We start from the raw sequence: 258,044 nt of genomic DNA on the forward strand, positions 1-258,044 counted from the left end.
TTTGTTTGTTTGTACAATATATTTTTTTTTTTTTTTAATAATTTGCGATCACCTCACGCCAACTACTGGCTGACCATATAACAATAAAGAAAAAACTATATTTGAGAAGTGTAACAAACAGCGAATTTCGGTTCTTTAAACTAAAAATAAACAAAAATTAATTAAAAAACAAAAACAATGTAAAAATTTTTAACTATAAAATAAAAAATTAAAAGAAAAACCATTTTACAACGTTTATTAGGCGTTAAATGTTAATATTTTCGTTTAGGTATAAAATTTTTGCACAAATTATAAATGAAAAACCCCTAAAAAAAAGAATTAAAAAATAAACAACAACAATGGCCAAGCATCAACGACTAAAATTAAATGCTCGAATTTAATTTGCTTATCATCGCAATATTCGGAAGTTTCCTATATATTCGAACACACACACACACACAATAAATAAAAAAAAACAATTTAAATTTTTTTTTTTATAATTTTTTATTTTTATAGAAAAAAACGCTATTTTTTTTTTCTTTTACCTAAAATTGAGGAAATATTCAAAGTCAAATGTTAACTATTAACAGTTTTCAATGTATATTAAAAATATAAGTAACAGTAAGCAAAAATATTCACAATAAACCGCCAATTTATTAAGAAAAAAAACTTTAGTATGAAGACGATATAGAAAAACAACAGAGAAAAGGTGAAGATGATGAAGATGTCAGTAACACATTACGTAATAGCGGCAGTAATGTAGAGTTGCCAATAATTTGAATGAAAGAAAAAAAAAAAAAATTAAAATGTTTTTTATATTCAAATTTTTTTTTTTGTTTTTGCTCTTTTTGTTTTAATTCATCAACCACCATAAGTGAAAGGTGTATGAGTACCTTTTTTTTTTTTAAATTGACATATTTAACACCTTATTGGCTATAAAAAAATATTCCTTTATATTGATTAATTTAAAAAAAAATATGGTAATAATTTAAAAAAATTCAATACTCGTACTAATAGTGAATGTGCAATAAGAGATCTATGTACATGTATGTATGCGCTATGATGTGGAAAATATTCACTATTGGAAAATTTAAATATTGTAATCAAAGGAATTCAATAAAAAAATATTTATCAGAAATTTTGTGATTTCCAGTGCCTTACTATGTAGGTGGGTTTTCGCGAAATGATTTTCGTGTTTGCAGAAATGATAAGTAGTGTGCCATAAAAATTAATTGGTGCTGCCTTATCATTTTTCCGAATACAAAAATCGAATTACATAGTAAGAACCCAGTGCAAAACTGATTTAAAATTTAATTTTTGGAAAATGTTTTATGTTTTGACACTGTTGCCAATAATTTATCGAACTTATAGAGACTTATATCGAAATATAGAGAAATCGAATTTATACAAAAAATTAATAGTTCATAAATTTGTTTTAGTTACATGCGTATATTACTTGTACTTGCACTTATACTTCATTGCATATATTACACAAAATCTTTCGAATTTTAATTTCATTATATAAAAGCATTGTGCATGTCATTTAAATACTCTATATACAAATTTAAAGTACTATATACAGAAGACAATTTGGGTAATTACACAATAGAATTACTTTTTTGAGTGGCGTCGTCTTAAATTAAAAAACTTAAAATTCACGATCGCTCCTTGAAAAAGAGGCCTTTTTTGTAATTATAAAAATTGTCTTCTGTATCGCATTATAAACTATATACACAATGTTAATAGTAAATAAAATATTATCTCACTAATGATTTATGCCACAGATCCTATCACAGGTTTCAAATCAAATATTACTAAATAAAATATTAATAGCGAATACCCACAATATTCGACAATCAACACCAACAAAAAAATAACAAAAATATTTAACATTTAATATATAAAAAAAGAACTTAGGCAGGCTAGTCATACCCCCAAGTTAAAAAAAAAAAATGCTGAAACATTGTTACCAAAAATAACTAATTTCAATTATAGCTTTAATTTGAGATTAATTCGTGTAAATCAACTGGACATGCTTTGAATTCAAGTAATTCTTTAGCGAAATGAACCGGTATTTATTTGACATTTAAGAATTCGATTTGAATCATAAATTTGAAATTCTATCATGCGTAATTTATATATTTTATAATATTGTCAGAATATGTGAATCAGCCTATCATGAAAATAATTCAACATATACACGTTTTGTAATGTTAAGTAACATATAAGGTCCCGAAACTAAGAATTCTAATTTAACTATAAATATGACATTATTCAATTGTGGTAACACTGACAATTCCAAAAATATTGTATATACACACTTCCAAACTACGTGTGATTTACTTATCATGTTAAATTTTATAATTTATAGACATTTTAAAGAAGTAAACTCTCAAATGTGTACTTCTAATTCAAATTAATTATTTTATGTATTAAAATATTTTATAAAAAAATAATTGGACAGATTATTATGAATTTTAGTGTTGTAAAATTGCAGATATTTTAAGTTTTCATATTTATAAAAATGTTCATAATTAAAATTCATTTCCTATATGTAATAAGTAAGGTGTTGTTAAAGGGTTATGTGTAAAATTTAAATCATATTTCAGTAATGATTTGTTATGACTTAATTAGCCACTTCAAAAATTAACAACGTCATTGACTTTTCGTATACGAAGACTTGAGGAAAGTACTATTTATTTGTTAATTACTTTCTTATTTCTCTTAATTCAGTTATGATATATACGCGATATTTTAAGTAAATATATAATGTACATAGATATGCACGTAATATTTTAAATGATGATTTAAATAATGAATTAAATATGAAGTTTTCCACTTAAACAATTAAATGCCTGCATAATATCATAGATTTTATGATAATTTTTTAAAACTAATTGCTTAAAGTGTTTTCTATCACCATTTAAAAAAAAAAAACAAATTTAATTAAAGCCTTTTAATATGGGGAAACCCCATCAAACTATTTTTGATATTAACAATATGACCTTTCTATGGTTATCAGTGAGATTATATGTACATATTTGATGTTATGCAATATTATCATAACAGCTACTGTTACCGCAATACTAAAAAATATTGCAAAATAATTAAATATTAATTATAACAATGGTTAGATATAGAAAATCGAAAATAATCAATTCCCTCATTGAACTGAACGAAAAACCACAAAAATACTGAAAGCTTCTCTTTGGATTTAAAGTGGCGGAATTTTAAATAAATTTTATTCATATTTACAATTTATAAACATTTACATCTGTATAAAACTATTTATACAGATTAACTGTAAGTAATTTTTGAATATTGGAACAAAAAACAAGTAAAAACTTTTCAATCGGTATAAACCGATTGAATTATATCGTGCACCTTTTATTGTTGTATAACATTTACTCGAACCTGTGAAGCCGTTCTGCAGAAACTTCACGGATATGTCTATAATCGGACACACGACTGCCAAGTTTCATGAATCTCATTTTATTATTTTTCTGAATATAAAAAATTTGCTTTTGAAGTTGTATGGCACCCACCCGTACCGGTGCAGCCATCCCATTAAAATTTTTAGAGCATATGTGGAATATAATTAGCCACATGAATACAAAATTTCATATTTGTACCTTTATTAGTTTTTGAAATAATTAAAATAAATTCTTTGAGTTGTATGGCAGCTACCCGAATCCGTTGTCCGAATTAGTCCAATTACATGGCCGAATTAGCAATGGTTCTGGTTTAACAAACAACTTGTGAAAGTTTGATGTCTATTGCATTATTCGTTTTTGAGTTGTCGTGCGATCGGACGGACGGACGGTCTAAATCAACGCAGAATTTTACTCTGAGCAAGAATATATATAGGTGTCCATACCGCAGACGGCTTCTTCAAGTAGTTACAAACTCCATACCAAAGTTAATATACCCTTCATACGAAGGTGCAAGGTATAAAAATGCCGATGATTTGGTATTTATAATGAAGAACAATGATCAAATTTAGAAATACATACTTATTTCAAGACATACGGAAAACAAATTTCACTGAAAATTTGAACAGAAAGCAAATTCCTAGTAACAAGTTCGAATCGAATCACATTTAATTTTAATTCATGATTGTAGGATTAGGGTTTCTATATTTCGACAATAATATGATGTTCATTTCATAATTTAGAAATGAGTTGCCAAATTTAGATAAGAATTATTATATTCTGCTTAAATATATAAATTGCTGAATTCGTCTTAAACAGTTTTTATTTTCATTTAAAAATCGAACTACTGTAGTACGCAACTGCGACACCGAATATAATGTCTATAAAGCACAACAATGACATAAATTTAAAATTAAATTTAATTAATTACTAAGCATATACAAATTTTGTTATACATAATTGACATAAAAGCTATATGGCATTATAACTCTTATAATTGCTACATTAAATATTTTATGAATCAAAATAAAATCATTTCCTAAAATATCAACTGCTTTATTACGAAACCTGCAAAATATTTTGTAAAATGTATAAGTTGACAAAATGACACATTTAAAAAATACAACTATAATAATAATATTGTTGTAAACATACATACATATATACACTTAATCTTTTCTCTCAAATGTATTTGACAATTTTGTCTTGTGGGTGAAATTTTATACTAAAGTTCATACACATTACATTTTTCAATCCAATTTGTCGATATGAAAATTTCTGTGTCATCGTAATTGCAATATTATTTTATTGCTATATAGAACTCGGCAATTTGCACTTATATGCTGAACTTTGTATTCATGCATCATTATTATATCGCAATTTCTATATATTAGACTTCTTATCGTATTTAAGGTAAATGCAGATAGATCTAATTATAATTTGACTCATTCATTCAACAATAAAATTCTAATGTTAAATAAATCGAAATTTTGATCTTAAATTTGCATAGAATGGTATAATGATATTTACGCCCAAATATAGGCAATTTTTCCCTTACAACTTTCTTCTTTTTCCAAATCATGTTCAAAGGTTTTTAATGTTACCTAAACTACTGTTATCGCACAAACGGCAAAAAATTTATGTTATCTTACATACATACTTGCCTATATTTGTAAAGATTTTTATTTTTTTTTTTAGTTTTGCTCTTTTGATACGTGTTAATATTATGTTTTTACAGCTGTTTTAATAAGTTGATTATTTTTTCTTGTTGTTCATTTTGCTTTACATAATTCACTTTTAAAGAATGTTAAACGTGCATTATGTATGTATATGCGAGTGTGTGTGTGCGTTTGTGTGTGAATTTTAAAGATTTGATCAGTAATAAAATGCTACCTTGAAAGTTATTCAACCAATTTTTGTTTTTGCTTTTTCTTTAATCTTCTGCTTCAGTTTCTTTCCTCTCTTTCCCTCTTGCCCTCTTAAATTGTATTTTTTTTTTGTGTGTCTTTATTACAATGTTACAATACTTTTTATGTGTGGATTACTTTTGTACTCCACCTTTAATGTTGATAATTTTTGTAAGCATTATTTTTCAACTTCTCAAGGAGTTTATTAATAAAACTAACAGTTAATGTGTATTACAACTTTAGAGTAGACCGTTATTGGCATATCTATGTGCACATGTATGTACATTTAGTATTATAGCACTAAAATAATAGAATAATAGTAAATAACAATTAAATGTTTATAAGCACAGTTAAAAATAAATAAAAGACAAAAAAAGAAGAAAAAAAAAACTGTTAAAGAAGTTTTTGCTTCTTTTTTTTCTATAGAAACAAAAAAGAAATATTGGTAGTCATATTTTGAATTTTTAGAGTTGTAAAAAAAAAGGCAAGTAAAGAAGTAGAAGAAAAAATATCGACTAAAATATAGAAAAACTGTAGAGAAAAACAAAAGTAATGAATAAAACAACGAATCTCGAAGACAAACAAAGAAGTTTTGCATGCGCTCTGACATTAGAATTGCCGGTGTTATGCAACATTACGATTGGAATATTATGATGAGATGAAATGTGTTCCTTTATTCAATATACTTACATAAAATATAAAAATACTATATACAAAGGTGATATTATTTTAGTTCATAAGTATGTATATGTGTATGTACGCGAAAAAAAACAAGTTTTAACAAGTGTTTTTTTTTTTGTCTTTCAGTGTTAAAACACAAAAGTTAGTATTCATTTTAAGATTTATAAAGAAGTTGTGTTATATTATAGGGTGTTTTGAAATTATTATTTATAAGAATTTATATTGTTATTCTTACTATCAGTATAGTTGGAGTAAACATTCATTTTAGGAATTTTGATTAAAAAAAAATAATAACTGCATAAAACACAAGTTTGTTATTTATCTTCTTTGCAAATATATGAATGCCATTTATACCGGTATATGCACATGCTTAAATCTTTTCTTTCGAACTGCTTTTTATTGCTTAAGTTGAAAGTAATTGCTATTAAGGAAGAATTTCATACTCTTTCAATCTATATTTCATATTTTATTTTTACAATTTGTTAAATAAAATAGAACAGAAAGAAGATGCCATTAATTGGGGATTAGGAATGAGATCTCATCAATAAGATTGGTCCCACAATAAGAATTTATACTAAAATTAAATAGAATAGATTGAATATGGTCAAGCCTATCAAGAAAAAGTTTTATAATTAGGAATATCTAGCAGGGCCGCCATTTTGATTGCTTTTCTATTTGTTAAAAATTTTTCTTAAAAATTTGATTTTATTAATAATATTTCGAATAGTTTTTTAACGTATATGTTCAGTCACAGAAATGAAGAGTTTATTATTGCATTTTAAAAAACAGGCAGACGTTTAGTATAAATATTTAAAATTAAGAAATATTGATTTTTTCTATAACAATTAACAAAATTTAACAGACAGTAATCAAATCCTGCAAACTTTTATTGCGACATTTTTCATTCAATGTTAGATTAAAAGCTTGTTAGGAAAGTAAATACCACTAAAGCTGTCAATAAAAGTATTATTTTCCTTGCATGATATATTTAAGTGAGAACTTATTGAGAAAATAATTAAAAATCGTTTTGCAGTTGTTGTAGACTGTAGGGACAGAACAAAAATTGTTTGCACTTTCGAACATTTTCTTGAAATTCTGGCTTTTAAAATTTTTAGGTTTAAACAAAGAACAGCTGATGTACTATATTAAATATTCGCAAAAAATTTAAACTAATACTATTAGACCGGCAAATTAACAAACCGATTATATAATTTTTCTATTATACAAAACTGACTTAAAAGTTTAATCTAATGGAAAACACCCAGTATTTATAAAACAGTGATCTTCTTTATGGGTTTTGCGTTTTTATTGCATTATACTATTCTTTAACGCTATTCTAAGATATTAAAAATTTTAATTCTGTTTGTGGTATTGAGAATTTGTGGCCACTAAAACAGTTTGAATTATTATAATATTCTTTAGAATTTAAGATTTTTTATTTATTTTTGTTGTTCATTTTGATTTTATGATAAAAAATTATTATTAACTCTTTTTTCTTTATTTTTTGTTCACTGCTTATAATATATGCAAATCTTCGCAGTAGATTAAGAAAAATAAAAATTATTATACATAAGTGTAATATTTCTGTAAGTTTGAAATGAATTTTAAAATATAACAAATTTATATATAGTATTATGGGTGCTTATCGTACACAAATTATTTAAATGATATGCCAAAAAGGCAATTTCCAGAAGATTGTTAAGTATACCTGTTTTACGCATATGCACGAAATTTCGCGTATACATTTGGGCAGAAATTGATCAGATTTCATAATACCTAGGAAGAAAATAATAAATTAATTAAATTTTTGCCTCCTCCAATTACACATTGAAACCATCTTTGAATAAATTTCTATTTTGATTCAAATATTGAAAAGGTTTTAAATTTTTTTCTTTTAAATTCACAATATAGTCAACAAATTTACTTATATAGTTTAAGATCAAAAAAGGTCAAATGGGTAAAAACAATTTTTTTGTTTCTTGTTTAAAGTTTTAATCAGACTAATCTGCAAAAAAAAAAAAATAAGTAAGGCATACTGGTAGACTGACGTCATGCAAATTGAAATGTAGAAATTAAATTTTCTTCAAGTTCACGCACATGTTTCCTGAGCTGTTTATATGATGTTGTTCTCCAAGATTTATTATTCTAGTTTTTCGATTTATATTTTGATAACCTTTCAAATAAGTTGTTTGAACAAGTTTTCTATAAATAATAAAATAAAATTAATGTAATTTTAATTATTTGTATTTAAAACTTAATAAAGTAAAAATAAGGAAGAAAGTAATAGCAAGTGAGCTGAAAAGGAGACAGGAAAATATTTAATGATTATTTTTGAATGTAATGGCTATTCTCCTATAATCACACAATTAATTAGTTTGAGCACTTAGTATTCTGCTACAAAACATAAAATAGCAGCTGTAGTACACAAAAACCTTCTTGAAATCTAGTTGAATAGAAGAAACTTTCAGTAACTATAAGCAAAATGTTAGAAAAAATAGTAAAGGGAAAAAAATTAGTAGCAGAAATAGCTACGAGAACAAAAGTTTAATAAAAATGATGCAAAAATATACTAGAATAATTGGAACTTGAGTTGATAATTGGGCATAAGTAGAACAAACATATTGAATCTTTGATTCTTTATGCAAAATAGTATACGTCTATGCTTAGTTTGCATCATAAATTTTTGCTCAAGAATTGGCAACTTTTTAAAATTACATTAATGATCTTATTGTTTATATGGATGAATAAATTATGTGTGATCAATTTGTCTTACTGAGTGTTAGTATCGAAAATTTTCCAAAATTTTTTAAAATATTTTTTTCAATAAATTTAATATTTTATTGAAGTTCCTGAATATTTTAATAAGTTATTAAAATATTCAAGATTAATTAGTCTAGATTCAGGGGAAAATTAGTCTAGAGTCAATACTTTGATTAAAAAATAGAAAATTATTAAATCAAAATTTTCTCAGACAAATTAAATTCGTTCTTGCAGTTGAGTACATTCTTTTCCATCCATCTATTCTATTCCATCGCAATAAAATTTATTTTCTTAATGAATCACAAATTTTTGTTTCCTATTTAAAATTTCTTTGCGGTTTTGAGTTTAGTAAATGGACCATATAGCTCTATTTATATGTAAGTATTATGTAAAAGAATTAATGACAATAAATCGGGAAATTTGTTCCGGTTCTTTACCATAAAAATGTAGCTTATGGGTAAACTTACATATACAAACATTGTGCATATTGTAGGGAGGAAGATATTTTCTAAAAAAAAGCAAAACAAAAGAAACAATAAATTACTTAATCATTGTTGTCATAACTCTTAATCCTAATGATCATTGAAATTAGAAAAAGAAGAAAAAACAATGTTTTGTGTCCATTCAATTTTTTTTTTAATTACTTTTTTGTTGTTTGAATGGAAAATTTAATGAAAATTTCTCAAAATATAAACACAAAACTATTTTTATCCGGAAATTTAAAAAAATTCATTTTGTTACTCTGGGAATTTATTTATTAAAAAATTTTCATCTTAAAATATGAATATTTAAAAAAAAAATATAATAATTATTAAAAAATTATTATAATTTTTATATAATAAATTTGCATTTATTCTCAAAACAAACAGTCAAGCCATAAAAATTAAGGGTAATAATAAAACAACCAAAAAAAATTTAATAAAATCATCACGATTTTCAAAAGATAACCTAAAAGATGAATGGAAATATTTTTTTTTTTTAAAGAAATTTTAATAATTACTCAAAAATAATTTTAATTTTTCACTATAATAAATATTAAATTTACATAAATATAAAAATAAACGAAAAATTCAATTAAAAATACAACAAAACTCACACACAACACACAACATTAATGATTCACTAACACTTTCATAAATTTATGTAATATATGGATTTATAACATTAAAAATTATGATGTAACGGTTGCAAAAAACAATAACGTAACAATAAATTAAATAAACAACAAGAACAACAACAACAACGAAAAATCCAACCAACAAAAAAGCGTCATTTTCATTCAGTCATTAAAACTAAATACTAAAAGGTTTTTATATTTCTTCTACAGTTTTTTTTTTTTTTGTGAATATTTTTTTCATATTTTGTAGATTTTTGAGAGTGTTGAGGAATGAAGATTAACAAAGAAAGAGGGAATAAATATCTTTTGTCTTGCTTTTTTGAGTTAATGGAAGGTGTTAAATACATTGTCACATATTATTTTAATATAATGAAATTTTTATATGACTTTTTCCTATTGTATTCCATATGAATTAAGGTATGTGAACATATTCACTTAGCTTTGATGAAAACTATATGTATAAGTAACTACAAATTGTTCCCTTTGTAGCACAGAAAATAAGTATATTTGATTATGTTTAACGTAGTGTTCATTTTGACATTTTGTTAAACATACGTTTTTTGACATTTAAATATTAAAATCGAAATATGTTGAAAACTTCATTTACAACGTTAATATGAAGCTACGATTAAAATCTAGTAAATTAAAATTGATGTGACAAGTTCACTATACTTAATCAAGAGTATAAAAGATCGTGTTAGTTTACTTTCTATGTACTATAACTGTCAATATTTTATAATGCGTAAAAAATTGGCGAATAAATTAATTCGAAAATCGACATACATATACATAAAAACAAAATGATAGGGAATTCTCAAGCTCAAGACAATTCGAAAAATTGGCCAATTCCTAATATATATACGTAATAGACCTACAAATTACAATGAATTTCGTAAGATTACGAAAATTCGACGAGTTTGCGATTTCACCTCAGATAAAAGACCTATTAATGATTTATTAATATGCAGGTCTATAATATTTAAAGCTAAATTTTAAATATTAATTTGTCCTATACCAATATGGTATAAGGAACAAATATTGCTGAATAATTTTTTGGTTTAAAATTTGTAATTTTCGTGAAATTGTAGTAAAACACTTTTCCAAATGGCATTTCCAACTGGTTCAAACTAAAATTCTATGTTCGATGCATAGTATGTAAGTATGAGTATTTACAAATATGAAATACGTTGAAAATTTAGTTGATAATGACAATAATATTCTGTATTTGCTTCATTTAAGAAAATATTTAAGAAAATATTCCACGTATTATGCATGTGTTACATTTTTATTTGAAATTCATCACATATTTCACGAACTTCAATGTTTACTCCATGATTTTCATTAAACGAAAAATCTAGTGAATAACACGAAATGCTCTTAAGATTTCCGTGACAATTTACTTATTCATGTTGTGGTTTTTCTACTTTTAACCCGATCATTTTATATTATAGCTTAAAGTTAATAAACAACGAAAATAAAATAAATAAAATTTTAACTTCCGAATTTAAAGCTTTAAACAAGAAAAAAAAAAACAAATTTCTTTCATGTACTTTTGTTACGAAATGTGTGTCACTTGTGTTTAAAATATGCAAATAATTCCAGATCTGAAAAATTTATGCTCTAATTGTGTTATTCAGCAACAAAAATTATGTGATTGGGCTTAAATATACGAAAACATTTATACTTGCAAGGTAAACAAACACAGAAAAAAAATAAAAGGTGGAAAAAAATAAAACACGCGCTTTTTGGTTTGAATGTAAATGTTTCCAAGCTTTCGCATAAAATTAAGATTGATATCTAAAAGGATTGAGGTTAAAATATTGGAGATTTGCAAATCTTTCATCTATAAATATATTTGGAGGTTGTAGTGTTATTTTGGGTGTTTTTCAATTGCATTATTTTTATTTAACATTATAATTTGCAAATTTGATGTTTCGGGACATGAGAATTTGTACACCAATTTCGAAGTTTAAGAAGGTATATAAGTGAACATGCACAAGATATTCAAACATAAAAGTCGACGTTAAGGTCGAATACGGGTTCCATGTGTTACGAATTCATGCGATCTTTTACAGGGCGCGTATGTTCACAGAAAGAAAATCCGATAATGTTGTTTATTTATAACTGCACAAACTAAATATTTAAACAATAATTATATGAATCCAGAGATTTCCTAAAGCATGACAGTCATTATTATCTTTTGAATAATTTTAACATTATCAAGAAATTTAAGATAAATTGAAGGGATTTTTAAAATTTTTGCAAAAAAAACCCCACACTTTTTACAAGCACAATAAGTAAAAAGGCGTCAGCCGATCTTAACCAGTTGAATTATATTCTACACTTTCAAAATCTTACTATGAAAATAAGTTTTTGAAATACTTAAAATTAGCTTTTAGGGTTGATTGAAATTATCTGATCTTACCAAGCTGTTCCACAAAAACTATATGTAAATATATGTATATCTGAGCTATAATTGGACACGCAATTGCCAAGCTTCATGCAATTAGCATAATATCTAAAATTGTCCTTACTTTGTAAGATGTATAACCTCTCTTTCAAAAAAATTGATCATTTCGCTCTTTTCTTCAATTCTCATCATTTTGAATTTCTTATGTAATCATAGTTCTTCACAAATTTGTGTTAAAATTGGCCAACCATCGTGAGAACGCGATGTAAAGATCTAAAAATAAAAATAAACATGATTGAATTAATATGAGTTTTTTCACATATATAAAGGGTAGAGAAATTCGTACGACTCGGGGTAGTTTAAAAGTTGTAAAAGGAAATCAGGTTGAAAAAACTCTATCTGAGAAGTATCCATAACAATCTCAAAACTGTTGAAGTTATAGCAATAATTGGTTCACAACCGCTTTTCTCAATTAATAGACCTACATAACAATAATGTATATGGTGGATATCAGACTTACCGCTTTCGAGTAATTAATACGAGTACCTAATTATCTCAAAAGAGGTCGCGATTTATTTTTTAATTTTTTAATACACTATACACCATCTTCAACAGCTGGGTAGTACATAATTTTCATGTCACACGTATACCATTTTTCAGATAAGTTCGTACTTTATATGTCAATTATCTTTAAGTAATAGAATAACGGTATAGCAAAAATTTCTCGACAATAAATCAGTATGAAATTAATAAAATTATTAACTGTTGCCATATATGTGATTTATGCCATACAACATTGTGGCTATTACGTTTAATTCCCTTAGGTATGTAATGAAATTCAATGTGGTATATATACTCAGTGATCCTTATTGCATTGTTAATAATTATACGTGATTATTTCAAGTAAAACTACATAATCTACTGCCCTATATTATACAACAGTTCAATTGTATTTTTATACATACTTTCTTTTTAAATTCAAAAATTGTTCAATTTAAAAATTAATGGTTATTAAAATAATATTAAAGTAAAATAATATGCTCGCGCTTCTAATTCAATTTAATTTTCAAATCTAATAAAAAATATTAAATTGAACCCAAATTACATAATAAATTTTCAAATCCAAGAGTATAGAAATAATAGAAAAAACCATAAGTAAGCATAAATTAAAGATTACATCATTAAATACAAATTCTCTTTTTATATTATAAAACATCAATAATTTTTAAATCCCTAATCATTAAATTTGTAATATGTGTAATTTCTGTTTTTTCTTCTTAAATTTTACATAAAAATTATAAAATGAAATTAACAAATTTTGTATGCACTTTTATTTGTAAAAATATGTGGTGCAAAGAACAAAACAAAAAAAAAATACATAAAATTTTTTCGTTTTTGCAAAAATTTAAAAATATCAAGAGACTTAAAGGTACTCTCTATGTTTTACATAAGGTCTAAAGACAAAAATCATTAAATTTTTATTGAATGAATCCCTTAAAAAATGTTTGCATTTACGTTCATGTACAGCAGGGTATATGATATACGGGGGTGGTTTGATAATTTCGTGAATTCGGAAAACAAACAGTCCGAGCGAGGTTCAGGACTTTTTGCAAGATTCGTGAAATTTAAATACAATGTTTTGAATAAAATGTGTATCGTTGCGTGTGATTTGACAACAATTTACCTGTTATCATTGATTATAGGAAAAAATGAGTTAATATATTTTATTGCTTTAAAATTTGTTAGAATGCTCTAAAAATGATCATCTCATCTTTTTTTTGTTCCAAATATATTTGGATTGCTGACTTCAAAATCATTGTAATTGTTTTTGAATTATAGATTTTATTTAAAGATTTTATTAAATACCTGTAATTGCAGGTTGTCGAAAATTACCGAAAAAAATAAGCTTCGTTATAGAAATCGGAGGTTCACTCAATTGGTTGGTTAGCACAAAAAATTACTTCTGCGACGAATTTCAAATGTATTATATTTTGCAAAAAATAAATTTTAAAAAATATATCCAATAGTGGTTTATTTCGAGCTGTTTTTTTTCCGAAAGAGAATTCAGTCTCTTAGGCCCTTCTCCTTTCGATTCATAGGATCCTTCGTAATTCCCACCCGCCATAACACTATCATATATATCAAGGCCCCTGATTTTGAACTGCTAGAAGATAATATGAAGAAAAATCAAATACATTTTGGTAGGTTTTCATAAAAAAATAACAGAATATAAGTTAAAAAATTCAGACATTCGTCAAATTATCTTACTTAGAAACATTAAATAATTTTCTTAATATACTAGATTTAGATTTCTTTGCATTTCAGGAAATACACACGAACGTAGCGGGCTACCTACGTACAAAGTACTTGTGCAACTAAATAAAATCTTATAAAATTGGTGTTTTATTTAAGGAGAATACAAAAAGAAAACCCTTTTTTTTTATCAACTTAATTCACCAAAATTTTAAAAATTATATAGGAAGACTTTAAAACCATAACGTAGTTACAGGTATAAAAAGAAATTTTTAATGCTATTTTTTTTTCATTTTTATCTCATGTGTTCCTTGCCTTTCATACATCATTTTTGCACCATATGATTATAAAAAGTAAGAAATGAAAAAAAAAAGTCTTTTGAATTTTATTGTGTTCGTATTTTTTTCTTGCATTATTCTCACTTGTTTTTTGTGTCCCACAATGAGTTCCAGTCAACGAAAATTAATAAAACTAATTCAAATTTTATAACACTCTATGACTCCATGAATTTTTTGTTTTGATTTTTTTTTCGATGTGCTGCTCTAATAACACAATAATAACACCTAAAAATAGAAGACTTAGAAATAAGCTGTATAACTGGTATACTGCTGTACAAACGTAACTAATTACTGTAAATATTTTTAAATTTGATTTTACTTTTTATACTTTTATTATTAAATTTATTTTTACCTTTATAAATATTTCTTTGTTTATGTCGTTATTGTTGTTGTCATTACCCATGTAGGTTTTTTTTCCTGTACATTTTTATTATTATACACATTGTTTGTTAGTTTGATTGTTATTTTTTACACCTCATCATAATGTTGATTAAGTTATTGTGTCTGCATAATTTACAACGAGAAGAAGAAATAAGAATTAAAATGCATCGCAGTGCACAGAATGCGTTATATATGTATATATAAAAAAACGCAATTATATTTAGCTTGCAATATAACAGTAGTGCCATTGCATTAACAATTATAATGCAATTTGTTGCAAATTTCACAAATCATTCTAAAATATTTTAAATACAAAAATAATCCAACTATGTACACACATTGGCACATATTAAAAAATTTTCATTAACGTCAATGTGTGTTACCTACATGCAAATTTAAAAATGTAGTAAAATGCTTTAAATGCAACTACTGCATTTTTATTATTTTAAATTTAGAAAATTAAAAATAGCAAAAATCCAGTTACAATTAAAATTGTACCGTTAAATTTCAGGTTTCATCATATGAAATAATTAGTAATCACTAATTTATAAATATTATAACACAATTTTGTATAACAGTGTGATATTAGAAATAATTAATTGTTTTTGTCTTTAAGAAAATTCGCTCTTACATTTCGAAATGAAGTCATTTAAAGATGATCTCGGACTATATATTCCTCCTCTCGGATTATAATTCCTACTTAAAATTATGGCTCCGGCCCTGACATCAACTGTATTCAATTAAATCCCTCTATATTATAAATTTAAAGGGAATACATTTTGTAAATTTTTTACTGCAAGTCTGAATGAAGCTTTTCCTATACACTTATGAAAGAAAGAATATTTTGATTGAAAGTACAAGAATACATAAATTAGAATAATTTAGTAACTGTGCAGTAGTTTCACGGTTACCAATCCCTGTCTAAAAATTTTTTTTAACTAAATGTAGTTGTATTAAAATGAATTATAATAATATTATTTACATATACAATACTGTTATACAAATGTAATGTTTTTTTTTAAGTAAACGGTAAAATAAGAAAAGTTAGTAGATTAAAAACAATGCCCCAGAGGCTCACAGTATACAGATATATTAACTTAAGTAAAAGAGCAACATGTTTATTTTTCTCTTCCTCAAGTTCGGTTGCAGCAGCTTATTTTAATTACAGCAGAAGAGAAATAAATCATTAACACTTATTTCTAAAACTGCGAAATAAAACAAGCCCTGACTTTAAATACACTTTAGATTTCAGGAGTGAGAGACTCAACGAATAGAAATTATCACTTTATAAAATCAATTTTTGCTAAACTAATTCTCTTAATTTCGTAGCAAGCCGTACTATAGAAAGGTTTAATTTATAATATATTTCAGCGTAAATTACCATTATAACCATAAATTTCAGTGTGAATTCATACCATTATTTCGAATGTTACAAATGTAGCAACAAAATTAAAATACGACAATAATTTTAAAATTTATCTCTACATACCAAAATTACATTTTTCGAGCCTTTAACCTGCAATTTTTGTTTTCCTTTTTTTTTTTCAAAATTCTTTTGTTAATTGTGCCGTTGTAGTGTTATTTTAACACACTATTGAAAAGGTGGAACGCACGAAAATCTTAAGATCACATGTAATAAACGTGTTTTGGTGAAGGAAAAGAATTGTAAATTGTCTACATAATATGTAAAAAACCAGAGAGGAAAAATGTAATAAAATGTAAAATAATATAGGCTTACTATTGAGCCTGAAGACAAATTAGTAGGTGGATGTTTTAATAATTTTGTTTTTGTTTCGAACGGTATTTTAAATTATCAGGGACGTAATATAATTTTATAATTTGGAGGGAATTTATATTTACAGTAGATAATTTGAAGTTCTTCACTTTTTTGTAACAGAATTGTATTAAAAATGTACAAATTATTGGGGTTGGTCTTCTTCTTTATCATGGCGACCTGTTGAATTCTACACCTACACATAAGGTGATTATCATTATTTAAATTGAAATAAATTAATAAATTATTAAATTAAAATTTTTAATTTGTATATCGTAGTTATAATAAAGTTACGGGCGATAAAATAAATGATGTAGTTTAGTAGGCCGGAGTTTAAAAATAATTAATTTATCATCAATAATTTACTTCATCGAATAATTATTTGACACTGATCTCTATTAAATGAAATGGACAGAAGTAGTTTTGCAACCAATTTAAGAATTCAACTTTGGGCTACTTGGTAATTCTTGCTTTATAATAATCTAGTTATAGCAACATGCCTTCTTCCTGTGAATTTGTTAGATCTCAGGTTATTTTGTAGAATTGATCAATAAATCCAAATAACATACCTTCATACGTTATTCAATTCGTCACTGAAATTCAATTATAATTTTTATTTTTAAATCTCTATACCTTTAAGCACACCTATGCAACAAATTCTAGTATATTTTTCTTAAACTACTCACATACACTTACATTAATACGTGTAATTTGTATTATGTGTACACACCATTGAATTCTAAAATAAACCAAAAAAAAAATATTTTCATACTGTGGTGTAACAAATATGCAATAGAAACAACTGTAAAAGTATAACAATCAACAAAACCAATAAAACATCTAGAATTCGAACCTCAAGCAAAAAAAAAAAAAAAAAAAAACAAAAAACTACAAAATTACTGAAGCAACAATAAAGGTCGAATTGATTCAACTTTTATTCAAGTTGAAGTAAAAAACAAACATCAAAGGTAAGAACAGATGTGTGTTCATACCAAAAATAAAATACCTTAAAATTGAATTAATTAAAATTTAATTTTTTGGAATTTTTTTTTCAAATTTTTTTCATTTCATCGTTAACATAAAAGAATTAATTTAGAATTTCATTCAGAAAAAAAAAACCCTCAGAATTCAGAAATATTAATAAAAAATTGAACACAAAGAAAATCAAAACAATTAAAAATTTTTGTGTTAAAATCGAGGTATAGGTATGAATGTAAATATTTATTGTGGTAGGTATTTAAAAACCTGCCACAAAAGTACTGTTATATTTTGCAAAGCATTATGAAAACAAAGATGAAAAAAAGATGAATTTTAGAATCATGAATTAAAATGCACTGATTTTTTAATGATAATTAGAAAAACCAGTTTTCCAATCCAACTCGTTGTTATTACAATCATACAATTTGTTTTCTACATGTTTGAATGAATGTGCATAATCAGTTTTTTTTGTTTGATGATTTTTTAGTAACTACCATTTCTTGTGTTGTGTTACATGAAAATGTTGCTTAAATCAATATTGAAAGATACTAAAAATGTAAATTTATTTGAGATGATGTTGAATGATTGTGACAATAGACACGAAGACTTTTAATATTAACATGCATAATTATATTTGAAGGAGGAAGAGTAAAGCGTCGAACGGAAAATAAAGATCGTTTTATTAGTAGTTTTTTGATATTTTTATACACGTGTTTTAAATGTGAATTACTGATTACTTCTTTATAAGTTGTAACTAGTTTTTTAAAAAAGTGTCTTTTTTTTCTCTTCAAAAAATATTAATGAATTTAAGAATGTATAATATATAAGTAGTTGTTTATGTGTGTATATTTGGTATGAAAGAATCGAAAAAACCAAGTTTCTAGGAATGTTCCAACATAAATATTGAAGCTATAAGTAATATTTTCTAATCTTAAACTCTGTGATCTGCTGAAGTTTCTTTTTAAGTTAAAGTAATTTATTAAATTTAATTCAATACACTAAGAACTTGTTATAATGCGTAATTGGTGTTTTTTTTTGTTGAATCGTTGAAACCTGCGAAAGAAAGATGTAGCAGTCAGTTGGGTGATTAGTTTATAATTTTTTCAGTTTCTGTGTTTTGTTCCTTCCTCTCGAAACCAGATGAATTTGACTGTCTTAGCTATCTTAGATTTTATAGTTCCTTGAAATAGTATTGAAAAATATTTAGTAACCTTTTCTTTTATAAACATTATTCATTTTATTTTGAAGAACCAAACTGATTTAATGTTTGAGTAATATTTAAGGGGTCAGGCAGGCGTGCATTTTTAGTTTTGCAATATTGCTCCTTAATTGTTAAATCGTTCCGCCCACATTTAAATTACTAAACTATTGCGTCAACTAGAATTGCTTGCTTTAACTAAAAATTGCAATGGCAAACAGTTTGTAAAATATTACGAGTACAAATTGTTTGATTGCTTAATTGCATGCAAAGATCTAGTTAAATGTGCTCGCATTTGAACATCAACCTACGGAATACAAAGAGGCAATCAAACAGTCGCTTGCTAAATATGTTCTGCATTTTACTTTCTGAACCAAGCTTCGTAATTCTTGTTGACGCTTTTTGGGATTTATATAGGTTTATGTACAACACAAATATCATTTTGTTTATTCACTTTCTTTTGTCTTAAAATTTCAATGTGATTAGAAATAACTTGATTTTAAAGAATAATATTTTCATTTTCCAATATCATGTTTTCGTCTACTAGGATGTTATACTATTTTCCAGGATGCAAAATTTTCCAGTTCTTTAACCACACGTTTTATATTTTAAACATATGACCAAAATTATGTGTTACCAAAATACCAAATTATGTGTTAAATATCAATAATACCAAAAATTATGTGCTATAAAAATTTCCTTACAACTCCCTATTGATTTCTGACTTCTATATTTATCCAATATCCAATATCCTTTATTGGCCTATTTGTAAAATAATTAGCATTTCCTCAATATGAATGATTCAAATTTGAATGGTTCGGCCTTCTTAATTAGTCCCAGCGAAAAGTAGCTTTTCAAATACACAACATATCCTGTTTAAACACAATATCTTACTTAATCGCCAGTAAAATCTAAAATTAAAAAATTTTTTATATTTTCATTGTTATACTTATTTCTTGAATTAATTCCAAAATATTTTATTAATAAATTTGCGTTATTAAATTCAATTTAATATTTGAAATCCTTATTATTATTAATTTTATAAAAAAAAGACAATGTTTAAAGTCACCTTTGCAATTCAGACAAAGTTGATCTTATAAAAAATATTTGCATAAATATGCCAAATATTGGGAGCGCGCAAAAAAAAATTCTTCGAAAATAAATTTTCGTAAAGGTTCTTTGTAGCTTTTTGGGAATCTGAATCATATACTTTAAATTAAATAAATTATTTCACAATATCAATAGGAACAAAAAAGTAAAACAACAAAGTAAAAATGTCGTAAAAATTTTTTTATGAATAACTTTTAAATTATTTGCTAGAAAGTTTTTTTTTAACCTTCAAATGACAGAACAAAAAAAAATTTAATTTGCAAATATTATATTGCTGTACAATTGTGTGAATGTGTTGATAGAAATTTATACTGGGTGATGTAGTCGAAATGTGTTATACATTTCAAAATTTGGTTTTCAAAATAAAATGAAAATAAAATCTAAAAAACGCTACCTGGTAACAATAAGGAGCAAATAACATTGTTTTCTTGTTTTGTAAGAATTTATAAATTCGATTGGAGCGCCACGTTTTTTTAAAGTTACAAAATTATCTTATTGAATCTTGTTTAGAATACACGTGCGTCCTTAAATTAAAAATTTTCATTAAAATTTTAAAAAATATTTTAACTTTTAACATTAGCGCATATTTACCTGATGGCAATTAATTATTTTACTAGTGTATTTCTTATACGCGCCTCCAAAATTTTCTCATTCAAAAGCATTTATAAGAAAGATTTCAGAATAACAGTTTAAATGTACGTGCACACACACATACATTTACTTATTAACAATAAATACAAAAAATTATTAATTTTTTTCTTTTTTGTTATGGGTCAAGTTCAAAAACTTATGGCTTCTTTTTTCTTAAAAAGTAAATTACATTTTATTAATATAAATTACATACACACATATACAAATTTTAAAATTATTAATAATCAATTACAACACTTAAAAATAGCAAAGAGATAATCACCTCATCAATGAGGAGAAATTTTTTAAATACTAAAAAGTATTTACCACACATATAAGCTAACTAATTAGATTTGGTTAATTGAAAATTTTTAAGTTGCGTTTGCTTGTCAAATTTCTTAAAGGTTTTGTGAAGTTTTGTGTTAATTAAAAGCCCTTTCATGTTGGTAATTGAAAAAAAAAAATTGTATTAATTTGCATTATGATTAATGTTTGACTTGAATAAATAAATATAAGAGAAAAATTTAAGGTTATGAAAAAATCTTTCGCTTTGCCAATTAGTTGTGTTTATTGTTGCGCTTTTATTAATTTAGTTTTGCTGTATATAAGATTTTCTTATATTAGTTGATTATATTTTTTTGAAAGCATGCCATAATAAAGATTTAATGGAATTTATTTTCTAATTAGTAATTCCCATTTAAATTTCATTCATTCTGTTAAATTTGACATTTTCAATTGAATAAAGTACTCACTTTCTAAATTTTAGCAATATAGCTTTTCTTATGTTGGAAAACAATATGTAATGAATTAATTCTTTAATAAGAAATTTAAAAAAATTTCTTAATTTTTGTCCGATTTATAATAATAGTAGGTGGTTAGAATATAGTATAACGTGTATTTGCATAATTTGACAACTATCGGAGTAAAACGCGTCACAAATTGAAATTTTTTTTAATGATGTTTTCTAATTTGACTTTTCTTTTCTATTATGGTTTGATTATACGTCATACACTCTACTTAAAATGCTTCACGTGACACCTAAATTTTCTCGTACATAAAATTTGACATCTTGATATTTAAAATGCTAAACGTTGTAGTACTTTTACAGTACATTTTATATTCTCAGCTCTCACAATAATAAAACTTCCTCTTTTACCATAAAATGTCAAGATAAAAGTGAAATTTCATTTTTATTTCTTCTCTTAAACGATCTTAATTAAACAATCATTTGAGATAAAACAATTTTTTTTTCTATTAAATAAATTAGAAGTCTATTATAATTAAAATTTAAAACTGAAACTGAATATTTTTTATTGACTAAATTTTTCTTAAGAAGTACAAAAACAAAAACCAAAATATCATAAAATTTTTTTTATTAAAAGAAATTTTTAAACTTTACCTTTTTTCTTTTGAATAGCTCTGTAATAAACCACTCCTTACTATGAACAGCTTGCCGAAAAAAAAGAAGAAGAAGACATTTATGAATTGTAATTTATTTATAGGATCGTATAATTTCATCTTATTTTAATTATGATTTCATTGGAATTTTAATGAAGAGGGAATGATTTGAATATATAGAAGAATTATTGCACTCTTATAGTGTTAATTTGCAGCCATAGTAAAATTTTCAACTTTCTGTCTTTTATTGAAAAGATCAATTTTTGCTTTTTGATGAAAAGAAATGTTTTAATGAATTTTTTTTAATTTTTATTATAAAAATTAAAATAAACAATAGAAAAATGAAAAAAATTAAAATTCTATAGATTATAAACTAATGGAAAATAATATTATAATAGGATAAGGTGTTTCATCATTAAAAACTGGTAAGGGACAATAAGACCCCATTCGTACATCAAACAGAAATTATTTGACAAAATTACGACAAACCCGTCCGTGGTAATGTAGAAAAAATTTTAAGTTCAGCCATTTCTGAACGGATAAAAATCTAATGAGAATTGAACGACGAATTCCACTTCTTTCATCCAAAATTTGATTTTAAGTAAAATCCACAAAGATGCTTACACATTCAGCTTTCACCATATTTTCATCAGATCAAACAAAATCCATCATTAATACGTCAATATACATTATTACACCTATTAAATGCTTTGAACATCAAAAATCTTCGGCAGTTAATTCCGATGGTAAACCGAACTCAAATATTATATTTCAAAAAATTTTGTTAATTAGGTAAAATATTATGATAGTGCGGTAAATACAACCTGTAACAAATAAAAGTTCTCTTGCTGACGCCTGATACCTGCAAAAACTTAAATGACTTGTCGTATTGTCAGAAGAAGCTTGTATATTATAAAGTGCAAAATTAATTTGTGGAATATTTCCTTACGAATGATCAAAAATCTTCCTGAAACCTAGCATATTCCGGAAGACGATTAATCCGTGACATAACAAGAGTAAATTCAAATATAAATTTTAATGAAAATTGATTCTGCCGATCTTTCAAAACGAATTCGGTTGAATGGAGACCAACTGATCAAAATGCTATTAAAAGCAGTTTATTCACACATTCTTACCATCGTAGAAGTGCGATTTCGCCAAAAAAATCCGCAGTTAAATTCATTGTGCTTGGTATTGAATTGATCAATTGATAAAGTACAAAGTTCCAACGTGCATTTCCTTTGCTCTTTTCTAACACTTAACATCCCATATCAGTTAATTTTTGCGTATCAAAAGTATGAAACAACTTGTACACCGCCGTACACATATTTTGTGGGTACATTATGAAAATTAGAAATATTAATTTTAATAATAAGAATTTTATTAAAAGAAGACAACAAAAAAAAAGCATTCAAAAGCATGAAATGAATTTTTAATTCAATTTCTTTAATGGCAACAATTTAATTATAGAGGGTGAAGTTTTGTTTCTTTCTTATATTTTTGATTGATTGAAATTGATCTTGAAATGCTTTTTGTATCAACTTTTATAAAATTTATTAAAAAATGTTTAATTATTTAAAATGAAGTAAAGAAGAACTATGAATAAATTATAAGTTTTCTTTTTGGTTTTTATTATTTTACAAATTTGTTAAAGATTTTCCGGTTTATGAACTTGAAATTATGAATAAAAAAAAATTTAGTGCTGTAATAGAATTCTCATTTTAATTACTTTTTAAGGTTAATTTAATTTTGAGAGCTAAAATAAAAGAAAAACAATTTTTTTTTGCTTTAGAGTTTCGTTTCCTTTAATTAATAATAAAATTTTTAATAGTGCTATTTGTATTTTGATTTTTAATAACCTTTTTTACTGATACTCTGAAATTTATCTGAGAAGTTCATCATTTTGCTTTTACTCTTGATTCAAAATTAAAATCAAAATGCAAAAATTTTTGACATTTTAAGTACGAATTGGAATGCAAGTATTTTGAATTTTCTCAAAATTTTTAATGTTATTGTTATTTCCGTTTTGTTTGTTTTTATTTTCTTTGATTTTGTATATTTAAAAATATTTTTCATTTTACAACATTAAAGCAGTATTTTATTTGTAAATTAATGTCCAACTTTGCATCTCTCTTGCTGTTCACTTTCAAACCAGAAATTTCACATTTTTCATTAAAAATTTTATTTTTCCAAATAAGATTAGTCAATTTTTCAACTAGATTTTATGAGCTTTTCTCAAAATATTAACTGAACCTATGACTTTCAAAAGCAAAGTGAATGAATAATGACTGAATTTTTTACACATTATAGAAGAAGAGAGGCACGCAATACGAAAAAATTCGTTTTATTTGCTATTTTATTTACTTGGCGAGTAAAATAACAAAGTACACGATATTAATATATTTTTTCTTGTAGACAATAAAATAGACAATAAAATTTTGGATGTCGAACTTTAAGTTTATTTTCTCAGTTCACACTTCTTTCTTTCTACATTACAGATTATAAATTTGTATATAGCTGGGGCAATAGTAGATTTGTACAGCCGCGACCGCATGTAAGGATTTGTTGTATTGTCGGTCGCGTAAGGATTTATTGTAACCTCCAATGAGTACGTTGCACGCCCTTACATTCGGTCACTGGTGAATTCAACCACTTTATCCGGAAGAACGCAACTCCTTTGAAATCAGTGCGGAGCTTCCAGCATTTCCCTCTGTCTGCGTTTTTTGCATACTTAACAAAACAATTCAGAAATTTTTGAAATTGTCATCTAGGAAATTTATTGTTTATTAATCTAGAATCTGATAGCTGCTTGATTATTTGGATCTTGGTTATGGAATTTATTTGCAATTTCACAATAACCAAGATGTTAACAAGAATTAAACCGCATAGGAAAAAAATTAACGGTAATATAGTTAAATGTTGTACGAAATGAGAAATTTGAACTGAATTAACTTTCCTTTGATTACAACCCAAAATATCTTTATTACGGGCTAGTTAACATAGTTCTTTTTCAACTCTTTAAATGCATATTTTCATCAACATAACGCTTTTACATGCGCATATAAATTGTATTGCTTGCACAAATTAAAAATACTGAACCAATAATAAATTTTTTTGCAATATCACTTGAAAAGGATCAAATTACAAGAAAAAACAAAGCCGTAAAAATAATTTTGCATACAAAGAAAAAAAAAAACTTTTTTTTCTCAAATTACTTCTTAAAGGGAAAATTCCTTAAGTAACCTGAAATGATTCAAAAGTACTTCAAGAAAAAACGTAACCAAAAAATAAATTAAAAATTTATAACAAACTTTGTTGTTAAAAATTCTGAATGCCTGATCTCAAAAGGATCATTTAGGGTTGAAATACAATCGATTCAAAAAAATTTTCTCACACAAACTGATCTTGCTTTTTAAAACGACAAAAAACCGAAAATAAAAAAAAACTAAGCAGGTGCAATATTCGATCGCATGTCTGCAGTATTAACGTGATGTGTGCAGGTATATATGTTTGTATTTCTATATATGTACATGCTGCAGTATTATATTACATGATCATAGCAATAGCTATATAAATTTGTAAAGAAATATAAATTAAGAGTGTAAAAACTGGAAAACCTTAATAAATGCCTGCACTGAGCAATTCATAAAACAGATGGATTTATGACTCTTTTTATTTTCTTGTTATATTTTGGACATTACAATTGATAGTGCATTTGAATGACTCTTCCGCGAATATATAAAATTATTATACAACTTACACACCATATTTCAAAATGTAAAATTTACATAGGTTTGAAATGTCAATAATGTTCACGATTTAAAAAAAAAGAAAACCATTGAATTTTATTGTTAATTAAGTTGTAGAAAATTTTGCTTGCTTCACTACTATTGTGAAGCAAGTAAAAGTACTTAAGTCAAAACGTATTAGTAGTTTTCTTAGTTTCATGTTCAAATCAATCCAAACCAGCAATATTCGCAATTAACTTAAAATTCATTTTATGGGATAAATTTCCCAAAAAAAATAATTTTTGGGGATTTGGAGTAGTTTGTCGTAAGTTGGATCTGGCAACAACTTACGCATATCAGCAAAAACCGTATGTTTACGAAGTATGAATCGAATTAAATTCTTTCAAACGACGAAGTTTGCGTATTACGCATTAGAAAAGGCGTCACAATATCAATAAAACCGGTTTAAAATCGGCCATAATCAATAAGATAGTAACTGGTCTAATAAGTATCAGACAATCTTTTTAAACTTTGAAAATAAACGACATTTGCCCTCCATACCAAGGGTTATTAAACCAAATACAGGTTTGAAACTAGATGAATTCTAATATTTCTTCTGTCCTCTTTCCATTTGTTATATTCATTGTTTCAGCTTGTCTAAGATAACCCTAACTACATATTGAACGAATTAAGTATGATTTTGATTTTAATCTAGGGTGTTTGTTCGAACTAAATTTAAGAACTGCAAAAATGTAGCTTTTATAGTTCAAAATTTGTATAATGCTCAAAATAGAATTAACCCTTATAATCTGCAAGGATTGTAATAATTGCACATTAAATGTGTAAATTAACATTCATAAGGGCAATGACTATCATACCTTAATAAACGATTATTAGTCAATAATACAAAAGAATTTTAATTAGATTAATGGATACCTTCTCTCCCTCTTTCCCAGCATAATGCGTTTTAAATTTCACTATTAAAATTTTAAATTTCTTTTCATTTCTGTAGAACTTTGTTCCTCTATACACTTAAATAAAATAGAGCTTTTGCACCTACAAAAATATTTTAAACGTGCAATATTTTTCATTATGATCAATTCAATTAGAATACAAAAAACCACATATGTAACATGTACAGACACAATACTAACCGTCAAAATGCATCTGATTGAAGTTACTTAATTATATAGATTTACAAAGTTGAATTCGCTACTTATTTTTTTTTTTAATAAATTATAAGTTTAATATGGAGAACAATATACACGTCCTTTCAAGCAACAATAAGAAAAACCTAAAACCAAAAAAGCAAAATAAAAATCATTCAAATGCTTGAAGCCACTATGCCGAGATTACAAATAATTAATGGTCATTTTCAATGTAATTCAAAAAGTTGTTGATTTGTGTGGCTTAAGTTTTCTTTCTGCTTTCTTACAGACAAGATTACTTGCTGACAATAAAATATGCCTAATATAAATTTTTGAACATTTTTCATTTTTGTCTTCTATATACAATGATGACGGTTTTATTTATTATATTGGTGGTCTCTGAATGAAATTTTCATTAAACATCCATCTTTTTCTTATTTGAGAAAATTCAGTGAAAATGTTATGTAAAAAATATTACAAATTAATCTCATTTATATATAGAATGAGGAAAGACTTGAATTTTGTTGTATTTATTCATCCAAACACTGAAATTTATTGTTACTAGTTGGCTTCTATTAGGGTAGACTCGTCATCTACCGCTCAACTGGTTCATGGTTGAGCGATATCATGCACAAGCCTTCCAGGAGCGAAGTAGGATAAAAATAAGTTGGCTCCTATGTTAATTTAACATCATTCAATCACGATATGTGAGTACAATGAATATTTTGTAAGAATTTTTTTTAAAAAAATGCCTATGATTCCTTTGGATTCTCATTAATTTTTTCAAAATTTCAAGAATTTGATTTGCAATTTTTAGTTCAAATGTTGCTAAAACACATGTTTTTAATAAAACAGCGTAATTTTTATAATGTAAAATAATTGTTTCTTTTTTAATAAAATGTCACAATGTTATTAAAGGGTAAATATTAAAAATAACAAAGAAAATAAAAGCACGCTTCTGTCACTATTCCATTCAATGTTTTTCGATTTATTTATTTTGTAATAACATGACATTTCAACATAATTTATTGACTTTTTTGTAACCTATACAGAATTGTGTAATATGCTTAACACACCCATATAATATGTGTTTTAAGAAAAATCACTTAATAATTTTAATGTGATGAAGGATTCAATACATAATATGATTATTTGTATGTGTTTCAAAGAATGTGCAAAAGATGAGTATTGAATGTGAGTTGAAGAGGTCGTTGCTGATAATTTTGATATTATAAGAATTTTATAATTTTATTTTTTTGCACATTATGTAAAACAGATTTACACTAGTATTCCTCATTAAAACTGTGGCAAATCTCCAAAAACAAAATTTTTGTAAAACTATAACGTATGTATGTATGTAGGGACACCTAATAAAAAATTTTTTCAGAATTCTCTCAAAATACGCTGCTTCGTACTGTTAATTACAAATATTTTTTTATACATGCAATCATGCTAGATTTATAACAATGAATATAAGTAATTATTCTGTGCATTATTTTGAGTGACTGTACGAAATTAATTGGAATTATAATAATTATTATAGAGATACGCAATGCAAGCATCATGCAATCAGTGAAATTTAATGCAATATATTGTAAAAATGTCAAATCACTCTGGTTGATTATTCTTCGAGGTCTATTATAGAAATGTTTTTAAATTCTATAATTTTATCAAATACATAAATATTATTAAAAGAAAATATTGTTTAATATTCAATACTTATGGTTTGGGCTGAACATATGAAAAAACTTTGAAAAAACTTCAAAAAGTACTTATGGGTGATATTGTTACCGGGTCCTGCCTGTATCTGCCGATAATTCCTAAGATTGCATGAAAATATTCGATATTTTTGCAATCTCCTATTGTCGAAAAATGTTTAAATGTATTATAATGAGTTTGGATGAAAATCAATGAATAAGATGACAATAAAGTGAGCAAAAACAATTTCAAACGTTTGTTTGTATCAAAAGTTTGTTTAAGCTTAAGACAAAAGTTTAACAAACAAATTAGAAAAATAAAACAAGAAAAAACCATGACAAGTTTATTTAAAGAAAGATAAAATTACTGCAAAATATCTGATCGCTTCAAAAATTATCAAAAAAATTTTAAAAATTTGAAAGATTTGATCTCTTTTAAGCTGATCATTTCAATTAAAATTTCGATAATAATGTCGTAAAAAAAAAAATAAAAGTAAAAAATCATGAAAAGAGAAAAAGGAAAGCGATTAAACGACTAAACCAAATTTTTAGAAAACAAAGCAAAAACGCGAATAATGATGACTTTTTTTTGTAGTTGTTGTTTTTTGTTAAAAAGATGCACAAAACAATATCGTAATTTATAACGCATTTTAAAAAATATTTGGTAACTTTAAAATGTTTAATAGGCGTATAGAGAGATAAACTATCAAGATTTGAAATTTCAATAGATTTACAAGTAAGGGTATAGAGTAGCGGAAAGAAGTAGTTCGTATGCATACAATCACTGTGCTATGAATAAATAATTTTAATTTTATTATTGAAAACGCTCGTATTATTTTGCATATATTTGAAGCTTTACATATCAATCAACAGGTTATCATAACTGTCTATCTACTATTTGATTTTATTTGTATAATTATGCTGTTTATCATATACTACGTGGATGTTAATTTAATGGGAATTTCGGAGTAAAATTTATATTATTGGCAATAACAAAAAAAAATTATCAATTCATCAATTGATTTTGACCAAATTATATCCTTACATTCGTGGTGCAATGAATTTTTGAATATTAATTATATTAGGTGAAGAGTTTTGGAATTAATCAAATATCGAGATAATAAAAGCTGTATACTGTTAAGGTGCATGGATGGAGTTTTTAACCACTTAAAGGAGTAATTTCCTTTGTGGACATGTATATATATTCTTGCTCAGTGAAAAAAATCTGCGTTGATTTAGCCATGTACGTTCGTCTGTTCGCTCGCACGATAGCTTAAAACCAAACAAATAATGCAATCAACAACAAACTTTCACAAGTCGTTTCTTTTCTGCCTATAGGATGGCTGCGGTAAATGGGCCGATTCGAACAACGGTTTCGGGTAGCTACCGTAGAACTCCAAAAGCTAGTTTTAAATATTCGAAAAAATAATAAAAGGGAAAGCCCAAATTCAGAAAGCAAATCAAATTCAAATATTTTAAAATTAAAATTCAATAATAAAATTTTACAAATTTATTTGGCAAAATCAAATTGTTAAATTATTTAATTATCAAAGAAAAATAGGTAATTATTAAATTGATGAGGTGAAAGCGGACTCAATTACAAACAGATTTGCGTGAAATGAATACAATTAAAATTAATTTTTTATAAAGTCAATGCTTCAAAATTTGATTTTTTTTTTGTAATTTGAATGCTTGTACAATATTTAAGAAATAAAAAATTAAAGAATTTTTTTTTAAATATTTCTCGAGATCATGTATCAGTACAGATTAAGCTTATAAATGGCAATTGCTGAATTGTGTGTCTGTAAAGAATTATTACAATTCCGTGATCAGCGATTGCATTCTTCTTTTATTTTTTAAAGAAGGAATTTACAATGACAACTTCGAAAGAAATATTTTAATGCCGCATTTCACCATTCTGTAATTTTTAAAATATTAAACTAAAAACCTAAATGCTATAAGACTGGCAAAATTAACAATTATTCAATTAATGTAACATAGAAAAAATTTCATTTAAATTACAACATTTTAAGATCAGTTAACATCGAACTACTAAAATTTATTAAAAAATTTTTTGTAATATTTAAAAGCTCCTTAATATTTTATTTGTGTTTTGTTAAAAATTGTAACTTTTAATTAAATATTTTTTTCCGAGTTAAATTTATTGATGTTAGGCAATTTGAAACATATTTTTGACTCAAAATATTGATGAGATAAAGATTACCGTGTTCCGCAGGCAACTGATATAAAATAATAATTCAATTAGTTAGTATAAGATAATTAGTTGTTAACATTTCAAAATTATACATTAAGTCAAGTCCAGATTTATTAGCTTCCAGTCAATAACATGAAATTCCGATTTTGTAGTTCACTAAAAATTTATATTTAATTAATTATTTTAAAATTGTTTTAACTATTTATACATAGAGATGATTTCAACAGAGTATATATGTAGTTACATTAATGTTGATAATGATTAAAAGAAGGTTATGTTAAAATTGAATTAAGAAATGCATGTAAGTAAGCGCTTAATGAAAAAAAAAACATAATGAAAAAAATCAATTAATCCAAAATTATTAATTAAGAAAAACTGTTCAATAAAAGGTTATTTTGTAACTATGCTATTGCGTGCGCCACTTAAAACAATTATATTTAATATTTAGTCATTCAATAGAGATTATTACATTAGATTTTGGATTAATGTTACTTTAATCTCAATATTTTAAATGGAATATTGTATTAAGTAACATGGTGTTAAAATGATGTAAAAATTCTTACGATAAAATGACGATGAGACACAATATTTTCTGGCTATTCTGCAATGTAATCTAAATTTGTTATAGTACACTGAGAAAAAAACAAAACTGGTTTAATAATAAGAATTATTGTAGATTCCAATACCCATATTCTGTTTGTTGTATCGCTTGAAATGATAGAATATTACCAGTGGTTAAAACTTATAAATTGACATTACGCCAATTTTGGATTTTTTGGGTTGAATTTTGGTGTTGAAAATTAGCAATACTCTGGTAATAAAAATAAAATTGAGTTTTGAATTGAAATATGGTTTTGAAAAGCGATTTGAAAACTTTGATATTGGCAATACGGAATATTATCGGATTTTAATTTGCTCTTTCTTCCAGAAATTTCAGCAGCTTTAAGACACTAATAAATACTTTATTTTGTTAGAAGGAAATTTTTTTCCATCTCCACCCCCTCTCAAGTTATCGCCTCTTGAAATTTGTAAAATTTGAATTTTTGACGCCTTATATTTCCGAAACCGCAAGTTTTTTCAAATTTCTATAAACGCTAACGGTAAATTCAATGCCGCTAAAAAACATAATTATTTTTTTAAACTCACGCAATTAACACTTAAAATCGAGCTATATGTTAACCCCTCTTAAAATTAATTTTTGCTTTATTTCAAAGAGTGCATAAATCGTTCATCCTAAATATATGCAATCTTAAAAATAGTTCCGTTTATGAATGAAAATAATTATAATAGTGTAGTAGGTGTACATAGACTGTATTTAAAAGCAATATTTTCACTTGTTGAAGGGAAAAGTGCTACAATACAAACCATTGGCTTGACTCAACTTTATTTTTTTTAATTTTCCTAAATAAACGCAGTCTAGTTACAAGTTAAAGTCTGGTATCATCAATTTATTGGCCTATTTTTATTTTATTTCAAAAACTGAGTGTTTTCCGAATATTTGTACGCTTAATTTAAAATTAATCGGTAATTTCACTTGCTAATTTTGTCAATTTAATTAAGTTTAATTTTCAAAATTGTATATACTATTTTTACGATATTACGAAACTGTGTACGATAAGTATATATTTGGTACTTGTTAGTATATTTATCAGTTATAATTATGGTGCTAGTTAGGATGAGTATTTAAAATATCAACGATCAAAAATCAAATTATTTCTATCGAATAATGTAGATGGCTCACAACACTAAAACGAAAAAATAATATTGTTGCCAGCTTGATTATACTTTTTAAAAAGAAAGTTCATAATAGCTTTCAAACAAAAAATTTTGTTTGCTTTTTTCTTAAATAATATTAAAACTACATAAGTTATAATCGATTGAAAACAAACAAAAAATGGGTTTTTTTATAAAACAAAAAAAAAAAGTATTTGAATAAAACAATTACTTGCCTAAAGGTTAGAAAATATTTACACAAACTTCTTAATTCAAGATTCCGATATTCCGATAACAAGAAATAATTTGAGTTTTTTTTTTGTCAAATTTTTCGGTACACAAAATGCAAAAAAAAAACAGAACATTGAACACACATAAAAAAAATTAAAACAATTTAACACCGCACAATCTTTATTATTCATTTCACCTTTTGGGCATTCAAGAGATCGCGTAAGGTGATAAAATACCCTACAAGAAAGGTGTAATGTTTTTACAATAATTTTTTTTTGTGCTCTTCTTTACTTTCTTCTATCCGCATTTTCAATTTCGGAGTGAATGGGTTTTAGAGACACAAACAATTTTTTTTTTTATAATTTCACCCATGGGACGGAATATTTTTATAAAAATATTTACATAAAAAATTAAATTTTATTATTATTTTAAATTTGATTCCATCTAGATTAAATAAAAAAGAAAAATCAATGGATTTATTTGCAAGTTTATTTGTAACAATAAAATAGACATGGTGGCTTTGATTTGTTTTGAGTTCAAATTTTGGATTTAAAAAAAAAAAATTTTAAAAGAAAATAAAAAATAAATTTCAAGTGTTTTTTAATGCAATTAGTTAAAAACAAATTTGGTAAAATCAAAAAAAAAAATTTCCAATAAAAATTTGTTTTGACAATAAAATTTGCACATATATACAAACGTATGACAGTTTCTATCAATAATAGTGTGTTTAGTTTCCGCAATTGATTAACAGCAATAATAATTAGCAATTCTTCTAATGATTTTTTTGCCATTTAAATATTTTCGAATTTACATTTTTCTCTTATACTTTATATGGGTGCAAATGATTTTACAATTTATTGATGCAATTGACAAATTTGTTAAAAAAAAATTGAAATTTGAAAGTATAAAACAAAACCTTCAATTTATTTGAAGATTATTTATTTGTGTGTACTTAAAAAAATTGTCACTTATGAAAACAAATAAGAAGTTTCTATAAGTGCTCAAAGTGTATTTTAATTCACAATTATTACAATATTTGTCCAATTAATTGTATAATGAGAAACAGAAGAAGAGGAAGATTATTTTATTAAAGGACAAGAAGTTTTTAATTTTATATTTGGTTAAAATTAAAAATGGTTTGACAATGTAAACCAGAATTCATATACAATAATTTACCTTGAAATTTCAAAATTTGTACATTTTATAAAAAAAAAATTTTACTCTAAAAATTTGCAAATTTGAAAAAGAAGAAGTAATAAATTTGTAATTTGTTTAATAGAAGGCGTTCTAGTAGAAAATGCATAATATAAAATAGAAAAGTAAATCCAACTAACTAACCTAATTTTTAAATTTTTACTGTAGGGTTAGCCTATACTCAAATAAAATATAGAATTTACATATAGAGTAGCTTTCTATTTAGAAAATATTCCTGACAACTCAGAGAATCGTTTGGAGTGTGGAATATTCGTTTTTTGAAATATATTTTATAAAATTATTACAGACATTAGACTTACTAATTTTTTCAATGATAGCATTACTGTGAAAAGTAAGCGAATGGGTAACGAGCAAAAACTTAAAGTTTGTGGCGAATATGAATTTTTGGTATTACCAAATATGCATAATTGGCGAATTTGCAAAATTTTAAACGAAAAGCTTTCAAATTAAAATTCTATGTAATAAATTTAGCGAAAGAAAACAAAATGGCTTGATTAAGCAATTAAACTATGAAACAGGATATGATAATGTTCTTTTCGACGTTTTGAAGCGACAGTTTGAATCTGACGAGTACAATCAATCAACAAGATAGTTGAAGCCGAACATGATTTGAAATATTACTGATTTCGCCAAGTACATTCGTTTCGTTTAGCAATTCACTTCACACGATCACGATAAGATCTTCTAATCTGATATTTGGGCTTCATATCCAACTGACGCTGAAAATTAAATGAAATTACCGCTTACCGTATTTATAAATATGAGTTCTTCAAACAAAATGTTCCTGATAAAGTAAAAATCTGATGTAAAGAAAACAATAATTATTTAATAAAAATGTATATATAGTGCTAATGCTGCCCAATATAAATGTTGCCCAACATTAATGTTTCAACAGTTTTCTTTATGTGATAAATCTGATTATTCACTTCAACTAGATAGATTTATTTCACTTTTGTTCAAGGTCTTACAAAGGGAAAAATTATGTACATATACCTTTTTCTGCTAATTCAGAAGCCGCCACCAATCTTTTTGTATTCAAGCTAATCAATTAGTCAATTAAAGTGTCAAATAACTAAACTTAGGAAAATTCGTCGACGTCAGCAGATGAAATATGTTTGTATAGAATTTTTTCAATAGGCGATAATATTGCTATAATAATTTATCCCAGGACATCTCCTACTATACCCTACAGGGGTAGACTCGTAAAATTTTCAGCTGATTTTATATAAGAGAGATCCAATTGGTCATATGTATGTTCCCTAATATTTAAGACTATAATTACGTTGCAGATTTTAAAAGTACGTGTTAAAGTAAAGTTGCTTATAAAAATCCTGCATAATTTTTATAGTATAATAAACATTGCTTTTTAAATATATTAAAATATTAACTTAATTTAACTTCATTTAGCAAAATATCATATTACAAATTATTTACGTCATTATACTTATATACTAATTAATCTTATAGTGCCTCATTTACAAAAAGTTATTTAAGGCATGCATTATTATGTTTTGGTATCAGTGCTTTGTCATCTTATAATCATATAAATTACATAATACTAATGAGGAAGCAAAGCCAGAAGATCTTAAAATCTTTAACTTTTTTTTAACTACATAATGCGAAGACATGTATGTAATTATATAATAACAATAATGGACAGTAAATGTGAAGATAAAAATTGTTGTAATCAAAAAAACCGCACTTTGTATATTAAAAACAAAAAATATGATGGTTTAAATCTTCTTATTTTTGTTTTTATTTAAATAAAAAGGTAATCATTGAAATAAACTGCTACTGCACTTTCATATTTTTAGTGTATTCTTTCTATGTCGTGTCATGTTGAATATGACCTTACATAACCTCAATGATATATGCTTCAATCATTAATAAAAATAAAAAGAAAAATTTAAAAATTTTCTTTTTTTTTTTTGTAATTTAAAAGCAAAATGAAACAAAAAATATGTACGTTCTTTTCTTTCATTAGTAATAACGTAAAATATAAACCAAAAAAAAAATAACATTCTTATGTTCAAAATTAACCGTAAATACTTGGGTTATTTTGTTAATGAAAAACAAATTATGTTATGAGTACGTCATTTTACCGTGACAAGTTGATTGTTTTTCCGGAAATTTTTGAAAAACTTTTTAAAATTTATTAATTGATCAACATTTACACGTACGTATGCATGTAACTGACAACATACTTAATGTCCAATATAAAACACTGGATTACAACTTAAATTAAATGAAGAGTGCTTAAAACTATGTTAGAAAAATATTAACACTAGATTCCAAATAATTTTATCAGAAGAAGCTTAGAGAAGAAGAATTGTGAATTGGTAATTGGAAGAATTGAAAATTGCATTTCTAATGAAGATAGCCTGCTAATTGAGCTTATAATCTTTCTTGAAATAAGAGTGATTTTACTCTAGCCCAACCTAAATGTATATGTATATAAAATTAAATTAAGGTCTAGAATAATTTTACTAGATAGATATACCACAATATAATATTATACCTATTGCTAGAGAATCGAAAATGGGTGGAATTTTTGTCCTGGAGTGGTGTGATAAAGTTCAACATTATACTTAGAAATTATTAACATGTTTCATTTTGTTCGCTTTTATAATTTACGTTCTCAAAACCAAAGGGACTTTAACTAAACTGTATTTAAAAGGGTTGAGGGTGGGTTTGAAAACTGGATAGGATATTATTTGGTTATTTATGATGAGGTGTTGAAGAGTTAAGATATCGTCCCTGAACACTATGGATACGTTCCGTATAATGCTATTAGACAGTTATAAATACAATTTCTCTTGAGTTCCAAAATGCAGTGATATGGTATTGAACTGTCTATCAATTGAATTATCTATCAATACAAAATTACTGCATTTCGGAAGTAAAAATTTTTTTAGACAATTGCAACAAGATGGATGGTCTAAATATAGACTCTATATCAAATTTCAAGATTGGAAATTCAGAATCTAACACCAATTTACGTCTGTGTAATTCGAACTATTATTGTTATGGAAAATTGTCTTAATATTTTCTTTATAATGTAAAAAATGGACAAACACACATACACAAAATATTCTAAAACAGTATACTCAGTTTTATCACAAATGCATAAAGTTTCAATTCAAGTTAACAATAAAATCTCTTAATGTGTTAGTGTTAAAATATTACTGAATATTACAGAAAATAATATTGAAAAAAAATTTTTTACTAAAATTTCCGGAAAATATTTTCTATATCTTACGAGTATAAAAAAATTCCCATAATACTATTTGATTGTAAGTGTATAACAGAGTAAGCGCATATAAAAGAGTTATCAGGGCTCTTAGATGACATAATTGATTTTACATAATATATTGTGAAACCATGTTTACTTATTCATATACAGAACCACATTTAAAACTGTGTTGGTGATTGATTCAAAATGGTTGGGGAATATGCAAATTTTTTTAAAAGCACACCATATTAAAATTATTATTATTACTATTATTATTTAAAATTTTATTTGTGTTACCATTTTTTTACCATTCATTTATGTTTCATTCAAAAATATGAATAAATTTTTTATAGTGTGATTTTGAGAACTCAGCTCTTTTACTTCGTTATTCAAAATGAATGTTTATAACACCTTTGAGTTTAAAGTTGTAATTATACAAAATTATCTTGCTATAAAATTAAAAATTTAACAATAATTTTAGATTCTCTTTTTTGCGAAAAATTAATTATTATTCATGATATCAAAAAGGAAATCCACACTATTTCTAATAATCTCTTCCTATGAGATCCTTAAATCACATTTTGTATTATTGAATTTGTTTCGCTATAAAATCAAGGAAAAAAACAGTGTAAAATTCTCGAAAAAACAATCGATAAGAATTTTAAATTTTTCATTATTTATTCAGCAGTTTAATTAACAGGGTCTCGCTGTTAGATATTACTAAGAAAACTTCTCCAAAATAACTTTATTTGAATCGGAAAATATTGACAAACCGTAGCTTATATTAAATTTAAATTAAGCTTAAATTTCATTATCATATCTTATAGTATTCATCCTAACTATGACATAAAATTTTTAGATTCATTCAAGTTAAATTTGTTTAAGTTTCAGATACGAATAATTGAAACACAATCTTATAATTAAATTGTATTTGAAAATATGCAGACTTGAACATTTTAATTTCATTGTTTATTTTATTTTTACTCACCAATTTTTGTTTTTTTTCTTGTGGTTTTGATTTTGTGTAAATTTAAATATTATTTAATAAAAATAAAATTTATAATTATGAATGAATTTAATTTTTACATAATTAAAATAAGAAAATTTTTGAAAAACAATTCCATTTGAATTATAAACACTAAAAGTTTTATGTCATTTTAATTTTTACGCCATTTTGATAAAATAATTAATGTTATAATAGTACAAGACCAATTAGAAGCTGAAGTATTAAAAATGAAGGCAGCGGGGGACCTTTCTCGATGATTACTTTAACAATCCATTTTCAGTTCCACAAAGTAATCCATCTTCAGTTCTACAATCACTTATGATTACACTAAATTCAACAATTTAAAAATTATTTATTAAAAAAATAACAAAATAAATTCTTTATACATATTAAGTATTCGAAAACTCACTAAAACATTAGTTTAATAGCACCTTAACCAACTCTGTAGTAGCTCAGAAATATTTTGACAATTGCAGTAGAGCGCAACTACAAACACACATAATTGTTTTATTTTTAAATATGAAAATTGTTATAATTGCCGTAATTTTTGTTATAATTGAATAATAATATTATTTTTTTTCTTTTCTTTCAGGTAAGTACAAATTTGTACAAATTTATATGAGACACAGAAGATCTCTGTAAGTTATTATTTATGTAGATTAATTTTAAATAATTCAGTTTTGTATATTTTATTAATGATAATTAAATTTTAAAATTATTTTTAACAAACTGCAGAGTTTGTGAACTGTAATATTTGTTTTTAAATTATACTATCAAAAGTTGAGTCTAGGTGGCATTTGTAGATTCTGTAGGAAAAAGGAGGAGACCTGGATACATTTTCTTCTAGAGTGAACAGCTTTTCTCTAGGGAAAAATAGAGTTTCCGGGTGACCCTGTTTTGGAACAAAAAGGGCTGAGGAAAAACAACCTTTATACGGTGTTCGGATTTATTAGAAAGATTGGTCTAAGCGACATATTTACTAAGTCGAGGGGTACAATAGATCCAACTATTGATGGGTTGAGATCTATTGTCACCCAATTTTTGCAATATAAATTGCACTAAAAAATTTCAGCAATTATAAATTTCTCGAAAAGTAAATTTACTAATAAAAGATCTAAGATGGCCATTTTACTAAATTTGCTTTTAAACACTATTCAGTTATTTGCCAGCTATCACAAGCAGTCGAATAATTTTAAAGACTTCTGTCAAACATAATACACCCGATAAAATTTTTGACAGAGGAAGGAAGGTACAGATATAAAAAATAAGTTACTCTATTTTATACCTGTACTTCCAGCAATTACTTTCATAAAAATTTTGCTAGATTCAGAAAAGATTTTCAGAAATTTTGTTAAATTTTTCGTAAACCTACATTTTGTATGTAAACATTATTGTAACTTTTAATATTGCATTAAATTCTTAATTAAATTTGTAACATATTCAGATAAGAAATGAAATTGAAATATTCCAATAAAATTAATATTAAATAATAAACCATTAAAATCAATTTAAAACTGAATACAATCAACTCTTAACTGCGTGAGTTCATCATTCATTGAACTACAATTAATTGTACCTATCTGTGTGTATTGTTCTTAAACTGCACCTTTTAATTTCGATACCCTATTTATTTTACCATATTATAATTCGAAAATTTTCTTAATCTTTAAAAAATTTTCAAGAATCAAATTACGAAATTTAATATTTACATAGAGTCTTTGTTGACTTCTTATCAAAAAGCTGAAATGACAATAAAAGCTTGTCGTGTCAACTAAATCTCCCTTAATATTTTTTTTTATTCTTAAATTATTCTTGATTTATTCATTTTTAATTGGTACTTATAAAAGTACCAAAAGAATTATTTGATATTAGATTAAACGATTTATTGTTATTCTTTCATGGTCGTGCTCAAATTACTTACATACAAACATGTAAATAAAATAATCAATAAATCATAAAAATTCTTATTATTTATTCAAAATTCAAAATCTTTTCAAAACAATAAATTTTAATTGAAACAAAATCATTTTTCATTTGTTCTAGGATGAGAACCAAAAAAAAAGTTTTTATGTCAGTTCATTTTGTTTTTGTCAGAAAGAAAATTTCGCAATTAATTTTAAATTCGCTGTTTTTCTTAGCGTGAAAAACTATTAAAAACATGAAATGACAACACACTCTTTAACTCTTAAAATAATAGTTTTGGGGGGATTTGTTTATCAAAAAAATTTAACCAAAAAAAAAACTGGTAGATCAAACCAGAACCAAATATTAAAAAAAAAATTTTTGAATTAAATTGAATTTCCTAATATTTCATAAAAATCATAAAAATAAAATAAGCACATCACTGATAGAATCTTAAGGTATTTTTGACTGCAATTTTGAATAAAAATTGTAAAAAAAAAAATTCCCAGTTAAATACTTAAAAAAAAAAAAAATTTACTTGTATACTTTTTTGTTGTTATTTTTTTTTCACACGCGATTTCAATCAAACAGTAGAGTTTTTAAAGAAGAAGAAGAACGAAAAATGGGAAAAACAATAACAACAACGAATGATTCCTATTATTGTTATTAGGTAACCATTTAATTTTTTTTTCATTTTTTGAGGTTTTATTATTATTCTTAATATGATTTTGGGGTTTTATAACCTATAACTGCAATTTGGATCTGACATTCCATTTATATTTGATAATATAAATATTGTTATATTACTTTTTCAAAAATTATTTTTGTAAGACATCATAAATCTTATTCTTCTTATAGGTATTACGATTTAGAATTTAAATTATTTAATATACGGTAAAATATGAAAGAATTTTTGCTCTGTACAGAGAAGTAATTTCTTATCTGACACTATCATTAAAATATTAACTTACTGTAATAATTGAACAGAGACACAAATGAAGTTCGATCAAACCAATAGTTTTGTAAAGAAGCAGTTTTCCTTTGAACAAGTGAAAATATTTGTTTTAAAAGTAGTCTCTTACATTATTTTAATTACTTTCATTCATATACAGAAATATTTCAAAAGATTGCATATATTTAGGAGGTAACAAAAAAAAATTTAAAGAGACGTTAGCATAGTAGTCATAGTGGTCAATTGTTTGGGTTAAGATAAATAATTTTCATATCATGTCATTTACAATTAGCTTTCTGTATTAATATAAATATTCTGCATTGGAAAAGCTTACGGTTTCAGAAATATAAGGAACCGAAAACTCAAATTTTACGAATTTCAATTACCATTATAACGACTTTGTAATTTGTATTTAAAACAACTTCCACAAATTATCATCTGGATGAAAAAACGCTACTGAAAATTTAAAAAAAAAAAAAAATAATTTTAGGGTCGATTAATATTGATGGCCATTCTATTATTTCTATGCTCTTATTTTTCTTGAAAAGAAATAAGTTTGAACTAAAAATCTATTTGTTATTCAGTTTTCTACCTTAGAAAGTGTAGCAGTTTTTCAAACGGGCACATGAATGGACGGACAGAGTGAAATTAATAAATGTCTTTATTAAATTTTTTTTTTTTGGAACAATGCTAAAAATGATTTAAACAAAAAGTGAAGGTGACTTTATACAAGATGCTTTTCGATTATTACTTCGTTTTCTAAATAATATTTAGCCTATTCTTCCCAAAAGACCTATAATTCTATTTTATTATGACTACTCAATTTTTCGTCAACCAAATATTAAATACTCGTATAAAATTGTTTATAATAATTTTTTTTTAATTCAGAGAGTGGTGTAATTTTACAACCTATGCAAAAAACCTCAAACCTAGGGGAATACAGATAATTTTAGCGCATGTAACAAAAAAATTATAGCGAGAAAAATTACAGCTATAACAACTTTAAAAAACTTTATTCTATGCCTTTCAATATCCTATAGTTTTTATATTTAATATAAATTTTCTCACATTTTAGTTTAAATTTTTGTCTTAATACTTGCTGCTTATACTACAATATTAAAGAGTATCAAATTTTCTATTTAAAAAAAATTTTCAATCAATAATCTTGGTCTAAGAGAAAAACGAATATACGTGATAAATAATACTTGCTACTAGAAGACTCACTAAAATATTTTTGAACTTTATTACAATAAAAAATGTTGGAATATTAAATAGCATTTTTATAGTTATGTAAGTATAAATGTATGTACATCGTAAGCAATGTACATACATATATACATACATATACATACCCACAAGTTTGAAATGAATAAGATGTATACTTATTGATTTATTTTTCAAATTCAATGTTATAGTAACTAACAACATAATAAGCTCATATTATTTTAAGAATTAAATATTAAGTTACTTATATTAATTATTAAGTTACTATATATTAATATTAATGTTTAATATTTAAGGGGTAAAATACCTGCATATTAGAACAATCTCACTTATTAAATCTTATTATTAATAAATACTGAAATTGTATAGTTATATTGATATCGTAACGTAATTTTTCTAAAGTAAGAAAATTCCTTAATTTAATTAGTTTAAAGCTAAAGTTTCATATCCCCATAATTCAAAATGAGGTAGAGGAACTTCGGGTATCGTGAAAAAGGGTTAAAAAAGGGGTAAATGGCATTTTTGCAAGATTCAAAAACGTTTGCTCTCCTAAGGACAAAACATAATGGTTGAACCAAAAAAAAATAGAACCTTTTGGCAAATTTCTTAAATAAAATAAAAATTATCCCTTTTTATTGTTGTGTTTCAACCAGATCGTAAGAACCCGTATTTATTCTGGAAAGAGAAAAACAATTACATATGAATACATCCATACATATTACATGAATACATCCAGGAGATGGAGTCGCGATATTTAGAATTAACGCGGCTAGATTGTTATTTTAAATTTTATTAAATAATAATTATTATATTTATAAAATTATTATATTACTACGAGATTATAATATTCTTATAGAAAATAGATCAGTATTCCAAATTAAACGATGGTCCTCATTAGCCTTCCAAAATCAAAAATATCCATATTTGACTTCATTCATTTATTCTTTCATAACTTCTGAAAATTCCGAACTGAATAAATTTTATTAATGTCATTAGGTTTTTAAATACTTAAACAATTAGAAAAACGGTGTTTGTACTATGAAAGTTTAAAGTTGCTGAAAATAAATGGCAAAATATAAAGGGTGGTCCACAATACCCGAAGTTCCTCTATATGAAATTTAAATGTAATAATGAAGTTTCAGTGTGATTAATCATTTTTATATTTCACGAGTAGCACTGTAATAAATGAAAAAAGTATTTAAATTGTAGAAAACTTAGAACCCCTACAATAATAAATAGGAACAAAATTTTAAACTATATTGCTCTGTTATGGATTACCATATAATATTAACACGTATATAAATATCAAATTTGACTACCTACTAAATTAGCATGAAAGGACAATGTTTACCTCCTTCCTTCCTAATAATTGCGATTAATGCGTATTATTGCGTACACCAACGTCGAAAATCTTTTTATTACCAAATGTATTCACTAAAAATTTTCCATTAATTTATTGATTATCATCAAATGATATTTTTAACCAAACAATATAGAAACTATGCCTACGTACTTTCCACATTTTTGAAAAAAAAACAATATTTTTGGTATTATGGTAATAAAAGATTTTATTTCCTGTATTTAATTACTGAGCATTTATTGTTATCTTTAATGAAAAATAAAAATTTTATCTTTAATTTATAAAACCGCGTCTGTATAGAAAAACAATGATTTTTTTTTATACTTAATCAGAAATAATTACAATTTGCATTATAAATTTTATGAGAATTTTAAAATGTTATAAAAAGTTAGAGAAATAGCTTTAAGATTAAAATCTGGAATTTAAAATAAAAAAAAAGAAAAACCAACAATCGTAAAATTGTTAAGTAATCGAAGATCACAGTATTAAAAAATACTTAAATGTACAATATTGTATAACTTTGTTACAGCAGTTCAGCACTCTGTTATAATAGTAGAATGTAAAATTAGTGATAGAAGGTAATAAGGCAAAAATTGACGCCTTAATTTAAAGGCATTAAATAATTGCAACACATTGTTTATTTGCGACATTTTATGATTGTTGAGAATGCGGAAGAAATGGGGTTATCAAAATGGTCTTAATTTTTTTTTTGAAGAAATTCAAAAAAAAACTCATTTATAATTTATTTTTAAAATTAGATTCATTGTGTTAAAATTATTCAATTAAAATATGATTACATACCAAAAAATTTTCAGAAAATCTTGAAAATCAGCCCTAAAGCCTCTTATTCAACTTTTTAGAAATTCTCAATTATATTTAAATATTATACATATCAGTTTAAGACTAATTTAATATTTGAAAAAATCAGAATTTAAATGCAATTACAGATTCAATTTACTAAAACATTTCAAAACAAATCAAATAAAGAGAAAAATTACTGCCAAGTGAGCATTAGGTATTGAAAATAATTTGATAGAACACATACGGTCATTTAAGTACTACAAAAATGTACTCGATTAAAAAGTATATTGTAAAATAATTACATGTTACAAAAAGAAAAAACAAATCTGATATGGTCAGTACACAACCGATTAACACACAAGGTGTAGTTTAGCGAAAGAGTTTTACAAAATTATAAAAATGCCCTTCAAATACTTCTGTCAAATTTTAGGGACACTAATATAAGCTTTAAAAAAAATGTAAAATTGACTATTTTTCGAGATTCACTTCACCCTATCGAAATTCCTTGAAAAGTTATAAAGTTAGTTTCGGTAGTAAAGAGAATTCAAATATTAAATTTAACAAATTTCATCAATTAATTCGTTAAATTATGTTAAAAAATGTAAAACCGGCCCCTAGATCCATTTTTATGTCCTGATATTTGCAAAAAAATTTAAAAGTTTATTTCTTTACAACTTCATTTCAAATATCAAATTTAAATTGGTTATTTCTCTTTATATGCGCAAAAGAAGTAAACTTAGTCAGTAGGAAGAGTGCAGTTGTTCCGACTCATTTCTTCCAAAAGTGAAGTGGATTCTCATACTGTTAAACGAAGCTTATATATAAAATTATTGAATATACAGGGTAATTCAGAAAGGTATACAACAACATATACCATTGGTTAGAGGTTCGAAAATGCGTAAAACTTTTGTTCCGGAGTAGGCGTTAAATCTCAAGGGTTTTCGAAAAACAGGGATTTTAACGAATTTTCTCGAAATTTCTAGTTATCTAAGCTTTTTTGATTATAACTTCCGTTCCGAAAAAGATAGGAGCTTCAAACAAACAGTTTCTGAAAGTACTAGTAAACGGCTTAAAATAAACACCTTGCTTGATTATGTATTTTGTGTACTTTCGGAATACCAATCATTTGAACTTTACGAAAAATCAAATTTTTCCCCTTTTTTTATTTTTTCAGTTTTTTCTAACAAGGTAATTTCGTTCGAAATTTTTTTTTGACAGAATTTTGGCCACTTTCTCAAACCTTAATTTTAGTCACTAAGTGTTGAAAAATATTTTATGGTACAGAAGATATAGCACGAAAACCATTTCTATGTCAAGATTTTAAAGGCCCCAATAAAATCTGAAAAGCCAAAAAATTGTCATTATTTTTGATGAATTTGTGACTTTAAGAAAGTTTTGAAATTAAACGATTGACTTTGAAAATAGTTGAAAACGTTTCTAAATGACAAATATTTAAAAATATTGAAAAACTGAAAGCAATTACAATTATTAATCCTAATTGACAACTATTTGAAAGGCTACAGTCTAGAAAAAAAGCGTTCATATTCTGATGGAATGAACAAAAATATTTACAGATTTTTGTTTAAAAATTAAAGAAATGTTTCTCTGCATTTTTTTTTTTTTGTCAAATTTTAATTTTGTGATTTTAAGCGATGAAACTAGACATTTTCGTGTTGAGAATTACGTGATATTAAGAGAGTTTCTATTAATAAAATTTTCTATTCAGCTAGATGGAAAATGTATAAAAGTACATGGAGATTTTTCTTGTCAAAAATCTTATCAATTTAATCGAGTTGTAATATTAAACAGGGTTCATATTAAGAGCGTTTGACTGTATTTTTTTAATCATAAATTTTATGCATACATTGTAAATTCAAAATGCAAGAATAGTAAAACCTTATGTAGAAGATTCACTATATGATTAAATTCATCGCGAATTTCAAAAATATTTTGAATGACTAAATTTTAGCAATTCAAAGTATCAATTTTATTAATTATATGAAATTGGAATTTTTTCTTTTAGTTTTTGGTGTCTTATAGCCCTTTATTTACATATCTAACAAATTTGAATAACTCATGCATCAAATTTCTTTTTTTTTACCATCAATAACTAAATTAAGTATTTGTTTTCTAAATAAAAATTTTTTTATACCATTTAGTAATTTTTTTAGGATCAATAGTTCAGTAATTATTTAAAATAGCATTAAAAACTAAAAAAAAAAGAAAATTTTACCGTGAGTAAATTTTAGTTTTTGATTATATAAGCACTTTACTGTTCATTTTTTAACGGACAATTGAAAGGATTTCTTGTGAAAATTATAAAGAAAATAAAAAAAAAATTTTAGGTATTTTTTTTTTTGTAATTAAATTTCTCATAATAATTGCAAAATTTGTTTTCCTTTCATTTTTTATCATTAAATTTTTTTTTATTATTTTGCATATTTATAATTTGAATTTATTTTGATTTCTTATTCAAATAACATAGGTTAATATTAAAAATTGTAATCGATTATATAATTTACATATTTATGTTATTTATAAATTAGAAATTTTGAGATTGGAAATTGTAACGAAATATTTTGCATTTTACTTTTTATTCTCTTTGCGATGGTTTAATTACTTTACATTCAATATGATTTATTAAGATGATTTTGTGATTGTGTATTGCAAGTGTACTTTTCGTTTATTTATAAAATGAAGATTAATTATGGTAGTAGTGTAGGTTATATAAAAGTGAAAGTAATCACATAATATGAATCTTCAATATATCAATTGTTAAACGTGATAGTTTTAGTAATACACATAGCATGTGTGATTATTTTTTTTTTTTTTTTTTGGAATTTTCAAATTAAATCGTATTGCATGAAAATGAAATTCAATATAGATGAGTAAAATTTGAAATTGTTTACACTTTACAGTTTATTTCTACTGAGATCAAAAAACTTCAATTAAAATAAAATAAATGGGTTATTTTATCAACTATAATTCAATCGGAAGGAATTATGAAGAATGTTTGGATAACACAATTTAGGTATCTACTTAGAATTTGAACATGTTTGTTCACCTTGACTGCTTTAAATACCTTACAGAGGATGCCTCAAATAAGAATAACTAATGAAAATTTCTTTATACAATTGCAGAACAGATGGATGACCAAAATTAAAGGAACGAGTAAAGGCATTAGAGACTGTCTCTAATAATGGATTTTTTAATTTTTCAATATTTTGAAGGAAAACAAATTTTAACGTGTAGAAAAAATCTTTTAAAATAAGTTTTAGAATTAAATTTATTAAAAAATTAAACAGAAATTCTTTAGAATAGGCAGAGACTCTATTGGTCGGCTCCTTAAAGAGTTCTTGTTCTTGTAATGTTGATTGATTTTTTGTCATATCTTGACAAACTTATCCACAAATCAGTCTTTTGTTCAGTAATACAGTTATCGTCGAATCTAACACATATGCAAAGTAAGCATTTTCAATGAGCACCAGAAAACAAGACCGCCATCAGATACTTGGAGAAAGTGATTTATAATGTGCAATGTTTATATAATTGATTGAAAAAAGTGGGGACGCCACGAACTTTTTAAAAACTGCAAAGGGTGACGAACAAGTACAAGAACCGGGCCTGAATGTAGTCGACCAATGCTCTTCTAATAGGACTCCTGTGATAGAGCACAAAAAAAATGTTTCCTATTATACAGACCCAAACAAAATTAAAATGTATGTGCAGACATGTTTATGTATTTTCGTTTATGCTATAAAACAAAATAATAAGCAAAAGATTTTAAAAATCATTTAATTCTAAAACGCTTATTTCTACACGTATTAAATTTTAGGGCCGAATAGAGAGCTGAAACTCTATTTTTTTTATTATGATTTATAAAATTATGAAAATTACTAAAATGAACACTTTTTTCAACAATAGCACTAGAAAAAAATGTGCACAAAATTTTAGAAATAGATGAATTTACTTTGCAGTATTAAGGGAATTTCCGAATTCCAATAGTTTAATAAGACTGAAGTCGACAATTAATATTAAATTGTTATAGTGATGAAGTATTGGTGAAATGTCTCGTATATGTTGAGATATCTGGCCACAATTTTAAATATATGAAAAAAAATTGTAAAGTAAACTGAGTAAATTTTTGTATTACTTAAAATATCGTAGCAAATATATTCAGATTCGGCCATATTCCAAGATTTACTGCATGTAAAATGTGCAATTTAAGTACCATATAGGTAAGCTATCTTACACACGTAATTAGGAATCTACATACACATAATATACTCTTTCTGAGCTCATTATCTTTACTACTTCCGTAATATTTATTTATTTTTCTTTTAATTAACCAAAACTGTTATACCTAAAAGTTCTAGACAAAATATCAATAGAAAAAAACACCACAATCAAAAAGCCCGGATATCATCAATCTTTCACTCACAAGTTATGTTGACAAAATTTAAATTGTTAAAATATCTAAAATTCAAAATAAATATACATAATTGTATGTAAGTACAAGAAAAATAAAAATTAATAGCTTGTTAGATTATAATAAAATATTTAGAATAGAAAATGCATAATAATATAAAAAAATTACTTATACCAGACTTAACAGTAATTCATGGTTATAGAAGAATAATCATGTTAGCATAAGCATAATGTGCATCACTATAATTATATTTTATTAGAATGTAATAGTGACAAGGTTATCTAGTTTGTGTTTAGTGTTAAAATTTAATAAGACAATGTAATTTATATAATAAAATACATGAGTACAAAATATCGGTAATTTACCTTCATTCTTAACTAACTAAGCATTAAGTAAAATAATTAGAATGCAAATTTTTAATTTTAATTCTATTGCAACACAATATAATACTAGCATGATGCTTTGTTTTATAACAGGAATTTTTTCTTTACTATGTTTCGATAATTTTTTTGTTTTACCCATAATTAATAAAAATGTAATTTTAAAATTAATGCAGAAAATATTTGTTTTTTACTCCTTCAAAATTTTTTCTTAAAACATTTTAGAATTAGCTTACCATTAACAATATATATGTATATGTAGTGTACCCTAACACTATTGATTTATGGTTAACTTGTAAATATATGCATGTTATTTATTAGAAAGTTTTATAACTGAAAATATAAAATAAGACACAAATAAGGCATTCTTTGAGAATTCAGTAGATATAGTAGTATAGGTACACTATTTCATATACTTACACAAGGCTGCCACAACGGGAAAGAACGCGCACTTTTAGGTTATTTACAATTTAGTTATTAACAATTATCTTTAATAACTTTAAGTTTTTGACAATTATTATCTGGCACTGGATTGTTTTAGTCATATTAATTTAGGTATGTAAACGTATTGAGTATATTATTTTTTAAATCTAAGATAAACATGGTGTTATTCAAAAATATTGAATACCACTGAGTTCCTCTTAATTTCGGTACAGTTAACGTGTTTTTTTTCTATTAATTCTTGAGAAAATTATTCTAAAAAATTAAGCTGTTCAAATAAATTTTAAATATATTTTTTTTTTTTTATAAAATTTGAATATGTTACATGCAACTCTTTTGAGTCTAAGCTGACCTCAATTCAATCATAAGAAATGAAATATGCGAAGAATTAGAAATATTAAATTGTGAAAGTTGTTAAGGAGATGAAAATATGCAGTAAAAATATCACTTTTTATTTAGAAATATACAATTTTAATAAGAACTATTTCCAAGCATCTTAATCGACTAACGAAAAAAGAAATTAGGGTTTTGCATTAGCCCTTTTCCATATAACCACGACAACATTTATCTTAATTAGCGAATTCATATTTAACTATGAATGAAAATGTACGTTTGGATCTGAGGGTGTTAAGCAATAAATTTTAAAAATTTCTAATATTTCATTTACGATTTAGTGAGTACGTACGAGTTTTTATTGCTTAAATTCATAAAACTAATTAAATTATTTCCCGAAATAATTGAATATGCCCAAGCTCACTAAATGTTTTCTGATTGTTAAAACAGAATTTTAAATTTTAGAGTAAAATTTAGCATTTAGTTACAATGAAAATTGCATTTAGTTACAATAAAATAAAAAATTAAAAAGTTTCTCACCTAAGTCTTTTGTTTGTTTTATATGAAATTCTAATTCGTTCGCAGTATGAAAATAAAATGAAAATAATAATGAAACTAAAAACAGTTAGAGTAACATTTTGAACATTTGAGTAACAAATTGAACATTTATTTAAGTTTTCACAAAAATTATAAAAAAAAATCGATAAAAAGAAATCTTACATCAAAATAATATGGAAACAATATTGACAACTGTTTGAGTTCATTTGTCAGTTTATTCGGCGTTGTTTTGTAGAAAATTATTATTTTATTTTCCAATTGTTTTTATTTTTTTATTCTTCGATTTTTATTCAATCACAAAGTTTATAATCGTCGAATTCAATCGACATATTTTGTCATTATTTCTTTTTTCGAATGTGTTCCCTTCTGTTTTAAAAAATATTTGAAGTCAAGCTAAAGAAAAAGTTATATAAGTAAATTATAGTGAGTAGGGGACTCGTTTCAGATACATCCAAATATTACGCAAATGTAAAACAGAAATTTGTAATAGAAATTCTTGCATATTAACGATAAATATTTTAATTGTAAATTTTTCTAGCTAGATTATAACTAGATAAGGATTTCTAATTAAACCTGCAAGAATAAGTATGCAAACTCAACTGTACTTGGAGCGTAGGTATATATTTTGTCAAGCCTTATTTAGTGATTAACATACTTTTATATTAAGTTTCCACAATATGAATTTAATTCGCCTTTACACAATTAAATTCGGCGAGAATTCAGTAAAACAAGCTTTCTATACTCTTCAATTGAATTTATACACTATTTACCTGTCTAGCTCGATATGTACATATAATATATATATACATAACCATTGTATTAAAAAAAAAGTACAATATAGAAACTCTCGTTTAATATGGCATCGGGAAGCACGTCTTATAACAGGTGCATTAAAGGAAATAAGAAAATAGAAACATAATTAAAAAAAAAAAAGAAAGTTAAAAAATGTAGTTGAATATTTTGACTAATCCATGCTTGCTATATACAATGAAAATGAAATTTAACCACGAATTTTTATTTTCTAAAAACAAAAAAAAAAAATTTAACTCCTCTTTGAAATTGTCACTACCGTTTGACCTTACAAATGTCATGCTATTATTTTTTCTAGAGATTACCTTAACGGTGCAGGTATCAAAAAATTTTCAAAAAATTCAAAAGAAAACACAATTTCCTGTGATTAATGGTGTTTTATACTTTTTTTTTTTTTCTAAGAGGATTTAAACCTGCTTCACCCTCTTTTTTTTTAACTGTGAAAAGAAAAATATGTTTGATTGTGATAATTGAAAAGATACTTATAAATTTACATTAATATAAGAAGATGATTCACAAGCAAGCTATATGGAAGAGATATAGAGAAGTTTGCCGAGGAAAAGTGGAATGAATGTGTTAAACTTCAATTTATTTATCTTGATTTTCTTGTAAAAGTAGGTAGGTACCCTAGACATCTTAAACGTTATCGAGTGGATATATGAATATTTTTTTAAGTAAACTTTTGGAGAAAATAATTGAATGAAGGAGATATTTAAATTAAGATTTTAAAGGAGAAATTTTTTAAATTGAGAAAAAAGAAGAACAAAAATACTTTAAATAGAGACTATGGGAATTCAATTAATTGTAAAATATTTTGTGGTAACAACATTTTGAAGAAGTAGAATAGTGTCAACTAAAAAAATTTTCTCGTTTGAATCACATGTAAAAATCTCTAGTATAATCCAGGTCTCTTAATATATAAGTAGAAATAAACTTTGTATGAAGTCAAATTTCATTTTTAATTCCAATTAGCACAAAATATCATAAGTTAAAGTAAATAATTGTAATTTTCAAATTATTTTTAATTTTTTGGAATATAATTATTCAAAGTTATAATGTAAGTAATGTATAGTGTAAAGAATAGACGGTGTGTGTGTGTAACTACGTAGTTCCTGGTAAAATTCAGCTGAACTTTATAATAGAGAGCTAATTTCAAATTCCCATTATTCAATATTACCTTGAATAATAAAAAATTTTAGCATGGGAGAACAATATATTGTAAATTTTCTTATTAGAATAGAAAATATTTCTGATTATCTTGGGCTTTCACATTATATAATTTATTAATGTCACCTACATATGTGTGATCTATTCAAAATATTAAGATAATATTTTCGTTTTTATACTTGATTTAATTTAATAAAACAACTTTTAATTTAAAATTACAAATTATTTTAGGATAAGGCTTTGCTACAAATGAATATTGAAAGTGTTAATCATAGAATTTATCAAGATTACAATCAATTTAATAGTTCTTGATAAAACAGATTAAAACAGAAGTAATCCCATTTTTGTCCAATATTAAGCCTTAAATAGAACTTATGGTTTCTTCTTTTTTAAATAAAAATATTGAATTTTTTACTATAATTTTAATTTTACAAAATTTTATTTTGTTAAAAATTTACAAACACTTTCCATCTAGTTCATTATTTTTATAGCCTGTACTTTCGTGGAGGGTATATTAATTTTGATACGAAGTTTATAACCACTCGAAGTAGTTGTCAGCGGTATAAGCATTTATATATTCTTGCTCAGAGTAAAATTTTTTGCTGATTCAGATATTAATGTTGTATTGATTCAGTCTGCCCGTTCAATCGCACCATAACTCAAAAATTAACAATATACAATCGACATTAAACTTTCACAAATTGTTTTTTTTCTGCCAAAGACGGCTGCTATTGAAAGTGGACCAATTCGAACAACATGTTCACAGGTAGCTGCCATACAACTCAAAGATTTTGAATATATGAAATATTTCTAGATGAAATGAATATAATAAATGAATTTTTATATGAATTTTTGTAAATTTCAAACTAATTGCATAAAATTTTGTGGAAGTGTGTTCAATTATAGGTTAGGTATGTGCAGTGAAGTTTTTATGAAATGGTTTGAGGAGATTCAAGTAACTGCCATACAACCGTGAAAGTTAATCCCAAATATTTCAAAAAGAATAGTTTTTATGTTTAGATCCTTAAGATAATTCAGTTGGTTTAGACTGACTGAAATGTTGTTTTATTTTAAAATATGTAAATATTCGTAAAACACGCAGCCAGCGTTCCTACATGGATACAATTGTATTTAATACATTTTTTGCCATAAATTTAGCGTGGATACAAAGATACTTAAATTTGCTAAATTGTCTAGACAAGAACGTATCAGAAATATTTTGGTGTAAACTAAGTGTAACAGAAAATGTATTGGCTGTACATATTTTTTAAAATTTGTCCGTTTTCATGGTTAATCGTCTTTACAGCATAGTTCAATAGCTGCCGAACATACGAGTATATAAATTTTGTGACCTTAACTTTTACATTTAAAATGCGAAAAGAGTTGCGTGTGATTTCTTAAAGAATTTATTATAAATAACAAAATTCACATTGGTAAATAAAGTAAATTAATATTAATTATGATTTAATTTGTAAAAAATAAGACGTCTTAGTATAATAATTCAACATTAAGATGCTGGATACATTTTGGATACATTTTTTTCTCGAAATTGAATACATTTTACTTTACCGAGTAAGAACACTGAACGCAGCACTTAATAAGAGCAGTCAATTTCGATAATTTAATAGAATACAAAGAGAAACTTGTTACCGAACTTTATTAATTTCGAGTTTTTACATAAGTTAATCATGTTAACATAAAAATATTTTTTTTAAGAGGAAAATGCATGCTTACGAGTAAGTAACTAATTCTGAAGGTAATTCTAATTACAACTTTTATTTGTTTAAGATTGCAAATGATTGGCTTACTACAAACCAACCTCTCATCCAATTCTGAAATAAATTTATATACAATTTGAAATAACATCAAATATGAAAAAGATATGAACTGGCACTATAAATGATACACACTAGAGTGCTTTAATTAATCAAATGTTTTAATACAATAATTAATAAGTGCAAATATGCAGGCATATGTAATTAAAAATTTTTTAGGTCATTACAATACTATTTTAGACTCAAGGTTATTAAAATATGTGCCAAATTCATTTTCACTTTTTTACTGCTTCTTGCAATAAGCATCTGTATGTAAGAAATAGTGTGAGTATATTTCGTATTCACCAACGCAAAACCGATATTTTAAAAGGAAATTTCAAAGAACTCCTTCTTTTATATTTTCGAAAAATGTTTACTTAGATTTCATTCACATTTATCATTACCAACCTTTTTACTACTATTTTGTAACAATAGATGTCAATTGAATTGCTTTTTTGTATTATTATTAATGAATTTACCTTGTTATTCATTTTGTGTATATGTGCATATTTACACATACGATACTCATAATTGATCTGTTTAATTTTCTGCTCTAATGATTATTGAATTTTATAAAAAGAAAAGAGTAAATTATTTCATAAATAAAAATAAAGTAGGTATGGATTACATTTCTAACACCCCCTAAATAAATTCGTTCATTTCTTGGTGTTTACTGAATTGAAGAAAAAAAAAAAGCTTTAAAACAATAAAACATTAAAAATAATGAAAACAATAAAAACACACCAGCAGTTGCTTATAAAAATAAAAACGCGACTACAATAAAAAAAAATTTCTTACCTTCAATTGCAAATTTACTGTTACCGATCTTCATCAACCTTAATAAAAAATTTTTTTTGTTATCTTTTTATTTTCGTTTTTCTTTTACATTATTGCTATCTCATTTCTTTATTCTATATTTTTACATTGTAAAGGAACTGGAAAATAATTTGTCTGGTGATCTGATTAATTATCTTGATTTGGAAATTTGCAATTCTGATATTTCGTCGACGCTCTTGGTTTATTTTCATTATTATTTTTTTTTTTCTCATTTTTTTCTTTCTTTAATTCTTCATGTTAGTCTCAATGACTTTACTAAAATTCATGAGAATATTATGTTAAAAAGAAATACTATTATACATACATAAGTATTGTAGAGCAATTTCTCGCATTATTTGGCTATCAAATTAAAAAAATCTTTTATATCTTATAGATGAAAAATAAACTAGAAACAAAAAAATTTCAACAACATTCTTGCGCGATTTTAAAATAAAAATAAAGAAAAAAATCTCAACATCATCGTCATTATCATCGCTACATTAATAAATTTTTTTTTCTTTTGCATTGCACTCTTGATATTTAGAACACTAACTTAAAAAAACCACTGCAATATGCTGAGTGTCTTATAATACATACTTGGCATAACAATACATCGCGTCCTAGGAAGTGGATCTGTTGCGTCGTCGTTGCGTTGGAGACTCGTTCTTCAAGCAAATTGAAGTGAGAATTAATTTCTCGTAGCTCTTCAGTTGTGAGGACATTATCCCTCACAAACTGCCTTTTTTTCAGGATCATCGCACACCGAGAAAGTGCATTGCAGACTCCTTAATATCCTCACACAACATAATATAAGGAATATAATTGTCAACATTAATATGTATTTGTCAGTTGTATTTTTTTGTCTTGATTGTCGAATAGTAGACACTAAACATGCATGGAAAGGAATTTTGGAATAGTTAATATTCTTATATTTGGAAACCATTTAATTTTCTAACATAAAAAAATTTATTTGAAGTTTAATATTTAAAATTTGATTAATGAAGTCGGAAATGTTGAGACTGTTAAAATATTAAGAATGACTATGAAGCAAAATTATCTTTATTTTGTTAGCACTTTATTTAATTACATTTATATTTAAACTTTGTTTCTGAAAATTTTCATTTAAATTATGAGATAAGTGATTAGAAGCGGCTTTCATGAAGGTTACGTGATGGCACCAAATTACGGATGTCGAGTTTTCGATAGGAACGCACATCTCCATGATAAGGAAGCGTAAATAAACTATTTTTAGAGAAATGTCGATTTGTCTGCCTATCTGTCTGCCTGTGGGACTGATTTTACATTTTCGGAACTATTTCATGAAATTTAATATTTGAGTTGTGTTTGTTACTGGAACTCAATGGCGAAGTATTCAGAGAATTAGGATAGCAATTAAAAATGTTCGTTTGCAATAAAAATCACTTTTTTTTTTATTATTCCGATATTCTACTGTAATTTTTTTAAAAATATTTATAAATTTGTTTTTCTTTTCGCTTAATATGGTTTTTTTTTGCTTTTAAATATTGGTACTTTTATTTTTCAACTAGCTAGTCGTTTATTCCGTCAGTTTAAGTTCTCGTTAATACTAGATGATAGTAAAAGTAAACAGAAAAATTAATAAACCAGCAAATATCCAAAGTGCAGAAACAATTTTTGAAGAGCGTTAAAAATTAAAATTCCATTACAAATTGGTTTTCCATATGACTGTTTTTTTTTGTCTTTCTTACTAGGGTTTTTGTTAATTTTTATTTGGTTTTATTATTGTTCTTTTTTATTAACGTTTTTAGCCAGGCCAAATTAGTATGTTTGTTTTCTTAAGTTTTTCAATTGCAAGCTATAAAATGAAAAAAAAAATGAGGTCAAATTCATTTAGATTTGCTGTTAAAATATAAAGAAGAGAACTTTGAAAAACAAAAATTACAAAGATCAAAGATGAGAAAATAAAAGTGAATCTGTAAAAAATTTATTCTATCAATTTACAATATTACAAAGAAACACACGTATATAGTTTACCATATAGATGACGAAGAAATATTATGTTATGGTTATGAAATATGAGATTTGAAAATTATAGATAAATTTGGATAAATAAATTTTTTTTTCATGTACTTATGGATCTTTTTCATATCTCATATGTGTCATCACGTATAACATCGATGTATACAGTCAACATGTTCTTATTGTATATATAGTTCTTCCTATACTTGGGATGATTTTAAAAATAAACAGTTTGGATATAATAAAATCGGTTGAAATATTTATAAATGACAATATTATTTTGAGTTCGAGAACAGGGTAAATATTTAAGTAAATTTTCTATTGAATTTACTGAATTCCAGCTGTAAATATGTAGATAATATAGTGACATAACGTGTAATTGCCCGGGCGAAAATTATTTGTTTTAAGAATTTCTACCGCATTTTTAAAATATTATGGTATTAATGAAGGTATAATTAGTAAGGAAGTTGAAAATAATAGACTTGGTTGAAAAATTTGAAAAGCTAAGTCAGTACAAACAGTTGACAACAACTTAATGTGTACGAAACTACAACAATATTACTACATTTTGTTGAATATATTCTGAGTAAATTGAAGCATAACTGTACATTTCATAGTGTTAAAATTACAAAAATTTCTTAATTTTGTAATACTCGAAAGCTTCTACAATGTAAAAGTACTTGGCTCGCATTCTGGTACTCTCACACAATAGGGTATTAAATGGTATTAAATAAAAAATAAAAAGTTATATCATAATTTTGGGTGATTATTTCAGAAATATTTTTAAATTTAGTAGATAAATTAAGCAAAAATATTTGAGCAGTTATAAATTTTTTAAATATAGGTTTTTTCCGAAAATGCAGTGCTAATGTAATATTATCTAATCTTACTGTATGTTTGTTTAATAAGAACTACCTGAACTACATATATGTAGAACTGCAATAGAAGCTTTTTTTCTAATTAGAACTGGAAATAAGATATTTCAGAAATTTTAACGCAACATTACAATTTTAATCCTCTAACAGCAATCGGATTAATTATATATGAAACAAGATAGAGATGGAAAGTTCTATCTTTTATCTCTATTTCAACAAGTTTAATTACATTTTAGTTGGAAATGCGTTCATGGACGTTTTCAGAGAAATCTAAATTAATACACATAATAAAAATATATAGAACCATGAAGACTCCATCTACTATTAACACATGCCTACCATGCGTAACGTTGCCTTTCTTACGACAGTGAGTTATTACCGATACAATATAACTATTAATTTTTTGCAATATTTTACTATAAGTTCTTATTTACTAAATTTATACTTACATACTTATAAAATTTAGTGAATAAGAACTTTCTAATGATTTAATCTTTAACATTTTGTTATTGTTGGACAAAATATTGCAACAAATATGTATTTAATCTATGTATATAGCTTAAGTACCTGCAATGAGTTTGCATGATTTTGGAAAAAAATTTTTGAAATGTTAAATAATTTTATTTAATAAGCTTGAGGAAGTTTAAAAATATAACCGAAATGTTGGTAATCAGACAAATTTTTATTTTATTTTATCTTGCCTTTTTTCACCAATTAAATATTACAAGATTGCAAAGAGATTTTATATAAAATATCAAAGAAAATTTTTTTTCGTCCTATTTTTTTTGCTCGTATCTGTATATTATTTTTACATTTTACATGTCGATCATATTATTTAGAATTTATGTACTTGTAATGAACTATTGGAAATAGTTCACATATTTTATAGTATTCTTCTATATTTTATTTTTCTTTAAATGGCTGTAAAATAAATACAAGAAGAAGAAGATTAAAATTGAAAATGAAAAAACCAAAAAAATTTACTGCGATTACATAATTTTCTCTTTTTTTTTTTTGGTTAAGGAAAATTATTTTGTTTTATTACAAATGTTTTTCATGGAAAATGAGGAGTGTGTTATGTTAAAAAATAATATTTTTTTTTCCTTATTAACATTTTGTTTCATCTTAAGGGTGTGCGCATCATCATATTGTTTTGGTCATCTAATACTAAAAATCTTTATTTAATATATGTGTATACAGTGCTACCAGAACTGAAGATTTATCTTTAAAATGAAGATTTTCTGATCATACTCTTGTGCAAAACTACAAAACAAAATTTTTAAATTTTATATACAAAAATATCCTTAATATTGAGATTTTTTACTGCTACAGAAGTTTTTTTTACCCTTTTTTTGCATGTTTTCCCAAATTCATTAATAAAAATTTTGATCAAAACGTCAATTTAATAGAGAATGCATGGTAATGCTACTTCCATAACAAAGAATAGTTGATATTCTCTGATCCAGTTAATTCTATATTAATCGATTTGGCGCATTAACCAAATGCACATACGTCATATGACATCATATGTCATTGTGCGTGTCATTTGTTTTTGGTGTCTTTTGTTTCGAATATTTGATCTTCGATTGAATATTTTGAAGGATTCATGAAGATTTTTTTTATCGAATCTTCAAAATGAAGATTTTCTTTTCAAGAAAAGAAGATATTTGGGGTAATCTATTTGGCACTACTGTATGTATATGACATGAATTTTATATATTAAAGATGAAGATCCTAAAATATAAAAATATTTTCAAAAAAATACTTATTTAATAATAATGTGGTAATATTATAGTATACATACTTAAGTTATGTGTTTAGATTATATTTTGAAAAATTTAATATTATAAGGAATTTTGATCTAAGATAAAATTCAATAAAAAGTAGTTATTTTGTGTACTATACCTATAACGTATATGGTATATAAAATATGAAAGAAAAATATTGAAAAAAATTTATTTTTGATTTAATTGAAAATTATTCGAATTTCAAAATATTTATTATACTCGTAGTAATTTGGTTATGAGCACATTATGTTTTATTATATTAAAAATATTAAAATAAAATTCAATAATTTTACATTTTATAAATTGATTAAATTAAATTGTTCAATTAAATTACAATAATTTTTACCATAAATAGTAATTTGTCATTATTACATTGTATTTAAATGAAGATATTATTCATTTTATATTTAACCCATATTTTCTTTAATATTTCAAAAGAATATATAAATGGAACAACTGCTATACTATTATAAATATATAGATATTTAAGAAATAATTCTTCTATATTATTAATAATATGTTGTAGGGTCGGTCTGTATTATATTAAAATTTTAATGTATATGACCTAAATTGCAAGAAATTCTTTATTACTTTTATTACAATCAGTACCATAATATTTAGTATAATAGTTAAATTTCTTGCATATTGTAACTCTATTATATATGGAGGACACAATAAACTTAAATATAATATTTTGTGAGTAGTAATTTTTTTATGTAGAATCATAAAAGATTTAGTGAATCAAGTATGTCTACGATAAAATGATTAATGTGATTCAAAAACATACAAGATAATTGCATTTATAAGTTCAGAAAAAAAAATCAATATTTATTTTTTATATATAAAATATCATTTTTGTAACGTCCATGGGCCGAAACCCACATTTGTTCAAAAACTTCGTTTTAATTTAATTTCATAACATTAATTATAGCTAATTTGGGCTAAACATACCAATACACATTGCTTTGTTATCTTGTCGGTGCCAAGCATAGTCGTGAGAGAAATTCACACAATTCGATATTCAAGTGCAGTATCGTAAAATCTCACACATATTATTAATTGTTTATTTGTTTATTATTTATTAAAACTATTAAAAAGTACTTTTAGATTGTTTATTTGTTATATATTTATACTACTTTTATTCGAACACATTAAATTATACTAAAGGTTACCCTTCTTATTGTTCAGGCTCTTAAAACCTTATAGAAATGGTCAAATTATATCGAAAATATTTCTCATCATACGAAATTCAATACTTAGCATCTTAATAATTTTTAATAAACTAGGCAAAGTTAAAGGTGATCAAATCAGCAAAATTCGAACACATTTAATAAAATCAAAGATGGCCTCCTTATTTCTCAAGCTCCTACAACATTATAGTCAAGTCAGCTTAACAATTGAATAAACAGGCACTCGTTATCCAATTTTAAGAATATTAGCAATACAAATTAAATAAATCCAGTGAAATCATTCCACTATATTGTTGATTAAATAGCTACGAAAAAAAAACTTAAAAATAGCTACAAATTAATTAATAATAAAAAACATAAGTTAAATGAATGCTTTCTTTATTTTGTGCTACTTAAAATTTAATCCTATTGAAAATCTTATATGTTATATAAATAAATAAATAAAAATTATTCAATTATAACAAAAAACTGTTCCGTTAGAAGTTTTGTCATCTATTCAATCAGAAATTTAGAACGGGTTCCCTAGAAGCATTCTTTTGTATAAAAAACTTTTGTTTTCTTTTGTAATTTATAATTAAATGTTTGCTAACATTTGTGTAAACAATAGGTAGGTTATGTGATGGCAACAAATTTTGCATATCGAGTTTTCGGTGGGAATGCACTTCTCCATAGTAGGGAAGTGTAAATAAACTATTTTTAGCAACCTGTCGGTCTGTCAGTCTGTGTGTGCACGCGTGTATCTCAAGGTCGGCTGAACCGATTTTGATGAAATTTTATATACAAGCTTTGCTCGAAAGGCCGCGAAACCTCCTAACTTTTGGAAGAAATCAGGCATCAGCAACTAGACGTTTGCTACGGCCAAATATACATTTTTGTGTATATAAAGAGAAATAATGAACCGATTTCATTGAAATTTAATATTTAAATTCTTCGTATTAAAACAGTGAACATATAAATTTTTTGGAAAGATCAGGGCTCAAAAATTGAACTGCGGGCCGATTTTACATTTTTCACCATATCTACGGAACGAATTGATGGAATTTCTTGAAATTTGATATTTGAGTTCTGTTTGTTACCGAAACTAACTTGCGAGCATTTCAGGGAATTCAGGTAGCACAAAGCGAAACTCTACTAAGAGCCAAATTTACATTTTTCTAGGTATGTTAACTATAAGCTTACTAATGTAATAAAAATTGGAAAGAAGTATTTAGCAGACATTTTTATAATATTCTGTAACACTTTCATTTAACTAGACAATACACAATGCGGTCGGTTATGTGCTGATCGCATCAGATTTTTTTAATATGAAATCATGTTTGTTTTTTGTAATAAAAATAAATAAAAATTCTTTGTTTTAGAATTTCTAAAATATTCTTAATTCGATTATTAAAAAGAAAAACGTGCAATCAATTTCTGATAATTATTTTGGTCGATTTTTTTTGTTCCACCGCAAGTCTCGAATTTCATCAATTTTGTAAAGAAACCAGCTTAAAAATATTGCATAATATTTTAACACTCTAATGGTATACAGACACCTTTCTCAAGTTTTCTTAAATAACATGTTTAGAAAATCAAAACTTTTAATAAAAATCAAAGATTTTAATAAAAAAATAATTAATTAAATCAAATTTTTTTTATAATTTATTCATAATTTTTAATTAAATTTAAATGTGTAATTGGTTTTTAAAAGTGTTTATTTTGTTTTGATCAAAAACAGATTAAGAGTATTAAAATTCTTTTAATAAATTAATTCAAAAATGTCTATATTTGATACCATCATAGTATAGCTAAGGATGACTCATATTATTAAATGCTACTGGAGTTACCATTTTAAGTTTAAAATAAAAAGACTTGAATTTTATTTAGTATATTTACAAATTGTTTGGAAAACGGGTCTGTTTTAGTAGAAAATTTTAAATAATTGCATTGCTTAGGTAGATATTAAAAAATCTTTGGCCACAACAGCAATGGTTTAAAAAAACAATTACTCCTTACTGCTCTTCCATGACTTAAAGTCGTTCTAATTTAATTCAAAATTTTTTATTCCGAGTTCATATGGGTTAATTTAGAAACATTTTTAAAATTTATATTTAAGACAATTTACATGTACGAGTACCTAAGTGTTTTTTATATTTTTCAATTTGTCTAAGCAGTAAATAAGGATGTGGTACAAGACAATGACACGGATGATATTAATATCTCGAAATTTTGTATTAGAATTGAATTTACTAAATTTAATTTATGATTTTAGAATCAATTCTTAAATTGTGTCACCTTATCAAATTTATAAAAATGCATTCAATATTTAAATAGATCAGCTTTAAAATTGATTTTATGTAAAAAAAAAACGTATAGCTTGAGTTGTTTCCGTCAAGATTCAAGAAATTCACAATTTTCCTTGTATAGCTTGAGTTGCTTCCGTTAAGGAATTCAAAGAGCTCGTAATTTTCCAATGAGTCTAGTATCTCATCTAGTATCTTAAACGATTTCTATTAAATTTAGTTTATAAGTGACCTATTGTTTGCTTCGTACAATTATTTCATAAAATTTTAATATTAATTTTCAGGAATCTATATATAAGAATGCTGTTAAGGCACTTTATTAACAAGCGTAAATTTTCGGATTATAAGATTTTTAAAATTGATAAAAATTAAATTTAAATAAAAGTAAAAATACATTTATAATTTAATAATTTTATCAAAATATTTTTCATTCAATAATTTAGTTTATAATTCGATAAAATTAAAAAATTAAACCTGAAATAAAATTTGTTTTGAAATGTAAATTTTTTTTAATATTGTCTTTATGTAAAAATATTTTTTTTTTATTATTGTAAGCCTATTGGTTATATTTCATAATTAAATGATAATAGAATTATTATTGGTAATATCTTGTTATAATGTAGGTATCCAAAGCTTATAGGCCTAAAAATTAAAATATTCAAAATTTGTATAAGAAAATTTTCATATTACAAGATTTTGACAACACAAACAAGAAAAAAAAATGTGGTTTTTAAAAATTAAATTTTAATTTTTTAATTAAATATATGAAAAATAGCTATGTATTTTGTATAGTCGTGATGAGATGATTGAGTGGAAAATTGAAAAAAAAAAGAAAAATTTAATTATCAAATTCAAGAAACACGATTGTTATCAGAATTTTTTCACAAAATCTACTAGTTCTCTGTTCTATTAAATTGTTGTTCTATTAATTTAAGATCAATTTGATTTGATTACACAATCAGGAAGTTGAATTTTAACAGAAAAAAAAAATCATATTTGTGAACAACATTACTACTTAGACTAACAAGTGAATCAATCGTTTAATGGAATTTTTATTATTTTGTCATTTCTGGTGGAAGTAATTACAGAATATCCGGATATTTGGGCAATCACATAGATCAATTTCAATAATTGAAAATCAATTAGATAAAAAATTAATTTTTTTTTTTGACATTTTAAATGCATAACAAAAAATATATGTGTGAATCTACTTCTTTGCTGAGGGTATTGTTGATCATGTTTGTATATTAAAGATTTTGTAAATAGTTTGATCAATCCACATAAAATAGTTTATTTTCAATATACATTTCTGCTAATCTATGACATTATAAAATTAATAATTTATTAATGGCTCTTATCATGGTTGAAGAAGGGAATGTCTAAATTCGCCTGAAGGAAATCGAATAAATTCGGTGAATTCAACAACATTTAAAATTATGACTGGAGAATGATTACAAACCGCCACATCAAAAATATTGTTATATCACTGTGATTTAATTGTCATTCGGTTAAAATTAATCTGAATTTGTCAATTATAATAATAAAATTTCATATTTGCCAAAAATGTTATTATACTTCGTCGAACATAATAAGGCTTCAACTTAATAATAATTATTGATGATAAGTTCTTTACGAATACAATTAACATGTTAGATTGAAGTTGTACTTACAGCATGTATAGTAAAATAAGATTAGGACAACTGGTAAACATGCAATTTTTTTTTGTTTGATTGCAAATTAATTATTCGCACGCTTAAGTATAGCTAATCTATTTAAAATTACTAAGTTCCAAACGATTTGCAAAAAATAACAAACTGTTTCACTAATATGCGATCATACAATTGCATGTGTGCGTGTTTGAGTCTAAATCTATTGAACACAAATAAGCAATCAAACAGTTTTGCAAACTGTTGTTTGATTACTGTGCAGTTGCGCATAAAACTATATACAAGTTCGAAATCAAGCTCATCAAACTATAATTAAGTAGCTCAAAAATCGTCACTATAATTATGATTAAATTTTGAACTCTAAGAAGTAGACTTGAAAGGAGTTTATTCCCAATAATAAACAGAAATTTAGTAAAAAGTAACTTAATACATTCTCCGTAAGTTAACCGACGATATACTCTTTAGTTAACAATTAGAATCTTCAATTTTTAATTTGATGATTACTTTAAACTCGAAATTTTATTAAATTTATAATAAATTATTTTTAAATTTTTTTAATAAAAAATACAAAAAAAAAAACAAATTGTAATTACTTAATCACATCTCAGCTGTCTGGCCTTGAATTATATTTCATTTCGCTTTTGCAATTATATTTTTTTTTTGTATTAAGCTAGCTGGATTTCAATAAAACCCATGCTGGACAATGACTCTTATATTTTGCTTTTATTATCACACGTTTTTTTTCATTTTGTTACAATAAATTTGTCTGTTTCTCAAGAGATTTCTGGCTTCTTGAATTAAAAATTTAATTATTTTGATTAAATTGTTAGGAATTTTTTTTTTTGTAATTATTTACTGATCTAATTGATTAATTGATTCTTTTGCTAAAGAAGTAACAGTTAGATTCCATTTTTTTTGTTTTGTGTTTTAAGGGAGTTGAAATTTTCTTTAGTTGAAAATTTTGTAACACCTTTGAATGTCACATAAGTGTGTTTAATCAATGTGATTATTTAAATATGAAATGGAACTGACAAATTTTAATTGCTGGAAATTATATTCCCAATAGTGGGTAGGCATTGTCATGTTAAAAAACTTAGGAAAAGCCGTGTACAATAATAAACTGCAAGATTACGAGAAAAATTCGAAATATTTCAAATCTACGTTCGGAAACTAAATGTAATACTTTTAGTTTCACAATGTTCTAAATAAGGGTCTGTGAACAGCTTTTGCTTAATTTGCTATTACAGAATTAGACCGCTATAGTTAATACTAGAGCGATCAGCCTTAGAAGTATTCCTTCCTTTCTATCTATACCTTCCTTTCCAAATTGTTAAAATTTATTTCTTGCGAATTTTAAAATAATTCATGAATTTAATTGTGCAATATGAACATATTTGAACCTAAAATTCTTGAAATATTTTTGGTGCCGGAACTTTAATGCAATACTCGAAAATAACTTATGTATGACAAAATAAGATGTTTAACTAAAAAATCGATCTATGAGGGTGTGAACATAAAATATAAGACGAAAAAAATAACCACAAATTAAAATTTAAAATAATTTTTCATTATGTGTGCTATATCAATAAAATATATACTCTTCCAAAATCTTAAACAATGAAGTAAATGAGAAAAAAAACATCAAGTAGAAAAAGATTTTCTGTTATTATTCACCACACATTCTACTACCGGAAGCACCCAATAATATTATTTATTACTTTGTAATTAATCGTATAGCTATACCCTTCTTAACCCTACATCAACCACTCTTGATCACATCTTCGAAACATTAACAATTAAAATTTTTCTTGTTCCTTCTCTTTTTTATGAATATATTTTTTGGTTATTCCTGTAACTGATCTGATTAAGCATTACTATAATAGTGATTGTCCAAACAGATTAGTTAATAATTAACAAAAAAAAATATGAAAAATGAAAAGTAAGTAAAATTTTCGCAAAGGTGCCATTAAAAATTATGAAAGACAAGATGATGTTTTAATATTAATTCGCAAAGCTCATAGTCATTATTTTATTGCTGTAAGACACAAGCAAAAAAAAATATGCGCATGCGGCCAGTTTTATTGAAATTTTGTTTAATTGGTTATACATACTTACATAGTAGATAGTATTGTGGCATTAATAATTTTCATGCTATAAGAAAATATTAGATTTGTTAAGAAATAACTGCCATGAAAATTAATAATATTATTTTATAATTACATGTAATTTTAAGGGAAAACAATATTAAATGATTTAATAATTTAGTAATTATGAAAATGAGGTAGGTTTCTTAATCACTAAAGAAATAATTGTGATTTGTTATTGATATTCGGATATTCGTTGATTAGATGAAAATTTTTAATACCGACCGCATTGCATACAATAAGGGCGGTGGTATGATTGCATCAAATCTCGGATGTCGAGTTTTCGGTAGAAACTTACTTCTCCATGGTAGGGGAACTTAAATAAATTACTTTGAGAGAAATGTCGGTCTGTCTATTTATCGGTATGTGAGTCTGTCGATCTGATGCGTGTAACAAGTTCGGCTTAACCGATTTAGATGAAATTTTGTATGTGAATTTATTTCGGCTATGCCACAGATTGATCAACTTTTGGGATAAATTAGGTGTCGAGAACTAGACCATTTTCCGGCAGATTTTACATTTTTGCGCATATAAATAACCAACCAATTTCCTTGGTTGGTTATTTATATGCGCAAAACTATGTATAAAAATTTTTGGATACATTGATTGGATAAGGTTCGGAATTCGAACTAAGAGTCGATTTCATGAAATTCAATATTCAAGTAATATTAATATTTGACAAGCTTTTCAGGGAATTCGGATATTACAAAACGAATCACTACTAAGAGCCAAATTCACATTTTTTTAGGTATCTTAACTAAAAACTTACTCACTTCCTTAAAATTGAAAATAAATGTTTTTTTTTCATAAATTTCTTTAACACTTTCGCCAAACTAGACAATGGTGTCGGTTAGGTTCTGACCACATCAGATTTTTTCCTTTTAATTTATTTTGCATTATTTTACATTATTACTCTTGATTTTTTTGTGGAAATTAAAATTAATGTTAATATATCTTTTAATGGGCAGTCAAGTTATTTGGTTGTCATTATGTCCTTAATTAATTTTGCAATCGATGTTTTTTATAGGATTTTAATTAAATATTGTAAAGAGGGAATGACTTGTTATATATAGGGTTTGACTAACGTAAAAAACAATTATTGTTAAAATAGAATAAATCGAAAAGTTACCGTTACTGAGACTGCTAGATTGCCATGATTTACATATTTGCGTTTTGCTAAATTTTTCATTTCTTACAATGTGTTGATTTAGGAAGGTTGAAAAGTAAATTTGCAACTATACTGCAACTATATACTTAGTTTGAGATGGAGAAAATTTAACATACATTTTAATATTTGAAGGAAGCTCAAGAGAAACTAGCTTTTAAAAAATTGATTGATATGTATTTGAACTTCCGGATCTTTAACCAATTTATTAGTTTCAGTTGAAAACATATTTCCGGAAACTATTTTCAGAAAAGTAAAATTAAAAAACCGAGTAAAATGGTATTTATTTCTAATGTATTTAGAATTAGATTTCACGATTTCTAACTGCTTAGAATTAGATTGCAAAGCTATTTAAAACTGCTCTTGTTATAATATAAAGTTTAACAACGAATTTTTAAATAAATTTAAATTTTAAATAAAGTTGGGTCAAACCAATGGTTTGTATTGTAGCACTTTTCCCTTCAGCAAGTGAAAATTCTGCTTTTAAATACAGTCTATGTATACCTATCAAACTATTAAAATTATTTTCATTCATATACAAAACTATTTCTAGAATTGCATATATTTAGGATGACGCATATATGCAGTGTTTGAAATAAAGCAAAAATTAATATAAAAAGGGGTTAACATAATGCTCGATTTTAAGGTTTAATTATGTGAGTTAAGAAAAATAATTATATTTTTTAATTTCATGGAATTTACCGTTAGCTTTTTATGTTTATAGAAATTTGAAAAAGCTTGCGGTTTCGGAAATATAAGGTGTCAAAAATTCAAATTTTACAAATTTCAAGAGGCCATAACTTGAGAGGGGAAGGAGATGGAAAAAAAATTTCTTCTAACGAAATGAACTATTTGTTAATGTCTAAAAGCCCATAAAATTTCAAGCTTCTACAGGCTGGGGTCTAGAAAATAAACGACATCAAAAATTTGGAAAAAACGGACTTTAGATAACGGTAAATTTGAGCGGCCATTTTGTTTTTCTAAAGTTAACCTTTAGTATACCCCGCTAGGGGAAGTAAGCCACTGCCTTTCTGCGTTTGCAAAATTTGAAAAATCCTTATGGTTTCATTGCACTAAATAGTTAAAGAATGGCATTTTTAGGGTTTTGGGGGGGTATAACTTCTAAAGGGGGGGAGATAGGTAAAAATTTTGTTCCACGAAAATAAGTTTCTAGTAAAAATCTATGTACGTACAAAATTTAAGCTTTCTATCTTCAAGGGTGTAGAAGTTTTGTAAACAGACACACGGACGGACGGACGGACGGACGGACGGACGGACAGAGTGAAACTAATAAGCACTTTTTTTTCAAAAATTTTTTGGAAAAGTGCTAAAAACAGCTTATGTTATTCGTAGAGGTTTTCCCAGATTTTTTTCTTGATTAATGAGATTTTCCACATTTTCACAAAGAATATTAAGATTTTCAGTCAACTTTATCCAGCATTTTTGATAACACGTTCCATATTTCGCAACTGAAGAAAGTATTTTGGCTGATAGCGTTTTTGGTGGTCATATAAATTGGAGGTTATTATTGTTTTGTTTTGCAGTAATAATTTTAAATATTTGCTTTTCACTAATAACATCTCAATTTGTTGGAAAAACTGCAGTTAAAAAAACAAAGTATAGTTGGATCTACATTGAACTGATAATGAAAATTTTTGAATTTATTTTTAATATTGAGCAAATGATATTAAAATGAGGAATTTCAATTAACTATTACATTGAATTTTCACCTTTTGAGAGCCGACTTCAAAAAGTTCAGTAATGCTATACATATATACAAAAATTAAATAGTAGCTGAAATAAGGCTATGCGTATAACGACGTATTAATAATGATCGATAAACAGGGTGGCAGATATAATCATTATTAACGTACATATATAAATAACAAATATATCTGCAAAATTTGACAAATTTTGAAATGATTGAATTTAATTGTAAAATTTTGACTAATTACGTTATATCAATAATATAATCGAGATGAGACTGAAATATGCAAAAATTTTGGGTTTCATAAAAATTTGTTTTAGATCACAAATTAGACATTATAACAAAAATTGTCTCATATATCAATTAATTGTAAAATTTATCTGAAATGATTTCCAATTGATTTATTCTAAATACGATATTACTCACAGACTACATGGTTAGGTGCTTAATTAATTTACTCATAAATCATAGCAACACCATTGTTACCTCAAAAAAAAAAAATTTCTTAAAGAATTGAAATTTTTTTCTAAATAATAAAATTCTTATAACAATAAACAGTTAAAGCTTACTTGAAGAATTAACCTCTAAAAATAACCATTTTTTTTTCAACATTATCCAGAAAACTATTTGAATATGGAAGGTCAATTTATTCGAATTTGATTAACAAGAATAAAAAAAAAATTAACAATAAAATTGCATTCAAAATTTTTCAATTTTATTTTTTAACTTGTTTTACTTTATAAATTCAGAAAACTTTTTGAAATTAAATACTTTGATTAATTCAAGTCTAGAATATTACGAACATCATAACACCCAGATAGCACATATAAATCATTTTAATGATTTCAGTTTTATTTTGATTGACTTGAAATTAATAATTTATTATATAAGACAACTTGACACCTTTTGTTACATCTACATACCTACATACATACACATTGTATATACATGTACTTTTATCGCGAAATTAATAATTACGGCACATCACCGCCCATCCATAATATTGTAAATATACGGAACATATCAAAATATCTCAAGAAATTTTTAAAAATAAAAAAATGATTTTTCTTCAAAAAAAAATGGCAAAAATTGAAGATGAATTGAATATTTTTTTTTGAAATATGTGAATTTAAGTGAAATATGTGATTGTTGACTCAATTGCCAATTATACAGGAATTTTGGAATATTATAATCTGATGGCTTGTTTGAATGTGTATTTTATTGCAGTTTGTCAAAAGAAATTTATACTCTTTAGAAAACGTTATGGGGACAACCTCAGATGGTGTCAAGTTCTAGTTTAACAATAAGAATTTGTTAATGTGTATATTAATGTGTATACGTAAAACCTGTTGTAACTGTGAAAAAACTTCGGTCCCTTGCAATTCCCCCTCAGACAAGTCTTACGTATACAATTATGTTTAAGTTCCATACTGTAATTATGCATATTCAATTCAGCAATTTGAGTATTAACTGAATCAGATTTAAAAATCGTATTATTACTCCAATATTATGGAAACAAGATAAGTGTATACGAGTATATTTTAAACTTATGCTACACTAAAATTTCTCATTAAAGAGTACATTTTTGAATTTAAATATTGTACATACAAACTAGTAGGAAGAGTACGCACGAAAATAGTTAAATGATATTTAACAGAACTGTTCATTAAAAATTTAATATCAAATTATGTAATGTAGAAGTAATAATACTTGGACATAAGAACTACCGCAATAAGGTATTTATAATACACAATTCAGCTTCTATATTTGAATTGCTGAATTTTATATAAATAAAATTTTACTTCAAGTTTAAAGTCACTGATTCTGTACTATATTAACTATTGAATTCAGCAATTTGAACTAATAAGCTGAATGGTATGTTTTTACAATATTAAAGTTTATTTAATTGTTTTATATGAATTATACGAGACGGACCGACAAACTTAGCTATCAAATTAAGAACAATTATTTTTTATATTAACTGCAAAAAGCCACAGAAAATAGTAGAAAAGGAAAACTAGTTAAGTGATTTTAATGAGATTAAAAAATTAATTTTTCTTTTTTTTTTTTTCTGTTTTGTAACTCGTATTTTATAATAACATTATTTTTTCCTTCGAATTTATATTCTAATTAATTTTCTAAAAATAGCCATATCGTTAATTTTATTTCATTTTGTTTTTGTTTTTTGTTAAATCTAACGACCAGAATATTTATTATAAATGGGTTTTATGAACGAATAAAGATGCAAACTGTGGCTTCTTCATGACTTAATAAATTGTAATTCCGATGAATGAGGAAGTTCTCTCATGCGATAAATTCTTTAATTTTAATTACGACATTTTATATAATAAATTTGAATTTAATATAAAAGTTATGGTTATGTATGGTGTTGCCATACTGTCATAATAACAGTGAAAAATTATTTTAATAAACCAAAAATATTTATACAAAATAATTTTGTAGAATACCGTAATTTGAAAATTGTAGTACCTTCAACAGTTATAAATTGTAAGCTGAATTGGGTATTAATATCGTGTTACTCCAATTTTGAAATCAGGAATAGTACAAATTACAGAGAATTGTGAAAAAATTTTGTACTTCAAGAATTTATAGTTAAAAAATTAGTTGTTTTAAATAAATTACGAAATTTGATTAATAAATAAGATTGTCACTCATTCAAAATTAGTAAGATGGTTACAAATTATTTAATAACAAATAGAAGGCGCAATTATTTTCAAAAAACATTGAAGACGTAGAGATTATGAATTTTGTAGAACTTAGTCAAAAGTTTTTTTAATGATTTTATTATGAAGATCCGTATTTTCTAATTAAAACAATTTAGTTACCGTATCTTCGTGATTCCGAAAATTTTAGAGCAGTGGGTTCGTTTTAACCAAATTGAATTTTAATGAACACATTGTAATCTACCAAACATTTAATATACACTCTGTGTCGCCAAAAATTCTGCAACAGTTCAATAGCAAACAATACACAAATCCTGCTGCTTATTAATAGCCCTTGATATCACGTCTGCAAAATGGAATAGTAAATATCGCTTATCAATAGATGGCGATAGTATTAATTTCATTTTTACAGAGAACCATTCAGCATTTCCCGCAACATTACTTTTAAAATTCATAAATTTATATCATTCGAAAATTTACATACATAAATAAAAACTTTTGATTAAATTAAGAAAATTAAATTCAAAAATCGGTGGTCATTATAAATGCAAAATAAAAATCAAATAACCGGTGATTAATTGATCAGAGAAGACAATGACTTTGTCGATTGCTATCATCAAATAAATGCTTACAACTTTGCGGAACAACAAAATTTTAGTAATATGGAAAACAATATTAAATATTCACAATAAACTCATGCAGCAAATGTACAAAAAAATGAAGTTCACAAAAATGAATCATTTCAATTTTTATTTCTTTTTTTTTGTTTAATTTTTGACTAATTTCTAATATACAATATGGGAACATTGAGGAGCAAAAAATAAAAAATTTGAATAAAAACTTGAATCTTTAATCGTATATGATTTTATGAATATTTTTTATTGGTTCTATAATATTATTTACAACAATAAAACAATAAATATTGTGGGATACTAGACCATAAATGACTTATCCAAAACCAATAAAAATTCTTTGAAATTTGAATTTTTAATATTGTGGAATTTCAAAATTAAGCTTGGAATATTTCAAATGCCAAATACCCCCAATTTAGGATTTTAAAGAAATTAAGTACGAAAATCAAGTAAGAAAAAAGAAGTCGTGCCAAATTTTGATCAGTTCAAAGCTTATTCATGTCTAGTGTAAAAACTCCGGGTTTGAATGTCCGAAAAATCTGATGTGATCAGCCCATAACCGACAGCAACGTCTATTGTCTAGTTTAGTGTCATTGAAAACTCGACAACCAAAATTTCCCATATTGTATGCAATGCGATCGATAAAACAAATATTCCGAATATACATATTTATTCCGAAAAATAATTAGGAATTATTGAACAATTCAAAATTTAGTGACATATATCAAATTTGCCGAACGAGAATCCTTTCGGAAAAGAATTTTAAATTTTAAGCAGCCGGTGTTAGAACTATTTTCCCAGCTTCCATATTAATTATAATTAACAAAATATGTTATTTATTCAGCGGCAAGGTGGTATACCAAAATTTTGTTAGCACAATAGGAGATTGCTTCGTCCCTGAATTAATTGTATACGACTCTGATCTTCTGATTTTTAGATTTAAATTATACACAAAAATATTAAAATAAAAGAAGTTTTATACATATGCAGCTCTAAAGCTATAAAATTTTATTTGTGTACATTGAAATTACAAAAGTTTTCATTTTAAATATTTAAATAGAATTGATTTTCTATCGATTTTCTATATATGCATATATAAAATATAATTGGAAATTGTAGAGGAAAATTCATAGTACATTTTAAAACTTACATAAATACAATGTATAATATTTAAATAAAAAAAAAATAATAATAATAAAAATGAAAATGAGTGCTCATTTGTTTCTCAGATTAATCATAATAAATTCAAAGGTCTTTGACGAGTGCTCCTCACCTATCATCATTTAAATTTTCTATTTTGTTCATAAAGGTTTTTTACTCTTCTTATTTATTGAAAATAAACTGGAATTTTTTCCTATTGTTCATATTGAACTTGCCCTTTCCTATAAGGAAGAGTAGAAATTTTTATTTTTTGTTATTGTAATTTGCATATTCAAAAAATATGATGCACTTGATCTTTGGCATATTCAAACTTAAATAATAATATAGGGTTCGATTTATTGCCATTGAAATAATGGTGAAGAGAAAAGTTTTTGAATTTCGCAAATGAAAATTTCATTCAATTTATGACAAAATTTATAGTTGAATGATAAAAAATGGTTGCCGTACATAAAATACCAAATTTTTTTTTCGAAATGAAATTTTCCCACAATTACCATGTCTTTTTTATTTATTGTTATATAGGAAGAAAATTTATTTGAAGGTTGTATTTTTGAAAATTTATTAAAATAATTGTTAAGGCCAATGAAAAATTTTCTATTTAAATAACAAAAAAATTGTTTTTAAACTGTTTTGATAATCAATAATTGGTTGATCAGCATTCCAATTGACTTAACCATTCCAATTGGCAATCAGCATCGGATTTTCATTGCATGTATAATAATTAATTGACTATTAATATTAGATAAATCTTCTAGTGTTACGATTTCTATCCGACTAAACAAGAACATTCTTAGTCCACACTAACTCAAGCACTTGAAGAAGGGCAGTAAATAATAATATCTATAGTAGTTTTGCTAAAAATTTGATATTTTTCAGTACGTAAATAATCAAAATTTACCGAAGAATTTAATTCTATTGTTTGTCATAGGTGTTTTTTTTTTTGAAAATTCTGACGTAAAATATCATCTAGTTAATACCGTCAGACCATTGCAATACCATCTTTCATTATTTTCACTAAACAAATAAAATGAAGCTGAGATTTCGATTAGATTTCTGGCATTGTTCCTAGAATAAGTTTTCCCTTTTAATACATTGACACAGTTGTACTGCATTTTCAGATTAATGTTTTTGCAGTTCTTATTTTTCTAGACTACCATAATTCGTGGTCTTGAAAATTACATTTATTTAGAACTAAAAGTTAGAACTACATTTTTAAAGAGATCCAGAATGAATGAATATTTTGTATATTTTAAATTCAAAAAAAATATCAGAACTTTCTTGCCGAATGCATAGTTTTTAATAAAAAATTTAATTGTTACACTCGTAGTTGAAAATTAAAAATGTATATAGCAGTATATAGCAGTATTTTAGTTCCTGCTGTTTGTTTTAGATTATTTCATTTTTAGTAAGGAAAACGGATTTTCATCTTTGTTTGTCTATTGAAATGCTTACACTTAGAAGCTTATTGAACCAAGAATAGTAGTGTGTTCTAATTATATAGTGAAGAATTCAACCGAATGTCTTAATATAAAATTTTAATTTTTATACAAACAACACAAAAATCTTCAAATTCAATAATTAATTTAATTCTAAAATATTAAATTTTCAAAAGTCCATAATTAACAACATCGTGACGGTTGAGGTACCGCATTAATTAATTACAAATCAAATTAATCAAGATAAAATATTGCAAATTTTCAAATTGTCAAATTAATTTTATTTAAATAAAATAATTAAAAATGTGATAACTTGGATAATTAACATGAAAATATTATAAAATCTAATTAATCACTCCACAACACAAAATAAGTAAATTAATCCTTTTCAACATTTCGAAAATTTTATTGCAAACCTAAGTAAAACATATTCAAATACAATAGTTATTACATAGTAACAGATGAATGTTAATTGAAAATTCTTGTTGTTATAGAAGCCGGAAGAGTTTCTCAGAAAAAAAAATTATAACACGTTAACACTGACAATAAGAAAATGTCAAGCAATTTTAATTTTTTTTGATTTGATCATCACTTAGATTGAAATTGTAATTATAACCTGAATTATTTTTGTTTCTATTTAGGCTTTATTGTTGTACTTACGCAATATTTAAAACCTTTTGAATGTTAAAATAAGCATAGTATCGAACTTTAATTAATTTATTATTTAAAATAAAATTTTGATTCTCTGTACCTACAAATTTTGAAAATTAGACTTGAAATTTTTGTCTTTGATTTCATAAAATTCTTGTTAAGGTTGCCTTATGAACCGGATTTTTTTGTTTTGATTGCTTTGTTATGTCTTTTAGTTCGTATTTTGTTGGCTATACAATTTCTTTTTCATAAATAAATTGGTATGAACCAACCAAAAGACCGGTCGATCATCTAAAAATTTGATTTTGATTAAGAATAGCTACTTATTTAATTTTTTTTTTCTTTCTCATTTTCATTCATGTTTATAAAAAATATCTTTTTGTTATGGAAATTATTAATTAATTTTAAAAAATAATCATGTCATCTTGAAAATTTACGCTGATATACAATTTCAGTAAGTTTATATTAAAATATAGAATATTTATTGTAAAAAATAAAATATTTGACATAAACGTTGAATTTATTTTTGGTCGTACAGTTCTTTTGTAAAAAGTACATTTGCTTTGACTCAAATACAATATTTTTTAATTTAAGAAGCAGAAACTAGATGGCCTTCTTTTCAACTTTTTTAATAAACTCAGTTTGTTGCTTATCTCTAATGATTCTGATCAAGTTTTTAGCTGAGAATTGGTATGTTTTCAATTAAACTGTTCTCACTAGCAACCCTATGATTATTAAAGATGAAAATTTGAAACATAATTGAACCTGCCTCTGAGACTGCAATTAAGAGTCCTTTCCCACCTTTATAGGTCTCCAAGTGTAGAATTTATTAAAATTGTAATATTTTTATGAGTGAGTAAGTAGGAGAGGTAAAACAACTCACTAAAATATTTTATTTCATTTTATGGTGTTCCGACATTACCGTAACACCGTTCCTATAATTTTTATGAATTGAAATGTTTTCAAGGTATGATATGTAGTAAAAAAAATACGCTACGATCGAGACTTTTCGAAAAAACCACCTAGCGGCTCGTTAGTTCATATGAGAGATGAGTTTTTAGAAATTAGAAAGCAAGAAAAAAAAACAACATCAAAAAGAATCCGAATTCTCGTCAAAATTTGACAAAAAGAAAGTCAATGAAATTTTAAATGAGAGCTCAAATTCGTAGGAGGAGAAGTTTGGCTATACTGCAATTTTTCCATTACGGAAATTATTAAGAATATGAGCAGTAATATTATTACTCATTTTTTACTAAAAAAATTCAGGCATCTCAATGAACTAAACCGAAAAAGAAGTTCCGGTTTTGCATTTTAGCACTTTTTGACTTGAGCACGAATTAAAATAAATTGGATCCGCGGTATGACATCATTTTCTTTAATTATTTAATTTAACTCTTATTCAATTAAAAATGAAAAACCCCTAAATTGTACGTTCGGATTTGAAAGGGTTAAACAATAATCTTTAAATATTACTAATTGCATTTATGATTTACTGAATTCTTACCCGCCTAAATTCATAAAATGAATTTGATTTTAAGATAACTTAATGTTTACTTTGTTAGAATAAAACTTTTAGACCTTATAAAAAAAAAATTTTTTTTTTTTAAATAATTGTAATAAAATAAAAAACAAAACGTTTCTCGCTTAAGTCTTTTGTTTATTTTCGCTGAATTTTAAATTTTTTAATAAATTTGCATTTCAATGAAATTTTTAAAATTATTTTTTCAATATTTTTGTTTATATTTTATTCTTTTACATAAAAATATAATCGTAATATTATTTACGATAAAATCATAACATTAAAAATTCAAATATGATGTCATAATTAAAAGACGGATCGAATTGAACGAATCATCAGCCAAATTTTCGTAATATTTTATTAATACCGAAATGATTTACTTTAATTTTACGTGATACTTAAAATGTTTGGTTTTTAAATTCGAAAAGAATTCACAGTTCTTTGAATTTTGTTAACTAATCAATTAATTTTTGAATTTAATTTAATGTATATTTTGACAATGACTGCATTTTAGATAGTCCAATTGAAGAATCGAATTGCTAGACATTATTTCGCAATTCTTTGGCTGAATATTCTTCTGTCAAGGATCTTAAGCGGCGAGTTAACCGATCTCAAAAAGAAAATTATAATTACTTAACAAACATTAAGAATTTCGTACTGAATGTAATTAATTTCAAATTTTTAGTAATTCAATACAATAACTACGATAATATTTTTTTGGATTCTTTTTATAGTAACAAGTCAAGTTAGGTCTAGAATAACTTTTAAATTTAGGTCACTAATACAATGAGGATATTTAATTAAGTTTAGGATTAATAAGCTCAATAATGTATGATTATTTGCAGTGCTTCAATTCAAAATCAAGTGCCAAACTCAAAATTTTTAGATTTTATTTCTCAAAAAAATATGGAGTTATTTTTAAGCACTTTTCCAAAAAATAATTTGAAAAAAGTACTTATTAGTTTCACTCTGTCCGTCTGTCTCTCCGTTCTTCCGTCTGTTCGTACGTCCGTAGGTTCGCAAACATGTTTACAAAACATTTACACCCTTAAAATAGAAATCTGAAATTTTATATGTAAATCTTTACTATTATTTACTTTACTTTATTTTAATAGAAAGTTGTTTTCGTAGAAAATAAGTTTCTATTAGAATAAAGTAAAAAGAGTTAAAAACCTATCTTTTCTCTTATAAAGTTATAGCCTCTAAAAAACCTTAAAAATTCAATTATGAATTTTACTAATACAACATCATAGTTGCGAAATTAATAAGAATGTGCTTATTACACTAATAATTCAACTTAATGGAAATTTCTTCATGCAACTGCAGAACAGATGGATGACGTAATCAAAGGAACGAGTTAAAGGCAGAAAAATTAATTAAAAAATTAAAGTTAAATTATTAGTGTAATAAGCACATTCTTATTAATTTCGCAACTATGATGTTGTATTAGTAAAATTCATAATTTAATTAGTGCAATAGGCACAATCCCATAAATATATATGTTCTTGTTATTGTGTGTTTCAATAGTAGATTGTATGTAGCAATCAATGTAAACAAAACAAATACTTAGTAATCATGTGAATTACAGTATAAGCAATGAAGAGAACATTTCGTCGGGAATTTCTTCATGCCTCTGTAGCTCAGTTGGTAGAGCGTCCGCCTAGAAAGCGGTAGGTCACTGGTTCGAGTCCAGTTCGAGGAGAATAATTTTTTAATTAATTTTTCTGCCTTTAACTCGTTCCTTTGATTACGTCATCCATCTGTTCTGCAGTTGCATGAAGAAATTTCCATTAAGTTAACTTAAAAATTCAATTTTTTGACTTTTTTTTGTAGCGAAATCCCTATGTATCTTTTAAATTTCGTGCACTATAGTCTAGTTTCCCTCTCGAAATTTCAACAAAATATATTAAGTTTTGGTATCTTTGTATTTGCCAATTCTTTTTCAAATTTCTATAAATGCAAAAAACTAACGGTGCCATTAAAAATATAATTATTTTTTCTAGTCCACTCAATTAATCCTTAAATTCGAGCGTAATGTTCCTCTTTGCTTCTGGGGCTTTCAATTTTTTTTTTCCGGCACCCTAAATGTATGCAATTTTTTAAATATTTTCGTGTATGAATTAAAGTAATTTCAATATTGTAATATATTGTTTTTAAAAGCAGTATTTTCACTTATGAAAAGGAAAAAACGCTACTTTACAGACCATTGGTTTGATTCAACGTTTTGTTTTTTTTAATGAAAATTTTAAAAGGCGGCACAAATTATAGGCATAAATTAGTTTGTATACTATAAAATTAGTATGTATAAATTTTTGTTAAAATATTCAAAGAATCTCCACAAAACTAGAACTTTAAATTTAATATTTACATATTTAAATATTATTCTTTTATATTCTAATTGAATAGTATGAATTTTTTAAAATTTTCAAAACAAAAATCTACACCATACCGAAATTATGAATTTAATTATTAAAATAAAATTTTTGCTAGACTATTTTTTTTTCCACAATTTATGAATAAATTTAAAAAATATATTGAATTTATTTTTTATTATTTAAAATATTGATTTATTAATTATTAATCATTAGCAATAATAAATAAAATGTTAAAGTAGATCATCGACCTGTTTAGTGTTAAAACGAGGTCAAATTTTGAATTTCTGAATACTTTTAAAGTCTAAAATCTTGTTTCAATTTTGTTCGGGTACAGGAAAATTAAAATTTCTGCTTTAATTTTTAAAGAAAAATATTTTTTTATATTAAATATTTAAATAACAATTAATAATATTTTTTTTTTTAATTTTAATGTTGAATATTTCTTTAAGAATTCGGAAATCACATAAATAATAAGTTTTTTTAATATTTTGTTTAACTTTAATTTAAATAAGCCTAATGGCTAATTTTTTTCTTTGTACTTTAAAAAAATGTTGCTCTAAATAGACTTATGCTTTAGTTCCTGTAATTTTTGCTTTTGATTTATGTAATCCGAAGACTTCCTCAACTAATTTATAACTTTTTTTTCTCTTTCAGGTAAGACGAAGAACTCGTTTTTATTGGAATTTTTCACTTTAAAATTAGTGTAAGTTTAAAATTTTATTAAAATACTTTTTGTTGTAAAAATTATTGTGCGTAATGTTTACTAATAATCTTCTCCAAAATTATTATAAAACAGAATTAGTAACAGTTAAATGTGGGAAAATTGTATAAGATTAAGGGAACTAGTGAAATCAAATACGAAACGAAACTGAAATGATTTCTTATTTAATTGCTTAAAGAATTTGTCAAATCGCCCTGAAATATACTTCAGTTCTTTGATTATATATTAGGCTGCCAAAATATTTTACAAAATATCTTGTACCTTGTATGTCGCCATTCGATATAGAATTTTATGTTTCTGGTCAATGTGATTTGCCTTGCATTTTTCATTATTGCTGAGAGAAAACAGTTTTAATTATTTGCTATATTTGATTTCGCGATAGTTATAAATTGTAACTTAAGCATAAGATATAAGAAAATTCGGCTAAAGTAAAAAGTTCGATGATTGAAAATTACCATGTTCAATAAATCGTGATAGTATTTGGAAATCTTAAAAAAAGAGTACAAATTATTTTATAAGAAACTTATCACTCTTGAGCATTCAAATTTAATTGGTGTTTTTAACTTTGTTCAATGTGGATATATTGCAAGAATAAATAGCTGTGTAATAGAACAGAGTACGAGTTGTACCCTATACAACACGTACTTTGTGCTATGGTATCGTACACATGAATCAATCTTTCACTTGTGTTATAAACACGACTGGGTTTCTTGGATTCTTAATATTTGTATTTGTCTTAAATGACATAAATATTATTTTGTACTATTGACACATTTACCATGGCCTCTGGAATATATTCTAAAACATAATTTAATAATAATTGTTGGAGTAACGAAAACAATAGCCATATTTAATTACTTAACCTGTCTATAAAAAATTTCAATACTCTCCTTTTCAAAATTTTCAAGAAGGTTTTTTTTTTATTTCAATTACATTCATTTGTGCAACATTTCAGTATTACGAGTATACTCTCAATAAAGTCCAAAATATACTCATATAATTTTTTATTTCTGTGTCAGCTACCAGAACTATTGTTCCGATCACAATCAAATTAAATATAATTTTGGAATTAAATATAATGTGGCATTTAACCATTATAAAAAAGAAAGGTAAATTTTTTATGCCCATCCAACACATATTCGTATGTTTATAACTGTAAATTTCATTCGGTATATATATACACATACGTACATTGTAAATTTATATAATTTGCTCTTGATTACAAGTATTGCCGTTTTATAGCGAACTAACTGATGCTATAATAGCAGAACTTATATTGATTCTTAAAAGTGGAATGACAATTAGTAAATGAAAAAAAACATCATATTTCCCCTATTGATCTTGCCAAATATTGAAGTATAAACAAAAAAAAAATATCGTATCCAAAAATATTTTGATTTTCATAGCTGTTTGTTTCTTTTCAGAAATTTTCCCAGAATCGTTCACAATTTTTTTTTTGTTCCTTAAGTGAATATTGAAAGTGATATCATCTTGTTTTCTTTATAATCAATCACGTTCCGAAGACATTAACACCATGTTTTAAAGTAATTAAAAAATTTGTTCGTTAACAATATTAAAAAATAGCAATTTTATAATTCGTAACCGAGAAAAATTTTTAATTAATCAAAAAAAAAACAAAAAATGAAGAAGAGTTTTTCAAGGTTCTTTTCTAAGATGATTTCGATAAATTATTTTTAATAAAATAATTAAATTTCCTCAGTCAAAAGGTTGATTAATCAAATGTTACATAAGATCACACATTTTGATATCCGATTATGTAATTTGATTTTAATGTAGCACTACATAACTTTTGTTTTTTTGCTCGGAAATTCTTCACAATTTTATATTTCGCACTAGTCCATAATTGAAATATGTGAAATGTTTATATTTTTTTTCCAATAAAGTCTGAAATGAAAATTTATGCATGAAAAACTCGAAAAACCAATCGGTATAAAACTTTAAGTAAATTATCTATATGTAATATTGCCATAGTGATAGATGTAAATTCAGTTTTAAGCTTTAGAGAGAACTCAAATGCTAATGACTTATTAGATAACGCCGTTTTTTTCCTTCGATGGATGGTAGTAAATTTCGATAAAATACATTACATGTTGTAAAATAAACGACCTCGAAACGCTGCCCTCCCTTCACAATTAGAAAATCAATGCTAACAGAACTTTATTTATACGAGATTATGTTTGCAAACAAGGCCAAAATCTGCTATATTATGCAAATGATGTGTTAAAAATAAAATCTTTGCATCTCTTTGTCTCTTTCTAGTTTTTAATATTTTTTAAACTTTAAAATTTTAAACAAATCTACTAAATATCTTAATAAATTGAAACCTGACTGCATGTAACAACCGGCGAGTCTTATTGATTTGGCGAAATTTCGCGCTGACGTCAACGTTATAAATTATTTTTTCTTATTAAAATGCATTGAAAATTCATATGACAGCTATGAATAAATTACAAATTTTTTTTTTTCAATTTTAAATTTAAATTTCCTTAAATCGCTCAATACAAAAAAATGTAGACGATGATTTTTTATTTTCTTTTCTATTTTTATTTTTTTTGTCTCGTTCACCTAAAACAGCATAATTTATAGGCATTAATTACCCATTATGATGTTAGACTAGCATTAAACATAGCAGTTGATTTAAAATTTAAATTTATTTCTTATTTTTTGACCACGACTAAAAAATCAATCAATACTATTTGTAGAGAATTTTTGAAAATAAATTTATCTTAATATTGTCTGGAATTAAACGGGAATTATTATATTGTTATTTTGTTTTAGAGGAAATTCTTACGCACAAGAGACTTGAAAGAAAAAAAATTAACATAAATTTGTCTATTAAGACAATCCGCTTACCAAATACTAATTAAAACTGACTTAATTAATAGGATAGAATACCATAAAACAATGTGTTAACTGTCAAATTAATTGTCTGCTATATGATGATTAATATACTCACAATTATTTTATGTGTTTATAACGGATTGAAAATGTATTTATTGTGTCTTACGCACTAAAATAAATACCAAGTCAATTAACGTTTACGTCAGTTCAATTCCTGTACTTTTAATTCTACTTTTAATTGTATAATTAATCTTTTAATTTAAAAAAAAAACAAAATGTGAAAAAATATTTTGGATTACTACATTCTAAATATTTTAATAAATTCGAAATAAGGCAGATAAGTTTGAAATAATTAAAGCATAAACCGTATCTTAAATGCCACGCAGAAATTTTAGGTAAGCAAGAGTCGAAAGAAATCTGAAATTTGCATTTTTGATACAGTAAATGGTTTTTCCGAGTCCAATTAATTTAAGGCTCAGAGGGATGACAACTAATGATTGACATTTAAAGTTGTTTACGTAAAGGGGCAATCTGGAAAGAGCCTGAAAGTGGTAATAAAATATAATCAGACGCAACATTGTCGAAAGGATATTGAATTCTGTACTTTTTCTATTTAGGAACATGTTGGAAAATTGGTTTAAAAAATTGGACTTTGAAAAAAGTTAGCGGATGCGGTGATATTGCGTATTTTTATTTTAAATAATTTTAAAACTTATTTAATACTTCATCACCACCTTAACTTTTGTTTAATAAAGGCTTCTATACCGCCAAATTTTGAAATTGGTAAATTTCGAATTGAGAATCACAAATAAAAAATAGAAGTAGTCAAAGAAACATTAGAAAAGATGACAGCAATAGAGAACCTTAAAATTGCATATGTTAGGGCTGAATATCTTTAAAATAGAGAAATCAATTAATTATTGCACGAACTTCTGATTTAAATTAAAAGTTCAATTTTTACAGCATAAACTTTTGGAATTGGAACCATAGATTTTGTTTTAAACCAAAAATAACCCAAAGAGGTATAATAAAAAATCAAAATATTTTCATAAAACTCGCAATTTAATTTTACTGTTTTCAAAAATTTTATAATATTGCCGGTTTTTTCCAAATGATTAATTTATTGGTGAACTACAAAAGTTTTATAAATTTTATTAATTTAAATTTTCTGCTTCAGACAGATAGAAATTTCTCGTGACCTTGAAACTATGTTTATGATAAGCAAAAAAAAAAAAATTTTTTTATTGTGTTTTTTTGTGACAACACTGTTCGTATTAAAAACTAATTTATTATGCTCACATATAACGGAATTTTATGCAAAATAGAAAAAAATGTAAACATTAGAAATGAAAATAAAATAAAAAATTTTTGAATTTTAGTTTTAATTGAAGTTGAAACAGTTTGAATGGAAAAATTGGTTTGGAAGACTTCCTGGTAACGCTTAATGTTGCATAATCTGCCATGTTCTCGTGATGGTGACTTGCCGGGATTGCGATCATATTCGAAAACTGAAAAATAATGTTATAGAAAGTTTGTTTTCAAAATGAAAGTCATTAATTTGTTCACATTCTTAAACTCTGTTTAGAATGTGTGTAGGAAATAAGAGCAAATAACAGAATTCTCTGTACCAAAATGTGAAGCCACAAAGCGGAATAAATTTTCTACAAGTGCTTCTTATTATAGTCTTGTTTAATTTTTACTGTTATAACAGTTGATAATATATATATATATATATATTTAAAGTGTTATACGTTGAAAGTGTTATACTATACTCTAAAACGGAATGCTGTAAATGTTACAAAATTATTAAGAGAATGGCTTCGTCCTTGAATTATAAAAAAATATCACATTCTACTTGTAGGTGGAATTAATTTTTATAACACTTTCATGATTAAAAGCTTTTAAATTTTTTACTTTATTATTTAAAAATCAAAACTAATCTTAAAGTTTTATCGTACGGTTACTCAATCATAAACGAATAAAAAAAATATAACGAAAATTTTTTTTCTACTCATACGCGCGAGGTAATTAATTTATTATGGAATATTAACTAGCTTTTAATAGGTGAAGATGAGTGTGCAAAACTTCATTTGACATTTTCTCGTTACAAAATCTTTAGAAGTGGTAAAACGTGAAGCAACTTTAAATAAAAAATTTAAAAAAAAATTAGATCGCGCTAACAGGTTGATTTATGATTGCAAATTTTTAAATAAATTTCACATTTCATTTTTTAAAGTCGAATTTCATTTCCTGAAATTTTGGTTTAAATTGCGGTTAAAAATGAGTTTAAAATAATTTTTATTTGATTCAAATGTGGACTAATTGTTGTAATATGGGAAAATAGTAAGCCGCTGTTATAATAAATTAGAATTTATAAATACTGAAATTTTAACGAAGGAAAAACGAATAGAGAATAAGCAGCACAAGGGAGTGGAGGTCTGCGTATTGTGTTTGTATTTAAATAATAAACTACAGTTAGCATATTCTGAGCTCAATTTATGTTTCCTTACATTTCTAATATAAAGGAAAACATATAAATATCGGGATACGTACATATTTGTATCAAATTTTTAATTTCAATTGATAATTTCAGTGGTCACAAACGCAAATCGCTAATCTCGAGTTAAGACCAAAATCAGATGCGTATACCAGCAAATTCTCCGTTTTGCATTTTATATGCTCACAAAGTTTGTTACTTCTATGACTGTAGTAGCCGAAATTATTATCAAATACACACATTGCCTAACTCGATAATAGTGGTAACTATGTGCACCTGTAATAATCGGCTGAATCGAGTTAAGAGAAGAAAATACATCTATTAATTATTAATCGTTGCCATTTTTGTTTTTTGAATATAATTGGACTACGTTTCATTAAGTTTATCCACGTTGTGAGTCCAAATGGATCTTCATCGCATCTTTCATCGCAGTTGGAATATTATCAATTATACGTTTATATTTACAGACGTAAATATTGTTTTCCAAAGTTATAACTGATCATGAATTGTCAAAATAAGAAAGAAATTTTATATACTCGTTCTTCAAGTTCAAATGATAAATATGTGAAATGCATCCTTAATTCATATCTGTTAGAAATTAATCATATGGAAATATTGTTTTGATTGAATGCCATTGTGAAATGACAAACCAAATTAAGGCGATTTGACGTTGACAACTGTAATTAATGACGCTTGAAAAAAAATTTAATTTTAGTTTTATTATTAATTTTTATGTCTATATACTTACATTTATAAAATTCCAACATAATTAAATAATAAAATAGATTTTAATTAATATTCTTTTTTTAAGAATGTCATCACTGATGTCATAATCCAATTTTTAATAGATCAATTAATTATTATGATAATAAAAATTCATAACTAATTATTTGTGTTGTTATACTTGAGTAATTTTTCTGAAAAATCTTTTTATAAATATTTTGTGTAAAATAAAACATTAAAATCATTATTTAATTACAATATTTAATTACATGTTGTCAATCCGAAAAATTATAATTATATTTAAATTAAATGAATTTCATTTTGTTGTTCACATATCAAACTTGTTATTAGTGTATTGTAACATTTAATTAGCTAATATCCTGCTCATCGAACTGTGAATTTATTTTATAATTGACATCAGTTGCATACCTTATAATTTAAGCATAAAATCCTCAATCTCTGTAGAAAACACTTTCTGAGCCATAAATATAGTTAATCGTTTATTTATTGTACTGTTAAGTAAAATGACCTCGATCTTATTATAAGTATAACAACAGAAAGATTTTAATTTTTAAGACAATTATACACGAAGATAAAAAAATAGTAAAAAATGTTTATACGATTTTTTTTCTTAATGCACATATGTACAAAGCTAATATATCCTTTCTAAAAAAAATTCTTGAAGCGATGTTCTTCAACTAACCAGTTAAAATTTTAATAAAAATTAAAGTTAAGGTTTGCATTCTTTTTCTTATATTGTCAGAACACTAACTTTATTGATTGAATAATCATTGATTTATTGTACATGTATATTCAATTAGTGCACATATATTTTACAGAGTTTCTCAAACTGTTCATATAGATGTGTATGGACATTAGATTTTGGATACAATTAAAATTGTATTGCTTTTTAAGTCAAAAATATTAACATTAAATGTTTATTTAGGTGAAAAACGCTCACCATTATTCTAGAGATGGCATCCAATTTATATAACTAGATAGAAAAATTTGTCGTAAATTCAGTTAGATTTAGTTATTAATTTAGAATAAAATTACGAGCCTTTCATAATATATTGAGACCTGTACATGTCATACTTGCCATCTGTATATGAATATATAATATGTATTACGTTACCTACTCGAAAATGATCAATACACGATGAGTGATAAGACGGAAGAGTTACGGCGAATTACTATACAGTGTTTTAATTGGTGAACCCTGCAAATTTTCAATAAACTAAAATAATATTTGTTGAGATAAATAAATATTTTTTATAAAGTCAGGGCAATATACTATAACGCTATGAAAAATCCTTTTATAAGGCCCGAAGCCATTCCAATGAATGCAATTAGTGAATTGACTTTCTAATGTTTTTTACATTTTTACCAAATGTCAATAAAATTCATTTACTCATGTTGTGTAAGTGATAGTGATTAGCGTGAAGAACACCAATATTATTGAAAATTTTGCTTGTCACTGGAGTTCGCTAAGTGAGAAATCTAGAAATTTGCCATACACAAGCTCAATAATATAGAATTCGATTTGCTCACAGTTATAACAATTCAACCTAAATACAAGGCAAACAGCTTAATAATTTGGAAACATCATGTTTCTTTTTAAAAACTAAATTTAATATCACTGATACAAATGATCGCAGCAATATCCAATATTCTGAACATTATTGCATTTATGTGTTTAATTAAACGAAAATGCTTACAACTAAAACAAAGGAGAAATAAATACTATAATTTGACCTTGACATCATCATAACAATTGCAATCATGATTATTGTAATATCACCCATCTTGGGTAATCTACTTATGTACATTCTATACATTCCGACTATTATTAACATAACATTGCATACATGGTTACAAAAATAATTATCAATTTAATACCAAAACTGTCTTTAAAAATATGTCGGGCAATCGTCTTTATAAGTCATTATTTTTTTTTTTTTTTTTTGATTTTCTTGATTTTCAAGAGTAGTTCAATTTTTATGGATAAAACAAAACCAGAAAAAATTTATCATTTATTTTCAGATTTGTCTTCTTCTTTTTCTTCTCTTCTTTAAATCAAATTGTATCACAATTTTTTAATTTATTTTTATTTTTTATCTTAAATCAAAAATATACATACAAAGGTATAAAATTGAACTGGTTCACGCAACATCAACTTCTCGTTATGATTACTACGCAAAACTGAAAATAAAATTGAAGAAAAATAAAAAGTTATTAAATCAAGTTGAATCTTAATTCTTAAAGTGGTTTATTTATTACAGTACCAAATTACCTGCTCTAAATAATTTGTGTACAAGCATTTGAGTGTGTGTGTATAGGATGCTTTAAAAATTTGAATTTATTTTGTACTAAGTGTCATAGAAATTAGAATTCATTAATAGTGATTGTAGATTTAGAAACAGAATAAAAGTTCTCAGAAGACATCCGCATATTATGACGCGGATTTAAAAATCTTCTCAAAACTTGCAGCTTGTAACGTCTTTTTGGTCACCTGGCTTTTTGGTCACCTTCCAACCAGAATATTTTCTGTAATGCATAATTAATTTTTCCAATTCAATTTTTATATTTTTTCTCAAATTACAGAATTAAATTGTCTCCTTCGCAAACAAAGTGAGAGAATATATTTTGGACAAAAACCGGCAATATTAAAAAATTGTTGAAAACATTAACACGAGATACGCAATGCAAAAGATTTCTCACTCGAAAATTATCTTATACGAATATGACTTACTCATTTTTTTCTCATTCGGCGTGTAAAAAAGTGAAATATACAATTAAATTATAAGGCTATATGTCCTTATACTCCTGATGAAGTAGCGAATTTTAGTGAGAGTTACTGATCACATTTTTTCACCACTGTGTTATTTCAAATAATCACAGGTTGAAATTCTTTCGGAAAGTTGGCCATCGTGATAATTTTTCTAGAGGATTACAGTCATTCAGAATCTTACAATACTCGGAATTTCGAACTTTCATTCTACTATATATGGCAGCTATATTTATTTACTTTAATATTATTTAAAACTCAAATTTTTGGACTTATTAGCCTATAAAAAATAACTATATCTATTATACTTAAGTCGTAAAAAACTCGATATTCAAAAAAATCTCTAAAATTTTAAACATATTTGAAATGCTTAATTTCATTGTTTCACCAGCGGCGCTTTAATTTTCCCAAAGGATATTTTAACTTTTTCAGTATAAAATATTTGTCAAATACTTACAAGCCACAAATCATGAAACAATTTTTCTCAACTCATACATACATTGACTTGCTATTAAGACATGCTTTTTCGAAAATAGAAGCAGAACCCGTATAGGTACGCTGATGCAGAACTACAAATCAAACAATAAAATGCAATAGGTATACCATTTATTGTTTGAATTTCGGAGACACCCAGTACCTATTCTTATAAGCAGAGCATCATTAAATAAAATTATTTTTAAAATTAAGTTATTGTTGATTACTTATACTTGCTCGCTTACTTAAAAAAATTGAAAAGGCAAAAAAGCATAAATCGAAAAAATAAAATCAGTTTTCATTTTTAAACAAAAAAAAAATTTCACTATTGTATGGGATGATGTTCAGCACAAGTTCAAGGTCATCCCTTTCACTTTTTAAACTACATATTTTAAAATTGATTCTCGGTTAGTTTGTTTTATTTTCCCAGCTGTACATAATCTAGATTAATTAAATTAATTGTAAATTGTTGTGTGACTGAGACTAAAAATAAATTTATCAAAACTGATAGCATTACAAGTTTACTAAGAATTTATGTAGGTTTCCTTTCAAAATTCATCTTAAAATAGAATTCGTCTTAATTTCAATTGTATATGAGTGAATTTGAAATAGGAGGAAGTAAGAATAAAATTCTTAATTATAATTCTAGAATAAAGAATAATATGAAGAGTAAAATAGAAAATTAATCCGATTATTTTTAATTAAAATTTCTGGTATAAGAATTATTGTTCATCATACCTTTAAATCTGAATTTAAGTTCGTTTTAACTATTAGGTATGAACTTGAAATTATATTGAGAAAAAAAATGTTAATTTTGTTTAAGAACTGTCATACTGGAATAAACCTTAAATCCGGTTTTTTTAAAATGGATAATATGCTAATAGGGTGAAAATTACTGACATTCAAGAACATAATCAGTATAAGTGATTCCAATCACTATTTTCCTAATAAAAGAAATGAAACCAAAGCTTCTAAAGCAAATATGCTCTCATAATAACCTTTGTTTGTATACCTTGCACATTTGGTATTAATTGTGCTTAAAGTGCAAACACTAATAGATTCTAATATCACAAAAAAATAAATACCGACGTTCAAGAACACAATCAGTATAAGTGATTGCAATCACTATTTTCCTTAATTTAATTATATGAGTTAGTTCAATTACAAATTTATTAATTTTATGTGTTAGAAAGTATTTTTCATCTTGATCCTATAAAAAATAGAGTGAATTACTCAATATTTTGGCAATAATATTCATTTGGTTTTAATTTAGCACGCAATATGCAAGAACTCATTTGACATAACACTTGAAATTTATATGTAAATGCAATTTGTTTATTTAATTGACATTTAAAAATAAAGTTTTCTGTTATACTTGCAACATTTTTGGCTACACAATATTAAATGAAGGTATTATACAAAGATATGAACTCAAAAATAATTTAAAAAAAAATATATAAAAGTTTGGGTAATTTTTTTGTCTCATTCATTAATCACACGGCACCATAAACGTTTCTCATGTTTTGTCCAAATTTCCCTAACTAAATAAAATTACTACATACGAGTAACTTTAAGTGTTGATGTTAAATCTAACTTATTATGTTAACAATATTTATTCCTTTAACAGAGATATTAAAAATTTAATAAACATATTTTTAATAGATTTTGGAATAAATGGCCTGTTCAATAAGGTAAAAAACTGATTAAAGAATAAATCAATCCCTGACAGATAAACAAACAAATATAATAAAAATCATCTTTTACGGAGAATTTTTACTGAATTTAATCGATTCAAATCTGATTACTTAAATATTTTATTACTTATTATCTTATTTGTAAAATAAACTGTTATAATTCCTTTTAAAATTTCAATGAATTTTTCAATAGTGTGACTAACATGATTTCATTAAGAAATTTTAAATAGGCTAATTCATTTTACGAGTCCGAAATTATTAAAACTCCGATTAATACTAAATGTTTTTATGGTGTTTAAACTGATTTTTACCACTTTAAAATATGATTTGAAAATTTAAGGTTTGGGAATACCTTTATTGTCCTCATAATAAGAAAAATATTTTGAAAAATTGATTGAATTTAGTACATACGTAGTCAAAGGAATAAATCTTAACAAATTGACATTAATGTGATCATATAAAGCTCATTAATCTTTAAACAAATTTGAATTGATTTAAATTTCATAGTTTTCTTAAATATCCAACAGATTTAAAACTCTAAATTAAATTCGGTGCAAAAACATTACGTACACTCTATTAAATACTCGATAAAGATTTAGAAATTTTTACCAATACGGTCCTAATTACCACATAATATTACTTCAATACTGAACTATTCGTAATTAAGAAATCGGCCTGTACATACATACATGCATATATTCTTTTTACTTAAATTGCTACGATTATTTTAAAGTATATTTTTCAATATATTTCAAACTCTTTTAATCCCTAATATTATAATATTGGAAGTCGACAAATATCGTATGAGAAGTTATTGGAGAGGGCGAGATCTACAATTGTTGTCACCGTGAGATTTTTGTTGAGTCCCAGATCCTGATAGAGGCATTTAAAACATAACATGCTTAAATAAGTTCTATACATAACATACAGGTTTTAAATAACTATTTAAGAGAGCGTTGGTTATCTCGCAGGAGGGGGAGGCTTAAGACCATCGAAAATCTAAACCATGAATAAAATTTCAGTTTAACCATGTGGAGTAACAAAAGAGATTACCTAGTCGGCGTGTAAGAAATAATTACTATACGAGTAGATCTAAAAAGTAATTCCTTTCTTTTGAATAATTTTTCAAACAAGTATTTACCTATAATATAGAAATATAGAAAGTAATAGTTGCAACATCTTCTTAACATTATAAATACTTGATCATAGTCGCAACATCTTTTAATATAGAAAGAAGTATACTAATCACATCATATAGAAAGTTCCCAGTAATTGCTTATCAGAGTAGAGAAAGTTCTCAGTGTTAGAGCACAAGTAACATTATCATTTTAATAAATACTCTAATTATACCCATACGAACGCATGTTCGAAGGGTATAATAAATTCGCCCTACCGTTCGTAACGCTAAGGAATAATGCTCTGAGATATAGACTCAAGTGTATGTTTTTGATCAGCGTCGAATTCTGAGCCCATTGAGCTTTGTCTGCCCGTCCGTTTGTCCATCCCAATGATAACTCAAAAACTAAATGAGCTAAGCTCACCATTTTTGTATGTCTCAGAAACTATAAAAGCTGTGATATTGAAATTCCGCGCAAGTGAATATATTAGTAGGGCCAATGTTTTTAATAAAATTCGTTGTAATTGTTTGTCTCTTTCTGGTAGCTGCCATACAACTTCAATAGTAGTTTGGCCACATCTTAGAACATATTGAAAACACAGTACTGAAAATTTGCATAAATTAATATGGTAATACGACAACATAAAGTTGTCTGTCCCATAGTCAGCTATAACATATTTATTCACACATAGGGAAACAAATTCGTACGGGTATTACAGAGTTGGCACAGTCAACTCTATTTTTTCTCGTTGTTAAGTATTCTTATTTCTAAATTGAAAATTGTTTAAAGTTATATAAGGGCTTAGTTTTAGAATAAAAAAAATACAAGAACTCTTGATTGTATAAAGGCTTCTTTTATTATTGGTTTTTCTGATTTAATTTAAAGTATGTGTTAGCAATTAACTAACATAATAAAATAAACAATTTAACAAAATTAAAAGTTTAAATGGGCAATTGTCCCATATTTTTCGAATCACTTAAATATTGATTATTATTTATTGTTCATTAAAAAACTCTCAAGTGCCTACTATAAAGATTTCATTTTAACTATAAAAGTATTTTATAAAAATTTCTGTACTATAAAAGTATTTTAATAACCTACTAACATATTAATTTATTAATCTTAAAATCAATTGGCTGAAACTAAACCAAATCCATTTTATTTAATAATAAAAATAATTTAAATTCATATTTACTTTTTTAATTTAATAAATACATTAATAAAAATCCAAAAGAAAATTTCAAATATTTCTGCTATAATTAGTAAATTAAGTCCATAAAAGTCTAGTTATAATTTTTATATAACTAAATACGTTGTAATTTATTAATATTAGTAATATGACTCTGACCTCTTTAGTATATTTTAGTAACTAACAACATATTATTTAATTATTTAATTATTTTTGCTGCGCTGATGAATGAAATGATGAGTTCGACTAGGTGCTCATTAGGCGTTTTGCTTTTACTAATTAATGAAAATGATTTTTTTTACCTTTGATTGTTTTATACAGATTCGTATATGTTAAGGGTATTATAAATTTTCCACTCCGTTTATAAAGCTAAAAAATAACGGTCAAAAATACAGAACATATTTATTAAATATTTTTGATCATTGTGTAATTCTGAGTCGACTTAGTGATGGCTGTCAGTTTATCCGTTCGTCCGTCTATCCGTTATGGTCTTTATTAGGGGTAACTGAAAAACTAATCAAATTAAGTTCGCCATATTTTCACATACATATGTGATTTATTATTATAGTAAATACTATAAATTTTGAATTTGATGTGATTGAAACAGTTGTTCGAGAAACTATCATACAACTTCAAAAATTATTTGATGTCAAACTAACAATATTCAAATATTGAAATTGCATGTCAAAAATATTGAAATTTTGCGCAAACCAATACGGTAAAATCAGCACGATTTTCGGTAAAAGATAGTTAAAATCTTTAAAATCATATGCAGAAACTACCATATAGGTATATAAGTATTTATTCATACAAAAAACCCTATTTAACGAACCAAAAGGTTGAATGAGGCAGTGTGACACTTATCATGCTACTTTGAAAATGATTCATTCGTTTCACAGAGTTGAAACGTTCAACTCTACCTATTCTTTATTTCTATTCGAAAATATTAAACATAAAAAACAGAAAATTATTGTTGATCTGCAATGTTTTTTTTTTTTGTATGTTTTCCGAATGGAAACCGTTTAAGGTGATCGATAAATGATCGTCTGTTTATGTTGCCATTTTTTTTATAATTTAATAAATTTTAATGGTTTCTTAAAAAAAAAATTTTAGTTATTTGTTTAAAAATGCTTCTGAATTTAATTGAATGAAACTGGAGCGGTTCAATGAAAAATTCGTGCACACCAGTAAAACAAATATTTTTTGCTCTTCTTCTTCGTCTTCTTCTTTAAATAATGTGCGCAAATAAAGATGGGTCATTGCAATGTGATGTGCCAGTGCGACTTTTCAATGGCGAGCAAGTATAAAAAATTTTTTTTTAGTTTTATTTATGGAATCTTGTTGTAAGATCAATTTTGTTATTGAACAAGGGTATTAAAAATAAAATATTGTGACGGGATTTATTAATTTTGATATTGCAATTAAATTGAAAATTTTTAAATTCCATTGTTTTTAATAAAAAAAAAAATTCAATAGCAATCTATATATTAATTAACAATAATTTAAAAAAAAATTATATCCGCTTTTATTTTAGTTTTTATTTATTTTATTATTTATTGTTGAATATTATTAATAATTGAGTAATTTCGTGGAAAATAATAAAAAAAAATTTTTAAATAAAATTTTATTTTTAACATAAAAGACTGGTACGTGTGAAATGTTGATTAATTAATTAAAATATTGAGAATACTGTACCGTTATATGACAGAAACTTGTTTAAGAGTTTATCAATTATTTTGTACGAAGCTCCAATTAAAAATTTTTAATACAGAAACCATTTTTTTTCCTTTGCTTTTCCTCAAGTTTTATTCTTATTCATGTAAGTATTTGATAATATTTTAAACTGTCTCAAGGTTGCTGAGCGAAAATTTTAAAGAGTCTTTCCATTTATAAAAATTAAATTATTATTTAAAAAATTATTATGAAAATTTAAATCTTTAAAATGTTGAAATATATAGGATTTCCCATAAATAATTATAGTGAAAATATGAAGGATAACAAGAAAATAAAATTTCATAAAAATTCTATGTTAATTTTTAAGGTTATTATGTAGAGTTAAATTTTAAATTGTATTGAAGAAGCTTCAAGCAACTTAGACCTACACAGAAAAAAATGAATTAGATTTTTCAACTAATCGTAATTAGCTGGTTTCAAATTAGGTGTTTTATATAAATAATTAGAAGTATTGACAACTTCTTTAGCTGTTTTAAAATTCACTATTAGCTGGCTCAACTATTTGGAATTAGTTGAATGCAATATTTAAAAGATTAGGTGATTTGTCTACTCATTTAGATGTATTATCTAAAATAAATAGTTGAAAAAGTTCAACTAATTTAATTAGATATTTCATCTAAACATTTAGTTATTTTAGAAAAGAAAACAAAAAAATAAGTTTACAGTTTTTATGTAAATTCCTAATCAATGACTACATTTTTAAATATTTTGACTACAACTTTAGTTGGTTCAGCTATTTCATTTTATTGCCAAAAATTGACTAAAACATTAGTTGAACTACTGAAAACATTGGTTGAGTTATCAAAAGATCAAATGTTTTACTTAGAAATAAATACCGTTACTTTTTTCTTCAATGACTACTTTTCTAGATATTTTAACTATTACCTTAGTTAATTCAGCCACTTTATTTTACTCAAAAAAGAATTAACTAAAACACTAGTTGAAATATCGAAAAAATTAGCTAAATTTAGAAAAAAACACTTGTTTTATCAAGAAAAAATTCAAAATACCGCTACTTTTTTTGTATTCTAATTTTTGAAGTTTTTGAACAGAAATTAGTACATGTTGAATATTGGCGTAGTAAATAAGCTTAGTTTTATTATTGTAAAATAAATTTTTCGTGATTAAAATTAACTTAAAAATAATTATTATTATTTAAAAAAAAAATTAAAAATAATATTCAAAAAATTTACATATTGGACTAAATAAAAAAAGTGATAATCGTGTTAAGAGTAATAAAAACAGGTTCTTACTTTCGAAGATATAGTTCTAGTATGATGTAAGTTTTGAAAAGTCAATCATTACATTTGCAGCCTGTAGGTAATTTTAATTTTATATAAATTTTATAATAATTATTATAACTTTAATATTAATTTCAAGTTTTAATTCCCAGTTTAAGAAAAAGGAGACTGAAACTTAAAGCAATGTAATTTGGCTCAAAAATAATATTAATCCTGAATAAATCGTAATTATATAATTAAAATATAAATTTCAGAAACCACAAACCATAAAGTCTTACATGTGGCGAAAAAAACAATGGAAACCTTCAAATTTAGATGTTTTGCATTACACCTTACGGTATTACAATACTTTAAATTTTTTTTTACTCTATTTTTTTATTAACGATATTAAAATTTATAAAATATTTTAAGCACACATTGTTCATCAAATTACAACTCAATGTTATAAAGGAGGAATATTAACTTGTCAATAATTTTAAAAATACAAAACCCATCATCATTGTTGTTAACTTTCGTGTTTTTACATTTAACATAATGTGACATTAACTGAAAAAATATTGGATAAAATAAAATTAAACGAAACAAAACTTAATTTTTAATTTATAGTACCTTTTTATTTTCAGGATTAAACCTAAATAAATTTAGAAACGAGCCTAATTTATTTAGATACTTTTTCTAATATAATAGGTAAAAACCCTATTATAATTAACTAAAAAATAGTTATATTTTCTATTTTCTAACTAAATAATTAGGTATATTATCTTTTGTTGAGAATATTTTTTAACTACTTATTTAGGTGAAATTCCTATTTCTTTAGTTAAATTTCGAAAAGGTTTTAAAATAAATTAACTAAATGATTAGGTGAATCGACTATTTGCTTAGTTCTAATCCACCTAAATTTTTAGGTATTTTAGCTAGTATTGTAGATAAATCAGCAAATTTATTTGGTTAATTTTCCTAATTATTAAAAAGTAAATTCAGCTAATTTAAATTAGGCAATGTAGCTAAATAGTTTAGGAGGCTGAAAATCAAGCATTTCATTAGGTGATTTATACTATTGTTTTAGCTAAATGTTCTACTCTTTTTTTTCTGTGTATACGAATATAAATAAAAGTAAATTTCCATTAGATGTCATTGCAAGATAACTTTTTCACAATAATGTATGGGAATGAGTGAATGAAACGCTTTTATTTTTATAATTTATGGTGTTTATTGCATTTGTTTCTACATTCATTCGATTCCAAATTTTCGTAAATGCAACTTGTTCTTCATACTGTTTTTGAGTTCTGAACAGATTTTAGAATGGTACAAATTTTCATTTTCCCGCTCTCATTAAGATTTAGCAAGAAAAATATGCACTCTATAATATTCAAGAGTGGCATAGAAATTTTCTGCATATATTTTGATGAATATACAGATTGTAATGTTCTAGTTTAAGAGTTCGATCTTATATGAGGAAATTAAAGAAAGAAAATCGATAAAAATAATAAATGCAATTCGAAAATCATTATATTTTAAGAAAAATTTTAATTGTTTTTTTATAAATTTTGAAACACAGTTTTCGGCTTAATATTAGACAGCGTCTTTCTCAATGAATTTCTTAAAATTGTAACGAAACAAATCATTTGTGTTCTTAATATGAAAAAATTTTTTTTTTTTCAAAATCAGAAGTTTTTATGAATTAGGTTTTCGCAGGGCTCATTTTCACAATTATGTTCCAAAAAAATTGTAAAACTCGCTGAAATTTTTTCTATATCACACCAATTATCAAATTATCATTTTTATACATTTTACTGCAGTAGCAAAAGTTACTTTACAATTAATCTCTAATTTTGTCTAGTAATAGTCTTCTAATTTTGCCACAATCTTTAAAATTTACTATTAAATTTGATCCATATTCTCTGCGTCATGTACATATATTGATTTAGAGACAATGTGCTTCCTTAATATTAAATTTCATAAAAAATAATAATAAATTTCTACTTTACCTTATTAAATGTCTTCAGGTTTCACAATAATTTCTCAGAAATTGAAATTATTTAGAAATTATTAAAATTATTATTTTAAATTTAATTTTTCAAAAATTTAAAATTTAATATTACTTCTAAAAAAAAAAAAATCACATTTCAGGAAAAACCTTCTAATTAAATGAAAAACGCAAGATGTACTTGGATTTTCTATGTATCACAATGCTCATCTTGAAATACTTCCACATAACATAATTCCAATAAAACCTTTTTACTATTACTCTATTCTGTTCTCTAATTTAATAATTAAATTTTAAAATATTAATAATTTTTAATTTTCACTCTAAAAATTTTTAATAAAGTGTTAAAATTTCAATCTCTTTTTGATTTAATTTTTCAAATGATTTTTTTTATTGTATGGTATTTGTAATACACGAGTATTGTGGTATATACCACAATTATAACAGAAATACATAAAAATTTAAAAATTGAAATTTTAGAATATTTCCAATAATTTCCATGAAATTAAAAACGTTTAAATAATAATAATATTAAAACTTCCGGATTTTCATAAAAGCAACAAAAAACAATTTACTTTAGTTTAGAGTTTAAATGTGTTATACAGGTATAGGGGCGAGGAAAAGCAACAATAATGACATTAATCGTAGTCTACATATTGAACAGACATACGTGGTGCTATTATTATGTCTATTATTATTTTTTAGAAGGCAACACCTTTAAAAAAATCCAGGTCATATAAATTAAAAAATGATTTTATATATAATTTTTTTTTTGTACAAAATTCGGCGAATATTCGGCGATTATTAAATTTAAATATAGCATCTTCAAATTTATTGTATACCTATTTATTTTATTTATTAATTATATACATCAGTTAATTTTAATTGCTATTAAGGTTAAATATAATTTTCATCTTTTTTTTTTTTTTATTTTTCTTAAAGCAATCTGGCCAATCTATACGAAAATTTATTTCTCACGCGACTTTTGTATTTAAATTGATAAATTTTTTTTTTTTTAGAATTGATCCATAATGGGCGATTGAAGCGTTTAATAATAAATAATTTTTTTTTTTTATATTTTTTTGTGATCATTGAATTATTAGATTACTTTTTAAATATTTAGTTTCTACTTCTGTATATTACCGCCAGCTAGTCTACTAATTTGTAATTGGTGAGAAACCATAGCAAAAAAAAAATATTTTGTAGAAAAAAGTTTAGAAAATTAACTTTTCTTGTATTTCTTTGAATTTAAAATCGTGTTTTTATTTTATTTAGCCGCGATTTTAAGTTGATGCCGATTATAAGATAGATTTAGTTAAATTTATAACATGAAAGAAACACTAATATAATAAATACGTGATTAAGATTAGTTAAGAAAAATAAATATTTCGTAAATTAAGTAGATAAAATATCAAAGTAGAATTGGAATTTCGATTGTTTCGCCTCCTATGTTTCCGTGTAAAATACGCACTTTAAAAGTTAGAAAAACGAAATGAATATTTTTGTGATTATTTTGTTTTTTTAACATAGAAGTACGAGTAGTTTTCTAATTTCATTGTTAGTTCTTAGATAAATCCAACACGAATTAGCGAGCGCGTAGAATGAGAAATAAAATAAGTGAAAGAAAACGAATAATAAAAGTTTTGAACGTTTAAGCTGCGCCTAAATAGTGATTTAAAAAAAAATTAATAAATAATTTTTTTTAAAAGCCTCATTAAGACTTTTTTATGTAAAAAGTGAAGGGAAAATATTAATTTTTGGAATCTACCGAATTATTGATTTTGCAAATAATTCGATATTCTTCGGGATAAAAGAAAGGTTTGTAGTAAAAAAAAGCACATTATTATTTTTCATTGAATTTACCAAAATAAGAAAATGGAAAACCGAATCAAACGCTATAATTAATGAAGTGTCAAATCAAGAACTGCAAAAAAATAAGCATAACATAGAACGTAGGAACAATTTGTTGAGTCTCTTTCGCTTTATTTATTTTTTCTAAAAATTTTAGAAAGAGACAAATTTAAGAAATTGAAAGAACAGTCGAGAAAAAATAATAGTCTTGAGCAAATACCTCCCATTTACAAACGAATAGCGAAGGGAAGTTTCGCTTAGAAAAATTAGAAAAATTATCATTAAAGTTATTTTCTGTTTTGTTCAAGTTTTTTTAATAAAACTCAAATTTTTTCAACAATTGCATGTTTTGCGTAAATGTCAGTGAATTTTTTATCAATTCGAAATGTTGAAGGAAATTTAAAAAACATTATTATTTTAAATCAAAGACTGAAATTAAAAGGAAAGTTTTGCTATGGTTTTAAAATGAAATATAAAAGATTTACAATAATTTTGAGATTGAATCTTCGCTGGGAGACTACTGTGTAATGTCATCATGCGAACTGTTCTTTCTATCTTGCTCAAGGAAGTTCTCCTCAAAACTGCCTGGGATGGATCGTATCCGGATTCATGCTATTACCGGCTAGTTATTTTTCATTGTTATACGAGTATTGTGATAATTGTAAAAGTTTATATGCTATTGCTGGCTATGTCCGATAAAATATCACTTGCGCAAGCTGGGTAAATTGGACTCCTATATTTGAATCTACACAAGGTGACAAGGAGACGGCAATACATATTCTGTTTGACTATCCTGCTCTGGTCATCAGATGGTACACATTGTTTGGGCAGGGCTTTCTCAGTCAAAAGTCATGATAGTTTAACCTAAAAATTTTAACTGAAAAAAATTTTGAAGTTAAGTTGTTGATCAACATAGGTTTTGTATAAATACACTTACTGCTACATGCTTACACAATTTGCACTCATTTTTAATACCCTTACTAAATACTTTCAAAATATTTCCAATTTATGTATAATAGGGTAATCCTTCATTTTCATACCCATAATATCATGTTAATTTGTTAAGGTACAAAATACTTATTGATTAATTGTCTGAAATTACATGATAGGCGGTTTTAAATGTAAAATGATTGATTTTAATGTTTATTAATCATGTTTTTTGATACACGATACACATTATGATAAAAGATATAACTATAACCTATTATACTTGACATTTGTAAACTTCAATAATTGTAAACATATGATTTATGAGTTCACATTTCAGACGACAAACGAGACTTTTATCTTATTTACTAAATGTTAACGTTGTTAAATGTCATCTGATCTCTTTCATATTATGTTTACAATATTTTGTAATTTATTGTGTACTTATAGAGATTCAAAGCAACATTGAAGACCTTCAAAAATTTTTTAAATCTTCCAAGAAATCTTGGTTTTTTAAGAATTTTTATATGCACGTAGTTTTTTTATGCAATAATGAAATTAAGTCATCAATTATAAAACTGTATTCAACTTGAACTTTCTGATTAAAATTAAAGGTGATCTTTAACAAGACATTTAGATTAACATTTTAAATACATAGATAATTTTAAATACAAAAAATGAATATGTATTCCGCAAGGAGAAAGTCTCCATTAAAGAAAAATAGAATAGAATGAATTTCTTTAACATTGAAGTGAAGGTAGACTCTTCAACAATTTATTATAGTTTAAGTTGATAATTTTACTCTTTCTGACTCATCATGTTACAATTTCGAATGTAATATATTATAAGCATTAAACGTTTTCACACGCTCCTCTAAAAAATCACCATCTGGATTTCTCAATTTCCAAACTACAATTTAATGATGCTAAACAATTACAATTTTAAGGCTAATTTACTAAACTATTACCTGAAAGCTCTCACTACAATACAATACTGCATTATCAAATTTATTTACGGCACCTATCCTATATAAAGTAAAAAGAAACTTATGTTAAATTTCTACCAATTATTTTTCCTATTGTTCCTGTTTTTCCAATTTATTCCTATAAATAATATAGGAATAATAAATTTATTCCTTTATTTCCAATTATTTTGTTATCCTATACCGGCACAGAAGAAAGAGCTAAGATTTTGAACAAAGATCATGCCTTAATAAAGTCCAAACAGCGTTAATGGTCTTTAAATCGAGGATAGAATATTTTTCCAACGATAGTTTTTTTTTCTACAAACTCATATTCCTTTTCTTTTAACCAAATAAACCAAAATTTTGCTTTAGAAATGAACATATTCGTCACTTTATAATTTGCAATACCTTCTAACCGCTAAAACTCCATCACTTCAACCGGAACCTATATGATTAGCGACTAATTTCGGTACTAATTATTTTTTAAAAAATTTTAATTTGTTTATTTCATTTTTGCATTACTGCTTTGACAATTTCAAAATGAGGTTTCAGTCAGTATTTAAAACAGATGCAGATAACAATGTCAATGCGTGCAGCTCTTATTAAAGGTATGGATGTTATTAGTAAATTTGCGTACATTTTTAAATAACATATCTCTTTACTAACATAACGAATACTTACACGAATTCAACTTTTAATTATTAAAGACAAAATAACCTGAACTGATCCGAGAAAATCTATTTCAAATTAAAAAAAATTTATACAAATTCTACAGGGAATTTATTTTCATGTTAATTACATTCTTATTAATAATATAAATTAAATTCTATAAAATATTAAATATAATCAGTTTGTTATTAAGCTAATTCAAAATATGTATAGGTTATCAAAGCCAAAAATCTAGTAAAATAAAATAAAACAGCCAATTATCTGACCTATAATCGAACGCATTCAAAATATAAAGAAGTCAATTTATTATTATAAAAAAAAACATGGTAATTTTAAAAAAAATATTTATTTTTTTTTTATTTCAAACTAATATAGTGAATAAAGGTTAAAATGTCAGTCCAATGAAATTTGTATCATATACTAAAGCTATTTAGTCGCTACAACACTAGAAAACCTGTGAGCAAATTTCGAAAACGACAAACTCATAAATGTTTTCAAAATATTTTAACAGAAACATTTTTTTATTCCCTTATTTTAAATATCGAATCAGTCCAATTGTTTGTGCAGGCTGTAATATGTACTTCATAATTCCTTGAATGCGACTGACTCTCATATTTCCGGAAAGAAAAATTGATTTGGAAAATCTTTTAAAATTACAAGATCAGAAATTATTCAAAAAGTTAATTCACTGTTAAAATCAAAAATCTATTTTTAAGAATTAATTGGGAAAGATGAAACCGGTTTTGACACAACAGCTAGATACAGAAAATGCAATTACCAGGGTATTTATTGTACATCAATAATATATAATTCTATGATTGCAGTTTTACTAAATACTATTTGGTAAACTCAAAACTTTAGTCAAATTATTTGTATAAGACTTTTAAGAGAATTTTAATTTTTAAACAATAACCTACTTTTCGCAAAAAAAAAAAATTAATTCTAACTAATTTACAATATTACGGCAACCTTTTCCAAAAATAACGCAATCTATTAACACCAACTATTTCAATTCGTAATACGAATTTTTATTTACATTACGTACATACATATATATTTATTTTTGTTATATGATAATTATAATAGTTTACATTAATTATTTGTTTTCGAAGACCAAATATGTACATATGTATATAAAAATAATTTACTTATCCATACATACATATGTATGCATATGTGTTAAAGTATGCCTCACTATCTCACACAAAATGACTTAATTTATTTTCAAAAGCGCCATCTGTTACCCAATTATAGTAAAACATAATGTTTATTTTATTATAACATTAAAATTAATAATAAAAACCAATTTTTACCGTAATTTGTTTAAATCACTAATAAAAATTGTTGACCATCGCATGACATTCGCAATTAATTATAATATGTACGTGGGTTGCGAAAATTTCATCTCTTTTGTTTTTTTTTTCTTTAATACCGGCAAATTTTTTACTCGTATTCGTAAGCGCTATGCGCTACTACGTTTTATAACGCCACTTTATTTTTATGATTGTAAATCTAAATATTTTGTAATATTATTGTATACATGTCATTTTTCGTTCATAATACTCAAATTTTATTTTGCAATTTCGTGAAAGATATTTTACTCACCTTTTTAATAATTTTTTATTTACTTTCAAGTCAGAATTTTGGGTTTTTTCAAATAGATACATATATAATTTTGCCAATAATATTTTCTACTAAATTCTCTTATATATGTGGGAGAATATAAGAGATCGACGGAATTTTTCATTTTGAAAAACAAAGTTAATGATAATTAAATTTTTTATAGGCTTTGGGAAAAACGATATACGAAATACAAACAAATTCTCCTCACTCAAAAATTACATTTTACAAACATTTAATACTCATTCAGTTTCTTGTCACTCGACGAGTAAAAAAAGCGAGATCCATATAATCAAACCCTTAATATCACTTACCAATTTCAAAAGGGTTTGAAACAAATTGAATCAAATGTGCAAGACTATCGGTTTATAAGAAACCCGAAATCCAATAGTAATTTTAAAGATAATCCATATAGAACTCATAGAACTCATTTTTCTCTACAAAATAACACAAAAAAATTTTTTATTAAGGCAATCTTTGAATACATATAATACATTACATATTGTTACCGAAATACAGTAGCCAAGTCGAATATTTTACTTTCTATCTATGATCTTAGATCTCTACCATTTTACCTTTTCATAAGGGCAATTTGTATGTATTAATTTTATGGGTGTCATTTGACGTATCAAAAAAACAACGCTCCTCAAAGTAGGTCGGACCAATTAGTTTCTATTTTCACTTTTATTTTGATTTCTTGTTTATGTGTTGTTTCTGTTTTCTTCTCAATTACAGTTGAATGGTGTTTATTTCGGTGTTTTGAATCACTTAAGTTGTCGTCCATTCACCTTTTTCATATTTTTTTCTTTTTGGAAATTTCGTATTTCTCTTTAAGTTTTTGTTTTCTTTATTTTTTATTTTGTTTACTTCATTTTTTGCATAATTTTATTGACAATTTCAAAATGACGTTTCAATATCAGTTAAAGGGTATTTTATTAAAAAAAAACTTCATTTATTATTCTTTTATTTTTATAACAAAATTATCAGTCGAATAGCCAAAACAATTAAGAAAAAAAAAACACAGAAAATTAAACAACAAATTGCTAAAAAAACGTAAATAAAAAAATTTATGAACGCCTTAAAATAACACTTTAACAGTTATGATTTACAAAAAAAAAAATTTACAGTTACAGATCGTTATTAAACAGATTTTCCGTACGAATACGATATATGTGTTTTCCATTTGATATACAAAATATAAATTTGAAAAATGTAAGCACGTAGACCTTATGCGTAAAAAACAAACCCGATTGATAGTGTGAATTGTGTTACAATTCTACACTCGTATATTTTGAATTTAGAATTTTTTTTTTCTGTTTTTGTTTTATTCAATGCGATGGAGTTAAAAAAATAAAACGACGCTAAGGTTTATCATGATTTCCGGTCATTAATAATCTTAGAAACTTTGATTATAAATATTATTATAACATTTTTACATACGAGTTATAATAGTTTTTGCTATTATAATATAGAAATAAAATTATTTACACTTTGCGAAAACGTAAGGCGCCACTGCATTTAATACTTAATTAAATACTTACATACATATATATATATATGTCATAATAAGTCTGAATGGCGTTATGACTTTAATTCCCAAATATAAAATCGAGATTCAAAAAAAAATATGTATAAATAAATTTAGAAATTTTTGTCTAAGCTGAATAGAATTTAAGAATCACGTAAAGGCTCACACAGACCATGTAAAAAATAACAAACAGTTTGATTGCTTAATTGCATACGATCATACAGAACTGTATGATATAGAATTCATATAAGCAATCAAACAGTTGCAAACTAAAAATTACATGTCTGTTTGCTCAATAAGCGAGATATAAAACAGGCAGATTATAAAACTTGAAGTGTACGATTATTTGCATAAAAATGATACAAGGAAAGTGATTCCATTGATTATATAATTTAAAAGTCACTCGCATTAAATTTTCATATACATGTGTATGCAAAACGAACTCTCAAATTACTACATTTGTCAGATAATACACCGTCAAACTACTATATTTATCTGTCAAATTACTACTGTAAATGCAACTAATGTTCTGTCAATCTAATATTTTCATTTACTGTCTCCCGCAATCCGGTTGTTATAAATATATTTTAATTGTTAAAATTATTCACCTAATACACAGTCAAGTCATTTAATCAACATTTCTATAACGAAATTGTTAATTAACCCCTTAATTCTTCGGTGTACTTAGTGAATTTTTTATAAAGTAAACAATTAAATGGGGACCTCAAACGAATTTACATAGAAATAAGTATGAAATTTTTTTAATAACTTGAAAATTTTGAAATATGAAATTTCATTTAATATTTTAATTATTTGTTTCTATTTTTGGATTAAGCTCTGCTTTTCTCTTGATAAAGATGACAGATATACTAGCCATTATTTCAATAGAAAATTTTGTAATTTTAATTAGTCTTGTTGATAGGTGTAATAGTACTGTTATCAGATTTATTACAAGCAAAGTTCAATGTTCAAACAACAAATGTAACTGGAAAATTTTTCAATTTATAATAAATAAATCACGTAATATTACATGTAAAATATCGTCAACTACACCTCTTTCGAGAATTTTTTCTAAGAGTCTGAATTAAACTGAAAAATAATATGAAAAAAAAAATCCGCGTAAATATTAGAAGAAGGCACATAAAAATGAGGAACAGTTTCGGGAAAAATTTCACTTGGTTGAAGCGTTTGGAGAACCCGTCAGAAAAAAGTCAGAATTGTTCGATTTTGTGAAATCAATCAACAGAAGTATTGAGAAAAATTCGAAAAAGGGGTTAAGCTAAGGCGCGTCTGCAAAACTATAGGCAGAAGCGATACAAAAAGCTATTGTAATGAGAAACAATAGAGAGACATTTAGGTTATCACCAAGAGATTTTTATTGTACATGGAGGTATTACACATGTTTTGGTGTAACCTGGACCTTTAGTCCATTTTCCGAAAAATGTTTCAAATATTTAAAAAAACTAACCCAAGTCACTATGATGCTGCAAAAACAAAACCAACTTTGCCATGTATGAGAGTCGAAAGTCAAAACCATTCTGTGTTGTTCCCACTAAAATCGTGTTTTGGACTGTGTCTAAACCAATTTTTTTATTTATCATTTTTTCCCATCGAAAAATTATGCTTTTAAAATTTTTAAACTATGCGCTTGTACGAATTTCGAACTCAGATATCCCAATATGAATGTGTTAAATGCTTTTAAATGCAAATAAATTTTATATTTTTCGTACAACTTACAAATTTCACAATATTTTCAATTATATTTCACAATTGTGAAAAATTTCTTTAACCTATCAAAATTAAATTTTAAAATGCTACAGTTACGAAGAATTCATATACTATGTAGTGGAAATAACAACATTACTAAATTAGATTTCTTGACATAGTTTTTGATTTCAATTACAAAAATAACAAATTCGTTGCATTCACTCTTCTTTCTCTTTGAAACTATAAATCCACGTCTATATTTTGAACTAAATACTTAAAGTAGACTATTTGTAATATTTACATTGCGATTGCACCCAGTCTATTTTGTTCAGCGTACTATTAAAATTTAAATTGAAACGAAAAATCTATAAATAATATTTAAATACAAAAATAAAAAAGCAAAAAAAAAAAATTTAAAAAATACTACAAGTAGCAGAAAATTTTTACTATACCTATTGAATTTCAATATCAATATTATTGTTAAATTTTTAACCTCTCAGCATTCGTTGAGGCTCTTATCAACAGCATTGTTTCAAAATAAGAAAACCAAAAATATACATATATACGTATTTATGTACATATACATATGAAAATTACGAATATGAAAATACAAAAATAATATTCAGAAAATCAGTATGAAAATTGGCTCAATCCTGGCAATTATAGGGCAATTTTTGGGTAAGGAAGTCAAATTTTTAAAATTCGAAAATATCAAATATTTGAAATCAAATAGCGGCCCAAATTGATCAATGCCGTAACTATTACAAAAATACATAATATTATAAAAGTAATTTGAAGTAGTGAAAAAGCCCATTTTTAAAATATACCTATTTTACCCCCCTCCCCGTTCGAAGGGATACATTTTTAGAGAGCAGCCCCATTTAAATGAAATAGAATTACCTCACCGTATCAGACCCAACAAATCAATAGGATGTCATTAGCATGTTTCACATTGCTCATCCTAAAAATATGCAATATTGTTAGTAGATTTTTAAAAATATAATTTTCATTTGCTCAATGGAAAATAGCTTCTTCACAAATCATTGGCTTGATTGTAAACTATTATATATGAAAAGCTGGCAATATTCAACGAAAATTTTATTATTGACCATAACCAGATTTTAAGTTAACCATAAACAGAATTTTCACAGAAAAAAATGACAATATGCACCTAAATGAGATCGAAAACAAAAGCATTTAAATGGTCGAAAATTATCACAATTAGATGAACGTAATGAAACATCTATTTTGACTTTTGAAAGCTTCAGAGCGTCGCGTATATGACAAAAATTAAAAGTTCACTTAAAATGTCAAAAATATTTTTTGTACATATTTTCAAAACTCACCCTAAAAACCTAATCATCCCAACACAATACCTCCAAAAATTTTATCAGTTGTTTTAAAATTCGATTTCTTATTTAATTTCTTTTTTTCTTATTTTATTTTCTAGACCAATTTTTTATATAGCTTTAAATCTTTACAATTTTTTGAAAAAGCAACGAAAAAAGAATCAAAATATTTTTAATCTTCCCTAGTATACGTTGAATTTGAACTAAATAAAACGTTTCTGGTTACTTGTATTAAATTTTCAAAAAAAAAAAAAAAAAAAAAAATTAGAAAAAAAAATAAAAATTTTATAAAATAGACTTACTTTTGTGCACGTATACCCACGAACACACATTTTTATACATAAAATATATTTTCATATCAATATATTAAAAATTAGAGTAATTAAAATTAACGAGATTAGTATACAACAATCGCTGTTTGGAAAAGCATCATATTCAAACTATAATCATTAAATTACGAAAAAAAAAAAATTTATAGAAAACGTGAAAATATCGGCGTGATTTTTATATGCAAAAACAAAAAAAACACTAAAACTTTCTTTTTATTTTATTTTTTTTTTATTATTTTTACATAATTTTAATCAAAATCCAAAAAAAAATTAATATGAAATTCAAAAATTATTTGATTAATAAAACTGCTCTAATAATATCATCAATAATCTTTATTAATCTTTTGAATATAACAAATGCACGCTATTATTTTGTTGAAGATGTTTGCGCCAATTCAATATGCCGTCGATTAAATTCTGATACAACTGGCAACGATAAATCTGATATATTCTTATCAATTAAAAATCAAAATGAACAAAATCAATACATCAATATTACGGAATTACGTATCGAAAATTCAAATTTACAAATAATACCAAGATTATTATTTACAATATTTTTACAATTGGAAACCTTATATGTTGTCAATCAAAATGTAACAAGATTAAATAATTTTAGTTTTAGTATGGCAAATAAATTAAAAAACTTATATTTACAACATAATGGTTTAACACATTTAGAAAATGCTGTATTTGTTAAAACACCTAACCTTAAAAATTTATGGTTAGATAATAATCATATATCAACATATGATAATAATCCATTTTATAAATTAAATAAATTAGAATTATTATCGATAACAAATAATGAATTATATGAAATAAAATTGGGTTTATTAAATCCATTAATTGAATTAAAATTATTAAATTTATCATATAATTTAATTGATAAATTAGAAAATGGTATATTTATTGAAAATTATAATATTGAAAATTTATATATTGATAATAATCAAATAAAAACATTAAATATTAATTTATTTAGTAATATGTCAAAATTATATATACTTAGTTTAAAAAATAATATAATAAATGAATTAAAATTGGGTATATTTGATAATTTGCCAAATTTAAGAAAATTAAATTTATCAAATAATAAAATAAGAATATTAGAAAAAAATTTATTTAAATATTGTATAAAATTAGAAGAAATCGATTTACATAAAAATGATATAAAATTAATTGATACAACAATATTCGATACAATACAATCAATTCAATATTTAAATATATCAGAGAATCCAATTGGACAAGATACAGATGGTAAATTAACATTAAAATTTAATTATATTAAATATTTTGAAGCTGTTTCATGTAAATTAAAAAAATTTCAATATGATGGTGCCATTGAAATAATGAATTTAACATGTAATCAAATTGAAGATATATCACCGAAAAATTTCAAATCACCCGATTTAAAATATTTAGAAATACGAAATAATTCACTACAAAATGCTAAATATGTTGTAAAACCATTTAGAGAATTGATAACATTGGACTTGTCATTTAACCCTTTGAACTATACAACATTACCGAATGCCCTTAGAGATATCCATAAATTAGAAAAATTAGTACTACAGGGTACAAATAAAACGAATTTTTCAAAAGAATTATTAGATATTATTGAAAAATTAGAGATATTAGATATATCAAATAATCCGAATGATGAAATTGATAAAGATTTATTTGAAACAAAAATAAGGGTTATAATTATTTAAAGAAAGAAATTATTAATAAACGAGGTCATCAGCGCCACCATATTTGTTTTGAAATTTAAAAATGGATGAATTTTGAATTAAAACAAAAAATATTAATAATTTTTAACGAAAAATTAATTAATAAATAAATTCAAGGATTAAGGATTATTAATTAATTAGAAGCGTAATTATCACCATAAAATTTTTACATATTATAAGTAAAGCATTTAAGATTAAATAGACTGAAATTTTTTTATATATACATAAAAAAATGGTAAAGAAATAATTTCAAATTTTTTTAATAGTAATTAATATATTTAATATTTTATTTTAGGTATATACACATACATACATAACATTTACTAAAATATATACTATATATAGGAATGAAGAAGCCCATAAGATGGATAATTTCATCGAAGGAATAGAAAAATAAATTATAACATTCTTTACAACTCAATTAGTAAATTTAAATATTATGAGTATAGAAAATAAATTAACAGGGTGTGCCCGCCTAATAAAATGATTTTAAGAAAAGGGATTGAAATAAATGCAATATTAATTAAATTTGTTAATGTCAGTAGCAAAAATGGCTACAGTTTATGGCGATCTTCTGAAATTTGTAATTATTTTTACACTAATGATTTTTATTTTCTTTTCTACATTCAATTAATCAAATTTCGCGAATATATCAGAAAATTTAGTTCAGTTTAATTTTTAAGATATCAGTTAATATTTAAGAGAAAAACCAGTTCAACTTAGCCCATGTTTTCCTCGTTTACCCATGTTGAGCTAGTTTTGAACCAGGCTTGACTTTTGAAGATGAATAAGATATAGTTAATAAGAGCGAATAATAAGAGAAAATAAGGCAATAAGAAAAAGCAAGAAGCATGGTTTTATAGTCCAATTTTCTTATATTAAATATACGTAAGCCTTAATTTATTTGTAGAGAAGAGATATTCCAAAAATAAATTGAATATTCAATATCCAAAATGGATATTGAATATGATATATCCAAGAAAATTTACATTTTTAAGTGAAAATATGCATTTATTGTAAAATTTGCTCTTGTTTTACTTAAAAACCTGTTAAAATTAATCTATTTTTGTTTGGAATACATTAAATGTGATTTAATACCAATTTTATCATAATTAATTGTGATTAATCTTACTACATTAATTACATAAATTATAATTAATTATTTAAATTTTATAAAACTAAAACAAATTCTTTGCCGCAATTTCAATTCTTCAAATCTGATGAAATTTTATACGACATTTTCAAATAATATTAAGCAATAATATTTTTTTTTAATCATAAAAGCACCCTATATTAAAAATTAATTAAAATATACAACAATAATAATAATACTATAATAAGAAATATAATTTAATAAACATTATGGTATGTAATAATTATTATAAGACGTATATTTATAAATTAAAAATAGAACAAGGAATTATTGTTATATTGATTACTAAACATAAAAAAACAAAAATTATTATTTTTTCATATTAACGTATGTACATAACGTAAATTTAAAAAAACAAATAAGTATATAATAAAATAGATAATGAAATCTACAAATTTCGATTATATAATTAGAACATAATTATTATATATGTGTTAGATTGTAAATATAGATTTAAAAATTTATAAAGTGTTCGAATAATAATTATTTGTTTATATATTAAAACTATTACTATTATATTTTAGTTTATTTAATTTATAATATTGTTAATTTTAGTATATAGCGATACTATTATATACTTTTGTATAATATTTATATATTTCTTATATTTCTTTTTTGTTTTTTTTTTTTGTAATTTGTTTAGAGAAAATTTATATGATTTTATTGTATTTAGTATAGTAAATCTTCGACAACATTCCATAAAACTATATGGATTAAGTATAAAATTTAAATTATATATATATATATATATTTTTTTTTTTTAAATATTCAATGTTAAGTATATTTTATGCATACAGAATAATATTAAGTATAATTATTGTACGAGTACTAATATATTTAACGTAGTAGTGTACGAGCACATTTTTTTTTAAATAATAAAATTAATTTTATATAATAGTATTTAAGTATGTGTATATTATAATTTTCTATAAACAATTAAATCATATTCAAGAAACTAAATATCCGTGATTACATTAATATTATATTGATACAGAATCCAGCAATAAAAATTTATAAGCTGAATTGTGTATTAATATTACAGTGTTAATGAAATTTTCATTAACACAGGGATATATTTTTTCTCAATTTATATCTAATTATTTCATATGATAATAATCTACATTCCTATGCCATCTACATAGGTATGCCATCTACATTCTCATTTAAAAATAAAATTAAATGATTTTATTTAATTTTAAATAGCTAAATTAAATAATAATTTTCTTAATTAAATAAAAAATTTTTATAATTTTCCTTTAATTTTATATTTGAATTCTAATTTCATTGATTATTTCCACACAAATAATTTCATATTAAATTGAACCAGAACAATATCAAACTTAAAATAAATTATAATTAGTACTCATAATTCTTAAAAATAACATAATTATTATATTATAACGTAAAATATTGAAGTTATAAAATTTTTTTTTATAGATTATTAAATTAGAATAAAATTATATTTAATATAACAATTTATATTTATTTAATCACTTAAAATGATTATTGACCACTTGAATTAAGTAAAGTTACGAGTAGTACTCCATATGTTAATACCAAATTCGAAAAATGTAATACTCACTTAATAAGTTGAAAACTATGTTCCCTAAGAGGTAGAGAATAAAATGAGAATACAAAAAATTAGTAATTAGTACTATTGTTTGAAAATTAGAGAGAGAGAGAGAGAGAGAAATATTTTCTCTTTAGAATTGAGTTCCTTACAGACGCTCAAACAATTTGATTAAATAATTTGAAAAAATCATGTATAAATTAAACGTTTAAAGTCATACCAAACAGTTTAACTTGAGATTGTCAAATTGTGGAATTAAAGAACGTAGTCCAGAAATAAACTAGAATGTAATTATTTGATAAACTAAACGACGGTTAATTCGGATCAGTTTCGTATTCTAATGTAAGAATTGATTAAATATAATATTACAATAAATGTAAACTTTCCTTATTAAAAATTCATTTAACCTTCAGTCTGCTTCTCTATAATGTTCTAGATTAAATATGAAGTAATATCTAATGATTTGATCTAAATTATGGACAATTTGAAATATTATGTCTTTAATAAACATTTATTTGACTCTTATTCGTACAAAATAATTTCAATGTTAGGAGATAATTTGTTTCTGGAAATAATAGAATTTTTAAATTTTGACAGTTTTAATATATTTTAATTTAAAAAATATTTTTATTATTTTGAAAAATTGAAGCACAAACATATTTTTACCTGCAAGTATTCTTAAAAAAATCTTATGTGCAATTGTTTTGTAATGTTAAAGGCGGTATTTTCACTTCCTGACTATCGGACAACGATACTTATACCATTATGAATTTTTGCACAAATCTCATATTACTTATCAATATCTTGTTCAAAATACACTTTAATCATAGTTTCTTATATATTTAAAAATCTTTGGAGTTATTAACAAAACTTTTGCTTTTTATTATAAAACAAGTATTGAAATATTATTATTAAATATACAAAAGCCTACAACTAAACCTATACAAAAAATGTGTATGTATGTACTTAATAATTATTATGCAACATTTTATTAACCTCTTAAACATAAATATAGAGACATTTTCATAACATCTATCATAGTATGTATGTGTACAGAGTTATGAAATAAAACTCTTGAAGCAGTTGAATAAAAATTTAAAAAGAAAAACTTATCGTACCCAATATTCAATATTTTTAATAATATTTATGGACTTTTTTATCTTTTAAATATATGAATCATACATAAATACGTACACAATTATTATTTACAATAAACACAATTGAAGATTCATTGAGTCGAAACACAAATAAAAATATTCATTGTTAATATTTTTTTACTCAACATTTTAGAAAACAATTTATTTATTTTTTATAAAGGAAGACTTAAAAAACTTTAAAAACAAATTATTGATTTGAATTGAAAAAAAAAACTATTAATAATTTTTCTTCATTTTGGTGGGACAATAATTGTGGTATTAAAGAGTTCATTTATACAGCAAATTGATAAATTACTAAAACTAGAGAGTGATTTTTGAGTTTATATTTTCGACACTTTGATTGTCAATGTCAAATGGATTAAATTGTTTTAAGGTTATTTATTAGTAACGTAACTGAGACCTAAACAAACTTGATTTTGAGAGAAAGAATTCAGTGAGCAAGGCTTCGGATATGTCAATATGACCTCCGTGCTTATATGATTTAATATCTTTACAATATATTCTTTTAGAAAAGACGAAATAAATCTCTTACATATGACTTTCTTCTCACTTGCCGAATAAAATATCGTGATAGACGATCAGCCCCATAGTCTTCATCACATAAAATTTAATGACAACAGTTGATTTATTAATTTAAATGAGAGTTATCCGGTAATTTTCATGTTTTTCTACTTTTTTGTGCAAAATTTAAAACAAAATACATAAAAAATCACCCATTAAATTTATATTTAGTGGGGTTTAAAACCGCATCCAGTTGGTATCATCTTCTTCTTTTCTTTTCTTTTTGTCTTATTAATAATATGATTCAGATGGTATTAAAGACGATTTCTAATACATTATTTAAGTTACTTATATATACTTATGAATATTATAGGTATTAATTACAAGAATTACATACCATTTATTTTTTCATTTTCAATTAAAAAAAAAAACAAACTAATATTAACTATTAATTAACAGAGTTGGATTTTTTTGTATTATAATTTTTAAGGCTGTAAAAATATAAGCTATTGTAATAGATATATAATTTGTAATTAAATATTAAATGAATGCCAGCTTAAATTTAAAGTGTCATTTGAAGATTATGTGAAGAATTGAATATCTTGTTAGTTTTTAAATTTCAAATTTTCTTGTATGTCTTTATTTAAATCGCACAATAATCTGAGATTATTTATAGATTATTTATGATGAAATTTTCACTCTTTTGAATTAATCCTAATCAGAAAATTCAATCGGGAGCAATTTTTTTTTTTGACATTGTAAACAAGTTATACAATATTTTGAATGAAATTTTTAATTTATGGTTGATAAAATGTCTTGAGTAATTAATAATTCTCTACATTTTGTAATAATATTATTAAATAATTTAAAATATTTTCGATTTTGTTGTTATTTATATGATTTTGTTTTTGAAATTTAATTAAACTGTATAATTGAATTGACAGATCCAAAAATTTGACCTTCGATATTTAAGTTCGATTTTAATATTTTATCAATATTGTACTCGATTTTCCTAAATTTTTTTTTCAATTTATACGAATCAGATTACAATTGCGGCGCTCAATGCATTAGTGGCCTACTTGCAAAAATTATATTTCGAGTAAATTGAGATTGAAATGTTAAAAATTTTTAAATAGTTAAAACAAACTTATATCAAATAAAGAGAATGAAAAGAGAAGTAAAGTAAGCATTTCGAAAATATAGATCAATATTCTTTAGGCCATTACAGCTCTATTGAACATAATAACTCCTTTCTCAATTATAAGTTCAAAATAGAATTTCAAGGAGATAGGATCGGACCGCTTAAAATATTTTCTTGTTTTTCACTATTTTCGTTTGTATTTCGCTTGTATTAAATTAAATACAGGCTTATATGTATAGCCTATACATTATAGACAAAAACGAAGAGCATGGTAAAAACTTTTACATGAATATTTTATAATATTAAAAATAATAGTAACCTGACTAGGATTTGGTCCCTATATCATCCAACAGTTAAAAGACTGCTATTATAATCTCTACACCATTGGTCAGATGAATGACATCATACATATAAGTTTGGGAGAATTGTTTTAAAAAGGTCCATTTTTCATATTTTTCAAATTTTCAATAATTTTTAATATTTTTAATAATTACTGTCAATAATTTTAAAATATTTATAAATTACTAAACGTAATTACAATTGATATGTACAGTTGTCAATGACTCAAAAATTTTAATATATATTAAAATATCAACAAAATTCTATTGAACTTTTTAGTTAACTGGGTTTCGGAACTTTACATTAATAAAGTTGGGTCAAACCAATGGTTTGTATTGTAGCACTTTTCCCTTCAACAAGTGGAAATTCTGCTTTTAAATACAGTCTATGTATACCTATCAAACTATTAAAATTATTTTCATTCATATACAAAACTATTTCTAAAATTGCATAAATTTAGGATGACGCATATATGCAGTCTTTGAAATAAAGCAAAAATTAATATGAAAAGGGGTTAACATAATGCTCGATTTTAAGGGTTAATTGTGTGAGTTAAGAAAAATAATCATATTTTTTAATTTCATGGAATTTACCGTTAGCTTTTTGCGTTTATAAAAATTTGGAAAAGCTTGCGGTTTCGGAAATATAAGGTGTCAAAAATTCAAATTTTACAAATTTCAAGAGGTGATAACTTGAGAGGGGGTGGAGATGGAAAAAAATTTTCTTCTAACGAAATAAACTATTTGTTAATGTCTAAAAGCTCCTAAAATTTCAAGCTTCTACAGGCTGGGGTCTAGAAGAAAAATGACATCAAAAATTTGGAAAAAAAGGACTTTAGATAACGGTAAATTTGAACGGCCATTTTGTTTTTCTAAAGTTTAACTATAGTATATCGCGCTAGGGGAAGCAAGCCACTGCCTTTCTGCGTTTGCAAAATTTCAAAAATGCTTATGGTTTCATTGCAACAAATATTTAAAAAAGGCTATTTTTAGGGTTTTGGGGGGGTATAACTTCTAGAGTGGGGGAGATAGGTAAAAATTTTGTTCTACGGAAATAAGTTTCTAGTGAAGATCTATGTACGTATGAAATTTCAGCTTTCTATCTTAAAGGGTGTAGAAGTTTTGTAAACAAAAAAAGTGTCCACGGACGGACGGACGGACGGACGGACGGACGGACAGAGTGAAACTAATAAGCACTTTTTTCAAAAAATTTTTTGGAAAAGTGCTAAAAAGGCCAATATTTCATATGTTTTTATAAAAGTGGCCAAATTCCACGACAATAACAAAGATAATCAACCTGATCAATAAAAATATTTGAAATAAATTTCAATTGAAATCGTGAATTTTATATTTCTCATTTTTCTTTCGTAATAATTATTATTAAAGATAAAATTTAATTAATATCAACCACCAAAATTTATTAAAAAATTAACAATTAATTTAATTTTTGTTGTGCATAAAATAAACTTTTAAAATATTCCCAGGATCTTAAATTTATCGATAATCAATTAATTATTTTAGATAAATTGAAAATCACTTTAAAATTAATTTTACGATTTGTATTTCTTATCAAATATTAAGCATCACCTGTTTAATTCAAATAATTAAATGATTGTAGACAAGGAGGGTTTACTACATCTCTGTTAATTTTCTCAATCACTTTTTTTTTTACATATAAAATCTATCAAGATTTTATAATGTGTGTTTAACACTTAACACTTTTTGATAACACAAAATTCAATAGCATCTTGTCATAATATATTACGGTATTTAACAGCTTAACGTTCTGATGAACCTCCACCAATATACAAATGTTTGTGTGTGCATATAAAATAATGTTTTGTTGATCAGTGCGTTTTGTATTTTTTCACATTTTGATTTTTATAGCACCTTTATTAAAATATTAGAGGAACAAAAAAAAAAAAGAGAATAATAAAATAAATAACGTTGAAAAAAAAACTCAAATCAAAATCATTAATAATTTCATGACCATGAAAGTTTAAAACTTTGTTTTGTTTATACTACAATCCGTAACTTACAATCAATTTTAAATTCACAATATTATGCTATTTACCTACACCTTTATACCTACATATGTGTATATCCAATGTATACTTTGTTTGTATGTTGAGAAACATCACCTGTAATAATCAGATTTTCAATATAAAAAAATTTTTTTATCTTATAGTTTAATTCAATTTTATATTCCATTCGGACAAGATTGCCAGCATAGATAATTTTTGTATCTAAAGAAACTAAATGAGAATAAAATAGTACTCTTTAGTTCTTTCTTAATTAGAACTAAAAAGCACTAAAAATTCAAAATAAATTAAACAAAGAATTTTAAGTTTTTTAATTTTCAAAGCCTTGTAGTTCCAATTGCAATTTAGTAACACATTTGACATTTAATATATGTACATTTTTTATACGACTTTTAATTGTTTGAATAATATATTTCAATATTTTGAAGGGCAATATGGCCTTAATTCTTCTTAGATTCCAATAAGGCAAGGTATTATTTATAACTTGGAAAATTTATCAGTAAATAGTCACAAAATTCAATTACAATGTCAAAAAATTTCTAAATAGGAAATATTCAAAAAGTAAAGCTGGGGCTTCAAAAAATAATAATTTTATTATTCAATACCCACTAAGCCAATAATAATTATTGTTCTGTCCTGTGTCATGTGGTTGTTGGCAACTCTATGACATATACAATATATGCATGTTGCTTGGGAAATAATTCTTAAAATTAAAATTATCAAAAAAATAATCTAAAAAAGTGTTTAATTCTAGTTAATTTTATTTTTATGTGATGCTCACTTTATAAACACATTTTGATTTCGAGAAAATTTACAGGTACAAAGAATCACGATTTTCATTATCACAACAAAATTGAAAATTAAATTGATTAATTTTTAATTTTTGTAATTAAATTTTTAAATTTGCAATTAACTTTAAAAAGAAAAAAACGAATAAATATATAAAAATATTTAACGTAGCAGCACGCCGATACAAATTTTCGATATTCGATTCTGCATTCAATCCGTTCTCTAAAACAAATATCAATCTCAAATGTATTTGTTTAGGAAATTTGGGTACTGTCGATCGTTGATTTTTTTGCAGGGATGTTAATGTTTTCTTTTTTACAATTATTAAAAAATTGACATATTATGTCAAATTAATATCATATCAATTTTAATTTCAATTCAATTTTATTCCAATTTTAATACAGATTTAATGTCATGCTTTTATATGCATCTTACTGTATTTGGCCAAAATATCAAAGAAACGGTACATATATCGGAGTCTTACATTTTCTCTTTAAATATCTTTTCAAATAAGCTTCAAATCATTTCCGCACGTGAACGCCTTCATTCAAAAATTAATCAAAATTTTGATCGTATTTTATGCATATGTACATAATGTACACATCTTGTTGGTTGATCAGTTTTAAATAAACGTAGTAAAATGAGTATGTTTACGCAGTAAATTGAAATTTTTAGAAGTTTTGCTATAAGAACATCAAATTTTGAGTGTTTTGAATACATCAATATATATTAAATAATATTTTTGTAAAAATGAGAATACTCTATAATCGATATTTCAGATTTCAGCTTCAAAATCCTAATGCAAAACAAAAATTGAAGACTTGACTTCATTATTGTTTTAATTTTCGTATAAAAACACATCATTTTAACTAATATTGCTCCTAAATTAAAAAATAATGTAATATTTCTTTTTCATGAACTTGAAAATTTGTTTAATTTAATAAAATGTTAAAAATTTACATAAAATCTGCCGGCAAAAATAAAATTCATATGCCTCTTAATGCCCCGGTATTATAAAATTGTTAATATGTTTTTAATGCTTGCCAACAGAAAATTTATCTTTACACTTTTGGGATCAGACAAAATTCATGATCAATGAATCAGTAATAAGTAAATTTTATAAACGAAGTGGCAATTTTATTTATGACGTGGCAACTTTATTTATTTCCTTGCCGTTACTGTTGAATGTCCGCCAATTAAATAATGTTGTGTATCGATTAAGTTTTGTGTGTTTTATTGATCCCACCATCAAATTTAACCATCAAAGCCTATGAACCCAAAGTTTTATATTAGAATCAATTTTGATCTAAAAATTTGCATAAATATTAAGCTCTACAATAATTTTACAATTTAAAAAATATAAAATTTTCGAGAAATTTCATATTTTCAACAATAATCATTGGTACCCAAAGTTGACTGAATTAATTTAATTAATTCAAGCATATTTCCGATTTTAATGTAGAGATTGCAGGCAACTATGCAAAATGTTTATGCAATTAAGATATTATTATATTAATTTCGTTGTTCAAAAGATTAACTTATAATATAAAAATTTAAAATTTAATTATGTGAGTGCACGTTCTGAATCAAATAAAAAAAATTATAAATATTTCCATGAATCATTAATAAATTTTCAAATTATTATAGAGGAAAATTTGTTAGTCAGACTTCAGGTAAAAATTTTGCCTTTACTCGTATCGCGTTATTTTGTGTAATTTTTTGTTTTTCTAAATTCACGTTTTTTATAAATAATAAATAATGAAATTATGTAAGAGTAGAGATAGCCATTTTGTTGCTTATTATATAATTATTATAAAAATTAAATTCTAAATTTAAATATTTAATATTATAATCATTCGCGTATACATGTAGATATGTACATTCATGTTTCTGTCATTATCCGGATATTATCAATAAAGGCAAAAAAAAAACTAAGATGACTTAATATTAGAAATTCAAGGACTTCCATGGGAAAGATTGAAGCATCTACATAGCAGAGTAGAGAAAAAAAAATTTAAACCTAGTAATTATTGTGAGTTGATGATTTAAAACATTGTATAGAAAAATGTCAATCATAAAACGATGATTGAGGATTGAGGAGGGTATTCACAAGTTAAAAAAAAAAGTGTGTCTTTATAGATAGAAGCAACATTGTAGTTAACATGTTAAAATTAATTACTTTATTAATTTTTTTTGACAATTATGATTGTGCCTTAAGCCCGTGGATAAAATGCCAACTTTCCCAGTTATCTTGCAAATTATATTGATTCATATTTTTTTATTTTCAAACTATTTTGAGGTTATTCAATTAGTCAATATAATAAAGATGTTATTTTTGACTTTGATGATTATATTGTGACTATAGGTACAAAAATACACTGAAAAATTGTAGTGATGCTATTTTAAGAATATGAAAATAAAATAATAATAAAAAAGGTAACAACATTCGTAACAATTTAGAGTTGTGTAGAAAACTTAGATTATAAGAGGCAGGGTACATAACTACCATAGTAAATACAATTGTTTTGATTCTTTTGAGTAAAACTATCTTTGGAGTGACAGTACAATAAATGTAAGGTAAAACTCTATATAATACTACTAAAGCTTGAAATTCAATTTCAGCCTTTTTTTTACTTCTGCGTAAGATTTTTTTCTGTATCTGTACACTATCAAAATTATGATTCTATTATTTAATATCTTTAATTTTAAATTTAATTCTTTTCATGAATACCAGTTATACATTTTAATTATTAGTTTAGAACATTCTTGTCCAAAAAATGTAAACTACAATTAAATACAGTACACTCGTACTTATACTCCACAAGGATTTTAGATAACCGAATTAAACTTCTAATATTACTGTGTATCTACCGTGCACAAATTATTAAGTATTTGTACACCTTGATGTATTTTAGAAAATTTTTAAAAATTTAGTTGGTGAAAAACTTTTGAAAGGTATAGAAAAACAAATTTATGTAAAATCGAGAATTACAAAAACAGAACAAGTCTCTTATTAGCATATTAAACACAACAATTTATTTTCGTAAATATTTTGTATAAATCAATAAGGTTCTGAGATTCCGTGACGCATTCAAATATGTATTTAATGATATTTTAGTATAAATGAAATTATTAATTCAACTAAATTTTAAAATTTGAATCTCCTTTGAATATACTAAGTGATATTCAACTTTTAAATTTTAATTATTTACTTGAATTAGATTTATGTATGTATATGAGTGCCTGCTCCATATTTTTCAAAAATCTATATAAAAGGCAACGGAAAGCAAGTTTTTAAATTTCTCTTAATAAAACGTTCTACGTGTTTTGGAGAAGATTGTTAAAAAACTGACAAACTTCTTAAGTTTTAATTGTGTTAGTATTCTACAGTTGAATCATAATATAATTTTGAGTATACTATATTAAAAGTTTTCCAAAACAGATTAGAAAGCATATTCAACATTCTGTATGATACAATATTCTTCTGTACTTGTGTGACACATTTGTATGAAGTAATTTGTATTTTTTCATTCATATTTTAAATGGCTTAATATGTTAAGATTAAATTTTTTTTTTTATTTTTCTCAGAAGTCTTAAAAAGTAGTGTCATTCCATATTTGTTTGACAGCAATAAAATTTAAATTACAACACCATTACAACTTAGAATTATATGCAGTATAGTTCTTAATAATTCCGTTTTATAATGGCAGTCTTGTGGTACAGTGTAAATAAAACATCAAAAGAGAACGCTAATTTCATATTAAAACCACATTTAAAATAATTCATTAAAAATTATGTATTGTCTATATAAAACCAGATGAAGCCTTTAGAAAAACGTTCACCTTTTAATTCAATATAAACATGTTTACTTAATAAAAATGTGTAATACCTTTTTTAATAATTTTACAAACAAAAAAAAAAGTGGAAAAACGCTACTCATCTTCTTTTTTTTCCCATTTTCTTACCTTAATTCAAATAAAACCTACACAATAATATTAAAAATATCAAACGCAACTTCATTTTTTTTTTCGTCTTATATTTCAACAACATTATATGCTTTAGAAACCAAAAAAAAATGTGTGTTACAAAAATTCTGTAAAATTTCAAAATATTTCATACCATAATTCAAAATTTTACGTACTAAAAACACCAAAAAAACAAAAGTATTGAAATTTTTTTCTCACTCATAAAAATTTTTTTTTACCAAAATACCAAAAAGAAAAAAAATTAAATTTTTTTCCCAATTATGGCAATACCACATACGAATTTATTATTAATGCAATAATTTTTATAATGAATAAAAAAACAAAATGTAGAATTGCACATTGCAAATATTACAGAAATGTCGCGTCGCGGCGTCGCTCCTGTTTTACTGACACTTCATTTATTTTATGTGTAAATCTTGAGATTTATGAATTTAAAATCATATGTACGTGTACATTTTTGATAGACATATGCAACATATTATGAAGATATAAATATAGTGTGTATATGTGTATAAAGGTATGTATGTTTTATGTTATAAAGCTGACATTGAACTAGTAAAATAGCATTAATATCATCATGATAATCATTATTTTGTGATTACTATTATCATTATTATTATCATAATATGCAAGTACATTCACTACAGTATGCGCAATGTTGAGTATCATCAGCATGATCAACAAAAAAATAAAAAAAAAATATTTTTAGCAAATTTAAAACAAAATTCGCAAAAAATGTGGTTATTTATTTTAATCTCTCCGTTTGTCCGTACATGGATTGGCTTACAAGATTTCTAAGACAAGAACATACTATTTCCATATAATAATTATAACCTCTAGATTTTCTTTTGACAAGCTATTGTGAAACTATAATTTTACAAGTGTAGAAAAATCACGACGCGCTTCTTCTGCCGCAGCCAATAAGTAACCAAGAAGTTTTTTCTGAATATTTTCCAAATTTTATATTAAACGGCGATTTTTACAAGTCTGAAATCGTTTAGTTTTAGCTCAGTCAAGTAAGTTTGAACATTATAATAAACTTTAGCTCATGTAAGTTTGAACATTATAATAAACTTTCTTAACTTCTCTTCCCTTTAGCCTTTGAAAATTTATTAGCAAAATTTAAATTTTTTGGCAATTCGTGCTTAGGAAACTACATTTAAAGAGCTTATTTAATTTCTATAAAGGCGATAAAGCAATGATATAACTTCCTAATAGAAATCGTGTTTAAAGTTTTAAATTATTTAATTATAACTATCGCATTGTTATATTTTGAGCGAAATAATACTTCGAAATAATAATTGTTCTGCCGCTAATGATATGCAATAGTAATTTGCTTTGCCCCTAGCGGTATGCAATAATTTTTTTTTTTTTTTTTTCATAAATAAAGTTAAGATTGTAAATACAACACCGTTTAATGAAAAATAAAAATTGTTTTCAATTTACTGTTTTAAGGAAATGTGCTACTATAATAAACCCTTAGTTTGAACGTAATTTATTGAACGTACTTATTAATGAAAACCGGGATGGCTGACTTTAATTTTGTCATTTATGATTATGCGCCATTGTTGCTTATGTATTATTAGAATTTATAATTTTTATTCGGCTTCAACTTTCAAAATAAAGTCATCTTCATCTCTATATCCTGAGGTGAATCAAAACAAAAATCTTTTCATTATGTTATTTTAAAGTTAAAAATTCATTTTGAAAATAAGAATAACCACACGTACTTTATACAATGACGATGTTAATGAATAATTTACGCGGTTGTGTACAATTTAGTATAAAATTATATTTTATTTTTATTATTATTTTTTGCTGTTCGAATTTATGTCACGTCATTTATTGATAAAATAATAATAGTTTTGATTATTTGTAACTGAATACGAGATTAAATGGAAAAATATTGCAATATGCAGTTAGGGATGAGATGAAGAGCACATGGAGCGATTAAAATTATGAAAAAAAGTCTAATATTTTGAATTATTTGACTTTGAATTAAAAATATTTTTCGTTTAAATTCATTGCAAATTATAATTACATTTAAACACATTTGATAAATCAATACGAGTACATATATGTATGAATGTGTACTCAGTTCTCAAGGATTTTTCGAAAAAAAAAATTTAAAATAACTTTACTATATACAAATACATATTAAATGTGAATGTTGTTTCACTTAAATTGGAAAACAAAATCTAAATAACCAACGTCACGCGTAAAGTTTTATACTAAGCTCAAAAAATAACTTAGAAAAGAAAACTGCATTTCAATATCAAATTAAAAACTAACTTATTCATTGATATTATCTTTTAATATAATTATAAAATATTAACGATAAATTTAACTAATTAATGAAATCGCATTTAAATTTAAAAATTATTAAAAAGTGCAAAAATTTGCTAGCAAAAATATTTTCAAAACACAAAAATAAGCGCGAAATTAAAAATTTGAATATTGCAGATTTGAAGGTCCGAAAATATGCTATTCATTAAATTATTATTATTATTATTGTTACCGTATGTTATTATCGTTCATTGTTATCGTATATTTTTATAATAATTATAAAGATTATCGTTTAGCTGTTAAAATTAACAATAATTCAATAAATTGTTTGCGGAAATCAAAAGAAATGCATTTCGAAGCATAGCAGTAAAAAATTGTTGTAAAAAAATTTTTAGGACGCTTTTAGATAATATAATAATCATGTAATAATTACTTATTAAAATTTTACTTTCATATGATTAAGATGAATTAAATTTCAATATGGCTGCTTCCTTTCAATAGTTATGATTGCGCGTTGTATTGCACAGAAAATAATTATTTAAATTCAAAACCTCTAAAAATTTTTTAGAATTTCAATATATAATTATACTAATATCATCAGTAGACTTCATTCTGAATACTTTCTTCCTTCGTTGAGTTCAATTTGGTATGCCTTATATTTGAACACCTTTTCTTACATTTTTTCCAAAGCTTCCACCCATCTCATTCGCGGTCATCATTTAATTCGATCGAGATACTAAAAATAGTGAAATGTTTAATATTGGATCATATAATTGCTTGTCCAAACACCCCATCCCTAGCATTTCCATCATTTTGTTTGTACATTTCTAAGTTTTTTCTACATCATCTGCTTCAAAAGTGAAAAATAATTTTTACAATTTGCAATCAAAGTTTCTATTATTGTATTGATCTTCAATAATGTTGCGTGCTACAATATGTTTGACGAATTATGTCATACATAAACTTATATTTTGCATTTATTTGCATAAAGTTTTAATTCAACAGGATAACAATTGTTATTGGTGTGAAAAAAGTCAAATGAAAATTTTCTTTCAATATTCCATAAGAAATCATCTGAGTTTTCAAATCATTATCATCTTCAGTATTCCATGAGAAATGCATTTTCATTTTTTTATCACCAAAATTGTTCAATTAAAAAAAAACTATTTTTTGTCCTATTTTATACTTAACAATTGCTTGAAAACAAAACGGTTACAACATTCTCTAACTAATGTCACGCTCTTCTTTCTTAAGCAAATTTTCAATTTAGAAACAAAAAAAAAAAATGAAACTTCTTTCCTACTGCACGATATGAAATTTAACCGAGCGCTAAATTGAATAATTGAGTGTATAAACTAAAAACAAAGGCGGGTAGAAGTATAAAAATAAAACAAAAAACTAAAAATCAAAAGAAACTGAAACTAATTTATGTCTCAGTCATTGCACACGCATCGAGTTCCCATTTTCATAGGTCTATACTATCCACACACATATATTTGTATGAATGCGTAATGAAATTTTGCATATTTAAAGAGGATAAGAAGATAAAAATGAAAAAGATGAATGTTACAAAATATTTTAATAATGTTTTCAAGGTAGACGAGGGAATGATAGTAATTTTTTAGCGTAATTTTAAAATTAAAATATTGAAAAGAAATAGAACAATAATTTTAATTTTATACGTTTACAAAAACTTTAAAATGTGTAAGAGATTGATTATTCATTTTACTTGTAACGTGCGTAACCCATTAATTTTGACAAGTTGCATGTACAGAGTGTTTTAATTTTACAGAATTTAATTTTGAATGAGATTATTTTGTAATTGTAATTGGCCTTTACATAATTGTTAACAATTTTAAAATTGATGAAGAAAAATGTGAGTTTGGCTCTTAGGAGAGTTTCTTTTTGTGCCGTTCGAATTATACGTAAAGTTCGTCAGTAACTTCTGGTAACAATCAGAACTCAAATACTAAATTTCAAGAAATTCCATTAATTCGTTCTTTACATATGATAAAAAATGTAAAATCGGCCACCAGACTTGTTTCCGAGCCCTGATTTTTCCAAAAAATTTATAGATTCATTGTTTCAATACGAAGAATTTAAATAATAAATTTGAATGAAATCGGTTGATTATTTCTCTTTATATTCGCAAAAATGTATAGTTGGCCCGTAGTAAACGTCCAGTAACTGATACCTGATTTCTCCCAAAAGTTTCAAGTAAATCGGTTGAATATTTTCTTCAAATTGGTCAAAAGTGTAAAACAGGCCCGCTAAAAAGTACAGTTCTCGAGGCCTGATTCCCAAAAGTTTATCAATCCGTACAATAGTCGAAATAAACTTTCATATAAAATTTCATCAAAATCGGTTCAGCCGTACTTGAGATACGACCGACAGGTTGCCAAAAATAGTTTATTTACCCTTCCCTATCATGGAGAAGTGCGTTTCCACGGAAAACTCGATATGCAAAATTTGTTGCAATTACATAACCTACCTTATTGTATACGCAAAAGTAAAGCACAAAACCAATTTTAAAATGAAGTCCTTCGGATTGGAGTTTATTGAATTCCCATTAGGGTGGTAACACTGATTACTTCATATATATTTTTCCACAAAAGGAGTAGTTTAAAGCACTTTTCTACGTACAATATTTAAATTCGAAGTGTTAAATGTGAACATTTGTATTTGTTATGTAAATTTATTTTGGGCCTAATATATTTGTCTAACAAAACTTACTTTCCAACGCTATCAATTATTACTAATTTAACGGCGACTATATAGAAATGTATTACTCACATCTTCAAACAGAATTTCATATAAGCAAACAGTGCATATTATGAAAACACCCTGTAATACACTGAGCACACGCTTATTTGCAAAAAGATAAAAAAATAGTTGGATTAATTTTTTATTTACGCCTAATTAATACAAGAACAAAAAAAGAAGGCTCGAATAAATATGAAAAAGCGGAGATATAAAAAAATTTGATTGGCACAATTTTGGCACATAATAATTAAGTAATTAATTGTTGACTTATGTAACATTTAAGTTTAAATGATTTTATTATTACATATATGCAAATGAAAGTGCTTAAGGTTGTAGTACGAAGAGGATGTATCTTTAATGAATTTTCATTAATGAACGACAATTTTTTATAATATGAACAGTTTTGCTCATCAACTTTTTTCACCATAATATTTGAAAAAAAATGTTGAAATCCCCGGATCATATTTGTTTCCAATCATAGTTAAAAATTCCGTAGGTACTTGGCCCTCTTAAATTGTTATAGCAAACTAAAAAAAGTTTTTTACCTAATTTATAGATGATTCAAAACAAAGCTGCAGTTTTTATTCAAATTGATCATAAACAAAAATTTAAAAGAAATTATTCAATTTACATTTACATTAATAAATTAACAAAAATTAAACACCTTATCTTAAATATTCGAGAAAATGTTGATTGGTATTAAAATACTTTATTGATCTTTGGCCTCACTGCATTAGCATTAGCATATATTCAAAAGCGCGCCACTCATATCTTGTCATACTTTCGTAATTTTCTTCATCTTGTGAAAATACATATGGATATGTACATATGTATCTAGATACTTGATTATTGCATCGAAAACAAATTATTCAAGTAATTATTTTTATTTTAAAAATTGCTTAAAATAAGGAAAACAAAATAGAAACCTACATTTTAATTTAGATATTTTGACAGTATAATTTTCTTCGTATATTCTAATTAATTTTGAATTTTTTAAATTACTTATTATTCCAATCATTTACATTATGTTCCATAATTATCATTTCATCTTATTGTGCACCCAATCAAAATGATAGTAGCGCAGTAATAATACTACCGACTTCTGCAATAAACAAAAAAAAAATACACTAAAAAATAAAACAGTATAAAAATTAAGCTATTCAAATTGATGACAGATAAAATGAACTTCTTGAAGTTATTCTTGTTGTTTTTGTTTTTTGTGTATGGCATCTTCCTGTTATGCCAGTGCGCTTCTATTATTTTGTTATTTAATAATATTGATAGCAAATTTTCAATTCATTGTATTTATTGTATAATAAAGAGATGAGAAAAAGAAGAAGCATAGCTGAGAGACAGTAACCAAACAAAAAACAATAATAACAAATTAAACAATGAAAATAGAAAGAAAAACAAATTGAAAACAACCAAAATTCAACAATTCCTTGCCAAAAACAACAAAAAAATAAGCATAAAAACATGAGAAAAGTCAAAGAAGTCAAAAAATTGAAAATATTTTCGGAAAAACGTTTGAATCACGATTTTTTTTGCAATAATTTTTTTGATCTTTTCCTGTTGCAATTCAACACTTTAATTGAATGTTATTAAGGAAAATTTTTTGTACTTATTTGTGTGTTGAACTTTAATTTGGACAACATTATATAGATAAAATAGAGAGAGAGAAAAAGAGAAAGGGAGACAATTTCAGTAAAAACAAATTTTTTCTGTTTTACTATCAAAAGAGAAGAAGATGGAGGAGTCATCGAAATCAATTTAGGACCAAAGTAAAAAACAAAAATTAATTGAAAAACGATTTTTTATTTTTTTTTTTGTATTCATAATAATCCATTGAGTAACTATTTGGTGGATTATTGCTGAATCTCCAAAAGTAAAACAACACGAATTTTGAAAAAAAAAAAGAAACATTGTTTTTGATCAACCAAAAACCTCTGTAATGTTGCAATTCTTATCAAAAATTTCATCATGCGATTTTGCATTGCATTTTTGTACCTTACATACTATAGCCTATATACTAGATTGTATATAAATTTATTAATAAATAGCGCAAACATAATGTTTTAAAATGTTTGCTCAAATACACCCAAAAAAAAAAAAAATATTTTTATCTAGGTTTTTGTATTCTCAATAATTAATTTAGAAGATCAGATAAGCAATTGCACAGAGTCTAAAAATTTATTTCAAAGTTTTCTATATGATCTGACAATCATTATATGAAAAAGTAATGTTAACTACCTAACTAAGGCCAATAAGTTCGAGAGATTTGTTAGTAGATAACACAATATAATTATGCCAGCGATTGCCCTGAATACTCTCAATAGAAGGAGATCTAATTACTATGAGAAAAGAGTTTAAAATTTTTTAAGTTTATGAATTAATGTTAATTTAATATAAAGTAAAATTATTTTGGTACGGAATCACGCTAGTTTGATATAAATTTCAACGAGGAAAACCAAAAAGTGTTTCGGTTATCGTCTTATGAGTGACCCTATCACAGTTAGTTGACTTTGTTAGGATATACCGTTATTTTAGACCTATTTCAGGGAATAAAAATGAAAAACAACACAACACCATCCGCACGGGCGGTAAAAATCTGTCAGGTAAGAACTTCGTCTTGTTAGAACGAAATGCTCTTCCCATCTGTGAAAATCAGTCAGGTATGTCATCATAAGTGATACAATAACAATTTATATACAGAGAAAGCCAAAAGAACCAGTTTCCAAGTCAACAAATCGAACAGACATTTTCATTTAAGAACCACACTTCTCAACTTCCCTCGCAAGTATTCAGTGTTTAACAAATTTAAATAGCACACAATTATTGTATTTTAGTCAATTGCAAATGCTTGTACAATTTTGTTCTTAATACCGATTTGATTGGTAATTATCTTCGATATCTTTTAATCGAATTTAAAAACGTTTTAGTTAAACGAATTCAATTATATACGTAAATACATTTTTAAATTATTTTACCAAAATTTTTGGTCACATCTTAATGAACGAATAGTTTACTCAATTCAAATATCTAAACAAGAAGTGCAAAAAGTACTATAATTTTTTAAAAGCCTCGTGTATCTAAATAAAATTTAAAATTTATTTCAATGACCTCACATAACTCATTTTATTCATTTAATTAACAGCCAGACTAACAGAAAAAAAAATTATTTTTTTTTTCTCATAAAATTTAAGTGAATCAACATTTTAATAAATTTTTGCAATTTTAAAAATTTTCTCAACCAAATATTTTGTGCATTAAAACTAAAGCTTCATAAAATTAATTTTAGTCATATGAAGCAGACAGACTAATAAAAAACTAATTTTAATGGTTGATCAAAATATGAATTTTCGTACGGAATTTTTCTTGATAATCGTCTACCATAATAATTGTAACACGTTATGTACATTGTACATAATATTATGCCTTTCAGTTAATATGTTAACAGTCAAATGCAAAAATTTTAGACTTTAATACCATTTCAGATTAGTTATAGAAATGCTGTTTCTTTTAACTCTTAAGGATAATCTCTTGCAAATGAAAGCAAAAAATAAATGCGTTACCGCTGAATGAGTTGAAAATTTCTTTTAATTTTCCAAGTGATAGAAAGATTGTTGCTGAAATTTTGATGATATTCGCCGAAAACATTATTTATAGTTGTTGCTCATATTCGATTATATTTCGGCCATATTATTTTTGAAACATTTACGTGAATTTCAATAAAGCAACAATAACTCTCAATTCTTTTGCATTTCTTTAATTGGAAACATTTAAGTCCCGAATGAACATTACTAGTTAGGAGTCTTTCCTTACTTAATATTTGAAATATTTTTTAAAATAAACATAAGAACGTCAGCATTATTCTGATTTGTTCCAATATATTGTATCGATTACCTGAATTTTATATAATATACACTTACATACAATTGAAAGTAGCACAAATCAGAAAAAAATACAATTTTGAATACATATATGTGTTCTAACTGTTTATTTTACTTCATGTTTGAATTTCGTTGCCTTGTAACCATCCATAGAATCGCTAGTACTAGGATCGGCCATTATATTAAAAAGTCCAACGTCACATATTCATAATTCATTTTAAATTTTAACAATATTTCTAAATTAATTTCAATTATTAAATACGTGATTATTAAAAAATTAAAGTCAATTATCATTTACCATTTTTTTCGCAAAACATTCATTTTTATAAGGACATTAAAATATAATAAGTACGTGATGCAAACTTTGATTGTTGAATTTTGTTCTCGCAAAATTTTTTTACTGCATAGAATACTGGATAGAAAATAAATTTGAATGTAATCTGTACGTATGCGTAATATGGATAACTAGAAAATTTTACTAGCAAATACGAACAAATGACAATTAAATATAAAGATATAGAAAATATGTAAATGGCGAAGAAAGGTGGTGACAAAAGAAAAAGTAATCAAATCTTAAGAGAAATATGGTTATAATTATTTTACACACGATCATCCCGAATTTCAAAAAATGATTCACAAAATTTCGAATTAATCTAGAACTAAATTTTACTGAAAATCATTTTGTTGTTTTCAATATTTAATTTCCAAATAAATTTTTAACTAGAGTATTTTACCAAAAATATTTAATTTGCAAAAAAACGAAAAATTTATCTATGTAATTTAAGATCTAACATTAAAAAAAATTTTTTTAATAAAATTCTCCCACATGACAATATTATATAACTACAATATAAACAATTCCGGTAAATTCCTAATAAAAAAGTTGTGCAAAGAAAAAATTCAATTAAAAATTTGTCAGCTTAATGAAATTTTGAATTATTTTTATTGATCAGTGGCGGTCAATCTATAATGTATTTATTATAAAGATGTCTATTACAATATAATTGCACCTCCTTACTAAATTGCTATAGGCAACTCAAAATCCTTTGTGTTAAAAAAATCGTAGAACACGGGGAAATCCATTATGTAGTAAAAACATTATTGTAGTAGTAGATATTATAAAATGCTGATGTTATAATCTTAAACTTAACAGCGCATTTAAAATTAATTTCGGATCACTTGTACTTATAAACAATTTTTTTGATTAGTAATCCACTGTGAATAGCAAAATTATATTCGAATGATTCGAACAACACTAACAAATGGTAAAATAAGTTTGTACACCACTGAATTTCTTTTTTATTATTCAATCGGAAATAATGTTGATAGATTTGTAAAAATCTATACAATTTTAAAAATATTAGCTTATAAATTATTTTTTCTTCAATTTAAATATCAAATTATTTTTTTTATTAACTAAAACAATAAGATAAATAATTTCCGTAAATTCGCGTATTAATGGTGTGCCATCATCATTTTTATTTTTGGACTCAAGTACACAAAATATATAATATTATGTTAGACATATGCTATATTATAAAATAAAACTACAGTTTGATAAGACCATCATTGTGAAAGCAAATAATAATATTATGTGGATATATTTTAAAAAGGTTCGATGAAATGAAGAAAAAATTCGTTGATGTAAGTTTTGCTATCAAACAGTTATGAAGTGAAATAAAAGCACGAAACTAATTGATAAGTGAAAGAAATTTTATTGAGAGTCTCCAATAAGATTTTTCATAAAATGTTATGCGCGTGTACTTGCTCACATGTGAATGAAAGTTTTCGTCACTTGTATTTTCAAAAATAAAATTATGATAGTTATGGCACTTATAAGTCAAGTATTGGTTAAATTAATAATAAAATTTTTAATAAAAGTCTTCTTACAAAATCTTATCCAATTTACAAAATTGAAATACAAATCTGCAATGTAAAATATCAAAATTAATTAAGTAGCAATTTCGAACAATTCTCTCGAAAATTGTAAGTGACGTTCGTACAATTAAATAACGCGTACGGTCTTCCATAAATCACGGATAATTTCGATTATTAATTGAACACAATCCAAAAGACAAAATACTTATACATAATTATGCAAATATCTGCGTATTTGAACAATCAATAAACAAAACAATGCAATATTTTCGCAGTTTTAACGACACAAAGAACTTTTTTTACTTTTTTACTTCAAATATTTTAGTTATTTTAAAATTTTGTGCATTGACCTTTCCGGCTTATGACGTATAATTTACCGGACATTATTTATTGTTAACTGTAGCCGTTATTAAAGGTTAATATCTTTTGTATTTTATTTGATTTTTTTTTTTTTTGTTGTTCTTTGTCAAATTATTGTGTTAAAAAAACTTTTGTTTTGTTTTCAGTAGCTTAATATGGAACTATTTGGTATCTATAAAATAAAAAATTGCATATTATATTCATATTTAGTATGACATTATGGTAATCATTATAAAGATTTTAAAATCATTTTGAATAGAGACATTTTTGAGTGATGCAATCGATTTTGTTTTACCGTTGTATTTTTTTATATGGTAATCAATTTTATTATCGATTACAGTGCCTTTCGAAATTATCGATTTACGATGACTTTCGAAAATAATTCAACATTCTACCACAAAATTGCACTCCGAAGCGTGTTGAAAAGCTGTTAAGCAACAAATAACCATAGATGTGAATTCACATGCAAAAGATTGCAATTGTCTATACTAAATAAACCAAATATGAATTTTCATTTACGGTGATTTTAGCCTAACTGGAACTTGTTTTTTAAATAAATAAATAATATGCAAGTAGTACAAAAAATTTTTAATATTTCAAACCAAATTATTTGTGTAATTTATTGAAAATTTTTGATAGAATAATTCTTTTTGTCAATTAACCATTTTTTAACCCAATGCATTGAAATTTTTAAGTAAAACCATATAAAATGTAAATAAAAAATGGAAATTTTAGATTAAGCCGACTTTTTTAAAATTTAAAAGTTTTAGAATAAATCGTATAAAAATGAGATAAGTAATAAGAAAAACTAATTATGAAATAATTAAAAACTAAATATGAAATAACAAAGCTCCAGCGCACACTTTAAAAATTTCAGGAATTGCTACGTTTTCAAAATTTTATATCGTTTAAATAATTTTTAATTAAATATCGAGACAATTTGTAACAATTAGTGCCTATTAAGCACCAAAATTCCTTTTTAGGTTGTAAATATTTTCATTATACCTGCATTAAAAATGTTTTGTAATAATTTCGCTTTTTAAATATTTTTAAATAATTAATGGTTATTTTACGTAAATAATTTACATACGTCAAATAACAATAATTACCAGCCTTTTTTTTTGGTGAATGAATTCTATTGTATAATGTTATGCGAACGTAAAACATACTTAGAAATACACATATTCACATATGAATGTGTTGAGTAATGTGTAAAAATTTTGACAGGTAATTGAATGAAGATTACAAATATATTCAATATTTTTCTTATTATTTTCATTATTACCGTAATTATTATTAAATTTACAAATAACATTATGACTCAATTAAATGAAAGTAAAATGAAAATTTCAAATTTTTAAGAGAAAGAAAAAAATTCAAAAGATTATTAATTATTTTTTTTTCAACTTTGTGAGTTCATTACTCATTTTTTTTGGGAGTGAACTTAAAACATTTGCAAAATGAGAAATATTCATCAAAATTATAAAAAAGTTTTGCTTGAGAGCATACAAAATAGATTTTTATCATTGAACCTAATCATGAAGATTGAATACAACTTTGTTTAAATTGGGAAATAAGGCTCTGACCAAAAATTTTCATGGATTTTGTTTAATAGCGTTTTGAACTGGTTGGGGTTCTATATTTTTTATCAACTAAAATCAATCGACATTAAAGCATCAAACAAAAGCGTTTGACTATAAATAAACAAACTGATATTGGTATAATTTGGGGAAGTTTCCAAATATTTTCAGTTTCCAATATTAATTCTCCTTTCTTCATTTCAATGAATTTTAACGTTTTAATAATTTGTTTATTACTTTTCATACCAAATACGAGAAAAAGTTTTTATTTATTATGTTAGACTAAAATTACTATATAAAATTGTTCTCACTTAAAACAACATTCAAATTAATTCAGCTATTTTTTTTTACAGGTTTGCAGAGCCAAGTAAAAATGGATCTGCATAGGTGGATGTACTTGTTGTTTAAAGCTGGTAAGTACCATACACAATTTAAAATTAGTAAATTTTCAATAAAATAAATGAAGACTTTCCTTTAAATTCTAATGGTTCTTTGTTAACAAGGTTGTTCTTTCTTTTAAATTCTAATGGTTCTTTGGCATCCTAAATTCAGTTTTAAAAAAATTTTTTATCACAATTCTTAAAATCTGCAGTATTTATTAAAAAATGTTATAAAAGAATTTTATGATATCATCAATTAATAATATTCACAAACAAAGAAAAAACTTCAACTTCTACAAGAATCAAGACCGCAACGAAAACAAAAAGAATTTTTGAAAATTTTAATCACCTTTAATGGTTATAATCACCTATTTATTATAAAAATGATCTGCCGACATTTAATACGTATATTTTTGTATAAAAAAGAAAAAAATAACAATTAAAAAATGTTTGAAAATTTTTGAATATTTTAAACTTGAGAGAAATTTTCTATGGTTATAAATTTAAAAATATATTAATTTACAATTAAAAACCGTATAAGTTTAGAATATTTAATTTGCCAGAACAAATTACAAATTAATTTTACCAATTTGTTATTTATAATAAGCATAGTCAATGGATTAGAAGAATTAGTTTTTTTAATAGTAAGTTTTTAAAAGTATAACCTTAAGTGCAATTCATTGAGTTCATTTTGAACTAAAATTGAAATTTAGATGCTAATTGTTTATAAAAATGGATTTATGTAATAAATAGTAAGGCCAAAATAAAAATGATGATAAAAAAGAAAAAAAAAATAATGATAACTTTAGCCGAAATATACTACAATAAAAGCGAGACTTTGAAGTTGAAAATGTCTATCTCTCTTAACTTAATATTACAGCAATTTTCTACAATTCAATTCGCAATTTGCTGTACAACTTAATTGCTCATAACTTTTTTCAATACTAACTAGCTTAGGACATAAAAAGCAGCACAACACTTAAAATTTTTTAAATTTTATAATCCAAATCGTGCAGACATTATGCTAAATAATTGTGTGTAATAAAACTCTTATTTAAAATTCCAAATTTTACGATTGATTCCAAACTGTTATAATTTGTAAAATAAATACCTGTGATAAATAATTCATTAAATTATTAAAAATCCATTTAAAAATTTAAAATTTGGAAATCACAACAGTAAAAATATCAAAAAAGAAATAAAAACAAACGATAAAATGTCACACGTTTTTAATAATTCTGTTCACTAATTTTTGCATAAAAAGTGACTTTTTAGCATTTTTCCAGATCAAATTTGAAAAAATAGTGCTTGTTTGTTTCACTTAGTTCATCCGTTTTGATATAGGAAGCTGAAATTTTCGGTACAAATAGATTTTTATTAGAGACTTTTTTTTATAAAAGAAAATTTTTATCTATCTCCCCTTTTCTAAGAGTATAGGATTAATTTTTTGTAACTTTAATTTTGAGTTTATATTCTAGACAGCACCTTGTATAAGGCTAAAATTTTAACAGCTTCTTGGTATTAAAAAGGCCGTTATACTAATCCTTCTTTTAAATTTTTTCTGTTGCTGATCCCCAAATGTATGCAATAAATCAATATATTTCGGTATATGAATAAATGTAATTTGAATAAAGTCGTAGACTGTTAAACAACATTTTCAAGGAAAAAGTGCTTCCTTATAAATCGTTGCTTTGATCTAAGTTTATTTATTATGAAAAAAATTTTGTAATTTTTAAAATACGGTTTTATGTAAAAAAATTAATGTTTTTTGAAAGGGAATATAAAGATGAATAATGGAATATGTGAATATAAATATTGGGAAATTTTTAACAAATCAAGGGTTATTCAATAATATAGGCTATAAAAATATTAAAAATATACAAATTTATCTTTATGTAATTGAGTTTTATTTAATAAAAAATTCAGATCTGTTGCTACTTCATTAAATTAGCATTCAAAAATTCGAATTTTTGAGACACTTTCAAAAAGAATTAACTACATTAAAATAATTTTCCCATTAAGCTTTGTTCTTATTGGCAATAAGGTACACGTGTCATAGACACATTTGCCTTGGTGATCAGTAACGATTTGACAAAAATGAGGAATAAAGTTTAAGTACTAAATTTCGATATTTCAACAGTAAACAGTAAAAAAAAACAGAAAATTTGACAACAATTTCGACAAAATTTCAAACTAAACTCATTTATATTCTTTACAGTAATACCCATGATATAATTAACCCCTGTTAACTATACCTTTATTGTCAAACAAAATATTTTCAATCAATATTTCGATCATTCTTTAAACAGAACAGGGCAAATTTAAGACAATTTGCAAAGAATTTTCAATCAAAATTTTTTAAATACTAAAATTTTCCTTATTACACAAGTATAAACGTAATGCGGTCGGCAATAATGAAATTTTTTGCACTAATATCATGAAAGTGTCAATCAACACCATCTGATTGATATTTTAATAATTTCTTTCGGTTCATAATTATAAATTATTTCCACCTTCACCATATCTATATGAATATTATATAACTTCTATACATACATATACGCGTATACATAAGAAGTGAAATCGTCAATTTTCGCTTTCAAATAAAATTTCATTCGAAATTCATCATTAATAAAGTTATCAAAAAACCATTAAAAATAATTATTATGTGATGACAGTTGAATTGCATTTATTAAAGAAATTAATGTACCTTTTATACAACAAATTATAATAAAATTAATTATAAAAAAATAGAAGTGTTTAATGTAAATAAACATAAAAAAAATCGAATTGAAATTATTTTAACTCGTTTTTTTTATGAAATTGAATTGAACCATTAAATTTCCATTACATTATGTCAATATTATTCACATTAGCTCACTCATTTTTATACCCGTACGAACGTATGTTCGAAGGGTATACTAAATTTGCCTTACCGTTTGTAACGCTAAGAAATAACGGTGTTAGATATAGACTCAAGTGTATGTTTTTGATCAGCGTCCAATTCTGAGTTGATTTAGCTTTGTCTGTCCGTCCGTCCGTCTATCCGAACGATAACTCAAAAACTAATTGAGCTAAGTTCACCAAATTTTCACAAATGATTTATTGTAGTAAGTGCCAGAACCCTATTTAAATTGGACGTGATCGGGGTACCGGTTCGGGTAGCTGCCATACAACTTCAAAAGTTATTTAGCTATATCTCAGAAACTACGAGTATAAAAGCTGTGATATTGAGATTTCACACAAGTGAATATATTAGTAGGGCCGATGTGCTTGATAAAATTCGCTAAAATTTCTTGGCTCTTTCTGGTAGCTGCCATACAACTTCAATAGTAGTTTGGCACAACCAGTATTTTGAAAAACACATAGTACTGAAATTTTGCGTAAATTAATATGGTAATACGGCAACTTAAAGTCATAGTCTGCCCCCTAGTTAGTTATGGCACATTAGTTATTCGCACATAGGATAACAAATTCGTACGGGTATCACAGAGTTGACAAGGTCAACTCTACTTTTTTTTTCGTTTAAACATAATGTCGAGTTTTTTTTTGTGTTGTTAAAAAATAATGTACGCGTACATCAATTTACCTTACTTGAATATTGACCAACCTTTCAAAATTTTAAGAATATTGTATATACAAAAATACTTTCTATTTATAGTTTATTTATAAATTTTTTTAAATTCGCCTAAAGGCGCAATTTCAAAAGAAAAAATCGATATAAAATTAGTTATTTACATTCAGAATTCTCAGTAAATTTTTATAGTTATAAATTTTGAGAAAAATAAAATCAATAAAAATAAAAAAATATTTTTTTTTTTTTATTTTCCTTTGAAAATTTTAAATTATAATTTCGCAGGGCGGTAACTCATATTTATTGAGTAACCTAAAATTATATGATGCCATCATAATAGTTCATTTTTTTACCGTATATGGCTTCCGAATATTGAAACAATGTTGACATATTTTGTCATTTTTCTTTTATTTTTTTGTGCTTGTTTTAAAACTATCATTTTTGTCTTAATGAAATATTTTTGAATGAATGAAGGTGCATAATGCCATAAAGACTTCTTTACTTTAATAAAATTTAATTTTATCTTTAAATCTTCTATTGTTTTATAATTATCATTTTAATAAAATTATAATATCATTTTGGTTTTTCAAGTGATTATGTAATTTCTTTTATAATATGACTATTTTATAGGTAATAGTAAAATTAATAGGTAATAGTATAATTTATTTACATTTTACAATATAATAGGTAATAGAATTAAAATTTCATATATTAATTTATGTATGTTAGTAGGGTAATGTTGTATAATATTATTCTATTAGGTCAATAAATATTTAATTTTATTGAAAAAGAAACCATAATTTAATATGATAATAACGAACGTTAATAGGTATATTAGAATAATAGCAAGTACTTAGTTTTTGTGAAATAAAATTATTAGTTTGGGAGAAATCAAAGTTGATAAAACATTAAAATGAAAAGCTAAATTCTAAATTAATATGATTTGTAATTTATTTTACTTACAGATATTCGAATGTTTCTCTGAGGCCCTGCAAAGTAGATTCTTCCACAACATATCCTATTGTACTATAATTTACAGAAACGGAACAATAGTCTTGTTGTAATTAGGCAAACAATTTCTTCAATTGATAAATTTGTGAATTCAAAGAAAATTAATCTATAAATTGAGTTTTTTTGATCTTAGTTTTTTTTGTCAAATCAAATTCCTTATACGAGTACATACTATGATCTATAATTGGTTAGTATTTTATTAATGCGAATCACAATTAAGTGAGTTAAGTGATACCGAAGGGAAAAAAAGGTGAAAATTTTACAATATTCTTCAAAAATTAAATCTGAAATTCAAATTTAATTTTTTAAGCTTAGTTTGAAAGTCTTTTTAAAAAACTAATTGAGATATTTGAATCTTCATAGTTTAATCTACGTGTATATTGAGAAATTATTTACAAAATCATAAAGAAATTATTTGTTTGAATTTAAACTTTAAAAATTTATTTATTCGACATTATGACAGTTTCTTTTGGTAGCATTTTACAATATTTCTATTCTCAATTCTCTTAACAACACAAATCAATTATGATATTGTTTCCTATAAAGTTTCAGAAATTCCTGGTATGTTTTGAAGATTGTGTCATCCACTCATCCTTTAAATTTTTAGTTATAGCTGCTCGTCTTATCACACTCCGTTCTCACTGCCTGGTCTTCGTCCAAATTGCTATGTCTTCTACTGTGAAAAAATACGAATGTAGAAGGCTGTAAAATGTGAACTATTTATCTCTGCTTCTACTTTCTTCTCTTTATATGAAACACTTGCAGTTTTTGCTCATCATTTTCTGATACACATTTATAAAACATACCCCAAACCGGTAAGACATTTCATTCTTGACAAATATATGGAATATTCTAATTTTGTTCATTGTGTCATTTGTGTTGATCTCCATAAATGCGCTCCTCATGCTAAACAATTTGTGCTCTAAATTCTCACTAGTATCACTATTTGCTGCTGGTTTGTTCATATTTTTCTCAAATTTTGTCTAACTTAAGTTCAAATATCTAAACGTTCATACTCAATCACAAATCATAACACGTAAAAATTCGTTGATAAATCACCTTAATTACAGAATATTATTTTTTATATTCTCATCATATAATGTACAAGTGTACTTATTTTTTTTTTATTATTTTCAAAAAACACAAAATTGCAAAAAAATTATTTTTATCCACGTATTAAATATAACAATATTTCCCACAAATAATTCACCTTGAAAAAGATATTATGCTTTGCAAAAACAACTAATTCAAAATATATAGTCAGTTAAATCAAGGTTATTTTTATTTACTTTTACTTCTTTTGAATTAAAATTAATCTACTACTATTTTATACAGCAATCATCTGTATTTATTAATTTCCTCTCTCTCTCTTTTTTACATTCAATCTTATAATATAGTAGCTCAAATATGAAATCATATTATATCCGTTTATTCATTTACACCAAATTAATCAAACCAAACTATAACTAAAAGATCTACCAACAAAACATAATATACCTACAAGAAGAAAAAGCGAAGAAGAAAAATCTTAAATAGAAACCATAAATGGTGTTAAAAATGGAATTTAATGAAATTTAAGAATGTTATATGACCTAAGTATTATTTTGCAAATTTCGTGATTTTAGTTAGTTTCCCATTAAGTATAATAACCTATAACGTTATACGAGTAGTACTTACTCTTTTTTTACTTTGATTGCTTATTATGCCATCTTCGTTATACACACCACTCAGTTTCTCTATTAAGAATGTTTTCAATCTATTCATTTTACAAAAATTTTGTAAACACACTGTAAACGTTTACCTAAATTAACTTTCAATGTCATTAGCATTTTTACTGTTATTCTATATTAGCGTCATACACACCAGTCCAACACATTTAATATTTACACATACAAATTCATTATACAATCACCAAAATTCTACTTTAGTAATACTCACTTTATGATTCAAGAAAAATATGTGTGTAAACGATTACAAATTTTTTTTAAATCAAAATTATTAAATTATTTACCAGTACACAAATAAAAGAAGTTCAAGTGTTAAATTTGTCCGAAAATTAAAACAAAACACTCTTCAAATAATAAATTCACTTAATATAACAAACTACACACAATTTAAATAATACCTATGCCTGTATTAATTTTTTCAAAATGTTGCCTACCTACAGATGTATATAGAGAAATCGGATGAAAAAAATTATAATTACAATAATTATGAAAATTGACTACCGTTATATTTCTGTGTGTTTTTACTCATATGTGTACATACACACATGTAATTTTAATATTTTATCACGCTACATTGCGTTTTAGTTGTCCAATTTTTCTAATAGCTTCTTTTATAATAGACAACATGGAATATGAAGTATAAATAGATGGCGAAAATATTGGTGGATTAAGTTTTTCTCGTGCAGTAAAATAGCTATACAGTATGGATTACGGGGGAGAATTTCTATAATGAAGATATCAGAGATACTCTTACTTAACCCGAGATTTATCCTATTTTTTATTTGATTTACAAAAGCTATTAAAATCTCGGTCACTTAGATTATCTTAATATGATTGTTTTCCTAAAAAGAACTGTTCAGAGAATTTTAAATTTAAGTTTTTTTTCATTTTAATATCTTGTATCTCTCTACCTTCTCTATATCTTGTTGAATTATGAATTTCAATATACAAAAATTTAAATATTAAAATGTACCGATTTTTATGCTTATAATTTTAGCCAACAATACTATCAGTTTTTCCTTATTGACCACAAACATTTATTTGATTACTAAACGACAATAATATACAATTGAACTGTTTCCAGTGATGGCAGTGATTTTGTAGTCTTTCGCAAATGTATGCGTTTATTACGAGTATCAAACAGTGACAATAAGTGAAATTGTTTAATGTTTAAATTTTTGATATGGTTGTACTCTTGTTATTAGAGATTTTTATCAATGAATTTCTGATATAATATGTACATATTTTTTCTAAAATCCAAATTTTAATTTATTTTATTATAATTAATTTTATTTAATTAATTAAAATGAAAATAAATTCTTAAAATAACTATAACAATAATTTTTTTTATATAATTTAGTGTACTTTTATCTTGTTTTTTTGGGTCTAGAACCAATCTATTATTATTGTACTTAGCCAGTATCTTTTTTTACACGATTTTTTTTACACAAATTTCTCGGGACACGAATTTTTTCGTGTAAAAAGAGAATTAGGTGTACTACCATTATTACGATTAATTAAAATTACTAATAGAAAAGGTTGTTAGAAATCACTGATTCATAAATATTTCACATTATTAATAGATTAAATTTTGAATTTTAAAAATTATAGCAGAATTTTCAGCACATTCAACTATAAACACTAAATTCAAAATAAATATATTCAAAATGCCTCTTAGCAAAACAAAATTTTACATACATGTGTACATGCTATCCTACGTACTAATTTACAAAATAAAAATCTCAAGTATAGGTAACACTTTTTGTTAAAATCCAAAAAAAAATCATTATAGATTGATTAATTAGATTTTTGCGGCAATTTATTAAAGTGTAGATCTTAAACAAAATTTATGTTTTAATTTTTTCTCACAAATTTAAACTTAATGATTTATTGAATTGCTTAAGGTGAAAATTACAATAAATGCTGCCAATACAGTGAATGAAATATAATTAAAATATTTAAAAAATTAAATATAATAGAAATTCTAATACCATTCCTATAAAATTTTTTAAAATAAAATATACTTACATGTGTATATGTTTGCGTATTAGTACACCTCGACATTGCATACTGAAATGAGAAAATATTAAAAATTATAAGAAACGATGTGTAAACACTAATAAATTTTAAATAGTATGAAAAAAAAAATGTTCCTGGTACAGTAGATTTTACAGTTCTGTAGGGTGATTGTTTATCTACTTCTCCTACACATCCCCTAAATTATTCTAAAGCGAAAAAATTCAACTTTAAACTTAAAATAATCGTAAAGTTCCGAAACTATTTTTAATTATCTCAAATTAATATTCTTAAAATAATTATCTATTAATAAGATTAGACTTTTATGTTTTCTATATTTTTGCATAATGTTCTAATTATGTCAAGGATTAAGAGCTAATATAAGTTTAAGTATAACAAGTTTTAAGTTACAATCGAAATGTTGTAATACGGTCATTACAAGACCCATTGTTACCATAATGCACTTTATTTTAACCTAATTATAAAATTTATGTAATTTTTCTTACAATAACAGAAAGTTTGCGTAAATCTTATTTGACATTACCAAGCTTTAAAAAAAATTATCATTGTAATTTTTAAAATTTTTATTTAAAACTTCTGTATTTCGCCACTCTATTGTAACTACGCGTACATATTTTTTATGAGCTTCATTTGATTAATGTAAACCATGATTAATCGTTGACCTCTAGTAAATAAAATGCCTAATAGAACTTTAACTATTGTAATTTTCGTATTTTTCTCTTGTATTTAACCTTTTTTTACTTGTACAAAAAGTTTCAAATTACAAGATTTTGGTTAATAGTATAGTTGAAAATTACATGATTTTGAAAACTCAGACTATATTTTGTGTAATAAATGAACTTGAATTTAAAAAAAAAATGTCTCATTTTTTATTTCCATAATTAATTTTAATCTTCTCTCTTTTGTATTTAAGAACTTAAACTAAAGTTTGTTTGTGTTTAATAAAACATTAAGAGGTACAGAAAAAAATTTCTGGTAAAATCAATAAAACAGTATTCCAATAAAGGAATTAGATTAAGAATAAGTAGGGTTGACCTAGTCAATATCCCTACGTATATGCAATTTAATTTGTTCCATAAATTTGATATCAGTTAGCATTCAAATTTAGACAACGTCTTTGTTCATTTTATAATGGATTATTTTATAGAAATTTCTTTAACTTTTTATTGAAATTTTATGGCAGCTACTCGAAATGCCGTAATTAATTTATTATTATTAAATTTTTGTGAAAATTCCGTAAATTTCATTAATATTTATTGTTTGAACTGATTTAGAATTAGGCCGACATATGACGCCGTGTGAGGGGAGGGGCGCTGACAAAACCACCATGCACATCCTCTGCGAATGCCCGATATTGGCTTTCCGGCGTCGCAATATTTTGGACAGAGTTTCCCAAGCATTCGGGAACTGCTGTTGAATTCGCTTGGAAATATCTTCAGCTTTATACTTGATTATAGATAGGAACCTAGGTGATTATAGATAGGAATAGATGTGGTGGCCAGAAATTCTCCTACCCCACTCGGTTCCCATAAAATCTACAATTTACAATCTTTAATGATGTCCAATACTCTTAAAAAAAACTCTCAGAATTTGAAAGTAACAAATAATTTTAATATGTCATACTATTGCATTCACTGTTTCCTATTTTCTTTTATGTAATAATAAAATTAATTATTTAGTGTTAAAAATTTCTAAAACTACTACAACTAACTATGATTGAATTATGATATTAGAAAATGATTATATTTGGAAAAAATGTGCTTAAAACGAAAAATATTTCTGGTTTCGACTATAGCAAATTTATATTTTTGAGAATTTTTCCATTTCCGATGTTCATATTTGTGTGCAAAATTTTAATTTTCTATCTTAATGGACTTAGAGGTTTTTTTAAAAGACGCACGAACGGACTGAAGAGACTAATGAAAAAAAAATTTTTAAAATCTGCTCAAAATAACACAATCAACACATACTCAATTCTTTTAAAAATTCTCAACTTTTAGAAAATTTTTCATAGAACTCAAACCATATTTATTGTACGTCACAAACACCCAAATTTTGTTTATATAAGATAAGGGATGAATAGAAGAGCAAAGTACCATTAAAATTCCATTTCACATTCTTTTTTTTTGTCTCTAAATCCTGTATGCAACATCACATTGTGCGTACGTACATATAAGATTGTAAGTACATATGAACATACAAACACATGTTATGTTTAATATGAAATTGAATTACAATAGGCTGATAAAATGTACACAAAAGAAATTGTGATACATAAAATATTTAAAAAAGGATTAAAAAGTTTTTTCAACAATGAAGAAGATTTTTTCCATATTTTTTGTTCTATTTTTATTTTAAAAGGATTTATGAAAAAAAAAATTTAAGTAAAAAACATGAAAAAAAAATAAATTCAAAAAAAGAGGCAATTTTTTTTTTTAAATTTCATTGTACTGGGATCTAATGAAAAAACGAAAGTATTTTATTATTTTATTTTATTAAGTAAAATAAATTTAAAAAAAAAATTTAAAATCTCCTTAATATACACAGTTTGTATGGAACAAAAATCAGCCTTTCTAGAAAAGATTCCTCTTTAGATTTTCCGGCTGAACAAGCCAAAATTTTTATTAAAGATTTTGATATTATTTTCGTGTTATAGCTCAAGAGAATAAGATTTTTCATAACTTAATCCATAAAAAATTTCGGATTTCACATTCGGCTCAGTTTGAGCTTTTTTTTCTTGAATTTTGAATTCACATTAATCATAAATTTCCGAATACTGAATTTAAAATTTTCTAATATTTCAGTATTATTGAAACCAGGGATAGTGACTAGGTGACCAGGTAATATTATGATTAAATATTTGAAAGACTAAAACCAATGTTCGGAAAAATTTGAGCGGCTTCAAAAATTTGCTGTTGTAAAAATGAAATTAAAAAGAAATTTTGACAAATGAATCATATGGATAACAATTTAGAGAGTAGAAAAACTGGTTTTATTGCTTGGCAAAAAGCATTCATTCGAGTTTAATGCAAAAATTATAAGTTATTTTTAAATTTTCTAATTATTGGTATAGCCATTATTATGTTATTGGTATAGCTATTAATTTTTTTATTGTTGTCGGATATGAAAAACCTGCATTTTGTTTAAAAAAAAAACCTAAAATTTAGTTTAAAAAATCCAAAAATTTTCAAATGACTCGAAATATGCCATTTTTATTTGACATACTTTCAATTGCATTAAATTTAATTCAATTCGAATTGTCAAAAATTTAATTGCATAATTACGAATATTTATCACTAACTTAACTAACTAGAAAGACAATAAAATTATTTTTAAAAAAAAGTTAAAAATCATACGTACCTGACTAGAATCACAATTTCATTACAAAATATCTAATTTAAGATCAACAAACACCATCAAAATGTAATTATCACTCTATGGTGAGCTTTCAACACTCGTACTAAACTCATAAATAATTTTATAAAATCAAAGAGAAAAATTGTTAATTTTTTCTTTTTTCTTTTGTAATTTTCTAAAATAGTTTTTCAAATTTTACCTAATTACGAGTACTATCACATACAATAGCTTACATATCGCAAAGAGTTCAAAATTATTGTGAGACAAAAAAAAAATAACCATTAATTCTCAACAATTCAAAAATTTCAAAATCAATAATTATTTTCTCACCAACAAATATATTTCAAACAAAATCAATCAAAAATTGTGTGCCAAAGATAGGTGAAACGGAAAGAAAAGAAATTAAGACCAAAATTAACAATGAATGAAAAAAATCAAAGTTAAATAAATTATTAAAAAAGTAAGTAAGTATGTCATAAGTTGTAGTCACAATTATTATCGATTTTTTATTATTTTATTTCAATAAAAAAGGTCACGCTTAAGATTATTATTACAAGTTAGAAAATCTCCTTCGTCTGCTTTTATTTCAAATAACCTTTATTAATAAATCAACTTGAAATTAATCTTTCAGAAACATTTTGCATATCAGAAAGCAAAACATGAAATTACATAGAATTTTGTTAAATAATTTTTTCTTTGAATGACTATAAGCAGATGAAAACCGTTTTCAAAATGTGTTTACTAATAAGGAATTAATAATTATTATCTTAAACCAATTCAGTATAGTAGAGCTCGGGTAACTAACTCAAATGCAAATGTTTGGAGACCGTAAAGAAATTTAAAAGTTTCGGTAAAAAAGTTTACTGTCTAATAGTGTTCCTTTATTTCCCTTCAATATTCGTGACAGAAAAGAAGTTATATACCAATTATATTACTCGTATAATGCAATTTTCAAGTAAAACGAGTTCTTCACAATCTTCAGTATGACATGATGTGTCGATATTTTACAATTGCTTTGAGATAGAAATGAGAAAATCTAACTAAAAAAATTATTAATCTTATTAGGAAAATGTGTATACCTAGCATAAGAAACAGTAAGAATTCTAATTTGAAAGCAAGTAATTAAGGTGACTGAAAAAGACATGGATACAACCGAGTTATCAAACATTTTAAAGTTAAACATAGTAATTCATTTATTCATTGGCGCTGAATCAAAACATATTAAGATGTCAAAATATGGATCACTCGATTTAAATACTTAGATTTCCAAACAAATTTGAAGAAAAAAAAGACGATTTTTGAAAAACTGTTTTGAAACCGTAAACCCAACTCTGCCATTCACACTGCTATCATTCAACAACATTCTTCACAATATTTTAGCATTAACTCTTAACGCTTAACCCTGCAAGCGTATATTAAAAGAGTATATTATGCAGGCTTATATAGGATCCCATTTATATAAGGGGTTAGTTGACAAGATTAGTTGGTCACATTTATACTAATACCATAGCTTTAATTTATAGCAAATAAATTTCATTCCCTTAATATTTAAATTAAGAAATTAGTTTGTTTCTATTATATTTCTATATGAATAATAATAAATTGACTAATTAGAAAATTAGACTAGCAAAAATTGCAAGACTTTCGATCTTAAATTAAAAGTATTCTGATATTAATAAGTTAAGAGCCAATATTAATAGTGAAAATAAATCAAAAATAATAATAGAATAAAATGATAATTTGGAATTACACAAACGAGTTACTTACAACATTGTATAATTTATGTAAAGCTATTAAATTTCTTAAATATTCAAATTATCGCAATACGAGTAGAAGAGAATAATGGCGATTTTAATAAAAATTTTAAGATTTAAAATGCGATTTTTCAAAAGGTCCGACACGAATTTTTTTTTATATAAAATTTTTATAGGAAAAGATGAAAAATTAAAAGTTATTTATTTATTTTGCAAAATAGTATAATAAAAATTCTTAAAATATTCTTTTGTAAATTTGGAAATTGGACCTTACTTATACAATCGCCTAACAAAATTTTTAAATAATAGCAAAATATTTTGATTGTGAAATGATATTCAAATCATGATTATCACCATTCAACAAGAACCTGAATTTTAATTTCAAAATATAAAATTATAAGAGAAGTAAAATTACAAAAAAAAAAAAAAAAAATCATGTCAATGGAATTTATAATATTTACGATAATTCGTGAGAATAGAAGTAAAATGATATTAAAATCCATTTTTGTAATAATAAAAATGCTAATGAATTTAAAGATTTTAATATCTAAAATTACAACAAAAAAATATGTTAAAGAAAAATTACAATTTAAAAGTTGAATAATACAAAAATATTAAAATTTAAATGAAAAATGGTCAAAGGAAACCAATATATTCTTGTAATCGAAACTTTTCTCACAATTTCATTCATTTAATATAAAAAAAAATTAATCTTCTTAAGCATAAAACAATTATTTACAAACACCAGGTATACCTATATTCGAAAATTTAACCATTATTATGGGTAAGAAAGTAAACGAGCGGCTCAAAGTCTTTTTTATATAAAAATTTATTAGAATTCCGAAAAATTAATTTGAAATGTTAAAAAGATAATTTGGATCAAATATAAAATTGCAGGATTAATAAATTTGGATCAAACAAATGATTTGTAAAGTACGAGTAGCATTTTGCCCTTGAACAATTAAAAAATATTGCATACCATTAGGAGCAAAAAAGGAAACAAAGATTAGTTTAGAATAAAAATGACATTTACCGTTAAATTTTACACTTATAGCAATTTAGAAAGGCTTATAAAAATTTGGAAAAGACGATAACTTAAAAGGGAAACGAAATAAATATAATTGACGATTATGATAATTTTTTCGTTGTAACGTCTAAAAACTTTTTTTCTAAGTTAGCAGGGGTTGTAACTTTGAAAGCGGGAAGGTATGTAAAAATTTTCATCCGCTAATTTCAGAGAAATGGATTTGTGGCAAAGAACTATTTGTATACAAAATTTCAGCTTTCTCTTTCCGTGAACATTTTTACAAAATTTTTTTAGATGTTTTACAAATCTTGTAAAAAAATATTCACGGATAAACGAACAGACAAAGTAACACTAATGAGCCCTCTTTTTTCAATTTTATTGGAAAAATGCTAAAGAGTACAATTAATTTAACATGACCAATATTTCTGTAAACTTCTAAGTTGTAAAGCTCTCTGAAACAAATAAAAAATATAAGTGACTTAATAAAAATGGTTAAGCTAAAGTTTGCAAACTTGATTACTCAAAAACGATTTCCATTACAAAATTTAATATAGGCCTTATTATTATTAACTGTTAAAAATATTACCTACATACATATATCAAAGTTATCTCTCTTACAAGTTTATTAGATTTATGAGTCTTATAAAACACGTTAGTATAATCACATACCATGTGCGACGAAAAAAGCAAATTCGTAAAAATCAACATTGTTGACCTACCCAAATAAAAAATTTATTAAAACAAAAACTGTTAAAAATATTTTCACCTTTACTTTTTTTGATACTTTTAAACAAAAAAGTCACGCAGTAAGCACAAAGCATAAAAAAGAGAAAGAAAAATAAATTTATTGACACTTTTTCACTTTTCTTCTTTATTCTTTTTTAATTCTTTCATGTGGATTTGACCTATAATACTCACATTTGTTTATATGAGTGTTAATATATGTATATGTGAATTATTATATAACAATCACGAATTCAAACGTACTTACACATTTCGTAATCTTCTCACAATAGTTATTGCTATTGTACATGAGCAGAATTTAAATATTAGTGTTGTCGCTTGGATTTGAAACTAAAAGCTAATAATTAAAATGAATGTTTGACAAATGTCAGTGCAGTTCAAAATTTTTTGTAAAAAATACATTTTATTATTATAATTATTCTATAATTTTATCGTACAAAAACTGCCTATGAATTTTGTGATTTTATCTATAGACGTCTTAAGTCGAAAAATGTGGTTTCAAGTAAACTTATTGAATTTAAACAGTTAAATTCAAAAATTGAAGTTTATTAAGTTATTTTATATTCTTTCAAAATTTCCGAATTCGGGAAACAAATTTCACAAAAGTAAACTTTCAAATTTCGAAACATAGTTTGTTTGATGTGCAAGATTTACTTTAATAAGTCTCAACTTTTTAAGGAAAGCAATGTTTAAAAAATTGGTGAATATGGCAATCCTTGTCATAAATATATAATATATATATTTCTTGTGAATTTGTATGAACAATGCATTAATAATAATTTCCTAAAGAGCAAGTATTTCGAGCAATGTTTTAGTGTTACATCAAATATCGTATGTTCCTAAACTAATATTTTAACATGTATTTTTTTATACACGTGATATTACCAAAAAAAACAAAGGAATACGAAAATATGTGTACATAACATTTACATAGGGTGTCCCATAATTTGTTATATCAGAGTGATGGTTGGAATATTCTTTCCCGTAAAAAATTATCCAGGTAGCATCACTTTCCGTAAAAAAATATAGGCTAGTTACAAGTCTGATTGGCAAACATATCAGATGAATGAAATGCCACGCAAGCTTTCTCTGTAGGCGATGCTGCAATGAAGAAAAGGAAAAAACGTTAGTCTATCTTCTGTGCTCGTATCCGGTGCTAGAAAATACCAGGCAGATATTTCTAGGGTCTCATTTTTTTCAAGAGCAGATTTTTGAAGCATTCAGGCTGATTCGGATGAAAGAAGGAAATGGAGAGATCCGACTGTAATATAACAAGTTAAAGTGTTCTAAGTGCACCGGTTAGAGAACCGCGTCAACCCAACCTAATCTAATCTAACCTATGAAATAAAGTTAATCCAAAAAAACAATATTTCAGTTTAGCTTTTTGTTTGTCTGAAGTTTGCACGCAAAATTCTATCACTCTGCTTCGGGAGCATCATTAAGTCTCGCACACCCTATAGATATATTATGTTGTACTATTGATATTTGTCACTTGTATTAAATTTTATGAAATGAAAATACTTAAAAAATAATAATGCAAAAATAATAAAAACCAACAAATCAGACATTGGCATAGGGGTGACAGTTAACACTAAATGATTTTAAGAATTGATATGGATAAGAGAGTCGTGCCATTTACCATACACCACATACTACTCTGTTATGAATCTCTTTTATAACGTAGGTAAACTCAAATGTGAATGTAATTCGTTTTAACAAATTCTCTTTTAACTTGAAAACAAATTTTAGTGAAAGGGTAATGAACTTTATAATTTTTTTATGATATTAAGAGGGCAGATGGTCTGATCTACATAATTTTTTTTTTATATTCAAACAAGTAGATTGAATGATTTTAAATATGAAGAAAAGTGCCACATATAGGCTATGAACATTTCAACTTATTTAGACGTACGTCTATACATGTATAGACTTACCGCAATTATTGATAATTTGTGCAAAGACAAAAAAATAAGGTAAACGACAGGTGCATCCATTTTTTTTTCTTTTTGGGTTTCTTGAGTTTTCGTTCCTTAATTTTTTTTATTCAAACTTTTGTATATTTTGTTTTTTTCGTTATTGCCAGATTTTTTTGTTAAATATTGGTTATAGTATTATAAAATTTTCTTGCTACTCTTAAAAAGCCCTTTATGCTGGGCGAAAGAATTAAAGGAAATGCACAGGTAGATTTAATAAAAATTTGTGTTTACCATAATATTTATGTTAAAAAAATAACACACACACACATGCACTGTTTTTTAATGTTATGAGAAATTTTATTTTATTATTTTGCAATTATTTCTTGGCAACCGGCAACAACAACAACAACCATAATAAAAACAAACCAATTTTGTCTACCTTTAAATACACCTTTATTGAACTTCTTTGTAATGAACTGAATTTGAACTTTCCAGCTGTTTTGGATATTTACACAAACAATTTTTTTATTACAGTTATTGTAAATATTATTATTGTTTTTTGCTGAAGAGTTCAAGTTGATGAGAAAGGAAACACATTTTTTTCCTTTATTTTTTTTCCTCCGTACATTTCTTTATTTTATTTCGAATTTTTACAGTCTAAAAATTCTGTACGCCTAGTATTAAAAGGATATATAGTGGTTGAAATATTCCCAAGGGTTAAAAAAATTTTCAAAAAATTTACAAGTATAAAGGATATATAAGTATATGTAGGTATGTATGAAGGCAAAATACAAACACATTTTGTACGTACAAGTATTTTAAGATAAAGGAGAAAGGGAAAAAAAAGGATATATGAAAAGGGTTGTAATAACTTTTGTTTTTGTTTGAAAGAATGAACTTCCTTTTTTATAGAATTTTCTGTTTTGCTTTTTGTTTTTTTTCAGTTTTTGCTCTTCGACAAACTCTTTTAAATTTTTTTGAATCTTGGCATTAAATAATAGATTTTCAATGAAGAACAAATTTTGTTAGCTTTTTATCTAATAAATAAAAAGAAATTTCATCATTTTCATCATAACTAATTGAAAATCATCATTATCATCGTAAATATGAGAAATTGAACATGTGAGATATTAAAGGATTTATACTGAAATGTTAAAGAAACATAAGAGCCAATGTGGTAACAACAAATTTTTATAATATGTACACGAATTACGCGTTCGTTTATTTTTATGCATTTTATAAGGGCTGGTCCTGTTCGTAGTAATAAAAAGTATCGGAATGAAAGAATATGTAGAAACATAATTTTGACAAGCGGTGAATTTTGAATTGATTTGGCCATATCTGTTAAAATGTTCGAGTTTTCATAAGTGAGTACAGAGATTTGTAAATCATGTGAATTCGAGACAGTATGAATAAGATGAAAGAGATTTATAAAGTCTTTTCGAGATATAGTTAAAGCCCTTACAGTTTAAGGTAATTGTTAAAAACAACTTAAACTGTAAACATTTTCGATTTAAATTCAATTGTATTCGAGATACAATTGGCAAGCTATTCCACTAATTTTACGATTGTACCATGAAATTCGTCATGGTAATTTTTTTTTTAAATGCTTTTTTAAATAAACAGTGGACTCTAACTACTTCAAAATAAAACTTGCTTAAGATTCTTTCGTTTGCCCTGAAATTTATAAAAATATTGGTTTGATTATCACACGCTTGACTCTATCTTTTCTGTTTGTTATAACGCAAGCTACTCATTGTCCTCTTTAATGTCTTTTTAACATTGGATGGTCTTGATTTTAAACTGTTTATGACGATAATGCGATTTAATTTAATAAGACCCTATATTTTATATGAATTGGCCTCACTTTTTATTTAATACTTATTTCTATAAAAATATAGAATAAAGTTGGTTTCATTGGGTGAATTATATAGGTAAAATAAAATATTCTTGAAGCGGTTTCATATGATCTCGTTGAATGTGAATATTTTACTATTCTTATTGATTTCAAACAAACCAATACCAATTTAGATTTGTAGTATTTGCAATTACTTTGCATTACTGCAGCATTCGTTCTACAATTAATTTTATTTGATAATTCTTCTTATCTGATGTTAAACATAAAGTTTTAGCAATAATTGTAAAGAAGAGAAAATTTTCGCCACGTTATATGATTTTCTGCTGTATGGGTAGACATTTACCTTTAATTATACTTTTCGAGTCTATTGTATTTCTGTAATGTTAACATTAACTAAATAATGTAATGTATAAAAAATTTATTTATTTACTATTTTATTCTTACTTAAGATCTTCTCCTTATTTACTTGCCAATTAAGTATACACAATTTCTTCCAGTAATCAATTAATATAAATTTGGTTTTAAACAAAATGTACATAATCGTATGGACTTTTATAACATACACACATATTCAATAAATTTTAAAATTCATCCTTTAAAATCTTAAAATAAAACAAACAGAGTTAAAGTCTAAATGTATTCATATGCAAGAATCCTGCTATTCCTGTATAAAATCCTTAATCCTTTAAAATAAAAAAATTAAATAGAAGGATAAAAAATACAATTTTTTTCAATATTCATTCTATTACACACACGCTACACTTGAAATAATAATGTTAAAGGAAAAAGGATATGAATAAAAAATAAAAATGTAAAAAAATTTTAAAACAATTATTGTTTTTTTAAAAAAAAAACCATAAAACATGCAGAGAGAAAAAAAAAAGAAATTTATATTGAAAAAAATAAAAAATTTTTAAAAGTTTCATATACTAGGGTTTAAGAAGCAACTGGAAGCAATTTTTCTTATTCCAAATACCTGCCTATATCCTACGTCAAACATAAAAAAAAAGCAAAACAAGAACGGAAAATATTTTAATGCGTGTTGTATTTTTATTGAATAAAACAATAAAAAAAAAGACCTATAAAACAAAAACAGAATGCAAACCCATTGTGTATGTTTGTGTGTTAATAAGAAAAGTTTAATAAAGTTGGAAGGCATGCAATCCTTTTTTGTTTTTTTTTTGTAGAATTTCTTTATTATTGTATGAGGAATAACTTTTTCATGTTATTTTTGAACACAAGGACTAAGGGTGTTAATAAAAGTATGTTAGGGATATTATGAAAAACATTTTTATATTGTGTGTATTTACTTTTAGAAGAGAAGGCAGAAAATTTAAGGGTAAGAAAATATTAAAAGTATTTGTTGTTTCTTTTAAAGCATTTTGAGGTTAGTTTTCTCTTACACATTTCGTGTTATCTTACAAATATTTTAAAATAAATTCTTATTAAGGTTAAGCCGCCTAACTCTAAAAAAAATTTTCTTTTGAACTTTTGAATCTGAAAATCTTGAAACAACGCTTCATATGCATATAAACACAGCTTTAAAAGACAGTATTATATTTACTATGTTAAAATTTTGAATTTCAAGTATTTGAAACAAATCATTTTCCTTTAACTCCTGACCAACACGTCCTAGCTCTCAGAGTATATCTACATTTAATCGACAGACACAACAATATTGTTTCTCTACTTTGTTTTCTTCTTGGCAAAATCTACATAATTCAACGTATTCTTGTACATAATCTATTCTTTTATTGCTATCAGTCTCAAATCTAAAAACAATTGAAAAACTGAAAAATTGTCTTTTTAATAAAAACACAGTAACAATTGGATGCGTTAGAAATTTTTGGAAAATTTATAGTTTTAAGATGATTTTAAAATATAATTATTTTTTCGATTCAAGTTCAAGTTTAAAAGTAGAGAATTAAGAAACCATAGTGATAAATAACTAAAATAAAGAATATCAGAGATCGAGGCCAATGTGAATATCATATTCCAAGTATTTTCACCACTGCACTTTCAGAATTCTAATATTTGAGAATTTGGGAGACCTTAAAAATTTATATAAATAAAATTGTAAAAGAATTATAGGAGAATTAAATTCTTAACAAAAACACTCATCACCTCAACCACCAATAAATACGTAATTTTTATTATATTGGAATTTTTAATCAGAAACCACCTGTTGTGCAAAAAAAAAATTTAACTTTAAATTTCATAAAAATCAAAGTATAGCATGCAGAATTGTCATATTGAACACGGCTTTCTGGCTGTGGGTTCAATAAACACTCTCACTGATTGCTGCAGAATTCAAAATGCAGTAATGGTATTGTGGTCAAATTACATAATTTAGCAAGTGCTATTTTTAAGTATAATCAAAAAAAATTACACAATATTCTTTACAAAAATTTAAAAATTTTCTTCAAATAACAAAAAAAAAAAAAAATTTCTTTCTAATTTCGTTTAACTTAGCAACAATTTTTGATGAGTTTTTTTTTTGTTGTTGTCTTAAATCGGATTATGCAATTTCAATAAGTCTATATTAAATTTTTTTTTTTGTATCTATTAATCCTCTGTTTTTACATGAAACAATTTAAATTACAAAAAAAAAAAAAAGAAGAAGCATTGATTGTTTTTGGCACATCAAATTTCATAATTCAATTTTTGAAATCATTAAAATTCAATTGAGCCTCTGATCCATGATGCAATCATTAATGAATTTAATATGTAACTATGATTTCCGGATAAAATAAAAATTGATTATTTAATTAAGCAAACAAATTACACTTTTATCATCGGCGTGTACACGAGCACTTTTATTGCTTATTTGTTTTTTGTTGATTTGCAATCCAAAAAAAAAATTATGGAATTATTGAATTTTTTGTGCTCATAATGCGAACAGAAAGCGTGCCAATTTTTTTTATCTTTCTTCTAATTAACGATTGTTGAAACAATAATGACTTTGTCTTTCTTATATTATTCTTTTGACTTACACTGGATTTTATAGCAACAGTAATTAAATATTCACAAAGCATACAAGTTAACGAGGGATCAAATAGCGGGCATGTTAAAACAAGTTCAAACATGTTTCATCAGACATATTTCATCGTGAGAATTCTTCTACGCTGAATATTAATATTAAAACATGTTCAAATACGTTTCCAGCAAACATCATATTTCAGCATGAGAATTTCTTAACGCAAAAATATGTTCCCACAAAAAGTGCTGACGACATGTCTACGCTGTACTGTGAGAAATTTTTAGTTAGGAAAATAACATAAAATTAAATTTGCTAAATAAGCAAATTTTATACTATAAATTAGGTAACATTTAGATTAAGAATTTAGTCTTAGATAGTCTTAGACATTAATTGAACTAAGCATTAAAGTCTTAGAATAGTCTTAAAATTTAATTGTAAAGTTATATTAAATTTTAACCTAGTGTTGTGAAATAAAACGTATTGTAAAAGTAATCTTAAAGAAATAAAACGTATTATAAAAGTAATTTTTAAAATCGAAATAAAATTATTTTTTTTAAACGAATTTTGACACAAAATTCGTAACTGGCGCCCGAGCAGCAGGGACAGGTCGTAACAATAAGGTTCTACAAGTGAAGACAAGGTTAAATAACCCGTCATAAGTGAGCGTAACTCGTACCGCAGTAGGCCGATAGTAAATCTCGAACACTAACAGCCAAAAAGGAACAATACGGTGCCTCCAGTAGAAATCTGCGACCTGCGAACAAAGCACAACACAATCATCTGAGACTCCTGAAGTAACCTTCAGTAACACGGGAACAATAGGACATGCGAACCCGCGCTTTAATAGTCCTCATAATACTAAAGTAAGAAAATTTTTTTTAAAAAAAAAGGGAAAATTAAACAATTTAAAAGAAAAACGATTAACAATTCTAATTTAAATAAAAATTAATTAAATATAAAAACCAATAAAAAATTGAATTAAACTTAATAATTAAAAATTAAAAACTTAAATAAAAGTAAAAAAAAAAAAAAAAAATTTTTAAATTAAATTAAAAAAACTTAACCAAAAATTAAACTAAAATTAAATTAATATAAATAACGGTGAATTAAATAAATTAAAAATCAAAATTAATTTGACTACTAAAATTTAAAACGAAAACTAATAAATGAAAAAAGTAAAGGTAGCAATACCACCAATACACGTAAAACATAGAAACCCTATTACTGGAGAACGAGAGTTGATACGAATAATCAAAATCGAACTATTGTTCAATAAAAAAATTTACAAATTCAAAGGCTTAAAAATAAAAAATATAAGAGTATAAAATGGAAGCTCTAAACACAGCAATCAATAATTTAACGGGAATAGTGAACCGGCAAATAGAACAAATCAAAAGTTTAGAACAACGTATCGTAAATCTGGAACATTCTGCAACGGGTAGTGACTTAACACAAGAGCAAGAAGGTTTTATGAAAAGGCTGGAGCAACGGATTCAACATTTAGAATTTTCTGGATCTAGTGGTAATCAAACACAAAGCCAACAAATTCTAGCAACGCCAAAAACCGTTGACGAACTCAAAGAAATAAGCAGACTCCCAGACAGAGTGAAGGAGCTCCAATATTTCGATGGTGATCCAGTACAATATATCTCTTGGGTGCACGCCGTAGAAAGCATACTAAAAGATTATGAAATCGTTAAAGAAAGACCCATATACCGGACTATTTTACAAAGCATCAGGCAGAAAATCAGAGGCAAGGCTGATCTGGCCTTGATATCGTATAACATCTATGACGAAGACTGGTTAACAATCAAGGAATGCTTGTCGATGCATTACGCCGATAAAAGAGATGTGCGTACCCTCGAGCACCAACTGTTCATGCTTAAACAAGGCAACTCTAGCATAGATTCATTTTACGCTACCGTCAATCATCAATTTTCACTCATCGTGAATAAATTAAAAACGGAAACCTACAATGCTGAAACAATTGCTGTGCTTGTCGAGACATACAGAAATAAAACATTGGACGTCTTTATACGAGGTTTAAATGGTGAATTAGCAAAAATGTTAATGATTCAGAGGCCTCAAACACTGCCAGAGGCGTATGCGTTTTGCCTGGAGATGCAGAATTTAAATCTTAGGAACATAACAGTGCACCAAAAAAATAACAATAATCGAGTTTCGGTACCTATCAATAACATAAGCAGCAAACCAAGAATCCCTATGCCGTTCAGACCATACCAAGATGGTTTACGTAATCCGTATCAGCAAAGTTTCCCACAACGTCACCCAATAGGTGGTAACCAACCCCAACAACAAAATTACCAACAAAATAATCGCTACGCACCTCCAAGACCAACATATCCGAAACCACCTACACCGATGGATGTTGATCCATCGCTACATAGCAAGAGAGTCAACTATATAAACCGGCCAAGAAACAACGAGCCTGAATCCAAGCAACGGCTATTCAACCTGGAGCAGGAAGAAAATGACGATTCTAATCAAGAAACACCAGAAGTAGATGAATATCAGGAATATGAATTTGATGAAGAAAAAGAAGATGATCCGCAAGAGATAAATTTTACGAGCGGAGCCTCTCTAGCGTTCCTTACCTAGAGTACCATACCAGGAACAATGATATCCTAAAGTTCCTAGTTGATACGGGAGCCAATAAAAACTTCATCAGACCCGAGCTTGCTGTCGACACAAAACCAACCAACAAACCATTTAAAATTCGTTCTGCGGGAGGTGATGTTCAAATTACAGAAAAAATGAACGCCAAATTCTTCAAATGCATCGGTAATAATAGTACCTTGGAATTTTTCGTCCTGCCAGGATTAAAATCGTTCGACGGTATTTTGGGCGACGATACATTGAAAGCCTTGGAAGCCGTCATAGACAGAAAGAACAACCTAATTACGATAAAACCTGGTATTACTATACCTCTTAAGGAAAAAACATCAGTTCAAGTCAATAACATTGAAATCAAGGCAGACCATTTGTCTGAAGAACTAAAGGGACGAATCTCAGAAATTATCAGCAAGTATAGCAAGATTTTTGGGCCAATTAATGATAGCGAAATTATAGACACGGAAGTAAGGGCAGAGATCAAAACATCGAATGAAGAACCAATTTACACCAAACAATACCCGTATCCCAGCAACATGAGAGGAGAGGTCGAAGAGCAAATAGGGAATTTACTAAAGGATGGTATCATCCGACCATCAAAGAGTCCTTACAACTCTCCAATTTGGATAGTTTCCAAGAAACCAGATGCCTCAGGAACTAAGAAATACCGAATGGTGATCGACTTCAAAAGATTAAATGCTGTAACCATTCCAGACACGTACCCGATTCCCGACATCACCAACACGCTTTCAAGTTTGGGAAAAGCTAGGTTTTTTACAACTATTGACCTCACATCCGGGTTCCACCAAATCAAAATGTCGGAAAAAGATATACCCAAAACAGCATTCTCCACTATGAATGGGAAGTACGAGTTTACTCGACTACCCTTTGGCTTGAGGAATGCACCGGCCATATTCCAGCGAATGATAGACGACGTGCTAAAGCAACACATAGGAAAGCGCTGCTACGTCTATATAGACGATGTCATCATTTTTGGAGAAACCGAAGAACAACATCTAACAAATATCGAGGAAGTGTTCTCTACATTGGAAAAGGCAAATCTAAGGGTTAACCTGGAAAAAACCCATTTTTTCAAGACAGAAGTGGAATTTTTGGGACACCTGATTACTCACGAAGGAATAAAACCGGATCCCAAAAAGGTCGAAGCCATCAGACAAATTAAACCACCAACAAATCTTAAAGAACTCAAGTTATTCCTAGGACTAACATCTTACTACAGGCGATTCATCAAAGATTTTGCCAAAATTGCAAAACCTCTAACGAACTTGACAAGAGGTAACAATGCGCAAATAAAAGCCAATCAGTCCAAACGGGTGATAGTAAAACTAAACCAAGCAGAACTAAAAGCATTTGATAATTTGAAAAAGCTACTAATGTCATCTGAAGTTCTCATCTTTCCGGATTTCGAGAGCACATTTATACTGACCACAGATGCGTCGAATCAAGCGATTGGTGCTGTCTTATCTCAAGGCGAGATAGGAAAGGATAGGCCTATTACGTACATCTCTAGATCGTTAAACAAGACAGAAGAAGGCTACGCTACTAATGAGAAGGAGATGCTAGCCATCGTATGGGCACTTGATAACCTGCGCAACTATCTGTATGGGGCAAGAAAAATCAAAATACTGACAGACCATCAGCCTCTCACATTTGCTCTAGGCAACCGCAATTACAATGCGAAGCTCAAAAGATGGAAAGCTCGAATTGAAGAATATAATCACGAGCTAGTCTACCGGCCTGGTAAGACCAATGTAGTGGCCGACGCTCTATCAAGGCTGCCGACTGAAATCAATTCACTATCAACTAGCTCCACAGAGACAGCCCATAGTTGTGACGAAGACAGTAGTGATCTTATTCCACATTGCGAAGCTCCGATTAACGTCTTTAAAACTCAAATAATCATCAAACGCAGCAAAGATATCACAGCCTATGAGGAACCTCATCCAGGATATCGAAGATTCACCATTGGAATGCCAAACATAACACGCCAGGAACTCATAACTGCGCTGAAACAAAGGCTCAATCCTACCATTATTAATGGGATCAAGATACCCGAAGAATATCTAAGTATGCTTAATGAAATTTACAAGGAATGCTTCAGTAATTTTAAGATTAGAATTACACAAAGAATGGTAGAAGATGTCGCGAACGAAGAAAGACAGCTCAACATAATTGAAAAAGAACACAAAAGAGCACATAGGAGTTCTGTAGAAAACCGGGAACAGATAATGGAAAAATATTACTTCCCTCCCATGAACAGACTCATCAGGGAGTATATCAAGGTGTGTGAAATATGCAACTGTAATAAATATGATAGACATCCACTCCGCCCACAGCTTCAACCCACGCCCATTCCTGAGTATCCTACGCAGATACTTCATTTAGACATAATGGAAATACAGGGTGAAAAGTATATCACTTGTATAGACAAATTCTCCAAGTTTGTCAAATTCTTTGGAATTAAAGATAAATCAGCATTACATCTCAGAGACAAACTCACAAAGGTACTTCATTATTTCACCGTACCGGAAATAATTGTCACAGATAATGAAGGCGGAATAATCAGTCCTATTGTGTCAACTTACATCAAGGCACTAGGAATAAAAATGTACAATACTCCATCTCAGAAGAGTGAAGTAAATGGAACTATTGAAAGAGCTCACTCAACGATTTTGGAAATCATTAGGTGTCTACGAAAAGAGCATCCCCAACTGTCACATAAGGAGCTAATTACAATTGCAGTAGATCGATACAACAACACATACCACTCAGTAACAAAGAAGAAACCTGCCGATATATTCTACGGAAGAACTTCTCGCGTCAACTATCAGAATTTACTCAATATCAGAGAAAAAATACATAGCGATCTTACGCAGCAAATCCAACGCTCGCAGCAAATAAAGCTCAATCGGGAGAATAAAAAAAGAAATGAACCCACTGACTACAAAAAGGGTCAAATGATCTATGTAAAAGATAAACAGATAAAATCTAAGCATAAACCTATATACAGAAAAGAAACAGTGTTGAAAAACAACAAAGCTACCATCACTACAATATCGGGAAAACGGATTCATAAATCCCACATCAAAAACACCCCTAACTAAAACCTTTTTATTTCAGATGTTATATGACGGCAGCCTCACTCAAAATTTTCGAGGTTACAGACACAATAGCCACACTTAAATTGGGAGAAGCCCGCATACTAAATGGAAGTTTTAACCTGATCCACACAATAAACCTCAAAAATTACGATGAAATATTGCGAGAATTAATACCATTGGTGAATAACGTCAATGATTCTAGCACCATCAAGCCACAGCTGCAATATCAAGTTGACCAGATAATGGAATCTATAGCCAGAATTCGAGGAACTAAAAGATCTCGGAGATCCATCAATTGGATTGGAACAGCCTGGAAATGGTTAGCAGGCACACCAGACGCCACTGACTGGGAAACTATACTCCAAAACCAGAATCAGCTGACCTATAATAGCAACCAACAGTACAGAATAAACAGTGAAATAATGTCAGTGACAAACAAACTCATGGAACGGTACAATAAGATACTAAAACAACTGGGCAATACCAATGATCATAGATTCGAACAGATGGTATTTAACAAGCTTGTAATCATCAAGGAAGCTATTAACGAAATCATCCTTGCAATTGAACTCGCGAAGCAAAAAATCGTCAATACAAACTTGCTGAGTAGTGATGAAATTCTTAACATACTGAAGGAGGTTAACACTCTACCATATTCTAACGACATTGAAGCAATCGAATACGCTGAACCAAAAGTAATAACTAATGGTCTTACAATCCTTTACGTAATTTCACTACCAAAAGCAGACGAGCGTTTATACGACCATATTTTGATCAAACCAACTATTAGAAACGAGAGTCAGGTATATCTAGAGTACGAAGAACTGCTCGTTAACGAGGAAATCTATGGCGTAATAGGCAAGTGTGAAAACTTTAATGATGTTACCATTTGCAAGAAAAACAGACTGACAGCGTTGCAACCCGGACATTGCGTAACGCAACTCATCAGGGGATTTAATGCAAGATGTGATTTTCAATACAATGGGAAAGAAATAATAGAGGAAATTACCAAGAATATGATCTTCTTATCCAATTTCCATGGAGATGTTATAACCACCTCTACTGCAAGGAAGCTCTCAGGAAGTTTTCTCCTACAATATTCCAACGATACTATACGCATTAAGGGACTTACGTTCACCAACAACGAAGTAAGATCTCCAGAGGTACTACCAGCGTTCCTTCAAACAAATCTAACCCAGGCAAATAGGAAACTCAATTTGGAGTATCTTCATGATTTACAACAGAACAATATAAGAAAGGTGCAGCAACTAGCCACGTCAAACAATATCACAACATCAATCAACTCAGTTATCACCATTGCGGTAGTTCTAATTATAATAGCGATAATAATTTTCAAGAAGAAAAAGACACAAACAGAAAGGACATTCGTAGCAGAGATCACCCCTAAGGACTTAGCTACTAATCTTACCAAACTCAACGTTGATCTACGGGACGTAGATCTTTAGAGGGGGAAGAGTTAACGAGGGATCAAATAGCGGGCATGTTAAAACAAGTTCAAACATGTTTCATCAGACATATTTCATCGTGAGAATTCTTCTACGCTGAATATTAATATTAAAACATGTTCAAATACGTTTCCAGCAAACATCATATTTCAGCATGAGAATTTCTTAACGCAAAAATATGTTCCCACAAAAAGTGCTGACGACATGTCTACGCTGTACTGTGAGAAATTTTTAGTTAGGAAAATAACATAAAATTAAATTTGCTAAATAAGCAAATTTTATACTATAAATTAGGTAACATTTAGATTAAGAATTTAGTCTTAGATAGTCTTAGACATTAATTGAACTAAGCATTAAAGTCTTAGAATAGTCTTAAAATTTAATTGTAAAGTTATATTAAATTTTAACCTAGTGTTGTGAAATAAAACGTATTGTAAAAGTAATCTTAAAGAAATAAAACGTATTATAAAAGTAATTTTTAAAATCGAAATAAAATTATTTTTTTTAAACGAATTTTGACACAAAATTCGTAACTTACATACAAGTTACGAATTTTGTGTCAAAATTCGTTTAAAAAAAATAATTTTATTTCGATTTTAAAATTACTTTTATAATACGTTTTATTTCTTTAAGATTACTTTTACAATACGTTTTATTTCACAACACTAGGTTAAAATTTTATATAACTTTACAATTAAATTTTAAGACTATTCTAAGACTTTAATGCTTAGTTCAATTAATGTCTAAGACTATCTAAGACTAAATTCTTAATCTAAATGTTACCTAATTTATAGTATAAAATTTGCTTATTTAGCAAATTTAATTTTATGTTATTTTCCTAACTAAAAATTTCTCACAGTACAGCGTAGACATGTCGTCAGCACTTTTTGTGGGAACATATTTTTGCGTTAAGAAATTCTCATGCTGAAATATGATGTTTGCTGGAAACGTATTTGAACATGTTTTAATATTAATATTCAGCGTAGAAGAATTCTCACGATGAAATATGTCTGATGAAACATGTTTGAACTTGTTTTAACATGCCCGCTATTTGATCCCTCGTTAACTCTTCCCCCTCTAAAGATCTACGTCCCGTAGATCAACGTTGAGTTTGGTAAGATTAGTAGCTAAGTCCTTAGGGGTGATCTCTGCTACGAATGTCCTTTCTGTTTGTGTCTTTTTCTTCTTGAAAATTATTATCGCTATTATAATTAGAACTACCGCAATGGTGATAACTGAGTTGATTGATGTTGTGATATTGTTTGACGTGGCTAGTTGCTGCACCTTTCTTATATTGTTCTGTTGTAAATCATGAAGATACTCCAAATTGAGTTTCCTATTTGCCTGGGTTAGATTTGTTTGAAGGAACGCTGGTAGTACCTCTGGAGATCTTACTTCGTTGTTGGTGAACGTAAGTCCCTTAATGCGTATAGTATCGTTGGAATATTGTAGGAGAAAACTTCCTGAGAGCTTCCTTGCAGTAGAGGTGGTTATAACATCTCCATGGAAATTGGATAAGAAGATCATATTCTTGGTAATTTCCTCTATTATTTCTTTCCCATTGTATTGAAAATCACATCTTGCATTAAATCCCCTGATGAGTTGCGTTACGCAATGTCCGGGTTGCAACGCTGTCAGTCTGTTTTTCTTGCAAATGGTAACATCATTAAAGTTTTCACACTTGCCTATTACGCCATAGATTTCCTCGTTAACGAGCAGTTCTTCGTACTCTAGATATACCTGACTCTCGTTTCTAATAGTTGGTTTGATCAAAATATGGTCGTATAAACGCTCGTCTGCTTTTGGTAGTGAAATTACGTAAAGGATTGTAAGACCATTAGTTATTACTTTTGGTTCAGCGTATTCGATTGCTTCAATGTCGTTAGAATATGGTAGAGTGTTAACCTCCTTCAGTATGTTAAGAATTTCATCACTACTCAGCAAGTTTGTATTGACGATTTTTTGCTTCGCGAGTTCAATTGCAAGGATGATTTCGTTAATAGCTTCCTTGATGATTACAAGCTTGTTAAATACCATCTGTTCGAATCTATGATCATTGGTATTGCCCAGTTGTTTTAGTATCTTATTGTACCGTTCCATGAGTTTGTTTGTCACTGACATTATTTCACTGTTTATTCTGTACTGTTGGTTGCTATTATAGGTCAGCTGATTCTGGTTTTGGAGTATAGTTTCCCAGTCAGTGGCGTCTGGTGTGCCTGCTAACCATTTCCAGGCTGTTCCAATCCAATTGATGGATCTCCGAGATCTTTTAGTTCCTCGAATTCTGGCTATAGATTCCATTATCTGGTCAACTTGATATTGCAGCTGTGGCTTGATGGTGCTAGAATCATTGACGTTATTCACCAATGGTATTAATTCTCGCAATATTTCATCGTAATTTTTGAGGTTTATTGTGTGGATCAGGTTAAAACTTCCATTTAGTATGCGGGCTTCTCCCAATTTAAGTGTGGCTATTGTGTCTGTAACCTCGAAAATTTTGAGTGAGGCTGCCGTCATATAACATCTGAAATAAAAAGGTTTTAGTTAGGGGTGTTTTTGATGTGGGATTTATGAATCCGTTTTCCCGATATTGTAGTGATGGTAGCTTTGTTGTTTTTCAACACTGTTTCTTTTCTGTATATAGGTTTATGCTTAGATTTTATCTGTTTATCTTTTACATAGATCATTTGACCCTTTTTGTAGTCAGTGGGTTCATTTCTTTTTTTGTTCTCCCGATTGAGCTTTATTTGCTGCGAGCGTTGAATTTGCTGCGTAAGATCGCTATGTATTTTTTCTCTGATATTGAGTAAATTCTGATAGTTGACGCGAGAAGTTCTTCCGTAGAATATATCGGCAGGTTTCTTCTTTGTTACTGAGTGGTATGTGTTGTTGTATCGATCTACTGCAATTGTAATTAGCTCCTTATGTGACAGTTGGGGATGCTCTTTTCGTAGACACCTAATGATTTCCAAAATCGTTGAGTGAGCTCTTTCAATAGTTCCATTTACTTCACTCTTCTGAGATGGAGTATTGTACATTTTTATTCCTAGTGCCTTGATGTAAGTTGACACAATAGGACTGATTATTCCGCCTTCATTATCTGTGACAATTATTTCCGGTACGGTGAAATAATGAAGTACCTTTGTGAGTTTGTCTCTGAGATGTAATGCTGATTTATCTTTAATTCCAAAGAATTTGACAAACTTGGAGAATTTGTCTATACAAGTGATATACTTTTCACCCTGTATTTCCATTATGTCTAAATGAAGTATCTGCGTAGGATACTCAGGAATGGGCGTGGGTTGAAGCTGTGGGCGGAGTGGATGTCTATCATATTTATTACAGTTGCATATTTCACACACCTTGATATACTCCCTGATGAGTCTGTTCATGGAAGGGAAGTAATATTTTTCCATTATCTGTTCCCGGTTTTCTACAGAACTCCTATGTGCTCTTTTGTGTTCTTTTTCAATTATGTTGAGCTGTCTTTCTTCGTTCGCGACATCTTCTACCATTCTTTGTGTAATTCTAATCTTAAAATTACTGAAGCATTCCTTGTAAATTTCATTAAGCATACTTAGATATTCTTCGGGTATCTTGATCCCATTAATAATGGTAGGATTGAGCCTTTGTTTCAGCGCAGTTATGAGTTCCTGGCGTGTTATGTTTGGCATTCCAATGGTGAATCTTCGATATCCTGGATGAGGTTCCTCATAGGCTGTGATATCTTTGCTGCGTTTGATGATTATTTGAGTTTTAAAGACGTTAATCGGAGCTTCGCAATGTGGAATAAGATCACTACTGTCTTCGTCACAACTATGGGCTGTCTCTGTGGAGCTAGTTGATAGTGAATTGATTTCAGTCGGCAGCCTTGATAGAGCGTCGGCCACTACATTGGTCTTACCAGGCCGGTAGACTAGCTCGTGATTATATTCTTCAATTCGAGCTTTCCATCTTTTGAGCTTCGCATTGTAATTGCGGTTGCCTAGAGCAAATGTGAGAGGCTGATGGTCTGTCAGTATTTTGATTTTTCTTGCCCCATACAGATAGTTGCGCAGGTTATCAAGTGCCCATACGATGGCTAGCATCTCCTTCTCATTAGTAGCGTAGCCTTCTTCTGTCTTGTTTAACGATCTAGAGATGTACGTAATAGGCCTATCCTTTCCTATCTCGCCTTGAGATAAGACAGCACCAATCGCTTGATTCGACGCATCTGTGGTCAGTATAAATGTGCTCTCGAAATCCGGAAAGATGAGAACTTCAGATGACATTAGTAGCTTTTTCAAATTATCAAATGCTTTTAGTTCTGCTTGGTTTAGTTTTACTATCACCCGTTTGGACTGATTGGCTTTTATTTGCGCATTGTTACCTCTTGTCAAGTTCGTTAGAGGTTTTGCAATTTTGGCAAAATCTTTGATGAATCGCCTGTAGTAAGATGTTAGTCCTAGGAATGACTTGAGTTCTTTAAGATTTGTTGGTGGTTTAATTTGTCTGATGGCTTCGACCTTTTTGGGATCCGGTTTTATTCCTTCGTGAGTAATCAGGTGTCCCAAAAATTCCACTTCTGTCTTGAAAAAATGGGTTTTTTCCAGGTTAACCCTTAGATTTGCCTTTTCCAATGTAGAGAACACTTCCTCGATATTTGTTAGATGTTGTTCTTCGGTTTCTCCAAAAATGATGACATCGTCTATATAGACGTAGCAGCGCTTTCCTATGTGTTGCTTTAGCACGTCGTCTATCATTCGCTGGAATATGGCCGGTGCATTCCTCAAGCCAAAGGGTAGTCGAGTAAACTCGTACTTCCCATTCATAGTGGAGAATGCTGTTTTGGGTATATCTTTTTCCGACATTTTGATTTGGTGGAACCCGGATGTGAGGTCAATAGTTGTAAAAAACCTAGCTTTTCCCAAACTTGAAAGCGTGTTGGTGATGTCGGGAATCGGGTACGTGTCTGGAATGGTTACAGCATTTAATCTTTTGAAGTCGATCACCATTCGGTATTTCTTAGTTCCTGAGGCATCTGGTTTCTTGGAAACTATCCAAATTGGAGAGTTGTAAGGACTCTTTGATGGTCGGATGATACCATCTTTTAGTAAATTCCCTATTTGCTCTTCGACCTCTCCTCTCATGTTGCTGGGATACGGGTATTGTTTGGTGTAAATTGGTTCTTCATTCGATGTTTTGATCTCTGCCCTTACTTCCGTGTCTATAATTTCGCTATCATTAATTGGCCCAAAAATCTTGCTATACTTGCTGATAATTTCTGAGATTCGTCCCTTTAGTTCTTCAGACAAATGGTCTGCCTTGATTTCAATGTTATTGACTTGAACTGATGTTTTTTCCTTAAGAGGTATAGTAATACCAGGTTTTATCGTAATAAGGTTGTTCTTTCTGTCTATGACGGCTTCCAAGGCTTTCAATGTATCGTCGCCCAAAATACCGTCGAACGATTTTAATCCTGGCAGGACGAAAAATTCCAAGGTACTATTATTACCGATGCATTTGAAGAATTTGGCGTTCATTTTTTCTGTAATTTGAACATCACCTCCCGCAGAACGAATTTTAAATGGTTTGTTGGTTGGTTTTGTGTCGACAGCAAGCTCGGGTCTGATGAAGTTTTTATTGGCTCCCGTATCAACTAGGAACTTTAGGATATCATTGTTCCTGGTATGGTACTCTAGGTAAGGAACGCTAGAGAGGCTCCGCTCGTAAAATTTATCTCTTGCGGATCATCTTCTTTTTCTTCATCAAATTCATATTCCTGATATTCATCTACTTCTGGTGTTTCTTGATTAGAATCGTCATTTTCTTCCTGCTCCAGGTTGAATAGCCGTTGCTTGGATTCAGGCTCGTTGTTTCTTGGCCGGTTTATATAGTTGACTCTCTTGCTATGTAGCGATGGATCAACATCCATCGGTGTAGGTGGTTTCGGATATGTTGGTCTTGGAGGTGCGTAGCGATTATTTTGTTGGTAATTTTGTTGTTGGGGTTGGTTACCACCTATTGGGTGGCGTTGTGGGAAACTTTGCTGATACGGATTACGTAAACCATCTTGGTATGGTCTGAACGGCATAGGGATTCTTGGTTTGCTGCTTATGTTATTGATAGGTACCGAAACTCGATTATTGTTATTTTTTTGGTGCACTGTTATGTTCCTAAGATTTAAATTCTGCATCTCCAGGCAAAACGCATACGCCTCTGGCAGTGTTTGAGGCCTCTGAATCATTAACATTTTTGCTAATTCACCATTTAAACCTCGTATAAAGACGTCCAATGTTTTATTTCTGTATGTCTCGACAAGCACAGCAATTGTTTCAGCATTGTAGGTTTCCGTTTTTAATTTATTCACGATGAGTGAAAATTGATGATTGACGGTAGCGTAAAATGAATCTATGCTAGAGTTGCCTTGTTTAAGCATGAACAGTTGGTGCTCGAGGGTACGCACATCTCTTTTATCGGCGTAATGCATCGACAAGCATTCCTTGATTGTTAACCAGTCTTCGTCATAGATGTTATACGATATCAAGGCCAGATCAGCCTTGCCTCTGATTTTCTGCCTGATGCTTTGTAAAATAGTCCGGTATATGGGTCCTTCTTTAACGATTTCATAATCTTTTAGTATGCTTTCTACGGCGTGCACCCAAGAGATATATTGTACTGGATCACCATCGAAATATTGGAGCTCCTTCACTCTGTCTGGGAGTCTGCTTATTTCTTCGAGTTCGTCAACGGTTTTTGGCGTTGCTAGAATTTGTTGGCTTTGTGTTTGATTACCACTAGATCCAGAAAATTCTAAATGTTGAATCCGTTGCTCCAGCCTTTTCATAAAACCTTCTTGCTCTTGTGTTAAGTCACTACCCGTTGCAGAATGTTCCAGATTTACGATACGTTGTTCTAAACTTTTGATTTGTTCTATTTGCCGGTTCACTATTCCCGTTAAATTATTGATTGCTGTGGTTAGAGCTTCCATTTTATACTCTTATATTTTTTATTTTTAAGCCTTTGAATTTGTAAATTTTTTTATTGAACAATAGTTCGATTTTGATTATTCGTATCAACTCTCGTTCTCCAGTAATAGGGTTTCTATGTTTTACGTGTATTGGTGGTATTGCTACCTTTACTTTTTTCATTTATTAGTTTTCGTTTTAAATTTTAGTAGTCAAATTAATTTTGATTTCTTAATTTATTTAATTCACCGTTATTTATATTAATTTAATTTTAGTTTAATTTTTGGTTAAGTTTTTTTAATTTAATTTAAATTTTTTTTTTTTTTTTTTTTACTTTTATTTAAGTTTTTAATTTTTAATTATTAAGTTTAATTCAATTTTTTATTGGTTTTTATATTTAATTAATTTTTATTTAAATTAGAATTGTTAATCGTTTTTCTTTTAAATTGTTTAATTTTCCTTTTTTTAAAAAAATTTTCTTACTTTAGTATTATGAGGACTATTAAAGCGCGGGTTCGCATGTCCTATTGTTCCCGTGTTACTGAAGGTTACTTCAGGAGTCTCAGATGATTGTGTTGTGCTTTGTTCGCAGGTCGCAGATTTCTACTGGAGGCACCGTATTGTTCCTTTTTGGCTGTTAGTGTTCGAGATTTACTATCGGCCTACTGCGGTACGAGTTACGCTCACTTATGACGGGTTATTTAACCTTGTCTTCACTTGTAGAACCTTATTGTTACGACCTGTCCCTGCTCCTCGGGCGCCAGTTACGAATTTTGTGTCAAAATTCGTTTAAAAAAAATAATTTTATTTCGATTTTAAAATTACTTTTATAATACGTTTTATTTCTTTAAGATTACTTTTACAATACGTTTTATTTCACAACACTAGGTTAAAATTTTATATAACTTTACAATTAAATTTTAAGACTATTCTAAGACTTTAATGCTTAGTTCAATTAATGTCTAAGACTATCTAAGACTAAATTCTTAATCTAAATGTTACCTAATTTATAGTATAAAATTTGCTTATTTAGCAAATTTAATTTTATGTTATTTTCCTAACTAAAAATTTCTCACAGTACAGCGTAGACATGTCGTCAGCACTTTTTGTGGGAACATATTTTTGCGTTAAGAAATTCTCATGCTGAAATATGATGTTTGCTGGAAACGTATTTGAACATGTTTTAATATTAATATTCAGCGTAGAAGAATTCTCACGATGAAATATGTCTGATGAAACATGTTTGAACTTGTTTTAACATGCCCGCTATTTGATCCCTCGTTAACTTACATACGTAATTAAATAAGATTACCATTTGAAATAATGAGAATCTGAGCAGTTTTATGACATAATGGATCGTAAAAATTTTTAAATTTTAGTCAAGCAGTAAACAAATTTTATCGAAAAATTCAAAGACTATTGATCGTGTTATGAAACATACATGTACGTGTATAATACAGATAATTTTATATTCTAATAATATTATTCCTAATCGAAGATTATATTCGCCGAACACGGGAATTTTACTCTTTGAATCGAAAAAAGATCCCGGTGTCCGCGGTTCTAAACTAAATTTTATAAAGTTTGTATTAATTTGTAAATATTCAAATTCAATAGTGTACTACTTCCAAATCCAAAAGTTACGTGTAATTATTACATGTCAAATGTTTTTCTGTAATTATTACTATTAAAATTAGCTAACCGGTAACATTATGTTTTGATTTGATGCTCTTTAATGTGCAATGATATTATTCCCTGAATATAACACTTAACTCTTTTAACTGGGAGAACATTTATGCTAACTTTCTTTTAAAAATAATTTAATTTTAAGCACTAGTTGATTTCATAGAATTATGAATTTAATGAATGGTATTAACAATATTTTGTTGCAATTTAATATTACAAGAAGCAAAGTCTATGGACCGAAGTGCTAGCTGGGAAAATGCTTATGCTCTGCTAACGATTATCTGGATCCTTCGTTCTTTATATCGTATACAACTTTTATCTGAAGCTTTTAACAATAAGTAAGAGTGGAGGTATTGACATTATAGGATGTTATAATATCAATACCACCACTGGTATTGATTATAATTGAGTGGTGGTATAGATTATAGGATATTATAGGTGGTATTGATATTATACCAGTCCTAAAAAAGTAATCCTAAATCTACAATGTAAAATTAGTCAACTATTTAGCCATCATAATATTTTTTGAAAAAATTCACTTATTTCGTCGATCAAATTCAGTATAGAATTGAAAAAAAAAAAATACGAAGATTTTAATGAATTTATATTCAGGAAGTATTTTTTTTTTATAATTAAATTGAATATTCCAATTCATCTTAAAATTCCCTAATCTACATAATTTTTATATAAATTTACTTTAACTATATCGAATAATTTAATTATTAATTCAAACTTGTTAAAATTAAATCAAGCAACGTATTCCTATTGGTGCATTACCATTAATGAATAAAAAATTGTGGGTATTCTAGGCAAACGCCTCAAATTTTATTTCATTTTTTTATGTCAAATATTATAATCAAATTTATAACCATAAAATCTGAACTTCTGAACTTCAGGTCAGTTATTCAATTTACAATTCTATATTTTATTATTATTATTATTGATCGATATTATTATATAAAATCCAAAATTATCTTCATGAATCAAAATCTTGCGATATAGTCTTGGTCATTTTTATATACAAAAGAAAAAGTAATTCATAACCTTTACAAATTGTGTACCGATTTCAATTGAAATTCAAAATCATTATTGCTAAATTTCCATACAAGACATACAAACATATGTAATAGGAAATTGCATTATTCCAATTGTAAGAAATCAAACAAAAGATTTAAGATCCACCCTCAAGTAGTTGCCTAAATCCTTTTAAACTTTTCAAGTACTTTATAATAATAAAAAAAAATTTCTTGTTACATATTAGATTTAGAAAATACAAAAAAAAAAAAAAAAAAAACCGAAATCGCGATAAAGTTCATGAACTTTTCTTATTCATTCAAATGCAAGTAGACATAACCACAATGTAATTTATCACGATTCATTCATCCTGACATTCAAAAAAAAATTTTTTTATTGTACATTATTAATCATGAAGTACAAAATGCACTATGAGGATTAAGGAATAATAAGAGAAAAATCTTAGGAAAATAAAAAAATACGAGAAAACGAGACTACGAAAAATGTTTGTTTTTTTTATTATTTTACAAAAATCAGTGAGGAAAACAAAATTTGATGTGGTCAGTACATTATCGCACATTGCATTATCTTTAAAATAAATTTGTTCTCATAATTTCCCAAAAAAAATAGCACAAGATTTCGAAAATGTATTTTATAAAATCATTTAAAATTTTAAGAATCTCAGTAACCATTTTTGTTACCGTACCTCCCAAAATAAGAACTTAGTATGATTCTTAGCACGAACTTTAATATAAGACATTCCATTAATATTATTTTTTAATGTTTTTGGAAACTATACTAAACTTACATATTATTTAAATTTTAGTTGCTTACTCTTGATTTCCACGAAAAATTTACAAGTTCGTTTTATTGTCAGAATGACCCTATACACAGTAAGATAACAAAAAAAATTGAACAACTCTGTTATTTTCTCGAAAATGACCGGAAATATGAGATCGGCGTGTAACAAAAAATCAAGATTACTAGCACCAAACATTGATCAAATCCTCACATATCAATTTTAAAGTCATATGTAAAAAAAAATTTATTAAAATCAGATCTCCCTAGCTTAAAATGCAGGAGGGCAAAGATCAAAAGACCAATCTGTATCACGCTTGAAATATTTGTGCTGTAAATTTCCACCATGGTGAAGGTTGCACTTCAACAAGTCGACATATGAAATTTGTTGCCATCACAATACCTTCCATATTGTATACGATGCCGTTGGTGGTAAAAAAATTTTGTGCTTTTTTAAATGCAATCATTTAAATTTGACTAAAATTTTACAATTCATTTTGATTATATAAAAGCAACTTATAAAAAGTGAAAAGAATACACAATTCTTTAAATGTAACAAAACTTTGCATTTACAACAACAAAAAAAAAAACAAAATAGGTAGTTTAAATTATTATTTCCAAAATGCTCTAAAATGGGTGCATTTAAGAAAAATATTCATAAAATCAAAAAAGAACAAAATGACAATTTTGTGTTTTGAAATGAAAGACTTTATGCCTTTAACTTAAAAAAAAATTGAACTGCCATTTTTAAACAAGGCGTACTTTTTAAATAAACATTATTTATCGTTTAAATTATTAAAAAAAAAATTGCTATCACTTATTTTCACCTATTGTATAAATTTTTACGCCACAAACAAATCAAAAACAAAAAAAAGGAAAATAATAAATGATTAACAATTTACAAAAATGATTTTGATAATTTTCACGGAAATTATTTCCATTTTAACAATAAAAAATTAAAAAAAAAACCAAATGTCTTTTAAAATATTTAAATAAGAAAAGAAGCTGTTTTGTGAAGTTAAAGATCTTATGATTACCAATACGAAGCTTATAAATAAAAGCAGTAACAAATTAAATATATTTCGGATGAATGTAGTCGAGCTCCGGCCTATTAGAAGACGAAGAGAAGATACTACGGGAAGGTTAAGTGAAAGTATTTTTTCCAGTAAAGGGACTTGGCTTCTTTTTAATTAATACCCTATAGCTTCATTGAGTTTGATTGAGGTTCGTCTGTTTAATCACGAATTTATTTCACTGCTGAACACTACACAACGTAAAAAAATTTATTTTTTTTTACGTTGTGTATACTAGAAACCCTTTAGATATACCCATACTTTACAAATTCAAGTTATACAGATCCTCTGTATTAAGAAGATAATGGAGAGATCGTGCAAACATACTTTGTAAGTCTCTTACAGTATCTACCTATCCAATAACAACCCAATTGTTTTGGACAGGGATATGGTTTCCGTAATATTTAGGAACTGTTAATGTAATGTAATTCATTTCATTTCTATGAATTTGTTGTTGAAAAGAGGCCGCCACTAGTGGAAGGCATGATAGTTAATAGTGAAGTGTCAGGATTGCATAAATGACAGAGCTATGTGCTTTTCGAAGACATATGAGAATTGCTGTTTGCTTGTCACACCACACCTACATCTACGTCTGATTCTAATTCATTTCTTTTATTAAGTACAATGCAGTAATTCTGCCTCCGTTAGGAAGCCAATTTGTCTCATTCGTATTATCAATACCAATGGATGGTTGTTCTTCGACAAATTATTAATAATATTGCAAAATTTTGAATATATTTGCAAATATTATTTTTAATTAAATTTATCACAAACTTTAAAAAACCAAAAAATCTATCTCAAAGGTCATGTATTACAATCCGTGACTGTGTTTTACTATGAAAATTATTGTTATATTTGGAATATTTTGTAAAGTCTAATGCTAAATTTGTTATACATATAATACAGTAAAATTAACCTACAAGATTTAAATCAACTGTTTGACATTAATTGTCACTAAATTAATATTAAAATCCCGGTAGATGGTACCGCACTAAATATTTGGGCTTCAGTTACTCTTTCACTGTAGTAGTAAGTAACAATAAACAGTATTCCATCAAACTTCTAAACGAAAAATTTGTACTTCATAATACAACAACATTTAATTGAAATCGGAAATTTTAAGGATAAACTGTTTTTTCTCATTTGACATAATTTAATTGTTTTATATTCTCATAAATATTTTTCTCTTCTTTCTTTCTCTTTTACTGTCAATGTTTTTGTCACCAATTTAATTTTTATCTGTTTTCCTCATTTTCTGTTTGTCAAATGCGACTAAACGATTCATGATTGATTCACGACGTCCTTGTAAATTATACAAAGGTGGGTGAAAATTATTCTTTCTTTTGTGAAAGAAAAATAAACAAGAGAAAAAAAAGAGAAAGGAATAAAAATCATGTACGACTACATGTTAAAAATATAAGTGAAGCTAGTTAGTTAGCATCTTAAAATATTTTTAACTACTATTATTATAATTTTTTAGTTTTTTTAAATAAAACATAACTTTCGTGATTTATTATAAATTATTTAAAGAAAAACATTCAAATCACATAAATAAATTCAGTGATTTACCATGAAAAACTTACGAATATTGTCGTGGAATAAATTTAAAATTTATAAAATATAGAAAACCTTTCCACACATAATTATAGATTTCATGAATGTCTTGGCAAATAAACTAATTGATTATTTTGTTGTCCAATACAATGTATGTATGTATATGGATACAATGGAATATGGGTACATCTAAAGGATTTCTATTATACACAAATTTACATATACATACAATTATTTAATTAATGTCTCCGAGGAAAACCATTCTTCCTGAATAAAATTATCTTAATTAACCTCTTTGGTATGGCATAATTGAACAAGAAAGTATGAAATTTATGAAATATAATATTACATGAATATGGTGTATAAACATATTAAAAATTATTTGATTAATTAAGACTGGTAAAATTTTATTTCTTAATATTGAATGCTTAATATATTGTAACTCATATTTTAACGTTACATGATAAGTTGTTTAGGAAATTGAATTATCAAAAATTTTATTAAGCAATTGCAATAATTTGAAAATTTTCACATAAAATTTTGTATAAAACATAAAATAATAACAATTTATAAAATTTCAGTATTCTTAGAGTCAATTTGTAAAATTATTAACTACTTTGGAAAAAACGTGCTTGTTTTGGAGTGTCTAATACTGAATTTTGGATAATTCAAAGTGTTGAATCTTTAAAAAATATTTTGTTACAAACTAACAATACATAAATTGTTCTAGATAATTTTCTTATATCAATCAAGAATATTTTCGACACAATTTACTTAAAATGTAAAATATATTCCTTAGAGATTTCATTGCATTCATAATGCAAAAATAATTAAATTTACTCACTTACATTGGCATATACGATTTTATAAAGCGTATACGTAATATATTTTTAAATAATCTCTCAAAACCGCGCATAAACAAATAAATTAATTTATATATGATTTAAATAGAGTCATCGAGCTTCGATAATTTATATAAAAATTATAACATAAATGGCCATCTGAAATAATGAGAATTTTGAACGTTTATTTGACAATTTTAAATAGAAGCTCACAAAACCCCAGCTTCCAGCTAAATGAAAATTCAAAACATTTTCGTAAAAGTTTACTGCCGAAAAGCAATAATGTGATGGATATTCAATGTATTTTTGACAATTCAATAAAATAGTTTATATGACTTAAATGCACACTCATAACAAATTTCATTGTATTATTCCTTAATTAATTCAAATTTCAGTACAAAATCAAAGTTACAAAATTGATTTACAATATTTTCTACAGCGCAATTTCGGCTATACATAATATATCGCGATACATTGTGTTTATGAAAACTCCCTTTCCTATACTCTACAAAACACTTCGAAAAAAATTTTTCTAGGTATTCTACATTTTTAGACCTATTAGCATACAATTTTTCATTTTTAATGTCGTGTTATTAATTTTTGTTTTATTAAAAACTTGATGTGGACAGCCGCAACACTTATTTAGTTAACCGACCGCAACACTTATTTGCAGAATAATATTAGAAAATCTGTATTAACATATTTTTATTAGTTTAATGAAGACTTGTATAGTTTTTGATAAGACTTTAAAGCACACTGGTACACTCATGCACCTCCAGAATGTGTAAATTTTATGTCTTAGCACTTCTCTTTTTATAATTTAATTTCTACGAAAAGTTTTCCAGTAGGTTTAATTAAATAAACAGAATATTATTAATAAATTTCAAGAAATTTCGTTAGCCAGTTCCGTAAAATTATAAATATTCGACCCCTGATGTAAGTCTGGTTTTCGAGCTTTAATATTCCCAGAAAAAAATTTGTTGGTTTGTTGTGGTGGTGGTCCAACCACCATTAAAATATTGTAAAATATTAAGAAATTGTTCGATACGAAATTTTAAATCCGATCAACACATTTTTGATTAAATTTGCAAGATCAATGGGAAATGTTTATACTTGCAATGCACTAATTAAGAAAAAAAATACCTGGTTTTAACTTTTAAACAGATACTGGTATAATAACAAGTTCAGTGTAATACGATTGGAAAAAATTTGCTAAAGATAAAAATCTTTAATACTCAAAATTATTTATTAAAAACAAATTAAAATAAAGTTCAATTAAAAAAACATTATGCAGACTTTCAATTATTTATAACACCAAAATTATCGTTAATCTACATAATGGATTTCTACCGAAAAAAACTGAAAATCTATCGATTTTTTTAATTAAAACTTATAATGTAAAAGAAATATTAACACTTGTTTTATTCAATCATAAGTCACACATGTTTCAAATTTTCTCATTGTCTAAAACAAATTCATTGCCTCAAGCGAAAGCAATACTTACTCCATGTACGAATGTATAGTAATTGATTTTAATTCAATTATAATAACATTTTTTTCGATGAGCTTTCACTCAATTTTGAATTCAGGTTATCTAGTAAAAATTTTAATAAATAATTTTGTTAAAAAAAAAATTTATTTTTAAATTTTTTTATTGTATGAGAAAATTTGGAATTTTATTACACTTTCTAAATCAACACAGTGAAATATTGAATAATATTGAATTATTGTTCCTTTAAATAGTATAGTGTAAATGCAATTGAATTGTAAAAACTACATTGTGTTAAGGAGACCCTAAGATAGCATGTGATTACATAAATAGTAGGACTTTATGGTTAAGCAACAGAGTGAATGTATATTCGTTCAATTAGCCGTATATTCGTGCAGCGAACAGGAGTGGCCTCGTTTATATCAATTGTTATATTATAAAATATAATAAAAACCAATCATATCTACCTGAATTATAAAAATTCTAAATACTTTATTGAAAGTTTTATCAGCTAAATTTAAAAATTTCTGACGGAAATTCCCTGTAATAACTATAAGTATGAAGCATGAAACAACGTAAATACTAAGCTATGGATAAACTCTTTTAACCTATATTTTTTTTAAAGCATCTTGTTCAGATATTTGCGTCAATTACTAATTTTACTGAAAAACCTTTTTGGAAGTTCTCGTTCTTTTAAATCAAGTGTTAAATCGGAGTATAATCAAAGTATTCAGTGCATGCAATAATTGAAGAAAAAATTTTATAAAAACGAACGCAACAGAGCCTATTTTATCATTTAATAATTTTTCAAATTTGAAGTGTCAAAAGAGCGTGGCTTAATGAAACCTGAATATCTTTTCCGAGTACATAGAGTGCGTTCTGAATATGTTTTGGTTGCAAAAAATGAACACTCTAAGGTAAAAAGCGAAGCCGGCTATATTCTAAATCTGCCCTGATGTAAAAAACGTCTTCAAAAGTTCTATTTTCATGTACGTAAAATGCAGAATATAGAGTAAACATTTAAATACAAATTGAATTAAGTACTTCAAAATTGCTTTGTGTCAAAAAAATTTCTACTACTTAAATTGCGATCTATGAGCATTTCCTAAATTCAATTTAACAATCGTGACATTTTTTTTTTCTTCTCATTTATTTTACATTTTGTGTTTTCATAACTCTATAAACAAAGAACTTGTATTGGCATAATAAGTTTTGTGTATTATTAAGTTATTATCGAATTCAAAAAAGGAAAGTCTACATTTAGTTTTAATAAAACAAAAAAAAAACCTAGACCTAGACAATGAATAAACAACTTCCTTATTTGCAATAAAAATTTTTAATCTCATTATTTTTTTAATTTTTAAATTTTTTTTTCTTTTTTATTTTAGGTATAGCAATATTTCTTGTTATCACAATATGCGATGCAGGATCTAAGGTAAGATTTTAATTTTAAACTCAAATAAAATACCTTATTTTTTTTTCGGTTTTCTTTAAATTTAAAAAATGTTGTGTAAAAAATCTAGCAGCCTACATCAATAACAACTCTAAGTTTTGAATTTCTTTGAATATGACTCAACATCAAATATGACAAAATACTTAATACTCGTATTATGCATATACTGAATGACAATTACAATTATTCAAAAAAATGTCAAATTCATAATAGAATGTACATGCTAAATGAATTTTATAAAAAATAATGACATTAAAATGACAAGTCACATAGAGTAAAATTATTAATATTAATTATTAATTGTTTGAGGGTACTCCTCTGCAATACATTTTTTCATAAAAATGACAACGATAGTAAAATTTGTAAGAACGAGAAAAAAAGTAGAGTTGACCTTGTCAACTCTGTGATACCCGTACGAATTTGTTATCCTATGTGCGAATAACTAATGTGCCATAACTAACTATGGGGCAGACTATGACTTTAAGTTGCCGTATTACCATATTAATTTATGCAAAATTTCAGTACTATGTGTTTTTCAATATTGGTTGTGCCAAACTACTATTGAAGTTGTATGGCAGCTAGCAGAAAGAGCCAAGAAATTTTAGCGAATTTTATGAAGCACATCAGCCCTGCTAATATATTCGCTTGTGTGAAATTTCAATAACACAGCTTTAATAGTTTCTGAAATATAGTCAAATAACTTTTGAAGTTGTATGACAGGTACCAGAAGGAGCCAAATAATTCCAACGACTTTTATGAGACACATTGGCCCTACTAATATATTCGTTTGTGTGAAATTTCAAAACCATAGCTTTAATAGTTTCTGAGATATAGTCAAATAACTTTTGAAGTTGTATGGCAGGTACCAGAAGGAGTCAAGTAATTTCAACGAGTTTTGTGAGCCACATTGGCCCTACTAATATATTCGTTTGTGTGAAATTTCAATACCACAGCTTTTATAGTTTCTGAGATATAGCCAAATAAATTTTGAAGTTGTATGGCAGCTACCCGAACCGGTACCCCGATCATGTCCAATTTAAATAGGGTTCTGGCACTTACTACAATAAATCATTTGTGAAAATTTGGTGAACTTAGCTTATCGTTCGGACGGACGGACGGACGGACAGACAAAGCTAAATCAACTCAGAATTTGACGCGTAAGGCAAATTTAGTATACCCTTCGAACATACGTTCGTACGGGTATAAAAATGTTTATTTTAAGGTTATGTTATACATGAATATTTTTAAATTTACATTTTACTGTTGCACAAATGCTTATATACACAGATTTTAATACAAAAATGTATGCAATTTAAAAAGTGAGTACAATTTTTTTTACAACAATGAAGAAATAGAAAAACTCCTTTTCTTAAAAAAAGAAATTTTGTAAGAGAAATTACAGGGAAAAATATTTTTTCTATGTACCATAGTTTTACAAAAATTAATCTAAGCAAAAATAATGATTTAATCGAAAATATTTGAAAGTACATAATATAAATAATGTAAAAATTTTAAAAACTCTGTAACTAAGGATGTTGTCATTGTCATTCATTAATTGGAATTAAAACTCGCTATCCGTTCTTAATTAACAAGATTTCCAAATGTCGAAATCCTTCTATTGATTCGAATTTTTGGAAAAGATAAGAACAAGTTACACAAAAATTGCATAATTACAAAATGTCATTATCTATGTTATATAAAATATTTTGTTTAACTTATATGTTATAGGAGGAGGTGAACTCAGTTCTAGAATTTATAGTTCATAGAAAAGTCATCCTTTACGGTCACAAATTTGTAGTCTTAGTTCTATATTATAAAACCGACATTTTCTCATAAATTCGTGCATCAAATTTTCAATCATAATCATAAAGCATAAATCAAAGTAAAATTTCCATACATCTTTAATTCTATCTATCCAGAGACTCTATTCTGCCGCCCTTAAATTAAGTCAGGTTTTTTCATAGGAAAATGCTGCCTTAATGAGATGGCTTCCGCGTTCCGTATGTGGTATTCTGTCATTTGCATATTAAAATCCATATTAAAATAAATTCTTTATATAGATAGATTATTGAAAGAATGTTTAAAAAAGAAATTAATTCATATGTAATTCATAAAATTAATTATTCATGCAAGTTAATAAAAAATTCTGTTTGATAACAATTTCTCTACCACTCTGGATTATTACCTTATGTTGGATCTATTGTAATTATATAATATTATGAAACTGTTTATGTATATAGATAAAGATAAGACTTTTAAATACCAATAATTTAAAATGTTTATTGCAGCATTAATTTTGAGTTAAACTTAGTGATATTTTCAATTAAGTTTAGCATGATACTTTATACTATTCCAAAAGATTTCATATAATTTTCTAATTACATCTAAATTTTAGTTAAAAATCTTATTTTGAAATCAATATCCTTACATCCTTTTAAATAAACGTATACAATATTACTTAATTAAATTATTCCCACATTCCATAAATAAATATCTTCAATATACATTCATATGCTTATATGTGATTTAGGTATGTGCCTAGGTAATAGATTATCTATGAACATAAGATTAATAAAATTATTTTTTTCTGTATAATAAAATTCAATTAACTAGAAAACCATTATTAATTCACCTTAAGGTAAATTTCTTTTCTCTTCTTTCCTTTTTTCAAATAACTTCATTTTTAAAAACATTTCCTAATTTTCCTTAATCGATTTAATAAAATGTCTTGTATATACAATAAAAAATCTATGTATATGGAAGACATCAAAGAAGATCCCAAGTTAACATGAAAATAACTGGTAAAATACTGGTAAATATCAATATAACAGTATTCATTCTTTTCTCTTCTCCACAATTTTGTATTCAAATAACTACAATTTAATTTTTTTATATATAGAAAGCCAAGCCTATGCATTTAATTAAAAAACTGTTTTTATACATGAAGAGATACAAGCGATTACTAGGTATAGCTTTCTTAGAAGAAAAACAATAATAAAATTGCATAATTTATTGCAAATACTTGATAATAAAAAATGCCTACAGAGCGGATAATCTTCTTTATTTTTCTTTTTTCTCTTGTGTTTTTGTTGTTACTAAGAAATTACAACTCTTCCAAATCTTTACTAATTATTGTTAAAGTTGTAATAAAAATTATAGGAAAGTTCTAATGAAAATTTATTAATGAAATAGAAAATTTTTGGTTGGAAGATCAATCCAAGATTATGTAGACAACTATCATCACTAATGGTCTCATGACCTTTAAAAATTATTTGTAAAGAATTTTAGAATGACACAGCTACAGATATTAAATGCATAAGATAACGATTTTTAATGAAATTTAAAGAATTTAAAAAATTTGACATTTTATATTTGTATACATTGAGGTTTATTTATTTGCACTGCATATAAATTGCATATTTGCACGGAAATGTTTTTTTTTAATAAAAATTTGCAAAATTTCCAAAAACTGCTTTGTTGCTTAGCATTTGCAAAGAAAAACTTTCAAAAAATTTAGCAGATGAGCAAAACACAATAGAAAATAAGCGTCAATAAGCCGTAAATTTTCTTAAGCAAAAACGTAATTTCACTTGCCAAAATTTTAAAGAGAGCCGTTTATTTTTAATTCTCTCTTCTTTTAAAATGTGTTTATAACGCATTATTTTTCGAAAGTTCCCATAAATTTTTGAAAATTTATTGTAATATTTGTTGAGCGAACTCCTCTATTATGAGATCATCTAGCGTTTTTAAAAAAAAATTACCAGGAATATGATATTTTCGATAGCTTCTAAATCTTTCAGATTCGTACCGCTACTATACGTGTATACATACGAGTATATGGTATTTATCGCCAAATTCACTTACGGAAAGACTTAAAACCTAAATTCAAGGAAAAAAATTAAAATGAAACAGAAATTTCAATAAATTGAAATTAACCCCTTTTGAGTACAAACATAAATTATAAACGGCATATCATGGACATTATTCAGTGCAATTGCTCAATTTATTATGTGTATATAATATATATGTATATTTTGTGAAATTTAGTAACAAAATTTAAATAATTTTGTATACATAATGTGTATATTATACATAACCAGTCTACAGTGCACTACATCATGTAGTACACAATATCTTGGCACAAAAACACAGAAATAAAATAAAATTTTCCGCGTGTAAAAAGTCACAACATTGTGCATAATCATCGGTGCAGCTATCTCGCCTTTTGGGTGATAATTTCCGCTTAATTTATTAGATTGTGTTTTTTCGTATATATTTTACACTTTTTTGTTTTTCCATAACAATATACACACATCATTATATTTAGGTGAATTGCAATGCACTTGACGTACTCAATTTTTCATACCCTTGTATTCGATAAAATCTATAAATGTACGTTTAAATGTTAAGTGGGATGACGATAATTCACATTGATATTTTTATTGTAAAATTAAAAGGAGATTCTTTAATATAAAAAAAATGCCGCAAAGTAACTGCCTGCGTGGAAAGATAAACGGTATGATTACATTTTGTACATATATTACTGCTTTGAAGGCAGAATTTCCATTGTATTATTTTTGAATAAATTGTGTTTTTTTGTAATATTTTAATATAATACAAATATTTAATTGATTTTGAAAACCTTCACTCATTTTGTTAGTGAATACAAACTCTTGTTAGTGAATTCATAAAAATTTCATTCCCGAAATGAGCTTAAAATTTTAAAAAAAGTGTAAATACTCAAAATGTTGTCATTACTTTTGCTTCTTGTTGAATTTTCGAGTTATTCATTTAAATTATTTATCGCATTCCCTCCTACAACCTAAATCCAGAACCTGTATTTGTATACACACGTCTCGTGAATCTAAAACGTGAATTTTATTTCATTATTAATTTAGTAAAGGCATATAATGCTATTTATAAAGCTATGTTATTAAGAGAACGATCACAATTACATTTTTACTTTTACAAAAGTTCATTAACGAACAAACACAGTGATTGAGTAATCAGTGGCATAACATATACCATGTATATGTTCAAGCATTGTACTAGCCATTTTAAAAACTATTTATTTGAAGATTCTACCCTTTTCGGAAGAGAAGCTAGCAAAAAAAAAACTTGGAATTAGCAAAAAAACTTGGGCAATTATACAAATTTCGTCAAAATTCAAGAGTCGCAATATAGGAAAATAATTGTTTCGAACATAGTTCTTTATAAGAGAAAAGGTAATTCCTGACCATTCCATGTTAACATTAGAAAGATGTTTATTAATTTTTGTTTTATCCCAGTATCTTGGAAGGGAGAAGAGAAAAGAAAACCTTTTATCTTAGAGCAATCTAATAAGATCGCTTTGCTTACAAAATTTTGTAAACTTTGTAAACAAACAGACATAGGAAAGGTGAGATAGTCCATTTTATGGAAATATTCCAAAAAATTGACAATTTTATGCAAGAAATAAATCTATAATTATTGGTCCTTCATATTGGCTTTCAGTTCTCCAAAAAATTTTATTAAACTTTTGTTTAAAGCAATTTACTTACGTTTTTGCAAAAAAAAAATATTGGCAAAATATTTTTTAAAAAATAAATAAAAATTCAATTTAAAATTTTCCAAATCTTTCCACACAAAACAAACAAAATATCAAACGCATGTGAATTGTTACATGAGATCTTAAAACACGGAATGTCCAGGGTTGTAATGTAGTATATATAGTGATGACGTAACACTAATTATATTGAAAAATAATAATTTGCAGTATGTTTGTATAACACTCGTAAATTTTCATGTTTTCTTTTCTTCGTCATCTCTACCTTACAAAACGGTATAATATATAGTCCGGGTCATTAGCTCAACATCAGCCAGCACTATTAACGGCATTATCAATTTAATAGGCATGTATTCATATAATAAATTTGAAAATAAAAACTAACAATTTTGGAGGAATTTAATAATTAGCAAAAAAAAATTTTGTATAATAATTTACGAAAAACCTTTTACACCCACATATCTCGATTACATTAAATAGAAAGTAAAAGGAATCCCTGTAGAAAATAGAAAAACAAATATTTTTTTTTTTCAATTTAACCAAAAATCTCTAGAGAAGAAGTTTTTTTTTTGAAAATTTAATAATTTCGTAATCGTATGAATAGTTGCCAAAGAAAAACAAAAATGAAAACACCAAATCCCTATATTTTTTCCATTTTACCCGCAATAATTTACAAGTAATATAACAATTAAATTACTAGCAAATACCATATTAGAAGTTAAAATGGAAAAAAAAGCCTCTATAATGCCGCAAGTTCATTTTTCAATCAACAATACCGAGTAGAAAAAAAACTGAAAATATTAACGAATTACATGGTATTAAAGATGTTGATACAAGCTTAATCCTATATGTGGGTAAATTGTAGGTACATTTACCTTTTATTTATAAACACAATAATGTATAGGTGGGTGGTAGCCATACAGCTGTCGTATATTTTGTTACCATATCTGGTTATAATAAAATTAAATTCATTAAAATACGCATTTATACTGCGGAATACAATTTTAATGTGAAATTGAAATCATCCTCAAACGTACTAAATAATGAATATTTTAGGCTTGTATAAGTATGTTCTTTATGTTGTTATACAATATCTGGTATACAAATTTAATGAGAGAAAGAATGTTGCTGAAAATGCTTGTTTTAAAATTATCAGCATTATTTCGCCTCCTCACCTAATGACTATTGAATTCGTTACGAAAACCACATAATATATTTCGGGGATACAGAAGTCATTGAGGGCTTACATGATCAAAGTGTAATGGAGTTAATAAAAATCATTAGAAATCGTTTTAAATTAATTGCTTTGTAATAAGTTTTACATAAGTTGCAACAATCCAATTATATACTAATTAAGAATCAAAAATTGAAAGTTAAAAATTGGGCTAAATATCTACATAAACCTTAATTTAACATTATGTGGAGCTATTTCTTTGCAACGTAATTTTGTAATGCGAAAGTTTTTTAAAAGTTTCCGAGCCCCACAATGAATGACGGTTTGTTTAATAGAATTACAATTGTCGTCTATGTACGATTGTAAGGAGCTTCAAATTTCGTTTTAATTTTCAAGTTTCGGATATATTAAAAGAATTCAAAGTTTAGACTGAATAGATCAGGTATGCTGAACCTAAAATGTAGATTCCGATTGAACTATGTTAATTCTGAAACCAAATCTAAAAATCTTTGTGATGACACAGAATTTTTTCGAATTAAATAAAGTAATTGAATGAATGAGAAATTATGATTCTCGTTCAATGAACTACAGTCAATTTTTCGTTCATAATTTTTTGTTATGAACGAAAGTGTAGCATTTTTTAAGTGTAGCTCACAATATATAAAATTGATTTTCTTCTGGAAATTCTAAATCGATATCTGTCATTCTGTTCATGTGTCTCAGCGATAATAAATGAATTCCGAGATTTATTCACTAATTTTTTTAAAATTACAATAAAATTAAAATCTGTAAATCTATTTTTGCAAATAATATGAACTTAGTCGAATCGATTTAAGTATCATGTACAATTTCAGAAACAATTCAATTACATTATATTACGAATATAGTTGATTTTATTATACTAAAATTTTACTGAAATAAAAATTCTTAAAACAAAATTAATTGAAATTGAGAAAATCTCTTACATTTATCGTTTCCCGTTCAATCTTAATGGAATGGTTTATTTCCAAACAGGCCTAAGTACATTGACAATTTCAAAACTCTTATTTTTAAAGCTATGATAATCTTATTAAATATACTATAATGCAAGTTAACTGAATATAGTTACCTCAAAATCTCAAACGGTGAAATATTTCATTTTTATTAAAAATAGATTTACTTTACTTTAAAAATAAACCCTCTTACAATCTTAATAATGATCTCTGAATTCTAATGAACTAAAAATTTGATTTCCTTGATTACATTTACGTACTCTTACTAACGTTGCATTCATTAACCCATTCACCCAGAATGTATAACACATTTTTCAATACATTAAAATAACAAACACTACATTGTAATTTTTTGTTACATAAGTATGTGTGTATTATAAAATATGTGCATAACCATTATCTACATTTAAAATGAAAAAATTTCAATTTACACTTCTTTAATTAACTCTTATTATTAATTTTGTTTTTATTCCATTATTTGTTTTTACAAAACATTCAAACGCAAAGTTATGCTTACACACATTATTCTGTTTTTAGAGGCATTCTGATTACAATTTTGAATTTATCTTAGGAATAAATCATTCGCACGCATTTTCTGTACGCACATAAATACTTGGTAATCTAAATACGTACAGATTTTTTTTCTTCATTTTTACTTTAAATAAAAGCGTAATGCGTGTGCGTAACGTGTTAGATTAATTATGTATACATAATATAGACTAATTACTATATATGGTATCACATTTCATGTCTAAGAATTCATGTTAAAATTTAAGTAAATCAAAAAGAGAAGAAAAAGAAAAATATTTAATGATACTTTTGTTTAACACTTTGACTTTATTTTTGTTTTACCCATGGCACTCATTTTACATACTTATTTATATACATACCGTATACACTGTTAAAAAGGTAGTATATTAAGGTAGATGAGATGAAGATGATGTATTATGTACGCACATAAAATATATGTGTATACCGCCTATTTATATCCATTTCACACTTAATTTTATATACCAATAATAAAGTCTATTAAAAATTTTAATTCATTTAAAAAATTTATGTACGAATACACTGAGAAAAAATATCTCGAAATTGTCGCAATAAATGTATGAATTTATAAAATTTTCATTATAACTACAAATTACATTTCATTCGATATGATATAGGAATTACAAATTTTACTCAATTAGATGCTGAAATGTAACTAATATTTTGTGATTATAATGGAAACATCGTCATTAGAAACCTAATAACGGGGTAAGTAACATATGTGCTACTTATTCCAATGAGTATTTGCTTTCAAACACCTAGTTTTTTTAAATACTTTTATTTACATTATATATCGTCTTAAATTCCATAAAATCAGATCTGATAAGGACTTATTATAATTTTCTGAAATTTGATAAGGACAAGCTTTCGGAGAAATTACTTGCCGAAAATCGAAATTTTGCTTTTACTCAGAAATAAACACAGAAATGATCACATGGAAGAAGAATTAGAGAGAAAACAATTTTATTCTTAAAATTAAATTATTTGATTATATGTATGATACATTATAATATCTACAAGCTGAAAAAATTTCAGACTCTTATACCTTCTTAAATTTGGTTAAAAAATAAACAATAATTCACCAAAAGCGGCTAATACTAACGGTTTAACTAAACTTAACCCACAGTCCTGTATAAGCTCATAGCATAGAAGAAGTACATAAGACATTTTATGTTGTAATAAATAAAGTTGGGTCAAACCAATGGTTTGTATTGTAGCACTTTTCCTTTCAACAAGTGAAAATTCTGCTTTTAAAAACACTCTATGTATACCTATCACACTATAAAAATTATTTTCATTCATACACAAAATTATTTCTAGGATTGCATGTATTTAGGATGACGCATATATGCATAGTCTTTGAAATAAAGCAAAAATTAATATAAAAAGGGGTTAACATAATGCTCGATTTTAAGGGTCAATTGTGTGAGTTAAGAAAAATAATTATATTTTTTAATTTAATGAAATTTACCGTTAGCCTTTTGAGTTTATAAAAATTTGGAAAAGCTTGCGGTTTCGGAAATATAAGGTGTCAAAAATTCAAATTTTACGAATTTCAAGAGGTGATAACTTGAGAGGGGGTGGAGATGGAAAAAAATTTTCTTCTAACAAAATGAACTAATTGTTAATGTCTAAAAGCCCCTAAAATTTCAAAGTTCTAGATTATGGGGTCTAGAAGAAAAACGACATCAAAAATTTGGAAAAAAAGGGACTTTAGATAACGATAAATTTGAACGGCCATTTTGTTTTTCTAAAGTTTAACTATAATATATCACGCTAGGGGAAGCAAGCCATTGCCTTTCTGCGTTTGCAAAATTTCAAAAATGCTTATGGTTTCATTGCAACAAATATTTGAAAAAGGCCATTTTTAGGGTTTTGGGGGGGTATAACTTCCAGAGGGGGGGAGATAGGTAAAAATTTTGTTGGATGGAAATAAGTTTCTAGTAAAGATTTATGTACGTATGAAATTTCAGCTTTCTATCATCAAGGGTGTAGAAGTTTTGTAAACAAAAAAAGTGTCCACGGACGGACGGACGGACGGACAGAGTGAAACTAATAAGCACTTTTTTCAAAAAAATTTTTGGAAAAGTGCTAAAAATTAAGCTAATTATTTGTCAAGAGATTTTTATTCTAAAAACTATCACATTTTCTTTCCAATTTGTTAAGCTTTTTCCAATTTCGCTCGAATGTTGCTCGACATGATATTACTCTTTTGTGAAATAATTTTAGCTAAAAAACATTTTTATATCGTAAATTTAATTACTTAATAATTTTAAAAAAAATTTTTTTTACAGTGTATAACATATGAGTAACATTAAAACATTTATTTGTATAAAAAAGTAGGTACCTAAATTACATGAAATATTATTACAGACTCTATGTATTATGAATGTACGATATACATTATTTGTATAACACTTCTATTACAGAAGTGATTATTGTATAACAATAAATGAGAACAATATTGTAAAAAAATTAAAAATATAACAAAGTATGTTTATAACAATGATAATAGTTATGATGCTGATGATGTTGATAGCAATAACGATAAATGATAGTTATAGAAATGATTGATAAAATTATAATCAAAGATTTGAAGAAAGAAGAAGAGGTAGAAGAAAAAGAAGAAGAAAAAAGTGTGTTAAGATTAATTATCCGGAACACAAACAGTGTAAAATACGCAATATGAAAAGTTTTTGTTTTTCTTTTGGATTTTTCGTCTTGTTTTTTTTTTGTTTTCTATTAGGCGGAACTTATGCAATTTTTTAAAAAGTATTTCTGTATAAGTAGTTGTATATTTTATATTTATGCTTAAAGATACGCATAAGCTCTATTTATACACGTGTATTTTATGCACTCTAAAATAATAATTGAAAAAAAAATTCCTTAATAATAGAAGAAAAAAATTTATAATAATAAGAAACTTGAGCCTACCGGCTTTATTATAGTAAATACGAGTACCTTGTATTCCAATATTTTTCAATTCAATTTTGGGGCAAAATTGTTATTGTTATATTACCTTTTTACTAAATAAACAAAAAAATGATCCCCTTAAGTTAGTATGATTACATCAAATGTTTATATAAATTATTTGATACCTAACGTAATCTCTTTAATTTAATTAATTAAATTTACTTACGCCTATAGCTTTGTGCTAATTAATTTGGACAAAAATTATATAGAAATTTTCTAGTTATTGTAAGTTTCTTTAAATTACATACTTGTTAAATTTCGTCATTCATAAAGGAATACGAATATAATATTATCTGTTTTATATTGTCTCTTTCAGATCTAAACACATTAGTATAATTAGATTAAGAATGTAGACGAGAATTATTGGCAAATTTATAAAATATATGTTGGCATAAGATCTTAAGGGGTTATGTATAAGAAATCAAATCGGAAATTTTAAAATCATTTTGAACATTTCTTTTGGTCAAAAAATTTGAATTTAAATATATTAGAATGATGTGTTAGAACTACACTGATCTACATTAAGATTATAAAAATTAAAGATAAAGAATATTTACATAGACTCTTTGAAACTCTAAAGAAATCGAGTTGGTATCTGTTTCTGTATAATTATAGGTATTTTAAACTTTTCGTTTTTATGTGGCATAAAATTGAATTCAAACTACTTAATAATCTTAGTTTTAATTTGAATTTTTTAAAATAATTTTTTGCATTTAATAAACAGAAAATTTGATAATTTCGAATATTGCAATTGCGTATTGGCAAAAAGATTTTAGAAGAAAACTTTTAATTTAAGAAAAACAAGTGAAAAATGCTTTCTGATCTTCCGTTGGTTGAATTAGCAAGAAAAATCTATGTATGTATGTATATTAAGAAAATGTCAAATTAGTTTTACTGAACGACATAACGAACAGAAGACATATACGTTCGGGTTATTATGATTCGCGAAGCAAATATGTACCTGAAGCGACTTTATAAAATAAATGAAAATATGTTTTCATCGAGTGCCGATTTATTCCATTGTGATGAATACACCAGTAATAGTAGTGAAGACGAAGAAATTGTAAATATTGGGAGGAGAAGTAAAAGGAATCAATTAAATCTATTGAAGTTACGAGAAACTGAGTCAGTAAAATTGATTTTTTATTGAAGGCTCCAGAGCGTTCAACTCCAGAGCAAAGTTCAACTCCAAACGAGCCTCGCATATAATATTATTTTGCTTCGGTAATAATATTAAAATTTAATATTCGTGTGGAAAAGAAATCCTAGTGTGGCACGTGATTAAGTTCATTTTATTCAAATTAATTTTCTTAAAAAATTCTTTAAAATATTTTTTAACAATTAAACTTGAATTTCAACAATGTACTATATTTTATACTAGAAGCAAAAGATTGTGTCGTTATTTAATAATTTTCACCAAATTTTATAAATGAGGTTTTAAATATACAATTTTACAATATTGTTCCTATATTATTATTGTTAATAAGACGGGAGGATATCTTTGCTATTAAAACATTTACAATGTTCGCAAAGAAATATGATATTCGAATTTAAAAAACATATAATTGAAAGGGATTCCTCTGACTCTAAATGAACAATACAATGAGTTTGAAAATCACGACTTTTTAAATAAAAACCAAAAAGAACAAAAAACGAAAGCGTATATTGCTGACAATATTAACACGGAAAATTAATTGGTGCTTAAATGAAGAGTTGCATAAAATGAAGACGTTTCCATTTTATATAGAGAAAATTAAATTTCGTTGCAACAATCTGTTGAAGAAGTTGAATTGACTGTGTAATATATGTAGTGAAATTCAATTTACCCCACACTTTTTTAAATAATTTTTATGTAAAATTTTATCATATTTTTGTTTTTCTTTTCGCTCTAATCTTCACCTTGAACTTAAGATTTATGCGATGAGCTTTACAAAATATTAAACGTGAAACTACAGTGTATAAGAATATATATTTTAAATATACTTGTACATTATACAATATAATTTATAGAAAATTTTTATAAATTTTAAAATTCAATAGTGCGTATTTTGAGTTGTACAAAATTTGTTGTCCTAAAGAGAGCGAATCTTCACATTATTGGCATCGTTAAGTTTTAGTGAAAGTGTTGTGTCATTTTTAATAGTTCAAAATAATAGTTGTTTGCATACACTATTTTAATAGTTTAGCTAAGAAATACTGACTATATACCAAAACATGTGATATTACCGTCATATTTTATCAATATATTTATAAAAAAAAATTACTACAAATATGCATATTTGGTAATAATTACTATAAATCAGGTATCTTGCTCCAAAAATTCCTATACATATATTATATTACATAATATAATATATGTATATACAGAGTGATTCTGAAAGTTATACAACAACACATACCATTGGTTAGAAGATTGAAAGTGGGTAAAACTTTTGTTGCGGACTGGGTGGAAAATCTCAAGAGTTTCCAAGTTCTAGGGATTTTAACGAATTTTCACGAAATATTTACTTAACCAGGATTTGTTGATTATAATTTCGGTGCTGAAAAAGATAGGAATTTCACACAAACAGTTTCAGAAAGTCTTAGCAAAAGGCTTAAAATAGACATGCTGCTTGATTCTATATTTTTTGTACCTTCGGAATACCAAGCATTCGAACTTTAAATTCCTTGATTTTTTCAGTTTTTTCTGGCTAGATAATGTTTTTATTGAAATGTAACAAGTAATAATAAAATTGAAACGAAATTTTATACAAACTTTTTAATTGAAAAACAAAAATTGAATTTAAAAAATTTGAAATTTTTGAAAAGAAAAACTAGAATTTTCTATTAGGAAAAACAAAAAAAAATCTAGTAATCAAAAAATTTTTTTCGAAACTTTTCTTGGTAAAGAAAATTGATAGGTTTTTAATTTTTGCCAATTTTTATAAGAAATGGTACCTATATGGTTTGAAATTTTTAAGTGGATATTTCTCAGATTGGGTGCAATTTAAAAATTTCAAAAAATAATTTTCAGAATCTAGACACCATTTGGCATCTGAAATTATTAAAATTATCCGGCTGGAGCGATTTTTTAAAGGCTTGCCATATAAATTTTGACATTTATTAATTGAAAAAAAAATTTTTTAATAGGAAAATTTAATATTTTTGAACAAAATGGAGTTTGTAAATGATATGATGGTATTAAAATTATGACGCTAATAAACAATTAATTAATAATTTAAGGGAATTAACAACAATTGATTGGTGTACGGTTGATGCAACTAAAGAGGAATTCCAGCAAAGCAATTAATTTGAAATTGCGATTGAATAGAAATAGATTTGAAAGAAGAAAAACATAAATTTTTTGCCGAAATAGGTGAATGTCATTTTGGTGTTTGTTTTGAGAAATTTGTAAAATTTTTAGATAAAGGAATATTAAATTGAATTTAATTTTAGTTCTATCAACATCTGGTTTGATTTTAGTTGGATTTGCGGCTCAAAATATATGTGGTTTTTGTGCTACTCCTGTACCATAAAAAATTCTTAAATGCTTGACGACTTAAATTAAAGCTTAAACGGCTGGACAAAATTCTATAAAAAAAATGTTCAAGGTTTTAAAAAAATTTCTTTCGAAATTATCTAGTTAGAATAAACTGAAAAAATAAAACAAGGGAAAAATTTGATTTTCCCTAAAGTTCGAGTGCTTAGTATTCTGAAGGTACATAAAATACAGAATCAAGCAGTATATCTATTTTAAGCCTTTTACTAGACCTTTCAGAAACTGTTTGTTTGAAGTTCCTAACTTTTTCAGAATGGAAGTTATAATCCAAAAACCTTGAATAAGTAAAAATTTCGTGAAAATTCGTTAAAATCCCTGGAACTCGGAAACCCTTGAGATTTGGCACCCAGTTTGGAACAAATGTTTTACTTATTTTCGATCTTCTACCAATGGTATATATTTTGTTGTATAACTTTCAGAACCACCCGGTATATTGCTTATAAGAATTGCTATTTAATCCGAGTTTTAAATAAATTGTTCATATCTAGATGAATAAAGACTTCTGGAGATATCAAAGAATTATTCATGAAAATTTTAAAATCTCAAAATATTTTGATAGTATATCCTACTATTTTTCTTGATATTTCCTAATCTGTTAAAATGATCTGTTATTCGTTCTAAAAATCTTAATAAATTCTTAAAATTACTAAGCAATAATTGAAAGTTTATTTATGTAGAGCCGAAAGCCAGCTTATAAGTAATAAATAAAAAAATATATTTGCTTTTTATTAAATAATTAACTCTACTTGAATTCCCGTTTTGTTGAACAAAGAGCATGTTAAAAATGCTTCTTAAGTTATACAAAACTTTAAAAAATGAGCAAGTGATTTCATAGTGAACTTATTTTATATACTCGTACATAAAACAAATAATAAACTTTTCTTTATTCTTCTGCAAACGTTTCCCACTTGAGTAATTAGATTTAAGCTATAACTGTTCTAAGATCTTGTAAGTATCTTGCAAGTACTAAAATCACTTTTATTGTCACCATTCTTTAAACGAACGTGTAGCTCAACTGAGTGAAGCGTCGCGAAGATATTCTGCGCATCTTATTTTCTCTAATTTCGCATTAAATTAATACCTAGTTCTTAATGAGATTTTTGAAATATTGAACGTATTTACAAACTTTTATAATGGGTTTAATTTATTTTTTCTGTAATTATGCTCTTTTAATTTAAATTTTTAATTTTCAAAATATTTTCAAATCGATTGTATTCTTATTATACTCGCACACATTTTCTTTAATTCGTTTTCTCACTTTTACATAATCATTTCTCATAATTAACCAAGAAGAAACAAATTAAAAAAAAAACCAAAGTGAAAAATTTAATTGTAATTTTTATTTAAAATAACTTCATCACACAATGATAAAATAAGATGAAATTGTCAAAATTTTAACCTACTATTTTAGGTTATGTTGACTTAAAAGCGCACGCCTCTTATGTCACCTTCTTAAATCATTTTCATATTTTAAAACGGTTGCATTTCTTTTGGTAATTCTCTATTGCTTACTTTTCACTTCGATTGTATTATTTATCTTTAGTAAAGTTTTAATCGTTTAACATGAATGAAATGTTAAATGTAAAATCTATGTATTCATTTACGCTTACATAAACTTTTAAAATTTTTATTCAAAAACCCAAGAAAGCAGTAATCGTAATATATTAAATAATAGTTAAGATTTCCAAAAATTGTACACTATACATAAGATATCAAAAATTTTAACAAGTAATATAAAAAATATTTAATTTAAATTTCACATTATCCCACATTATACTTTATGCACTCGTATACCTTATTGTTTTCACTTGCAAAATATTAGTGCATAATCAGAACTTTTATAATGTTACTTAATGGAGGTATTCGTTGGCCATGAATTCAGTTTCAAAATTAAGGTAAATGTGTGTAGCATATATGTAACTTAAATTTTTTTCATTAAACGTTTGTTTTTCTCTTCCATTTTACAAGATGTGTAGCTCGCACATATTTTGTGCATGAGATTTCAATTATCTTCTCTTCTAGGATTGATTTTTAAAAGTAAGAAACTATAATATCTCTATAAAAACGATAATATCTCTATAAGAAACTATAATACCATACAGATTATTGAAATTTGAAATTAAAGTAAACATAAAAATTATTTCTAAAACGTTAATCAAAAGTATATGAGAATAGTATGCTTAAGGGCAAAACGCAAAAAAATCAAAATTCAAATACCACTTTCAACAAAAATAGAATGGAAATGAAAAACTGATATTTAATTTTCTAAGAATTGAAAATTTTAGTAGATAATTAGTTTGCGGTATTATAGAGTTAGTTTGAATGCTACGAAGCGCCCAATATTAACATATTTGCACAATGTAGAAGCAACTCTTTTCTGACATTACAATATTATTGTTTTAAATTTAAAAATTAAAATTAATTTTTCGGGAAATTTGAAAATTATAGCGCTTCTTTTATTTTTTTTTTAGCAACCAAGACGAACTCCAGCACATAAATTAGCACAACAGACTGGTGCCGCTCATTATGAAGAACGTTATGAAAAAGTTTTACCAACCAATAGAAGATCACATCGTTTACGTAAACGAGCATCAGATGAAGATGTTGATTATGAGGTTTATCAAGGTGTTGTTGGCCGCCCAGGAATTGATTTTCCAATTTTACCTAGAATACCACAAACAACTTTCAGTTGTCGTACATTTGGTAATGGTTATTTTGCTGATCTAGAAACTGACTGTCAGGTAAAATTAATTATTTTTAGACAGAGAACTTAAGATTTAATAAAATTTGAAATTATTTTCCATGAAATAACTTCTTAGGTATTCCATATTTGTGAAGAAGGGCGAAAAATATCATTTCTTTGCCCAAATGGTACAATTTTCCAGCAATCAGAATTAACTTGTGATTGGTGGTTCAAAGTTAATTGTGCAAGTTCACCAGGTCACTATGCCGAAAGCTCAGAAATGTTAATCAGAGCCCAAAATCGAAATAAACAAAAAAATCCACAAACAAAAAATGAATTTTATTCATCTGAAAGTGATTATTCACGCGAGAGAGTTAATCATAAAAATTCATATCCAGTTAAATCATCTAAGGGTAATAATGGGCGTAGAAGAAATCAAAATTCTAATAGCAATTCAAAACGATTTGAATCTGAAGAAATTCCATCGGTTGAAAGTGTTGATTTTGAAGATATATCCAGTAACAGTGCGTCACAAGAACAGGGAAGTCACCAATATGGCAACACAGGTAGTGGAAGTGCTTCATATGAACGTAAACCAAAGAATAACAATAGTGAAAGAAAAGCAACCGAACGTAGAAGAGTATCTGAAAATCGTAATGATAAAATTGTATCTAGGTATGACTCTAGTGACGAAATGCAAGAACCTGCTGAATCGACTTTCTTTGGAAGCGGAAATAGAAATAATGCTAACAGTAACAGCCATCATAATGATGTTAAAGACAACGGATACATTTATGGAAAACCAAATGACAACGGTTACATCTATGACAATCCCAATAAAACAAGGAAACAAAATGATCGGGAAGGTAAACAACGAAGTGGTAATGGAAGAAATCAAAACAAATATGAAAGTGACAATAAAAGAACATCCAAAAATAGAGCAACAACTCCGACTCCTTCAGAAAAAAATAGATTTACGTCAAAAACAACTAACCGCCAACCCGAACCTGTAAAGCAGAAGCAAGAAAAAGCTTTTGTGGCATCTAACTCAGTAATTAATAAATCAGATAAGAGAACAACAACTCCAACACCTAATAATCTAGTAAAAGATATTTCGTATAGAAATTCTGAAACTGGAAAAATTGAAACTACGAAACAGACCCCATTTTATACACCCACTATTCCAGCAATCGTGAGTAAATCAACAACAAAAAGTTATAACCAGAAATCAAATAAAGTTACCACTGAAAAATATTCTTTTACTGCAACAACCACAAGGAAACCTCCAGGTAATGTTAAAATGGAATTGATCTCACCACAAAACAAAAAATAATTTTTTCTTTTATCATTTTAGTAAGTTATAACGTATTTAATTTACCATCGAAAACCACAACCGATCAACCGTTTTCAACTGAAATAAACACGGAATATACTAGCACTCCTCGTAACAATTTAGTAATCGGATTACGCAATACACATAAAACTGATCCTTCAACAGTTAATCAAGTTTTTACAGATAGTAATAAATCTGGCCAAAGAAATAGCAAGGGCAGAGTTTTTACAACTACCGAATACCCTGAAGCTACCACTTTCTATGGCCCACGTTCTAATTTACAAAAATTCACGACAACAACTGAAGATATTTCAAAAGAATCCTCAACTTCCGGGCCAACTTATTTACCAAGAGAAATAACAACGTTCCGTCCATCACCTTCTAGCACAACATATTTCCCAACAACAACACGTCGACCATCTTCTGCCGGACCAACATATTTACCAAAACAAACTACGACACCTCGAGTTTCTACAAAAGGTGCTACATATTTACCAACCATTTCGTACACAACATCGACAAATGGCCCAACCTATTTACCAAAAGAGACCACAACTTTCCGAACATCATCAGCTGGTCCAACCTATTTACCAAAAGAAAAAGTTACCACATATCGTCCTTTATCATCATCATCAGGTCCTACGTATTTACCAACAACAACTTTAAGGCCTTCAACTAACGGTGCTACTTATTTACCAACTCCAGCAAGTAAAATTGATGATTCCGTTTCTGATCATGTTAAAGATATGATTCGTACCCTAAATGAACTGAAAAATGATTTGAATGTTGATACTAAGGCACTTAATGAAGATGCAAATAAATATTTAGACAAACCACCACGCCCTGGATTAGAAATTCCTCCATCTTCTGGGCCGGAAACTTTAGTTTCCCTAGCAAGCTATTTCGCTGGTGAAGAACTCGCTAATGTATCACTTGCTTCTCGCTCATCTAGTACTGAACCCGTAAACGTCAAACAAAATGCGAATATTAATGCTGGCCTCTTGAGTAACAGAACCGTTTCAAATTATGAAAATTTATTTGGGCTGGCGAAAACAACTGAACCTACTTATCTACCAGATATTTTATCACCCGAGTTTAAAACACGCGATAGTAATGACTTAGAAGCTCAGCATACAAGTGGTTTATTAGGAGATGCTATAGGCAAACCAGAAACTCGTAAAATTGCCCAAGTGTTCACTAATGCTTTATCGGCATATTTAGAAGATCCTGATTCTTTTAGGCAAGTTTTAAGTGAAGTTAGACCTACTGAACCACCAATTCATTTGGAAGCTGATGGTGCTCCAGCTAGTTACAGAAAACCATCAGCTACAAAAAAGCCAGAATTCAAACATGGAACTGGAGCCACATATCTTCCAAAACCAACTACAACTTCAATAGCACCACCAACGGCTACAACAAATAATGATGAATTAGAAGTTTTGGACTTCTCAGATGTTTCATTAAACAACAAAAATCGTGCTAAACTCAAGCCTACAACGGAGTATAATTTAGGAGGGCGTATTACTAGCAATGCAGTAAAAAATAAACCTGTTTCTAGATTTAGCTTTGGTCTTGAAAATTCTGAAGAAAAATTAAATAAGAAATTAACTACAACTACGGAAGCAAACGATATTGCAGTTGAAATTAATAAAGAGTTAAAATTATCAACAACTAGACCGATTCCATTATCATTTGATTTAATTGCCCCAGAAATAAATACGGCGAGTACGACCAATCAACCTGAAATATCAACAACTTTATCCGACAATTTGTTGTTCCCTGTAGGTCCAAAAGGCGGTAAAGGTAGTTATAATTCAAAGTTTATTTATTTTATTCTATAGTATATAAATAAAATATTAAATATTTTTAGGAAAAGCAAGTATCCCTTCTCTTAGCGCGGAACTTCTACCGCCAGGTATATCTGAAGATGATGAGGACATGTTACAACGTGCTCAATCTCAATCATTTATTTCCTCTCGAAATGAGCTTACTAAAAATATTAAATCAGACAGAACAGGAAAATTAACCAAAAACAACTTGCATTCAGAGCCCCTAATAAATCGTGATCGAACGTCATCAGCTAGAAATAGAATTATTACAACTACAATTAAATCACCGGTAGAAAAACCCACAGAAAGCCCTTGGACAAAGATCACACAAAGTGTTTATTTAGATCCTTTAACAATTAATGATGGTTTAATGGAAAAATTCCGTACAACTACTGCGAGCCCATTCACATATTTACCAAAAAGTACAACATTTTCAAGTGCTACAACTACAGATATTAATCCAACACACATAGAATTAAGTTCAATGTTCTCTAATATTAAAGATCCAGAACCAACAATATTATCTAGAACAAGTAAAACATTTTCAGAGCTGTCAGATCTTTCTAGCGAATTATTACCGCCAACGGATGGTATGCAAAAAATTGCTATACAAATGTTTGGTGGCCTTAATGAAACGGCCGCTACACATTTGATGAATGTTATGAAAAAAGCCGAATCAAATTCAATGGCTAGACGTTTAATATTGTTGTTAATTCAAACTTGTGATGAAGATTATAGTAAAACAGTTGAACAATCACGAAAAGCTTTATTAAATGCATTAATTGGTATGGACAATGAATATACATTTGACGATGAAGTCGAAGTAATCAAATTGAAACCAAGACGTCAGAAGAGTGTTAATGTCTCTAATAGATCTGCTAATTTAATACAAACCACAACAAATAGAATACCAGTAACAACTTATAGAAGATCAGTAGAATCATCAACACCTTTTAATAAACTGTTTACAACAAGTACAATATTACCTCCAACAACTAGTACGACAGATTCAAATATATTTACAACAAGTACAATTAAGCCATCAGAAGAAACAACACGTTTTGAAATACGTGTTGCAGATCCTGATGAATTAACAACAACCACAACATATAGTCCTATAGAGACTAAAACTACATCTACAATTTTACCAGAAACTTCTACAGTTTTTGGTAAAAGAAGAACAACAACACAAACTATATATACAACAACAGATTCACCAGTAATTACAACTACTATAAAAAATAATTCCAGAGGTACTAGAGTTCAATATAGAATTAATGCAGTAGGTTCTACAGTAAGTCCTTCAATAAATGATCAAAAAACAAGACAAGCATCAAAAAGAAAGGCTAAAGATATAGAAAGTTCTCTTGGTAATACAAGTGATTTAAATAGCCATAAAAATTCTGATGAACGCGCTTTAGAATTATTAAAATCATTATATTCATTAGCATCTAAATTTGGAAGACGATAGACTGGAACTAATTGCTTTTTTTATATATTTATATAAAAAAATTAATTAAAATAATATTATATATATACATGCATACATAATGTGTAAGAGAAAAACAAGAAATTACTTAAACTTTATATTTTTTTTGTTCTTTTTTAATTTGAAATTTTCACATTTTTGAAAAGAAAAAATTATGAAACGCTTAAATAAAATTTAGATTAATTATTCGAAGTCAACCGATTTTAGTTAGACACCAGTTTTAATCGCACATATGAATCTTTCATAAAAAAAATCTTACTCCCTATCTATAACATCTCGAAAAGCGCAGGGTTATTCATTTTAAAGTTATTATTAAAAAAAATTTTTAACAATATTAAAATTTCAAAAACCATTTTTCTATCAAAAATTTATAGCTAAACAAAACTATTTCGATTAAAAAAGCTTTATTATTTTAACTGGCAACTGATTTACTTACATTCAATTAATAAATTTTGAAAGCGTTTTAATTATTCAAAAATTATGAAAGTTACCTTAAATGTATGTATATATATATAAATACTTTTTGATTTTGATATTTCATTAATTATACATTTTATATTAAATACTGAGAAAATATTTGAAAAACTCATTAAAATTATGTTAAAAAGCAGCTATTCACAAACCTTAATTAAGATTGACTATTTTTTGAACAAGTTTTGCTAATTATTTTAATTCACCAAAATGAAATACTATTTCAATTTTTCTCATTTTATGGAAGAAATTCTAAAGTTATTTTAAAAAACTAAATAAAAATATCGAAATATTAACGAAAAAGTTAATTGGGAACAAATTTCAAATTCGTTCTAATCGAATTCAATGGCAGCACTTTAAAACATTTTCTTAAATTTTATCCAAAATTTTTTATTATTCATTTAAAATAATAAGTTTCACTAAGCCTAATAGACAAAAATTTACATTCCATAATATTCTCTTAAAAATTTCTTACAATTCGTCTATATAACACCTAGATAAACATAAGCTGCTTTTATACAAACATTTGCAAAAATTTAAAATGTATAATGTGATTTTAATTTCATACTTTTCATTTTATTACTAATTTATAAAATAAATTAATTAATAAGTAAAAAAAGAAACAAAGTATTTGAAACTCCAAAAGAAAATTCAAAATTTAAATTAAAAATTTAAAAATTATATTAAAGAGTAAAAAACAAAAAAAAAAATTCTTCCTTTGTAATATTAAAAAAAAAATTATTTTAATTCTTTTACTCAAATTCATTAATATTTTACTATTTAAAATTATAGTCAAAATACTATCATAAATAAAAATAAATATTAAAATTAAATAATATTAAAAAATTAATTTGAGAAAAAATTGAGAAAATTTAAAAACAAAAAATTTTTTAAAAATTAAGTTTTTGAAATAAAAAATAAAAAAATTAATTATCCTATTATTATTATAATTACATAAAAATGCGTATTATAAATTAAAGCCATTTTTTTTTAAATTCATTTTATTTTTTAAGTTACCTTATAATTAAATATACAATATTATTATTTTTTAAAACTTTAATCTTCTACTTTGCTATTTTTAAGTTTATTAATTACAAATTGTTTATCATTCTTTAAAATTTAATTAATTCTTAATAACCCAATTAAAGTTAATCGGAAATTTATTAATTTTTTAATTTCTTTATTAATTACTTTTTTTTTAATTATTATCATTGTACTAAATACATTATGAAAATATTTAAACATTACAAATTATCATTTAAAATTAAATTTTTTACATTCATCTAATTCATTAGCACGTTTACTTTTAATTTACATTTTGGTAAAAAATAATCATATTTTATTAAATAAATTTTCTAATTAAATTTTAGTAAACACCTATTTCTATATTTATATAATTTATAAATTAATTTTTACAAAAGAGTTTTAAGTAAATTTTTCTCATTTCTTAAGCAGAATTTTCTTATTTTTTAATTACATATATTTTTGAGTTTTATTTTATTTTACTTGTTTGTACACTTGTTAAGTCGCCTCGCATATTGTACTTCATTTTTAATTTTTTTTTTCTTTTTATTTTCTTAAAATTTCGATGTGCATTTTTATTATTTAAAGAAAAATTACATACTATTTTATTTTGTAAATATCCGATTGCTTTATCTTAAATGAAATTTTATTCTGTTTTAGTAATTTAGTGAAATCAAACTTAGTAAAATCAAAATTTTTATTTCAATTATCGGACTAATAAACTTATCCGTACAACTGTAAATTCAGTAAAAGGTTTTACTATCAAACCCTTATAAATTCAAAGCACAATTAACTTAAATCACGTTGTAATTTTATTCGATAAAATAATGTAAAATTTATATACTGCAGTTTTTCAAGTAAAAAAGCACTCGTAAATTACGAATGTACAAAATTTTTTACAAATTAAACTATTTGTAATTGTACTAGTGCCACTCAACCTCAAAATTTCAACCTCCTCTTTAATAATCATACTATATTTACACCATTTAATACAATTTCATATTTTATATTTTTTTTTTCTTTATTATTTTATCATTATTTTTTAATTTTTTAGATTTAATTATTTAGTTATAAATTGAATTTTTATTAATTATTTGTATAGTAATAATAATATTCATATAATGTACATATATATATGTATATATTTATATATACATACTTAATAATTTGTATTCGTGTACAAGTCTAAAGTTATTTTATCAAAAAGCAATTTGGACACTAATATTGTAATATTCTAAAAGAAAAAATTATTTAAAAATTATCTTAAAATTATTTTAAATTAATTAAGGTAAAAAGTTTTAGCAAAAATTTTATGAAATTGAATTTGTTTTCGTCCATAAAGGAAAATTGTATAAGAGTTTAGAATATTAAAAAATGCTACTGTTTTCGAATATTTATAAAAATAAAAATATTTTGTAAAATACAATTAATAAACTGAATAAACTTATATAATATATTATTTTTTTTATTATGTATAATATATATATATATATATGTATGTATAAATATGTAAAAAAAAAACAAAATGTTAATATTGTACTTTTATGTAAATAAATTTTTTTTAAATATTAAAACAAATTATTTAAATTTATTTTTAATTAGCTAAATTTTACCCCTAGCCATCTTTGCATTCTAAAAGAGTTGATGATTTTATTATTTTCCTGAACGTTTAGATAAAATTATAAGTTCTCAAGATGTAAAAATATACCGATATTGTCAAAGACTTGATTTTATTAGGATTGTCGTATTGATAATAATATTTTATACTATTATTTTTTGTACCCGTTGCTAAAGTTTATATCCTAATTTTTATTATAGTTTGACTTTATGTATATCATTTTATTTGTTACTATGTGCAAAATTTGAAGAATTCGGGATAGTAATTTTCGTTTCAAAACATTTTAAAATAAAGGAAATCGTGAAATTTCTCATAATTCGTAAAGCCTAATTGTCTTGAACTCTTCAATCAATGTTTTTACCCATTTTAACTCAAAAAAAAAAAAATTCTATCCAACAAAATCATTTAATGAGCTTGCTTAACTATGAAATTTTTATTAAAACCAAGCTTAAAGAAGTTGAATATTAATTGTTGTTAATTTTTTCGAGAATCGAAACAATATATTTTTTTTGCATAATTTTCGGACTAAATTTTATTGAATACTTTTATAAAAATATTGATTAGTTCAAAATAACCGGTTGCATTAGACTAAATAAAAATTGCATATATTCAGGATAGCGTGATTAATATTACGATAAAAACCGATTTCCGTTACAAATGCACATATTATGCTTAATGTGTTTTCTATTAAATGCTTGGATTATATAGGTAAACTATAATTTTCGATTCAGAGGACTATTCGATATTGAATTCAATAGTTTCATATATATTATCGTATTTTTTAATAAATTTAGATAAAAAATAAAAACATAATTATAGGATACAAAAAAAAAATTGGTTTGTGTTTATAACATTTAAATTTTGTTTTGAAATTTTCACGATAGAATTACATAAATTTTTAATGCTTTGATAGGATTTGTATACCATAATAAATTCAAAAATGTCAGCAAAATTCTATTCAAAATTGATAATAATTTTACTTAATAATTATAATAAACCTAATTTATACTAATATAAATTGCACATTATTAATTTTACTGTTCAATATACATAAATGCACACATATGAATCGTTAAAATTAAAATCAAATGAATTGTGTGAATTTTAAAGCAAACCTACAAATTAACTTAAAACAAAACCTTAAAAGTTTTAATGAAAAACACAATAGTTTGTTTTATTTATTCACTAACATTTAAAAGCTTAAATGATTTTAAAATTTTAATAGGCTATGCGCTTCTTGGAAACGAACTCAAATTTTGATATTAAATTTTGGTAAAAATAACATAATTTTTCTGATAATGCATAGTTCACGCTGATTTTGACGGTTCACGATTCCATTACAATACATCTAACAAGATAAACAATAAATCGAAATAACAAAATTGTTTTTATAAAATCTCATTAAAGATTTTAAACTAGGTATTTATAGAATGTGCGCCTTGCACCGTGCTTAAATACCGTGATTTATTAGAATAGTTATTATAATAACCCTTTATTACAAAAATTTTAGATCTAACTAAAATGTAATAATATCCAGGAGCAGTTACTCAATTGTATATCACATATCAATATCACAGTATTTATCAATAATAATTGTGGTTCCAAATTAGGTACAGTGAAAAATTAGCTCAAAAATATTATGGATAAATCAAAGCTACAGCCAAAATAATATTTACTAGAGCTAAAAATAATGGGCGTATTTCGTTCTATCACTCTCATCTTTTAACTGTTTCTTCTTGAAACAGGCTGATTCTATTCGTGTTTATACAAATTTTCCTAAAACATATTATTTTAATTTACTTTAATTTGCTTGCACCTCAATTCTTTTATGTGTTAGAATGTTGAATGAATTTTGAGTGTTAGAATATGGTATAATAATACGATATCATAGAAAACTTTGCCAAAAAATTAGACCTGACTAATTGATTTTTATGCCATTTTATTTGTTTGATTTATGTTTTGCAAAATTTCCTTATGTATTTACATTTATTAATGATCAACCTTAAAAAAGAAGGAAAACAAACTAAATAAGTATTTACACGGTTTTATGAGTAACAAAAAAACAGCTGATGATGTTAAATTTTAAGAAATTATGCAAAAAACTAATCCGATTCAAATTTAATTTTCAAGAAAATAGTTTGAATACAGAAAGCCTTGTAAAAATTGTATATTTTAACAAAGAGAACAAAACGAGAAATATAGTACTAGTAGTTTAACTAAAAATTTCAATTGCAATTGGAATTACCTTTTGTATGTTATTCCAAATTATTTCTTAAACTGAAATTTTCCAAATAATATCCATTAAAACGCAGGTGCGTCAGTTTCCGTGATTTATAGTGAAAAATCTAAAAATGAAATTAAATTATATTAAAATTCTTGAAATTAAATTGGTACATAAAATTTAAAAAAGATTTTTACGACTAAACCAATAATCAGTTAATACAACCAAATATTTAATCTTAAAACTATTTTGCAATTTTCTCAAATTTAACATAATAAGAAATCAAATAAATTTTATAATTTTAATAATACAATACGATAAAACATAATTTAACCTGAGTTACTGACTAAAGTAAATAAATTAAAACAATAAGTTAACAAAGTTTGCATTAAATAAAACAAAAATCGAAATGATTGGAGAAAGAAGTAGGAATGCACAGAAAGCCCTTGAACTTAAACTTTTTATCGAAACTGTTTTAATACCGAAAATCAATGTGGAAGCAGCGAGTACATTTAACGTTAGCTTAAGTTAAATGTTTAAGTTCAACGTTTAACACGCATTATTTGCTGCATACCTAATGTAAAATAAAATTTTTATTACCAACTGCAAATACTTTACACTTAACAATTAATTATTTAGTAAATTTTTCATGTCAGACACAATAAAATAAAAGTTAAAGTAAAAGAAATTCAATTCCCAAAAATATATAATTATAAGCAATATATTTTTTTATAAAAATGAATTAATTTGAATTTAAAAGTTGGTACTACCTTAAAAAAAAATTGAAAATTCTTATTTTAATTAATCATTATCAATTTAATTTAATAATATTTTTTGTTCAATAAAAATATTATATTTTATTTTTAATTAAACAAATTAATCTAACCAAAAAAAAAAGTAAAAAGATATAAGAAAATGATTTTTTGTTTTTTTTTTTTTGAAAAATTATGTGCAGACAGTTAACTTGAATTCGAATTGTTAAAATTCCAGTCGTTCATTAATACATTACAAAAGCAAACGATTTAAAAAAAAAAAGTATCTGGAAACATATTTTACCTGTTGTAATCTACAACAATTATAATTAACGAAAACACCATTTCTTTCTTTTATGTACGCACACGTAAAATAAGAATTATAGCTTTATGTTCAATTCATAATTTCTAGAGGAATAATATTTCCTAAGGAGTCAAAATTTTCAAAAGAAAAGCAAAGAAAAACATTTAAGAATATTAAAATTAATTGAACAAAAAATACTTAAATTGTTATTCACATCAACTATAAGAAAATTCATATATTACCTAAAGAAAAAAACAATCGATTAAACAAGATCTTAGATAACATTATTATAGAACGTATGAAACAATTAAGGTATCGAAAATAATTTTTTAAAATTATTAGGTACTACAAAAAACTTAAAATACCGAAAGAATGAAATTCAAACAAAAGCAAGTAATTCCGTAATTGAATTAATATCATTAATTCTTTAATATTAAGAAACAAAAAATTTGAAAGACCTCTGAAATATATTTCACTAATTAAATAATAGCAATTTCGCGTTCATCCTAGAGCTACACTACCAAAGGAAAAAATATAATGGTGAAATATTTAAAATTAATATTCAAATTTAAAATTGAAAATCTAACTCTTTTTAAAAACAAAAATTCTAGACTAATTCCTTATAATTTAAAAAAAAAAATAATACTCTTCAAACTAAAACAAAACAATTTTATTCTAGAAAATATTGTAAAAAGTAATTTATTTATAAATGCAAATTTGTGATATGTGAAGGGAATAACAAATTTTACATGCATTAAAAATTTCTTATGAAAATCTTAAAAATTCGATTACAAAAGAAAAGTAAATCAAAACTAAATAAAACGGTCCAATAAATCGATTATAACGATTGAAAGAGAGTGGTGTATATAAAAATGGAAAATAATGTAATAAAATTTTTGAACATCAATTATATCATAAAAGAAAAATACAAAAAACAAAAAACAAAAAATGAAGAGCAAGAGAATCACAACAGCGATCACAAAAATTCCATACCTCGAAAATTAGCACAATACACAATTTCTCATATAATGTGTCATATATCAAAATAAGACGTACGCGACCTTCCAAGTTTTCGTTGCAAAGTGAATCCTTAGCAAAAAAAAATCAGTTTTTTACTTATATACTTGCGTATTCTCTAAAATTTTGGTCAGTCCTCTCTCTTTCTTTCATACTATCTTTAGTTTTTTCACCATAATTGTTATCGTGTTTTCTTTTAATTACACACCAATCTGAAATAAATGAAAAGTCATTAATCTCTTTTGCTTCTTTTTTTTTCTTCTTCTTCTTCTTAACATCTCAAATATACCCACCTTTTATCAGCGCCATAAAAATAAAACCCACTTCTTTTTTCATTGTCTACTGTATTTTTGTTTTTGGTTGGTTTGATTACTTTTTCCATAAGATATTTTTTTTAAAACTATAAGGTACTGAAATGCATGTACAAGTCCCGAGTCATATTAACTCCGCCACCTGAAACTTTTCTGAAATTACAAAAATTCAAATTGTAATATACTATAATAAATTCAAACACTTAAATATTAAATAGCCCTTAACATTTTAAAATTGCAGTAATATAATAACAGTACATCTTTCGTTTATGAATTATGGCTACTGAATTATTCCACAGCACTACTTTACACTGCAGTACCACTGCAATATGAAACATGCTTGTAAATTGAGGTAAATAATAAAATTCTTTAGTTTTTTTTTATTATTCATTCAATTTAATTTGAATTTTGATTTTAAATCATTTTTAAAAAGGCTTCATCTAAAGAATTTTTCAAAAATTGTTTGACTAAAACGATTTTAAATAATAGCACTATTTGAAACGAAGTGTTTAATAATACTCATTGAAAATTGTTATGTAAGAAATTAAGAACTTCCATTTCAGAATTAAAACGGGCTCGTATATTTGGGGGCATATTTGAATAGGCTTTCATAAAGGTATAAGTCATATTTCCTAAAACATGTAACAAATATTCCAAAAATTTAGGGGGATGTTACTGTAGTCAAAATACAGAACTATTAAAATCTTCTTGAATCTTGTAGTTAAATTGATTTTATTTGATCAATATTTCAATTTCTAAAACAATAAAATTATGTTTAAAACTTAAAAAGAAATCAATAACAACACTTAAATTATATATTTTTTTCTTAATTTATTAAAAAATTTATAATAAAATTTAACGAAAAATTCAATCAAAACTTTTTGCTTCTTCTTCTTTATTTTTTATTAGGTTATTACAACGACTTCTAAAAATCATCCACATACTATGAAAATAAAGATTATTGAAAATATATTGATAATGATTAATGCATGTACATGCACACGTTATTTATACATTGTATATAGATAATACATACTTTCCTATTGAAAATAACAATAAAAATAATGATAATGCAGAAGCTAAACCATTTTAAAGAATAAACAAACCGCGAATTCATGTAAATGTCTTATCAATACAACATATTTACGATTATGTTGCATGCATCTGTTGCATCCAAACGTTCAACAGATATAGGTACACGTATAAAAACCAAAGAAAAAAAATCTAAAAGAAAAAAACCAACTCGAAAATGTTATGTTTACGATATAATATAAATATATTATATGTACGAAGGAAAAATGTAAGACTGAAACTGTAGGCAGAACGCAATGTAAACAACCATGAAGCTATTGATATAAAAGGTACATATAAAAGGAAAATAAAAAAAAAAGAGTTCAGAGATCATGTGTAGAACACGCGAAATTAATTTTTTTCCTTTTTTATTTTTCATCGCTATTATCGCAAAAGATCTATAAATTTTTTTATTTATGTATGTTTCTTATTTTTTGTGAGATAAAAAAAATGTATTAAGTAATTTGAAACCCAAATAACTTTATTTATGAAACTTAAGAAACTGGTTCTATTTATCTGCACCTTTTATAATATAATAATGCTAAAAATAGTTTAGTATCTCAAGTTCAGTAGGTCATTAGTATGAAATTTAATATGTTTTTATTTTTCATTACATATTTTCTTGTGTTTTATTAAAATATTGTTAATAGGTTTTTTAAATTTAATAAATGTAGCATATAAAATTTTCGTTTTAAAACTTGAATACAAAATAATTGACATCGGACAACATCTAAAATAAAAGGAAGTTTACAAAAAAAGGATGAAATAATAATTTGTACTAACTATATTTTTTTTCCTTCCTTCCGTATTTCATTTTATAAAACACTTTAAAGTATTCAATGAGGAAAGACTACTGAGAATTTAAAATCGGCCTTGGAGTATCACTAAATATCTACATACATATTTTTATTTCAGAATTCATATATTTGATCTGTTCGAATGAAAATGTTTTCAGCTACGCTCATTTAAGATTGTTTCTAAGTTTTGTTTTAAAGTCTTTACCTACAAATAAAACATAATTTCAAATTATTTCATAAATAAGCTATGAATTACACAAATTAAAAAGTTAAACGTATATGAAATATAAAATTAGTCACTATATATAATAATATATAAATTAGTCTATAAAATATAAATAAAGCAAAAATCTAATATGTATATTCGAAAGAGTTATATATTTAGTACTTATAAGAAATTACTTCATTCTAGAACTAGAGTACAAAAACATCTAAAAAATCACTACTTCCGATTAGACTAATAAGGTCAATACAGAATTTGCTAGGTATTTGCAAAATTTCACCTGATCAGATAAATTATTCTTTTATATAAAAAAAAATACTCAATTCATACCATAATAAGCGACAAACTTAAGTTTACTTAAGTAAGATTCAAGTTCAAGTGAAAATTATGAAAAAAAATTATTTTTAAAGAAAAATTGTTGTGCTATCATCATTTAATTTTGAAGATTTCTATCATATCAACGCACCATTAAAGAAAATTTATATATTACGATATATAAAATCATTTCTCTTATTTTTTATCATATTTTTTATCATATTTTTAATATCAGGCAAAACTATAATAATTTTTCAGTATCTTTTCATACTCTTTTATTCCAAAATTCAAAATTAAATGTCGAAAATTATTTGATGTACGTAATGTATACACAATACATTAATTTATAATGTATACATATGAGTATATTATGTATGTATGTTATGTACATATAAAGAATAAAAATGTTAAAATTTAAATAAATAATCTATGCGGATACCTATATTTAGTGTGAATGTAGAAACCAAATAAAAAATCCCCAATCCGCGTGCTTTTTATAAGTTATTTCAGATATTGGGGGTAATCATCGAATTGCATAATAAAATTGTATGCAAGATTACATTTGTTGAACTATATATCATAGTCGGCTGATACATGACAGGATGTTGATTTTAAAGAAAAAAAATTCTTTTTATATAAATTGAAAATATGTATACATATATATATGTAATTTCGGCGAGACATTTTATACTTGAAAACTACACGCATCGTATTCGTTTTTCACATTGAATTTTTCATTCTGCATTTTTGCATATAAATTTAAAAATTACCCATCTTCTTCGAATCCTTTATATATCATAATATTGAAATCACTTTGAACCAATAATTTTGTATGGTATTTCAAATCAAGATATCAATCCATTACACCTTGTATATGCGAAAAGAACTAAAAAAATAGATAATTATTTAATCAATTTAAAAAAACTTATTATCTACCTATTTCTGTATGTAAGTACATATCTATTATCTATTTATGCCCTACTTTCCTACTAACGCAAATATTAAATTTTCATAGTAGGAAATTGACTCGGAAAATGGAACAATTTTTTTTAATTATTCTAAAATACCGCTTGTAACTTGAAAAATCAATTGTAATTTCCTCTCAAGGTATAGAGCATCCAAGTAAGTTAAATGCACTTACCCTAAGAATAAAAATATTTGTATATCCTTATGCTTATCGTAAAGCAAGTTAACCTTACTTTATATCTAAAATTTAACATCATACATACATATATAAAATGTATGTATGTATGTTTGTATACGCTGCATTTAGGCTGTACCAAATATTTTCTTTTTTTCAAAGTTTTCATTTTGTTTTATTTTTAGGAAAATATTGTTTACTTAAGGTAAATAATGCCATAATTTTTATCTGATAAATACTTCTTCGGGGTTGAGTATAACTTGCAGAAAATTAAATATTATGTGCTTGTATGTACTGCTGTCGTATGAAATAAACTTTTCAACAAGCAATTCGATTCAAACATAAAACATCTTTTTGGATATGATCTTAAATTTATGGCCTGAATTACTTAATAAGTTTCAAAATCCCTTGATCTGTATTAATTACAATACAAAATTTAAATTTATATAGATATACAACATTAATTCTTCTTACCGATTATACTGTTGATATTGAAAGTTTTTTTCCATTATTATACTCTTTTTCCATATTTTTCCATAATTTACTGTGTGGAATTTAAAAAAGTGTCATTAATGAAAATTATTGTTATCTACTGAATTTTTGCTTCACTCCGTTCGCACTTTTTTTTTCAAATAAAATCGATTGAAGATTTTCGTATTTATTGATTTCAGATATCGATTTATGGTCAATCGATTATGTCTTTATGTGTTTATTTATATGTATATTTAAGCGTAGATACATAAATTTTGCTTTTCTTTCATTTTGGGAAACAGCTTTCAGTTTCTTTCTTTCTCAGTTCTTTTCCAAAAAATAATAAAATGTTTGGTATTTATGCCTTAAGAATAATAATATTGACATTAAATGTCAAACTAATAAAAATATATTTATGAATATTGAACTTTTGAAAAATATTGAAGTTTTATTAAGAATAAAGTGATTTTTTTAATTGAAAATTGTAAAACTCTACTAAATTTAGTTTTTAATAAGATATACATAGGTATAAAATAAGAAATAAAATTATTGACAAAAAAGTGAACAATAATTTGATTGCCAACTTTTGTAAAATCGATTTTTAAAGTCACACAGTATCAATTAATTTTTGAATAATCGAATCGAGAATGATATTGACAACTAAGCATTTTAAAATTTTGAATCACATAGCAATAGCATAGAACTTCGAATTTTCTTTTTAAAATTGAGCTTTTGAAATGTGAAAAATTTTTATAAAAATGTGAAAAAATTAGAAATTTATTAAATTCTTGTTGAAGATGATTTATAAAATAAACAAACTGGAAAGACGCAAAAAATGCATCGAGGAAAAGTTTAATTTAAAAGTAAAACAAAAATTTGAGAACACTATCGAAAAGGAAGGATTTTAAAATTCAAGTGATCTAATACTTAAGGACTTTACGCAGTAGGAAAAATTGTAATGTACATATGGAATTATGGAGTTCCCGTAATATTTTTTTTGGAAATTAAAAATTGAAAACAAAAAGAATTTAAATAGAAAACTCAACAAAAATCTTGAAAGTTCCATGCCCACTTAGTTTCAACAAAACAAAAAAATTAAAAGAGGTATACATATATGTGAGTGTTTGTTTAAAAAAGAAACTTACTTAAGAAGAATGTATGTATGTATATAAATATTTTCAAAAGCTTTGTAATATATACTGAACAATTCTACTTTGGAAAGGAAGTTCTTGTTCAGTATTATTTCAAGATATATGCTATGTTCTGTTCTTTCCATATTATGTGCAAATTTTACTGCTAATCTGTTCATTTATTCAGTTGATCAGTTTTTTGAATTCTTTTAGTCAATGCAAAAAATGAAGTTTTTCCAATTGGTATTGATTTTAGTCTAAATGATTTTTTTCCTCGAAATTTTCAATATAGGTACGTAAGCATTGTTAGGAAAAATAAGTTAATATTACCTATGTATACCTATGTATATAGTAAATTAAATTAGTATGTATGTAATTATTCTCCTAAGAAAAAAACTGCAAATTAGAAATTTATTTAAACCTGTAAATTTTTTAATTATAGTTCTAGTAAATTTTTGAAATCATAAACTTCGCCCAAAAATAATTTAAACAATGATATCATAATTTATTTTACAGCCTTAATATTTCATTATAAATTACTCTTAGCAGATGCAGGCAATGCATCATAACTTTTTTATAAATTTCAAATGTAATTAATAATGTGAACTTTGTACATGTTCTTAATTTAATCTTAGAAATTTATTATAGTTGATTTGAAAAACATAGTTGCAAAAAATAATTTTAAAATGAATGAAATGGTAAACAGATGATTGACTTAAAATTTAATAAAATTAACCATTTCTTGTCAACGGTAGGGAAAATACGTCTTTTCTCGTTATATAAAATTAGCCAAATATTTAAAATGCTATAAGTAATAAGTAAACAAAAAAACAAAAGTCGATTTGCATAAAATGAATTCTTTTGTAAATTATAAAATGTATTCTTACAACGCTCTTCTATAAATTTTGTAACTATATAGTTGCATATAGTATGTTACAAATATAAAATCAAATGTCAAACTAGGCATTAGGGAAATGAATTTTTAGTTAAGGGTTAAATTATAGACCTATACGACGACATTATTTGAAAATAAATTCCAAAATGTTTAACAATAAAACATAAGTTTAATGTACTTAAAGAAAATAATACTAAGACAATTATACGGTTTACATAATTTCATACATACCTAGAAACATAAAACAATTTATTATGTTAAGTAAAATACACAAAATATGATTATAAAAAAGTAAAATATTTGATAGCAAGATAATTTTACCATATAAAATTAAGCACAATTATTTTAATCAGAAAATCGTCGACAATATTATTTTAAAGAATATCTAGATTTATACATATGAGTACTAAGCGAATATTATTATTATACCCTGCACTTCGTGAAGGATATATTAACTTTGGTATGGAGTTTGTAACTACTTGAAGGAGTCATCTGCGGTATGGACATATATATATATATATATATTCTTGTTCAGCGTAAAATTCTACGTCGATTTAGACATGTCCGTCCGTCCGTCCTTCAGATCGCACGATAACTCAAAAACAAATAATGCAATCGGCACCAAACTTTCACAAGTTTTTTCTTTTGTGTCAAGGACGAACCCTATTGTAATTGGACTAATTTGGACGATGGGTTCGGGTAGCTGCCATACAACTCAAAGAGTTTATTTAAAATATTTCAAAAACTAATGAAGATATAAATATAAAATTTTGTATACATGTGTCCAATTATATTCTACACAAGCTCTAAAAATTTTAATGGAATACCTGTACCGGTTCGGGTGGCTGCCATACAATTCCAAAAGCAAATTTGTTGTATTCGGAAAAATAATAAAGTCAGATTCATGAAACTTGGCAGTCATGTGCCGAGTTATAGGTCAGATATATTTCTGAAGTTTTGGTTGAATTGCTTGTCAGGTTCGAGTAGCCCCCATACAAGTCCAAAAGCTTATTTTAAATATTTGGAAAAATAATAAAGTCAGAATCATGAAACTTGGCAGGCGGGTGTCCAATTATAGGTTGATAGACATATCCGGGAAGTTTCTATAGAATGGTTTCACAGGTTCGAGTAATTGCTATACAACAACGGAAGGTGCAGGGTATAATTCAATCGGTTTATACCGACTGAAACGTTTTTACTTGTTTGTTTTTATTTCGTTAAATTTTGAAACTATTATGAAATGTAAATTCTCGTGGGATGAGATGTCTCTTCTTGTAGTTCAACACTTGTTTTGAGTGAATTAATTTACCAATAAATTAAAAAAAATGTCGGAAAGAAATGAAAAATTAAAAAAATAATTATAAGTGCTCATATAAAATTAATTGTATGTATGTAGGAACTTATATATGGATGTTTGTGGGCCAAGGAAAAACGAGCTCACATTATTCATTTAATTGCAAAAGGTAATAGGTATTTCATGTTATTTTAAAACCGCAACATAGAAAATATTCAATCGAAATCTTCTACAAAAATTAAATTTTGAAATACAAAAAATAGAACGAAATTAATTTGGGGGTTCTAAAAAATCTCATACTTATAAAATCGCGTCTTTATTAATATGCAATAATCAATCAAATTAATAACCAATTAATCTGAAAATATTAAAAATCATAATAATTAATACAAAAATTTACTAACAATAGTTCTGTAAATTATTTTTGAAAGAATTGGATAAAAACACCACCCATAAATTCTGTCACGCTGGGTTAGCATTTATTCTAGACAAATTAATCAGTTTTTAACTGTAAATTTGTATTAATTATGATTTCTTTTCTTATTGTTTTACCAGCTGTGTTGTCGTAAAATGCAATTGTAGATGCAATAGTATTGAACAAATATAGCTATTATACATTTTATGTATTCTGTTCAAAGGTTTATGAAATTTGTAAAAATTTGTATGAATTAGATCATCATTAAAATTGATGTCATATGAAATTTTTCTTTCACATTATTAACTATTAGTCAAAAATGGTATTTCCAGATTATAAATAGAAGGAAGGTTAAAGTTAGAAGGTGTTAACAAAAGCATAACTAATATTCAAATTAGAATCTCAAAAAATGTTAACATAGCATTCTTTTACATAATTAACATCAGAACATTTGAATTAACTTTGATGACAGCATTCACGAAATAAAAAACATTAAATGGATTATGTAGATCATAAAATACATAAAATAAAACAAATCTTTCTAGGTTCTTAAAACCATGTTAACATGTAAATCTAATATGTTATATATTAATCAAAATGTTATATTTATTAATAAATGAACAATTTATATATTAATGATGAAATGATGATTTTGAAGTAATCGTGATGCAATTAAAAATAATAACGAAAGAAAATTACTTCGCAAGTAAATTAACAAATAATCATAATAATAACTTATTTTTTTTAGTTTGAAATTGAAAGAAGACAATTTTAGCCTGTCACTGACGAAGACAATATAAATAACATTTAGAATAAAATAAGAAAAAAAAAAACAAAATTTGTTGAAATCAGAAAAAGAAAGAAAGTAATTAAATATTTTAGAGTGGAAACATAAGAATTTTGGAAAATGGATCCTTTGGACTATCTTAGTACACGTATGTACAAATCATGTTTTACTTTATATACTATGTACCTGTAAGAAAAAGTTCGAGGGGCATATAGATTGCTTTCAATGCAAATGCTCTTGTTAATACACAGTCATTAGTTTTTTTTTTTCTTAATTTCTTGCCATTTTTATTGATAACAAATCGAAAAACAAATTTGATATTACTCTCAAAACTATTTTGAATAATTTAAATTACAGTAACATAAAGAATATCTTCATTTGTGATATATTTATAATATACCATGACATGTTAATAAAAAAAGAACAAAAATTCTTTTCAACAGCAAAAGAAAGAACTCGTCCTTGTACCATAATAACTTTAAAAAGATCGAAATCATTCAATTAAGTATTTGAAAATAATTCAATTCAAGAAAAGAAAACCTTCTTAATCACTCTATGTATATGTATACATATACATACATATATATCTAATAATCCCGAAAACAATTCAAAACTTGAAAATTAATTTTCTTTTGAAAACAATAAGTCCATATAATTCAATGTAACAACATGTTGCCTTTCAATTCACTTATCATAATAATTTATTTTTATAATATAGCCGCTAACGAAAAGAAGACTCAGCGTGCTTTATAATTTTGAATTCTTTTACAAATTTTTCTGCACACCACTATTAAATGACCTCCAATTACTTTTAATCTTATATATTATTTTATTCATATATTATGTATAAATTATTTATGTATGTTAGTATAATTATCTTGTGTCTCTTTTGGATCATGTTAGCCGACAAAATACATATTATATGTATTAATATCTTAACTATGGATGAGATGGCACAGTACAAAATGAAAGGAAAAGACCGGCAGGAAAAAAAACTTATTTCTTATATGTAGAGAACTTTTATTAATTGAATAAGTCTTAGATATTTATATGTATTTAATTTTAAAAGTAGATAATATTATGTTAATGAAAATTAATATAATTTAAAAAATATATAGGTAGTATATTATATTTGAATTTATTTGATATCTGATCACGGAAAATAGTATGAACCAAAGTATCTTCATTTATTTAATAAATCCATTTTGATATTTAATTATGTTCTTTATATTCGAAATGTCGTCGACTTTGAATTCACATTTAGATTATTAAAATCGCATAGTATTTCTAAAAAAACATTGCAAATTTTTATTATTCAACTAGTGTTTCATGAATGCAATAAATACTTGCACGCATTTATTCATGAAACTATCATAATTTATCTCTTGTATTTGAATTTTGGCCTATACTACTTATTTGACCTCAATTTATTATATGTTCGTGGAACATTATGTATATATTTCCATCAAAATAATATTAAAATTTTAAGCAAATCAAATTAAATTTAAAAGTTAATCCTATATTTTATTCTTATGATTAAAATCACCAATAAATAATTAAAGTCATCTCAATTTATTTCAACTTCAAAGAATAATGTGTAAAGTTAACCAAGTTCATTATCAAAAGAAAAAAAACTATTTGTTTTTACTCATATGGAATTTATTACAGATTGGATATTATGTATATAAAAGGTCCTTGTTGGCAATGTAATATAACAAAAGTGTGTAATATGTACAACTATATGATTATTTGTGAATTTACTTGCGAAGTAACTAATACCTATTGTTGAGTATTTTTTTAATAGATTTTAAATCTAATTACTTTTGCTGCTAACTATTTGAACTTAGCATTTTTATGAAACTGACTATTGTTTAGGCTTACTTTAAATAGGTCACATCATTGCAAACATTTTATTTTTAGTAAAATTTTATATAAATTTTATAAGTTAAAATTTAAAAGAAAAAGTTTATCAACAAGAAAAAAAAAGAATTATTGTAATTCAGTAATTATTTTGAATTTATATATTGCATTAGTGGTAATAGATTGATTGTGGTCTTTAATGTAATATAACTCTATAATTTTGTACAAGTTGAATACAGTACTCTAATTCCGAACTTGGAGAATTTAGGTATTTATACACAATTCGTCTTAAGTTTTAAATTGAGAATCGGTTTAAATGAATTGAATTGAAATACAGCATTACTAAATTTTTGAAATCTTAAGTAAGTTTGAAATGGGAAACTTTGATTAGACGCTAAAATTTTATTTTAGAAATTTTTTTCTTTTTTAGAAGGGTAAATTTTGCAAATTGTAAATGTCTACATATTATTAAATTCCATCTAAATTAAATTACTGTAGAATTTTTTTTTAAATTGCAATTTCGAACATATATAATATTTTTCATGACAATTTTTCACAATAGTTTAATACTAAAAATATTAAAAGTTAAAATTTCTGTTTTATTGTTATTTAATTCACGATTGCTTTGAATCACAATTGAACTTTTATGTCTTTGAAGAGCTTACAGTACGAATTACATGCGCCGACACGATCGGCACACTAATCGTTTAACACAACGTGTCGCAGCTGCCGGGAAATGAACGAGAATGAGACCATTTTTCACTATCTCTGCCAGTGCCCGACTTTAAGCGGGGCCGGACTAATCATGCGGATCTCACGGGGCTGAACGAAAATCAAAGATCAAGAGAACCGGGTGTCTTAGATAGGTCAGTGTAATCGTTTATCCAATTATTGCTAATCACAGGGTACTGGTAGCAAAACAGCACATTTGTGCTGATTACGGTGGGGTTGACCTGCTGCACCGACTACATCAACCAACCAACGAATTACATTTTACAATTGTTTAAAATTGTCGCAAGCATCTCCGAGTTCTCCGGAAAATTGAGGAATTTTTGAACAGAAATTCAATCTAGATTTTATTGAAGAGTATGACATCTTAATTTTTGTAGAGTTTTCTACATATACCTATTATTATTTTGCATTTAATGCCAATTCTGTAATATGCGATCAAACTTCGGTGCGTTGTCTTCAAATTTCTAATCATAATATTGAATTTTGTTTTTAGCGTTGATTTTCTTAACAATACTAAATCAGAATTGCATACACATACATATTATAAGTATACATCAGTCACATACTAGAATATATAGTGGAATAAATTACATATAAATAGTTACTAAAATTTGAAATAAAAAGCAACACAATTTCGGTATATCTCCCATGTACAAATACCATAATTTTTTTGTTTCTTTTAAGATTTCATACTCGTATGTATGTAATTCAAGGAATTTTTTAAATAAATAATTCACATTAAGCAGTTAATACAATATCGTTGAGCATATATTGTACGGGAAAAATAGTAAATTATAGTTCTCAAAAAACATTTAAAAAAACAAGCAAACATGCAAAAAAAATATTAAGCGCCTATAAATATTTACTAAAATAAGCGATAAATCCTTCATGACGACACCATACAAATAAGACAAAAAAAAAATCAAAAGAAATATTTTAATTCTTTGTCTCTTATTTTTCATATTTTTTTTCAGCCCAAAAACCTTAAAGGAACAAGGAAGATCAAGGTTTAATAAGTACCGTTTTTTTTTTCATCAATTAAAATTGATTTTAAATTTCATAGTGCCGGAATGGAAGCACTAGACAGTCTCCAATAACTTTTATTGCTTCGAATTATTTTAATGCAATTAATTTTAATTTAATTTGCAATGGTGAAGAAGATATAGCTACTATAAGGCTTGATAAAACTTAAGTCATAATCACGATATATATTTTTTTTTTATCAATTTTTATTGTCTTTATTTTAATGTTATTTCCCCATTAATAATTTCTTAAAATTCAAAAATTGTAAATACAAATTATTCATATTTGATAAAAAAGGAAAAAGAATTTTACTGCTGTAGTAGATTAAAGTCAAAATAAATTTCAAAATGCAGAATTGACAATAAAAAAAATGCAAAGATCCTAAATGCTTTTACAACAACAGATTCAATAGGCCAATCCTTGCGTTACATGTACTACTTAGGAAAAATAAGGAAGTATTTTGTAAATGAAACAACGTTGCCTTTGATAATTTGGAAGTATTGTACACCTAATGAGTTATAGGTTTACAATACTAAATGATTAGTGTGTTGAATGAAACCCTTGCGATTCATAAGTAAATTTAAAAAATACTAAATTTTAATTAGATTTTGGTCAGAGCTTAACTTTTTTTAAAGCGTTGATTCAAATAATTAACTCAGTTTTTTTTTATTTCAGAAAGAGTATCCATCTAATTAAAACCCCGAGAGAACATATTGTGTATGTTATGTGCAATATATTAAGACAGTCAATCGTAAGGGAATTGTTTTAAAAAGATTAAATATATTTCAATTAATTCTAAATATACAATTATGAAAGTAGCATAATGCAGGTCAAACAGCCAACATTAAAGTAAAATAATAATTTTAAAAATCTTTATTAATTTTCATTTTAGTTACTTACATCCGCATATCGTTGTCATCAATATTTAAAAACCATAATTATTTTCGTGTAAAATCTGCCAATATTATGTTTAGTGGTGCGTTTACATGTCGTACATGCATTAATTTATTTGAATCGATTTCAAGGTTCCATAACACACATATTTTATACGCATAATAAATTTATCTTTATTCTTAGTTATTTTTTTTTTTTTTTGAAATTTTGCTTGTAAATTTCATAAAAAATTTTTAATAAAAAATAGTAATTAAAGAAGATTTATTTATATGAATAGAATAACGTAATATTTAAATTTATTTCCCTTTGCAAAAATCTGATAAATTAGATTAATTAAAAAATTATGGACTTATCAGTGATTTCTTAGAATTTTAGTAAAATTATTGTTGTTGGAATTATTACATTTTAAATTTTCTTTATTAGTATATAATATTTAAATGTTGTTTTTTTTTCTGTTGGAAATGAAGGTTCCCATTCTATTATTTTTTAAAAAAATTGAATACAAGTTTTTTATAAACTTAATTTTTCATACATTTTTGTTAGTCTAGCTAATTTTTAGCGAAAAATTCATATTAAAAAGTGTTGAAAACAAAAGTCTTAAGGTAATACGAATATTTGTTTTTGCTTTTCAACTTTTATAGATTCTATATTTATATAGAATGTAAAATTTTGTTAACGAAATTTTATTTGATTTCTTCGTATCCAAATTAATTATAAAGCAAAATTTGAGTTCACCTATTGGACCTATTTAAAATTGTTCTCAAACTGAATTGGAGAAAACAGTGTTTAATGAAATTTAGAAAATCTAACATTGCAAGAAAAAAGGGCAAGCATAATTCAATCATTTTAAAATTGCTTCAAAACTTTTATTAAATTTGAGAAATGTATTTAACTTTATTCCATAGAAAAAAAATTTCGGCACACCGCCCCAAAAAAAATAAATACAAAGAAAATTATATAAAAGGCAGAAAATTTAATTTAAATAACTTCTCTGCTCTGACTAGACTCACAACAGTAATATCTTGATTTTTTTGCGGTCTGGCCGTTTCTGTAAGGCTATTAAAAAAATTTTCATTATAAAAATAATTAATTATGATTATGAATTGTTAATTATTTTTATTTTCAATTAGTTTAACAACTTTAATTCCACAAATTTTAATATTTGTAAAATATATGTATGTTTTAAGATGTACTTATAAAATGTTTTATTAAAATTATTTGTATTTATACATTTAAGAATTTTTGTAAATATTTACTCTATAATATTTTACTCTATAATATTTATGATTATCATTTATTTTAAATAAAATTCAATATAAATATATGATTTAAAATTAATTGTAAAAAAATTCGATATGGTAGTATCATTACGCAAAATATATTCGAAAAAAATTCAAAAATTTCTAAAATAATATAAAATTTTCCAATAAAAGTTATTAATAAGCATTAAATTTTATGTAATGAACTAAATAATCGCGGTGTCAAAATTATAATGTATGTAATTTCAATTGCCATATACATTTTATTTTCAGTTCAAGGACATTAAATAAATATGTATGAGCAGAAAAAAATTTAAAATAAGCTGTGCCTATTTTGAAACATGGAAAAAAATTCATTTTTTTTTCTGTTTTACATAATGTATAAATACATACATGCATATTTTCTTAATTTTTATTATAATAAAAAAATAAATTCCTTTCTTTTGTGCTGAAGATTATGAAAAGTGCCAATTTAATAATTATTTTAAATTTTCTGCTATTAAAAAATTATTGAAGATGATGGCTTCACTGTTGATCAGTATCTGATCGGAAATTAATCAAATTTTGTTTTATATTTTTAATATACTTTTTTTTTTGTTCGTAAGTACCTTACATTATAAGTAAATTTTTCCTCTTTTTTTTTACATTTTCATAAAAAAAATTATTTTTATTTTAATTTTAATAAAACGTGATCAAAAACTTAAAAAGATTTAATTTGCTTATCACCTTTTTTTATTAGTATTTTTTCCTTCGGTTCAATATAATTACAATATTTTTGAAATATTAATTTACATGCGAAAATGCACATAAAAATATTAAATGAAAATATTCTTCTTCTTGCACATAACATGGAAAATTCCCTTTAATGTTTAAAAGGATTTGTTTTTTTTTTTTTTGTAAAGTTAAATTCACGCTAAATGACGTCATTTTTACAGAAAATCATAACGTATATGGTATGTCTATGCACATTGTAATATAACATTGTAATAATTCTTAAATTATATATTTACAATTCCATGATTAACCAATCAAAAAAATACAAAACAAAAATAAAGAGAAAAATGCTTAAATCATAAATTTTAACCTCATCATAATTTAAAATGAGTGATTTATTTGTTCAAATTATACTTAAGTTTTAACAGTAAATTAACACCATTGAATTTATTGTATACAGATTGTAGATTACTACCTGTATTATCCTTTTTAAAAAAATCTAAAATTACTAAATTACTTATGTGTACGTTTTGTTGTATAGCGCATATATAACATATAATTAGAAAATCACTGATTATGATGTTAAAACAAAACGATATCTTTTCTGTAATATCCAATTGTCATTTCATTTCATACTTGTTATTCATTTCAGCATATTATTACATTAACGATTTATTTAGTATATTGTAGTTAACAGTAATAATACCTCTAGGCTGTATTATTGCAAAAGGCAATGAAACGTGTATGCATAGACGACGAATTAAAATATAGACATAGGGCTAGCAATTTAATTTTATCCTATGCCTAAATTATATTTTAAAATCCAGTTTAATTAACTTATATTCCACAAATATTTTTTTAAAGTGAAAAATTTGAGATTTCCTATTTTGTAAATTAATTTTGAAAATGTTTTTAATATCAAAGCTGTAAAAATATAAAATTCTGAAATAAATTCAAAAATAGTTTTGTAAAATTTTTAATAGCAAGTTAGTTAAAAGAATTTTTACAAGCAACATTGTAAATATCGATAAATCCCAAGACAATAAAATATTCAATTAGATTCAATGTAGAATATAACGATCTAGAAAATTAAATTCTATATTAAAACGTCGATTTAATAATTGCAATTTTTTAATAACAACACCACAAACATTGGGTGCTATAAAAATTGGAACATTGAATGTATACATTTTAATCTACAAATTAATATATCCCTAAGGCCGGCGGTATTCCCGAATGAAAAATATTGCACTCGCTAAAGAATTTGTATTGTGAATTCAAAATGAGACGAAACGGAAAGTTTTTTTTTTTTGAAAAACTTAGAAAAATTCTTAAAGAAAAAAAAAATTCTAATAATTTTGGGCTGCTGGGTATTAATGTCACCCTATCGATTTTCAAAATAAACAAAATAAAATTCAAATAAATATTTCGTTCGAAACATATTATGTATGCACTTGATCAAAGCTGATTTTCTGAAATAAAACTTTATTATTTTATTCCAATGTTATCTTAAATTAGCCGAATCCTTCATAGACAATATTGATTAGATATTATAGAATATAGTACATTTATAAATTTTTAAATAACAAATAAAATATTATTTGTGATTAATAAAAGAAATATGTAGTTGCATTATTGTTTATTTTCATATAATATAATTAAAATTCAAATTACAATTCATAAATTTAAAAAGTTTTAGAATTTTCGTTTTCATTTCTTTTTAGAATTTTCATTGAAAGAAAGATTTTTCCGAATTTCAATACCATATTCAATTTAGTTTATGATAGAAGATTCAGAAGATTCAGAATTTTTCTGATAATGTTTCCCCGGAATATGTATTTGTAACCAGAGCATATAGCGCAAACTGAATTTTCTAATTTATTGAATATATGCTTTATCTATAGGTTGGAATTGTTAAATGGTTAACAGAAACTTTCGATCCAATTCAAATTTTGATTCTTGTATAAAAAAAAACGCATATATAAGAAAATAAAACGTTTACTTGTCCATTCAGAATTATGGTGAAATTCATTCCGAAAGAATAGCAACACTTCTGTTAAAAATTAATTATTAAAAAACAAATTTATGGCGGCATTTTATAACACAATAAAAGTGAGGGTTAACCTTTCATATACAAGTATAATCCTTTGTTAATTAATAATTATTAAAAAATTACTTGAACAAATTGAATTTTGTTTTATATTCCGAATTTATACTTGAAAAACCTTGAAAAAAAAAATAAAACAATTATTTAAATTTTGATTTTTATCATCATTAACATTTTTTAATTTTATCAAATTATCTAAATTTAATAACTACAATATAATTCTATTAACTTTTTCAATCCATAAGCAAAAAATTATGTTCATTTATTTATACAATCTACATATTAAACATAAAGGGCGGTCGGTATTCCTCTTTCATTGTAATTTTTCTTATCTTTCTTTACAAATATAATTATAAATATACATTTAATATATATGTGGTCTGGGGATACTGTGAAATATCCTGAGCCCTTATACAAGCATGAGAAATTAAAATTAAATAACCTTATCAACAAAAAATAAAAACCCAAATTATGATTATATGAATTGATACGTACAAATTTTTAATTTTATTTTTTTTTTTTCTTTTGATTTTTGACTCGGGGGACACCTAAATTTGCACTTTAATTAAGGTATCAAAACAAAATTGTGTTAAATCAAAAATAAAAATCATATATAAGATAATTACAGGGATAAAGGGGGATATTATGTGTGTAGCGATATTTTAATTCAGTGAAATTCGATACGCATATTCGATTACGTACGAACGTATAAAAAATGCATCTTCAATTAATGTGTTAAACTACTCGTATAAAACAGAAAGGATAACAAAAGAAAAAGAATATGAGAAACACCCAAGCAACTGCTTGTTCAACTATAATGTGAATTTTAATACCGAAAATATTCCTAACTTATAATTAGAGTCTTGTCAAAAAAATATAAAAAAGAAAGAGAAAGAAATAAAAAAATGAAGGCATAAAGAAAGGACTTAAGTTGAAGTAAGCACAACGATCACACACCGGTGAGGTAACAACAAACATTGAAGTTTCGTGGTATAAAATCGTGTTTGATTAAAAAAGCAAAATAAAAATGGGTAAAATAATTATTATTTTTCATCAAAAATGTTTTAAATTGTTTTTTAATGAAAACCTTTAATTTTAGTTTTAAAATAACATTAAACAAGAAAATTAATGGTTGATATAGCTAAGTATAAGATATTAGAGTTCGCAAATATTGGTTTGATTAATAAAAATCTATAATTTTTTTAAAAATTATATACTCACATTTTGAATGTAAGGCCTTATTCACTTTTACGTATTTATTGAAAAATTTCAATTTTCAAATTGACTTTAGTAAATTTTTCTTATTTTATTGCTTTTTCTTTTTTCGTTAAGTAAAATACGTAGAAATTATAATTGTTATAACTTTCTGTTAATGGATGTATTCCTGAATTAAGTAGAATAAGTATAAGATTTACAATTTTATCAAAGTCTATATAAAATTTGCAAATGTCTATTAAACATTCATAATACAAGAAATTGATTTTTCTTGCCTATTTTATAGAGGGTTACTCATAGTTTGGTTATAATTTAGAATTGAGGTGCTCAGGCAATTTCCAACATTTTTGCAAAAATGAGTTATGTTCAATAGATCTGTAAAGGCCTAAAGAATTGTTCTATATTTTTAAAATACTTAGTTTACTCCTTCTTTCACTTTATTTTGACGTTTGTTTTTATATTTTAAAAGTTTTCTTAAAAATCAAATATTTTAATATTTCAATCGCAATTTACCCGAAATGTCATGTGCTGAGCGTCATTATCCTCTGGTTCTTTAGTTCGAAAATTCATATGAATTATTTTGTTAAAGTTAACATCAATTTTGTTTTTATTTTTTAATTTTATTCAATTTTTTTATTCAATTAATATTTCTGCAATAGTATAATATACTACATTGTACAATGCTTAATTGCGAATAAGAATTAAGTAATGCATAATTGATATCATGTATGTACATATATAACCAAAATTCAGTCAGAATATGCAAATTTGTAGCTCAAAGAAAAAGCTAGCAGAAAAAGCGTATAGTATGAAAATTCCATTATTCTTTTAACATACATTTTAACATTTTCTGTATTAATTACGAAAATTTTATTACAATTAAAGATATATTTTATTTTAAATTCGAAAATATTTAAAAACTAAAATGGGTTTCGAAACTACATTTTAAAAATTATAAACGCAATTTTATTCTTATAACATGAAAAATATGTTGTATTCTCTGAACTTAACGCCCGTACAATAAATTGAAAAACCAGTAATTGTTAAAAACAAAAAACAATTACTACAATAAACAGCCTTTATATAAGATAATTAACATAAATTTATTTATTTTTATTAATAAAATATTAAAAAAATGAAATAATGTAGTAATTATTGTAAAAACACTTTTAAATTATCTTAAAATATCAATAAAATTTTCAAAGAAAAAATATTCAATTTTAGCAACGTACACAATTCATTTAAAACTCCAGTGGCTGTTCATTAAATATTTCTATGTCAAATATCTCAGGAAAAGAAAATAAACTATATTTCATTTTCCTTTTTTTATTATCACATTTTGAATAAATGTAACAATCTTAATATTGCAAAATATTAAAAGAAGATACGCGACTAGGAATGAATATTTTTGAATCTGTAATATTTTTTTTTAATAAAGAAAACCTAACGAAACAGCCACATGTAAAAGAAATAATTGAGCACTTTTCAAATGCTTTTTGAAAAAGCATTTTTCGCTTTTAAAATGTGGCTATGCCAATTAAATTTAATAACATATTTTTATGTACCATTACTTTATGTAAAGAAACCAATATTGTATACTTTTAGGATGTGAACAGAAATTGGCAAGAAGAAGCATTTAACTGATGGCCGTGAATCTGACAGTTAATAAATAAAGAGAAATAATGTTTTTTGATGACAACACATTATCGATAGTCTTTCAGAAATAACAAGGTGCCAGAATTTTTTTCATAAGTTATCGCTAAAAGGAAAGAGAAGTGTAAAAGTAGACATTATTTATCAGTTTCTAAAAGCTGCTAAAACTTCAGACTCCTACAACTTATCGTATAACAGAAAGACGAAGTCGATAATTAGGAAAACGAAAAGCGGGTTCAAGATAACGCTTCAACTATCATTTTGTCATTGTATGTCAAGCATGCCGCTATACTTTTTTGCTTTCGCGGCTTTCAAAAATTTTGTGCTTTTGATACAATAAATAGTTGAGAATGGCAGTTTTAGGACTTCAATGAACAGAAACTTTCAAATAAGGTGTAGACTGATAAAAATGTTTTTTTTAGAAAAAAAATTTTTACAGTAAAGATCAACTTGTTTATAAAATTTCAACATGTTACCTTAAAGATTGTGCATAACAGACATGCTGAACGCCAGAGTGAAATTAACAAGCACTTTTTTTTCAATTTTGTTTAAAAGTGCTTAAAAACAAAAAGAAAAAAAAATGAACACGAGTCCAAAATGTTTTGATTTTTAATCAATTGCTCACAAGTACTAATACCATAACCTTTAGGTTAAAGAAAAATTAAAATATCATGTATGTATTTTTAAAGTATTGGAAAAATTCATTTGCTTTTCTTTTTTACATTTACTTTATACATACTTACATATACCAGTTCTTGTATGTAGGTAATAACGTTCCTACAACTAGAAAAGCTGTAAGTTATGCTCAAAAATCAAAATGCATCAAATGTATGAAATGTTTCCTTGCAGTTTTTTAAAGATCAATGCATCAATCATAAATGATTCAATTACAAAAATACTGACTGTATTGCATTCGTGTTATACTCTCGCATAGCTCAAAATAAGAGTTCTGAAATATGTATTCAAAAATTATCGTAAATTTTATTGATAGGTACAGGTTGGATCAATAATAAGTACAATATTGTATATCATGGTTTAGGGCATCAAAAAATGGTTAAAATTTTTGTTTGAAACTAGATATCAAATTTCAATGGATTTCGAAGCATAAAAATTTTAACGAATTTTCACGAAAATTCTACTTGGTCAATTTTTTTTGATAATATTGTACTCTTTGCTAGCTCTGTACATCGATGTTAAATAGCCAAAACATTTTCATAAATTAAATTTTTATATCATTTGCAGCCCAACATTATTATAGTAACAACATTTTTATATAATTTCAAATTCAATCCGAATTCTTGAATAATCGATAATTTTATTATTGATATACAAATATACAATACACATACATGCGCACATGTCTGCATTATTATCATTATAAGAGTGGTAATTGTTAACTAATTTACAAAATTTACAAAATGTATCATTATAATATGAAGATCACTTATTCAATTCTATAGCACAATAGGACAAAATTGAATATTTAATGGAAAATAAAAAAAAAATAAGAAAAACAATTTTAGAAATTCATAATTAATACTTATGTGCGCACGTTTCCATATACATAAATATCTACACTTACGTATGTATAGATTATGGAAGAAGAGGCATGAAAATGACCTTGACATACGTGCTAATGATATCAATGACATGCAATTAATTCAATTTTCAACAAGAAAAGATATAATAAAAAAAGAGTTTATTTTAGCACTTATGTATTTTCTATAATAAAACATGAAATTTATCATTGAGCATTATAATAAACGCATTCATATTATGTATTTAACTTAAAAAGAAATCATTAATCAAATTTATGAAATATTTTAACAACTTCATAAAGTATATTTGAATAAGTCATCCTATAATAAAATTTAGATTTTCATATTACCAGCTTAAATTTTTTTTTATAAACTTGAAAGTAATCTTGTAGTTACTTGTATATTGGTTTTATAATTTTTAATTCATATTGTACTTACAATATGAATTAAAGTTATTTAAGAAATTAGATCAAATTTCATATACCAACACGTACATGTAATATGTACTATAATATTGTAAGCCGCACTTAACTCAAATTTAGGCTGTCATTCAAAAAAGATGTATTTAAGATGAAATAAAAAAAAAATCTTTAGAAAATTTAATTTACTTTTTGTAGCAATCCTATTATATTCTGTGCTATGTATAATGCCCTATTATTGTAGAATTGCAAATGATACATAAAAAAATATTTTTATGTATATAAGAAAATTTTTGCAAATAAACGTTTAAAAATGTTTGCAATTTGAGATAGTCTTGAAAGACTCATCTCATTACAAAAATCAAAATTATACGAAAATCAAAAAACAATTTACACTATGCAATTAGTTAAGTAAACATAAAATGTATTTATATTTTTAGGTTAGTGCATATTATTATTGTGATGAAATAAGAGAAAGAAATAGCTCTGCAGTTGCTACAAAAGCATAAAATAGGAAAATTGATCAACCCAAAGTCACAAAATTTTAAAATTTCTAATAAATGTGTTACTTATGAAAAATTGGGATAAATTATACAAAATTGTTACTTAAAGATTACCTGTTATTAGAGATTAGACGGAGGAATATAACAAGAGTGCTTTGAGAAGAAGATTATATGTAGAACAAAAATGATGAAAAAAAACTAGCCCCTCTAATACTGCATTTTTTTATAATCAACTCTAATCAGTAACTGAAATTGTCACCCTCTTTGTTTTAGTCACACCACTTGATGTGATGGGTTGTTATTCCAAAATTTTGCAATTTCCTGCATAAAATCAATTTCGAAACTTGAAGCAAGTGATGAAAAACAAAATATTTTTTCAAATATTCGCAGAATGTGGGTGTAAAAGATTTATTAAATAAAAAATTGGTGCTACATATTAAAATGTACACCGTCAGAAATGTAATGTAGCCATTGGATTAAATTTGAATCCCAATTCAAAGTGAACAGTTGAATTAAAGCCTGTTCTATTGTTTTTTTTTTAATTTTAAATAATTTTTATTTAAATTGATATTATATCCTTGTTTTAAAAATAAACAAATTTGATGTACATAACGCATTTTATACAAGAATACATTCACCCTTAAAAAAATTATTGATTTACGCCTTCTACTTTAATATATCGGCTTCACGGCTTCAATATATGATTTTCCAATTTATTTCGAAAATTTAGCAACGTACACATAGTCATTTAAATATTTCTTAAATTTTAAATTTTTCTTTGAAGAATAAATTAAGCATATTAAGTAATAGTCTAATAACAGTATAACAATTAAATATATTATTTTTCATAAGCATAATAAGTAAAATTCTTTGAAAATTTAAAGAAACAAAAAACTTACTTAATTTTTCTTTATTTTTATGGTATAATAGATTAAAATTTACATTTTAAAATTAATTGAGAACTTCAATTCATAAAACAATTTTAATATTCATTCTTATTTCTTTATTAGTACCAGGAGACTCACATAAAAGTAAAATTCTAATATTTTTTTGCATAATATTAAAATATCATTTTATTCATTATTATAATATAGTATAGTATCTTTCAATTGATCAAGGGTAATTTATTAATTTTATGCAGAACCTTACTATATGTAATTTATTATACAAAGAAAATATTTAACTTAAAAGCATTAACAATTTTATATGAAACATTCACGATCTTCATTACAATCGATTCAATTATTATAATGATCAATAGTAAAAATACAATCATGTACTCCCAAAAGATTTCAAAACAAAAGCATGAAACATATATCATTTCAAAAATCTTTCGCATATACTAAACATTATATATAGGCAATATATTAAGTTAATTTTTAATTAAATTTAATCGAATTAATGGAATTTATATAAAATTTAATGTAAAAGTTTTAAGGAATAAGAATGTAAGATTAATATGAATTCAATGTAATAACTGTGATTTTCATAAAACAGAAACATGAATTCATGGCCCTATTTTTCAAAATAACATTAATTTTTAATAGGCTTGCTAAATTGTATTTTATTGAGGCGGTATAGTTAGCATTTATTTTTAACATATTTTTACGCAAGATGAAATAAGGATATGCTTTTATCACTTGTTTAGATTTAAACTTAAACTTAAAAATATGTAAGTATAGTTATACACATATTTGAATATAGCTAATATAATTTTCGAAAAGTATGTTATAAACTTTGGAAATTTATTGAAGTCTCTTAATTTTTATAATTCGCATTATCTTTTTTATGATTTAATTCCGAAAACAAAGTATTTATTTGTGATAAACTCATTAATTTCTTAAAAATAGGATATAAAATCAAAAACATTTATAGGATCAAATAAGAATATTAGTGATAAATTAATGTTAACATTATTTTATGCTCAATTATCATATGTGCAAACAGAGTGGTCAACTATTTTACCCAAAATTTCAATAACACTAAAATAATATAATTGTGTTGTGAGCCAAATGAGTTCATTTCATTAAATTAAGCGCGCCAACGAGTTCTTCTTTATTAATTCAGAACCAGTATGTCCCGAACCAAAATTAATTGTGTTCAGAAAAAAACTTAAATGGAAAATTAATATAATATAGCTATGTATGTATAAAATTAAAATTGTTAAATTATAATTAAAACAGTCTACAATATCTCCAATTTCCTATTGTGTAAAAACATTTCTTTATTGGATAATAATCTAAGAATTTTATATAAATTTAATAAAATTTTTGGAACCTAGAATAAATGTGAAATTAATTCTCATTAAATTTTATTTAAATTTGTGAAATTAAAAATTTTTTCGTGCAGTATCTATTAACGATAGATATAGCCTAGGTGGTAGGCTTTATTAGGACAATTAAATAACCTAAAAGAGAATTAGTTTTATTCCGAAAATTTTGTTTGTCTTTAAAATTCCTCTTCCTCATCTTCTGTCACAATTTTTCACTATTTCTAATTTTACTCCTAATTTAACTTTAATTTTCGAATATTACTTCTTATATTTTTAATTCTAATTTGAAACAAATTATTAAATTTTTCAATTGTTGACCTACAATAGGATACTTATAATTAGCAACATAATATAAATGATATAATGCAAATAGTAAAACAACTAAATTTTCAATTTTCTATTTTTAATTTAAAAATTAAATAATTTTCAAAAATGTATCTACTGTATTTGTTAAACTATGTCAATTTGTAATAAGGACATTTTAAATTACACATATACATAGGTATTTCCTTAATTATATATTAATTTTGAAAGAGCAACAGCAACACAATATACCTGATATGAACGAGTAAAAATATTAACTTTCAAATAATTTAGGTAAAGCTTTTAAAGTTAAAATTTTCTACACTAAAATTAGCTCATATTTTCCAATTTACTATTAACAATATTTTATTTTATTGTTATATTAATGTATGTAGGTATTTATAGAAGAAGAAGAAAATCTACCGCAAAAATATCAAGATCTGATCTCAGTTCGGATTTCGTGAGAATTAAATTAAAAATTGAATAAAACAAAAGAAAAAATTATTTTTTAGATGGCATGAAAATTTTCTGCAAAAATTAAGTTTAAAGCTAACAATAATTATAATATGCTTTTCTGCCTTTGTTTATTTATATGTAAAGTTATTTGCGATTGTGCAGATTGAAAAATTTTTGTTTTTTTTTTAAGTATAAAGAGGGAAAATTTTTCAACTTGCGTTAACTATAATATTTAACAATATTTGGAGAGGAGCTTTTTAACTACATTGTACTAATATATGTATGTATATTGCGTTATTCAGTAGGGGTAGACCTAAGAGATGAGTCTTTTTTTTTATGTTGTCGTTTTCTTATTTTACATACATAATACCTATGTATGTTGTATTATGATTGTTGCATTTTTGCTTTTGGGCAAAATATTATATTACTTTTGCAAACTAAAAAAGCGAGAATATTAAGAAAAATAAAAATTTTTAATCATTTTTTTACTTTTTTAATTTTTATTTATTTTTTTCTTTTCTTTTTAGATGATTCAAGCACCTACCACTTAGCAGAATACTAGTACAAGTACAAATGGTACTGTAAATGTGTTTTAATTTTAATACCGCATAACAATAGCTTTTGGTTGCGATTTTTCTTTATTTTTTATATTGTAGTATATACTCTTAGTATAGTTAAACTTAAAAAAAAAAATAATAACAAAATTGTATTAATATTAAAAAAAGTATTGTATATGTATGTACGAAAATGAAATATATTTGTATACATGTAGTGTTATAAGCTTACCATATAAAAATTAAAAATTTTACAGTGTAATAATGAATTAAATCAAATCATATAAATAGCAGATGACAAATTTAAAACAACATCAGTCCTTTAGATAATTTCAATTTGAGAACCATTTTTGGGAATTTAAAAAAAATAATTTTTCAGTAAATCCTTTTAATTCTATAAAAATAAATTTAATAAATAAATAAATTTAAATTGTGAGTTAAATTTTTTTATATTTCGTTTAATTTTGAAATTGTAAAAAGAATTTTATTATATTAAGAAAAAGAGTTAAAAAAAAATAAATATTCAAATTAAATTCTAAAAAATTTAAGAAAAATAATAATATTTATATTAAATTAAAATTTATTAATACGAAAAAACATTTTTAATTATATAAGGAAATACAAGGATATTGGAAAAAAATAATTGTGAATAGTGTATTACAAAATAATTAGGATTTAAGGACAAAGAATAAAAGTGCAGAAAAAACTGAAAACTTAAATTTTTTATATTAAATTTTTAAGTTTAAATTTAAATAATTGAAATAAATAATATATTTTCTTTTAAATTCTCATATAAATGTTTCAATATCTAATCAAAGAGAAAAGACATAAAAAGGATAACAAATATTTAATAAATAATTTTAAATTAAATTTAATATTAATTTTGGTTTTTTATTAAATTCCAGGATATTTTTCAAAACGCAATAATAAATTTTTTAAAATTATCTTAATAACTGGAAATTGAAATTTAAAACGAAATCATTATGAATTTGAATATGAAATATTCATTTTTTACTGGTAAGACATTATTAATTTTAATTTTCATTATATTTTATATAAATAAATTATACACAATTTAAGCAGCTAAACTTGTTTAGATTAGAAATGTAATATTATACTGTCCTACACTGTACAATATTATATTGCATATATTTAGAAATGTGAAATTATTATTATTTATTAAAATTCACGTTATGTATTAATGTTTTCAAAAACAATTCATTTCTTTTCTTTTCATTTATTTCCTTTTTCTTGCTATATTAAAAATATTTTTGATTTCGAACTCATTTATCATAGAGGTTGTTAAATTCTTTTATTTGTGAAGAAAGGTTATATTTTAATATGTAGTATAATAAATTAAAGTACATATTCAAGAAGAAAACTTTTTTTAAGAAATGATTTATTTAAGAATTAATTTACTTATCGAGGAATTTATTGAATTTATTGAATTTATTCATATAAAGTACACAGTTAATTAGAATCGATTTGCGTAAAGTAAAAATGTAAATTGAGTCTTTGATCTTAAAATCATATTTCTAAATTTATTACATATTTAGAATTAATTCTTACATATTTAGAAAAAATTCTAATACCATTTTGAAACTTGTAAGTAATTTGAAAGCACAATTTCCATACTAAAGAAGGTAAATTAACAATATTCATACTAATAATATCGAATTATCTACAATAAGTAGATAATTCGAGTTTGCAAAAAAATTAAGAACTGCAGATATTGACTTGTACACAAATTTATCAAATAAATTAAACAAAGAAAACTCAGAATAGAAAATCATTAATATTTTTCTGAAATATTTTGTATTCAAGTACAAATTTTCCATATTATGTTAGCTAGTAGAATTTCAAACTCACTTCATTTGGTTGTTGCAGCTTGGCTTCTAAGTATATTAAGAAACAGTTGCCACCGTAGTTATTTTGGAATTTTAGTAACTTATAATTCTAAAAATCCAATTTTTCATCATAATTATTTATAAAGATCAAAATTTTACGATTTCGAACATTGTTAATCATTTTTATTTTATTTGAACACAAATAATAATGTGAGAAGGTACTTAATAAAATTGTCAAAAGTTTGATAATTATTTTAACTTGCGTATAAAAGTATATCGTAAATACACAAAGTCCTTTATTGTATATAAAGCTGCTTATTTCTTATATTTAAAAATTTATATTTAAAAGTTTCTTCTTATTTTACTTTTACTTAATCTTTTATTGTTAACCCAATATTTACTCTACAAAAATACTTAAGGTATATTTTATGTTCATTTAAAATTTATATATTTTTTAATTATTTTAATTTCACTTTTAAAGATTTACTTTTTTGCACGAATGTTTACATACCTTTTAAATACGAACAAAAATTTATACCTATAAGTAATAAACATTTATGGTACGCATATAATGCAAATTTTTTTAATTGCAATTTAATTTATTACTTAATTATAAAATACTAATTATTATGTTTCAATATTTTATGATTTTTAATATCCATCTGTACATTCCTTTTTTTTTTGCTTCTTCCTAAATTAATATGTGAAAAACTCGGCACACAGTTTATAGTAGTAATGGCAAGAATTCAAAATATTAACATTATTCCATACCGAATTTTTGAACACCTTTTTTTGGTAAAAACTCATATGGAGTTGATGACTACCTATTTGGTTTTTTTTTTGTAATTTTTTTGCATATACCAGCATTCGCTGTTAAACAGTATTTTATCTGTATTTAATTCATGTATTTTTAACTGGAAAAGATAATAAATAATATCGTGCTTGACACCGCACAACTCAAACTAAAGATGTTTGAATTTTTCTTTTTATATTTTATTAAATTTATATATTGATTGAATTATAATTTCGATTAATTCAAAGCAGTGTATATATGCGAATATATAATAATTATGTAATATCGAAAAAAATCAGAAAAGACAGAGGAATTGAAAAATACAAGAATGTCAATATTTTAGAATTAGAATCGAAATATTGTATTGTAAAATTTTAAAATTTAATGCTATGAAATTACTGTTTTGAAAAAACATTTGCAATAGATAAACTTTTTCTTAGGATTTTTATTATCATTATCAGACTAGTTGCTTAGACCAAGCATCCACTATCATTTAAAGTAACATTGCACGAAAGAGTAAATTCATGTTCCAATTTTACACTTATCTTCTGCCCTTACTTAAAGAGAGGAATTAACTGCTTTACGGTAAAAATTATCGTAACGATAAAAGTATCTAAAATTTATGCTTAGAAAATTAATTATTTATTATAAGGAGATATTTCTAGGATATCTCAATTCAATTTAAAATTCAAAATAATTGTAAAAGAATTGCTGACTATAAATAATGGCAAAAAATCAAAAATTTGGTTACATTATAACAATTTACCATATATTGTTAAAATGGACCAAGCTCCTTCCTAATTATCTCATTGAAGCTAAGTTTGTGTACATTATATTTTAAATTTACTTTAATTTTAGAAATTGAATTTGATTTAAATTTATGTGAGTGTTGCAATAAAAGAATTCTTGTATTTATATAAATACAAAAATTATAATAATTTCAAGCACCTACAATAATTCAATTAAACAAATATTCACTTTCATATTCAAAATTTTCAAAGAATCGAAAAGGAAAATTTTCGAACAAAATAAATCTTCTCGTATTCGGTAATTTAGTGTGGTGACAGTCGAATGAAGTGAAAATTTGTTTTTATATCATAAAACACATAATATTTGTGATAAAAAAAAATATTGTCATCGTTAATGTCCATGTTTCTCTCATCATTTCCATATGTTTTTATCATAACCTTTTGCTTTTTCCTTTTTCACTTTCCATGACAAATTTGAATCTGAAAAGCAGATTTACTTGCGATAACAAAAAAAATATTTCGTAAATTTTTTTTTCTTTATTTATTTTATAAATTATGTTGAAAATTGATTTATTGAGCACATTATAAAATGTTAATAATTTTTCAAGAATAAAAAACAAAAGTGAAAGAGAAGCGCTAAAGCGTAGAAAATATTTAACGCATCACATTATTCATATTAAACGTAAGGGAAACGATCTAAATTTAAGGAGTTTCTGATCAATGAAATTATAATCTTCCTTTCTTTTTCCTTAAAATTTGTGTTGTGAATTGCGGAAAATATCGTGATTCTTGTTTTAAGCCTATACTTAATCTTCTTTATTAAAACGTGCAACATATTAAATATCACACATTTTATATGTGTATGTATATATTTTAATAATTATTAATTGGTTCACGTATCATATTTTATTAAATAATTTCGATGAGAGACCAGAGAAATAACGTATATAAAAAATTTTAATCATGAACTTGACCCAATTTTTTAAGTGATTAGTTATCAAAAGAAAATTAATTATTTTGACATTATTGATCTTCTTTTTTTTTTTGAACTTTGTTTTTTTTTTTATACAAGGACAGGTATAGAAAGGACACTCCTTTTGTAATAGTATAGATTTTGAATATAAAATGCACATTGAATAAGAGCATGTCAAACAATATAAAAATAAATGGCGGAAAATTTATAAAGGGCACTGTATATATATAAATGTTCGTATTTTTGTTTAATGTTATAATAAAAACATACTATATGCACAATAGTTACAGGTCACATAAAAATTGCATAAAGAAATCATAAAAATTTCATAAAAAAATTAGAAAAATACATTTAAGAATGTAGCATGTGGCTTGGTGGAGCCTATATTTCAATTAAAGCAATTAAGTAATCGAAAAATTGTAGGTTCATAAAAAGTAAAAAAAAATAATTAATCAAAATTAGTTAAATTATTCAGTTTAAGGAAATGGACCCGTTTACAATAGGTTCAGCACTGTAACTATTGAATACATTATTTTTCTGAATCTTTTACTGAATCATATTTTACAAGAACTACATATAGTGTATGTAGATATATTGCAGTAGGTAACAAAAATTGTATTAATTTCAGTTTTCTCCAATAGTCCAAATTTACAAAAAAAAACCAAAAGTTTCGCTATATACTATGAATATTTGTACCGAAAATTAAATAGGCAAAATATGAAAGTAAAAAGTAAACCGGACTGTTATTTTTGTCATACCTTACATAATATACAAAAATTTAAACATAATGCAGATTTATGCGAATATAGGTACATTCCGAGCGAGAAAAATAGTGCGATTTTCTAAGTTGAGTTACTAACGATTTCATAAGTACACAGACATTTTTTAACGAAACGAAATCCTATAATGAAAACAAGTATTTTATTCTTTCGGTAACAAAATACTCACTTACATCTTATACAACAGCGGAAAACACACATGCATATTTGTATATAATGTGTATTATATCTAAATCTGAATTCTATAAGCCAAAAATCTTGAAAAATTAATTAGAAGAATGATGATATCTTGCATGTTTGTTATTTTTACTTTTTCCTCTTCTTCTTGACCGCCAACATTTTTTTCTCCTTTATTTTTTCTTATAATAATAATATTGTTTTTTTTTTTTTGTTTTAGAACCAAAGAACCGAAGATATTTTGCATTATTTTTATAAAAGATTGAATAATTTACGATTTTAATTTGTATTGTGTATATATACCAGCATACATACATGTAACGTAGTTTTATAAAGTGTTTATAGGATGCCCACCAGACTAAATCGAGAGTTTTAATTGTATTTTACACTATTTTCATTTTCTTGTTTTTCTTTTTTCTTTGTTTTCATTATTTAAAGTAAATGAAGTTTAATATCAATAGATTAGATAACAGTTTTAAAATTATGTATTGAGGTCTTGAGATTACCCTCTTTGTATAATGTTTAAATCGTTTAAATATACAAATATAAATGTGTTTGTGTACAGGGTCATTGTTTTCTGATTGTTTATAGTCAACCCATCTACATAGTGTATACAAACACATGTTAATATTCTCTAAAATAATAATATAGAAAGATAGGAAATTGTATAAATCATGATGAGATCGTTTAAGTATGTGGAAAAAAAAAATATGAAGTGGTCAGTATATAGACGACTGCAGCAATGTGTGTTTTCTGAAAAATGTTTTCAAACTCCAGAAAAACTTATTATTAATGTATTAATTGAATGAAATAATTATAAAATCACTCTTTACATACTTAATTCAAATTTTAAGAAAATAAGCGAATATGTGTCCGAAAACGGTTCCACTTTCTGGAATTTTTAAGAAATATCGTTATTTACTCTAAAATTACGCAAAATAAAAAAATTATAATCGAAAACCTGTTGGACTTAATATATTTCCAAAACAAAATTATGGAGATGCATGTATATTTGGTAAACTAAGTTATAGAAATAAAATCCGCTAAACAAAATTGAGATATGAGAGTGAACTGAAAGGAAGATCAATTATTAGTACAAAATAAATTATTTACGTTTCCCTAAAATATGAAGAAATGAATTTCTATTGAGAACTCGATTATGAAAAAATTGATGCGATCACAATACCATCCTTATTGTAGGCAATGTGTTCAATAGTAATCGTATTTTTTCCATATCACAACTACAAATTTTTATTTTTATCTTGAAAGTTTGTATAAATTTTTGTTCAAGAATTCTTGTACACAAAATTTTCTATCACATATGCATATTTTTTCCCTCCATTCTTATTTATGACCGTTGTAAAAGTTCAGATTTATTTCTTTCATTGATAATAATTTTTTTTTGTTTTTTTAGAAAATCTTTCAATTTTTTTTTTCAATTTTTCCTTAACATTTATTTTATGGCACATGTATATGTGTATGTAAAATACTTCATATGATTTTCTTTTAATGCCATTGACATTATTTTTCACTAAAATATTTTGTATGTATTTTAAAATTTATAAGTATAATACGCAAATTTCAAGTTAAATTAATCATAAAAATTTTTATTATGAAGTTTTGGTATTGTTAATTTCATTTAAAATGGTGTTTAATAAAACGATTAATTAAGATAACCTTTTTAAGTTGGTTAAAAATGAGAGAAAAACTAAAACAAAAAAAGAAATAGAACCAATTTTTAGCACTAATGAATTGCACATTCGAATTTTTTGCATATGTACATTCAAATACACAGTTAAAAAGTTAAATCAAATCAATTGTTTATAAAGTAGCACTTTTTCCTTGAATAAGCGAATAAAGACTGCTAAAAATAATCTACTACATTAATTAAATTCTTTATATGAAAATATGTCTATGGTATTTTAAATTATTGCATACATTTAGGATGAGGAAAAGTAAAAATTGAAAGAACCGTTAACATAATGGTCGAATTCGACGTTAAGTGATTTAAAATAAGTAATCCAATTTTTTGATGGCATGGAATTTCCACTAGACTTTTGCTTTTATATAACTTTAAAAGCTTGCAGTTTCTAAAATAAAGTGCACCGAAAATTAAAATTTTAAGAATTTCGATTGGCGATAACTTGGGAGGTGATGGAAGTGCAAACAAAATTAAAACTATTTAATATCATCTGCCGGCTGCTAAAATTTTAGAACTCCATAACTTACTTGCTAGTAGAAAAATAATACCAAAAATTTAAAAAAAAATGTGTTTCAGATAATGATTAATTTCAACGACCATTTCGTCATTTTAATGCTTTAATTATACAGCATAGATTTCTGCGTTTGCTTTTTTTATGGTTTCAATACAATCAAAATAATCAAAAACTTTCGGTTTGGATTTCCATAACTTGTAGTGGCGAGATATATGTAGATAAAATTTTTCAAAGATTAGCTTATATTGATTAGCCGTGGTTAACATCTATTGCAGGGAAAAAATTTAATTACCGCTCTGAATTCTCTGAATTGAAAATTAAGTTTTACAAAAATTTACAACAATTTAAATTTTCTTACAACTTTTTGTATTTTATAATTTTTGTAAAAAAAAAATAGTTAAGAATTTAAGCAAATGACAACTACAAACGGATACAACGAAACAACATAAACGTCAATAATTTTTTTACACTATTTTAATTTAATTTTAATTACCAATCATTCTAAATATTTTGAATTGATGATGAGTTACTAGTGAGATGATTAATGAATAAGTGAAAATAAAAATTACAATTTCATTTTATTTGAATTTACAAAAATTTTTTCTCATTTTCACATTAAAAAATTTTTGAAAATTCAATTGAAACCATAACTGTTAACTGTTAAATGAGCAATTAAGTGCTATCATGTGCTATCAAATATCAATTACAAAGGAACAGCTTTCTTCTATATATTTTTAAACAAAATATCAAAGGTACTTGAGTCAAATATTTTGGGTATTCTTTCTTTAATATGAAAAAATTTCGAGTATAATAAATTTCAAATACGTTAACCTATAATAAATTAATTGAATTATTGTAAAGTTAAATAATCATAATATTTTTTTTTAATATTATTGTGTTAACATTTTAAAAAACACTTGACTTTGATTTATTAATTCTCATATTTATTATCAATTATAATATTCAATTAATTATTAACCTTTTATTATAAATGCCTTATTCTGTTAACATTTAAATTATTATGATATTATAAAAAATAAAAAATCGATTAAAATCTATTGAAAAAATTTGATGTGAAATGCACTTTAGAAAATCTAAGTGTATTATTAAATTTATTTTATTTTTTATTTTTTTATTTATTAAAAGTACATGCATAATTAAAAGAACAATACAATGTCGATTACCTTGATGATATTGTTAAGTAACATTAAGATCAGAAAAATGTACTTAGTAATCAATTACATATTATTTTCTATATTCACATATATGAAGTTGCAAGTACCTATACATAATCGATTTCGTCTCATAAAATTTCTTGAATATAGTAAAATTATTATTAACAGTTTCTATTATGGTGATCTATTCAAAAATTGTATATATATTTTAAATGCATAATTATTCGAATAAATTATATAAAGAATTCTTGTATATTTTTAAATACTTAATGGCACCCTAAAACAAAATATGTGTGAAATTAATATACGTAGACATTATGTGTAAATATTTTGTATACAATTTTAAAAATTAACAATTGATAATTAATTTTTATTATTTAAAATAAATATTTCCTTATTACGTATATATAATTTTAAAATTAACTTTATACTTATATTAAATTTGAGATCATTTTGTATTTAATTTGATATATGTATAGTTTATACATAATATTATACCAGATTATTGTTCTACTGCGGCATTTCGACTTAATATGATTTATTCAACTAGGTGTTATTTATAACGTATACGAATTACTAGCTGTTATTACACGTTAGTGGCCATTAAAAAAATAATAGACCAGCAAGAATAGTGAAATATACTTTATATTAAGCAGAAATGTACTTGGATGATTTTATTTTTTAATATTGATAAAATACAATATGTGTAAACATATTTGCGAATAATTTGAATGACGTGAATCCTATACGTCCCTTTTGAAATTTTGATCTCCAACTCCTCCCGAATTATCGGCTCTTGAAATTGCGGTGCCTTATATACAAGCAAGCTTTTCCTAATTTCTATAAATGCAGAAAGCTAAAGGTAAATGCCATAAAACCAAATATATAATTATTTTTGTTTATTAATTAGAGATTTAAAAACTTGTCCATTGTGTTAGCGCCTTTTTCAATTTTTTTTTCGTTCATCCTAATTGTATGCAATTATTTGAAATATATTGGATTATGATTGAAAGTATATAAAAACTTAAATACAGTCAAACATGCTTAATATCAACCCTGTCTAATACCACAATTTCGTTATACATTCATAAAGTTTTTAACAAGAAAAATCTCCATATACTTTTATACATAATCGAACTCACTTAATGGAAACTTTCTTAAAATCACATAAATTAAAAAATTAGAATTATTAAATTTCGCTTGCTTAAAATCACAAAATTGATATTTGGCAAGAAAACATTACAAAAAAATCTAGAGAAACTTTTCTTACTTTTTTAAACTAAAAGTGTAAATCTTTTTGTTTACGACATTACGACATTTACATTCTTTTGGAATGTACCCTTTAAAATAGTTGTTAATTACGATTTATAGTTGTCATTGTTTTCAGTTTTTCTATCTGTTTAAATATTTGTCAGTTAAAAACGTTTTCAACTATTTTAATAATTTTTCTAAATTAATTTCACATAATATGAATTTATTCGCGCACTGCTTATTTTAACAACTCATTTAAAATCACAAATTCTGGGACATTGTTCTATGTTATATCAAGCATGTTCGACTGTAATGTAAGGTTATTTCTAAAAACATTTTTTTTTTTCGTTTGTTCAATGGAAATGTGCTACTTCACAAGCCAATTGTTTGACATAAGCTTATTTTTAAGTTCTTCTGCTACATATTTTATTTAACATTTTCGTTTTTAAATTTATTTGAGAAATATTTAATATTAAATCATTTTAAATAACTTGTTTTAAGAACAAAATAATTTGCTTAATATATTTTATCTAAAATCATTTTCATCTTTATTGCTAATTTAAACAAAAATAAATAAATTTATACAACATTTAGTTCGAAATTAAATTGTGTTTAAAAGAAAATTTATTTCAAATTATTAAAATTATGCAAAAGAAAATATTATAAACATAAATAAGTCAAAATCATCTCGAAATTTTTCAATATGGTGTTTAAGAAGATTTTGAAATCCGTTCTATTCCGAACACTAATTATGCTCGAATAGATTTCAAAAATTTATTCTTAAATTTCATTAATTAATTTAATGTTTCTATTGTTTTAATAGAAACATTAAATTTTGTTTTTATTTTTTTCTTTTTGTTAATTAAGTTAAATAATAAAATATTTTCAAGAAAATTTGCTTGCTTATTTATAATAATTAAATTTTTTTTTTAATTAAATGTTTACAATATTTGTGAGATTCTATTGTTATTTGAAATTATACCGGCTTAAAATAAAGAACTTTTTAACAAAGAAGCATTAGTTTAGTAACATTAAATGTGATTCGTATATAAAGTTTAAATAAAACAAAATTCTTCATTGTGTGCATAAATGCAATTGAAATCAAACCATATACCTTTATGGTAATAATTATAAAATTAAAAACAAATAATAAATTTCTCTCACATTTGAATCTGAATGTCAATAACTTTAGAATCTTTGTTTTGCCGGTAATATATTAACTTTTTATTAAATACTACTAATACAATTAGTATTAATACTAGTACATACAACTAGTATTAATACTGGTACATACAAATAGTATTAATATTACTTGCAATTAGTTTTATAAATAATCTGCAAAATAAATACATTTTTCGACTTCTGGAATTACTGCAATAATACTTATTATTACCAAAGTTTAATCTTCTAATAGAAGTGTGAATAGATAATGGGTCTCTGTCAGTCAACTTGCCTGTCAAGTTACTATAATTTACTATCAGCTATATTAAGATTTTATTAAACATTATTTAACATGGAAACACTCAAAAGCAAAATTATTTCTATTAAAACTAAATTTGCATTCTAAACATAAATTTTCATAAACACGCTTTTGAACTTCAACTCTTTTGTTTCACTTTAGAGAATTAAATTGTAGTCACAATTTTTCTTTAAATTTAAAATTTTGCATTATTATCTGAGATCCAATAATAGTGGTTGGAACTAATAAATCCAAGAGTTAAGAAAAGTTACTTCTCTTTACTGTATGTACTTATTATGAGATTCTTACATAAAATCTTGTCCATTTTCTCTCAAATTTTCATATTTTTTAAATATCAAACCAAAATTATCAAGACACATCTTTAAATAAATTTTTTAAATGCTCACAAACACACATGCGTTATGTTTTAATAATATTTTTAAAATTTTATTAGATTTTTCAAGCTGGTTTTTCAGTAGTAATGAAATATAATTAAAATATTTCGCATATTTTTTCAATATTTTACTTTAATATTTCAAGTACAATAATATTTTTAAAACAATAAGAAATTAAATTACAGCTTAAAATAATTCTCAAAGTTAATAAAATTAAATAAATACAATAATTTATTAAAGTAAAAAATAATTTCTTATTTTGCAGTTATTCTTCTTGCATTAAGCCATTTGTGCCAGGTGAGTACACGTATACTAACTAAGCAGTAAACTTTTAATATTTCACACAAATACCGTTTCATATTAAAAACTCAATAAACTTAAAGTTCTTGACATGGTTATTAAAGTTTTTATTGCACTTGAAATTCTGTATTAATTCAATCTAGTTGTTTTTTTTTATATTAAATATATTTTTATCTATTTTAATTAACCAGGGCCAAAGTAATGGTTATAATTACGATCGTCCACAAGGTTTACCGGTTGGAGGAACTCCCACTCGACCTGGATTTCCTGGTTCTGTAGGTAGCAGTTTTCCGGGTACAGCTACAACACCAGCTTTTGGGGGTTATCCATCAGGACCATCTCCAGCTCCAGGAAGACCAGGATTTGGTGGCCCTGGATCAACAGGTACTCCCGGTTTTCCAAGTAGACCAGGTTAGTTCTAATAAATTTGATTTTTAAATACGTTGTTTCATTTTATATTTCAATGAAAATTATTTAAAGGAATCAGCGCAGATACACCAGTTGGTCCAGCATTTACTGGACCATCAACCGGTTTTCCAACAGGGTCAGGTAGTTCATTACCAGGTGGTTCAAGACCAGGTACAGGTATTCGTCCAACTCCAGCATTTCCTGGTGTTATTGGACGTCCGGGAACAGCTCCTGGAACATCTTTTGGAGGTGGAACTGGATTGGGTAACGATGATGGATCGTATCCTGATGGTGATTATTCAGCTATCCCTGGCACTCCTGGTATTGATTATCCAATTTTCTCTGATATTCCTCAAACTTCGTTCGATTGTAACCAACAACAATATCCTGGTTATTATGCCGATGTTGAAACACAATGCCAAGTCTTTCATATTTGTGCTTTAAATAAAACTTTTGATTTCTTATGCCCAAATGGAACAATTTTCTCTCAAGAAACACTTGTATGTGTATGGTGGAATCAATTCGATTGCGGATCAGCTCCAGCATTATATCCTAATAACGCCTTCATTTATGATTATACACAAACTGGACGGCCACCACAGCAAGGTGGACCACAAGGCGGAGGTTTCGTAGGTCAACCAGGTTCAACAGGAGGAGCTGGAGGAATTGGTGGTGTCACGCAAAGACCAGGAGCCGGCACTGGTTTCCCTGGATCACGGCCTGGAGTTAGACCACCAACTGGACCAGGAGCAGGATACCCAGCTGCCCCAACTGGACCAGCTGGATTCCCAGGAACAGGTATTGGTACTACAGGTGGATTTCCGGGTGCCGGTACTGGAGCACCAGCAGGATTTCCAGGAGCAGGACCTGGCTCCGCAGGTGGTTTCCCGACAGGTCCAGGTACATCCCCAACACCAGGAGGATTTCCCGGATCAACTGCTAGTGGATTTCCAACTGGACCATCAACAGCCGGTGGTGGTGGCGTTACACCAGCAACTGGATTTGGAACAACTGTTAGACCAGGAGCCGGAGGATTTCCAGCAATTCAAGGAGACACAGGTTTCATCGGTGGCGGTCCAGCAGTTACTCCACAAGCTCCTAACAGAGAATATTTGCCACCCAGAAGAACTTGAAAGCGTACAGGAAATGATTAGAAGTCTTAAATTAGATAATGAAGAAAATTAATCTTTTTTCCTATATACATAAAACAACGTACATCCTTTTAACACAACTACACATACAAACACAAATGTAAAATACAGATTTTAAACCTCTTCACAGATTTTAAACATGTTTCCTTTAAATTGTCGTTAAATTTCATTATAGTTTTTAAGATTAACGTTAACATTCCAACTGTACAGTAGAAGAATAACAATTTAATTTGTTTATTTATGAAATAAGTGAGCTGACTGCAAGTCAGTTTATACTTTTAAAAATATTTTCTGTCGCTTTTACAATCACAGCTTCTAATTAAAATATTATTTTAAGTTTTTTTTTTTTTGTAATAATTTTCTTTGTAATTTTATATTTTATTTAAAATATTTATAGAATTAAATAAATATTTTTATGGCCATGTAAAAATTCGATTAATATTTTTAAGAATTATTTAATTACTTTTTATATATTATATAAATTAACTTGCAAATTTCATTAATGAATATAAATTAATATATTATTTGTAAATTTTAAAATAATGTAAGATATAAAATGTACATTCAAAAATGAAATAAAATTTCTCTAGAATTGTATAAAATATTGAAATTTCATTTGTGGTTACAAAATTGACTATTCAACTCTAATTTTATTACTTATTAAAATACTCAAAAATTTTGAAGGAAATATTTGAAAACTATATTTTAAATAAATATTTTTAATTAATTATTGATAAGTGAGCAGAACATGGCGTGTTTCAATGACTTTAGTTTGATAATTCTTATTTGATGTTAAATTAGGAGGAGTTTGCTAATTAAGAACATACATACCTATTTCCCATTTGTTAGAAAACTATAATTATTTTTTAAGTTTTTGCAGGGCCATCAGGAACTTCTCCCAATTCTAATTTAGAAATTTCAAAAAAATAATATTTGATTTCCTAAATACAAGGAAATTTCTTATAATCAGTGGTTTTAGCGGATTAATAGGATCAAACTTAATATTATCATTAATATTTAAATATATTTTATGCCATACAGCATTGTAATTTAAAAAACAACAAATACGCACTGTTTAAACGATTAACAAATAATAAAATTACAATAAAGAATAAAAGTTCTGATCATTAGTACGGTTACTATTGTAACTATTGTAACAAAGTCATATAAATGCACACCTTTTAACTATAACCTTTTTTTTCTTAAATACTTAAAGGTCATTAAATTAAATCTTTGTGTACAAATAAAATAAGTTGTTAAGATAAATTAAAAAAAAGGCTTCTACTTCTTCTGTTCCCAATCTTTGTATGTTCTACTTTTTACATTTCCAAGTACATATTATACTTCTTGATTACCAAATTTATTTTTTAACATATCATCACTATCATATATAAAGTTATCTTAAATCTAAATTGCTTACAAAAACAAGCAATTTTCCAATTTTCATATCAATTAATTTCCAAGTGAATAACAACAATCAGATTTTTGTATTTTTACATACTTACCTTTACATGTCGACTTAAAAAAAATAAGCTTTAAAAATAGGTTCAAATAATATCATTAATCTTAAGTTTCATATCCTATATAGGTATAAGAGATTTTTCAAGTATTATAAGAGATTTTTTTCGTAATTTACTAACAAAGAACATTTTAAGGTTTTGCTACTTGTGTACACTGTACAAAGACGAAATAAAATTTAGCAAATAAAAATATAAGAAAAAAAATCGCCATAAAAACAAAAAATCAATGAGAAAACAACGTAAAAAGAAAATTACCAACTTCTTGGTTGGTCAAGGTCGTTTCTAAAAAAAAAAAAACGAAAACCTACAAAACAAAAAAAATTATAAAATCAAACGAAAATTCGCACCTCAACCTGATAAATTTTCGCTTTGCTCACTTTATTTTACCGATCATACCTACAACTATAATAAAAATAATAAAAATTTAAAATTCTCTGTATGTATGAATGTAAATGAAAATGTTAATGAAAATTTATGTTGATTTTTCCAAAAACCATTGTTATTTTAAACACATTAATTTTTCACAATAATAAAAGTTGAAGAAGGTTCTCTATATTAACATATTAACTAAGTAATTTACTGACAGTTACGAGTATTATAGTACGATTGTTGTAATTTTTATTTGGAAATAAATTTAAATTGCTATATTATATACATACATATGTATATATAAAGACACATATGGTATATAAAGCAAAATATAATCATAATATTAAAAGAAGGTATCATATTATTTAACGGATATAGAATTTCTTATTTTTAAAATTTACGAATAGAGAAGAATAAATTTTGTAAATTTACTTTGTTCGTAAAAGCCATTTGAATCAAAATTTAACAATATAGTCCAATAAATATGACGTTTTTGACACATTTTCAAAGCAAAAATGCACCTATATTAGTATTACTCTAAATGTCCGCTTGGAAGAGTACTCGTAAAACTAATTTATCTGTTTTAACGTTTCATAATGCCTCTCCATCTGTTTCGATACCAACTTCGGTGACACTTCGGTACACTTCGGTTCAAAATAGAAAAGTGAATTTGTATAAGGATCCCTACAGATCTTAATGAAGATAATGTTTTTCTATAGCATAAATTTTTTTCGTATTCCCTCCTCCACACTAATTTAAAAAACTCCAAATTAATTAAAATGCATGTTTTTTGACAAATACTGTGTTCCAACCAAAAACAGTTTGTCAGTTTAAGATCAGCAGGTGAATGTAATGTTGTTAATTTGTAGATCAAATTAATCACTTTCCCAAATCGGATTTTCGCTCATTTTCTATTTTTTTACTAAAATATTTTTTTTTTACTGGAACAATATTTCCTTTTAACACCCTCGAAACTTAGAGGTTTTATTGCTACTCCAAGTTTGCCAAATTTTTAGTTTACGATTTCTTCTATACACTAATAGCACTATCCAGTTTCTAGAAAAACAAAAAAATAGCATCGTGTCTTATATAAATTAATTGCTAATAAATCTGAAACTCAAAATTAGTGTATAAGTAAATTTTTCGAGAATTGTTACCCAAAGGTTTCTCCTGAATTTATGCGAAATTATATATTAATAAAAAAAATTCATTAATTAGACCTAAACAATACATAGTTTCAAACTCTGAAATTGAGTTCTTAAAGGGAAATCTGCTATTTTACAAGCCATAGATTTGACGAATGTATTTTTAATACTTAGTTTCCTGTTACAACTACAGTTTTCAAAAAGTACAGATATATTTAAAAAATTAGAAATATTGTCTTACGGCAAATCACAGAAAATACTCTATTCTCATCAAATTTACTGATAGATTTTTTAAAAGTAAAATGGCGCAAATTAGCCGCTTTTTACTTTAGCTATAATTTATTCACGAACTTCGAAGTAAAGTGATGAATTCAATCATCAGACTTTTTTACAGATTTTATCGAATATGTAAACCTCATCTTAAACATATTAAATTCGATACTGAAAACTATACATCTGTAAAGTTAATACATCTATAATGAATAAAATTAAATGAACCTGTATATGTTAGGATTTTCTCTTTGGAAGATATTTCACCAAGTTTGTTTTCGGTAATAGCAAACATAAAAAATAAGAGCAATTTTCAATACATACAACCACTTAAATAAATGCAACTTGATAATTAATACATCATGTAGATATTTTAAGAAAAATTTCATCTAGCTTTACAAGTTATCTATACAACTTTTACAGAAGGCATCAGTAAAAGTTGTAGATAACTTGTAAGACAATAATTAGTATTCTAAGCACATCTAAAAGAAGTTTTCTGAAAAAACTGCTGGTTATATTTTTTTAACGAGTAAATAAATGAAATATGAAGCTAAAAACCGCTAATAAAATTTGTCAAAATGTTCCAAAAATAAATATCACACTTCATAAATTGTTCGGCAACATCTTTGATTCTATCTTTGATTTGACTTTGAACGAGATTCTATAAATTTTATTCGGAGGTTAACATAAGCCCTGTACGTGAATGTAAATTAAACAATTTTATTATTCAATAACGAAACAACTCTACATATTCGTATATATTGCGGAATACAAATATAAAATTGTTTAAATCTCAAACTTAGTGAATACGTGTCAGACGTTAGTGGAACT

The 258,044-nt window shown here is 25.5% G+C and overlaps 2 protein-coding genes across 2 annotated transcripts; both read left to right on the top strand.

Annotated features, from left to right (window-relative positions):
* Window positions 1-22,961: 22,961 nt before the first annotated feature.
* LOC129609809 (mucin-2) lies at window positions 22,962-206,460 on the top strand. The gene is made up of 12 exons (XM_055521931.1): window positions 22,962-23,091; window positions 104,947-105,012; window positions 111,145-111,270; window positions 112,147-112,344; window positions 123,490-123,555; window positions 138,287-138,346; window positions 184,309-184,355; window positions 201,616-201,885; window positions 201,964-203,116; window positions 203,182-204,963; window positions 205,031-205,411; window positions 205,499-206,460. The coding sequence occupies exons 1-12, from the start codon at window positions 22,962-22,964 to the stop codon at window positions 206,458-206,460; spliced, it is 5,241 nt and encodes a 1,746-aa protein (XP_055377906.1).
* Window positions 206,461-240,561: 34,101 nt separating this feature from the next.
* LOC129609714 (collagen alpha-1(IV) chain) lies at window positions 240,562-254,395 on the top strand. The gene is made up of 5 exons (XM_055521824.1): window positions 240,562-240,668; window positions 241,142-241,253; window positions 252,316-252,347; window positions 252,542-252,761; window positions 252,831-254,395. The coding sequence occupies exons 2-5, from the start codon at window positions 241,220-241,222 to the stop codon at window positions 253,889-253,891; spliced, it is 1,347 nt and encodes a 448-aa protein (XP_055377799.1). The 5' UTR covers window positions 240,562-240,668; window positions 241,142-241,219; the 3' UTR covers window positions 253,892-254,395.
* The last annotated feature ends 3,649 nt before the right edge of the window (window positions 254,396-258,044 follow it).

Source organism: Condylostylus longicornis, unplaced genomic scaffold (genome assembly GCF_029603195.1).
Source record: "Condylostylus longicornis isolate FDR11 unplaced genomic scaffold, ASM2960319v2 ptg000040l, whole genome shotgun sequence".
In the NCBI taxonomy this organism is placed as follows: Eukaryota; Metazoa; Arthropoda; class Insecta; order Diptera; family Dolichopodidae; genus Condylostylus; species Condylostylus longicornis.

What these genes read in the sequence shown, in the direction of transcription:
- LOC129609714 (XM_055521824.1), top strand. Translation starts at nt 241,220, where the DNA reads ATGAATTTGAATATGAAATATTCATTTTTTACTG. An exon ending in CATTAAGCCATTTGTGCCAG is followed by an intron (nt 252,348 to 252,541) that starts GTGAGTACACGT and finishes TTAATTAACCAG; the next exon opens with GGCCAAAGTAATGGTTATAA. An exon ending in CGGTTTTCCAAGTAGACCAG is followed by an intron (nt 252,762 to 252,830) that starts GTTAGTTCTAAT and finishes AATTATTTAAAG; the next exon opens with GAATCAGCGCAGATACACCA.
- LOC129609809 (XM_055521931.1), top strand. Translation starts at nt 22,962, where the DNA reads ATGCTTACACATTCAGCTTTCACCATATTTTCATCAGATCAAACAAAA. An exon ending in ATCTAGAAACTGACTGTCAG is followed by an intron (nt 201,886 to 201,963) that starts GTAAAATTAATT and finishes ATAACTTCTTAG; the next exon opens with GTATTCCATATTTGTGAAGA. An exon ending in AACCACAAGGAAACCTCCAG is followed by an intron (nt 203,117 to 203,181) that starts GTAATGTTAAAA and finishes TTATCATTTTAG; the next exon opens with TAAGTTATAACGTATTTAAT.